At 45.7% G+C, this 288,358-nt stretch overlaps 1 protein-coding gene across 2 annotated transcripts; it reads left to right on the forward strand.

Moving 5' to 3' along the window:
* The first annotated feature begins 3,873 nt into the window (after nucleotides 1–3,873).
* Nucleotides 3,874–236,102, forward strand: Mgmt (O-6-methylguanine-DNA methyltransferase). Of its 2 annotated transcripts, XM_060381491.1 has the most exons (5): nucleotides 3,874–4,003; nucleotides 56,305–56,441; nucleotides 193,922–194,082; nucleotides 229,390–229,529; nucleotides 235,798–236,102. In XM_060381491.1, exons 2-5 carry the CDS (start codon nucleotides 56,317–56,319, stop codon nucleotides 236,005–236,007), a joined length of 636 nt encoding a protein of 211 aa, XP_060237474.1. In that variant the 5' UTR covers nucleotides 3,874–4,003; nucleotides 56,305–56,316; the 3' UTR covers nucleotides 236,008–236,102. The 2 variants fall into 2 exon arrangements, with proteins under 2 accessions (XP_060237474.1, XP_060237480.1); XM_060381497.1 differs by lacking the exons at nucleotides 3,874–4,003; nucleotides 56,305–56,441 and adding an exon at nucleotides 56,448–56,587.
* Nucleotides 236,103–288,358: the final 52,256 nt, after the last annotated feature.

Consider the following 288,358-nt stretch of genomic DNA (forward strand, 5'->3'; position numbering starts at 1 on the left):
TCTCATTCATCCAGGCTAATAGATCCTACGGAGAAGTCCTGGGTGGCTCTGTGAGAGGCAGGACAGGAAACCTGCTCCCAGATTTCCTTATCTAGCTTGTCTTCCTCACCGTTCCTCCCAGCAGGCTCTCTATGCTCCTTTAGTGATAGGTACAGCAGTTGGTGAGGACACCTGAATAAAAGGGTAATGGAAAGTGGCCCAGGGACCCTTGGTTGAAAATTTTTTTTAAAATATTTATTTTTATGACTTCACAAAGGAGAAGTAATCGCTGCAGCCAGGACAGGAAGATTGGTACTTTGGTTCATGGAAGAACCCAGGAAGTCATACTAGGATCCTTTCCTTCCACAGGCCCAGTCCTTGGTCAGAGAACAGTGCCTTCTGCTTGCTGCTCAGTTCCCGATCCTCAACAGTTCTTACCTCCTTCCCAGCAAGGAGCACTGAGTTCTGCTAAAAGAGTTACCTGCCTGATTTACGACATGCTCTGTGTGAGAGCACTGTCCTCACTCTCCCTTGCTCACCCTTTTCAGTCCTATATAATCCACTTCGATGGCCATGGCTATTATAGAGACCGTTCCATCCCACAACACAAAGGGCAGAGGTGCAAATGTCAGTACCAGCCTTCATTTCCATCTTCTTCCCCGACTCCAGCTCTCAGATACGGTTTGAATCTGAAATGTCCCCACAGGCTGGGTGTAGTTTGTCAGCTGATAGGCCTTTGAGCAGTGATTGGATTCTGAGAGCTCTGGACTAATCGATGGAGTAATCTCTTGACAGATTCATATTTTTTTTTCATTTAATCTTTTGTGTGTGTGTGAATGTGTGTGTTTGTGCTCTCAAGTGAATTGTGTGTGTGTGTGTGTCTGTGTACTAGTCCACATGTGTGGAGGTCAGAGGACAATCTGCAAGAGTTGGTTTTCTCCCTCCTCTGTGTGGGTCCTGGGAACTAGACTGGGGTCTTGAGATTTAGAGGCAAGCACAGCACCCTATCTGAGGTGAGTGTTGGCTCCTACCATGTAACATCCTCTGGCCTCATCACAGCCTAGAAACAACAAGGCCAGCCTACAGCAGACTGAAGCTGTGAGCCAGAAACAGTAGCTTCTCCTTTTGTTTTCCTCAGATACTTGTTACAGCAATAAAAAGACTGGCCACACCCAGAAAATCATATTAAGATGTAATCCAGATAATTTTATTTCCTTGTTAATTTATGTATATGGGTGTTTTGTCTGCATATGCTTGTGTATCCTGTGTGTGCCTGGTGCTTACAGAAGCTTAAAGGAGGCATTGGATCCCCTGGGACTGGAGTTACAGCAGCTGTGAGATGTTATGTGGGTGCTGGGAATTGAACCCAGGACCCCTGGAAGAGTAGCCAGTGTTTTTGTTTGTTTTGTTGTTGTTTTTTTTGTTTGTGCTGTTTATTGTTGCTATTTTTCTGAAAAATTGCAAACAATGCTTTCTTGTAGGACTTTAGTTTAAGACACATGGATTTTTATCCTAAAAGAAAATCAATCTATTATTTTCTTAAGGAGATTAGCGCACCTTTGTCTTAATATTAATATTAATCTTTTATCCTAGATATTACACCCCAACTGAAATTTCCCATTCCTCCTCCCACCTCCAATACCCCCATCCACTTCTCCATTTCTTGTCCATGGATATGAATCAAACATGGCATATCAAGCTGCAGTAAGACTAGGCACTTCCCCTCATAAGTAAGGCTGGACAAGACAACCCAGTGGGAGGAAAAGGGTCCCAAAAGCAGTCAAAAGAATCAGAGACAGCCTCTGTTCCCATCGTTAGGAATCCCACAAGAAGACCAAGGTATGCAACCATAACATATATGCAGAGGGCTTAGGCCAGATCCATGCAGGCTCCCTGATTGAGCCCCTATGAGTCCAGATTAGTTGGTTCTGTGGTTTTTTTGTTTGTTTGTTTTTGGTGTCCTAGACCCCTCTGGTTCCTACAATCCTTCCTTCCCTTCTTCCGAAGGATTTCCTAAGCTCTGCCTAATGTTTGTCTGTGTGTCTCTGTATCTGTTTCTAAAATTTGCTGGATGAAGCCTCTCTGATGATGATCATGCTAGGCTCCCTTCTACGACTATAGCAGAATATCATTAGAGACTATGTCATTGTCTTTTATTTTTATTGCCAGTTCTGTTTGGTTCTACTATGGGTCTCTAGGCTATCCAATCTCTGGGTCCTGGCCCTCCAGGCAGCATCAGGAATGATCTCCCTCTCATGGCACAGGTCTCAATCATCCCAGCTCACCTTGTAAGCAGGACAATTTGTAGGCTGAAGGTTTTGTGGGTGGGTTGGTGTCCCAATCCCTACACTGGAACTCTTGCCTAAGCCAGTGTTCTTAAGTTCTGAGCCATCTCTCCAGTTTTTGCTTCAGAGTGTGATTTTTTTTGGGGGGGAGGGGTGTCTCAACAGGAACTGTGATTTAATCTTAATGTTTCTCATTTTCAGTTTCATTAGGATCCCAGTTTTAATTGGGCCACAGTAGCATCATGCTATATGGGACCTCCCAAAGAGTATAGATACTCAGTAGTCTATTGCTAGCCTGGGAGTATATCTAATATGCAAGCGTGGTCTGCGTGTGCATAGCATAGATTCTTATGAAACTACCATACAGATAATGAATGTGAGGACCCAAGAAGTGTGATCTTCCAATAGTGTCTTGGGGGAACCAAGAAAGAAAAGCAGGACCCAGGATAAACTGTTTCAGGTCTCCTGTCCCTGAGCATAGATACCCGTGTCTGTCTGAGCACAGCGCTGAGGAGGTGTGCTGGTCACTCTGCTCATTGCTGTAACCCAATACCTGAAAGCAAGCAAGTCGAGGGAGGAAGGGCTGGGAGGGGCTCTCTGATTTCAGAGAAATACTCTCCATCTGGAGAGGCATGGCAGCAGAAGCAGCTGACCAGGATGCAGAGATAGCTGAATGCTGGTGCTCCATATATCTTCTCCTCTGTTCCATTTGCATTCCCTTTGAGACTTCAGTTCTTGGACATCACACTACCCACCTTCAGAGAGGGTCTGGTCCTCGGTTCACCCTCTAGAAATCGGCCCAGCCATGCTCAGAGGTGTGTCTCCTAGGTAATTACAAATCCAGTCAAGCTGTTGAGAGTAGCCATCACAGAGGGGCTCCAACCAAGTACCACCAACTGGGTGGCTTGAAATAATAATGGAGATTGGTTTACAGTCCAGGGGGCTGGTAGTCCTCACCTCCTGTGCAGCAACTGGTGGCCACAGGTGTACCTGGCATCCAGCTTTCTGCTCACAGGGACAGCACTCCTATCAGATTAGGCCCTCCTAACTTGTGACTTCATGTGTCACTTCCGTGTATTTTCAAATAAGGCCACATTCTGAGGTACAGAGGGAGAATTTCAGCAAGGCTTTCCTGGTGGGCAAAATTCAACTCCTGTCACTGCAATAACTGAACAGCGACTGAGCCATTCTGGCTGCAAGTGCCAGGAAGAACCAGAAAGACAGCCCTGGTCCACCTGCAGATACAGGTCGGATTCATAGCGGGCTTAAAGCTTCCACCACCCCTGGGCAGTGTCTCAGCGGGTAAACCGGGACTCAATGTGTGAGACGGGGCAGTGGGTTGATGTGGCATGAATTCTAGGATGAGCTAAAGAACCGGCTTCAGGTCTGGAGGAAGAGGACTAACCTGGGAACAGGAATCCAGAGAGGAAGCACGGACTTGCAGCCCGGTGTCACCCAGAGCCCGCCCTGCACTCCCCGCCCCTCTTCCGGTAGCTCCCGGCCACGCCCCCGAGTTCAAGGCTTGCCTTGCACTCTCCAACCACATCCCCGGCCCTCCGCACCATCTGTAGTTTGACTCCGCCCCACGCACAGCAGGCCCCGCCCCGCGCGCCAGGCCCCGCCCCTAGCCCGTGCATGCTCCGCAGGCCCACGCTTCTCAGCGCCAAAGTCGGGCGCTTCAGCGTCCGTGCCACGGGCAAGATTCCAAGTTGCTGAGTGTCTGCACAGTTTTCAAACTGGTGAGTTTTGGGGCACAGTGTGGGCCCCTCCCTGGAAAGAGCGGAGTCTGGAGCCCAGGGACACAGTCACGGCTCTGAGTTGTCCTAAGGGCTCCTTCCTTTCTCCAGGACCTCTACCCCTCCTGTACAGACTGGGCTGAGTTTGCCCTACTTTCCCTGGACTTGGAGTACTTGGGCCAATCTGCCTGGTGACCGTGGATGTCTCCTTTCACACCTCCTGATGCCCAACACTTTTTGAGCTTCTGCTGAACCCCTGCAGGTCCTCTGACCATCCTCTTTACCTTCACTGCTGACCAGAGTATAGGGGCCCACCTACCTTCCTTTCAGGAAGCTTCCAGAAGCGCCTGGTCAGCTCCTCTTGCAGCAGGTCCGTGCTTCTCATGCCTTCTTCTTTCTTGAGACTTGGAGAAAATAACCAAGTTCCAGGGTCCTGCAACATCATGGCTGGTGTTAGGCACATCTAATTAAAACCTCATCCTTAAGCATTTGAGTTAACAGATGGGGTTAGACAGCCAGCCACTCCCCAAGTCAGTGACCATACAGCCACTCCAGGGTTTGCACTTCACCCAGTGGGTCCAGGTCGTTGTTCTGTGCGATTTTACTCCTAGTTGCCTCATCCAGACACTGTGTGTTCTAAGAAACAAGGTTTGAGTGATGTGTCTGTGCAAATTGTGCTTGGCTGGACCATCCTCAGACACAGCTTGTGAGAAGGGTCTAATACAGCCTGCAGATGCCCTGTTAGATGGACCTCCTCTTCATCTCTCTCCCTGACAGGTGATCCCACGTGATTTTGTTAACTTCATGGGTCTCTTAATGGCTGCAAACTTTGTGATGTAAAGTCTTAGGGTGCTGTTTTTGGGGGTGTGAGAAGCCTGGCTTGTGGTCAGTGTCCTGTAAGCTTGGGCATGTTATCTGAGCACCTGCTGGGCCTGAAGGTGGCTTGGCAGAATAGTCCTGCACTAATGGCCTGCCTAGGGCTCCATCACTTCCTGGGTACTTGCTCACTGGGTCTTGACTTTGAATTTGGCAGTGAAATAGATCTACCTTCTGAGGCCTGAAGGAACCAAGCAACATGAACTCTGGGTTTATGCTAAAGGTACTTTTCTATGGGGGGAAAATCCATCACAGTGTATGGGTTTGACTAATTTGTGGCATGGATTTGAAGAGGTTTCCACTCTTAACCAGGGTTTAAGAAGCAGAACCCCCAGTGTACTGGCAAGGCAGCAATGCCTTACACAGCGGCCTTCTTTCTGTGGAGAGCAAAAGGCACCAGTCTCTGGGTCCTGTTCTAGATCAGTGGGCCCCATCTGGGCCCGTGTCTATTCCCTCCTCTTCATAGGCATGTTATTGACTTAGTTAGTTTTCTGTTGCTTTGATAAAACACCATGACTAAAGAGGGAAGGGATTATTTGGTTTACATGTCCTGATGACAGTCTACCAGGAAGGGAAGTCAGGGCAGGGACTCAAGAAGAGCAGGAATCTGGAGGCAGGAACTGAAGCAAAGACCAAGGAGGAATGTTGTTTATTGGCTTGCTTTTCATGACTTTCTCAGCCTTCTTTCTTGTATACCTCAGGAACATCTACCCAGGGCACCCACTGTGGGCTTGGACTTTCCTTATCTTTTAACTAGTGGAGAAAATATGGTTGAGATATGCCCACAGGCCAATCTGATGGAGGTGTTTTCTCAATTGAAGTTCCCTCTTTCTAGATGACCTGCGCTGTGTCAAGCTGACAAAAAACCAAACCAAACCAAAACAAAACCCCACAAGAACAACAACAACAACAAAAAAAGAAAAAACAATATAGTCAAAGTCCCCTTTTCCTTGATGCAGGGACCCAGGGGCAGGGAGGACACCAGAATTGCTTTCCTTCCTTCTTTCCCAGAAGACCAAAACACTGTACCTTTCACAGCATTTTAAAAATAAATACAAGGTGAGTGTCACAGTGGCTCAAGCTTGTAATCCCAGCACTTGAGAGGGATGATTCAGGAGGATTGCCAGGAATTAAAGGCCAGTTTGGGCTACATAGTTGTTCTAGCCTACTTTGAGCCAGGATGAAACTCTGTCTCCAAAACACAACAAGCCCATCCAACCAAACACTGCAGTTAAGTTGTCACAATTGTTCTTATTTTACAGAGGACACACATTTAGGATCCAGTGCTCGTACAATTAAGACCAGCTCCTTGTCAGTGCCTTTCTTAGACGGTCAGTCTGGTTTTGATAGACGCAATGAAGGAGCAACTGTTGTCTGGGTTCCCTTTTCTCCTTATCAGGGGACTAGTTATGTGCTCCTCTACTTGGGATATGACTATCCTTCCCCTCCCCGCCCCATCCCCCACCAAGAAAGCTGAAAATACTGTAAGAAAAGGCATTTCACATATCTGACCCCTCCTCAATAGCCCTACCTAATAGCACAGTGAACCCTGCTACAGACTCAAATGCCATCCAGCCTTTTGACATGCATGGCGTTGTTATCTGTAAAGGTCACACTTTGAAAACCATGCAGTTGAGTTACAAAACAAACAAAAACCCCACAAAAATCTTAGAATATTTTAATGTTTGTAGTTTTTTTGGTTGGGCCACATTCATAGCTGTCCTCAGCCACGTGTGGCTCATGGGGCAAGGTTGGATGGTCCTGCTTATGTCTCTATTAGCTGGAAGGATCACAGACCGTTAGCCCTGAAAAAGATCAAAATTCAGAGAACGTGTGGTGTCTACTGAGTCCATAATGCTTTGTACCATGGGAAAGTACAAAAAATTGTGTGTATCATGAAAGCTGGGGACAGTCCTGTCTTTTCACATGTCACTGTGATCTTGCCAATGCCCCACCCCAGTATAAAGCCCTCTCCCTCCATATATCACCTCCCCTAGGCCTTTGGCTTCTGGTTGTGTCTGTGTCACACAACAGTATCTCAGACTCCTGTGGGACTTTGGCTTGGCTTCTACCACAGCTGTGCCTGGCCCTGTTTTGGTGAGTGGTTGGCTTCACCAGTGTTCTTACTGAAGGCATTGATGTCTAACTGCAGACTGTTATTTAAATAAAACCTGAAGGTTCAAATTAGAGACCTATAGACCAACATTCCACTGGCCAGAGTGTGGCCTTCCTCAGCCTGTTCACAGACATTGATAAACAAACTGGCCTACACCAGTTCTGAGTCTGAAGTGAAAATGACAGGATTTGTCTAGAAGGGAGTAGGTCAGAGCCTTGCAGGAGGCTGGCTCTGCCATGGTTGACAGGATGGATTTTATTTTATTACTGTGGAGGCCTGTGCTGGGCATAGATGGATGTTGGAGACTCAGCATTGTGGCCTGAATATGGTGTGATGTGTGTCCCTTGTTGGGCCGTGGCAAGAGTCCACTTTCTGACAGAAATTAGCAGTAATAAAGGGCTTATCGAAGAGGGCTGTGTAGTTTGGGGAAAACCACATAATGGATATGTAGCGTGTAGTGAGTGACTTATTCCTTCCCGTAGCTGTTAAAATGATTTGCCTTAAGAAGGAGACTTAAGTCCTTTGGTGATCTTCGTTGACTCTGAAGGAATCAGTGCCTTGGTTTCTATGTGGAGGGTTCATAGGCTGGGTCTACCAGGATAGCAGGCATCCCAGCATCCTTGGGGTAGGCCAACCTCCTGCACCTTGCTTCAGAGTCTGCCGCAGCGATGTAACCAAATAGAGAGTCTGTCCCCAGGGGCCACAGACACAGTGGTGACACTCTTTTTTTGATGGCAGAAACTTGTTTTCTGCACTCCCAGTGGAGTGAACTCATTTTGGACTGCAACGTACAAGTAGGACCAGCTAAAAAATTCTATGGAAACATCTTACAGCTTTTATTTGTTGTCCTGTATAACCACAAAAGGAACAGTGAGAGAGCGATAAATGCCTGGTATGTCCACTCTGCTACTAAAATTTTCTTGTTAGAATAATTTCCTACCCATAACACTTGTGAAGTCAGCCCTGCATCCAGCCCAGCTCTTGGAGCCCATTCCCAGAAGTCTGAGGGTGACACCAAATGCACAGTCCACCAATGACATGGCTCGTAAAAGCAGGCACTTGTTAAATCTATTTGTTTTTATTATAGACATCGATCTGCCAGTTGCAATAATGCATTTATGGACATTTTTCTGCAAGCACAGCGCTGGTGGCAGTTTTTACTGACAAATTGAGTCATGTGGATAGTAGTTTGGAGTACTCTTAGCCTATTGACAGATTGGGTGATCCCAGCACTGGATTTCAGTGCCTTGGTGGGTGAGGAGAAGGAACGGCTCTGGAACAGAGTAGGACCGGGACTTTAGACATGGGGGTGTTAGTTAGATAGATGGATGGACTAAAGAACAGACGGTTATTTCTTATTTGTAAATTTAGCTGAATTATAACCCAGATAAAAGGTGAGGAGCCAGGAATGCCCCCTTCATGTTGGTCTGCTGTTGGTATGGTTGGTCAGGTCTGTCCAACATGGGCTCCAGCAAGGCTGGATATGACAACCTGTTGCTCTCCATGAGTGAGTGGGTGTTCATGGGCTGCTCCCCAGGAGGCCTGACCGCCATTGCTTTCAGAATTTCCAAAAGCCCTGGTTCCCAAGGTGGGCTATAGAGTCCCATGGCAAGAATATAGGATCTAAGCCTGGGGACTCGAGGATATCCTCAGCCTTGTGGGCTCCTAGAGGACTCTGGTTGCTCTGGTGATCCCTTGCGTTCATCTTTAGGGTAAGAAGGAAAAAGAACGTTTCATCTCAGAGCACTTTTGAAGCCTTCGTCCAGCTGGATCTGTCTGTGCGTGGCATAAGTGGCCCAGGCTTATGGATACATTTTCAACTCCTTAGAGACACATGAGTCTCTTTAACATGCAAACCCAATGTGTTATCATTGCATTATAACTCTTGGTTTTGTGGTTCTGACAGCAGATGCAGATGTGACTAGAACCCTGGCATTAGCTTTGTATACAAGTGTGAAGCATGAGCACGCATGACTTGCCTCCCTCCTCAGTGCCTTCCTGAATAGGTTGCATTGCTTCCTGTCTCCTGAGTAGAAGCATTGTCTCTCAGGTGAGGGCCAACTTTGAAATACAAACTAAGTACATTTTTTTTTTTTTCTTTTTTGTGGAGCTGTTAGGGGCTTTATATACCAAGTGCTAGGGCCATGTGTGGAGAGAGCAATGACATTTTCATGGAGTCAGATACTGGCTGAAATGGGCAGCTGCTAACCACCCCACCCCAGGTGCCTCCTTGTCTGCTGGATGAGAATGATTGACTTATTCTGTGTACCTGGGTAGGAAGCACATGCAGTAATAAATGAATGTTTATTTTGTAAATAAAAAGCACAGCATGGGTGGAAAACTTCTCTTGAAACCTTAGTCTCCATCAGGAGCCTTACTCTCTTCCAGGTCAGCCAGTACGCACACTGCCCCTTGGTCCAGTCAACATCCTAGTTTGCCTGCAGCCCAGTTAGCACACTTGTTTTCTTCAGTGAGCATCTTTGTTTCCTTCTACTCCAGCTAGAACGTATACCACAGATTCACATCATCCCAAGACCCTGTCTAGGTTAGTAGCACAGTGGTTACCCACAAAATCACTGGAGACAAGATGGCTGCCATGACTTTGAGAAAGTCTGATGTCTGATGGCAGCTGTGGGGTCTGATGAAGATGGTCTCTTGAGAGATCCTGGAGGCCAGGCCCTGGTGAGCGCTCAGTAGTGATAACAGTTCCTTTGGTAACATCAGTTGACAGTCACAAAGCTGTGCTCGGTGGAACAGGTCTAGAGGCTGTAGAACCTCCTCTCCATCATGTCTGGGAGACCAGCTTGTCTGGATGTTGGTTGTGGCTCCTCCATGCTGAGGTGCCAGGTTTCTGAGGTTTCATTTGTGGAGCTGGTTTGCTCTGCTGCCTGTTCTGATTTATGTTATTGAGAGTTCTCAACGTGCTTGGCCTCATGATACATCTGCTCAGGAGGTCAATTCAGCTGTGCCCTGAGAGGATATACTCATTACTGGTAGCAAGTGCAAGCAACTTTGCTTCCCATATGCTCCTAATAGCTGTCAGTGCCAGCCAGCCCCAGGCTTGGCATCTCTAGTCTTTTAAGTTAAAAGAATATCCTGAAGAACTAGACACAGAATCCCACATGATGACCCTGGTCAGGCACCAGGAGTGACACTAGCCTGTCCAGCCTTTTCCCTCATGTGACTGCTCATGCCATAGCATCAAAGACTAACCTAGGTCTGCTGAATATGTTTAGTCAAAAAGCAGTGATCTAAAGCAGGGCTTATTGTGCATACCTGAAACCCCAGTGCTCAGGAGGCGGAAGCAAGAACAGGAGTTCGGGTCCATCCTTTGCTGCATAGTGAGTTCAAAGGGGAGCCTGGGCTACATGAAATCTTGTCTCAAAACCTCTTTGTGACAGTTAACTTTTTTTTTTAAATCAGTGTCTCACTGTGTAGTGCTGATGGCCTTCGAACTCATAGAGATCTTCCTCTGCCTCCTGAGTACAGTGATTAAAGGTGTTTGCCACCACGCCTGGTATACTTAATCTTGATTGTCAACTTCATGGAGTTTAGAATTACCATGGAAACAAACCTCAGCGTGTCTGTGAGGAAATTCTTAGATTGGCTTGAGATGGGAAGTGTGGGTGAAATCATCCCTTCGGCTGCAGTCCCAGACTGAGAAGGAAGGGGAAAATGAGTTGAGTGCCAGTCTTCCTTACTCTGCCTCTTGACTGTGGATGCAGTGTGATCAGCCACCTCCTGCTCCTACGGTCATGCCTTCCCCACCACAGAGCACTGTGTCCCCTAGAACTGTAAGCCAGGATAAACCCGCTCCCTTTGACTTGCATTTTGTCATAACAGAAAAGTATTTGATCATAACAGAAAAGTAACTGATATGCACCTCCCCCCAATATATCAGAGCTCTGTAGAAATTTTAGAGGGAGAATGGGTCTTAATTTGAGTGACTTTTTACCCTTGTGTGGGCTCAGGTCATCGTGGAACGTTGAAGGCTGCTTTACCTAGCCAGGCTGTCTAACCTTTGGACATCGTGACGTGATGTGTTATGCTTCATTCAAAGCTATTTTATGACTTTCCAGCTGAAGGTTGGCCGTGCTCTATCCTAGATCATCTTATCAAATTCTTAGGATTAGCTGAAGAGGGATTAGTGCACAGTGGCTTTCTTTTTTCTTTTTGCGTGTAAGAAAACTGGGTTTCAGTGGTACACGGGGCATAGAGTAGAGGTGTATAACCCAGATTTGTTGGCTAACCAAGGGCAGGCTTCTCACCATTGTGTCCTGCGTCCTTTGCAGTGGTTAGGCCGAGAAGGTGCTGGAAGGCCTTTGTGGGTCAGAACAGGGCATCTGCAAACACATGCTTGCATATTCAGCAAAGGCCTTCTGGCTAGTGTCATCAAGCGTTGCCCTTGTCAGTGAAGAGAAGCAAGTGTCCGAGTCTGCTCCTACATGAGTTACTCAGGACCTCATGAGGACTGTGCAGCACTCTAGCCGGGGATGAGTGAAATGACAAGACCCTGCCTGTAGGTGCTTTACTCTTTGTGGTCCATCTCTGCACATACCCCTTAGTGAGCAGAGGGAAAATGCACTGGGGCTAGAGTGGGAATAGACCATCCACCCACCTTACCACATCTCTGCTGGACAGGGACCCTAGCACACTCCTTGAAGTGTGTCTGGAGAAGCTTGTGAGATTTCTTGTCTATGGGATGTCGGGGGCGAGGGTGGGATATTCTGGCTATAGTCCTGTAACATGAACTCTGGGGTGCATTTTGGGACTATCCGAAGGCAGTTAAGTTTGGGAAGAGTATGGGGTTAGCTAACAAGACAAGGATGGTGGGGGTGTCCTGTCCCATGCTGAGGGTTGTGGAGGTAACAGGCCATAGCTCTGATCCCTAGGAAGATCACTTGCCTGCTTGCCATTCAGATGAGAAGAAAATGAAGGTCAGCACTGGGGTCTGATAGTGAAGGGCGATGCTTGTGGAGGTCATGTGGGGTCAGGCAGTGAAGGGGGTGGTGCTTGTGTTAGTCACAGGGACATCCTTGTTGGTTGGCTGAGAGGTACATGTGTGTGAGAGGAGAGAGACTAGCCGGAAAAGACAAGTACATGTAGGGTCATTTTTCTGTATTTCTTTTTGTTCTGTTGTTTTGACATGTAGGGTCTCATGTAGCCCAGGTTGGACTGGAACTCACCACATAGGTAAGGATGACCTTGAACTCTTGATCTTCCTGCCTCCACCTTCCAAGGGATGGGATTATAGGCAAGAAGTATCTAGCCAGTGTCATTCTTCTTATTCTGGAAGGAGGAAATGTTGTGGTGTGTGTGCTTTTATTTAATGTGGATTTTAAAGAAGCGTGCTGTCTGCTTTGCCTGGCATTTGGGCTCTGAGGCGGGGAGATTGCCTTATTTTAACTGCTCATTCAGGCAGAGATAGCAGCGGGGAGGAAGGCGGCTCATTAATAGGCACCTCCACCCCCAGCCTGAGCTCTGTGGGGGGCAACCTGTACTTCCTGTAGGTAGCCATGGAATCCTTAAAATCACACTGTCAAGTTTTAGGTGTACAGTCACATCAGAATGCAAATTAAAAATAGAGCGTGTGCTTGGCTTGCTTACATAAAGACCATGGAAAGTTCTCAATGGGTGGCAGATTCCTGTGGGGCTTCTCTGGTGGTCCCTAGTGCAGGAAGATACTCTCTGAGGGCCAGTGGGACCAGAGGCCTGTTTTCCGGTGCCGTAACAGAGACCGGGTGATGCATGGGAAAAGAGCTTTTAGGCTCACATTGGGGCTGGGATGGAGGAGATCGGGATTGCATCTGGTGAGGGCCTTGTATTGCTTCAGCTCATTTTGAAAAGCAGAAGGGTAGGCAGGCATCAGCAGAAGGGAGAAAATGAGGCCAAGTTCTGGGATAACTGACCCATTCCTGAGAGAAAGGCACTTACTGGCTCCATGAGATTGCCTCCTGCAGTCCAAAGCCTTCCCACTGGGCCCTGCCTTCCCATACTGCCCAGTGGTATTGTTCTAGCACATGCATTTTTGGGAGAAGACATAGCAGGCTTATGCTAGCCTTTGTCTTCGAGCTGTGCTCTTGAAAGTCTGGGTACATAAAAACCAGTAAATGAGATGTATTTGTATTCTATGTGCTGATGTGGGCATCTGGAAGACCATAGAGAATTAGGCTTTCACAGAGGGGTGTTAGTGGTGGAATGTATTTGTGTAAGTTAGATTCCTGTTTTTATGAACAAGTACCCAAGAAAATGACTTAAGTGAACAGTTCATGTTTTCAGAGGCCTCAGACCACAGTGAGTGACTCTATTGTTTCTGGTCCTGTAACAGAGGTAGAGAATCATGGTCATCAGGAAGCAGAGACAGAGAGAAATGGGGGAGGGAGAGAAAGAGAGACAGGATATAGTCAAGGTCATAGGGTCCTTCCAGGGTATGCCCCAGTGACCTACTTCCAATGAGGCTCTTCCTTCTAGTTGTGTTGTATTATAAACACATCAGTGGATGAGTCTGTTGATGAAGTCAAAGCCCTTAGGATCCAATCACGTCCCAGTGATGATTGGAACCACCAGCTGAGGACCAAGCCCTTAACACTTGAGTATTATTATGGGGGTGGGGCATTTCACATCCAAACCAAGCAGGCCTTCTGAATGAATGGTTTCTAAATAGAGATTTAAGCATGAGGAGTAGGCAACTACAGGGGGATCTAGGACGAGGTCCCCAGGGCAGGAACTGTAGCCATGAAGACTTGGATGCTTAGGGGGTGTGTGTCAAATGGACACATGGCCGAATCAGACAGTGCAGAGAAGTTGGAGGTAACAGGCTCTACAGGCCTTGTCCCTTTATGTGGTAGATGCCAGAGCTCATGGAAGGTCTCTGAAACAGAGATTGAGAGTCTCAGTGTTCCGAGATTGTCATCTAGTTAAGATAATGACACTCATGACTCCTGTGCCTGTGTCAGGTGACAGGGAATCAAATGAGCAAGCTTGTCACGTCCTAAGCACAGTTGTGGTAGGGGCTCTGTTCTGGGTATGCCACCATTCTTGTTAGTAAGGCTGTTAGCACTCAAGGGGAAGTTTCTAGAATAATGGGCAAAGAAAAGAAATGATACATTTCCAAAAGTTACTGAATTTAGCCAGCTATCCCAAGAAGACCCAGGTGTACTATTCTTTATTGTGCAGAAAAAAATTTGTTTCTGTCACCATTGTGTTAGCATCAGATTAAGCTGTCCAGTCAGATGGATGCTGGGCGTCGTGTGGCCTGCCTGCTGATTAACAGGCTCCCTGCACCTCCTCCAACCCATCCGTCTCTAGGCTGAGCAGGGCTCTGAGAACTGACTGGTAGTTGCTGGTGGGAACCGAGTTCCCTTGGGTCAAAGTCAGGAGACTAGGGGAGGCTGCTTTCCAGAATGCTGCTTCTGACAGATAGCCCAAAAGTTTTCTTAGAAAGATGAGCAGGTGTAAAAACGTGGGTAAATCTTAAAGCTCAAGATTATCCTCCCTGCTGGGCGGGTTAAGAGGACAGGCTCCAGGCATTGCTGCCTTTCCTTGGATGTCGGGGACTAGACATAGGAAAGTCTGTGCTAGATCTGTCCCAGGCATACTGGGGTCACTGGGCACTCCTAAGCTTTCACTCCACAGCTCTCCTGGACACAACTGCTGTGACAAGTGCTGTGACTCTGCCACTAGCTGGAGTGCCCTTGGCCTTGAGTCTGGATCAGTAGTTTTTGTTTTCCTTCTGTCTTCAAAAGCATAGGGTTTAAAAACCTCTTCCTGGCTCAGAATGAGGCTGCCTGTGAGGATTAAGTGCGGCCAGGGTATACCGATCGCTGTGTGTGTGTGTGTGTGTGTGTGTGCACCTGCATGCCTTGTATACACCTGTAGTGGTACGAGTGTAAATGCACATTTGTGTGGAGGCCAGAGGTCAGCCACAGACATTTGTTCCTCAGGCATCTTGCACCTTGTTTTTGTTTGTCTCTCACTGGCCTGGAGCAGGTTGGCCAGCAGTAGCCCAGGGATATGTGAACCTTCACCTCCTCTGTGCTGGGATTACATATACAGGCCATGTCTGGCTTTTTACTCCGGTTCTGGGAATTAAGCTTGGTCCTCATGCTTGCAGAGCAAGCACTTTACAGAGCCGTCTCTCCAGCTCCATCATTTCTTTATTTATTTGTGTTTGTTTGTTTGAATGTGTGGGAGGGCATGCGCCCATGTGACTATAGAGTCTGTCCACCTGTTAGTTAACATTAGCCAGAACAGTGATTGGCAATCTAAGGTGCTGTCTCAGGCTGCCCAGGGTGACTCAGTAAGGGTCATAGCTGGGAACCTGTGTGTGTCAACACCTTCAGGTCACCTGTTCCCGGCTCAGAATGAGGCTTCCGGAGGAATTTAGTGTTGTCAGGGTGTACGTAAGCTGTGGGTCCATACAGACTGGTGTACTATGGGTCTTGGAGTCCTGTGAGTCTAGTTTTTCTTTTATGGGCCTTGGGGGTTGTGTGCATCTTAAGGTCTTGTGATTCCAGGATTCTGTGGACATAGGGACTGTGTGAGCCTGAGGGCTGTATGGAGCTAAGTAGGCCCGAGTACTGTGTGGTATGGCATAGGGAGTCTGAAGTGAGAAAACTGTTGTGTTCTCTAGCTCCACCATGTCTTGATTCCATTCCCATCTACTATCCTGTGTCTAGAAATTCCAGACTTCACAAATGCCTTACAAGTGTGGAGCGTGGCTGCCCAATACAGTGTGTTGTTTAGCGAGGACTTTGGAATAAAGACGTGATTGTTGACCTCTTTTTATTTCCCATCCCTCTTTTCTGCTGCCTAAGATGGACTCGTAGCTGACTTGTCTGCTCAGATCCGAGGCAAAGTGCATTTGTGCCTGGCTCATTTGGACTTACCTGGCTCCACCTTGTGCCCAGTGGGCCTTTTATCCAGACTCTGCTTGTCCAGCCTTGCTCCAGAGTTGCATGTGTGGTTGATACACGGCCACACTGATGACCTTTGTCACAAGACCTAAACAGAGGTGCACTCTGTCAGCCCTCAGACCTCCTCAGTCTCAAGTTTGAGAAGCACTTCACCCCTGGGTTCCTTCCTGGACATTCCATTGTACTTGGCTTTCACCTTCTTGGGGCTGGGTTCATCCTGCAGTGTTGGAATGCTGGATCAGGAGCTTTCTGAAGCCTAGGCTGTGGGTACTACTTGCCGAAGGCTACGCTTTGCTGGGCACAGGCTCCGTGCATCCCACCGTGTCCCAGGGTCAGAGCTTGCAGTCCTGTGCAGTGAGGCTGTGTTTGAGAAAAGGCCTTCGGAAGATTGCTAAGGTAAAGTGAGGTCACAGGAGTGAGGTGGATCCCATGTCTTGTAAGGAAGGTAGTAGATGTTCTGTCAGAATGCCACAGAGAGAGCCCTTTGCAGGAGTCTAGGTACTAGGTAGCCAAGCTTCTGAGCTTTTGTCTGGTCTATGCAAAGTTAAATCAATGCTTGTCTTCCAAGCCATCCTATGTGGCATTGTGTTCCGACAGTCAGAGCTGACTGAGCATGGTGTTTGGCTGTGAAGTTGGAGTTTGGGGGAGTGAAGACAGAGCTCTTGTTACTGGGAAATTTGGGATTCCTTCTTATGAGTTCTCAGTCTCATTGATAAAAGACTTTATAAACAGATTCACAAAGTAAGTTGGAAGACCATTAGAGTTTCTAAGAGAAAGAGCAGGGCAGTCGAGCTGTGAATCTTGGCAGCTGTTATGAGGAGGGAAGTGGAGGAGAGGGAGAGGGAGAGGGAGAGCCATGCCTGCTTGTGTGAGGGGCGGAAAGCCTGTATTTCAGCCATGAATAGACATGGGCTAAGTGGAGAGCTCCAGAGAAAGAGAGAGCATGTCCAGCAGTTAGGGAAAGAGACAGTTTAATAAGAAGAGGCATGGGCTGGTAAAGTGAGGGAGACACTCCGAAAGCTGGAACCAGGAGGCCAGTGACCCTCTATAGCGCATAGACTACTCATCTATGTTGCTTTTCTTGCACATGTTCTTTCCCTAAGTGAAGCTCAGGGGAGAAAGGCTTCCTCTACAAACTGGCCAACTGATCTCTTTCATAAGTTAATCCTGTAGCCAGCCCCCGCCTCCCCAGTTTTTAGTCTTATTTGTGTGTGTGCATGTGTGTGTTACACATGAAATGCAGATTATAAGCTTTTTTAAAATGCCATTTCTGAGTACTTCCAGCTCTCTGTCTCATAGTGTAGATGAACATTGTGTCCCTAGGTCCAGGCTGGGGGCCAGTATGTCTCAGAGAGAAACTACTAGATGAAGCCAGAGTTCTGGGTTGGGGAATGTGTTGTGAATATTAAGATATAGATCTGAATTCTTATTTATTTATTTGTTTGTTTATTTATTTTTATTAGCAGCTATTTGCAGTTTACTTCCACAGAGAGAATCAGCAAGAATATGATTAACCCCGAGGGTCATTTTCTAATGTAATTATTAATGACTGATTCTGCTTATCCTGGGAATCAATAAGGGGGGGTATAGTGGCCTGATGTATACTTGGACTTGATTTCTCGCATTTCATAAACATGATTACAAGACCACATTCCTATTGGCTTACTGCTCAGAGTGTGTTTGGTGAACCTGAAGTGCGTGATTATTTCCACATAATCATCTTGATAGGTAGTGTTCAGTACGTGACTTATGTTAATATGGCAAGTACTGCTGAAGTCTCCCGCCACTAATAGTTAGGGCGGGGATGTATAGTAATTGATCTTCCTGGGAGTGCTGCAATGTAAAAACAATCCGGGCTGTTGGAAGTATATTTTACAAGTGTGCATTGGGCCTTTGGGATGTTATATTGAAAAACCCAATTGTACAGTTACCATGGGAACCCAATTAGAATAGATTGCTTTTTTTCCCCTTTTGTCTTTCATCTTGACCAAAAATCTAATGTATTTTAAGCATTTTCATATGGAACCGTGTTCCTTTACTGATGTGTTCTGCCACAGGACTCTTTTTTTGCCCCTGGCTTCAGCTTGGCACAGTGGTGTTCCCTAGTGGTGCTGTACGAAGATGTCTCCCAGAGAGATTTAATCAGATTTTTGTGGGAAAGTTAGTGCTCGTGGTGGTGGAGGTTTTGGAAGGCATTTTAAAAAGTGGGATGTTGGGTATCTCTCTGAGACTGCAGACAAGGCACCCCCCCACACACCCTGGTGTCCCTCTGAGCTCATATGTGTATTTAGGGTTTTAAGTCCCTAAAAAGTCCTGGGTTACAGAGTGCTAGAGATGACAGGTGAGCGCTCCAAGTCTGGGGACCCCCAGTCTGGCCACAGAGTTTGTTTGTCTGTGCTCTTAAAAAGCTCCCAAGAGCTTTTGCGAGTGATACGCATAGGCTGCTCAGTTTCCTCACCATGATTGTTTCAGGTTCCCCTTTGAATACCGATGTCCAGGAATCCTTTTCCTAAAGAAGCATGATGTTTCCACCTAGCCTAACACATCCTCCACCAGGCTTTGAAGCATTTAGAAATTTCTCGTCTTTATTAGTAAATTTTGCTTTTTTTCACGCCTCCATGTATGCACACTATATATTTTGGTCCCTCTCTTTTCCCACTTTCTCCCTCTAGGTATTTTAAAACAGCCATTGCCACATAGGTAACTCACTAAATAAAGAAATTTCATGAGGGAAAGTTATATATCTTTGGTACACATAATATTCTCCCCAAAATTCTAGTTTGTTCGGGTTAGATCCCTGCATGCAGAGGTACAGATGGCCGACTCTATTGCTGTGTTAGAGTTAACGCTGAGAAATTGAAAAGTATTCCGTAACCCACTCAGTTTTTGCATAAAGAGCAGTTTTCAGTGGCAGTTTTATTTTCCATAAAAAGCAATTAGTGGCAGGGGTGTGACTGGTCCGCCTTTGTTCTAAACCTTCCTAATATCTGGGTGGACAGACAGCATGCAGGTGCTCAGATAAGTTTCTGCATTCAGACTGCCTGGGTGTATAGCTTTGGTTCAGGTCTACAGAGAAGCCAGCCTGGCTCAGTGGAGTAGATGGAAAAGGGAACAGCCATTAAGGCTTTCAGCTACACGTGGCTATCATAGAGCCCCAGCATAGCTGGAGTAGTGATGGACTAGAAATGTGGAGACAGAATCCTGTGTCTTCCCATCTACCATCTTTCACCATTAAATGTGGCTTTGGCATTAGGTGTCTGTAGGCGTTTGCTGTAGTTTGACATGATGGTCCCTAAAAGTCCATGGGTGGAAGTTCAAGTCCCTGGAAAGTCCCTATTAATAGGCTGCATACCTAAAGACATGGAGTCTAGAGGAAGGAACCCTGGTGCCTTGGAGGGGTTTGTCGGACCCTGACCTCATCTTTCAAGCCACAGTGAGGGAGTGAACAGCCCTGCCTTACTGGTGTACTTGTGGCATGACCGCACAGCCTCACTGTAGGTTAAAGAAACTCTAAGGACAGACAGTCCCTTCCTCTGTGCTAGCTGGTGTCTCAGGAGCTTACCAAGCAAAGGGAACCTGCCCAGCTTGGCACCTTTATCAGTCTGAAGTTGCTCTGCTCCTTCATGTGGTGATGATGAAAATGATCGCCATACACCTTGGCAGTTTTGGTCCTGGCTGACCTCCCCCTGGGCCTGAGGAATTGTTATCCTTCTGCTCTGCGTGTCAGCCCCCGCAAGCTCACGGTCCTGTAGCTTTCTCCATGTCTGCCTTCTTTGTGATTAGGACCAGATGAGGCCCCCGGCACTTTTGCATCATTGTGCCTACTGTTGGCATTGTTTTACCCTTAAATGTTTTTTAGAATTTACCTGGGAAGCTGTTTGAGTGTGGAATCTTCTCTAAGCATTTTGTGCAAATCCAGGACCCTCCCCTCCTTTTTTTCTTCCTAATACATGCCCATTCATTCTTGAGACTTTTTTGGTATTTGTGTTTTTTAAGTTATTTGACCACTTCATGTAAGTTGTTTAATTTACTGGTTATAGTTATTTGCCTGTATCCTCTATTATGTCTTTATGTGTGTGGTTTTCAGTCTTTCCCTTGTTTCCTTCCTTCCTTCCTTCCTTCCTTCCTTCCTTCCTTCCTTCCTTCCTTCCTAACTTCCTTCCTTCCTTCCTTCCTTCCTTCCTTCCTTCCTTCCTTCCTTCCTTCCTTCCTTCCTTCCTTCCTTCCTTCCTTCCTTCCTCTTCTTTGAGAGAGAGTCTCACTATGTTGCTCTGGATGTCCTGGAACTCACTATGTAGACCAGACTGGCCTCAAACTCACAGAGATCCTCCTGCCTCTACCTTTGGAGTGCCGGGACTAAAAGCATGGGCCAACATGTAGCCATCTTTTCAGGAGGATAAAAGTATAAAACATATTTACTTGAAAGTTTCTGTTACCTTTAGCTCTGAGTAGATCCTAATTTCAGCCTAGTATGCATGTGTATGTACGTGTGTGTATGTATTCATGTATGTATAGCATATATAATACATGTGTATATGCATGTGTAATGTCTATGTGCATGTGTCATATTTGTGTGTGTGTGTGTGTGTGTGTGTGTGTTTTACATGTTTTAAACCTGAAGGATTTGCTCAGTGCCTCTTGGTGTAGGTCTGCAGGCATGAGTTATCTTGCTTCTGCTTTTGCTATTTCTAAAGTGGTCTTTACTTCCCTGAGCTCCTGTGCTGCTGTTAGCTCCCTGAGCCTGGTGGGGAGGGGTTTAACTAAGATATCTCATTTAGGACTGAGTGCATGGTGAGTCCATCTTGGTCTTGGTGTGGCTGCAAGGATGGAAGAGCTCATCTGTAATTTAGATTGCTTTTCTAGGCATTGCTGAGTTTCAAGTGTCACCACCAGACACATTCTCTTCTAGGTCTCATCTCTGACAACACCCCTGACAGAAAAAAAAAATTAAAGAAGAGTTTACTCTGGCACACAGTTTCAGAGAGTTTGGTCCATGGTTGCCTGGCCTGTGCACTTGGGCAGAGTAACACAACTGTGGAAACATGTGGTAGAGGGCACCTTCGATTTCTTGCAGACAAAAAGCAGAGAAAGAAGCTACAGGAAGAGGAATGGGGCAGGAGCAAGACACAGCCCCTGAGAACACACCACCAGTGACCTAGTTTCTCAGTGTCCCACCTCCTGCTTTTTCACCTGCTCCAGATAATGGCATCATATCGTGAATCGAGCAAAGGTTTAAACATTGATTAGGTCGGAGCCCTAGTGATCCAGTCTTCTCTGAATACACCATCAGACACCCTCAGGTGTGTGCTTTACTAATGTAGGTATTTCCTAATCCCAGTAGGGAGGGCAATGATGGTCAGTGCTCACTCATTTTCTCCCTTCCATATGGTCTGCAGCGAGAGCAGTCATAAGAAGAGAAGGCTGTTTCCTCAGAACTCACAAGCCATTGCCCTTCTGCCTCTAGCAGTTCAGACTTCATCTTCCCAGCCTAGGAGCGGTGCCAATGCTGTCTAACCCCAGGGTTGCGGAGGAGAACCATCAAGGCCGATTTGCTCCCTGTTGCCTCAAATGCTTCTGCGAATGGCAAAGTGACACAGCCATAGATATACCCCAAAAAAGTAGGAACAAATGTGAATCCTGTATGAGCGTGTACGGTCAGGCCAAAAGTTGGGTTGGCGTGCTCCAGAGCTCACAGTCTCACTGTGAGCAACAAGAATGAAAGCAATGGATTAGCAAATGCCTCTGCAGGTAAAGGCACTTGCCATCATGTCCACTGAGTTGAGTCCCTGGAAATCGGATGGTAGAGGAGAGAACACACTCCTACAAGTTGTCCTGTACCTCTGTAGTCATTTCGTGGTACACACACACACACAAATAATAGGTACATAAACAGGTAAATAAATAAATAAATATATATATTAAAAGAGAATATAAGTGGTATTGCCTTGTAAGCTGTAGAATGCTTCCTTGTGTGAAGATTTTCTCAACCCCCTTCTCTTCCTTGCTCTTCCCCCTCCTTTCATTTTTTTACCATGTCACTGTGTAGCTCAGGGAGGCTTTGAACTTACAGTCTTCTTGCCTTCATCCCCCATAGCTGCTGTTCCAGGCCACCACATGTTGGTGATCAGCTGGCTTTCTAAACATGACTGTCATTAGACATGAATGCCTGTGATGTTGTGTGTCTAGTTGCTATGGAAATAAAGGGGGAGGGTCTTCCTTATAAGGTTTTGGATTACATGTGCAGTTTATATTGTATATAAAGTGATTTTTATTTGTGTGTGTATGGAGAAAGGGAGGAGGGGAGGAGAGAGGATAAGAATATCTTAGCTCCAGGTCACAGAAAATACTCATTTGATAGGGAATGCTCATTTTATTTGCAGTCTTTATACATTTAGCCTCCCCCCAGCTCCACAGCTTTTTTACTCCTCATTATTTTTCCTTTCTTCATTTCTTTTCTGTCCTTTTATTTTTTTCTTTCTCACTTTTAAAAATTACACATTGTCTCAGGCAGGCTAGAGAATACACAAGGTCATATAAATTCTAGGACACTGAATTTATATCTGTGTCTGTCCTGCATCTGTCCTGTGAGGCAGGCCCTGCTTCCTGTCCTGCTCGGCCCCATCCCGATGATGTCACTGCTTTGAAAGTTGTGTATATATAGTTTTCCTGCATTTGCGTTTGTTTCTCAGGATGGAGGACGGCACTATTCAGATCCTGAGAACCAGAGACTCGCTCTTCTCTCTGGCTTTTGGAACTGCAACCGCAGCTGCATTTGGTGGGTCCTCTGTGTGCTGCCCACTGCCCACCATGACACTGCCCTCTGTGCCTGTCATATGGGTTGTTGGCATCCTTCTTTGTTTCCCTGTTAGCAGGCATTTGGGCCAGTCCCAGGTTTCTGTGGGCTCCACAGTTATGATGACCCTGGCATGGGATTCTAGCACCCAAGCGGAACAGTTTCTCTTCTGTGTGTACTCAGGCCGAATTGTTGGCCTGTCAGGAGCTCTGGTACAAGACAGTTACAGCTTTGTGAAAACAGCTAAAGCAGATGAGCCCCCATGAATGATGCAATCCCGGAGTAATGACTGTACTATGGATGCTTGCTAGCCTACTGTGTGACATGTAAGATCTCAGTATGATCTGCATGGGAAGTGGTACCTCAGCATGATCTTGCTTGCATTTCTTCGGTCATAGAGGCTGAACCATTATTCCATATTGCCCCTCACCACTCTGCCTGTAAAATGCTTGTTCATACCCAGGCTCGCCTCAGACTAGCCATGGAGCAGAGGATGAACCTGAACTTGGGATCCTCCTGCCTTCATATCCTGAGCAGTTTATTACCCCACGCTTGGAGTTAATGGGCGTTAGAGATAGAATCTATAGCTTCATGAATGCTAGGCAGGCATGTAGTTAGGTCTCCAGCCTTTATTCATACCCCCTTTGCCCATATTCTAAATACTTGTCTTTTTCTTATTCATTTGTATTTTATATATTGTGGATTCTAATTTGTTGTCAGTGACCCCTAGTTCGTGATCTACTTTGTCATTTTTTTGATGATGACTTCTGTGGGCAAGATTTCCTAGTTTTAATATAGTTACATATAATGGGCTTTGAATTTTTTTCCTTTTAAAACTTGCACATTCTATGTCTTATTTCAAAATGCCCTTCCCTTTCCCCCATAAAAAATGCTGCTCTATATTCTCTCATAGAAATATCAATTTTCCTCTTCATAGTCAAGTACATAAACCATTTGGAATTAATTTTAGTCTGTGGTATGGAGTGGAAATCCAATTCTTTACTGTGAGCAGTTTTGATTTCCTGTTGCTCCTTGCTCATTCTTTTTCCCATCATTAACCTTTGTTTATTTACATACTTCCTAAACAGTTATTTTCTATTTTATGTTGTTATCTTTAGCTGTCTGAAACCCTACGTTGTCGCATGGCTCCGACCTGTCTGTCATAGTCTTGTGCCTCTCACACGTGACAGCCTGTTGCTCTGAGACTTTACTGAACTCATCTGGATTAAGTCTCATCAGCTTGACTCCTATGGACAGTGGTTAGAGAAGCATATCCCTTAGGGGCACTTGAGTGCCTGCAGTCATCCTGGCAGCACTCAGTCTTGTCCTGGGCTGCCTTTCTGGTATTAGGAAGGCAGGTCCACACTCTGTGCCTGGATGGTACAACCACAGTCATTACTGTCAAGGCCACACTGTGCCCCTACTCCCTTAATTTGCCTCCCTCTCCTTGTCCCTCCTAGATTGCTCCTACTTGCTGGAGAGGTTAGCATGAATTTAAAAATTGTCATTTGTTCAGTAGCTGGTATATTAGAATCCCTCACTCCAGTTTTCTCAAAAAGAAATGGGTTGATACCCTTTGCCTAAAGCTGCCATAAGTTAAAGATAGACAAAATCTTAATGATTAAGAAAAGTAACTTAAAAATCAGTCCCTAGGCAGGTTCAGACCACTGTCCACATATGCATGTGGATGTCATCATCACCTGGGGCCTGGGGTTCCATCAGTCACAGTTCTAGCATTTCCATCATCTTGGGCCCTCTGCTGCAACCCAGGCCTCATTTGTACAGCTTCATGGCCTGTCAAGGCCTCTCAACCTCTCTGGGCCTTCCGGTATAAACTCCCCTGCCATACATTTGGCCCCAAGAGCTCTCTGAAACTCTCTGAATCTTAATGATTCTAAAGCCAGACCCATGGAGATAGCACTGCCATGTTCAACCTCCAGTTTGGATATGGACCCCAGGTCCTTGGAACCCCATTTGCAGCAGCTTTTGTGTGATGTTGTGTTTTAGGAGCAGAACAGTCCTTAGCCTTTTCCTTTCACAAGGAGGGAGCTTGGCTGGGTGGGATCTTACCCTGGAGGTACCCTCTTTATTCTAGTAAACATCAGGTATCTTCTTAATGGTGCCAATTGTCTTAACAATTGCAGCGTGTCTTTCAATGCAAGGCTTGCCGATAGCATTAAGCTTTTTCTCTGCAGACTACCTTCTGTATTTCTGCCTACTCCCACTTGTTCTTTTCATTGTAGACCAGCATAAGGGTGCTTACTAGCAACAAAGTGACAGAGTCACTATTAGGCTGTCTTGAAATCTCCTCTGCCAAGTTTAACTTTAGGCAAATTCTTAGGAAAAGGGCAGAAAGCAGCCACACTCTTTGCCATAATATCGTGAAAATGGTCGATAGCCCAGATGGTAGTTGCTGTGAAACCCCTTGAGCTGGGCCTTCACAGTCCACCTTTCTCTCTGCACCACTGTCCCCCAACCTCCTGCTAAGATGGCACATTAAGCTTTGATTGCAGTATCCCAGTACTTTTCTGTCCCAAGGTTCCGGAGTGTTCCACATTCCTCCTAAAGTCAACATGGTTAGGTTCTTCACTGCATTAGTCCACTCTCTGGTCTATTTTAATTACTTTTCTGATGTGACAAAATACCATGTCTAAGGCAACTTAGATAAAAATAATTTATTTGGGCTTATGGTTCCAGATGGAAAAGAGTACATTACGATTACTGTGGGGACTCTTGGCAGCAGGCAGGCCTGGCAGCTCAGGCAGCAAGGAGGGAACTCTTATTTGAAGCCACAAGCAGGAAGCAGAGAATGAACACTATCAAAGTACACTCCCACAAGAGCACAAGTCCTCCAACAAGGATACACTTCCTAAGCCTCCCAAATAGTGCCACCAGCTGGGAATAAAATGTTCAGATGTCCAAGACTGTGGGGATACATATCTCATTCAAACCAGTATAGACCCTCAACTCAAAATGGTAAGAGGTCACCCATGTCACTTAACTCTGTTTTTTAGATGACAAAAAGACTTAACATTCTTTTGCTGTGTGGTGGTTTGAATAAGAATGGCCTCATAGGCTCATCTGTTTGAGTGCTTGTTTCCCAGGTGGTGGGCTGTTTGGAAAGGTTAGGAGGTTTGGCCCTATTGGAGGAGGTGTGTCATTTAGGCTTTGAGGTTTCAGAAGCCCATGCCAGGCCCAGTCTCTCTCTTGTCCTCTCTGCCTGCTGCCAGAGGAACAGGATATATAGCTAGTGCTCTAGTACTATGCCTGTCTGTTTCCGGCAGTGATGATAATGAACTAACCTCAGACACTGTAAGCAAGCACCCAATTAAATGTTTCTTTTGCAAGAGTTGCCTTGGCATCTGCTTTAATACCCTGTTGGGTAGAGTCTTTCAGAGGCCCTCTGTGGCAGGCTCCTGTCCTGTTCCCTGTTTTCTCCCTCTTCCAATGTCTGTCCCATTTGCCTTTCTAAATGAGGATTGAGCATCTTACCCAGGGTCTTCTTTCTTGCTTTGTTTCTTTAGGTGTATAGATTTTAGTATGCTTATCCTGTATTATATGTCTAATATCCACTTATAAGTGAGTATATACCATTTGTGTATTTCTGCTTCTGGGATACCTCACTCAGGATGATCTTTTCTAGTTCCCACCATTTGCCTGCAAATTTCATGATTTTCTTGTTTTTAATTGCTGAGTAGTATTCCATTATGTAAATGTACCACAATTTCTGTATCCATTCCTCAACTGAGGGACAGCTAGATTGTTTCCAGATTCTGGCTATTATGAATAAGGCTGCTATGAACATCGTTGAGCAAATGTCCTTTTTGTGTACTTGAGCGTATTTTGGATATATGCCTAGGAGTGGTATAGCCAGATCTTGAGGTAGCACTATTCCTAATTATCTGAGAAAGGACCAGATTGATTTCCAAAGTGGTTGTACAAGTTTACATTCCCACCAGCAATGGAGGAGGATTCCCTTTTCTCCACATCCTCTCCAGCATGTGTTGTCACTTGAGTTCTGAGACTCATAGCCAAACTTTGGGCAGAGCGCAGGGAATCTTATGAAAGAAGGGGGAGATAGAAAGACCTGGAGGCAATAGGAGCTCTACAAGGAGAGCAACAGAACCAAAATATCTGGGCCCAGGGGCTTTTCTGAGACTGATTCTCCAACCAAGGACCATTCATGGAGATAACCCCTGCACAAATGTAGCCCATGCAGCTCAGTCTCCAAGTGGGTTTCCTATTAAGGGTAACATGAACTCAATGACTGGCTCTTTGATCACCTCCCCCTGAGGGAGAGTGCAGCCTAACCAGGCCACAGAGGAAAACAATGCAGCCAGTTCTGATGAGAACTGATAGGCTAGGGTCAGATGGAAGTGGAGGAGGACCTACACTATCAGTGGACTAGGGAAGGGGTATGGGAGGAGAAGAGGGAATGAGGGTGGAATTGGGAGGGGACAAGGGAAGGCACTGCAGCTGGGATACAAAGTGAATAAATTGTAATAAATAAAAAATAAATTAAAATTAAAAAAAAAGAAAAAAGAGTTGAATTGGTCATAGTGTCTCTTCACAGCAATAGAACAGTAACTGAGATACACTGTTAGATGTTTTTTAGGGCAGTTCACAAAGAATTATCATGTGACAGGGCTGGAGAGATGGCTCAGTAATTAAGAGTACTTGTTTTTGTAGAGGGCTGGAATTCAGTTCCTAGCATCCTCATTCAGTGGTTCATAAGTACCTGTAGCCCCAGCTCCAGGGGCCACAGTGTTCTCTGTGGACACCTACACACATGTATGCTTTGATTACAGTGTCCCACCACCTCTCTCTCTCTCTATCTCTCTCTCTCTCTCTCTCTCACACACACACACACACACACACACACACACACACACACACACGAAAAAAATAAATAAATAAACAGGGTGGTGGTGCACACCTTTAATCCCAGAACTTGGGATGTAGAGGCAGGCAGATCTCTGAGTTCAAGGCCAGCCTGGTCTACAGAGTGAGTTCCAGGACAGCCAAAGCTACATAGAGAAACCTTGTCTTGAAAAGCCAAAAATAAATAAATATTAAGAAATAATTAGTACTTGATCCCAGTGGTGTTTAATGTGGTGTGTAGTCTATTTTGTATAGCTGTAATAGAATACTGAAGGGCAAGCAATTAATGAAGAATAGCAGTTTATTTCCTGCTCAGACAGGGAGTCTGGGGTCATGGCACTGGCACGCTCCCTTGTTTGGTGTAGGTTACATCCTCTGGAGAGGGAAGAGTTGTGTCCTGCCATGGCAGAACATGGAAGGGTAAGGTGCACATGTACAAAGTCTCTTTCATTGGGATCTTAATTGCACTCACAATACTTCCTGGCTTCCTCTGTCCTAAATGGACTCTCTTGCTGCCATTGAATGAACGGCACCTGGATTTTGAAGGGAACCTTGTCAATATATTGCATACGATGCTTTTTATAACTAGACAGGGGAGGAGGCTCTCTGCATAGATTCTGCAGAGAATTTACACTTGTAATATTTCCTTTACATTTGTTTGTTTGTTTACTTTTATGTGAGTGGAAGGTGGTCCTTACACAATGTCACCAGTGCGATGTCAGAGGACTACTGACGGGAGTTGTTTCTCTCTACCGTGTGGGTTCTGGAGAACAAACTATGGTTGTCTTACTTTTAATTGAGTGTGTGCGTGTGCGTGCGCATGCGTGTGTGCGTGCGTGTGTGTGTGTGTGTGTGTGTGTGTGTGTGTATGCATACATGCACTGACTTCAAAGACCAGAAGAGGGTGTTGGATCCTCTGAAGCAGGAGTTACAGTTATGAGCCGCTTGGAGTGGGTGCCAGGAATAGAACTTGGATCTTCTGAAAGAGCATCTCTCCAGCCTCCATACTGAGAAATTCTTAGCCATGTTCTAAATCTTCTTTAACACTAGCTCTACCATTTAGAACTCCAGGAATGCTTCAGTCTTTTCCTTTTCCAGTCACGTCTCAAATGGAGATCTGTGTTAGTCAGATGTGCTGAACGGAGTGTTTGTGTGAGGCTCTGACTCAGTGCAAGCCAGATGGGTTTCCAGCTGTATGGAGTTTGCATTTACTTAGGGCTGAGTGACACAGCATGCTCAGTGCCCAAGCACTTGCTCCATGGCAAGAAGGGAGTTCTGGATTCGTGGGTTATCAGGGACTCAATTCCTCATGACCTCCTGGATCTCAGTTTCCTTGATAGGTACAATGGTATGGCTGGTTAGAGCTTTCTAAGGAGTATAGTGGAATACGCTGTGTTGTGTGTACAATAATGAAGTGTCACTGTGACCCCTGGGTGCTTGCCGTGTGACTAGTGCAAGCTACAAGCCAGATTTTCAATTTTACTACATTGTCATTAATTTAAATCTGAGGAGCCACATGTGGGTAATAGCAGCTATATTGGGCATTGTAACCCCCCTGCATTTGGGGTGTGTTGTATGGTATTTCATTATTTTCAGTTTATTCAAATTCTGACATCTGAATTTCTGTGCTTGTTTGTATTTATTATTTGTTTTCATCAGGACTGTTCTGAGCACCTGTAAGATCTTTCTGTGTAGTCACAGGATCTCTGCCTTTCCCTATGCTACCTTACTAGGGGGATGCTGAATTTTTACCTAACAGGACACTTGAACCATAATATAGGCTGAAGGAGAGAAGAAAAAAGACAGTTGATAACAGCTTTCATTACAAATACATTTAAAAAAATGAAGATGCCACAGGTACCACACATACTTGGCTATTTGGTTTGTGGGGTCCCTTGAACTGGGTTTTGATTTTTTTTGTCAAAATGGATTTAACGTTACTATCATGCTTTTCTTAGTAAGTTATGGTTTGTAAATGAGACTGGCTTCTCTGTGGTTGGAGAAAGGTGATTTTGAGCCCAGATCCCAGGATCCTCTGAGTCTTGGCAGAATCAAGGCTGTACCCGATGCTGCCATTGACAAAGACTTTTGTTTGAGTCTTAAAATATCTGCTTTGTAAAACTGGGTTAAGTTATTTTAGAAACTATAAATAGTTGCCTGGTAATTAGGTGTTTGGTTTTATTTGTTAAATAGAGTGCTTATTAAAGTTCAGTCCTCCCCCCCCCTCTTTTCCCATGGAGCCAAAGCTTTTACAGGCTAAGAGGTAAGAGTCAGCCTGCATGTTTCAGCTGCTGGCCTTGACATATGTGCTTGATAGATGGGCTTCCAAACTTTTACATTTGTGTCTGCTTGTGGAGAAGCAGAACTCTCATCTGTCTTGATAGGCCCCACTCCAAAATCCTGCTAAATCAGCCTTACTCGGTGTCACACAGGCAGTCTGAGTAACAATGAGGCGGGCGCACTTCCCCGTCGACTGCATATGGAGCGGGTCCTGTGGTGGGCTTATCTCTTCCCACCAGCTCCTTTCTTCACATATCTGAAGTGACACCAGCACTTCATGCCATAGAAGTTCCTGCAGAAATAGCCTCAAGTAGGGTCAGTGGCGGAAGATGCCAGGCCATTCCCAGGGCATTCACAGGCCGGAGCTCCGTGTCCTCCACAGCGTCCAGTGTGTTGAGGATGATGGCTCTCAGCTGACAAGATTGATATGGCCTTAGGCTTTTCTGGGGTCCCGTGTGGGCTGAGAGCGGGCACTGAAGCCCTCCCCGTGCACGCAGTTGTCTTTGGAGAACACAGCAGTGGACAACTTCTCATATTTGCTGTTTGGAGTCTTCTTTTTAATTTGTTCTCATTCTTAAAACACACACACACACACACACACACACACACACACACACACACACAAGAATAGAGCCTGTATTTGAGACTACTACACCCTGAACTATTTCAGGAACATTTAAAGAAATCCCAGCACTGGGAACCTTTTGTTATAATCCCATCTTCTTGCGGTCTGACCCTCCAAAGCTGATTGGCCTCCTGCCTCCATGCCCTGCACTTTCTATTTGCCTTTTCCATAGGATCCAATAAAAATAAGTACATTTTAAAATTTATGAAAGTTTAATGAATGGCCAGCAAGAGGAGGAGTACTTTCATAACAAGATTAATACCTCGACTCAAGGGACATAACATTTTAGTAAAATCAGAATTTGTGTAGCTATCCTCACAGTTCTTGCAACCTCTGGCTCCCTTATAAAAATGTCTAAATAAAATACTGGCTGCTGTCTCTGCCTAGGATTTCCATCTGCTCTACGTGCCCCGACCCAGAACCTGCTCAGGGTGGGCACAGCTGGGACAGACTCTCTTAAAGTTCTGTCCCCTCAGCTTGTACAGATGGACAGTATCTGATGACGCTGGAGTGATAAGCTGTAGTTGGCCTAGGTGTTTCTAGGAAAATTTAGAGAGAAGGTATGGGTAACATTTGAAAGAGTTTTTTAAAATATATGTAAGCTTTACCTTTTTCTCTTAATGATTAAATTGTAAAGGGGGTCTTGCTGTATTCTGATTTCTTTGTGTGTGTGTGTGTGTGTGTGTGTGTGTGTGTGTGTATGTGTGTGTGTGCGCATGAGAAGCCTTTTGGGGTGGATGCTATGGAGCAGATAATGGGATTGGTTTCTGAAGGTAATGGGAGCTGCGTTTCTTGATCTAATTTATAATGAGATCTAAAGCTGCTGGCCAGCTGACACTAATCTTAATTTATGATCTGTTTAACCTTTTTATTTCCCAGCCACAGCTCACACCCCCCAGCTCTACATGACCTGTTTGAGAAGCAATATGCAGGCTGACGGCTCTGCGTCCCGAACCTCAGCAGTCCTCCCTGAGTCTTGATACCCCAGTTCCATCCACCATCAGACATGCTGGACTGGTCCACAGTGAGGGGACCAGAGGAGCTCTGCATCTTATTTGTCTCCTGTCCCCCTCTCTGTGTCTGCATAGCCAGTCTTTGGGGTCAGAATGGACGCTGCATGTATGGATAACAATGGATTTTTTCTTTAGTCAGTTTTTCTCAGTATTGGCACCTTAGGTGACCTGAGCAGTTGCCACAGCAGGGTCGCTGGCTGTCCTTTGTTTCCTCTTCTGTGGTGTGCTCCCTCCCCTCCCAAACTCTTCATCCCAGTGTCTCTGTGTCACAACATCAGAAGGTGGAGCTATTGGAAGGATGCTTTGATCAGAAATGAGGGTAGAGTGTCATGGAAGGGGTAATGCTAATAAAATGGAGCCGAGAGCTGGTAATTCCCTGCACTGTGTGAGGACTCTGAGTATATACCAGCCACAAGCCAGGATATCAGTTTTTGTCGTAAGTTCCCTCTCCAAGTGTGATCTTAGACTTGGACCTCCAGCACTGAGCATGAGTTTTTGTTACTTATCAACCATCCCCATCTAAGGCCTACCTCAGCCTGCTGAATGAGCTGAGACACCTGGCTTGTTCAGCTTCTGCTTCTCCCCTAACCTGGACCTTGTTGGTAAGCTCCAGTAGGTTAGTTTTTGGCTTATCCTTCACTGAGGTCACCAGCATGTCCTGATTACACAGAGTTGCACAGCTTGCTTACGGTGCCCTCTAGGACTGTCCTCAACAAGGCTCCTATGTCTGTCAGACAGTCACTGCTACTGGGCACCTGACACTTTGCCTTGGCTAAGCAGAAACCTAGCACTGAAATAAAAAAAGTATGTTAGGTCAGGTGGTCATGCGGGAGAGAGATTGATCCCTGTAACTTCAAAGCCAGCTTGGTCTACAGACTGAGTTCCAGACCAGCCAGGGCTACATAATGAGACCCTGTCTCAAAACCAAACTAAAACAACAAAAACCCCAAACCAAACTTACGTGCTTGCACGCATGTGTGTTGTATATGTACATGTGTGTGCATGCATGTGTGTTGTATATACATGTGTGTGTGTTTGTTCTATATGCATTATGTGTGTACACACACTTGCAGGTGCCTCTGACTGTATGTGCACAAGGTCAGCAGTTTATATCTGGAGTCGTCTTCTATCTCTTTCTAGCTTATTTATTTATTTATTTATCTATCTATTTATTTATTTATTTATTTATTTATTTGTGATAGCACCTCACACTGAACCCGGAGTTTCCTGTTTCACCAGCAAGCCCCTGGGATCTGCCTGTGTCTGTCCCCCAGGCCTGGACTCCTAGTTGCATGCTACTATAGCTCGCTTTTACAGGGCTGATCCAAACTCAGGGCCTTATGCTTACACAGCAGCCCTTCTCCACACTGAGTCATCCCTGAAGCCCCCTGACTACTTTCCCTTTCCATTATTAAGTCACTGTTTTCCCTCGGTGTTTAATTAGTGCCTGGCGGGGAGACATTTTGAGACCATCTTCGTTTTCCCCCCAGGAGCTCACCCACTAATCTTGGCCACCATGGTGCCTCCTTCCTACAGCAGTTACTGCTATTGAAAATGCATATATTTCTTCCTCTCTCTCTCTGTTTACCCATTGAAAATGCTCTTAAGAAGAGCTGCACTTTCTTTTCTAAACAAATTATTTAGCCAGTACGAGTCTTGGAAATTTACTAATGGCGGCTGGTCCAATGCCATGGATCCTTGTATTGTTACTCAAATGTCTTTTTCCCTGTGCAGACTCCAGAGATTGGATCCTACACCTTCAGGACATACCTTTTCTCGAGTTTTTCATCTCAGGTACCACTTGCACACTCTGGGTTTATCTTACTTTGTCCACTCCTGCCCTTGGTTTTTTTTTTTAATGGAGAATGACATTCGGAAATGAAGACGTGGATGGAGCCACTGCTGATGTCTCATGTTCCTAATTTTCCTCAGTGGACAGGAATGTGATGCTCACTGACCTGTGCATGAACACACAGCAGTCTGTGTTTCTGCGTCTGCCCTCTGCTCTCCTGAAGCACCACAAGTTCATGCCAACGCCTCCAGTTCTAATACCCCTCCTGTCTTTTGTGCCTTCTCTGAGTAAGACACCCGGCTCCGATGACCTTTAGTGTGCTTATGTAGAAAGCAACAGCTTCTTTCAGATGATGGGTAAATCACTGGATTCTGGTCAGTAGCTACCGAGAGCCTGGCAGATAAAACTGCTCTTGAAAGTGAGCACTTCCTGGGCTCTTTGGGTGGAAAGACTTCAGTCTCCAAGATGCTTCTGTTGATGTTTAGACTAAACTGGCTAGAAAACAAAATCCTTCTGTCGTAAAATATAAAATACATGGCGCGTCTCTAAGCAGATGTACCTTCTAATGAGCTTGTCTCTCCCATATCCACACATCCACACACTGCATGTAAAGATGAAAATAAGGCAACCAAAGTCCTTTGGTTATTGTATTTGAAAAATTATTACTTTCTATTGTAGTCTCTAACTTAGGGCTTTTCTCTTAAATTGTTTTGTTTTTCCTTTAATACCCTAATATGTAGGATTTAGGCCTTTTCACTAAGTAGGAGTCACTGATTTTTCATTCCCTTTATAGAAATACGGAAAATGCCTCAGATGAACCCCTTCAGAGACCTAGTTGTTCTTTAGTTGTGGGAAGCCCTGTGTTTGGCATCTGTGCCACATGGCAATCACAGTGAGGCATTTTAAAGCACCGTGTGGCCATGTTGGTATGTATCCGGTGGAGGCTTACCCTGCAGACCTGGGCTCCCTGAAGGTTTAACTTGGCTAAGTTTGCTGGTGGCAGAGGACTGACTCACAGTTCTCATCCATTGGATATTTCGCATCAGTGGGAACACTTGTGAAATGACTAGATCTCGCTTCTGGAAACAGTTGAAAAATAATTTGGAGTTAATTGTCCTGAAAATTCACTTATTGTATATTAATAGGTTAGGTATTCCCTAATTCATTCTTTCTGAAGCATAGCTTCATTTTTCTTGCCCTCTTTTTTTTTTTGGCACAAACCTTTTAAGAATGGGCCAATATTGCAACTCGTGGGGCCGGAAAAAGGATAATGATTCTGGTTTTAGCATTTTTTGAAAATGTTGTGAACGTGTTTTGAAGTGTGTATGTGTTCATGTGTGTGTGCTCCGATTAGCTTGATCCCAAATTCACTGATAGCTTTCACCTCAGTGGAGACCCAGTTGACAGAGTTTCAGAAATAAAATAACAACAATAACAACACATTTATTTTTTGTTCAGTAACTTTGGCTAACTTCCTTCCTGATGCCCAAGTCTGTTGATAGTACATAGAGACTCCGTGTTAACTCTTGAGCCTGGGTGCTTTATATACAGTCTTTGTTGCTCCTCTGTTAGTAGAGGCTGGCCAGGGCGGCTTATCACATCTGCAGTTAAAGCAGCCATGAGGTTTAGGGTCTGTTTCAGGTACTCAGGGGCCCAGAGTTGCTGACCCCTCTCAACCCTTGTTGTCCGATTTGTCTCAGGTATAGCTTGCACCCAGTTAGACACAGCACCTTTGCTTTATCTAGGCTGGAGTTTAGCCCATGTCTCCACAGAGATGGCTGTAACTAACCATTTTCAAAGTGAGAACTTTGCTTTGGTTTCTTTACCTCTTTGGGAAATGTAGAGTCTGTTTGCCCTGGTCTTGGGTGCCTTATGGAGGTGCCCTCCCAGAACTTTGCAGGATTGTGAGAGCTATAACCACTTTATCGGGTCAGCATGTTCTGCTTTGTTTCCACCATGGTTGTTCCTCTTTATCTGTCCCGTGACTTTATTCGTTCACCAGTTCTTACTGGGTCCTCCCCTTTCCATTATTTGGTTCTCATCTTTCTGGCTAGCTTCCGGGCAAGCAGTCAGGGCTCTTCTCTAGTAGCTCACAGGTTGACAAGTGATGGAGTGCTGATGTGAAACCCACACTCACAGACTCGTTCTGAGCATGCTTAGCCTCCTCATCCCACAATGGTTCAACTGTAGACTGACCGTGGAGCTTCCCAGCGCTATTGTCCAGGTAGACCTGGAAGGAAGCACTCACCCATCTACTCAGGCCTTTTTTACTTGCATACAGAAAGATCAGTGGCAGCAAGGCCTTGAAGTTGAGCATCTCTCTGCTTCTCTTTGAGTAGTGCAGTGTGATCTGATTCCAAGGTCTCTCCTACCCTTTTGCCATGGGATAAGATGGAGCTCAGTCTGCGATTCAGAGATGCTACATAAAGGTCTTGCTCTAGAAGTTAACCTAGAACCCAAGCAGCTTCACACTGACATTTGTTACTGTGTAGGACTCAGACTAGTGTAGAGTCCTGGCCAAAGTCCAGGCCATAGAGTGCATTGATTTGCCCCAGGGCACTCGCCTGCCACTCTGTGCTATGTTCCTGGATAAGTCCCTTGACTGCTGTGCTTTGTCTCCTGCAGAGCCTCTGATCTTGATCAGATGAGAAGAGAGGGATACAATAAAATAGAGCACAGAAAGCCTGGACTCAGAGCCAACACAGGTGTCCCCAACCTCAGGTGACCCAGTGGCACGAGATTGCCTGCCACTCTTTGTGGGTAAAGAGGAGACAGAAAAGGAAATCGTTGGTTGCACAGTTATCTTGACTTATAAAAGTGAGTTAATGTAGAGTGTGGACAGTGTGTGCCAGCAGCCTGGATTGTTGCTCCTTCTTACTGAAGGAATTCTGCTGTTTAGATCCCAGCGGAATATGAATGACTGAGACGAACCCACTTACTAAACTACCACACCCCCTGTTGCATAATTAATCTCGAGAGAAACACACATGGGGATTCAACTGTTTTTCCTCTTATTTTATTTTGTGTATTTTGAGACAGTTCTGCTGTGTAGCCCTGTCTGTCCTAGAACTTATCATGTAGCCCAGGCTGGGCTTGAACTTGTGATGGACCATACAGGTGAGCACTTTGAATTCTGGCCTTTTCCCTTTACTCTTGTCTTCTAAATGGAGTTCATTATTTTTTCTAGCAATAATAGCTTTAGGATGAAACAATAACCAGAGACCCAGATGTCAGGATACAGTGGTTCTGTGTGTTGTCCAGTGGATGAGAGAGCCATAGCCAGTTAAAGAACAGCCACTCCACAGGGGGTGGGGGGGAGGGAAGCATGCAATTCAGAGATGCCTTTTTGCTCTTTGTGACTGTCCTTCACATTTCATTTGCATTTAGGACAGAATTGAAGAATGTGAAATCAGATAGTTAGAGTGACTATAGAATCAAGTTTATGTGTATAGTCCAGTTTGCAGTCCCTGCCTTACAGTCTGAAAGGGGGAGCAGTTAATGGTTTCGTCCACACTATTTTTTTTTCTTTTTTATTTTATTATCCTCTGGCTTCTGTTTTTCAGGTGTGTAGCTATTTTAGTATTATGAAGAATGATGGATGAGGCAGGAAAGTCTCTCTGGAAGCACTTGTGATATTCTGCAATGCACTTGGGGGTCAGCTGCACTTGACTGATGTATGATTTATCGGATATCCCTGCCACTTCCCGAGATAAAGCTCCTGCTTTATCAAAGATGCCAGCAGCTGTGATTTAGAATTTATAAACCTCCATTTCCAAATAATTGTTCTGATTACTTTCTGTCCGGGCAATAAAATGATAAAGGTAATTGCACACAAATGTGAGATAGCACCAAAATACAATAAAATTAACCTGAATTAGTGTGCCTTGTGGATGGGAAGTATCTATGAAATGCGGTGTAGCAATAAGAAAGAGCGATATTATGGCTGGAAGGTGAGTTAGTGCCTTAATGTAATATTCTTTGAAATATAAAAAGGGGCTTTCTACAGAGGGTGAGTGTGCTTTTGAAATTAAGTTGAAGCGATTCTGATAATTGGCAGCAATGATGCATTCTGAGGGTTTTGAGGATTTTAATACCTTTTATTGTGTTGTGTCTGGTTGTACTACCCTTCATTTGGAAGCTCTGCCTTCAGTCTTCCTAACACAAAAATAGAAGCGGTTGTGGAATTTGGACAGATACAGGGGCTTGGGAATTTGAGTCTCTCCTGTTAGCAGTGCCCTTGGTCTGATGTAAAGGACTCCCTCACCCCCCCCTTTTTGTAATTAAGTTATTTAGACATCAAAGGCTAACAGTATAGTTAATAAAACAAAGTTTTAAGGAAGACTTTTGGAACTGTGTTTTTTTTTTCTTTTGTTTGGTTTTTTCTGTCTTGGGATGTGAGCTACAGAATTGCTTATTGTAGACAGACAATTTTCAGAGGTATAGACCATTATCCCTTCTTAATTTATTATTATTATTTATTTATTTTTCTTTTGAGAGAAGGTCTTACTATGTAACTCTGGCTGGCTCTGAACTTGATATGTAGAGTGGGATAGCCTCAAACTCACAGAGATTTACCTACCTCTTCCAAGTGCTGGATTAAGATAATATGACACAATGTCCAGCCTGAAGATTATTTTTATTTTTTGTGTTAGTTTAATACAATGTGTTTTGATCACTTATATCCCCAGTTCCGTTCCTTGACCCCTCTGAGATGTGCCCCCACCTCTCTGCCCTCCCTGACTTTGAGTCTTCTTCTTTATTTAATAATTCACTCACTCCAATTTGCAGTACCCATTTTATAATGTGTGTTTTATGACCTTCCCTTTGCACTCCTGAAAATGAGATTCATGTACTGCTTAATCAGAAACTTAAAGGAAGGAACTAACCGTGATTATAGTGATGCAGAGCAAAAGCACTTGTGTAGTGCTGTGTGGAAAAGGGTCACAGGGTCGTTGGCCAGGTGCACCCAGAGCACTGCAGCTCTTCATGTAGGTGGCTTCTTCATTGGGCATACATCATTGTATCTGTACAGAGTTTTGCCAGAATGGCGGTTAGACCAGTTTATGCTAATTTCCAAAGTAAATGAAGTTCAGCTTCTCACCGAGTTGAAGCTTGGTGTGGTGGTTTGAATGAGAATATTCCCCGAAGGCTTGGATATTTGTACCCTTGGCTCCCAGTCGGTTGCACTGTTTAGGGAGCTTTAGGAGGTGCAGCCTTGCTGGGGAAAGTATATCTCTAGGGTGAGGCTTTGAGATTAAAAGCCTTTAGCCACCTCCAGTTTGCACTCTGCCTTCTGGATGTGCCTGGAAATTGGAGACTCAGCTTTCTGCTCCTGTTATCATGTCTGCCACTTGCTGCTATGCCTCCCCACCACGATGGACCCTTAGCCCACTGGAACAGTACGCCAAAATAACCTTTTTCTTACATGTTACCCTGGTCATGGTGTTTTATCCTAGTAGCAGAACAGTAACTAATCCACTTGGATTCTTTCTTGGAAAACCTTATGCATCAAAGCAAGGAAGCCAAGCGTGACTGTCTTGTTGGGTGTAGTTATGCTTTGGGATCTGGTTGACTTTAAAGTGGAATGTGTTGTGGGCATTAGAAAGCAACTAGGCATGTGCCACCACCAACTGGTGGTAGTTCACGCTGTTAGTGTCAGCACCCAGGAGCCAGAGGCAGACAGAACTCTGAGTTGGAAGGCAGTCTGGTCTACATAGTGACAGGACAGCCAGGCCTACATGGAGAAACCCTAGCTTGTAATGCCGCCCCCCCCCAAAAAAAAGTAATAGTGAATTTAGGATGACCTTGTAGATAAGTACTGTCTCTGGTATTCTGGAACATTCTAATTCCTATCGGTTGCATGTCAGTAGGTCACACAGTCTTTGGAATCATCAGAAAGTCCCCCAGATTTCTGGTGCCTCCCATTGAGGACTCTGGAGCGGCCACACCAGCCAAGCTGAGCTCAGATCAGCATCTTGCTTTCTCGGTGCTTCCTTGATGAGCTGCCTGCCATTGCAGCTGCCCACAGAGGGCTCCAGAGGTCAACTAAAGTTGCCTGAGCTGGGCTCTCTGAATTCTAAGTCCACACTTTACCAATGAGCTCACCCTCAGTCCTGTTTTTCCAAAATTTGTTCAGTGTTACTTTTCATCTGTGGCTGATAAACCCAGTCCATCAAGTCTCCAGGTCTGCGCTGTTAGTGTTTGCTGCTTCTTCCTCATGGTGTCTTACTTCTCTGTGTCTGCCTCCTTCATTAAACTGGATATTGTATTTGGATAACCATTCATTTTTATAAGCACACCAGAAAGCCTGCCATGTCTGTATGTGGTCCCAGACTGGCTGTATTTTTTTTCAGTTTGTCTTTGAACACCCAACCCCGTTGGGTTTTATGAAACACCCAGAAGGCTTAGCAAGATCTGCCCACCTCATTGTTGCACTTTAGTTTCTGATGTCTCAGCTTGCAGTCTCTTCATGGGACTAATGGCTCCCAGATGGGGTGGATTTGTTCTCACTGGGGATGTTTTAGCTGTACCATTTGAAGAATTGCTTTTGACATTCGGTGGGTAGAGGCCAGGATGCCAGTAAACACCAACTATGCATAAGACAACTTCCCTTACCCCTTCGCTTGGACAGAAAATGATCTGGTGCCAGATGTCAGAGAGCCACGATTGAGACCATTCATTCTGAATGTGTTCAAAGCCCAGCTGTCTCCCTGCCCCATTCCCACCTCTGCCTCCTTGCCTGCCCTGTTTTGCCAGTTGCACCTTGCCCTTTGGACTTTTCGGGTGCCATCTTTGATTCCTCCTTCTGTCCCTTGTTCCCCAGCAAAAGAGTTTATAGTCCTGTGGGTTTTCTGAAAATTATGCCTCTCATTCCTTTTTAGCTCCTTAGGGCGGGTTAAATAATCATCCAGTGGGTCTCAGAGCTCCTGATGATCACTGAGAATCCGTGCGGCCCTTTACTCTCTGGATTGGCCCTTCTGACTGTTCTAGCCTTGCTGCCAGGTTCTAGTGAGCCCTGCTAGTTCCTCCTGCTTTGTCTTCTGGAGTCCTGTCTATGCAGAACTGCATGGTCCCTGATTTGCTTTGTGCTTTTATAGTTTGTTTTCTTATCTCCCCTCTCTTAAACATAAATCATCTTTGAATACCCCCCACACCTTTTTTTTTTTTTTTTTTTTTTTTTTTTTTTTTTTACATTTTTTTGGTCTTTGAATTTGGATAGCTAGCTTTCACCTGGGTGACCTTAAAATGTATTTCTTTGGGACTATAATGAGCAATTCAGTAGTTGTTAATATGGTAGGGGAGAGGAGCCAGTGAGGACATGAGGAGGGAGAGCCAGTAAGGACATGGAGTGGGGGTGGGGGAAAGAGTCAGTGAGGACATGGGGTAGGAAAGGGCTTGTGAGGAGATGGGGGGAAGGACCAGTAAGGACATGGGAGGAGGAGCCAGTGAGGATATGAAAGGAGGAGCCAGTGAGGACATGGGGTGGGGAGAGCCAGTGAAGACATTTGTTTTGGGGGGTGGGGGAGTCAATCAAGACATAGAGTGGGGGTGGGGGAAGAGTCAGTGAGGACATGGGGTAGGGAAGGGTCCGTGAGGAAATGGGGGGAAGGACCAGTGAGGACAAGGTGAAATGGTCTTGGTTAGTGTAGACCTATGCATATGAGTTATCAGGTCAGCAACATTAGTTCTCATCTACTGTTACATGGTTTAATTTCTTGTTTTTGTTTTCTGTCCTGTTAATGTTGATTTAAACTTTTCCTCTCTGTCAGTGTGTAAGTCAGGCATTATGCCTATAGAAGATGGTAAGCAGAAGCATTAGGTCTTATTTTGTGGCTGAGCCACAGTATTTCTAGTCAGGTTCTGGGTTGCTTGGAATACAGCTATCACAGACTGCCCTGAAGTTGGTTACTGAGCCTGAGGCCAGGATCCCGGGGTTGGGGGTGGGGACTCTGATGGAGGAAATTTTGTCTGAAGTAGGGGAGTCCTGTTGAGCCGAGGAAATGGGCATACACATGAAACTTTCTAGTTTTTTCAGTAACTAGAAAGTCTTATGTTCTGGTACCAGGGGAAGAAAGTCCTGTGAGTGGGCCCAGGATGGGGATTTATGACCCGAGCTGTTGGAAGCAGGCTCGCAGAGCCCCTGGTGAGTGGGCAAAAATGACAAATGGTTTCTGTGCAACTTTTTATTGTCCAGCCTCACACTGTATTTCTTTACGTACTGCTGTGTTTGCTAGTGTTTTGATTGTATTAGTTTCCTGCGAGATGGAGAAGCCTTTCAGTCCCCCCAAATAAATATGGATCTGCTTTCAATACATTTTATCTGTTAAACTTGAGGAACCAAAAAACAACTCTAAAGCTCTTGTTTATATCTTACTGTGTTTTAGAGTTTGAATTGAGATGAAACATTTACTAGGTCACTAGAACCGGGGCGGGATATTAAGTCCTTTGCTGGGTGGGAGTCACCCCCCAGTTTCTCTCACTAAGACTGCCTTCTCGTGGGTAGGCTGTCTAGTTTTTCTTCTGACTCTATCTGCCCCAGAGCCAGAACGGCGATAGCATTCTGGTAAAATGTTCCGGGGACTGGGTCCCAGATTTTCAGTGAAGAAGGCGTGATGTTACTATTGATTGTCAGCTTGACAGAGTCCGGAATCATCTGCGAGACACACCTCTGGGTATGTGTGTGTGAGAGATTTTCCATATTAGGTTGATGGAGGTGAGAAGTCTCGGCTTCCGTATGGGTGGCATCTTCCTTATGGGCTGGACTCCCAGACTGAATAAAGGAGAGGTGAGCTTCCTGTTTGTGACTGCAATATGATCTGATGTGTCAAGTTCCTGCCATCATACCTCTCTGTGACCGAGAGACTGTACCACCTTCGAACTGTGAGCCAAAATAAACACACCCTTCAGAAACCTCAGGGCAGCAGCTGCAGCAGCAGCTGCAGCAGCAGTTGCCCCATGCATAGGATGATGGTTGGCTTTAGGTAACAGTTTTTCCTAGCTTGTAATCACCTTTGCAGGAAGCTACACTTGAAGAGTTGTCTTGATTGGTGACTGAAGTGGAAGGACTCAGCCTGCTCTGTGGTGTGCTGTCCCTGTACAAGGGAGCCTGGGCAGTATGGGAAAGCTAGCTGAGCGAGCAGAGAGCACCCTTCCTTCCCGTGCAGTTTCTGCTTCAGTTCCTGCCCTGACTTTCCTCAGTGGTGGACTTTGACCTAGAAGGGCAGCCAAATGAACTTTTCAGGCCCCAAGTTCCTTCTGGTCATGGTGTTTATCACAGCATCAGAAAGGTCAACTGGGCCATGTGGTAAGAGAGGGTGGATCCATGGGGGAGTGAGGTAGGGGCTGGGAGAGGGGACAGAACACTAGAAAGGAAGCCAGTGGCTATCAGGCGAGCTTCTGGCAAAACCCTGCCTGGTAGGAGGTGAGGATCTTGTTTGGGGCTCTCTGAGGTCACACATGTCAGGATGAGCAGTGGCAGCTTTGCAGTGTGCTTCCGTCATGAAGGTGGAACTTGGATATGTCTTTCTTCCTTGAATGAAATAATCAGAAAAATTAGACCATTTTGGGCTGTTATTTTTAAAGAGCAGGAATTAGACCCCAAGGCAGTTGTGCAAGTTCACTTGTGTGAAGCCAGGAGTTCTTGTCTGGCATTTGGCTTTGCAAGGCTTTCTGTTTGTTTTTTTTACCTGTTGGGTTGAAATTTTCCCTCTCCTGTATGAGATGTTTATTACTGCTACGCAAAAGTGTCTGGAATAGATATTGCTTTAAGCTGTGGGATAAAGTTCGCTCTCTCGAAGGTTTAATTTTTATTGCGCTCCCGCAGTGTGCCGCCATTGTTCACATGACACTCATGGCAGTCTCTGCCCCCGGAGACCACACTCAAAATTGCATCTGCCCGCACTCCTGTGCACAGTGCAACTTGGCGTGTGCTCCCCGACGCTCCATTGGCCCTCTCTCTTTTTGTTTGCCTGGCACATTAATGTTGCCTTGCCCTCTTGTACTGTCTCGGCTGAAGTTTTCTTTTAATCAAAGAAGAAAGCAGGGCGCCATCAGGGTAGCTAGCTCCTTTAGTTCCAGGTTAGTTAGGGTGGACACAATCTTTAGCTGAGATGCTGCATAGTGATGTCAGCATATCCCATTTCTCTCCCCCAACTTCCCTCTTCCAAGGTCCTCACAACACATGTCTCGGGGGAGCAGTGGACCTGGCATGTGGGAACATAGGCCGTGTGGGAGGATATCCCATTCTGGTCGCTTTTTCTTTGCCTCTGCTCAGGAGCAGGGGGAGGTTTGTATGCAGGCTTTGGGTCTATGGGGGAGTGGAGGAAGTCCGTTCACTGAGTTGATGAGGCTCTGTTTAGCAGGGCTCTGTCACGGCACAGCACACCTGTGAGGGAGTCCAGGGAAGTCCGGCAAACACCTTTCAGAGAAGCTCCGTAGCTGATGAAAAGTTGATGAAAAGTCAAGAAGGCAGTTCTTAGGGAAAACTCTAGACTTAAGTGGGTGAGGATGGGTGCAATATTGGGATTTTGGGAGCATGGCTGACAATTGAAAGAAGCATCTCCATCAAATGTCCATTTCTTACAGTTCTACCCACATCAGCTAGAGACAGAAGCAACCACCCATTGATAGGAGCTAACCCAGTGTGCCATATTTATGTAAGGGGATGGCCTTCAGCCTTAAAGATTAGAGCCAGACATTACAGCCTGGGTGAGCCAGCCAAAAATATCCTGCTCAGTGAAAAACCCAGACATGGAAGGTCTTTGTTGTAAGAGTCCTCTTGTATGAGGCTCCCAGAGCACAAAGTTAAGGGTCTCAAGTGGTTCCCAGGGCTAGGGGCTGTCTGTTATGTCAGGGAGATGGGGCATCTCCTGGAGATGATGAATGTGTTTGGGACATGGACAGAGGTGATGACCATATGCGTTGAATTTGATAAATACTCCCAAATTAGTGTATTTATAAAACAGTTAACATGATTGTATGTGTGTGCACGTGTGTGTGTGCATGTCTGGATTTTGTCATAATAAAATTTGTATTTCATATTTTGAAGTGCCAGACATGTCTAGGAAATTGTATTTAATGGACATGATACTTAGCACTTGCTGGTCAGGTACCATGGAAGTCTCTTGAACAGGGTGGGTGGCTGAACCCCAACTGCATCAATGGAGTATGTGCTCTGTGAGGGTATAGTTCCTTTCTGTGATGGGGTACAGCAAAGGGGGTCTGTGGGACATCGGTCCCCTGGAGGAAGCTGGGACTCATTGAGGTTAGGGGTCCTCTGCAGGGCACTGGGGACAGAACACTCACTAGCTATTTCTCTAAGGTATCCTGGTCTTGGGTCACTGTGGGAAGACAATGGGACCTAAAACATCTCCACTTTGTAAAGGTATGACCAGTTGAGTGAAAGTGACAGCCTGGTTCTGAGTATCATGTGGATTTGGGTCACTTTTTCCCAAAGTAAGGAGGAGAGCTTGTTCTGCCTCCTTGGTGAGACTGCTCCCATGTGCCAGGTTCCCCCGAACAGTTATGTCCTTGTGAGGGAATCCAGCATAGAAGTTTAAAGAAGCAGGCAGATGCAAAGCCTTTTACCATTGAAGTCTGGATTCTTCTAGTTCAGGTTATCTTTGAAATTAGCACTGCAAGTCTGTGAGGTTTTCCATAGGTGAATCTTGTCTATCTTAGTGGAGATAAAAATGCTGTTAAGTTTTTCAATAATGCCTCAAAGTTGTATTTTTTTTTTTTTTTTTAGTTTTTGAAATAAGCGTATTTCAAAAGGGGTTTTCTTCATTATAGCAAGCATAGGTTAGTGTGAGGGAGAGGTAATTACATTACTCAATTATCTGAACCAAGACAGGGTGTAGCTTACAGATAATTTTGTAATAATCCCTATTTCCAAGGAAAAATATTTGCACAATACTTTAGTCATTGTGTCATTTGCCGATAAATCAGTTACAGGTTGGTCTCTGTTTTTATTACTATGTAGATTTTGCAATAAGGATGTGGATTTTATGTTTACCTTTCCCATATAGATAGCAAATATCTCAAATCTAATAAATTTAGATAAGAAAGTGATTTTTTCTATATTAAACAATAATTTATTTTCATTTAGAGCACTTAAATACCTCCTCATCTAATCTGATGGTTCCATCCTGTTTGCATACGGTGTGTATGGTGATCTGAATGTTGGAGTCTCTCCAGGTTCATATGTTGAGGGTGAACATCTGAGGTGACATAGCTGAGGTGAGGTTTTGGGGAGGTGATAGGTCACAGACTGCTGCCCTCAGGAGTGGGGTTAGTGCACAGACGAAAGATCCCTGGAGGAGGTTCTCCTTCTCACATGTAAGGGCACATGGAGAAAGGAACAAGAGCAGGAAAATGAGCCCTTGCTAGATCCCAATTTGGGGGGGGTGCCCTTTGTCCTGAACTGACTCCCTCCAGGAGCTCTGTAGATTATAAGCACCATTCCCTGGGATTTTGTTAGGGACATTGACAGTGGCTAATTGTACACAGTCTCATGGGTCTGCTCAGCTGTGCATTCTGACTTGTGCCTAGCCGTCTACCAAGGCCTGAGAAAGGACTGGGATCACTTCTCTGTCTGTTGGCTTCCTGTAATGGCTGGGGGACAGAAGGCACAGTTCACTACAGAGATGCAGAAGGGATTCAGGAAGATACACTGTTTATCATCCAGTAGCAGAGCCATGAGCAGAACTGTACATGAGGTCTGTGGGAACACGTACAGGGCAGGCATGTGTCTCAAAGCTGTTTCTCCCCTCTGTGCCAAGGCCCCTTTCAGAAGAAGCATCCATGGCTGTGACCACTTTGGACATCCTAACACTTATAATTCAGATTACCGAGGTACCATGTTGCAAACACACTCACAAACACACATACACACACACAAGTCCCACCTCCATGCCTTCCATGATATGATGGACTATATCTCTCAAACAGAGAGCCAAAATAAACCTTTCTTAAGTTGCTTCTAGAAAAGTGACTAACACAACATTTAACTTTCATTAGATGAATTTTAATAAAAAAGAACCAGTAGATAGAAACAACCCAGCACCCTCCCATAATTGACCTCTCATCATTTCAGATTCTAACAGTGAGACTGAAGATGCAACCTCTGGGTGGTTGGTTGCATCATCTTTCGTTTGGAAACTCACCCAGAAGCTCACTGTTCATCGGAAATGTCACTAACACTTTATGCACTCAGCAAAAATGAAATAAGCCACCAGGGGTACACGGAGACCTCTGAGAGTTGAAAAACATCCGGATTGAGTACCAGTTGTTGAATGTTGGCGTTAGGGATATAGACGGACTTCCCAAGTGGGACTGGCTGATGGTATTCTGGAGAAGATAAGTGGGGGTCTGTTAAGTAAGTGCTGAGGATATGCGTGCTTCATATGTGGGTGAGCCTCAGGAGGGGAACACCATTGCTTGGCTGCAGAAGGGAGGGAGGAGCCCTCTGTGCCGTGAGTCCACAGGGACTGGCAGCTGGGGAGCTTCAGGGTGACTTAGCTGGGAGCTCAGCGGGGATGTGTCCGTACTGTGGTCTGTCTGCCATGCGAGGCTGTTAGATACCAAGAGGCAGGCTTCAGTCTTAGCATTGGGGTTCTGTACCCATTGGCGTTACTTTATTGGCTCTTGTCCAGAAACAGAGAATGTGCATCATTTGTCTTTATAAGCCCGGGTGTGCCGAGCATCCTGAAGAGCCCGAGAGCCCCATTCCCTCTCTTGAAAGCAAGTTGTGCGCTTGCTTGGCTGCATCTTCCCTGTGTTGTCTACTCTTGTCTTGCTGCTTGTTTCTGACCTGCCACTTTACAGCAAGTACTTACATGTGCCTATTTGGCTGCTCTTGAAACAGCTCTATCTCACCACACCCTTCCCATGGCCCAAGCTGACCTTTGATGAGACCATGTGTAATATACTACTTTTGAATGATTGGTTAGTCCATGAAGAAGACTTCTGCGTGCCTTATAATTTTTGCCTCTTTGGTCCACATGGTGTCCCTGTTACAGGGGAAATGTACTTCGTATGCTCAAGGTGACCAGAGAGGCCACTCTGAGCTCAGAATCTTCTGAGGCCTGGCTTAGTCCTGTTTTTGACCATGTCCAGAAGTCCACTGTCACTATATGTAAATGTGTCTTCCATACAACTGAGGTCTGTTGGTTGAATTATATCTTCTTTGAATTTTCCAGACTCCAGATAGGATGGATTATGTCTTTGTCACCTACAGAGAGAATGAGACCCCATTCACAGACTGTTGTAGCTGATGGATGGTTTTAGAGTACTTACTGCCTGTTGGTTTGGGAGATACCTAATGTCTTTGTGATCTCAACCGGGGAACCCAAGTAGAAGGTCCCTTTCTTGATGGTAGGTGGGTCTATAGGCTACACTGGGTGTTCCGTCAGTGTTGGGAACATGGAAGTTGCATATGGTCATGTATCCAGTGTCCATGTTCTGTCTCCATACTCTGTAATGATGGAAGCCCAAAGAAGGTGACAAGTACCTTCTTTCTCTGACAGCACTTCCCCCCAGATCTATTCTATTTTATGCATGAAGATGGAAAATATTTTGTAAATCTTAAAGTAATAAACACACATGGGAGAATGCTGACATTTTTGTATGCATGTCTCTGTATACACACACACATATACACACACACATCTGTTTTCATGGTGATGATTCATACTTTGGTGAGGGTGGACACTCAGTGCACAAGTGTCTCAGCTGTGAGAAGGACCATGGTGATTCTTTCTGTTCACTAAGGACTGTCTAGAGTACCCCACCAGAGGCCTGTTGGCTGACAGGTCACTTCAGGAACCCAAGAACCCATGCTATGATGTCATTTTTCTGTAAACCCTGAACTGTAATAAATTATGTTTAACGGTTGTAATTAAGACTTTAGACTGTGAAGCTGTCTGGGAGAGGAAGGACCTGTCTCTTTCTCTGGAGAAGAAATTAATTGTTAGAGTGTATGGTCTTTGAAGAATTTACTGTAAGATAAAAGACTGGGGTTTTATTCTTGCATTTATTAGTGTTTAATCAAACAGAAAGTGCACTTTCAGTGTGGAAATCTTGGCTTCGGCGGCAGGATTAGACTGAATTATTGTTTAAAGAGCAAAAGGTATGGAATTATATGTTCAAGTTATCAAGCCACTGATAGGCTGTGGGTATAATGTAACTAATTTAGAACATAAAATCCCCTGCTGTGTGACTGGAGCCTTGGGTTAATCGCTTGGCAGTGAGTGTGTTTCCGAAGCAGGGTGGACTTAGGGCAGGGTGGTAGCTGTCCCTCAAAGAATGAGCTGGGCTTGTCAGTGTCTAGTGTGGTCATAACCACTGGGATGTTGAGAAATCAGTTTCTTCCATTTAGGATCCCAAGTTGTAAATTATCGCAGGTTCTACTCCCAGAATCCTCTGCTGTAGAACCACTCAGAACATTAAGGGCAAGGAGGCCTTAACTCTGCTAGTTCTACTGGCTCATGTACTGGGGACCGGGAAGGCAACCAGTGGCTTTGCATCAGGGAACATCATATCTTTTCATCAAGAATGGAGGACATTCAAGAAAGTTTAGTGACTTTGTTGAGGGTTAGCCTGGAATTCACTCACCAGCAGCAGGAGGGAGAGAAGGATGCGAGGGGCCTCATAGGCAGCCACTTAGGAGAATTGGGGTCTGTATGTAAGAGAAGCCTGCCACTGGGCTCTGAGACCTGAGAGGTAGTTGGCTTTGGTGGGTTTAGTGGGAGAGGAGTTGGGTAGTGGTTTGGGCTGCACAGACTTGGGCAGACCCTGTGTGCTGAACTGAGGTCCTTGGACTCAATACCAACATGGCCATGTACCCTGGGTATCCCTGGGTTGTGGGAAAGGTGCTTGCTTAGAGCTCCAGGGAAGATGTAGTTAAGCAGTGGAAGAGTCATCAACAGTGGGAGAGGGCATGTCCCTTCAGGTGTGGCTCCAGACAGCACTCCCATGTTTGCTCAGTCCTTCATGGCCTTCAAGTACCTACTGGTCTTACAGAACCTAGGAGTGCTGGGAAGTGGGCTTCTTGCAGAGGCTGCAGAAGGGAGTGGAAGAGGAAGTACCCCCCGTATCAGGGAGCAGAAAGTGTCTGCAAGGGTCTCCAAAGCTGTGCTCCTGGGCACAGCAGGCTTCTTCTATTGGCATGTTGTTAGAGATTGACTAGTGAAGGCCATGGTAGATCCCTCCTATGAAAGCAGTCCAACCAGTGTCACTGTCCCCGGGAGCTCATGCCGACAGGTTTGGTTATTGAGCACAGGATATGCATTCTAGTATGTCCCCTGTTCGAGCTGACTCATGGTGAGTCACCTGACTCTGATCCCCATGCTCTTCATAGAACCCTGTCTGCACACATGGAAGCCAGCAGGCATGTCATAATATGTGAGTGCATCCCACAGGGCTCTTCCTGGACATTTTAACCAGCCTTGCTGCCCAGCAGAGGGTATCCCAGTGATGAGTAGGCAGAGGCTCCTCCTCCCTGTGTGGGACAGGACTCCCGAACTTTGCTATCTCCTAATTGGGAAAGGTCATGTCTCCTTCAGACCTTATTCTGGGGCCTCCCTCCCGTAAGACTCCTAAGCAGTCATTAACTTCCTGGCTGGCAAAGCTCTGCAGGATGGGAACTTTGTGCTGTGACACATTTAAGCTGAAGCTTCCAGAGTCATGGCAACTGTAAGAGCTGACACTTCATGTTGAGCACCAGTCTGCCACCCTTTTTCCTCCTGACAGCCTGTCACACTTAGCTCTGTCGTTAGTGGGACCTGAAGTGCTAGAAGTTTTCCAGCCCATGAGGAATGTGCTGTTGGTAGCATGAGACTTGTGGCCACATGGGGGTGGCCCTGGGCACACACCGTCCCAGCAGACCAAGCACCCAGGGAGCCTCCTGTCCTTCCCACGAGAGTCTTCATGTTATCTTGGGGGCTAGCATATCAGGCTCTAGAAAGGGTAATTTAAAATGAAGGAAACGTAGGTATTTTCTCTCTCTGCTTTTTTCACAGAAAACTATAAATGAGTCATCCTTGATCAGAACTGAAATTCAGAGTGTTAAAATGAGGCACAGGAATGCTTTGGGATTTGGGTGTCTTGGGCTTTGTGCAAGCTGTTCCCGAGTTTCTTTGTGGGTCTCCACGCCTGTCCTGGCCAGGTATCTAGGGAGATGAGGCCTCTCAGGTCTCCCAGGGTTTGTATGCTCTCTCTTGTGGAGCCTGAAACTATCCTGAGTTGTCAGGGCATGGATTTCTTTCTTCTGATTTGTCCTTTTACCCCAGGAAAAGCAACATTTAATTTCAATGTACTGTAGTCCTACTGGCTTGGGAGGACCACAGGAGTAGGAGGTGAGCAGGACTTTTGGAACAGGACTCCTGATGGTATCTTGGGACCAGGAATGTCCAAGCCTTAGGGCGCTGGGTGCCAAGGTTAGGGTGCAGTGCCTGTGGCAGGACCCTTACCATGCACAGGCAGCTTAGACTTGAGAACCCTCAGATCTGCCAGTGCTTTGAAGATAGTGGAAATACTGATCTCCTCATGCCTGAGTCTCTCAGTACCTGCTAGGTAGGGAGGAAAGTACAAGTGGGGCACTGTGCTGAACCCAGTGTACCCTTCCTTGAGCCTGGAGTGTAGAAAAGACAGATCAGCAGGATTTTCAAAAGCCAAGATGTGGTTGGCTTTTAGTCATCCTTCCAGGTCTGTTTCAGGAAAGCCCTGCATCTCTGAGGTTCAGACCAGAGAATTCTGGGTCATTGTCTTTCTTGAGGTCTAGTGTGTTTGGAGGAACTCAGTCCCATAGCCTTGCTAGCATCAGCAGTATTTTTGGGCCCTCAGCTGCTGACCTGCCAAGTCGGCTCTTGACTCTAAGAACTGTGAACTATACTAACTCAGGAGTTGTGGTGGGTGCCTATCCGAACACTAGAAAGCAGCTGTGAAGAGAGCAGAGTTGGTTTCTAGTCTCCTGGGATGCGATGGGACCGCCATCTTACGTGGTGTCTGTTGCTGTTCACACTTCATTATATTGTGTGATTCTTTGTGACATTCATTCTCTGTGAATGTTTAAACCTTCAGGCAGTCAGCCATGAAGTACTTGCCAAATCATGTCACTGTCTGTACCTATGTCAGCTGAACCATTTACTTGGGTGTGTGGCCTGCTCAGGATGGCCAGCATGATTTTGGCATAGAATCTGCGTTCCCAGGACTTCTGGAAGTCAGGGTGTAGGGAGGGGCTGAAAGGTCACTCTCTTGAGGTAGCTTCAGTAAATAACTTTAACACATGGGACTGGAGAACAAAACTTTCTCTGTCATTTCTTGAAGGCAATAATCTGGGCAGAGAGTTGACTTAAAGCATCCAGGAATTGGGTGTGAGGCTGCCCACACTAAGCCTCCCATCTCATCAGTAAAAATGTAATTTTCCAGCTACGTGTAGTGGCCCGTGCCTGGGAGGCAGAGGCAGGTGGATCTCTGTAAGTTCAAGGCTAGCCTGGTATACATAGTGAGCCCCGAGATAGCCATGGCTGCAGGGAGACCCTTTCTTAAAAAAAAAAAAAAAAAAGTGTGTGTCTGTATTTTGTGTTTGTGTATGTTTGTATACACATGCCTCTTCTATGCTTAGCCCTTGATTGTGATTCTGCAGCCCCACAATGACACTGAATTCATGGGGCAGCTTGGCACAAAATCTCTGTGTGAGCAAATGCAGAGCCTCTTGGGTAACCACCCAAGGAAACAGGCAGTGGGTACTGGAGAGCTTCCAAAAAGACACCCTTCTGTGCTGGGTTCTGCTCTCATATTCTAGTTTCCAGTTAGGGGCAGAGGTGGTTCAGATGAACTGCCCCAGTGGATAGGTGTGGAGCAGCTGTCATCTGTAAACGGTGGTTCTCAATAGTGCTTGAAGTTCTGGGGATTCTGGAACAGTCTATTCTCCCAGACTCTGTTCACATAGACACTTGGTGCACTTAGTTCGATCTGCTGCTACACATGTGTGCATGCACACATACACAGTGGTTGGTTTTCTCTCTACTGCTGGATTCTCTCTACTAATCTTGTTGGATTCCAGTGTGAGAAGAAGAAGCATGTTCTTTTCTGTGGTATTTCTGTGGAGGAATAAATTGGATTGGTAATGGATGTGGGAAGACTTAGCCCACTGTGGGTGATACCATTCCCTAGTTTGGGGCCCTGGAATAACGAAGTGATCTAACCAGCAGGCATGCATGCATTGATCTCTTTCTGCTCATGATGGAATATGACTAGCTGCTTCAGGTTCTGCCTTGATTTGCATGAATTTATGGGCTTTAACCCAGATCATAAGCCAAATAAACCCCTTCCCCCAAAAAAAATTAATTTTTGAGGGGTCAGGATCTGTTACCATAGTGACAGAAATAAAACTAGGATTGTGTACTGGCTAGGTTTGTGTCAACTTGACACAAGCTAAGAATCATCAGAGAGATATTGAGAAAATGTGTCAGTTGGGCTATAGGCAAACATGTAGAGCATTTTCTTTATGATTCGCAGTGGAGAGCCATTGTGCATGGGGCCACCTCTGGGTGGTAGTCCTGGGTTCTATATAAAGTGGGCTGGTCAAGCCGTGGAGAACAAGCCAGTAAGCAGCACTCCTCTATGGCCGTTGCATCAGCTCCCACCTCCAGCTTCCTGCCCTTACTGCTTTTGAACTATGAGCAAAATAAACCCTTTCCTCCCCAAGTTGCTTTGGTCATGTTGTTTCATTATGTCTACAGCAGTAGCAACCCTAACTGAGACAGATGGCTACTGTTGTCTTCCCAGGGCAGAATTCACCTCTGGTTAGGCACATGTCACTGGCTGCACAGAAACTTACAGACCTGAAGGCTCATCTTTTTCCTTCAGTGGCCTTGAAGGTCAGGCTGTAGTAGGTGGCTTTGGAATGATGTGTGAATAACATGTCAGCCCATTTGATATCAGCTTCTCCCAGCCCCACTGTCAGTCATGGGGATGGAGCCACAGGGCAATTGTCTTCTGTTGAGTGTGACAACTCACAACTCCACCGGGAGGCTCCTAGTCTGGTGGGCCTACCTCTTGTTGTGTTCCTTCTGGGTTTTCACAGTTGGCCAACTAACCACATTCTCTCCCGGCCCCCCAGGGTCAGTTTTAGGGTTAGGTGACATGAGTGCATGGTTTGCTCACTTCTGGGGTTCCCCATGCCAGTTGTTGAGGTGGATGTGGGAGCTAGAGACCAATGCTGGTTTTGGTGCTTCCTTCTTAGCCCCTGGGTAGCTGGGAGGGGCTAAGAAGGAAGGCCTTTGTGTTTCCCACTGGCTTTGGCAGGGTTTGAGGTCTGTTTCTTTACTTGTCCTCCTCACGCCATCAGGATGCCTACTTTTTATACCCCTGGCTGCCGGCAGGCCTGGGGCCTGCTCCTGAGAATCACACGGAAGCACTTAGGGAAAGGTGCAGTGCAGCAGCAAAGACAGTTCTGGAAGGTGAAGTCAAGCAGGGAAGGCAGGGAGCTGCTGCTGCCTGTGGCTCTCTGGCTTTCAGTACCTTGGTGGGAACTGGCCTCTGGCGCCAGCTGCTTAATTCAGAACACTGTTATTTAAACGCCCTTCATGTTAAAGAGAGATGAAAAGAAATTCACTTCATTTTTCAGAGGTCTCCAAATAGCCGTGGAGAATCGATTCTTTTTCTGCCACCAATTAATGTCAGCCCCCCCTTGTGGTTTTGGTGGATGCCGCAGTGCTGATGTAGGGAATGTAGGTATGGGAGCCACACTCTGGGTTCTGTGGCTGGGTGGAGAGCCGTAAGCCCAGCCGGGTCTGACTGGTCACAGGGATACACCATGTCGGTGACCCAACCTAGGTATCAGACCTGGGACCGTCATCTTCAGAGAACTGCATTTCTATGTACACATTTCCTGTGGCCACTGCTGTCCGCAAAAGCTCAAAAAATGGGCTGTTGGGGGCTGAAGAAATGGCCCAGTGACTAACAGCAGTTACTCCTCTTCCAGATGACTCTAGTTCAGATTCTAGCATCTATGGTGGTGGCTCACCAGTACCTTCTGCTCCAGCTCAAGGGGATCTGATTCCTGTTTTTGACCTCCATGGACACTACACTCATGTGCACATATTCAGACACAAGATATACATTAAAAAGGGGGGAGGCTATTGGGGCCACCATGGCTCCCCAGGTCTAATTTTCAAGGGTGCACACCTATGGGGTGTTTGGGTTTCACAGGGGTATTGGTTGTACTGGGTATATGTCCTCATGTCCAGAAAGCAGCCTCTATGAAGGCAAGCCTGAGTTCTTGTGTCTAGGATAGCTTGTTTCATCAGCCATCAATCCAAGCTGGGAGTTGGTGCCCTGAGAGTTCAGTATTTACCCTGCAGTCAGTGGGCTGTTCCAAAAGTGGGTGTGAAGGAAGTAGGATATGGACAGAGGAGCTTTTGTAAGCTGTGACAAGTGGCCCGAGGCTGAGATCTCCCAGCAGGCTCATACCCTGATGCCCTCCAGGAGACTTCTTTCAAATTTTTGCCTATGTATATAAGAAGCAGGATGCTGTACAGGGAAGCTTTGGAATGTGAAGCTAAGGCTTGAGTATTGTTTGGGAATATCTTGAGTTATTTGGGAGGTACTGACCCATGATGGGCTGAAGGGGGTAGGAGAGGGAAGCAATGGATGAGGCTAGAAGTGTGTGGGTGGCACAGGAGCATGAGCCCACAGCAAAGGGATACATGCGGGGACAGTGTATAGATTGGGGACTGCTACAGTGCATTTGTGGGCATTAGCGGGGCCAGCAGACTTCTGTTGGGGACAGTGGGTAAGTGTGATGGGCCTTGGAGGCCACCCTGTCTCTGTCACAGCTTGTTAGCAGAAGAAAAGCAGCTGAAGACTGTAGGTTAATAAAGGAGGGTATGAATGTATTTTGAAAATCATACCTACAGAAGGGATGGGGGCAAGGGGCCAGGGCTTGGGAGGCCTGTGTCACTCACTGTAAGAGGTGCCCAGATGAAATGGGGCTAAGGAGCTAAAGATAGTAGGATCCAGGGTTTGGGAAGGTCAGGTGCATGAGGGTGTGACCTGGGAGGGAAATGTAGGAGATGGGTGGGGCACAATATATTCTGTAATGACCCAGGAAGAGGAAATCCTTCTGGGGCAGGGGTGATAACTAGGCAAGGTAGTTGGAGGTGGTTCTAGGCCAAAGAAGCAGAGGCAGCAAGCCAGCCTGCTCTAAGCCTGCGGCCACAGGTGTCAAGTTTGTCAGTTGTATGGGGAGTTCCAGGAGGGATTCTGGGGATCAGGAAAGCAATGAGAGTCCTCTCTTTCCTGGAGTCACAGAAGGAATTTGGAAGGAAGAGGTGCTCGAAAGGAGTACAAAAATACCTTTTGTGCATCTTTGCTTTTAGCTCTTTGGCATTTGCAGTTTCCATTGAAATAAGTTTACCTGCTCTCCACAGCATTATTCATTCATTTTCCTTCCATCTACTGACACGGGTAACCTGTATCCCTGCTGGTCCAAATCTTATCTCATCCTTTTCTGTAATGCATTTCATACAGGTTACCATGACTTTTTAAAAATCTGTCATGAAGATGAAACTAGACCTGGCACAGGCTAGAAAAGTGGTCTTTCCCCTCATGCTGCACCCCAGCCCTATACTCCACTTTTAAATCTACTTTATTTAAAATATGGAACAATTGTCTGTCAATCATCTTATTTAAACAAAGTTTGCTGAGTTTTAGGTAGTTTAAAAAGATCTATACTAGTTCAGCCTCCTCCAAGTCTGCTTTAGTTAAGAACAGCAGGAAAAAATAGAGCCTTTGTAATTTCAGGGGACAAAAGAGAAATGGGCACTGGTTGTGTGACCCAGCTTTTTTTTTGTGGAAAGTGTAAAAGTAACATGATTAAATTTCAACAAGAGGGGAAGCTTTGGAATATGTCCTGTGTGTTAAGTAACTGATGCTTCTAGTGTGCTTTATAAATGACCAACTGCTTCCAAACACACTTTCTTACTCGACTTAAAAATTGCTTCTCTCTAGGAACTTGGCAGAATGGCTGAGACCTGCAAAATGAAATACACAGTGTTGGACAGCCCTTTGGGGAAGATCGAGCTGTCTGGCTGTGAGCGAGGCCTGCACAGGATACGGTTTCTCAGCAGGAAGACCTCAAGCACTGAGTAAGCGTGAGCAGTCAGCACAGACACACCATGCATGTGCGCCGAAGGGAGGAGTCAGCAGGAGCCCTGGCTCCTGCCCACTGTTCACGGGCAGTACTGAGCCTGGTGCCACCAACCACAACTGTCAGCATCCCAGAAAACGATCTGTGAGTTGTGGTGTCCTTGGCAGCTCATATATTACCCAGTAATCTGGAATAGCTCCTAAGCTCTGGGGACCTGACTTTGATGGGAGCTTCCAGACATTTGATTCATGTGTTCTTTTGCAGAGGTGTTGAATTCTATGAGCACTGAGAATTTTTTTTTTGTATGTTATGTGTATGTGTAAGTGCATCTCTGTGGGTGCACGTTTACGTGTTTGCGTGTGGAAGCCAGAGGGCAGCCTTGGGTATTTTCCAGCTTGTTTTTTGAGACAGAGTCTCTCACTAGCCTGGAGCTCAGCCATTAGAATAGGTTAGCCCGAGAACAAGCCTCAGGGATTCACCTGACTTACTTTCCCAGCCCAGGAATTGCAGGTGTGTCCCACAGTGCTCCAGCTTTTCACATGGACCTTTGGGTCTGAACCTAGATCCTCATGTGTATAAGACAAGCATTGCTGACTGAGCCATCTTCCCCTCGCATATGGAATATTTTGATTCCTAAACACAGGAGATACAGGGCTGGACCACTCTCTCAATTGTGTGACTTACCCAGAGGTTTTAAATCAAGCCTCGCAGAGGCTACCAGATGCTCTCCCCACTGCTAGTCTAGATTGCTTGCTCTGCCAGGCCACTCTGCTGCTTCCTGGAGGTGGCACCAGGCTGGGAGTGATTACTGCCAAGGTTTGGAAAGAGTCTTTCTACAGGGTGACTTCGGAGCACAAAGTCCTCGGAGTATATCTAGTCCTTTTTGCACAGTCCTTACCATATTTTTCTAATTGTAAAAACAAAACAAAACAAATTGGAAGCACTCCTGAGTATCTCATTGTAAAATATGCTGAACTTCTTCTGTTGGCTGGCCGTGAGGGGTGGTATTAAAGTGGCAGTTCTTGTTATTTCTGAGAGAAGAAGGAGGGAAAAAGAGAAAAAGAAAACAGAAAAGAAAAAGCATGAACTCCTGTGCTGGGTGTTTGTCTTAACTGGCTAATAAACACAATGCCAAGAACATTAGATAAAGAAAATACATAAGAAACATAAAAATTGATTTTAATGGACCCCTGTCAGAGACAGCCATAATGAGCATTGTTTGGTAATAAATTCCAGCATGGCCCTACCCGGCCAGCTCCTCCTGTAGAGCTGTGTGCTGCGATCAATATCGTCTTTAAGGCTTCAAGACTGAAAAATAAGCAAACCTTTGAACTGCGAGAACAGGCTCCTCTCAGTTTCTGCGAGAACCATCTGGCTGCGGTGCTCAGAAACTCGCAGGCACCAAATAATTTGTAGGGAAAATGTCACTTTGTCTCTTAACATGTTCAGTAGCTCAATAAATCATAGAAATTATGTGTTGGCCCCTTTTGCTTTTGGAGAAACAGTAAAGGCACTCCTTACTATAAATTTGGGGAAGAAAATGTAAAAAGCAGGCATTATGAGATACATTTAGGGGCTGGAGAGATGGCTCAATGGTTATGATCCTATACTGCTCTTGCAGAGGACTCTTACATAGTTTGGATCCCCCGTGTCAGGTGGCATGTGAGTCTGTCGCCAGGGGGTCCAGTGCCTCTGACTTCCAAATGCACTTGCATTCATGCAGACACAATCCCCCCCTCACACACACATACACATAATTGATTTCTTTAAATCTTGAAAATGGTATATTTGATTTAAGTGTGTCCAGAGGGTTGTGTGAACTGAACAAAGAGGCTAAGTGAAGTTAGGGTTAGATTTGATTGTGAAAACAGCCGCCCTGTAGTGGAGATGCAGCTGGTTTCCCTCAGGGAGGGGCACTTGTGTGTGAGTAGTGGAGACCAGGGGAGACCAGGCTGCTCACCTTAGGGTTCTGACATTCCATCTTCTCCTAACTATTTTCTCAGTCCCTTATGAGGCTCTGCCTGAGGCTGCAGGCCAGCCCACCACCTTGGAGGAGATAAGGATTATGCCTCCCTTTCAGAGAAGCAGTTTGGCCCCTCTTCTTCTCTTGGCCCAGGACTTTGGAGAGGGTATCTATGGGATAACCCTGGCACTAGAGGTCCTGTGAGTAGTGTGGGAAGTTGGATTTTGAGGGCACAATGGTTCACCTTGCTAGTCAGTTTGATGGGATTTAGAATCTTCATGGAAAGAAGTCTTTGGTCACGTCTGTGAGGTATTGTCTAGACCGAGCTAATTGAGGTGGGAACCCTACCCCCATCCCAAATGTGGGTGGCATGATGCCATGGGCTGGGGTCATGGACTGACTAAAATGGAGAAAGCAAGCTAAGCTCCAGCATTTCTCTGTCTCTGCTTCCTGGCTGAGGGTGCAGTGTGACTATTGCCTCATGCCCCTGCCACCAGCCACACCTGGGTGTTCCAAACTGTGAGTCAAAATAAAGCGCATATTCCTAAAGTTGTTTTTGTCTTGTGTTGTAAACAGCCAAACCGGTACCTGATATGGAGGGTAGCCAGCAGCGTGTACATGTGTATAGCTAATCTGAGGAGGCTTTTCAAATCTCAAGAATGCTCAGAATGGGCCATTTGTATGTTGTCAGCTTAAAAAGCTGCAGGTAGAAATTTCATAAGTGATATTTAGATTGCAAACATAAAGTTCAGTAGGTTTGGACAAAAGAGTACAAGATCTTGAACTCTCTGGAAAGTTCTTTGTGGATTCATGCTCAAGCCTTGCAAAGACCTTGTCTTCATTTTTCCTGAATGACCGGATTTAACAGCATACAAACATATAATTTTATAAGAATTTGTCACCACTTGGTTCTGTCGATTTTTAAGGTTTTGGCCCTTCAGGTGCATAGGAACTGTCATCTCACTGCGCTTTGAATCTTTAAAATCTGTATTTCCCTATCGTTTGCCCATTTTAACTTGGATTTTCTTTTCCTCCTTTCTTTCTTTTTTCTTTTGCTACTGTTTTGTGGGTTTGGGTACAAGTCTTCACCAGGAATGTGAGCTGTTCCTTTGTTTTGTTGACCAGCTTTTCCCTTTACGTGTAGGATATTTTTTTTTTGTCTTTAATAAAAATGTAGGTGTCTGTGATGGTGCACAATTCTGATCCCAACACTCAAGAGGCAGAGGAAAGTGGATCTATCTACATGAGTTCAAGACCAGCCAGGGCAATGCATGAGACCCTGTTTCAGAAAAGAACAATAACAAATCAAACAAAACAAAACAAACAAAAAAACACAAGCCCTCAAATATCCCATAACACCCTAACCTCACCTACCATCAAACCTGAAGTATTTGCTGAAATTTCACCCAAGTCTTCTGCTGTGATGTCTCTTGGAAGCGTTATCCTTCCTGCACTTAGATATGTGTCCTGTGTAAGTGACCATTATGGAAGTACCGTTGGTTTTTCTCAAACACTCTCTTGGTTCTATATAGTTGTCTAATTGTTCCATCCTTTATTGGGGGAAAACACGGCTTCTCCATCTTCACATCTGCACTCTTGGCAATACCATTCTAGGGCTGTTTCTGATTCTGTTGGCCTTTGTTCTCGGCCAGCCCCATGCTGACTTGGTTATGGAGTTTGTGCTCTGCCTGAGATAGTCAGGGTGAGTCTCTAGCTGCTGTTTTTGACCTCTGGGTGTCCCCATTTTTTTTTTTTTTTTTTTTTTTGAGAAAGGATCTCATGGAACCCTGCTTGGCATGGAACGCAGGGACCTTGAACTTCTGCCTTTTCTCCAGCTCTGAATTCTGTGTTTAGAGGGACATGCCACCACCCCACTTGGTTTATGTGGAGCTGAGTGTCCAACCTGGGGTGTTGTGCATGCTAGGCACACACTTCACCATCTGAGCTGCATTTCCAGCTGACTTCTAGATATTTACTTTTTCTTTAAAATTATGTTCTTATTTGTCAAAATTTTACAAACACACACACATACGCACACACACACAAATACACACACTACCTACAATGTATTTCTATCCTATCCTCCTCCCTCTCCAAGGCTTCCCTTTACCTCCCTGCTGCGCCCCCCACTCCCCCGTCTCTTAATTTTGCACATTACCCTGCCAGTTGAGGCATCTGTCTTTGCACAGCTTTTTGTTGGGATCTGATTGAGAGGTGTCTGTTTCCATTCTTGGATGCTTAACAGCTTCTTGGTATTGACTCTGTCGATTTGTGGTGTGATTTATCTCTGCCTCTATTTGGGTTCTCTTTCATTTTTCTCAGCAGGGTTTTGTAGTTTCCAGCATGGAGACCTCACATGTCTTTGATAAAATTGATTTTTAGGCACTTTGTTCTTGATAGTATTCTAAATCAGCTTAAAACTTTTGTTAACTTTTAAATTATTGCTGCTGGTTGTAACCATTGATTTTTTTTTTATGTTGATCTTATGTTGTACAAACTTCTCTGAATGTATGCACAGGACCCACCCCAACCCTTTCCTGTGATTTTATTTCTACCGTTTGTTACCCAGTCATTTTGAATCCAGAGTCCAGAAATGTTCATTGGAAAGTTCAAGAAAGAAGCTGTTACGACTTTTAAGTTCATGCCATTCTGTCTAGTATGATGACATATTGGGGTGTGTGGTGGGACATCCCATCAGCTTGGAATGTGTCCCCATCTACCCAGTGTATCCACTTTGTATATGCTGCCCACCTTCTAGTCACTTTATCCGTTATTAGATTAACTTGGTATTATTACCATACTGTGCTCAGGCAGCCCTTTTACTTCAAAGCACAAGAGTCCAGAGATCCAGATATGCCCAAGACAAGCTACAAAGTGCTTCCTAAGAGAATTCTCTCCCCTCTTCATCACAAGAACAGAGATACTGCAGTGATACAGCTCAAAGCACAGTTGGCCACTATGATTGCCTGATTTTGTACCCTCCATCTCTTACTGTGCAGGGTCTATAAATTATCCTAAGTATATAGAAGCAGTCTTATTTCGATTGATTCTACCCACCTTTTCAGGTAGCCTGGGTTTCAGAATGTATCCTTGTAAATAAGGGGTGGGGTTAGCTGCTTGTTAGCCATCGCTCTCAGTTGACTGGGTCAGAAGTTCTTGGAGAATTGCAACTGTTACGAACCGATGCAAACTATTCTTTCTGCTATTGTTCTTTGTGCAGAGCATTTAAACAGCTGTTCGTGTAGCATTTATTAGGTATTCTCTGACTGTGTAGCATGTGGCTGGATGTGAATGAGCTCTGCTCTGATACTGCCATTTTCCGTGAAGAAGTCAAGCATCTCTGGGTGTTGGTGTGCCTGCGGTTCTGGAGCCAGTTCCTTCTGGGGAGTGGGGGAGGAGAACTATATTTGTTCTGGGTGTTATTTGGAGTCCTTTAGAATTTCTGTACTAATTCACTCTCTGCCTAGAGACAGTAGGCTTTTTTCTGTGTGATGTTCATGCCTTGTGTTTGTGCTATTGACACCCACCAGTAAGACATTCATTAAATACCAGACCATCCCAGTAAACGGCCTTTCCTTGTCCCTGGTAACTGAGTGCCTCAGTGTTTCTCCTTTGTCAGCCTTCAATCTTGAAATGCTGGCCTGCATCAATGTATTCACTGAAGCCTACTGATATCTGTGGGGTATTGGAATTGGGGGTGCTTCTGACAACATGCAGAAGCATGGAAGTTTACCTCTATTTTGTGAAAAAGCAAGGTATGGGATGGTCTTGCGTCTCTCCTGGATGCTAGCTGGTGAGCTCTCCGATGCTTAGAGTTTGTTATGTAATAACAGGTGTGTGCAGCCGTCACTCACCCCCAGGGTACTTCTACAGCTCCTCCTTTGCTGACCAGGAGCTAAGGGATCTTGAGTAGGGACTGGCTGTCACCCTGCTCTGTGACGTGGGAGTCTCCACAGGCATTTCTTACCTTCTTCAAGAGCTGTAGCTTTATTTGGTGGATGACTCACAGTCTGACTATTGACGCCACTCTGCAGAGGGTTTCCCTTTGCCTCTCTGCAAGCTTAATATCCCGCACAGCAGGCCTGCTATCTGTTTAAGGCTCCACACTATGAAGTGATTGCTGGTTTATTCTGGGATACCTGTCACCTCCCTTTTTCTTCCATTAACATTTGGGTGAAGCACATTGGTTGAGAAGTGGCTTTATGTCATAGTTTTATTTGATGGCTTGCCCATATCTCCCAGCTGCCAGTCATTGTCCCCTGGAGCATAGCTTGGTTTGGTCTTTGCAAGGGCCTGACTGATGTCCTCCATGCTCTCTCTCTGTGGCTGGGGAGGCCTGGCCTCCTCAGTCTGCCTTGCAGTGCTTAGGGTATAGCCAGAGGGTTATAGAGTCTGTTTATTTTCCTTATGTGATCTTGACCCATGCTTAGCATCCCATAAAGTTGATCAGACTGTTTGATTACCTGAAACAATGACTGTGCTCTGAGTCACACCTAGAGAGCACACACAGCAGGAGGCAGACATTGGCTCCCAGGCTGTGGGCCAAAGCAAGTGTGGCTCATCTTTACACATCAAAGATTTACACCCCACTTTATTTGTGTTTTCAATGTAAATGTTGTAATAAAAATAAATGAATATGATACTGGAAACCATGTGTAGGCTGATCAAACTCATCTGAATTCTTTTCTATCCTGAACATGTAAACTGCTTAGAGCCCGTTTTCTACTTTGCAGAGCTTGACTGACTCTCCTGGCAGCGATTCATGCGATGTTTGCAGATGTCCTGTGGTGTTTTCCCGGCCAGCTCTGGTGTGGAGACTGTTGGGGGAGGCCTGAGCAAGATGAATTCAGTGGGAGGATCATATAGTGTCCTCCTAGTCCTTAAGGCCAAACCCCACAGGCAGGTTTACCACATGCCCTGGGAATCGTGAGCATGAGACAGCAAATGCTAGCTCTCCTGGGCAGATCACTACTGATGCCATGCCTTTCGTAGTTGGCCCTTTAGTCCCCAGATAGAGCTGTGTGGTCACAGAAGGGCAGAGTGTATCAGTTGTGAAGTGGTGTGGCTTCTGATCTAGGAAATGGTATCGATACCTCAACTTGCTTCTTGACTTTCTTCACTGACTGCCCAGCTCTCACCTGATGCCAGATAGAAGGCAGAGGCAGGTTTTACTAGAACCCAAAAGTGCTTATGCTCTGGACCCAGGTCAACAAAAACACAAAGCCCTAAAGCTTTGCTCTCTGGATTTTCTCCCTCTTGGAAGGCAGGGCTGCCAAACGTGTGTGCCTCTATTGGTGAGTCAGAAGCAAGCTCGTTACTTCGTTTTGACGAGAGAAAGGGATGGTTGAATGACAGCTAAAAAAAAAAAAAAAAATGTGTGCATCTAAAATATGAACCACCTGTCAACCCAGGATATTTTTTGAGTTTCCAGTTTTTGGAGCAATGTATACACTTTAGGGTAACAGAGATAAATTGGTTAGCTTCAAGCAGGGACGGGTAGATGTTCTGCCTCTAAGGCATGTTGAGATAAAAATCCTTAAATCCCTCACTCTTAACAATAAGCTTCTTTGAGAGGCGTCTTACAACACTGGTGTTTGTGCTGTGTGAAGAGAAAGTTGGCAGAAAAAGGCACCTGTCCCCAACACTTACCACAGCACTCTAGACTGGGTACAGTCTGGCCATGGTTAGGAGTTAAGCTGTGCCACATGCCATCGATGGAGGGGAGGTCCATGATACCGGATGTTGAGTGCCCATGTGTCACAGGTTATGGCAGCAGCGTTTGTGTGCATCCACAGGTTGCTAGATATCATTTCCTGACCAAGGACTGAGCCTCTCAGGATTCCATTCAGCAGTAGCTTTCACCACAGAAGAACGCCCCAGGGTTGTGTGGAGGTTCTTGGAGGAGTGTAGCTCAAACCTAGAATCCTATCAGAGACTGCATTGTGTTCATATCATAGCCATGCCTGGTGGGGATCAGCTGTGACAGTGCCCTGCTCTGAGGATCTGGGGTCCTTGCTGCCCGTGCTGTAGGTCGACAGATGTAAAGCTGATGGTGTGGCTGTGCTTGCTTATGTGTGCAGTCCTTTCTGGTTGACGGTCACATGCTGGTGCCCCGTGATCTCCCTTCACCCCATTGCTGCCTTTGGTCTCTTGCATCCTTCATCCTGTCCCATCTCCTGCTTCTCATGAGCTATGGATTTGAGAAATTGGTTGGCAGGTGTGTGATTTACTTTTCTTATCGTTGTGACCAGAACGCTGACAGGAAGCCATCTAAGGTAAAGGGGCCATGATTTTAGCTTATTATCTCAGAGCACAGTCTAGTTCGGTGGGGAAGGCTTGTTAGCTGGAGGAGCTGCCAGCTCACGTATGGGTGGACCAGGAGGCAATATGGGCAGTCAGCTGGCTTCATCTCTTTTCTTCTTTATTTATTCTGGAACCCTCGCTCATAGGATGGTGCTGCCCACATCCAGGGTAGTTCTTTCTTCCTAAATTTAACCTCTCAGACACACCCAATGGTGTGTCTCCTAGGTGATTCTATACCTCATCAAGTTGACAACAAATATGATCCATCACACCAGCCTGTTTGAATTGTGCTGCAAATGAGTTCAAGCAAGCCCCTAAGAAGAGCAGCTTAAGTAACTGGAACACCCAGAGTCCATCTTTCTTTTCTCCTGCAGTTTGCAGGATAAGGGAGGGAGGTCTGCATTTACCCGGGAGCTAGGACTTGGCAGCACAGTCTTCTGTTGCTTGGCGGCACCTCTCTCGCCCAGAAGAGCCCATCTTTTGCCTGTTGCAGCCCTGCATCCTTTAGTCACTCTCAGTGAGATGAAGTGGAAGCAGTGAGGAAAGGCAGATGAGGCATTCTGTGGAAGACACAGATATACCCTCTGCTTCCCTGAGACTTTCGTCACACTGCCACCCACAGACCTTTCTCTCCAAGTGAGGTTCTGCCTGTGCCTCGCCCCCTTTGGATGTTGGGGCCTTAGGGTAGTCCTGAGGCCAATGCTGTGCTCGCCATCTGAGTGCCAGTAGCTGTAGAGGAAAATGTTACTCAGTGAAGGGAATTCGGGCCCAGAAGGGAGGCAGCAGGCTCACTTACCTTCTGTGGATGTCACTGTAAAGCCACCACAGAAGAAAGTGGTGTTTGCAGCTTGTCAGCTCCTCTAGGTTGGCAAGCAGGGGAGGTGGCTCTGTGGACATCCTCCACCAGCCACAGTTGCCCTTCCTGACTCCATTTGTGAAACACGCCTGTGTGCTGCCAAATGCACCACATCTCTTTTCTAGATTGGGTTGAACTCCAGATCTGGAATTCTCTCTTGTTCTTAATGTATCTTCAGTGTTTTCTGATGTTCTAGTGGTCTCTGACTAGCGGGTAGGCTGCAGTTTTGTTTTCAGGGTGTTAATATCATTGACACTTGAAACTCAAAGCCTACTTTGTTTGCTAAATTACTTGCTTTAAAACTGTAACGGTAATTAGATGGGCTGTGTGTTTCTGATGTAGGATAGCTCCTACATGCCATTAGCTCAGAATTTTAATTGAGCTGAAGGTTAAATGGGTTTAAAATTTGGAATTGAATTGAAGCATTGTCTTATGGTGGGTTTGTCTAGAGTTTTCATTTTATTTCAATTACATATCAAGTAGTAGAAGTGGTTCTTTTTGACATAAAAACATTGAATAAGTTTAGGATTCACTTAGGACTTCCTCACTTACCCCTCGTTCTCAGAAAATGGGGGTCTCACGTGTCACAAGCTATGTGACAGGCCCCATCAGAACACCGGGGATACCACAGCAAGGAGTCCACAGTACTCGCCTGCTGGGAGCTCAGCCCTGTTCAGGATAGGCACAGGGAACTGCAGTATGGGTGCTGTGAGAGCAAGTGTTGAGTTTATTAAATAGGTGCCGTGTGGGGCTAAGTCTAAGACCCTGGCAGTAGAAATGGGTACTGACTAGTTGAGATACTGATGGATGGGGTCAATGTGGCATGGCAGAGGGAAGGTATATAGAAGTAGGTTGGGGCTGGGCAGCTGAGGTGTTTTCTCTAAAGACTGAGGCAGAAGCAAGCAAGGGACACCAGAGAAGGCAGCATGATGTGGAGGGTAATTTTTTTTTTTTCTTTCTGAGATTATGATATAATTTCCACTGTTTTCCCTTCCTTCCAAACCCTCTTATATGCCCCTCTTTCTCTCTTTCAGATTCATGGTCTCTTTTTGCATAAATTGCTGAAACATGTATATATGTATACATATATACATATATATTCCTAAATATAAACTCTTCAGTCTGTATAATGTTACTTGTATGTCTGTTTTCAGGCTGACTGTTTGGTATTGGGGAACCAATTGGTGTGCTCTTCCCTGGAGAAGACTGTTTCTCCTCAGTTGTCTGTGGTTCTTTTTGTAGGGTTGAGGCCTTTAGGGCTTTTCTCATATACTTTTAGCATATTTGTTGTTGCTGGCCTCGTTCAGCTCATGCTTAGGCAGTCATGTTAGTAAGAATTTATGAGTATAGCTTCTGAAAAACAAAAACAAACAAACAAACAACCTCCTTGAGTAGAGGGTCATTTTAACATGTGAGTAGCCACCAAGAAGCCCCAGACAAGACTGAAGGAAAACACTCAGGGGCAGAGAACAGGGCATGAGAGGCAGCTGGGCCAGTGGAGGAGGCAGCAGATGAGTGTCTCTGTGAGAAAGCTCTGGAGCATCTGTTCCCTCTTTGCAGTGTGTTGAAGTAAATCCATGTTCTCTTAAGTTGTGAACAACATTTCCCTGGCACTGGCCTTCTTGGAGCCCAGCGTGCCACACCTGGTTATCATTGGAGCGCTGGCTTTGACTCAGCAGTGTCTGCTCACTCCACCTTTGAGGTAGAGGTCATTTTGGTCCATCCAAGCCAGACCTGATATGTCTCACCTGTGGTGAGCTGTAGGGCATCCCAGTAGGAACTGAGTTCTGTACATACCCCTGTCTGATAGGCTGAGGCCATGGAGGGTAGTCAAGGAGGCTGTGTTCTAGGAAGAACAGTTGAAGGAATCTTGCCTTCCTCCTCTGAGGAACTTCATTTTCCTCCTGGTTTGCTACATTCCCCAGATGGAAGTAAAGTCAGGAGTCCTGGCTCCAAGGCCACTGAGAGAAGCATCCACTTCCCCCTATAGCTCTTTTCAGTCTCCTCTTCTGTAGCTTCCAGCTTCTAACTGCCTTGTCTCTTACAGCTCTTCTGCTCTGGCTGTCTCCAAGAAACTCATCCACTTCTCCCAAAAGTCCTGAGATCCTGTACACACAGATGTGTTGTGAAGAAGGAACATGGCTTTCATGCTACACTGCCAGAGTTCACCAACAGGTTCAGCCCTTCAGTGGAAGGGCACTGGTCTTCCCTAAGGCAGTTTTAATCTTCAGTGTTTGCTTGCAGAGTGCTGGCTTGTTTTGAGTATGAAATCATAATCCTTTCTTCCCTTCCCTTCCTTTCTTCATTTTCATTTCTCCCTCACTCCCTTTCTTCTCTCGCTCGCTCCCTTCCTTTTTTCCTTTGAGATGATGTCTGTCTATGTAGCCCAGAGTGTCTTGGCTCTCAGCACCCTCTGGCCTTACCCTCCTAAGGGCTAGGCTTATAAGCATACACCCCTGTACTCCTTATTGGGGTTACAGTTTTCTTATAGAGATGGCTGCTAGTGGAGTTACTGTCGTCTACAAGTTGCTTTTCTTGTGCCTTTTGTGTTTTCCTCAGAAGGTTGTCCTCCTTTTTGTGTGTAACACAGGTCCGGGCTGTAGAAAATGCTGTCACTTGGCAGCTCTCTTCACTAGGGACCCTGGACATACTTCCAACCCCTATGCATCTAACCCTGTATTGGATGACCTTGTCTTCCCACAGCCACCTTCAGAATGACCTGTATAGGCAGAACGATGACAGGGCTGAGGTCACAGTATCAGGAAGTGACACTCTCCATCCTTCTGTGAAAGTAGATGTGATGCCACAGTGTCCTCCCCATGCACGCACACCGGTACAGGGGCCCCTGACGGAGAGTTCTCAGAGGAGAATGTGATCATCCTAGCCACATTGTCTTGCCTGGGTATTTAGACAAGCTAAAAAGAGAAGATAAACCCTTTCAGAAGGGTGTCATTATGAGGGGAGAAGCTTTTAAGACAGCCTATTACAATAGAAAGCTAGAGATTTGAGGTGTGCTGATTATTCGTTTCTCAGCGGGAAAACCACTGCATGTACAGTATACGTGATGGGGCGTATAGAAACACAGTCCCACACTCCAGAAGTTTCCATTCTGCCTGTTCATTTCCTTTACTAAAAGTGCACACTTGTGCTAGGAAAAAAGGAGTTGTTTATCCTCTTGAATTATTACATACCCCAAAGGTAACCTCCCCCAAATGCTGGCTTCTCCTTTCTAAATTCATCTGCAAAAATACGGAGTTTCTGGTCCATACTTCATCCAGTTTGTTGGCTCTCCAAGGAAGAGTTATTGTATATCCAAGCACAGATTTTATTAAAAAGAAGCAGGCCACTTATTTCCTTCAAAGTTTTCTGGTGTGTTTAAATCTTTCCTAGGTAAACAAAACTTTTATTGGAAATAATATTTTGAGATGTGACACCTTTTGCCCAGGCAGTGGCACTGAGTGGGCTGGGCCTCAGCAGCTGGGGCCAGGCTCTGTGGAAATGGCTGGGCAAAGTACACGTTTGTCCCATGGGGAAGGGTCTTGTCCTGGGCCTTTGAAGAGGGCTTCTCACGCACAGTGAAGGACAGCAGAGGTCACGATGGCGGTCTCCAGTGCAGCCGTACAGCCTCAGGCCCACGAGTGGAAAGAACTCGAGGAACAAAACACCCAGCATTTTCAGATCTTGCCAGGCTTCTGCCAATTAGAGCAGACCCATCCTTCTACTCTGCCCTGGGCCTTCTGCTCCATCTGCAGCTGTCCACTACTTTTCATGGAATCGAAACGATGCTTTTTTCAAATAGTCGTTAGGAGTGCCCATGCAAATAGTTGGGGATTCTAAATGGCTGTTAGCAACAGTTTTGTTTTGTTTTTGAGACAGGGTCTCATGGAACCCAGGCTGACCTCTGTCTTTAGCTGAGGACTTTTCTTCCTGCCTTTACCTCCCGAGTGTGAGGGTACAGGGGTGTGCCGTTTTACCTGGTATAAGCACCTCTGGGGATTGAACACAGAGCCTCAGACATTCTGGGCAAGCACTCTGTCAACTGAGCTACACCCCAGCATCGGCAGCCTGTAAAGTCTGCTCTTGACTCTAAGAACCAGGAACCATACTAACTCAGGAGTTATGGTTGGTGCTTATCCGAACACAGGAAAGCAGCTGTGAGTTTCCAGTCTCTTGGGATGCGATGGGACCGCCATCTTATGTGGTGTCTGTCGCTGTTCACACTTCATTATGTTGTGTGATTCTTTGTGACATTCATTCTCTGTGAATGTTTGAACCTTCAGGCACTCAGCCATGAGGTACTTGGCGAATCATTTCACCATTTGTACCTATGTCAGCTGAACCCTTTACTTGGGTGTGTGGCCTGCTCAGGATAGCCAGCATGATTTTGGCATAGAATCTGCATTCCCAGGACTTCTGGAAGTCAAGGCATAGGGAGGGGCTCTCCTTAGGTATCTCCCAAGGACCACACTGTAGATGCTAGAATCTAGAGAACAGAAGTTGAAGGCACTGCGGTTTTTCCCTGTAAGTATTTCATGTTTTTGTTGTTGTTTTGTTTTGTTTTATTTTACACACATATGTAACCTTTTAGCCTCATTTCTGGCTTTTTCATTAATGTATGTAAAAATATTAAAAGCCCTTGTATATTACATTCAAAACTATGTCAGCTACCCTGCTTTTTTCTATTTATTAAAACTTTTCAAGCAGTAAAAACATTTTACTTGTTAATGAGAGGAATGGGAAAGTTAATGACACAGAGCCCGGATCCTCCACGATGCCTCTTCCTAGCCATGCGCGGCAGCTCTCTGCCCCATGTCGTTTAATTTCTTCGATGGGGTTCAGTGGACACATGCAAACAGATTTAAGATCATCCCTCAGTATAATAGCATCTGATATTTGGGTCAAAGACTTTTTCTTTGGAGAGCGGCGTAGTATCTGGAGCTAAATTGTATTAACGTTAGTGATATTAAGTCATGCTGGATGAAGAGAGATGAATGTTTTTATCATCAGAATGTTTTTGCTCCTGGTTGAATGGGAGCTGTTGAAGGAGACCGCTGGGAACAGTGTCCTTTGGGCTGTGAAGTGATGTATATCCTGGAAGGTGATCTGGGCCCTAACACCTGGTGAACTGTGGTCACCCAGGGTACGGAAGCCTGAGGACCCATAAGCACACAGCTCTCTTGCTGAAGTTCAAGGAAGGAAGAAATTAAAATATCACCTCCTTTAGGGCTGGCTGACTTGCTCCTGGATTTTGAGGTCCTTGAAGGTGGGACCCCTTCCTCCCACTTCCTAAGGCTGGTGTTGAGAGACCTAGTGTTGTACCTAGGCCAGCAGCGTTCCAGAGAGCTGAGGAGATGCATTTATTGCAGGGTTGTGAGCTGATAGAAAGTATTCTTCACAAGAATTGGTACAATTATGAATGTGGAGCCAGGGAGTTTAACAGGAACTGCCAGGGTTGTCATTCCAGTGGGGACTCTCCAAAGTCAGACTGAGCTCTCTGGGACAAAGGGAGCCATGTGGTCGCTGGGAATTCTAAGCATGGTGGACCCCCACAACCCACCATTGCCTCTGCATCTGCTGCCTTAGGAATGACAGCTGTGAAAATCGTGGCTTCTTTGGGCTTTGTGTTGCTTACTTCAGAGCCCATGTGACCCTTGACATGACCATGATGGTGTTAAAGGACTCCTGGACAGGCTTGCCCTCTACCTGTCATTTGTGACAAAGTGGAGTTTTACTGTCTTAGCATCTACTCCGCTGGTCCCACTGTGAGCACTTGAGTTGAAGTCCTAACCCTCTGGACTCATAATGTGATTATGGAGTTGGCGTAGGGTCAATGTTGTGTCCCTGTAAAAGGAGGTGAGAGTGGACACAGACACATTGTCTCACAGAGCCTCCATCCTTGCTAAGGTGGTCCTTCCACATAGTTGAAGCACACAGTAACTGTGTGATTGTGGAGTTTAGAATTTTTTTTTTTTCTCATTGCCATGGAGATTTGTTGGGGATGAAGGTGTTCAGCTTTCCTTGCCAACTCTGTTTCTGCATCTACCACTGTTGCTTGAACAGAATGTGTCCCTTGGGGGCCTCAGGACATGGGTTATTTGAACATAATTAAAACGGAGTTTTAGGTAAGAAACTGAAGTTTGAGAAACACCTGTCCTCCAAGTACACAGACTTGAGAGTAGGAGCTGATGTTGGTGAAAACTTTCCTCTCCCTCATGGACTGTTTCTCGCCTCTGTGGTCCAGTGATGTGGCTTTCCCAGGTGAGATGGGCTGGCTTTAAAGAGGTCTAGAGGTTGCACAGCCATAGATGGAGGCCAGGACGGTTACGGTCCGCTGAAGGAGAGTGTAACTGTAACTTCCTGCTGCTTCCCCACAGCACAGTGTTCTGCAGTCTCTGCTGTCTCTATCCATATGTCTTTTTTACTCTGTGGTCCCTGAGGTGGAGAGACACCCATACCTCTTCATTTTCCAAATACCCAATATATACAAATATATTGCTCTTTTTCCCTCCTGAAAGCCTGCTGTACGAACCTGCCCCTGGGAGCGGTTGCGGAGTGCCACGTAGGATGAATGTCCCGGATCTTGGCTGGTCCCCAGGGGTGTTCTGTCACTAGGTTTGCTTGAGAAAATTGGTGGGCCCTTTCCTTGGGCATCTTCCCACCTTTGCTTAAGGGCTTAGCTCATCTGGCATCTCCATATCAGTCTCAGGCAGGGACTCAGGGTTGAAATTTGGTGTCTTTGGTGTTTGAACATGGTACTCAAAGGTTTGCGGTTGTATATTTCTTACATACTAGAAATTAGTTTGCCTCCAGCACTCCCCTATAATCTTGCATAGTAGATGCAAATGTAACTCACGAGTTTAGTGAATGTTAATTAGCTGATTGGTGTTGTGATTCTGAGCATGTAGAAGTCTCTGAATCTTCACATAACTTGGGATTCCCTTGGCTGTGGGGCACCTGATCACATCTCACAACCATCATGATATCACAGCTGATGTCTACCAGGTTTTGGTGATTATTGCATAGTTAGTTTTTTTTTTTTTTTTTCTTTTAAGATGAAGTAGAAAACCATTATACTTCTCCCCATTGCCTTGATGGTTTACCCCCCCCCCCCCCACATACAGCATCCCTTGAATTTGAGAATTACCTTTCTAGACATTTTCAGGAGTGAATTATTAGATTAGGAGAGGGGAATGCCTGGGTTTGTTCTCATCCTTGTAGAAGAACAAATGGACTTACGTATTTACAAAGATGCATATTATGAAATATCAGTGCAATAATATGAACTCCTACAAGGCGAGATGGAGGCTGTGTCTTGACATGCACCTCTCTCCTTCTGGCAAGCATCCAGGCATATTCCAGCAATCAGGAGCATCAGGAGCTAGTGCAGGCATGGAGGAGGCTTGAATGTGGGAGGGGCGTTTCCAGGAATTGGGCTTCAGAGTCCGTTTAAAATTGAAAGCTTATCCATTCTTGATAAACGGCCAAATATAAATGATAACACCTTGGTTAATAGGCTGTGATGAAGTTGAAGGTGGGCTTTTCTGGGAAATCCTCATTGAAATACTGCCCATTTGAGTGAATCTGATAGACCCTGAGCCCGAAGCTCGCAGGGAACATTATGGAATGCAAATGGGGAGATTGGTGTGTGTGTTTTCTCCCCGAGTTGTCGCTCTCTCCATAGAAGTGAGGAATATCGATGTTTTATGGCCTTTCTCCAGGTCGTCTGTGTCTATTATCAGATATGCAGTGGGCCCCAGCCTTGAGGGCGCTTGCTTGCTCACCTTCCTGATGTGCGGCCCATTGCTTGGCGCCGAGATGCTGTTTCACCAGAGTCAGCTAATTTCCCGTTTCTCCTCTCCTCAGTGCTTCCATCTGGATATTGGAAATCCCGTTTCAGCTCTTCGGTGGCTACTGTGACAATCTCCTGTGACTTTTGTTATTGCTACCCCGTGCCATGCCCAAGAGAGGCACGGATGCTGCTTGCTCTTCGGCGTCTGCTCTCAGTATCCTACTTCCAATTCTTTTGTGAAAATGTAGTCAGCTTAGAGCTCTGCTCAAAGTGTGTCAGATTGGTTCTGCATTTTTCCTTTTCTTTCAACTTTCCCTCATTTTCCGTTTTCCATTTCTGTCTCAGATGCTCCTGATTGGCTCTCAGCTTGCTCGGTGCTATGCTTTCCCATTGCTGTAGGGTGTCAGGTTGCATCCCATTCCCATGATGGTGAAGGGAGCCAGTGTCCATTATTAAATATTTGAGAGAAGCCATTCTGAGTAAATAGTGGATACAAAGTACACAGGCCAACCTATGGTCTGAGTCAACACAACGCATCCTGTTACTTTAATCACTTAAATTATCCATGAAGTCATTCCCCTAAGAAGATACAGATGTTTGGAGTGTGAGGTTGCTGTGAGCAGTACTGGGTCCTTGAAGGCATTTGCATGACAATCAGATGCCACACTGGACCTTTGAGAATTCCATATCATTATTAATATTATTAGAAGGGGCATACGGGGAACACTGGGCATCTTAGGATGGACTACATGTTGTCACCTTTGCTTATTCTTTATTCTCATGCTCACCTGAATCCTGTATCTTCTTAGGGAAATGCCTTCACGGATAATTGAAGTGATTAAAAGAACAGGATGTGTTGTGTTGACTCGGGCCATAGGTTGGCCTGTGTACTTTGTATCCAGCATTTATTCAGAATGGCTTCTCTCAAATATTCAATAAGAATGGGTAATTGAATGCACAGTAGCCTTCTTGCTTTACCCCTTGATCCCATAAGATCTTGGAAGCTAAAACTAGTTTGGGCCCTTGAGGGATTCATAGAAATTAGGTATGTCTGCACATGAAAAGGGCTGGTATGGTGAAAAAAAAAATTGAGTCCTTAAGTAATTTGCGATTCCCAGTGATAATTAGGGAGTTCTGCCCCAGCTCTGTCTTCCCAACTGCTTTTTCCTGGTGTTTTTAGGACGATTTCTTGAGTATTAGCAGCTGATCTCTTTTCCTTGGCGTGATCCCACTATAAGGTAAGTGGTTTTGGCATCTTGTGTTGCCTTGATGGGTTATTAAATTGTCACTCCTTGGAGATGAATGCGGGCCACAGAGTGTGTTGTGTCATATATCATTCTAGTCATCAGGAGTGTTCTAGAAAGATGAGGAAGGGTAAATTTTTTTCAAATTTATGATTAGAATTAGGAATTTTATTAAGTCCAAAGAAAGAAAGAAAGAAAGAAAGAAAGAAAGAAAGAAAGAAAGAAAGGAAACCTACAAGTTTTAAAGTCTTTCTCAAAATGTACGTCTTTGTTCTTCAAAATAGTCTGTGCACAGCTCTAATTTGTCTTTGGGAAGGACAGCGTTTTCACTCATGGGCATGCTCTTCTGTACACGGATGCAGGGCTGATCATTGGACAGTCTGCAAGGAAGGCTGATCTGTTCAAGATTTACTGTACATCACACTGGCCGTCATTCCCATAAGTATTAATTTTAACTCCACTAATAAGAAACTGAACAAAAGTGGAATTATGGGTTCAGTAGTATCCTGTGAAAGGTCAGTTGTTAAAAAGGCAGAGCCTGACATTCTGTGAAAAAGGTGCCTGCATTAATCATCTCGGTGGGTGGGTGCGGGGTGTTCCTGACCAGTGTCCATGAACCTTGCAAGGTAAGGTTTCAGGTTCCATGTGCAGGTTTTTATACAAAGAGAGAAAGAGAGAGAGAGAAGTATATTGAGGTAATTTGTAGGCTGGTTTACTTGAGGAATCAGAAGCTTGCTTATGAGGTATGAAATCTTAGGTTGTATGTTTCATACATTAGTTTTACAGGTAAGTTACTGTGGCAGCATTCAGGGTGCAGCTGGCTGTATCAGGCTCAGAGGTGCTCCAGGTGGGGGTGTGTTTCTCAGTGGACATCCCATATGCAAATATTGATGGGATTCCTTTAGCCTCTTTAGTGTTCTGTTAATGGCTGAATTTACTGTCTAGTTTGACCCTATTTTGCAAAACACTCTGCTTATGGATTCCCCCACAGTTGTTTCTATTTTCATGAGAGTCTCAGAGTGCCTACTGTGTACACATAAGCCCAGTCAGAGTTTTTGAGTTAAATTACCTGCGTATTTTATGTGTTCTGTCAATTCAGTGTTAAAGTTCAACACAAATATATAAATTATTAAGCAGTTAAGCGCTGACACATTCATCAGCCGAACATCTTTTATTGTGGCCTGTTGACAGATTATTTTCATTCAGCCATTAAAGCCTGGTGCTGCTGGTGCTGAAGCTGTTCCCGGGCTCCCTTTGTCTTTGTTGCTGCTACTGGAAAGCATCTATGTACGAGGTGACCGTAGATCTCCCAGTATCGGTTCTCAGGAACACACCTTTGCAGATGTTTTTCTCTAACACCCGTTTCTGCAGAGACCATATTCCTCTTCTCACATAGTCCCATCTAGCAGGTTCTATGCAGATAGTGGTAAGAGCTTGCATTGGCGTGGTAAGGCTGTTCTGTACACTCCTGCTTCCAGTTGGTACTTCAGAAGTTTTGATTTCTGAGGGTCATGCAGTCATTCTCCAGCCAGCTCATCTGATGGCGTCCGGTGTTTTTACTGAGTGATTTATTAGTGTGCAGGTGACAGCTACCTAACTTGTACCCAGCCTGCCAGGAGACCCCTGAAATACCTCTGTGAGTGCAGACACTGCCTGAGGTGGACAGGGTGCAGACCCATAAAAGAGTGCTTGGTCAGTGGATGCCAAGCCCTCCCCGTGGTGCCAGCTTTGCCATCCTAGACCTAGGAGAGGAGCATGAATTTCCAACACTGCCTTGCCTGTGTCACAGCACTTTGGATGTTAAGAACTTGCCATTCTGACAGTCCAATCAAGTGGAAAGCTAAATAGTATCATCCCTGTTGCCCCATGGCCAAAGTTATAATTGTCTTTGATGATGTGGAGTCCACCCTCAAACCTAGAATTATGCGTGATCAGAGAGAGTCCCTCAGAGTCCACAGACAGCACAAACTGCTTCGTCTGCAATGTTACGATTCTCTTCCTTATCGTCATAATTTTTGCTTAATGGCTGTTTGTGCTACATTGGCCAGGTCTATGGGTTGCTTAACATAAATGATTACATTTGCTTATGATTAAAAACTTCCTCCATTAGAAATACCATGCCAGGACTTGTAAATGACTTGTTATTACAGCCTTATACTTCATTAGCCACGTCGTGGGCTCCACGGAGTCATTGTCTAAGAGTTAGGAACACTTGTAATGAGCTGTGTAATACGGACCCTCCAACAGAATGCAGGAAGAAACTACATCTTGTAGGAGCCACTTAGGCAGAAGATAAGAGGCCCCGGGCTGCAGGAGGGCACGGGGCTGTGGCAGAGGTAGGTGTGTGCATTCCAACATGCAGTCCTAGTAAGTGGCAGCAGTGTGGACGAATAAAGTACGTTATGACTGGAGCAAGACTTGCTGTAAAAAATTATGTACCATTCGTGACCAAAATCCTCCAGAACGCTGTGCCATCACTCCCCTCTGAACCCAACAGCTTAAGGTTTAAGCATCTTGCAAGCCTCTTGACACAGCATTTAAAAGCACAACTCTGTGCAATGAGATTCTTCAGGGTTGCCTTTGAAGGCCTGCTTACTCCTCACCAGCACCCTTTGGTTTACTCTGGCTTCTGAGAGTCACTGGTCCACCTGATCATCCTTGCCAGGATGCTACCATGGTCCTGGCTATCATGTATAATGTGTGTGATTCATGGCTGGTCACAGGCTGAGTATCAAAGAGAACTTCCTGGAATAACTCCACTAAACTCAACAGGCATTTTTGTCACAAGTTCCGAATCCTGAAAGCACCATGTAGGTCAGCCAGACTGAGTGTTCATGTCTTTTTCTGACTATTTTTCTCCCTGAGGAATTTGCTTGTCTCAGTTCAGATGCAACTAAGTCTGTTCTGTAAACATGATTTCATCGCAGCAGCTCCAGCTGGGTGACAACACTGGCTTGGGGCCCAAGGAGTCCAGGCTAAGCCCACACTGTCACTGCCACTTACTAGAAATCACATGAGTGTCCAGCTTTGTAAATAAGATTAGCACACATCTTGAGTATTTGGAAAGGGGTAGAGGAGAACACAGGGGCCTGAGGTTGGGATGGGCTTGGTGGAGGGCAACACCTCACCCTAGGCTTTTTGTGACACGTGGTGGTGAGGCCTGAGGCTTTCAGGAAGCATGCATTGAAATGCCTCCTTCTATGCTGCTTGCCATAGATGCTCAGGAGAGTGTGGCTGTCTGTGTACCATGGTCCCAGCACCATCTCCACTTCCTGCACGATTTTATTTTGTTCCTATACTTAGAAGATATTCCTTACAACTGCAACTGGGTATTTTATAGATAATAAGGTTGGTTTTTGTTATTGTTGTTTTGTTTTTGCCATGAAAGTTAGTCTTAGGAAATGATCAAAAACCTTGGAGTTTGTATGCGCCTCCCAAATCTCTCTTTCCTTTCAGGCCTCAGGTTCATGCTCAGAGGTAAGGTCAGGTAGTACGCAGTGCTGGAGATGGAAGGGTGTCATTCATGGATTGGTAACTTGGAGCACTGCAGTACAGTTAAGTATACTTGACATTGAAATTTTCAGGAGTGGGATTGAATCTGATTCACAGTTTACTTCCTGTTCTTGCAGGGCCTCTGATCCAGGCTTAGGCCAGCTGAGGTGTCCTTACATTGCTGGGAGTAGACTGCTTTAATGATCTGAATGCTCAGTCCCTCGTCCCTGAGGCCTTTCGCACTCTTTATCTGCCTGGAGCATCTCCAGGGAAGGAGGAACCTGAACTATTTCTCTGCTCTCACCATAGTGAGCCAGGCGGTGGGCAGGAGGGCCGAGTGATGAAAGAAAGTGAAAATAGAAAGAGGGTTGATGTGGATGGGGTCATGTAATCTAATGGACTCTGTCCCCCACTGTTCTGGAGAGCTACTTCCTCCTGATCTCGGGGCCAACTTTAGTAGCCACACATTGTCCTGTTGCAGACCCACAGCTGAGCTAAGCCTTCCTGGATCACAGTGTCTGGGCCCTCTAAGACCCCACCTGCTCCTATCTGCATGGTGACAGCAGAGGACATATCCTTTAACAGGCCTTCATTCATCTAAAGGTTACTCCATCCTTCCCCCAGAGTGCTTCCATAAAGGAAGAAAGCCCACTACAAGACAGCCTGTAACCCTGCTACTCCCTGGACATGAGCTCCGGACAGTCTGGGAACTCAACAGGGACAAGGAAGTGTTGAGCAGGCATAGTGGAAACCTCCTGCTTCATGTTCCTGTCCAAAACCAGGGCCAGCAGAGAGAACAGTAGTCAGCAACAGACCTACGAAGAACCATCACACAATGTCATGTGACTTCCTCACGTGGAAGCTAAAGAATTATGGATACCCTGAGCTACTGACAGGTAAAAGACAGTAAAAAAATAGTGAAAGACACAATCTACCCTCTGAACTGATCTACAAGGCTATGAAAACATCACTTTGAATAATATGCATTGGGTGTTAGAAAAATGTGATGCTGGTGTGTGGACCCCTCAGCCTGTTTGACGAGGGTTGTAATATATCTTACTGAGTGATGAATATGCGGCTGTAGGCTTCAACTGTTCGTGTCTCGTGCCTGAGAGGAAAAAAAATATCAAAAATGAATATAAAATATTGAAATTTAGAAGTGGTTGGGCCCATCCATAATTTCTCGTTCCTTTGGATGAGGTAGACACAGTGCTAATTATACACTGTGGAGGCCCCTATGCAGGTGCCTCACGTGATATGGCATATAAATTCCAACTCCGCCTGTGTACTTTCTCCACCACAAGAGCATTGAAAATAGTATGCGGAAATGAGCCCCGGGCAATGCATCCCTGGAATTTGGGCTCAAATCTGAGGTCCTTCTTTAAACTTTGCTTGAGCATTACTTGAAGTGGCTCTTTTTGTGGAGCAATGTTAGGATGCTATCCCACAGTCTCTTGTGCTTTTCTCCTGAGTTCCAGGCTCTGTGTAGTGAGGTTCCAATGACTCCAGCTTGTATTTTGGCTACTGATAAGTGGGCCCACTGACCTGACTTCTGCCCCAGCTTATACCACAGACCCTCTTCAGGGTAATCTCTGATCTTTCTTCAGTTCCTCCTGTTTTTAGATGCCCTAGTTCTGGGCTTATAGCCTGATACGGCTTAAATATGCCTGACCCCTGCCCCAGCTGAAAGCCTCATGTATTGAAGGTGTGGTCCTTTTTATAAGTAGTGTGCTTTTATAAGGGGTGTAGCTTTGGGGGAAGTGACTGGATCTGGGGGACTCAACATTCATTTCAGAAATAACTCCTGGGAAGTGATGGAGGATGACCAGGATGGGACCTGGTCCAGGGAAGTCAGTCATATAGTGCTAGAAAAATAGGACTTGTCCTGCCCAACCTTTCATAGTGCTTTCTGTCCATCACGACATGAACAACCCTCCACCGCATGCTCCCTGTCATTATGCTGTGCCTTACTATAAGCCCAAAAGCCATGGAGTCAGCAGACCATAGGCTAGAGTCTGAAGCCACGAGCTAAAATAAGGTTTCCTCCCTGTGAGTTGTCAATGTTAAGTATTTGGTCACCATAGTGAAAAGGTGACTAAGGCACCACCCAGTTGACTTTCTCACAAGGCCTTAGTGGGTGAGGTGTCCTTACATTGCTGGGAGTAGACTGCTACTATGGTGAGAGCTGCCTGGCTTTGCCACAATAGACCCTCTTTCTCTTCCTGGCCTTACAAGGCCATGCACCTGGCCCTACCCTCCTTTTAGCTGCCCTTGTTTCTTCCTTCTCCAGTCCCTCTTCCCCTTCTCTCTGGGCATCCCCTGCATAGGACAGCTCTGCCATTATCTCAGGCAGATACGTGTGGCAGCCCCAGGACCTGTCCTGTTTTGTACAAAGAAATCACTTTGATTATTGCCACATATTTATGCTAGAGATTTCAAGACTCACCTCTACAGTCAGTGGCTCAGGGGCCTTACATATGCTTGGTCCCCTGGCTGTGATTTTTTTTTTACAAAAAGGAATACAGAGCCAGACTAGCAAAGGGATAAGGCACGTAGGAAGAAGTTGGAGATAATGGCATAAGCTTCTAGAATGTTCTCCGTTAGGTGTCCGCTCTCTCCAGGAGCATGTTATGGAAATACGCACAAAGGGTTGCCAACCAGAACACTCCCCACAGTCTCACCGCCCAGGCTTTTTACTGGTTGCTTGCATTGAGATGCTCTGCCTGGCATAGAACCGTGGTTTTGATGCCTCAGAGAGGAGCAGCTGTCTCTATAAACCACACAGCTTATACAAACAGCTCAGTTCCAGATAGCCAAGCTTGTCAGGGAAAGGCCAGACTTCTGTCCAAGTCCATGTGTCCAGACACCAGCCAGGGTCAGCCTTGTGTACAAGCTTTTCTGAGGATAGCAGTTTGGGCCCATCTGGTGGCTCTTGTGTACAGCTCATAAGGAGATGGAGTGGATTTGTCTGTCTTTTGAATGGGCTTAGAGACGTCACTTGGTCACTGTAAGATGGCAGAACTGACATTGTGGGATGGTGGACCTATGTATCCCTGGGCTTCAGAGATTCATGTTAGAAGCCTACAACTCTCAGGTGGAGGAGCCCTTGCCAACCCCCATGAAGACAAGAATCTTAGCTGCAAGGCAACATCCATGGTGAACATTGGGAGGAGCCTCAAGGACCATCCTGCCAGTTCTTGCTGCCATGGGTGTCCTACTGATGCTCACCTGCAAACATTCACGACTCTCTAAGCAATGCTCAGAGGAGCTGGCCAGCTGTGGTCCCTTCTTCCCTAAAAATCAAAGTTCTTCACATGGTGGTGTGAATCCAGGAGGCACCACACACACATATATGTATGCATATAAATGTGCTCTATCACCGAATGCATAGGGCTCAGGTTGGCACTGTGGAAGGATGATGTGACAGTGCCATGCCTCCTTTGTAGTGTGTACCCAGCAGTGGGTGTTGGAGGCACAAGGCCGGAAATGCCCATGGTGGTTTGGCGTATTATCTCTGGGTCTTACGCAACCTGGTTAGCCTATAGATAGACAGCCTAGTTCCACAGCCCTGTCTAATGAGGGACTAATTAGAGCCAGGCACAGTATGGAGGGGTTCACATCAGGGAAAGGGATGTTGCCTCTGTAACAATACTCTGTCCCTTGGGTGGACTTCTTTGTTCTTTGCCTGGTCTTCCCAGGCGCCTTGGGCTCTACATGGGGAGGAGGATGTTGCCTTTGTCCACAGCTGCTGTGGGAAGGCTTAGCATCATGAGGGGCTGATGTGCACTTGCTCCATTGAGAGGATGAGTGATGTCCTTGATGTCTGTGTGGGTAGCATTGTGTTTGGGGTGTTGTAGCTGTGGGACTCTTTCTCCTGCTCTGTCTTCCTTTTGTACCAGGATCCAGGGTGTCTCTTCAGGATAGCCTCCTTGGACCCCTGAGGTCTCTCACTCTTCAGCCTGCCCATGAGACCTGGCTAGCCACCTTCAGTTTGTAGCTTCTTGTCTTTCTCTGAAGGAGTGACTGCTCCTAGCTACCCGATACTGTAGCTTCATCGCAAACTCAGCCAGAGGCCTTGATGGCTGAGACAAGTATCTGTCAGAGAGTAACCAATACTTCCACAAGTGCCACTGGGTACTTGTGATTTCAGAAGTACCAGCCCCCACCAAAAAAAGAACTGTCTCCCCAGGAAGACTCAGAGAAGTCGGAGTGGGTACTTCCTGGGGATTAAAAACCCTGTCTGCAGTCATGAGGCAGCGAGTGGCAACCTTATTCAAGGGAAAAAGCCTAGCGGAGTCCAGACTCAGTATCTTAGTGGCAATAAAGCTAGTACAGATTTACTGGTCTAGGAGTTTTCCCTGTAATACTGTGGAATGGTGGGTTATTTTGTGTTCAAGAGGCACATTTATCACAAAAATGATGATATACAAATCACTTCCATATCACAAAATGTTCTTGGTCAAAATTGGCTTGAGGCAAGTGATATCTTCGAGTAAACCGTATATGAAGACCATATCTTAAAATGATAGATCACCTAATTTTGTTCTGACAGAGGTTTTTGCCGCAACAAACATCTGTCATTGAAATACCAATTCAGAGATATGGAAGCCAAATTGTAGAGCTGTTCTTGGATTTGTCATCCCTAGCTTAAGCACGCTACTGTTCCACACTCTGATTTTTATATAAGACATTAGACAATACTGGACTTTAAGGCACGTTAAAATGAAATAAACAATTGAGAGAAATGTGCTTATGCTTTAAATGCAAACCAGTCATTCTGAGTCACGCAAGGAGGGACACAGCAGAGCATTCCTGGCTGTTTATAAGGGAGTTACCACCTCACGCTGTGGCATTAGACTGTGAGGCCCTGTGTTCATCTCCCAAAGGGTGATACTTGGCACATTGGGCTCTGGGCACTGTGCATCTTCTGGCATGGCACATTGAAAAAAAAAAAAAAAAAAGAGCTATGATTATGATGTTAGTCCTGAAGTTTGAAATGCCTCATGTGGTGCCCCCGATGGGAGAAGGTGTACATCACAGGACAATGGTGATGTCATGGGACCTCCCTTTTCTTGGCATTCTTCTTTGTCAGGAAGCCTCATTCAGGGATCCCTGTACAGGGACAAATGTCCTGGGATTTGAGTGGCAAGAATCAGATGTTTCCAGAGGGACCTCTGACTAACCTTCATGGTACTCTTTTTTTTTTTTTTTTTTTCCCCAAGTGAAAAAAAAAATTGATCTTGGTCCAAAAGTTGATGATATGATATTCAAAGAAAGAAAGTAAGATTTTTGGGATATGTGGGGACAGTCTAGAAATTGGCTGTTGGTGACTGTATTAGTTTTTCTCTCATTGCTGCAGCAAAATGCATGACAAAAGCAGCGTGAGAGGAGGGAAGGAGGAAAGGAAGGAAAGAAAGGAGGAAGGAAGGAAGAAGGACGTGTTTATTTTGCTTGCAGTCCGAGGGTGCAGTCCAGCTGAGGGAAAGGCATGGTGACAGGAGCTCACTATATCCACAGTCAGGAAGCAGAGAGATGAATGCTGGTGCTCACATTACATTTTCCTTTTTGTGTAGCTCAGGACCCCAGGACATGGGATAGAGTCACCCACAATTAGGATGGCTCTCCCCACCTCAGCTAATCCAATTTAGAAACTTTCTCACAGACTTGGCCAGAGGCTTGTCAAGTTGATAGTCAATAGCAACCATCAAAACAACCTGTACATTGGTTTGGTTTAAAAAAAAAAAAATCATGCCTCTTTTAAAGTCTTTTATGATCCTGAATGTTATATCCTGCCACTGCCTCAAACCTGGAAGGTTCTGACTCCCTACCTCAGTATACACGGGCTCTCCTTTCAACTTCTTGGTTACAGTGTCTTAGTTTACCAGCTCTCTAAAGCCTGTGGTGTTTCAACCAACCCTCCTCATACTGTGGGCTAGAGTAAGGGCTCTGGGGTCTTGGCTTTCAAAATGGTCCACTTCTTCCTTTCATCATAAAATGAGTAGTGCCTTAAAGGGCACTTTTCACATTTAGCTTTTATATCTCATCACTTGGACGCTTTGGTGGTGTCTTCTAGCATTTGACCTCATGAGGTAAGAGGTTGGCCTGACATTGAGCTGGGAGAAGTGAGGGACCAGCACTGTCATCTACTGGCTATTTCTGCCAAGTTCCATTTATTGGGTGGCTTCCTCCTCTGCTGAAGTTGGCCCATGCTCAGCCCCTACCTGTTCATACCTGAGTGTGTGGGAGCCATCTGATGCATAAAGGCCAGGAGAATCTCTTGATACCAAGGTAGTGGCCGTGACAATGACTGTCATCATCGTCTTGTTTGAAATTAGCCTGGGGTTGGCAGAAGACGAGTTCAAAACATACCAGTCCTCAGGATTCACTGTCTTTCTGTGACCACCCTTCCCACCATGAGGGAACCATTGTATTGGATCCAATTACCAGGACATCATTGGGTCATAGACACGTGAAGAAACAGCCCTTAACTTCATATGCCAGTGCAGCAGTGGGGATAGGACAGACTGAAGATAGAGACATATTTTCAGATGGTGTCTCAGGGGTCCTGATGGGACAGGACAGACAGGCTAGTGCCTTTGGCCATCTGGTCCTAACAGACACAGTTGCCTCATTTCTGAAGGGACTGTTGCCACTGAAGGGTGTAAAGGTTGTGGTTTTTGCTTTCAAAGGCAACCAAGCATTCCCTTGAAGGTGTGGTTCCCTTGTGGCTTTTTTGGGAATTCTGCTTTTCCTCTGAGAACAGCCTGCTCAGTAGCTGAGGACAGACTCTAGAGCTTGCACCGACACTTGTCCTCTTCACCAACTTATTTTTAGCCACATAGACACACCACCCCCAGGCACCAATAAGTGACTTTATGCTTCCACTGCCTCATTCGAAGACCACCATTGACCCGCTTGTCACTAATAATTGCAATTCAACTATCCCAAGACTCAATGGTTATTGACAGTAAAGGATGTTATGTTCCTCTATATGATTGGGTTAGACTTTGTGTGTGAATGTGTGTGTATGTATGTGTGGTGTGCCTGTGAAGGCCCAAAGTTGGCACTGCAATACAAGTTTCTTTGCAGTACTTGAGGTAGAATAAAAATACTGCTATGAAAATTATTTTAGTATAACGTAATGACTTCTGTTTTTCATATCTGGCAGATATTTCCCACAAAATCTAATCTGCAGTGCTGAGAATTATGCCATTTTTTATGATTTGTTTAATTTTGACTGAAAAAAATTGACTATTCATCGATTCATGACCTGCAAGTATTGAGGAAAAAATTTAGTTAATAAGACTTTTCATGAGATGTAGATTTAAATGTATGAGGAGTCTGCCTAACCTGTGGTACCACAGGCATCAATTTAAAAATTCTGTAAGAGCCTGAGGGCCAGAGTAGCTGAGGAAGGGGCTCGAGGTAGGCTCACCTACACAGGGAACTCAAGAGGGCTTCATTGATTTTTCTGGGTTGTTGGTCCTATGTGGCCAAGCACCGAGGATCTGGGGGGGACAAAAAGAATTGTAATCATTTAAAATATCTTCTGCTTGTGAAGTGGTTGGTCTCAATATAGCTCAGAGTAGCAACTGAAAGTCAGGGCCAGCTGTTAGCAGCCACAGTGTGCAGCAGAAAGTTTCAGCACCCCACCCCCACGTCTGCAGTTCAAAGGGGGCTGCAAAGAAGTCATGAAAAATGGAGGATCCGAATACTGAAGTTAGAGAGTGGGAGTGAATGACAGATTCTTTACACACCTCAACTGTCAACATTTCTAATCAAATCACCCAGCCTCCTTTCTTCTTAAACGATGCACACGGTACTTCCTGTAATAAACACCCCTAAGTCTAATGAGAGGCCCTAAGGCAACTTCAAATGTATGAATTCATTGTAATTGAACCACATAATCTTCAGGGCAGAGATGCCTGCTCCCCACTCTCTTAACTTCCCAGGGCTGGGGTGTTTTATGAAAAATGTTACACGTTTTGTTTACAACGTCTGGCTGCTGTTTGAAGTATTGTATGCTCCTGTACTATAAGATGGGGCCGCATAATGGAGGGAAAATCAAGGAGGCAATCTTTCATTTTGTTCTTGTATGAAAAATTCAAAAGACTGGAAACTCACCCAGAGAAATTTCGCAAGCATATTATTTTCCAATGTTTCGATCAATTTGTCTGTCAACCATGCTGAGAGGTGGAAGGGGCCAGCAAAAGCAATTTAGCTTGTGAGGTCCAAAATAGAAATGTTTTAGGGGGCCCTGTCACATGTTATTTCTTTATATTAGAACCGCCGTGTGTTTTATTTGCTGGTCATATTATGAAGAGAAATTGATATCAATCATCTAAGGAAGCTATGAATACCTGATATAAATATCACTTTTATATGCATGCATCGGAACAAAATATAAATTAACCTCTTAATGCATGCGAGAGCCCTCCTTGCGACAACAGGCCTCTTGGTTTGGGTTTTTGCATTTAACAATTTGCGATGCATTCTAATTGATTGTACCCAAGTGACACTCCATAGAAATGTCTTGCATATGAACATTACTGACCCTGCCAGGGTTTTAATTAAGCTATAATCTTCCTGCAGTTGGTACATCTGGGATTGATAAACATATCCAAACCATGCTTGCAATTCGAAGATTGCTTTAAAAATATTGGTGCTGATATAGGAGTTTTAAATAAAGGGCATTGATTTAATTTCTAGTTAAATTTTTGATGGGGACCTATGTGAGCTATAGCTAATTACAAAGTGGGCATTTAACTTCAGAAAAAACTTCCCCTGAAAACCCTGTTATTTCTGTGTCTTAGTCTGTGTACCCCAACACTTTTCTTCAAAATTTGAACTGACAGTTTTGGAGACAAGGTGTATTTCAGCAAAATTAATTATGCCCATTGACTGGAATACCATGTTAATTGATCCTATCAAGGAAAGTCCTCTCACAGTAGCCTTCCTCCAAACCACTAGCCATTCTAGCCGGGTAGCTGGCTAGCATTCACAGAGCAGGACTCAACAGCAAGCTCGCTGCGTGCAGCTAATTTCCCAGACTGTGGAAAGGAGCCTAGTGGAGAAGTGTGCAGAACTCTCTGCGGGTGCTAATGAGTGGGAAGCAGTGGGTACAGATCAAGTCAGAGCTCTTCTTAGTTCATGCAGATATTTATATTAAATCTTGTTCAGGTAGGAAAATGTGTTAAAACATAGTCGCAGTTAATTATGACAATTTAGAGACTACGTCTTCTGACAGTTGTTTTAGCATGATTCAAAGAGCTGCATTTGCAGTGCCCTCCTGGAAATGTTGTTGTGCGCTCGTGTGTCCAAATGCTACAACATTGAACCTGACAAGCTCCCATTAACACGTCATCTTCTTGGACTTTTTGTTGTTGTTGTTGTTGTTGCTATTTTTACTGCTGTTTGGAGCTATTTTGAGCAAAGTTAATTACATCCTTCTGTAGATGTCTCTGTACTTGGCAAGGTATATAGAATCAATCCTGAGAAGCAGAATTTTAAATTTAAATGATTATAGCTTGTCTTCTCATTACTTTCATTTCTGGTATTTTAATTAAAGTCAACCATCTTACCCTGTATATTAGTCACTGAGATTTCTTTGGTTAAATAACCCTTGGCCATTTGTGAATTGAGTTATTTTGTCATATTGATAAGTAAGACTTTTTACATATTAAAGAGAGATTGTTACTTCTGTTTTGAGTTTTTTTCATTGACTTTTTCTCAAACTTGTTTTACATAAACATTTTATTTTTGAAACCTTTAAATTTGGGGATAGTTTTATATTTATTGAAAAGTTGTAATGATTGTGTAGAAAGCACTTGTTCATCCATTTTCCAGCTTACCCTTACGTTGACAATTTATATAACCATGGGATGTTTGTCAATACTAAGTTTTAAATTTTGGCATACTTCCTGATTGCCACACTCAGGTCTGAATCTTTTCCTGAGATTTGGAACTACCACAGCAAGCTTACACAAAGGACTCTTATCCATGAGACCTTGTAGATGATGACATTAACCACCATACTTATTTTCTGTTGTTCTTTGCTTTTACTTCTTACCTTTGGTTTATTTGAAGTCAGGTGGTTGGTTAGAACCCATCTTTATTTCTAGCCAGATATTAAATCATCAAATGCCATACTTTGGGAATTATCCAACTTTCTGGTAGCCGATATCTACAAAGAAAAGAAAGAAATGCTTCTTGCTTCCTTGTTCTGTTGTTTAGCACCCTGGACCAGGGTCTTTCTCCTGTGATAGTTAATGTGAGTCTTTCCAGGGAAGAATGAGGACATCTAGGTCATTTAGGATCATATACCAATCCTTCTAAGATCCTGGGATTGGCACCATTCCCCTCTTGTTCCCTACACAAATGCTTTTTAGCTTCGGCTAATAGGTTTGTATGTCAGAAAGTCATTCTGTGTCATTTTGGAGGAGCTGGAAGGCTTTAACAAAGTGTAATGCTTTGGTTTATAGTAACAGGTAGAGGAAAGAATGTCCTGGACTCAAAATCAGATAATCCCTCAAGTTCAGAGACTGCCCTTGTGGTGTTGGCTTGCCATAGGGGGTTCTGAACCTGCTATAGAAGGTATTTGTCTTAGTTAGGGTTTTATTGCTGTGAAAAGACACCATGACCACGACAACTCTTATAAAGGAAAACATTTAATTGGGGCTGACTTACAGTTTCAGAGGTCTAGTCCATTATCGTCATGGCAGGGAGCACGGGAGCGTGGCAGCGTGCGGGCAGACACGGTGCTAGAGAAGCTGAGAGCTCCGCATCTTGATCCGCAGGCAGCAGGAGAAGACTGCCGCACTGTGAATAGCTTGAACATATGAGACCGCAAGGCCCGCCCCTAGAGTGACACACCGCCTCCAACAAGGCCGCACCGTGGTGCCACTCCCTATGGTCAATCACTCAAATACATGCGTGTATGGGGGCTGTTTCTATTCAAACCACCATAGCGCTGTACCTGCAGGCAGCTCTCATCTCTGGATAAACATCACATGGTGAATTCTTAGTGAGGAACTGCAACTCCACCTGTGGCTTCTTGACCTTTTCAGGAAAAAAAAAAAAAAGCAAAGCAAAGCAAAACAAACAAACAAACAAAACCCTCCAATTTGAAAGATCATTTTAAAGGAGTTAGAATTAAATACACATTTCATTCTTTGTGCTCCTGGATTGAGTGCTGCCTGAGGCAAGCAGCCTATTCTTTTTGCTGATAGTTTATTCAGCTTTTAATTTTTAATCGGGTCTTTAGTCCTTAACAAACTCCCCACTTTGAGCCATTTTCTGAGAAACATTAAAAAGCTTTTGCCAGGATATTGGGTAGTAGCCTATATTATATATTAGGTAGTGCCTATACATCTTGATTGTATTTTGTGGATAAGTTTAATCTTTGGTTAGTTAATTGATTGATGTTGATTGATTGAGTGATTGATGATTGAGGCAGGCCTTTCTCTGTAGCCCTGGATGACCTGGTATTCACTGTAGAGTACAAGCTAGCCTTCAACTCATGGCAGTTCTCCTGCCTCAGCCTATATGGGAATACAGCCACGCACTGCCAAACCAAGCAAGCTTCTATAAATAGAGGTATAATACTCGGTGAGGTAAGGAGGGCATGCACGAATTCTCTGCAAACAGTGTTTACACTATGGCTCTGACTCCCACTGTGTACCTGAAGCAGGTTGTCCTGCAGACCCAAGCATGGTCTCTCTCTCTCTCTCTAGAGTAGGTTCTACCACCAACCTAGGAAGTTTATACAGGCACTTCTCCTGCAGGGGTACAGCCTAGGGCTTTAATTAGGATCATTCTATGCCAGTGGTTCTCAACCTGTGGGTCACAACCCCTTTGGAAGTCAAATGACTCTTGTCACAGGGGTCTTGTAAGACTATTGGATATTTACATTATGATTCATAACAGTAGAAAAATTATAGTTATTAAGTAGCATCAGAAATAATTTTATGGTTGGTGGTCACCATAACATGGGGGTTCCAGCATTAGGAAGGTTGAGAACCACTGCTCTGGAGCTTGCTTGTAGATTCGGATACCACAGCTATTTTCTCCAAGTCACCTGACTTTAGAAACTATGACCTGTCACTGTCCCTCTACCTGCTTCCAAGCCACCCTTTCTTACCCTCTCTGAGTTCTTCCATCAAAGACACTCACTCCCGACAGAGAATTGATAGTGGAAGGAGCAGCTGCGTTGTCCTGATTCCTGGTGGGTGCAGAGCCCCTGGCTGAGGGATCTAACAGAGCACCAGCAGCCCTGCAGTGTAGGCATGTTCCTGGCCTCATTCTTATTTTTCCTGTTCCTAACTGGGCTACGCAGGCCAACTCACAACCTTGTCTTCTGTAGACCGTTTATGTCCTGCATTCCTCATGCCAGGAGCTTGTGAGTGGTGGCCAGGGCCAGTGAGCCAGTACACTCTGTCAGTTGGCCCAGGAATGCTGACACCAGGCTTCTGGCTCTAAAGAACAAACAGAAGAGGAGGATTTAAAAATATTTCCAATTTTCTACTTTGAATTAAATCATATTGCAAGGAAAACGTTGTCCAAATGGAAGAAAAAAAAAAAAAGGTCATTCTAGCTGATTCCTACTTATGAACCCACAGTGGAAATTCAGAACTGGAGCATTCCCTCCTAAGTGGCCTCTGCTCAAGAGTCACCTCTGCCCTCTTAGTCACATGATCCTGTGACCATCTCTATTCTGCCTGTACTGGGGCCTGTGTTGGCTCTGGGTGTAGAGACTCAGGGTTGGGGAAGGTGGCCAGACATTCTGCAGCTCACCTCTGGGCCAGCATCTTTAGGATCAGGACAGTGTCAACTGACCGTCAGCCTGTTGCTTGTAGATGGACTGTAAAAATTGGATGTTTTCCCGGGCTTTGTATTTACTTGTACCTTCATCATTTTTGTAAGTGTATGGGTGTTCTGGTTCCATCCCATGTGCTCTGAGCTACTGAGGCTACCACCACATGGTCAGTATTTCAGAAATTAACCTGAGCAATGCAGACTCCATGACAGGCAGTGCATGCCAGATTTAAGCACACCCTGATTCAATCAACAAACAGAGGTGCAGTCACTTCCATTTGTGCCAAGACCTCTAGGAAACACCATCCCTTAGGCCTTGTTACAGAGACTGTACCAAGAGAACCCTGGAGCCCTCTGTCAGCAGAGTAACATTTTCAGAAATAATGGTGCTGGTCATGATGAGGGGGCATCCTTCTTCTGATGGATACATTTTTCTTTTCAGAGTCACAACTGGGAGCTGCTCAAACAAGATACAAGAGTCAAGCCAAGTTTGGAATGGTCATAGTAGAGTGCTCATGTGTGACATCAAGATAAACCAATGGTTTGTTTTTGTAAGATCAGGAAACAGGGCCGAGTGGAATGGCACATGTCTTAGTCACAATTCTATTACTGTGAAGAGACAGCACGACCAAGGCAACTCTCATAAAACAAAACATTTAATTGAGGGTTTGCTTATAATTTCATTGTCACCATGCCAGAGAGCGTGGCAAGAACATGAAAGCACACATGGTGTTGGAGCAGTAGCTGAGAACTACATCCTGATCCACGAGTAGGGAGACAGAGCCTGGGCCTGGCATGATCTTTTGAAGCATCAAAGCCCACCCCCAGAGACACATCATCTCCAACAAGGCCACACCTTCTTATTCTTCTCAAGTAATGCCATTCACCCATCACTGAGCATGTAGATAAATGAGCCTTTTGGGGCCATTTTTACTCGCAGCACTCATTTTTAATCCCAGCACTCTGGAACAGAGGCAGGCAGATCTCTAAGTTCAAGGCCAAACTGGTCTATGTAGTGGGTTCCAAGCCAACCAGAGCTGCATAGTAAAAGAAAAAAAAAAAAAAGGAAGGAAGAAAAAGAAACTGACTCAGGGTTAGCTCAGTTAGTAAAGCTCTTGCCTCACAAACAAGAGGACCTGAGTTTGATCCCCAGAACCTACATAAAAATGCTGGGTATACTGTTATATGCTTGTAGTTCCAGTGCAGGGGGTGCAGTAACAAGGAGACCCCTGTGGCTCATTGGCCAACCAGTCTAGTCTAATTGGTGAGCTCCAGGCCAGTGAGAAACCCTGTCTGAAAATAAATAAATGGTGTTCCTCAGGATGACACCCAAGGCTGTTCCCCTGGCCTCCTCATGCACACAGACGTACACATGCATACACGCAAACGTGAACACACTCATGATTTCAAAAGAGTAACAGCTGCATTCATGCACTTGCTGGTGATGGTGCAGGGTCCTCGTGGGTTTAAAACTGAAGACGCGGTATGAAGGACGCACAGCAGACACGGTGTAGACAGCTCTAGTGTGCGCCATTCATGTCACAGAGTTGGTTTGCTTCCTAACTGAAGTCTGGCAGTGGTCTGAAGCAGGTGTTTACTCCAGCGCTGCCTCAGTGACCTGCATTTGGATGGAAGTGGTTGGCACCGCTGCGTTGGCTCTTTGCCTGAGTCCAAGTGCTTCTTGGAGCTCTGAGACTGCCCTGCAAATTTCCTTCTTCTTTCTCTTTCAAAACCTCACAAGCCCAGTCTGCGGGTACCCTGCTCTGTCAAAGAAGAAAGCCACTCACTGCCCGGCTAGTCTCTGTAATAATGCCTCGTCCGAGGTGTAGCAGTATGAGTGCTCTGAGGGTGACCCGAGTCCTCCTGGAAGCCAGGCCATTTTTAGGAGGGATCCCTGGTGAAGTATAACTTGGCAGTTTATCTCTAACCTTTCCAGTCCTATTATTGACCAAGACCAGAGAGTCTGTTCTTATCACTGATGGCGCATAGTCCTCAGCTAGTCGTCTGTGGAAGGCGCTCTACCTATACACACATGCAGCAATGTGGCATCTCTCTCCCCCTCCCTGGCTACTCCTCCCAGGCCCCACCCACCCACTTCTCTTGGCAGAGCTACCCTGAGGTCCAGTGGACCCTACTGTATGAAGTCCTCAGAGCTCTTGTGGAACCATTCCTTTCTGAGCAGGAGAGTTGACATTGTATGTTGACACTGTAACAGGTGCCATTCAAAGAAACTCCCCCCACATTGCTTACCCCTCCCTGTCCATGGGTCCCCGAAGCCTAGGTCTCCACCTGCCCTCTTTCCTAATAGCGCCCTCCCCTCTTACCATAGAACACCTGTGGCCACCATGTACTGGTCTGAACGTGCTGGAGAACTCCATGGTCTGTTGCTAGTGATTGTTCCAAGTGATGCTTTGGCGTGAAGTTCAGGCATCCTAGCAGGCATTATCAGACTGTGTTAGGATAGGGCCCAACATACATTTAAACTTTGTGTCTTTACTTCCTAATGTATAGAATTTGCTGCCATTTGCTTTGAAAAACTATCACTGGGAGAGCTCTCTAGACCTGCACCCTTGGTGTACAGGGACCTGCAGTCTATGGTTAGGTTCTGGCATTTGGAGAGCGCATTCACACATGTGGTCTGTCCTGACCCTCTTCTTTTGTCTGGTGGAGCTGAGAGGAGAAAATATGAGAGGTGAAAGAATCCCGGTCCTGATGACGTTTTTTTCTGGAACAGAAAACTTCTTTCTCTTTCCCCTGGACCCCTCCTGTCTCTGAAGCTTGTGGATTTCACCGCAGTAGTGGGCCCCTGGCTCCTCCAAGTGCCAGACCTGACCACAGTGATGGCCGCTCGGCTTGCCTGCATATCGACTGCAGGCCCTGTCGCCCCGAAGAGTGATTTCTTTTTTAGAGGAAAGATATTTATGACTGAAAACAGTGCTAAAAACATGAGAATATTGATCATGGTGTTGAGAGATGCTTGCGGTGAATCACCTGATATACCTAAATATCGGCTTTATTCCATCTTTCCTAAAAGACAGATTGCCAGCACAAAAGATGAACAACCATGAGGGGGAAAATCTTACATCTTTCTGATAGGCTGTCTTGCTTCTCTCCATAACAACAGGGAGATGAGAGGTCTTTGTGGCCTCTGCAAATAAAGAAAGCGTAATAAGCTGTGTGCCAGAAGCGGATGTGAACTGCCTTGGGTGTACTTGATTTAACTTGGAGTAGTGAGTTAAATTGGCATCAGATGAAAACTCAAATGGCTAAACATTTAACCAGCCTACAATAAACAATTATTCCAAAATCAGCATACAAATAAAGATGAAGGAAGGACCAATTATCATCTGAGGACCTAATTCCATGTGTTCTGAGGTCATCTTTCAGCTCCCCTGGACATTGATAGAGGGGCACACACGGCTAATTTTTTACCCATCAGACATTTTTGCCAGGAAGGGCATCTTAGCAAACCTGAGTTCTAAGAAACAAATTTGGGTTCTCTGCAAGAGCAGTGCATACTCTTGACTGCCAAACTATCTCTCCAGCCCCTCTAGAATCTTTTCATATGCCTACTGTCAACATCCTCTTAGCTAGTGGGAAGGACCCTGACACTGCAGTAGGCTTGTCCTGTACAACCTGCCAATACTGCCCTAGTCCTCAGAACAGCCTACTTTTAAAGGTGAAAATGATTCCAGACATCAGATGAGATGCAGCTGTAACCATCGCTGTGTCTTTGACCTGAAAGCCCAGTATATTGACTGCTGTGGTCTATCTGCCTGCTTGTGGTGGCACTAGGTTGAAGAAGATAGGTCCCGAGTATGTGTTTGAGTAAGTTGGAGCAATTTATGGGCTCCTGAGGATATGGGCTGGGCTGCATACCAAGATGTCACAGCCAAAAGGGCATGCTCCAGGATGCCTCCAGAGAAGATATATTCATGGAGCCAGGAAACCTCCTATGAAGAGGGAAGATGTTATTATATATCACAGGGGCATTTTGACAAAGTGCTTTCTCCAGAAAGAAGAGGTCAGCCAGTACACTCAGGGAGCCCTGGTCATTGCCTGGCACAGTAGGCACCACCAGAGAGACATCTCTTGGGCCTGGAAAACAGTTCTGAGACCTCTTGTAAGGCAGCCCTAAAAAGCAGTGCTCTTGGGTTAATTCCAATATGGTCCTGGAATTACAAGTCCTTGTCTTCTTGGAGTGGTGCAGATGGTGGTTGCCTGGCCTGCTCACTAGCGCTGAGCTTTAGTTTCCAACACATGAAATTGGGGACACTTTTCTTTCCAACACCACAGAGCATCTTTACTGTCTTCTTTCTTTTCTTATGTAGGACTTCTCTTTTTTATTTTACAGTTCCATTGAGATGTGCTTTACACAGTATAAAATTCTTCCATTTAAAGGTAGGTTTTAGGATAGTTTGTGTCTGTTGCTACAGTGCAATAGAATATTTACCAGTCTCCAAAACAATGACCCTGGGCTAATTACACTCTTATCTCCTGTCCCCTCTCCTGGAGCCAGCCAAACATTGGTCTCATTCTGCCATTGTGAAGTTCTATTCTGGATATTTTATATACACGAAATTATGTACAAAAATATATGGGTTAGTTGTGACCATCCCTTGCTAAGCATGATATTTTCAAGGTCCAGCTATATCATAGATGTCAGTAGTTCACTTTTTTTTATGGCAAAATTCTTTCATGTGACCAGGTCATCTTGCTTCTGTCATTTGGTAGCCATCGAGGTATTTCACCCTTCTACCTGTTGTGAATGAAGCTGGTATGAATACGTGTGTGTGTGGGGGGGGGTGTATTCCTTCCTGTTGGGTATGTGTGTTCGAGAACCACTGGGCCATGAGATAGTTCCATACTGAGAATTTTCAGACAGAGCTAGCACCCCAAAGCAGCTATCCCATTTTGAATTCTTGTCTGTAGAGGGGCCAGCCTCCCATTCTTCATATCTTCCCCACACATTCCAGTTGTATCCTTTTTATTTCAACCTTTCCCAATAAGTGCAAAGTGATTCTTCATCGTGTAAAATAGGAAGTGTCCATACTGGGAACAGCAAGCGGGACACTGATGGGATCTGTAGCTACAGAAGACTATGGAGGGAAGGAATCCCTTCTGAAGCAGCATTGCTAAGGCACAACCCAGAAAGCACCCCATCACCATCATCCCCTTGTGTCACCACTCCTTCTAGGCCATTCTAGTTGTCGTGAGGCAGTTGTTTATCTGCTGTTCATATATGAGTTAGTTTCAATTTTCTAGAATTTTAAATGGACATAAATACATGTAAAAATCATATATTTTATATGGGTAAAATACAGTTTCATAAATGAAATCCACGGACAGTCTGGTTTTTTTTTTTTTTTTTGCTTGTCTGATAATCTTCTTGCCTATACAGTTTATTACCTGTGACTTTCTTTGTTAAACAGTATCTCTCTGTACCTGTACGTACCGCAGCTTACTCACCAGCTCTGCATCAATTTCAGCAGTTACAAACAATGCTGCCATAAACATTCACAGTGAAACCATTGTAAAAACATACTTTTTTATTTCTGTAGGGTTAACAGCTAGTTGCGTGATGGGTGGGGTGTGTAGCCTTTCAACCAATTGCAAACTGGTTTTTGAAAGCTTTACTATCTTCCTTTCCTACCAGCAATGGGCAAGAGTCTCAAATCTTTCCCTCCTTCCCTTCATGTGGCTGCCCCTTTCCTTCAGCCTAGAGGGCTCCCCATTCTTGCATAGGTTTGGTTGTGATGTATTCTTTGGTCCTGTATGTTGGGCAAATCATTTTAGTCCTGATAATGAAAAGATGACTTCCTGGATATAGGTTTCTCCGGTTGAACTTTTCTCATTTATTTCTTAGCTGTGTTTCACTGCCCCATGGCTTTAATTGATTCTCAGCAGAGATCTGTTGTCACCCTTATTTTTGTTCCTGTGTGTAATATCCCCCTCATCTTACCTTTTAGATCTTCTTGGGGTAGCCCAGTAATTTCATGTTTGAATGAAACTTTCTTTGCAATCAATTGGGCTTTGGTTTCATTGATGTCTTGAATTTGTGGGTTCATAGCTTTTGCTGTAAAAGCCAAACCAAACCAAACCTGTGGCTAGGATTTTTAAAATAGTTTCCGTTCATTTTTTAGCCTGATTTTCATCAATTCTAGTACAATATTTGTGCACCACACGTGCTGTTTTAAAGGGTTATTCTCCTCATCCTCAGCCTGTTCTGCTCACAGAAGATCACCATAGTTGGTCTTGTGTTGATTGTTGACATTTCCTTATAGAAGAAGGGAGTGGGTAAGGTCAGGGGCCTTCACCTGAGTATCCAGCCACCCCTTCCCAACCAGTTGAGTCTAATTCTGCCCTGGTTGCACACGGCCTTGTGATCTAAGGGAAGGGATAGACTATATAGGTGGGGAGGAACTGAGGGCAGGGGGTTCAGTCTCCACTTTGGTGGAGTGGTCATCTCTGCCAGGTGCAGGCCTTCCAGTGTGGCTGTGTTAAAGCCACGTATGTTCCTGCCCATAATCACTCGCCATCTCTCTGTAAGGCAGCCTAATAGACTTATTGGTTTCTCAGAGTGAACTTTAGTGAAATCATACCTCAGTAGGAAGAGGGGCTAAGTTGTTTACACCTCCCACAAGGGAAGGAATCTTAGCAGCAAGTGCACTCATGCACACTAGGAATTGCCTCCACACTCCCTCATAACCTTGCTTTGTGTTTGGTTTCTGGTAGCTTGCAGTGTGTATGACTGATTCACTAAGGTCTTTCAGTGTATCTTAATTTTCATCTCTGAAAGCACCATGCGTGTCACTTGGGCATCTATGTTGTCCTTTTCACCTGTGTGAGGTGGTAGTTGATTTTGTTTACTGTGTGTGCCAACTCTGGGTCATCCAGCCTTCCTCTCCATGTAGCTGTCAAAGTCTTCTTTTAAGCCCATCTGGCAACTGATGCTTTATAAACAGACTTTATTTAGTCGACTGTTGTTTATGTTTGTGATTTAATAAGCTTTAGATATAGTTTGGAAGGTGTCTTACATTACATGGAAGTAGGTGGACCCTTTGGATCCAGCTTAAAGGTTCACTAGTTAGAACTACTCTGATGCCTAGTGTAGGACACATTCATTATTCTGCACCGGTGAGGCAGTATTAGCCATTGTGGTCACATGGCTAGCAAAGTCCTAGGGCCTTGGTCCAGCTCTAAGGAAACAACATCTGCCAGCAAGCAGAGAGCAAGGGAAAAAAACTGAGCCTCAAACATCAGGAGCTATATCTGTGGCAGGCACCAACTTCAGCCTGTAAGCAAAAGACCAAACTTACTCCAGAGGAGTGAAATGATAAAGTTGTGATGTCTTAAACTATCGAGTGTGCTTTGTGATATAGTAATTTGTCACATAGCAATAGAGATGACACAGTGTATATTGCCTCACATTATTTAAAAAAGTTTCATAAATGAGTCTTAGGTCGCTGTGCTGGCTAGTTTTATGTCAACTTGGCACCGTTAGAGTTATCTGAAAAGAGGGAAAAGTCCCCCATAAGATGCAGCTGTAGGGCATTTTCTTAATTAGTGATTGTTGAGAGAGGGCTCAGTCCATTGTGGGTGGTGTTATTCCTGGGCTGGTGGTCCTGGGTTCTATAAGGAAGCAGGCTGAGTAAGCCATGGGAACAAGCCAGTAAGCAGCACTCCTCCATGGCCTCTGCATCAGCTCCTGCCTCCAGGGTCCTTCCTTGTTTGAGTTCCTGTCCTGACTTTCTTCAATGATGGACTACAGTGTGGAAATGTAGACCAAATAAACCCTTTCCTCCCCAACTTGCTTTTTGTCTTGCTGTTTCATCACAGCATTAGAAACCGTAAGTAAGACAGCCACCATCTGTATTTACAAAGCTTTTAAAGCAGTTTCTGGCCCTTTTTCTGTGTTCTTCATCCTGCACTCACTCATGGTATTCCAAGGACTTAGACCCATGTGGATCAATGTAGCAGGATTCATAAAGATGCCTATGAAGAATTGTGACTAGGGACCATGAAGTCCTGCCTATCTTGAGAAGCATCTCTGATCATGGACCAGTACCTCATCCCTCACTCCCTCTGGGAGAGATGCCCAGCAACACATCTGTGCCACAGGGTATCTGGAAAACACTCAGCATTGTGCATTCTGCCCAGGCACTTTTGGAAGAAGAGCCATCATCTTGGAAGTTACTGTTATTAAGGTCCACATACAGACCCATATATTGGCAGAGTTCAGTGAGCAGGAAGACTAGCTGGGATGTATGTGATATGCTTGCTTGGTTGCCACGGAGGGAAACTGGCCTGTCTATGTCTCTAGTTATAGCCTTTATTCCAGGTGCCTGGGTGCCGTCCCACCCCAGCTCTAATGGCCTTGTGTGAGTCTGCTGAAGGGCTGAAGAGGCCTGGATTGTTACCACTGTTGCCACCTCTGCAGTTATCCTTGGACAAATCCTTTGTAGCATCGGGCAGTATATTTGGCTACAGATGTGGTATCTGAGGAGGAGTCAGTGATGGTAGTTCTTTGACCCAGCAGGCTCATTGTATATGTGCAGACACCAGGTGTATCTGGAGCTGTGTGTCAGTCTCTTGGTTCCTGGTGCCTGGGGTCAGGACACAGTGTCACTGCCCTGTTTATAGTTTCTCCACCAGACAGTGGTGTATGCTAGGGCCCCAAAGGTGCTATCCTGTGCCTCTTGGGCTCTGTTGGTAGACTCAGGGAGCACTTGCTTCCTGCTCACATTACAGCTCGCATGGCATGAGGCAGGATGTTGATTTTATATTTTTGAGACATCTGTGGGCTCACTTTTGGTGGCCAGTAGTCACTGTAACCTTGAGAATCTGGAATCACCAGGGGTCGAACCTGTGGGAGATTATCTTGATTGGTTTAATTGAAGTGGGAGGACTTTCCCACTGTGGGCAACACATTAGTAGGGCCCTGGACTGTGTAAATAGAGAAAGGGAGATGAACAACAAAAACTGAACAGTGGCCTACACTCCTTCACTCTCCAACAGCTGCTTCAAGCTCTTGCCTCCTTGACTTCCTTACTATGATGGACCATGATCTAAAATAAGCCCTTTCTCTTTTTAAGCTGCTTTGGCTAGATTATTTTATCATAGCAACAGGAAAAGAAGCCAGGGCATCTCCTAAATGTATAGAAGGCCTTACCAGAAGCTTCCCTGCGTTCATGCAGGATTGAAAGGTCTTGAGAATTTGCCAAGGTCAGATCATGGTGGGTCCACCTGCACGTGCCATGCAGTGTTCTTAGCAGAAGAGCACATATGTGGGGGAGAGCACCATGCACTGGACATCTTAGAGCTGCTCTGTCCTGTCACTCTCACCTCAGGCTCGCCGTTCTGTCAGCGCTGTCATAGCCTCTGCGTCATCACCCTTGTCTCTCAATTCCTGATCCTCTGAATCGCTTTTCTTGCCTCTCAGCAGGTGGGTTGTCCATTCTTATGAGTTCTAGTTTCCATTCAGCTCAGTCTGAGGCTCCTCAGTCCATCCTTGGATGTTGGAGTTAGCCTTTTGTCATCCGTCTTCCTAGAACCTAATTTTTAAAAAAAAAACTACGATCCCGGGACGCAGGTCTCATCCTCAGGTGGTGGCCAAAATAGCCAGGCAGGATAGCATTGTGCAACCGTTCCTCTCTCAGTGGTCCAGTACCTGCCTGCCAGCCATTTCTTGCTTGGCAGCACCTCTTTGGTATATACAATAGGTTTAAAGAAAAAAATAGAGTTTGTTTCATAGACACTTTGAGCACGTTTCGTAAGTGTGATCTGTTTCTCTGACTCTTTCCTGGAAAGGAGCCTAAAGCCTGTGGTATGCGTGGTCTGAGCACTTCAGTTTGGAATTTTCATTCATTAGATGGCCCACTCAGCACTATTTAAATTCTAATAAAGAGGCCAGACACATTGTGAGCAAATTTGCCTGTATCATTTGTGAATCTCCATCAGAACAAAATAAGAGTCTCTTTCTATTTTTCAATGAATAGTTTTTAGCCATGGAATTGCTGGCAGCGGCAAGAAAGTATGAATCTTATTTTTGTGGATCTAGCCAGGAAGAAGAACGTAAACTTTGAAAAGTGTGTCATTTACCATTCACAGTCTAATGAAAAACTGAGAGAGGCTAGGAACTCTCTATAAAAATTCCGATATCAGCATTTAGGATACAGCAAGATAGGGTACACAGCATTTAAGGGATTCACAATCGCCAGTTTACAGGCACTCTAAACGCTGTGAATCTTGTGCTGGCAATCACAATCTGGATTTTATTACCAAAAGGGACCTCCTTATGAGGAATATGCTGGTACTGTGTGCAGGTTAGCAAATGGAAGAGCTCCTCCTCCTTCCCCCACAGAGGGAAGAAAGGGTTCAGTTGGACTTGCCAATGCAAAGGATCCTTGCTCCCACAAAAATGGCTACTCTGCCCCAAAATTTCTGAAAACAACATAGTGGTTGAAAACCTGAATGAACTGTAAATGAATCAGTGTCTCTGGTCAGCAAACATTTGTGGACACCAGAGGGGCTAGGCAAAGTGGTAAAGTGGCTGGGGTCAGGTGTGTGACACTCCCAGCAGAAGAAAGGCTGGGTATCGCTCTAGTTATACGTTACTGGCTACCATCCCTTTCATTTTTTGCTCAGTTTGTTGCTGGCAGTGCCCAAGGTTGGATGGTTGCTGCTCCACAGACCTTGCACAAGCAGCATTTTCAAAGGTAATCTTGGACAGCTTGGAAACATGGGAAGAAATGATATAACTTTGTCTATGGGGTCCTTCCCTAGAGTATCCATGGTGCTGGACAAAAGTCACTTTTCAGTGGTTAGGCACATTGTGTCTCTGAAGAAGCCTTCTAGATCAGAGGACCTTGACTCTGGCGCTCCCACAGACCAGCCAATCCTCGTGACATTATGAACACATATCTGTAGCATTTTTACAAATATAACACAGGTAATTGGGAGGGAGCTAATGTTTCTGAGCATGGACCATGGAGTGCCAAAGACCCTTCCAATCCTAATGTGTTCTTCACCAAGTCATGTGACTGAGGACACTGTCCTTTGGGAATGCCATAATGTAGAGGAATCAATCAGATGCTTGCAAAGACTCTTGAATGGCATTTGAGAAAAGTGAGTTTTTGAGCAGCAGTGGGGGATATTTCCTTTATACATTTTCTTTTTGGTCAGTCTTTATCTTTCCACCTTTAGCAACTGGGATGGTGTCTGCCAATGACCTCAAAAGTGGAGGCCCTGGGCTGCTGACAGATCTGAGGGAGAGGTCTACTACCTGCCCACTTTAGGCACTGATAGCTGAACTACTTTGAATCTTTGACTATTAAAAACAAACAAACAAACAAACAACAGTCCTGTTATGTCACATTCTGGTACTCTCAAGCTCTAGGAAATGCTCGAAAGTTTGGTCTCATTCTGATTTTTAAAGGTGGGATATCAGCACTGAGTGGACATTCTCAATTCTGAACCAGGAGGCAGTCCATGTACGGATGGTGCAAAGAACCCAAGCTGAAGGGTTTCTTTTTGGACTTCTTTTAAGGTAGATTGCTAAGACATGCTTAGAGGCACGCAACTGTTTTTCTTGTATTCTTTGAACTCTGGGGTTATTCATTTAAAAGACTCAGAGGGCATTGCCTTGGAAAGCTGTTTTAATGCTCTGACATGCTTTGCTGTGCTCAATTATGGCCCCTGAAGCATATTCAATGCAAACTTAATTTTTGGTGTTGGAGCACTAGGATGCAGATCTTCATAAAACAGACCATAGGGTTCTTGGGAATGGATGCTGCTATCTAGGAGTGTGTTGGCTATTGTGAGAGTAGGCTTATCCTGTTCCTGTACAGTGCTTTCCCATCCATTTGCCTTTCCACATTCCATGGGGTAATGATGAAGGCCCTAGCCAGATGCTAGAACCATGCTCCTGGCTGCACCTAGCCTCCGTACCTATATACCAGATAAACTACTCTTGTTCATGCTCTGCTCAGTCTCAGGCATTCTCTCACAGGTGCTCCCTCAGGACATGGGCTTCTCTCCTGTTAATGCACAAGAGAATGTATAGAGCTGTTTCCATTACCTGGCTCTCACACAGTAATAACACTCCTTAGAAGAGTGGTGAGGCTGCAGACCTGAGAATCTCTGACTCACCTGAAGCTGCTATGCCTCCAGGTCCTGGGGTTTGGTTTGGTTTGGTTTTGTTTTGTTTTGTTTTGTTTTTTAAGCTGTAGTATCTGTATTAGTCCAAAAGGACCTCCAGTTGCACTAGGCAGTTCATGTCTTATTTTCCTAGAACACTTTTCTGGGAAAAGCAAGGGTAACACTTTTTTTTTTTTTTTTCAATGCAGTTTATTCAGGAACCTTGAACAATCATCTGACCCTGGGGAAAGCCAGCCCACAGCTTAAATAGCCTCTGGGTAGCCAACCCAGGCGTGCCACTTGGGCAATGCAGATAGGTCCACATACATGGAAGCAAGCCAGATCCTCAGCCTTAGCCAAATGTGGAATTGTTCGTGACAGAGAGCACTCACCATCGGGAAGGTGGAAGGCAGAAACCAGCTCCATCTTTAAGGCACAGCATTCCGCAGCTCTCTACAGTTCCCCCTTTTTGTTTTAGACGCATCAGGCAAGAGTAGAGGTCTGATCTCTGATATTAGAAATAAATTGGGACTTTGTACCGATGTTCATTTAGGTGTCATCCACCCAAAGAGCATCAGACCTGTCCGATACCTTTTTCTTAGAGGTGGGACCTGGGGTATCAACCCACATGCAATCAGACATGCTCTTCTCTGGGTCGAAAGCGGCTGACCCTGAGTGCAGTGCTTAGCCTCGCATCCTGAGCATAACATTTTAGCTTTTTATGGTATCCAACCATGCTTGGGGAGAATGTCCTGCTTCAATGGCTGTAAAGGCCTGAATGATCATGGCTGCATCACACTGTTGTGAGACTCTAATCTTGCATATATACCACAGGCAAACCAAGGAGACCAACACCAGAAGGCTTGCTAACGCTCCCATGCCCACCCATTCCTTCAGATGATTCATGGCTGCAGCGATCCATGATGATAATCCTGTGGCTAGTCCTGTGTCCACTCTGGTAGAATTTACTGTGACAATGGCCACTCTCAGCTGCTCCATCGTAGTATCGAATTCTCCAGTCATAGCATGTGTTGGAACACTTGCTCCCTAGCTTGTGGTGCTGCTCAGGAAACGGTGGAATCTTTAGGAGATGGATCCCTGATGGAAGCATGCCTTGAAGTTTTAAAGCTGAGTCCCACTTCTTGTGTAGTCTCCTGCTTCTTGCCCTGCACACATTCTGACCAGCTGTCTCACACACCCTTCTTGGGTAGGCTCTGCTTCTTGCCCTGAATACAGGGACTAGCTGTCTCACACACCCTTCTTGGGTAGGCTCTGCTTCTTGCCCTGAATACAGGGACTAGCTGTCTCACACACCCTTCTTGGGTAGGCTCTGCTTCTTGCCCTGCACACATTCTGACCAGCTGTCTCACACACCCTTCTTGGGTAGGCTCTGCTTCTTGCCCTGAATACAGGGACTAGCTGTCTCACACACCCTTCTTGGGTAGGCTCTGCTTCTTGCCCTGAATACAGGGACTAGCTGTCTCACACACCTGCTGTGTTATACCTTCCCCACCATGGCAGACTGTACCCTTTAACCTTGAAGTTGCTTCTTGTTAGATACTTGGGCCCACCAATGATAAAATAGTACCAGGAAGCTGGTACCAGGAGTGGGGCTGTTGGTGTGAGAAACACGACTACATCATTCTTAGTAAGCCTTTGGAACTGGTTTGTAGGGCCGAGCAAGATGGATTTGGGACTGTCCTAGAAAAGCCTAGGATGTTATAAGCAGAGCTTGATGGGACATCTTTGTGGTGCTTCAGAAGATCAGAACACTGACAGAAATGTATGCTGTGGAGGTCTAGTCCCTGAGACACTCCCCAGACCTGTGCTGGAGGCTAGATTCCAGCAAAGAATACAGCTACCATCATCATTAGCTAAATATTTGGATTTTATGTTTCACATTGGTGCTCATGATTTCTAAAATTTATGCATAGGAAAAAGAAGTCCAAGATAACCAAAATGGTCTTGGAAAGAGGTCTTCTCTGTGAAAGTTTCCTATCTCTGCTCAAGCCTGAATATCCCAACAAGGCACCTACCTTGAAAAGTGAACAGGGGAGGCTCTGGAAGCTTCTGCAGGTCATTCTGCTACATATAGAAGAATGCAATCTTGGAGAAGAGTCCTGAGCATGGAAGCCATTCTCAGCTTCTCCAGTACACCACAGAAACAACAGGCTGGACCCTGCTTCAGAGGACTCAAGATGAAGAGAATGGTTTCTCTAAGGATGCCCAGGGTGTGATACTAGAATAGGCTGCTGTTTATCTCAGACCTGCCCTACTTGGTGTGGAAGTTGTGAGATTCCTGCCTCAGCTCTTAGCAACCACAGACTGATTCAGAGTGAAGCTGAAATAACCTTGAATATAACTGTCACTTACCAAGGTACAGAGATGTAACAACAGGGCCCATATCACCAGGTAGGGGCTTCATTTGGAGAAATAGAGGGGAGCTGTGATTAGGGACCCCAGGATGCATTGCCAATGATTTCCCCTTAATATTTATCCAGTTGTTCTCACCCCTGGCCCTTGAGAAAAGTATGCATGGAGGCGCTGAACTGATGCTTGAACTGCATCAGGGAGAGGCCATCCAGCACAGCATGCTGGTACTCAGGTCCCAGGGAGTCCTACATGCCTGAGCTCCAGAGCTGCACAGGAACCTGCCTTACAAATTGCACTATTGTCGTGGCCATGTTCTGGTGGAAAGTTCATCTGGATTTCACCCTCGCGTGAAATTGCAGAGCCGCCACTGAAAAGCCAGACACCTTTGGGGACTTCCCGAGACAGTTGAGTCAGAATTGAGTAAATGTGCTGGATGTAGTTTACTCACATTTTGGAGTATGGAATAAGCTAGAGTTTAGTTTGCTTTTATTGCCTAGTTTTCAGACCAGTTTAAAAAAAAAAAAAAGGCAGAAGCACCATCACTTTTGGCTTATGAGGATCTCTGGAAACATTTAATAAGAGGTTGCTCATGTGGAGCAGAAGTGGCTCTGGGCCTGTCTCTTCACCCTTGTCTTGGATTATCCAATACCAAAGGTGACATCATCCCTTCATTGCTCATGGCCTTGCTCTCCCTTTGAAGTAAGGAGAACAAACAGCAATCAGGGGCTATATCCAGCCTTCTGCCCACCTCCGTCTAGCCAGGGTGCAGAGGGTAATTTATATGTTCTTAGAGATTTGAGGAAAAGGAAAAGCAGAAACTACGAGAGACCACTACCTGCCTGGCCCTGTGCGCAAGAGCGGCTACCCACAGGGCTCTACAGGGTCACAAATGCAGACTGAAGAGAGGTTGGCGGTTTCATATTGGAAAAGCAGTATGTGAACGTCTCTAGTGGAGATGGAGTAGATGTGTACTTTAATACAGTGGATTTTCTTCAGTGCATGCTTTGGTCAGAGAGCAGCTAGAGTTCATCCTGGCCAAGGGCTTGGCATCTGTAACACCTGCCAGCTGACCGACGTACCCAGCGATGTGTGCAATTATGTGCAAAGTGCCAAACATACAGCTAGCAAGAAAGGCAATGGTCCTTTTCTCACACGTAGCAGGGCTGGGAGCCTTTGCTCTAAAATCAGCTGAAGTTCCTTCAGTGTGTCCTGGAACCAGCGTCCTTCCTTGTAGACTTAGGCCTACGCTATTTGAGATTGAGCCCTGGCCAGGCTCCTTCCTCACAGTGAAACTTTGGTCAGGTTCCTTGTTCTTTTTGCAAGGGAGCCTCAATCTGCAAGGGGAAGTGGTCCTCACCACAGGGCTAGCCATTCATGCCTGGTGCTTCCTGGCATCCTCTCAGGACCAGTCTTTTGGTTTTGTTTTTGAGGTGGCTGTGCTCCCACAGCATTGTTGCTGGCTCTGTAGCTGAAGGGGAATACCACCCTCCGAGGTGAACACGTAGAGCAACCTAGAAGTGCATACAGGAAAGCAGAAGGGGTGCTGCGTCAAGGGCCTTTTGCTTAACCTTTCCATTGCCACACTGTTCTCATAGTCATTTTAGTGTCTTCCTCGAATGCACTGGTTCTTCCTAATGCTTCAGCACTTTAATACAGTTCCTCATGTTGTGGTGACCTCGGCCATGAAATTATTTTTGTTGTTACTTCATAAGTATAATTTTGCCACTGTTATGAATCATAGTGTGAATATGTGATATGTAGGATATATGATAATGCAACCCATGCAAAAGAGACCTTTGACCCACAAGGGGTTGTGACCCACAGGTTGAGAACTGCTGCTCTAATGGGTGTTGACCTCTTTGTTTTGTGTGTTGTAACTCCAGTTGTCTCCTTGCCTTTGTTTTTATAGGAGTCCTTGTTTCTGAGGTCTTCCCTCCTCCTGTTGTCCTCTCTTTGCTGCCCTCCCTCTTTCCATATAGCTAGGACCCTTTTTAATTTACTTCAGAGTCTTCCTGTGCGGATGCCAATGCAAGGTTTTGACATTGTCTTCAGGCTCAGGATCAAGCTATCTACCTGACACACTGCTTATTCTTACTTTTCTCTCTCATCTTCCCTAGAGTCAACTGTTCAGATTCCACTCAGTCCTGTCTCCTAGTAACCCAAGGTGTAGCTATCAAGTATTTCTGGCCACTGTCTGATTTGTTCTCTGTCCAAAGGAAGGTGATAAGTCCCCTGCCTACCCCAGAGACAACCCTACAGTCACCTATATTAACCTCCACAGGTATTTGCACGCTTACATGCTGCCTGCATACTTCATGCACAGGGCTGCAGCCAAAGGTTCATGTGAGAGGGAGCCTGTGATCTCCTTGGAGAGGCCATTTCTATATTGCCTTTCATGAAAGTAGCTACAGCTCTTATCTTGCCTCTTCTTCCTTGCTGCAGAATAGTGAGTGACTTGACAGATATGGGGAGAAGGTACCCCATTGGCTGCATTCACCCTGCCTTGGTCCTTCTCAGTGCCTATTCTTCTGCTGTGTATCTCTCATAGATCTGAGGTCTCTTATCTTCTTAAGGCTGAGAAACCACTTTCTACTTACTTTTGTATAGTATTATAATATGACAAACCACCTTAGCCTAGGGCCTCTCTTTACACCGAAGCAGGATAGCCTGTGACTCAGCAGTGTCTCTAAGGCCTAATCTCAGGAGCACAACAGCATGAAGCTTCTCTTTCTGAGCTTGCTGCATCTCTGTCCACACATCCATGGCTACCATCTTGTGCAGAGCTTTGGTCCCATCACATGTGGTGGATCAGGGAATGTAGATAGAAGCTGCTGGTGGACCAGGAGGTAGCCAGCCCAGAATGCTTTCCACACATGATGTGTTGTCACTTGCCATGAAAAAGTGTGCTCTGGGCAGTTCAGCTGGGTAGGACATGTCCGCTCTGGAAAAAGGAGCCATGAGGGTAGTTCCACATACACCGTCTCTCTCTCTTTCTTTTTATACTCTGTGAGCTAGCAAGAACAACACTCACTCCTTTCCTTTGACTATTCATTTCCAAATTAAATTAATCAGATTAAGTAGACATGTGCATTGCCTCTCACTACCCAGACAGGCTGCCCTCAGAATGGCCTGCTTGGCTCTCAGCTGTCTTATAGCATCCTGAGTGCAGGAACTGGCTGTGACCTGCCTAGGTGGCCACCTCAGATGTGGTCCATTCCCCATAAGACTCCTGAATTAATAGGGACCCTAGCCGCATTGTCTGATGGCTTCCTGGGAAGCCGTAATTAGAAAACAGTTTCCATAGCAAACTGGAGGTTTAGTTATCCAGAGAAATAGGGTATTTCAAAATACTCATAGTTGGTTAGTGAAACATTAGTATTAATGACAAATTAATATTAATATCAATATCAGTGTTGAGCACGTAGCCTTTGGGAAGGGAAAGGAAAGGCTCCAAGAACCAGATTTAAGTAGCCCCCGCATGCCTTCCTGGTCTGTGGCATTTTTCATTTGAAAGCATTTTTTTGTAACTCAAAAACTTAGATGTAAAAAATTCAGTGCATTGGGAAGAGGCGTCAACATTTGAACTGTGGATGATTAAACCTTTATGACTGAAGTAATAGGTTTGGGCCTGTCTTCCCAGCGGAGCAGCAGGCTTGGGTCCTTTTTAGTTTGCAAAGTGTAGCTGGCAAACAAAGTCCAGACCTGTGGGTGTGGTCTGAGTGACGGGGTGGTGGGTTCTGGGACAGCCAGGGCTTTTGCTTGGGTTTCTGAATGTTTCTGTTTAATCAAGGTCTCCTAGTGATTTGGAGGCTGGCATGGTAGTAAGCCCAGACATTAGACCTTGGGTGGCTCAGAACTGTGCTTAGAAGGAGAGTCTCCTGGGAAAAGAAAGGAACCTCTAGCACTTCTCTGGCTCTTGCTCTTTGTGTGGGGACTTTGGACACTTGGGGACTCTTCCTTTGGATTTTCCCTAAAGGGCCCCACAAGATGGTGGATCCTAGTGTTAGATTCCTGGTGGGAGTCCCGTACATTTCCCTTTAATATGGTCCATAATAAATAGGAGTCTTTGAAGATGTCACCAAGGAGCCATCTACCATGTGACCTTCATCTTGAAAAGAAAAAGATGGCATCCCAAGTCTTCCCAAGCTTCACAGTGGATCTGAGATAAGAGATCCGTGCTCTCACCAGTCCCATGGTCACTGCAGTAAAATCAGAGTCGATTTTGTCACAGTGGTATATTACAGACATGGAAATTCCCTGCAGCTCAGTGGTCCGTGACCAGCAGACGTCCCCATGGGCCAACAATTAATCAGACTCTGCTGAGCCTTTGACTGGCGACAGTCGCACATGTCACCTCATGCGAAAAGTTAAGCCTCAGCCTTCCCACGGAAGGAAAAAAGTTTCATCCCCACTCTAAAACTGTCCTACCTTTTCATCCAGGGGCCTGTATTTGTGTGAGTGAATCAGGCACGTTTTGGAATTAATCTTTATTGCTTTTTTTAAAAAAATGAAAAAAAAAAAGATTATTATGACAGTGACAAGAGGAAAATGCTAAGAACACTCCTTGTCCAGTTCTGTCAGAAGAACATGCATGTATCCTCCCACTTTGAAGTGTGACGAGACTGTGACAGCGTTGGGGCCACAGTATCTTAAGCTGACAAGCCTCCCCGAGTAGACCCCTGTAGGTTCTGGGAGATTCACAGGGTGGGTGATGGTTATATGTGCATTTGTCTTGTCTGAGCGGACTCAGAGGAGATGTGCTTGGGAAGGTCAGCCTGCATGATAGCAAAATGATGGTGGGTGCTGGTGCTGAAGTGACCACATAGAGCCAGGGGCAGCATACCCTGCTCACTTCCTCTTGTCATCCAGCATTCAGATCATTGCAACTGGGATGCAAAGAAAGGATAACCTCTGGGAGGCAGCCAGAGAAGAGTGGCCAGGCCTCCTGTCACTCAACACTGCGTGAACTTTTTGCTGTGATTTATATGTCTTTCTGGTGTCTGCATAGATTTCTGGATGGTCTCAGAAATGTCACACGTTGCTCAGGGAATGTGCGCAACTGTATTTCATGCATTTTTACCTTGTAACTCAGAGTCATCTTCTCAATAGGAGTATATGGAAACCGAGATTTGGCAGGGAAGTACACAAAGAGGACGTTTAAGTGAGTGGGCATTGAACCAATAATATTATAAAATATCTCCCAAACCCAGTTCTTAGAAGGCCCACTAAAACTTTAGCATATTTTTGCAGGCTCACATAAGCAGGAAATAGATGCAACTCTAATTCGTGTCACATATTCATTGCGCTATCAGCTGAAATTTTTTAAGTGACAAGAACCAAAATAATCATTAATTTTTATAGGGCAAGGATCTGGCTTTTTGTCTGACACAAAGCTTTATAAAAAACTGCTTCTGATTTTATGCACATTGTTTTTAGTTAATGATTTTCAGCTGTTTGTTGTTCCTCTGATAGCATGAAAATGTTCCATATGCTCAGCCAAAAGACAAATGATTAGCAAATGAAATTCCGGACAGCTGTCTGACTGAGCGCGTTGGGTTGATAGCATTCTGCTATCATAATTAGCTTAAGCTTTGGGTTAATTAACTTTCTACCTGGATATGCATAATAATAGCCAACTGCAAAAAGCAAGAAGCTCTCAGTACATCAACAACATTGCTGTCTTTTTTATTTGGTATTTCAAGAGCATATTAGAATTTCAAGAGTGATTAATCCTGGGAATATTGTCATCTACTGTAGATTTTATTTGCAAGCCAGATAATACTGAAACAATTGGAATCTATTATAGAGCAGAAATAGCATTTTAAAATTGTAATTAAAGTTTCTAAAAGCAATTGCTAATTTCAAATGCCTTTGTTGGCAAGAATATTAGGCACGGCGCCTCTTGTATGGGCAGCTTGTTGGGCACAAAAAAATACCAGCAGTAACACTGCAAGGCAGCAAACTTTCCTTTATTTAAGTGCTGTATTGAAATCACCAATTATTTTTATGTAATTTGAAACTGAGATCATTCTGTAGTTTGAAAGGTGCCGCTCATGCTACCGATTGCCCGTGATAAAGGCGCTTTTGCTCCGATGGCTTTCTTATCTTTGTGAATGTGCACTGTGGAGGGCTGGCAGTGGGGTGGGGTATCAAGTGCTCTGCACCTCATCCAGCTGGGAGAGCAGGAGGTCTGGGTTTTAGAAGCCAGTCAGTGCTATGTGTTTGTAGCTTGGTGTTTATTTGCTACCCAAAGCAGTTTATAAATCAATTTACTGATTTTATGAAATGGGGAGAGAAATGGCTTTGTCTCCTCCCTGCTCCTTGCTTGCGTGATTTACCAAAGCGCTCTCTAAGATGCTCATCATCTTAAAGGGGCTGCTCGGGGCCTTTGGAGAGCACCAGCTAGTGAAGTGGATTGTGGATTTGAAGTAAAAATTGTAGTTTACATTTCCCCAAGCACCAGAGAGCCTAGCACTTAATTCTGAAATAAGTCATGCCTGTTGTTACACTCAGAGAAAATATTTTACCTTCTGAAAAAAAAAAATTCTTTGCATATGCAGTGGACAGTGAAGGCTTGGTGGCAGCGGATCTGCCTGGGCTGCCAAGGACTCCACTTCCTTTAAGGATCAGCAACAGCTAATGTGTGCTTTCTCAGACGTGTGGCTGGTGGTCAGTCTGTGGGCTCTGGAGCACCCACTCGGTCACTTCATGCAAGTTTTATAGGGCTGTCAGAAGCCATTTTTCAAAATTGGCTTCATTTGCAGACATATTGGGGCATCCACTTTCTCTGTGTGGTTCCTGAAAGGGGTGGCCCCCTAGGGCTCTGCCTACTCTGGGGAGCCAACTGAACCTGCTTGGAAGAGGGGTACTCCTAGCAGGCTGTGAATGTACCTCAAGTCTGTCTGCACTTAGGCTGTGTCCACCAGGTCTTCTAGTGCTTTCAAAATGGTATTTCCAGCCATCTCTAGTGGGTCTAGAAAGACTTCCTTTTTATTGTTGTTTGTTTGTTTGTTTGTTTGGTCTGCCCCAGAATGCATAAACAAAGATGACAATAGGATCAAGACAGAAGATGGGACCTAAATTTTACCCTTACATTTTGGTCTGAGCTTATGTAGCAAACCTATGGTTAATTCTTCTCTGGCTTCTGAGACTCTTGTGATGTTTGGCTAAATTAAACATGAGCAGGTTCAACATGCAAATCTTGAGCATGTTTTGTTTCTAAAAATGAAAAGCTGTAAAAGGCAAGATGCAGACTTCTGGGTGAGTGATATTTTAAGGAGCTGATTTTTAGTCCTTGAAAGGAAGAAGAGACAACAGCCAGACCCCATTTGGGGGCTACGTTTACTGATTATTTTAAATGCCATTTCAAACATATTGTAAAGTTAATGATATTATTTCTTTAAAAAAAAAAACTTATTCTACTATTTGCGGTGCTTGATTTTTAATTTCTTTTAATGTCAAAATTATTTATTTGGCTTGTTCCATTCCAGATGTGACTGTGGAGGGCACATTAATTTATATTCCATTTTCATGGGCCCCTTTCCCCATCTGTACATCTTTCTGAATTCTGTCTTCTCCCCAGAGAGTTCACCTATTCATAGTGTAGGTTTCATTTGCTGTGTAAACAGAATAAACAGACAATGCAAGGATTCCCTACAATACTAGAAAATAATTCTTTTCAACAACACAGTGGATCATATTTAAAAACCTGGAGAGTGCCCTCCATGTGCAGCAACATTTTCCCACTTTTATTGTCCTCCTGGGGAAAGCCTGGCGTGATGGCCGCCTGTTTCCCCTGGATTCGATAAGTTCATTTTTATTAAAAATACATCCAAAACAGCATCTTACAGCAATCCTCGAACACGTGTTGTGGACATTTCTTTGTTTTGTGTGTAAGCGTGATTCTGAGGTCTCACTTCAAACATCTTACTCAACTGGTGTGTATGTGTGAGAGTGGGTGGGTACACACACACACACACACACACACACACACACACACATGACTAGCTGCACACTCTGCTGTTTGTGTGAAAAACATTAAAGAAGGTGATTTTTTTTTCTTTCTGACATTTACAAATAAAGAGGGACATGAGTTATTTATGCTCCAGCGTTGCTGCAAAGTCCTTATCTCCGCGTGGCACTAAACAAGGATTTGTTGTGGGATTTGCGAGGGCCGCGCAGTGCTTGTGTGTTAAGCACCCAAAACTCTAGGGGACTGGCACTAATTTCCTCTCTCTCGTAAAACAACGTAGTATTCATAACAACTCAAGAGGCTTGACATAAGTAATGACGGCATGTGCCGGCGAAGATTACCACCCAACAGTGTAATCAAGGTGCTAGGTACTAATGCAAGTTAAATTGAGACAATAATGCTGGAACTTGCACTGTGGGATTAGGAGGGTACTTGAAATGCTGACGTGAGCACACCCCGCCTTCCTCTTGTCTGCCTTTCCATTCCTGTTTATACTTAATGACCTCAAAATTTGTATGTCGTTAACACCATGTACTGAAGTGGGAGAGAACATGGTTTGGGAGGGAGAAGACTCCCTGTCTTCGTTGACTTTTGTCTCTTTTGGTAATTGGTGGCTTTTCCTGCCGTACCAGGGAGCAGCTCGCACAGCAGTGAGGCCCCTGAGGTCTCCGTAAACATGCTGTGGGCACCAAGTGCTCCGCGCCTGGCGCTGGCAGTAATTTACATACTTTGAATGAAAAGTCATTTGTGCCTGCAAAATTGTTATTGCTGGAACAAATTTAAATACTAGTCATATGGAAATTTGAAATAAAGTCATATTAAATTTTGATGCTCAGATCAATATTGTGGAGCCCAGGTAATTAAAGTGGGTTTGTTTATTTGGCTCCTTATAAATAAAAAGGGCTTAATACAGACTAATTACACAGAATCTTTCGTCTATGGTAGGATAATAATGGCAGCAATTTAAAGTGATATTAAATGAGAATTAATAAAGGAATATTGAGTCGCTTTGACTGTATTAAGCTGTGAAATGATTCCTCATCTCAATTTAACTTTCTGTCTTGAGCAGAATGATTGATAAGCAGTGGGTTTTTGTAGGGATGACACACAACAGTATTTAAATGCAGCATTTCATTAATAATGGTGGAACCTGTGACTTCATTGTGCTTGGAGAGGTTCAGAAGTGTCCTTTTTCACTGGAAAGTTTATGGGACCACTCAGAGGGTGCAGGACACTCTTAGGTGTCTGAAGGCTCTGGAGTTACTTGCGGGGTGGGGGCACTTGCAGCACACAGAGATGGCTCTGATGGGTTTTGTTTGTTTGTTTTGTTTTGTTTGTAACAATAAGGGAGTGATTTATTAAAGTCTAGGAACCTGAACCAAACTTAAATCCTGGGACGGGAGAGAGCATTTATGCTCTTGAAGGACCACTGAGGAAGAATTACCTAGGAGAGAGAAAATTGGCTCTGCAGGCGTGCATGCGTATTTTATGTGCCTGCGTATATAAGTGTGTGTGTGTGTGTGTGTGTCTGTGTGTAAAGTGCTTGCTGCCCAAGCATAAGAACCCAAGTTTAGATCCCTCACACCCATGTGAAAAGTCAAGCACAGATCTCTAATCCCAGCATTGGGGAGGCAGAGACGTGAGGATTCTGGGAGCTTTACCAGTCAGCTTTAGCTGAATCACTGTATTCTTGGCTCAGTGAAAGGCCTTATTTTAGAAACTCAGGGGGAGGGGCTGGAGAGATGGCTCAGCAGTTAAGAGTGTTTGCTACTCTTTCAGGGGGCTTAAATTTGGTCCCCAGCATCCACTTTGTACTCATGACTGCCTATAAATCCAACTCCAGGGTATCCAAAACCCTCTTCTGGCCCCTTTGACCACTCAAAGAGAAGCACGTGATCATGCATGATCATGCGCATGCGCGCACACATACACACAGCAGACAGAGACAAAAATAAAAAATAAGGTGGAGAACAACAGAGGGAGACACCTAATGTTGACCTCTGATCTCTACATGCCTGTCCATACATGTGCGCATGAACTTCTACACACATACACACAGCATTTTTGAACAACAGCCAAGATCATAGTGAGTTGTCCCACAACATTTCAACTTAAGAGCCCACTTTGCACAGGATCTGAACAGGATCTGAAAAGGCCTTTTCTTGTTCTGTCCCTGACCCTAAGCGGTTTTCCCAGCCTTTCAGGCCAGTGCCCAGACTATGACCATTAAGTAACTTGCAGGTGGGTTACCTGCTCTACCAGGGTTTCTGTGTTTTGCTTTGTTTCCAGAGCAAGGCATGTAATTTCCTCCCCAGTGCGCCGCACAGCATGTCATACCCACGTTAGCACGTCTAGCCTTTTAAAGGGTCCTGCTGAAGGCCGAGACCTTGCGCCGAACACCCTTTTTATATATATTACAAATTGCTGGAATTGTTCATTAATTTCTGCCTTTGAAATGTCATGTTGAACCTCTGAAGGAATTCACAATGCCAGTGTCCCTTGGACAGCTTCTCACCATGGTCCAGTGCGAATTTCTGATGAAATTACAGGTGCAGGGAAATGCAGAATTAGAAATATATCTGATGTTGCAGTACTGGTGAAGCTATAGCTTTGTTGATGACAGGACAATTCCATTTTTGACAGTTTAATTTACTGTTGCCAGTGGACAAGAGCAAGAGGAGAATGTGGGGTTAGCCACCTGCCCCCTTGCGCCGTGTTTCACACACGAGGTTGCAAAATCATGGCTCCCTCAACCTGTCGGGCTCAAATGAGAAGGTTTTCAGCTGGGAAAATGGAATATATGAGTGCATGTAATATTGCCTGACCTCATAAAACAAAAAGGAAAATTGCAGATTCTGACAGCCATTATGAATCTTGTATCAGCATCTAGAACGACTCGGAGCCAGGGTACAGTACATGTTTATAATAGAAAAAAAACAGGGTTGCCACGTTGACTCGCAATACGGGACGAAAAAATGACTTGTCAGTAATTCGTTCTCAGATGTTAAAGAGGCTGTTGAATTTACTAGTATATACACAGAAGAATGTTTAGCCCGGAGCAGAGTGTGCCATAGCCTGTACACAGAGGAGCCTGCCGAAGTTAGTCATACATGGAGTTGGGTTGTAATGGAAGGTAGACAGGGAGAAATCCCGAGTTAGCTGGGCGGCTGCGTCGGTGGGGTGGATTTCTCATTACAAGATGTACTACAGCCTTTTTACCCTCACCCAGTGTAAATGTATAAATAATAAGACGTCTCAAATAAAGCAAATAACACTGCCTTGAAATTATAAGGATGGCTTGGGTTGAGTGCATTCTGCTGGAAGGCTGGTGTGCTGAGGCATGCCTTTTAATCTTAGGCCTAAAATGTTTTATTTGTATTAAAAAAAAACAAGGCTTAATCTCTTTGCATATAATTTGATGCACTCCAATTTAGCATTTCTTCTTAATAGTCTGCTCCTTCACCTTCTTGCCCATTTCTTTATGTTATTCCTTAAATACATTCAGGCGGTAATTATCTCAGCAGTTTTTGTTAATTCTTAAGTGGCGGGGGTGGTGCCCTCCCCCCCCACTTTTGGAAGCCTGTGCAGCCTCCCACCTTCCTCAGCCATGCTGGACGTGGAATCCAGAGACTTCTTTGGTTTTATTTGCTTTCTGTGTACAGCGAGTTTGTGGCAGCTGATACAATTGAAATAAAGCATGCCTAAAATGCATAGTGTCCCTATGGGGTCCACACTCGAACATTGGCTGCTGGTGCCTAGAAGAAGCTGTGTCCTCAGCACGCTTAGTGTCCAAGGCCTTCTCAGGGCTGGTGTGGCTGAGGGATGCCGAGCGGGAGACAGAAGGACAGAGTTGTGCCAGGATGACAGTGACAGCCCCAACCAGAGATGACTCTGAGAAGCAACAAAGGTGCATGGTCTAGGGGCACCATGGCGTTCTTGTTGCCGCTCCCTTTTCTGTGCAGGTTAACTGGATAAAGGTGTATGTGTTGCTGTCCCTGGCAGAGAAGAACTGGCACCCTGCTCTGCCCTCAGCAAACTTTGTTCCTATGATAGTGACTTGAACACCAGGGTGCAAAGGGCGTTTGGTGGATGTTTCCATTCATCACCAGGATAAGGGCTGAGCTTCGAAATCGTATTGGAAGTACCCACTGAGGGGGGCATTGGGTGTCAGGAGGATAAAATGCTGCATCACTGTGCCTGGAGACTGGCCACCAAAGGCAGCATGCCAGTGGTGCAGGGGGACCAGACTGGGAAGTTGATGACAGCCTGACAGGAGGACAAAGACCTAGAAACTCTGGGGGACTTTGGGTTGGTTTGGGGTTTTAAAAGCAAAGAAGAGGCATCAAAAGCCACAGGCAGATGCTGGGATCTGCCTCAGAAGTATTTTCTTGATGCAGAGCTTTCCAGCAGGCCTCCTGGTAGCAGGTTCTTGTCCAGCGGAATAACCTCTAGTCTGTGTATAAGTAGGAGAATTTGAAGCAACGGAATATTAAAAAATATTTGACATTAAGACATGCTGATTATTTAAGACAGTGTGATCTCATGGCAGTATCTCTTCAGTGTCCATAATTGGACGCCAATACTACATTAAAGCTAGAGACCTTACAAATGTCTGCTGCCCCTGTGACTACCTGGCTGAAGCTACTCTTTCTTTCTCCGTGACTCTCCTCCCTTTTCTTCAATCTCTCTGCTCCTACCATGCTGCTCTCCTGGCTGTTCCTCAACCTTGTCAAGTATGTTCTACCCATGTCTTGCTTGCCTTGTACAGGACCATCCATGCGGCTGGTCCCTCATCCCTGACAAGGCATTCTATTTCATCTCCCAGCCCTGCTTCTCACTGCCTAGCGCAGGGGCTGGCTGTCAGCAGCTCTCAGGCTAACTGCTGCTTTGTGAACACGGTTGTGTTGGAACGCAGCCATGAACACTTGATCACATGTGACCGTGCTTTGTTCCAGCGTCAGAATGGGAGCGTTGCAACAAGACAGTCTGACCTCAAATCTAAAGCCTTATGTGGACCATGTGGCCCTTTAGAAAACACCTTGCAAAGCCTCAAACTAGCATGCAACAACTTGATTCATTTGCTTCTGTTTCATTAAACTACAGCCTCCAGAGAGAAAGAGTCCCTGGCTGCCTCACTGCTGCATCAAGGGCCCACGACAGCGTACTGGCACAAAGTAGGTCCTCAGGAGATATTTAGACTTCATGGTGCACAGCATGAATTGATGCATTGAATCACAGAAGCCAAAGGGTACAAGTTCCCTGGAAATAGGCTCTTGTACATAGCTCCATGTAGGTAACTACATGCTAAGTCCTCCCCTGTAATCAGGAGCCCCCAGCCTGACTAGACTGTAGAATATGGAGACATTTTTTTTGGTATGTGGGCTGAAGCTAAGGTCTTTGCCTGCCTTACAGAATGCTTTGCTACTGAAGGGAGCTTTCGAAGCATCCCCAAGGGATGTGAGGGGCCTGGGCCTGTTGTCCCCATGGCAGCCAAGCTTAAGCCTCAGCTGCCCTGGAAGAGGGTCAGAGCCTGGAATGAGATGTTTCTCCCTGTCTTTCCACCAGGGGTGGAGATACTATCAGCACAGAGCCTGGGTATGAAGTGCAGGCTCTGGAAAGGGTTTTGGCAGGTACCACTGTGTAAGTATAAATTAAAGTGGTTTCCATTCTTTTAATGCTCAGGGAGGTCTGGGTATGTCAGTTAGTTCATGGAAGGTCTTATGAAAAGTAAGAGTGAACTTTGGCCATTACCAAAGCTTCCTTTTGCCTGTAGCCATGTTGGAGGATATCAGCAGCCGTCATGAGGAATCGTGCTGAGGGCCAATTCTTTGCCAGTCAAAGCTATAATAACATCTGGTTACAGGGCTTGGTATGTGCTTTGTTCATAGAATCGTAAAGTAGCTGAGTGTAGACTCATCATGGCAGACATCATGGGTTTGGCCCGTCTAAAACACTACATTTTGTTTAACTGCACTGCACACTGTTTTAAAATATTGGGGTGAGCATGACCAGCCAGGTCAGAGGATGAGCTCTAGAAGGTACAAATGGAAATAGATCCTTCTTTAATACATTAGGTCTAATGGGGAAACTGTGACCCCTGGGATCTGTTAGGAAGTCTTTGAAAGTATCTTGGTAAGTGCAGGTCCAGGTAGGTAAAAAAGGCTGAACATGATGCAGAGGGGAAAGGCGTGCTTAGCCCTTCATCCTGCTGAGTGGTTTCAGTAACCCATGCTTTGGTCAGTCTCAGGTGGGCTCTATCCTGGGGAGGGTGCCCATCCTCAAGTTTCTAGAATAGTGGTTCTCAACCTGTGGATCATGGCCCCTCTTGGGGGAGGGTCTAAATTCCTTTTTTACAGGGGTCACATGTCAGATATTTACATTACAGTTCATAACCGTAGCAAAATTACAGTTATGAAATATAAACAAAAAGAATTTTATGGTTGGGGGTCACCACAACATGAGGAACTGTATTAAAGGGTCACAGCTTTAGGGAGGTTGAAAACTACTACTCTAGAATATCTTCTGTGAGGCAAGTCTATATCTGACTGATTTTGACCTATCTGTTTCTAAGAAGACCACTCCCCTCTCAGGTGGCACTGCCCCCCCCCCCAGACCATGCTGTGTAAGAAAGTTCAGTCTCCTGCTTGAACACTTATGTCTTCTCCACCTCCATAGACTATCAGTGTTTGTTCTGATTTAAAAGGTCCAAGATGTCTGCTGTTTAAGTAACCTCTCACACAGCCATCTTCAGGGCAGGTGCTGCCACGGGCCCACACATCTGATTCTCAGGACGTCATCAGGCCCCTGTCCAGTCTTGCTGGGCACCAAAGATTCTGCAGTGCAGAGCTAGGTTCATGCCTGGTAGCTCTCTTTCCCCAAAAACCCAGGTTTCTTTTGTATAGGAGGAAGCTCAGCTGTGGGCTAGATCAGCACCCTTACCCTGCTCAATAACACATGGCTATTTGGAAGAGAATTCATTCTTAGCCATGGTAAGTGGGCAGTTTTCTTGCATCAACCATGTTTATTTTGTCCTGTAGCCATTGCTTAGGAGTGCTCCATCCCAAGCCAAGACCACCTGCATGAAATACCAACTCTGCCTTCTCCTGCCCCCCTCCCCCCAGCTCTGCCCTCTGAGTCTGCCATGTCCTCAATCCTCAACTAAGTGGGGTAATACAGCCTTATTTCACCATGCTGTACAGGTCTGTTCGTGTCTCAGCATGTCTCCAAATTCCCTCCTTCTGTCAGTCTGTATCACAGCCATCCTTTGAAAGGATATGTTCCAGATGAGGAGCCCGTCCCCACCCCACTGCTGTTCTGTAGGTACAGGTGTCCATAGCGATCATGTGCACTTTCCAAGCATGTCTGCTGGCCGTGCTGCCAGAACCAAGACCCTTGCAGTGTCCCTGTGCTGGCCACGGCTTCTTTGTGTGCAGTTGTCAAGAGCATGCTCCCAGCCCTGACATGCACGTGTGGCTAGTTTTTCCCTCAAAGATCAGCGGCCTTGGACAGCTTCCGTTTCTTTGGCAGCCGTTTCAGCCTGCTCTGTCTTGTCATTTTAGAGTTCAATATCTGCTGCTCTGAAGGAGGAAAAATGGGGATGGGCTGGACCATTGTACTTGGTCTTTTGACCCTCCGTGTTGCCCATGAGCAGTGAAGGATAACTTTTGACGAGCCGTGTCAGCTGTGACAGGCAATCTCGTTGGGTTGAGTGGAAATGTGCTGTACAAGTTTGAAGCCTTGGTGGGGGCATTTTCCTGGTGTTCAATGCATTTAAATTGACACCAGGCTACAGTGTGCTGTTCATTTCAGACCATGCTGGAGGCTCTCATGGCTTAACCATGTGGTTAGGGGCACATCGAGGATGTGTTCACCGCTGCTCTGCATTTTCTTTTGTATTATTTACGCCCAACTTCGGCTGCAGTTTTCCCCCCAATCTTCTGCCTTAAACCTCACTTGTGAATATGTTTAATGCTTTCAGTTGAGAAGGAATTCGTGAGCTGTTAGAATGAGTGTGTGTGTGAGAGAGAGAGCTTTTAGGGTGTTAGGGGGGTGGGGAGGGAAGAGATTGATTGAGATCAGGAAGAAGAAAATGGTCACATTTCTTGTCTTTTAACCCAAGCAACATTTTCTACCCATGACTGAAAGGCCTACATTGACAGCTGTGATTTCAAGGAAAAGTCATTTCCCGATTGTTTGGAATTCCTAGAAATTAGGTTTGGTCCAATTTCATTGTTAAAGGAGAAAGTATCAGCTGGCAGGAGCTGTCACTCCCCTCCTACTCACTTCCACCCCAGCAGGTTTGAATGGGGCCTAGTGTGTGTGTGTGTGTGTGTGTGTGAAGGTTTTCTCCTTTTCCTTCACACTGGTTCTGGTGGGGACCTGGATGGTGGTTTTCCTTAGACCTCTGAACTCTCTATAAAGAGCTCACATCATTTGAGGGGTGGCTGGCCGTCTCTGATGGCAGCAGCTTCCCACCATCCGCTCCTTTTTCTTAGCAGCTTTGGTTTGGCTTTATATCCGAACACCCAGCCTCACTGGGAACACCTTTGACCTGAAAGATGTCCTCCAACCACCACCACCTCCCCACATACTCCACCCAACCCCTGTATAAGCAGCTCCGTATGTGTTTGCCTGCCAACAGCCTTAGTTCCACTTCCACAGAGAAAGTCAAAGGGCACATTGTCCTAAGGGCAGAGAAAGCTTCTCTGGGCCTTCATTTCCAGCAGAGCAGCACAACTTGGGCTTTGGAGATAGAATTGTTTGTGTGAGGGGAGGGAACACCAGTAAAGTAATGGGGACAGAAAATTAAAAAAAAAAAAGGAAAGTAAAATAAAATAAAGGTCCACCTGTAGAGATGACCACATATTGGCAGAGAGAGGACCTAGCAGATGGAGAAGAATGGGATGCATTGTGAGCTTCAGCGAGGAGAAAGCCAGGGGCCCTACTCTTTGGGGTTGGAGGGCCATGTGGCTTGCTACATGAGTGCCTGTTGGACCCCATGCTCTGGGCATATGTGAGGAAGGTGGCTTCAAGGAGCCAGGTCAGGGTGGAGTTCTTTTATAAAAGTAGGGTGAGATGTTCCCTATGAGACAAGAGTAAACAGGATGGGAGAAAGAAACTGGGCCCACACAGTCACCTCCTCTCCCTGCGCAGGGCGCCTTCAAACCTTGAACATGTCTAGGACTGCAATCAGCATCTCACAGTCTCCTTACTCATTCAGCAGGGCGAGTCTCTCATCCTCAGCTGTCTAGAGGCAGCTAGATAACTAGGTAATGGTTTGCTGTGTGACGTTCCCTGGGAATCTTCCAACCCACAGCTTTTTCTAGCCATTGCCTCTTAGCAGTGAGGTTTGTATCCTCCCATTTCCAGTGTGCCCCACCCCCTTCGCTGCTCTTCTGACCCCTCACTCAGCAGATCCACAGGGTAAACCCTGGCCCTTCCAGTGCCCTGCCTTGCCATTCAGCAGGAGCTCTTTTCTGATTTGGGGCCAGAAAGATGACTTAACGGATAAGGCCCTTGCCACCAAAATGATTACCAGAGTTTGATCCTTTGGAACCACTGGTGGGATGAGAGAACCAACATCCAGAAGTTCTCCGAGCACACATGCCCCATGGACTGTTTCCCCAGGACATAAGTAGATGAACCAATGTATTTTTTTAAGTTTCTGATTTGGGTTGGGATTACTTTCTTTCTAGAGAGCCTGGTCTCAGTATGTGGGTGGGGGTGGGTGGGTAGGTGGGGTGGGGGTGCCTAATGTACCTCAACATTTTGTAGATTTGGGTGTTTATGCCCTTTAACTATATTCTTAAATTCCAATGTGTTATTGATTCTTTAATAAATGATATTTGTTAGTTTCCAATATTTCTTTACCAGTGAGTGGAAATACAGCATTTTGCAAATTTTTTTTTTTTTTTAATCCTGTGACTTCAGCCACTCAGGAGTTCTTTGACGTCTCCTCTGTGGAGGTCAGCCTGCGTGAGAAGACAGAGCCACGTCTGCCCTTGTAGTGCTTTCCCCCATGTTTCTTTTCCTTGTCATATGGCATTTTCTAATACTGCCACACTGTGAACAGCAATGGAGAAATTGACTTTCTCTTCTGCTCTTTGTCTAAGTGGCAAAACACATAATGTTTTACCACTAAATATAAATGCAGACTCTATGTGAATTCCCTTGCCAAGGTTAGAGAAGTTGCCCTATATTCTAGTGGGCTGGGATCTTACAGATGGTTGTATACTTTTTAAATATTTCATCTTTTCTATCTATTCTTCCTCTTCCTCCCTGTCTTAATTAAGGTTTCTTCTGACTTGATAGAACACTATGAACAAGTTCCTTTGGGGGAAAAGCTCGTTTTTAAAATCTTACAATTCCAGGTAATAGTCCATTATGAAGGGAAGTCAGGACAAGAAGGAACTGAAGCAGAGGCAAGGAACACTGCTTGCTGGCTGTAAGCCTGGCTTGCTCAGCTGGCTTTCTTATAAAACCCAGGTCCACCAGCCCAGGGGCAAGACCACCATCACTGAGCTGGGCCCTCCCCACCAGCCACTAAGAAAATGTATCACAGGCTTATCCACAGGCCAATCTACCAACAGGATTTTCTCAATTGAGGTTCCCTCTTCCAAAATTACTCTAGCTTTGGCTAAGTTGACATAAACTGACCAGCATGCTCCCCCTTCTCTTTTTCCTTTTTTCCGTCTCCTATTCCTCCTCCTCTTCCTTCTTCTCCCCACGTCCCACTCCCAGTTTCTCTTTTTCTCTAGGATTGAAGCATGCTAAACCATCAGCCAATCATGTGTAGTGCATCTCCACCACTTTTGGCTTCTATTGAAATGTTTATATAATTTTGTCTTTCAATCTGTTATGGGAAACTACATTAGCTATTTTCCAGTGTTTTAGTAAATCTTACATGCCTATGGTAAATATGCAGAAACAAGCTCATTTGGATACCTCTCTGTGTATGCACGATTCCATATGCAGGGAAACAAATCAATGCATAAGTAAGGTTGCTGTGCCTGTGATCATATTTTAAGAATTTTGTTCAGAAGGAATGTTTCTGTACAGCTTTCTTGTGATGTCTTTTATGGACTTTATTCAGAGTCATGCTGATCTCAAGAATGTTTTGAGATCTCTCTCATGTGATCGATCTCTCTCTCTTTTTCTCTCTCTCTTTCTGTGTCTTTCCCTCTCTCTTCTTCCTTCCGTCCTTTACCCTCTCCCTCCCTCCCTTCCACTCTCTCTACTTTTTTTGAACCAGTTCTCTACTGTTGCTTTTATTTTTTTAACCTAAATGTTTGATGGCATCTGTTATTTTTTTGTTTTGTTTTTTGGAACAATGTTGTTACTTGTTGAACTTAAAGATTGTTATAACACCATTCAGACTGTCTTTTTCTTCATAAACAAGTTGTGGTGATTTCTTTTTATTTCATTCCTGGTTTAGTGCTTCTCGCCCTCCCTCCTTCCAGAGCATTCCTGTTGAGGCTTAGCCATCCTGTCAGATTCAGCGACAGGGTTTTGCTTCTGTGGAAGTTACTCTGCTCTTTTCAGTTTTCTGTTTTATCCAATCATATTTCCTAGGGTTTTTTTCTCTATAACTTATTCTGGCCCAGCTTTCTGCTGTGGAAGCTTTGGTCATCGTTTTGAACTTGTTTAGTGATACAAATCTTTAAACCTATAAATTAACCCTCAGATGCATACCACAGGTTTGCAGGTTATGGAAGGGGTGGACTTGTTTTCCTCTTTTTTTAAGAATGCCTTTTTTTATGTGTCTGAGTGTTTTGCCAGTGTGTGTGTGTGTGTGTGTGTACATGCACATGCTGTACTTGTTCCTTGTGCTTGAAGAGAAATGAAGAGTAAGTTCAGTTCTTTGTAACTGGAGTTACAGACTGTCGTGGCCCTCCATATGAGTGGACTGAACCTGGTCCTCTGCAAGAGCAGAACATGCTCTTAACTACTAAGCTATGTCTAGCCATTTATCTTCTATAGTTTTATCAATTTTTGCCTCATATACTTTGAGGATTTACTATTAGTATCATAATCATTAGAGTTGCTGTGTTCTCTTCATGTGTGTGGGCATGTGGGTGAAATCTGATTATGCACATGTGTGCAAATAGGTGTGCCAGTGTCTGCCTCTATCACTCTGTCCCTAGTGTTTGTTTCTACAGAGTCTTCCGCTGAGTCCCATGCTTATTGTGTGGTCTAAGCTGGAAGGCCAGTGAACTCCCAGGCTACACATTTCTCTGGCCTTTAATGCTGGGGTTATGGGCATCATTACCATGTCTAGCTTTTCTTATGTGTGTGCGGAGATTTAAACCAGGTCCTCATGCTTTCACTGTGAGCACTGTTACCAGTCAAGCCATCACCCCAGCTTGATGTTCTCTTCGCAGCTCAGCTTCTTGCATATAGGAAATACCCCTCTCATCTCTGGTCTTTATCCTCACCCATCAGTTAGCTTCATGTGATGATACTTTCTGTGATTGTCCTTGAATTGTCCATTTGTTATCGTTGTTGATGCTTTATGTGTGTGTTCAGGGGACAGTGAGAGTTAGTTGTCTCCTTCCACCACGTGGATTTAAGGATAATCAAATCCAGATTATCAGCCTTATCCACAGTGCCTTTACATGCTAAGCCATCTTGCCAGTTTCATTCTTTTGCTTTATTTATTTTTCAAGTGTTGTAAAGGTATACAGTTGCCTGGAATGTTGCTGCCTGCTTTTCATTTGAAATGCCATGTTTAATGTGCCCACGCACGTGGAAGCAGCAGTTTACAATTTTGCAGATTGTGTTCCATTTCTACTTTTTCTTCTGTGTTTCCTGGATCCTGATTTCCCTGGCACCCTTTTGACTTGAGTGACATCTTGCTGATCCACATTAGCACCTCTTGTGTCTTTAATTCTACCTTTGTTGTGAGTCTCTGGGCCAGGACATTGCTGCCCACGAGAAAACCCAGTGGTAACGAACTGAGCTACGTCTGCACTGACCAAGATGGCAGTGGCTGGACACATTGGTTCCCGACATGTGGCTAAAATAGCTGAGGGAAATGGGCACCTGATTACTTTCCATTCAGATAATCAAGAATAAATATGCAGTTTGGGAGTGGCTGTTGCCACCTTGGGAAGTGAGGCTGGTAACATTTCTGATATTCTCCTTGGCCTTCAGTGACTCCATATGAAGATCCTCAGTATGTTCCTGTGATTCCACTTGTTCTTCATGGTCCTTCATATACCAGTGTGCAACTCTGTGCTAGAGTCGAAAATATATTATTTACCTCAAGGTGTTTATAAGTAATTTAGGATAAAACTGAAATTGAAAAATCTCATTTATCCATTTCATCTTCTGAGTCTCTTAGAAGCCCACCAGAAGGTTTTAGTGAACTTAGTCGGATGTCCTGTGGGCAGTGATGAGTATGTGAGTGACCAGTGAGTGGCTGAAGTGTCTAGTAGGTTAGAAGAGTTGATCAGGTGGATCTAGGAAGAGTGCAAGTGCGAAGAGGGGTCAGAATTGCCCCTTCAGAAGTGCAGTTTTTTGGCTCTTATTGCCCCAACTGTCTATGAAATGCCCTCTGGCTGTTGGATGAAGTACCCTCATTTTCACACCATCTCCTATCCTGTCTGATTTTCAGAAACCATACAGACACTGAAAATCAGACCCTAATACCTAAGTTGAATTAGAATATATCGATTTCCTGTGGATCTTGTGAAGTGCCATGCACAGGAGGGAAGCTGTCTTTCTGGAATTTGTAATCTATTAAGCAGGAAGGAAATCCACAATGTCAAGTTGATTATTTTTATGTGTTCTCGTATTTATCCATTACCCTTTAAAGAGAGTGGCTTGTTTTACAGCCTTTGATTAGGCACAGTGGTTTATGATGTAGATTCACTTAATTTCCCCGTTTGGTCTTCTCTGGCAGAAGATGATGAAAGTTTCCTAGCTTGGTCTTCAGTTTTGCTCTGGGAGAGGATTTCAGGGCAGGATGCTGATTGGCAGCCTCTGAATGGAGGGAACCCTGCTGCTGCCCCCATACTGTTGAGTCTGGGTGGGTGTCCCCTGCACACTTTGACCTGCCTTGGTGATTAGGCAGAGGCCCAGTTCTGCCCTGGGAGCTTCCGGGTCCCTCCTCTGGCCACAGCATTATCTCAGTTTTCAAGTCCAGAATGTGAGTCTTGAATCTGAACTTGGTGTCATCAGCTGCCATGAAAGATCCATGGTAAAACCCAGAGCTTCCTGCTTTATGCACCACCGATACCAAGTGAATAATAGAATAGAAAGAGAGGATATCAGTGAATTCCTGGACTGTTCAGCGATATTAAGGATATTTAGCATCTTTACTGACAAATTCGATAACCCAAATAAATGAGAGGGAATTATTTTTCAAGTATTGCCAGCCAACTTTAAAGACACTAAGAGTTAAAAAAAAAAATCCTTCTAGGAGAAATCTGGGCCAATGCATTGACTTTTATCAGACAGGTAAGGAAAAGAAATGCCATGCCAATGGAAGGCTTTACCCAGCAGCTTGGTTTCCAAAACCAGCTGTGCCTTGATCAGGCAAAGATACAGAAAGACATGAAAGCCAACACAAGTGTCTTATGAGCCTGGCGATCTCTAGTCTGTCAGTTCCTTGTTAAGAACATGTGCTTTTCAGGCGGTTTTACACCAGAAGTGCATGACTAAATTTTAGCATTGAAAAGCCCATGTCTATCTTTGCAAGCATAAAAACTTGACTTCAAGTCCCCAGCATTCACATAAAGAGGCCAAACATGGCCCTGTATATCTGTAATCCCAGCATGGCTTGCAGGGAGGAGACAGAGGCAAGCAGATCCCAAGAGCCCACTGGAAAGCCACCCTGGCTTAAGTGGAGAGCTTCCAGCTCAGTGAGAGATCTGGTCTCAAAGTAATAAGGCAGAGGTAGAAGAAGATTCCAGATGTCCTGCTGTGGGCTCTATGTGTGTGCATTCAGGCGGGAGGACACCCTCACTTGTATCATGCATGCAGCAAAACACATACAGAAAAATACCTTCAAAACACACACACACACACACACACGAGTGTCATTCTCCACATTTACAGAGTAAAAAGGGGAAATATGTCACTCTCCCACACCTGCACAGTGCCACTCTTTAGAAAACACCTCATTTTACTAGTTACCAGGTAGAAAGCAATCACACTGGAGTGCTTGTCAGAAGATCCTTCTGTGTGGTGGAGCACACATTGGTATGTGTACCAAAATGAGCACATGTGTTTTTCTCTCCATCTCTCTAGCATTAATCAGGGCAACTGTCCTATATTGGACCTGCAGCATGGTTTTCTGGGAAAAATCATTCCTAGTCCTTTCTCCAGATCCCTCCAAATCTGCGAGGTTTGCAGTCAGTTCAGATCACTGTCTGTCTTTCAATCCTGACTAAGATCTCCCCAAACCAGCATCCCTTGTTTCCAAACTCCAAGGCATGCCTGAAGCCTCTACCAGGATGTAGCAAGTATCCTTTGGTAGAGGGAAGGTGGTGTGCTGTATGCCCAGACCATGGCAGCTGCTTGTGGTGGCGGCTGGACAACCTGCCCACCCTATCCTATGTGGGCTGTCCCCTTCTTAGCTGCTCTAAGCATAAAGGATACCTTCCCAGGTTTCCCTACAAATTTGGTTAGAGTCTAGGAGCTGTGAGTGGACAACCTTGGGACCATGAAGTAGCATTTTCTGTATTTCTAGTGAAGAGTCTCCACGTGCTTGCATGCCATTACTCCTCCATCCCATTGTGGCTGATAAGGGCATTGACTTTGCACTAAGCAGAGATGGAAAATCCTTGTGCATGTTGCATCCTTGAAGAAGGCAGTACAGCAGGACTTCCCTGAGCTTCTGGTAGCATGTGAAAGGAGGCCCAGTATCTTCCCTCTGGCCCCTGCCTTGGTTTGATCTGTGCCCTCCTGCCTCCTGGTGGATACCTGAGCTGGACCCTCCTAGATTCACTGTCTGCCCCTGTCTTGCCCTGTGTGAAGAGCCAAGCTGGAGACACCCCAGTTCTGGCTGTGCTAGCCCGACTGCTGCCTGGGTCCACGACTTGGATCTGATGGCCCGTGGGAGGCTACAGAGCACTGACCTACATGCCCAGTCTCCTGATCCAGAAAGTTTCTGACCTGGGATTCTCAGTTACGGGGCACAGCAGGGTTTTGCTGGGTATTCTGACATGCTTGTCCCATCTGATTTAACTTACTTCCGAACCCAGGTGACGCAGTGGCCCCGGGAGCCCTGGTCTGTACTTCACAGATTCTTGGTTCAGGGTTTAACAGACTTTATGTGAGGAACTGCATTAGTGTGAGGTGGTACACGTTGTTTTCAACATGCATAAAGATCATGCTTCTCAGAATCAAACTGTCAGCCCAGGAAACCCACATCGGCATTGCTCTGTGAACTCTTGACCACCTCACTCCTGTAGCAGATCACAGGGTTGCTTTTCTTCCTGGCAAGGAGGGGAGTGCTGTCCCAGGAATAAGGTTAGGCGCCCTGAGCACCTGCTCCCAGAAGATCCAGGAATGCTGTCCTCTCTGTCCTCTGAGGGGTGACGGCTGTGATTGTTCATCCTCATGTCCTCAGCGTAGCTTTGGTGGGCTCCATGGTATCTTGCCCTAACTTTTCCCTGTTATAGAGACAGGCAGCAGCACCCTCATATCCCTTGGGTAGTTAGAAGTTCACCTGAGAGTGGGAAGTCAAATGGTACCCTCGATGGGCCATGGTGGGTATGAGGCCATGCTTAAGGACTCTGGTGACTCAGTCAGGTGGATCATTGAAGACAGTAATAGCCTTTTTTTGTTTGTTTGTTTTGGTTTTGGTTTGTTTTTGTTTCTGTTGTTTTGTTTTTAAACCAGGGTGAGAGTCTTCAGAGAGAGACAGGACCTCTTGAACCGTCCAGAACATACACAGAAACTTGCAGAATAAAGCAGAATCTACCTTTGCTTCCTGCTCCTCCCCCAGAGCACCAAATGCAGCGGCTTTTGCAGCCAAGAATTCAGTGTCTTACCGCCAATTGTATGCTCTGAGTGACCTTTTGTGTTCTTGGTGTGGATTTTTTTTTCTTATGTCTTCATCCAGTCCTCCTCAGCCCTTGACACCTGGCAGTGCCTATCAGGAGAACCCTTTGCATCCAAGCTCTTTACAGATCTTCCCTCCTCACTGCCAAGCAAAAACAGCCCCTTCCTCCTAGCTGTTAGTGTTTCTACAGTGCTTCGTGTTTTTCTGTGGTGCAAACACCTGGCTTTACCCCCAATGAGCTATCACTGGTGCGTGTTTCACAGACACTTGCCTGTCATTGAAGGGTTGATTTTATTCCCACAGCCAGGAGAAAATACAGAGAGACTCTATAATGTGACAGTGGGCCGAGGGCTCTGTTCTGAGCAGGTGCTGGAAGGCAGCTACATAGCTGCTGTCTCCTGTGTTCTCACAGACTTCTCATCACTTCAGGGTTAGCGTCTGCTGGAAGTTTACTGGGGCAGGTGATGAGATGATGAGTCCACTTCAGACTCGTTTTCCTTTTCGTTCTACCTGTGATAAGGTCATTGGTTCATTAATGAAGAATCTTGCTCTCTGTAGAGGAAAAAGGACACCTAAAAACAGTTAGAGATGCTATGGGGTATTTTCCATATAAGGTACCTTTTAAAATTCAATTAATTGGTGTGTGTGCATATGTGTGTGTTGTTTACATGTGTATGGAAGTCAGAAGAAAACAACACATGAGGATATGGGAGTTGGTTTTCTCATTCCCCCACATGGGTCCCAGGGATAGATCGACTCCAGTTATCAGACTTAGCAGCAAGCACCTTCACCTGCTGAGTCATCTAACTCACCCAGAAGATACTTTTGGAAACATCATCTTACCTTGCATTTTTCAAGCAGGTCTGTTCTTCAGAAAATGTAACTTCATGAATTTTGGTTTCTGAGACAAGGTTTCCCTGTATAGCCTTGGCTGCCATGGACTTGATTTGTAGACCAGGCTGGCCTCAAACTCACAGAGACCCTGCTGCCCCTGCCTCCCTGAGCGCTGGGATTGAAGGCATGTGTCACCATGCCCAGGCTTTAACTTCATGAAATTTGTTCCTATGAAAAGTTAAATGTAACCTCTTTTTCAAAAGCCTTTTATATTTACTCTGTGCTTCGAAAGACAGGAAGAAGCAATGGGTACAACCTAGGGAGTAAGTATTCTCTCAGGTTTTAGCATCCAACCAGTGTTTAACATCTAGCTCAGAGTGCTCTGGGCGCTTGGTTAAGCCAGTGTGTCCACAGTCAGGCTCTGCCAGTCATAGCACTCCACTGGACTGCACCGGTTCCTGGGTGCTCCCTGCCCATTACGTTGACCCAGCGGGCCTCTGAGCAGCAGGCCACCTTTTGAGGACTCAACAGCTGAGGGGGAAAAATTTTTTTTTTTCCAGAACAAAAGCAGTGGGTTTTATCAGTGGTGTTGTATGATACTCACTGCTTGCATTCACGAGGAGCCCAAGGTGGTAGACAGCCTTACAAAAAGAAGTCTGAATCCCAGAGAAAACCAGACTCTGGCCCTTAGGGATCTAGACTGTTTAGAAACACGGATGTTCTGGACTGTTAGAACCTGAAGAAATTCAGGTCAGTGTCAGATTCAGTGGCTGAGGATCTAGCTCAGTGTCAGGGTGCGTGTCTAGCACACACGGCCCTGGGCTCAAGTCCCAGCACTACAAAATATCACTAGAAGTCAGATTTAAGGTAATGCCCTGCCTCTCTTCTGGTTTTCTAGTTTTTCAGGAGATACAAATATATGGTGGAAGTAGTTTTCTTGGACTTGTCTGAGGTAATTCCACCTGACCCTGTTTGGTATCCAGAAGGTTTAAAAGGAAATTTGTGGATGGTTAGAATAGAACCTTCAAGTGATTGGTTCTCTCTACAGGGAAGCTAAGAAGCATATCACAAAACCGCCAATAACAGCAATCACCTGCATCCAAACGGCTGCGATGGCCTTTAAAAAGCCATCACACTCAGACACGGTGGCACATGCCTGTCATTGGGAGAACAATGCAAATTTGGGGGGAGCCTGGGCTTCAGAGTGAGATCCCTCCTAATCCCCCCACCCCACCCGCATGCACACACTGGAAGAAGAAAAGGACATCTCGCAAGATTGGTGAGAAGGGTGACAAGGTTTTGGCAACTGTGCGCTTTGTCTGTTAGACTCAGCATGTCTTCTGTCTGCTGGCCGCATCCACCTTCTGTGTGCACCAGGTACCCAACATGCTTAGTTAATCTGAGATTCTCTTAACATCTTACCCCCTCAGGAGCAACAGGTACCTGGCGCTGGTGTTGTCCGTCCAGATGAAAGGGCCTGGCCACTCTGATTCCACCTCTCTTTGATCTCTCTGCAGAAGGTCGGCTTGTCTGCCTGGAGATTCCTCTGAAGGGCAATTTAAAAGTTGGATTTGAGCAACATCAAGTGAAATGTCTTCCCATCTCATGCCGTGAGGAGCTCTTTGGTGTAGTTCATGGCTGGGTATGCAGGAAGATGTTATTAACCCTTCCTTGGCAACAAACTGTCTGGCAGGCTGAGCTTGCTTTCTGCTTTCAGAGAGAACCCAAATATCTCTGTTCCTAGGAAGCTTCTTGGCCCTTGAAGATGAACTTACTGCCTTGCTTATAATTCATCCTGAGAGCTGCTTGTTTTCACATTGTTCGTGCCTGGGAGAAGAAGAGCACCTAGATGGGCAAGGCCAGTAGAAATGCTAGAAAACAAGAAAGGGTTCTGTTGACAGAGCCATATACTAGCCCAACGTGTGGGGATCAATAGAGACAGCTGCTTTGATTGGTGCACAAGCCAGGACTGATAAATACAGTTGCCAGGCAAAGGGTTGTAAGGAGGGTAGTGACTTTCTTTGTTATTTAGTTGTTGGAACAGGCTCATTCTGGGGAGAGTGACCAGGTGGCTTCTAATAGTGTACATTTAAAGGAAAATCACTCACCTCGGGCACTGTTGCTTGATTTTGTACCATCTTAGAAAAAGTACTTTGTTGCCTACAAATCCATGCCTTCATATTTTGTTCTTAGTAAAAAAAAAAAAAAAAAAAAAGAAGGAAAAGTATTTTGGGGTCCCAGACCTGCTTGGTGCCACAGGAGCTCACAGCAATCTGAGGAAGCATTCCCAGACATTTCTCTGGCTTCTGTTTGTTGCTCTCACGTTTGTGCAGGGAAACACTGATTTTGTATGTATGCTTTGAATGATTACGCTCCCATTCGCATAGAAATTTCTAACTCAGCTGTGACAGCAGGGCCTAAGACAGACATGGTCCCATTTGAAGGTCAGGATGGGAGGAAGGTTTAGCTGTTGCATGCACTACAATAAGGAGCATGGTGTACAAAGATGAGCCGGGAGATGAGCAAAAGGCACAGCTTACATACCCTGTGGATTTTAAGTATTTGAGGGGGTTTGAAATGTGTTACAAATGATTGTTTACTTCCCGTTCTGGTTCCATTTTTGTTGCTGTGAGAAAAATACCCAGAGCAAAAGCAACTTTAGGGAATAAAGACTTTATTTGACTTATAATTTCAGGTTGGGTCCATCAGTGAGGGCAAATGAAGGCAGGAATCAAGCAGCTAGTCCTGAAACATCTGCACCCTTGCTGCTTGCTTGATTTCAGCTAGCTGTGGTCCCTCCTTCATAGTTCTAGAGCCTCTCTGCCTAGGGAGTAGTAACGCCCACAATAGACCAGGTCTTCATCTATCAATTGACAATGAAGAAAGCCCCCACAGACACACTCTCAGGACAACCTGCCTTAGGCAGGCCCTCATTAAGGCTGTAATTCTAGGTAATTCTAGGTTTTGTCAGCTGATCATGCTGACCAGCACATTTACATTTATGTTTTCTATTAGTTGTGAGAGTATATAAGTTACTCCTGTTCAAAACAGGAAAGCAAAGTACAAAGAAAATGTACAAAGCAAAGTACAAAGAACCCATTTACTTTACTGTCATGAACATGACTTGTGGATATTTTATTGGTTCTGGTTTTTCTTTTATTGTCATGGCACACAGAACTCTAACCCTATGAGTGGATTTTTAAAGCACACATTGTGCTGTGGGGGGCTCTTTTATGCAACTCAAATGAATTGGTTTTTTTTTATTTAAATGTTCTTATACACTTAGATTATATTCTTTCCACCTCCCAGTTCCTACTAGATCCTCTCTATCTACCCAACTCCCCTTTTCTCTCTCAATAAAACAAACACACAAACAAATACTCCCCCCCAATCTATAAGACAAATGTAACAAAATGTATTGAAACAAAAATTTCCCCACACACATGCACACTTAACAACTTGTAGTACCTTTTGTGTTGGCCAGCTGCTCCAGGGCATGAGAATTGCCCTGGAGTATGGCTGATGTACCTAACCAGTGTCAATACAGTGAAGAAAACTGATTTTTTTTTCTTTCCCGGGAAGTATCAATGGCAAATAGTTCCTTGGTTAGTGGTGGGACTTTGTGTCCATTTCTCAGTGCTGGGTTTTATCTGGTTTGAAACCCCGCAGGTCTGTGTGTGCGGTCTCAGTCTCTGTGAGACCTTCATGCGTGTTTTGTCTGGAAGACACTGGTTCCTTGGTGTCCTCCAGCGTGTCTGACTCTTACGGTCTTTCTCCCTCCCCTTCCCCATATATTTCTTGAGCTTTGAGGGGAAGGATTTGATAAAAAAAAAAAACATTTAGGAATTGAGTGCTCAGAAGTCTCGCTTTGCACTATGTCTAGTCCCGCAAATGAATTGTAATATACCATTATAACGGTTAACATACCGTCAAATGCTTTCCCTGGCTAGTGGCTGGCTGCCTTAAGGATCAACCATCATCTGTTTACTGTTCTCTGAGACGTTGGGATTACTTGAAACAGAGTCTTACCCTGTAGCCTTGGCTCTCCTCGAACTCACTAATGTCCAGGTTTCAAGGCGTTTCTCTGTGTAGCCCTGACTGTCCTGAATTTGCTTTGTAGACCAGGCTGGCCTTGAACTCCACGATCTGCTTGTCTTTCCTTCCTGAGTGCTGAGATCAATGTGTGTACCGCCACCGCCTGGATATAATTTTACTCTTTATAATGCCGAGGTTGACTGATGTGCTGTCCTGGAAGAAACTGCAGGAGTCTGTGGGTGTGACAAAGTGCTTTCTGTGCTTGAAGCCGTAACTCTGCCCAGTGGGGGCTAGCCATCCTTCTTACAAAGCAAGAAACTGAGGCTCAGAAAGAGTAAAGTGCATTTCAAACAGATCCCTCTTCAGTATGACTTGAAGCACATGATAGAAGGTCAGGAAGTTGCTTCCTTACTTTATGCAACTCATACCTGTGTTCAGGGAACACTGTACTGTGATCTATTTTGTGTGCCTGGCCCTTTTAAAGGACCCTATGCCCTTCAATGTCAGCTGCTTCTTAGAATTCTGGGAATAGAAGAGGATATGAAAAGCCAGCAAGAGGCTGAGAGTAGAGAGTAGGATTGAGGGAGTATGGAGGAGTGAGGTCCAGGAGACAGGAATAGGGTGGGAGGGTTGAGAGGAGAAGATGGTCGGTGACAGTTGAGCCAGGAGAAGCTGAACTGAGGCAGAGAAATATTGATAGGAGAAGAACTCATGAAGAACCCACAAAAAGTAGCAAATAAAGAAAACACAAAACGAAATAGCTACAGAGCACCAGGCCCTCTCCTGGCTCTGGGAATAAGACATTCCCTGTCAACCACTCTGCCAAGGGAGCAGGCAGATTTCTGGTAACCTCAGGAAAAGGTTGTGCTCATCTTGGGGCTTGGCAGGGAGGGCAGTGTTTTCTGTCCCAGTGCAAGGTATGTTCCATCTTCTCTTGTTCTTGCCCTAAGAATGACTAGATAACATGATGTTAAAGGTCAAATCAAGGTGAACCTATTGATGAGGCTTGATTCTTGCATCTTGATGCCAAGGGAATGGAATGTGTTGTGGAAAAATGGATGTTCAGCGGAATAAGTCAAGTAAGGGTAAAATACCACTTAGATACATCTTTTGAAAATAACTACTTTACAGCTCATATCTCAAGATACTTCCTGAACAAGATTTCATGTAAATAAAGCAAAATGCTTTTATTCACCATGAAATTATGTGGCAGCGTAAGTAAAAGTATATTATTTTGTTCAGGGATGAGTAGTAACTTGGGTGGGGTTTTTTTTTCCCAGTGTTGCTGGCACCATTCACTGTCATCTGTCCTGTGACTGTACAAGACACTCAGGCATAAATGATGCTAAAACCTTTGGATTTGGAAACATCATTTTAAAAAGTCTACTCTAAAGAACACTTGAAGTATAGGGGAAGTTTTCTCTATCCCACATTTCTTTAAGGAGAACGAAATGGAGATGAGACTAAGTGTCCACACATAGTAAAATGGCTTACAGAGTGAGGTCGCTTCCCTTTCACTGAGGAGCTGACATCTGACCCCTGTGGGGCTGTGGACGGAGCCAGGTGGTCTGAATGAAGAAGCCAAGCCAGGTGCCTGTAGATGTGCACTGTGGCTGTAGCCATGTGCAGAGAGAAGCCAGAAGCAAGTGCTTACAAGGGCTGCAGGCCAGAAGGCTCCTGCTCTATTTACCTACATTTAAATTTTTTATGTACTACGGTTTGTCTTTAAAACTAATAACTTTGCTTTAGAAACATGGCAGGTTCTTTTTAAGCCTTAAGCATACAAGAAAGCAGCTTCCACCCAGCCTGGAATAGGCCGAGGTGAGGTGTGGTGGACATGGTCCCTACTGATCTGCCTTTACAGGCGTATAGACAGAAACAAAAGTAGCAAATGGTCTTTAACGTTTTTCAAAGTATTGCTCTACTAAAAACCAATGTTTTTATTTGGGAGACAAAGTCTCACCGTATGGATTAAGTTGCTCTTAAATGAAAGATCCTTCTGCCTTGGTTTCCCAGTTGCCAACATTATAGGTGCGAACCACCACAGTTGGCTCTGGAGATGAATCCTTAAAACATCAAGTGGATGCTTGGCATTGTGATTTCATCTGGTTGGGTATGAGATGTTTTCTCACTACAAGATAAATTCTTGAGATGTATTATCAGACATGGTTAAACTATTTGGTTCTTTGGAGCATTGCTCTTAGGTTTTGTGTGTTGTCCTCTCCTCAGTTCCCAGGGAGTTACGTCGTCCAGTGCAGCTGCTGGGAGCAGAAATTATCTCAGCCATGTAGTCACGTCTCCATTGTCCCCACAGACGGATCTTTCTAACCTGGATACTTTCCTGATGTGGACCATGTGACCATGTGATTCTGCTCTGTACACACAGGGACCTGTCATAGATCTCTGCAGCCACCTTTCTTACAAAGCATCTCTCTCTTCAGGCATTTGTTCTACAGACTGTCTGCCTGAGCCACTCAGATTCCCTGCACTGGGAACTGCTGCCCCTCCTACCCCACACCCACCCCCTATTGCCAAGGAACCTTCAGGGAGACCTTGAGTCCCCCATCATCTCACGCTGATAAGAAATGCAATTCTGTGGTTGATACTTTGTCTTTCTCGGAAACAGGCATATACTCGGGTGCTTTTTAAAAATAAAATTAAAATACCATTTAATTTATGGTTGTGCTTTTACAATATCTACGTGAAGTTATAAAGAGAATTTTGCTTGCCCTGAACTTCTTAGAAATTTATTGTACCTCTTGGAGGCAGGGAGGCCCCTGTAATCAGTATCTATTAGTGATGTGCCTAGCATTGGTTTCTTGCACAGGCAAGACTAGATGGAGCCTAAAGACCAGGCTACTGTCAAAGAAAAGAATGAGCCATTCTCTCAAAAGAGGCCACAAGGAAATCCTGCTGTATGAAACGCAAAATCTATATCTACAGCAGATTTGTGTTCTCTTTGCGCCAAACCTGGTGTATTCTTTGTCTGAAGTCTCTCTTCTTGGCCAATACACTAGAGAAAATGTAGAGCCTGATTATCTACCAACTGTTGGCATTCCTTATTCCCTCACCGTCTTCCTCTTCTTCTCCATAGTTATGGTTTGTAAAGTTTTTACTCCCCAGAAGTTTACCTATAAAGTAAGATGTTGATCAGTATAATACTTTGCATTGAGATTATAAATCCCTCTGGGTCAAAACCCCAAAGTGTCCATTGTATTTCAGCCTAGAACACTGGCACCTGAGTTTAGAATGGCTCTTGGATCTACCTCTTTGTTATAGATTCCATCTCCGGGCTGTCTTAAGAACAGGTGTCACCATCATGGGTCCTGGGCCTTAGGAACTCCGTGTTGGCTGCATTTTCCTGTTCCATAGCTGAGGGCCTCACCCATGGTGCTCCACCCCAGACGGGAATGATAGGTGCCTTTGTGGCCCCTTGAGCCTCCACCCCTACAGTAGGCCATGGAGCTGGAGCTGGTGTTTCTTCTTGTCTCCTTTCCTAGTCTTGGCTCACTTCCTGTGACCTTGTTGGGAGCTATGAACAGAAGTTGTCATTGTTGTCATTCTTGTGTTATTGCTGAGCTTAAAAGTCAGACCCTGGGATGGCTCATTTGGTAAAGTGCTTTACCACATGTCCTAGTTACTGTTCTGCTGCTGTGAGGAGACACCATGAACAAGGCCACCGTGGTGGTTTGAATAGGAATGACCCCCTCAGGCTCAGATACTTGACTGCATAGGGAGTGGTATTAGGAAGTGCAGCCTTGCTGGAGGAAGTGTGTCCTGGAGATTGGCTTTGGGGTTTCAGATGCCCAGGTTAGTCCCAGTGTGCTCTCTCTCTCTCTCTCTCTCATCTTGTTGCTTGTATCCCCAGACGTAGAGAGCCCTCACCTACTTCTCCAGCACTGTGTCTGCCTGCCTGCCGCCGTGATGGCAAGGGACTAAACCTCTGAAAATGTAAGCAGGCTCCAACTAGTTGCTTTCCTTTATGAGTTGCCATGGTCATGGTGTCTCTTCATAGCAACAGAACATCGACTAAGGCAGCAGTTTATAAAAAGGCCTTTAACTGAGGGCTTGCTTACAGTTTCAGAGGGTGGGCCCATGACCATCCTGGCAGCAGGCAGGCAAAGGTGTCACTGGCTCAGCCGCTGAGTTCAGGGCTTACATCTGATCTGAAAGCAGCAGGCAGAGTGGGAGAGACTGGGTGTGGGCTTTTCAAGCCCAACCCCAATGACTCACCTTCCCGAAACATCAACCATCTGGCAACTAAACCTTCAAATAAATGAGCCTATGAAGGCCCTTTCCATTCAGACCTCCACACCACACAATCATAAAGGCCTGAGTTCAGTCTCCCAGAACTACATTAAAAAGCTCTGCAGGGGCATGAACTTTCAACCCTAGTCCTGGGAGGAGGTGAAGACCGGAGGGTCCCTGGGGCTTGATGGCCAGACTGGCCTAATCAGTCAAACTTCATTTCTGTGAGAGATGAGGTCTCAAAATATAAGGTGGAGAACAACTGAGGTAGACAGACGCCCTCCATGCTTATGCACATATGTGTGTCACACACACACACTCACATGCTCATATATGCACATACATACAAACGAACTCTGAGTACTTCTCTGCTAGTGTGGGTTCTAAAGCCTGCTTGGTGGGAGTCCCTTTTGAAATTAGAGTATCCTCCTTTTAATGAGACCGTTTTCACATTTGCCTTTATAAGAAAATAGGAAGCGTATGCGAATAAGACAAATTAGAAAGCTAATCTGTTGAGTAAATCAGAAGCTGCACAATTGAGAAAACATCCTACAATTAATTACTTGCATGTTATTGTTTAGATTTTGAACTCATTAAGTGAACATTGAAAGGCACGCCTCCAGCCTCAGCCGATTCCAGCTGACAGGCACACTCACTTCAGGTGTTGAAGGAGTCCGTTTCAACCTCTTCAGTAAAGATGGCATTGTTCCCCACAGGTTTTACCTTCTTAGTGGCCTGGTAGGCAGACAGCCTGTGTCACTAATAATTGTGGTGTGGCTGGCGGTATCAGGCTTATCTGAAAAGCTCCATGGGGAGTGAGTGGGATTCACACCTCTCCTAGAGGACTTGAATGGTACATGAGACCCAGTTTCTCTAGAAGGGAAAATGGGCAGCAAGTTGAAGAGGCTGTGTAGCAGGAGTCTGAGGAAAGTACAGGTAGCCATCCCCGCTTGTAACATGAGCCTTCCCTAGAAGCAAGAGCCATTCCTGTAGAGTGCTTTATTGGGATTGCCTGACCTCAGACTTCCCCACACTTGTCAGCAGGGCCACAGAAATAACCCTCATCTGCTCCAGGCAGGTTGCCATGAGTATTTTAGTAGGGCGGGAATAAGATGAGGTATGAGGGCTGTCCATGGGGTAAGATTTAAAAATGGGATCTGTCCCACTCTTGGTTTGTGTTAGTTAATTATATCTCACAAGATTCATAAGTTGGGGACTTGGTATTCAATATCTCAGAGTATGACTGAGCCTTTTACTAGATATTGAATTCAGCAGGTTTGTCACAGTGTGTCTCCATTCTGGCTGATACTGTCCTTACAAGAGAATGAGGTCACCAGGGCCAGTGTGCACAGAGGAGTGGCCATCTGTAAGCCAAAGAGACAGCATCAAACAGACAGTATTGTGGAGTTTGGTCTTGCCTTTCTACAACAAGGAAACAAAAAGATAGATAAAATTTGAAGAACAGACAAAATTCACATAATTTGTTAAAAAAATTAAAAAATTAAAAAAGTCAGTAAACAGAAAGCTCAAATAGGGTAGATCCAGTTGAGCAGTGCAGAGTTTGTTTTATTTTTATTTTTCAGTGCTAAAGATTGAGCCCAGGGCCTGCACATGCTTAGGTTAGTGCTCTAACACTGAGATACATTCCCAGTAATTTCTCCTATTTCTAAAATGCATTATCCTGATTCACAGTGACTCCCCCAAAAGTAAAAGAAATGAGTATGGGCCCAGCACTCTTAAGTGTGACCTCTGTGAGTTCAGTGTCATCTGGCATGGTGGTAAAGCAGCAGGGAGAGCCTGGTCTACATACTAAAAAAGATGAAAATGATCTTGGGCACAATTAGCTGATTGAATCTGGCATGATGTGGAACCTTAGGTTTATTTCAGGCATGTAAAGAATTTAATGACAGGAAATCTCTACAGGAATGATTTTAAACATTTTAAAGAGTGTAAAACATAACCCAGCAGCTGAGATTAAATGAAACTATGAGAACAGTCTGAATCCAAAATCATGAAGAGGAAAGATGGGGTGAGGGGAGAGAAAGAGAAAGGGGAAAGGAGGGGGGAATGAAGAGAACAAAGAGAGGAGCATATGGAGGAAGGAAGAAAAGGTGAACTAGAAGCTTTAGAAACTTATATTCAGGCCAACCTCATCAATATTACATAGGAATAAGCACCCTAAGCCTACCAAAATAGGAAACATAATTGCCAGTTGTTCATGGCAGGGCATGGAGATCTCACGACATGCTGCTTATGAGAAGCTGACTTACACTAGAAAGCCCTGCACTATGATATGAAGAAGGGAAAGAGCCACCATGCAACCAGAAGGTGCCCAGTGAGTTGATGCTAATAACCTATGGAGCAGGCTACAGAAGAGAGAGAAGGAGAGGCATCATACATGAGAGAGTGACCGGAATCTTAAGTGGAATGCACCTGACGATAGAATTCCAAAATGTGTGAAGCTGACGTGAAAAGAGACATGCATGAGTCTACAGTAATAAGTTGAGCAACTCCTTCTCAATGATTAAAAGGCAAAACCACCGAGAAACAGAGTGTTTCAAAAGGATTAGCCACCGTGCTGCTGTAGCAGACATTTGAACAATGCTGTGTCAAAAGCTAAGTCTGCATCCGTTCGTTTCAAGCACGTGGACATCAGATCCAAGATGGGCCATAGTTTCTGAATGGATTTTTAATTACTCAAATTGTATCAAGTATTTTTGAACTATAGTAGAATTGAGTGAGAAATCAGTAACAGGAAGAGCAGGGCAGAGTATCCGAGCTAAACAGTTTAATTCAGAATCACAAGGAAGTTGGAAAAGATTTGAATCACATAAACGTGAAACCACAAACTCAGATCTTGAGAGCTACAGCTAGGGCTGTGCTTTGTGAGCAATTTATAGCATTAACTTTCATGGTAAGGCCAAAAAAAGGTTGTAAATAACAACTAACGTTTTTTTTAAAAATAAACAAAGCTGGAGAGATGGCTTAGCGCTTAAGAGTGCTTGCTGCTCTTACAGAGGACCTGAGTTCAGTTCCCAGCACCCACACTAAAGGACTAACAACTTCCTGTAACTCCAGCTCCAGGGGATTCAAAACCCTCTTCTAGAGTCTCATATATGCAGATACCCACACAAACACCTAAAGATAAAATAAAATCTTAAACAACAACAAAAGCAAAATGACAAGATAAAGGCAAATCACACCCAACAACATAGGAATACTGGAGATCAAACAGAAAGCAGAAAAATAGTAGAAACATAAAAATTAAAAACCTAATTCTTGGAAATATATGTTGACCTTCAGTTTTTACCAAAATTGATAAATAAAAGAGAAGAGGCAAAACTGTGTGGCATTGGACTGTACTGAAAAGTGGGTAAGTTTTGAAAAGCCCAAAGGTTACTCAGCAAGAAGAGAGAAGCTCTCAGGCTGCGGCCCTGTTCCACTAAGTAAAGCAGTAAAAGAAACTGAGGTTGTAGGCCCATTGTTAGAGTGCTTGCTAGCATTCAGGAAGCCCTATGTCGAATCCCTACTCTGTACAGGGCAGGCATGTAATCTCAGCACTTTGAAGATGGAGAGGGATCAGAAAATCATCCTCAGTCTTAGTTCAAGGCCAGCCTGAGCTACACGAGATCCTCAAGGGGGAGCAAGCTTGGTTCCACAATAATAAATTCATAAAAATGTCCTTTCCATAATGAAAGATTTAGCCTAGTTGCTTTGGTGGGGGAATACACAAGAGCTTTGTAGAAGGAATCATACCATTTGACAAAACTCTGCCAGGAAGCAAACCTAAGGAGGTATTTCCCTTCTTTGCTCATGATGCCGGAATGATCCTAATACTGTAACCAGGAAAAGCATTAAATGGAAGCAATAGTCTGCTCCATGAACACAAGCACAGAAGTCCTCAGGGATGGTACCTGAAAGCCAGGGTTATAGAAAGAGGAGTTGCTCATAAGAACCCAAGACTGGGCACTGTCAAATGTTTACAAGAGAATCAGCTCACACTTCAGTAGGAAAAGTGGGGATGAATGAGTGACCTCAGAGGTGGGATTTGTCCTCCATTATGATACATGGTTGCTGGCAAGTAGCTAAGTGCAACACCACACATATACAGTGGCCACGAGATGAGAGGAGGGTGGCCTCTGGGACTGGCCATGCACCACTATGTGTGTGCTAGGAACCGAATGCAGTCCTCTGTAAGAGCAGCCAGTTCTGTTATGGCTGAGCCAAAGGCCCAGCTGAACATTCTTAAACCAGAAACCCTAAATGCTTCAATATGCTTGAGCATTGACACCCACAGTTATTTGAACTCATGGATTTAAATTATTTCAGGTTTGGGGTTTTCAGATGAAAGATTCCCAGCTACTAAAATGTAAGCACTTATTCCAAAACCCAGAGTAATCCATATCCTAAATACTACAGGTCCTAGACATTTGAGGTAAGGGTTACTCAACTTGAAGTAGAAAAGAAAGAAAGATGAAATAAATTTACATCCACTGATAATTTCAGAATGTGCAGGATGAAAATGAAAAAAAAAAAAACTTTAATGAGATAAATAAAACAATATATGTTATTGGAGAGCTCATTTCATTCTTAGATTGGAAGGTATGATATTGTCATGCTGTCAGTTCTCCTGAAATTGATAAATGGATATAAAGAGTTTGCATTAAAGAAAAAGAATCACAGCAGAATTGTGTGAAGAAGTTGATAGGCTGGTGCTTAGAAGGTGGCTCTTGCCACAAAAGTGTGAGGACCTGAGTTCAGATCTACTGAACCCACATAAAAGCTGAACACATAGCAGAAACATATATAAACCAAGTGCTTTTTAGTGCAGTGAAGCAGATACAGGGCAATATTCGGTAGCTCTTAGGCTGGCTAGCCTACCTGTGCATCAGAAAAACAACAAAGAGGCTGTGTCTCAAATAAGGTGGAAGGCAAGGACCAACATCCACAGTTGTCCTCTGATCTCCACATTTATTCCATGGCATGTGATACCCACATTCTCTCACACACACACACACACACACACACACAGCACATGTGAGTGTATGAAAGAAAGAGGAAGGGAGGGAGAGAGGAAGGGAGAGAAGAGAGGGGGAAGAGAGAGAGAAAGAAAAGGATGTTGGTAGGTTACTCTGACATTGAATGGGAAAGCTACATTTTTTTAATAAGCTGTCCAAAACAATTGCGACCCGCCTATCACTGAACTTCAGATGAATGCATGATAAAATAGATGATCGTGTGATTCCTTCAGGAGTCTGCCCTTTAAAAGCAGATGTCACAATTTCTCTTAGGTCATATCCTACAGGACCTCTGTACATGTTGACATTAAACAAATGAAGCTTTGTATCATGGTTACATCCTTGATGCTCTCTCTTTACCTGACAGTTGCAGCTTATGTAATTATGCTTCCTCAGAGTACCAAACTCTTCCTCGAAACTCGCTGCTTTTGGGCCTTCTCGATGTCTCTGGCATGAGGACTGTAAGAGATTTTGTATCCAACATAGCGCTCCAAACATGGCATCTGCATAATGCATGCAGCCACGCTAATATTAGAAGCATGTTCAAGGAGCAGCCTGTGGGGTTAATAGAGTTTAATTTGCAAGACAAATGAAGGCTCATTTTCTCCTAGGCACTTTGCTCTCAATCCTGGCAGGGCCACTTTTGAAGAAGAGGACCTTGAATCTAAGATGAGACAGGAACAGAGCTGAGGGCAGTGACACCACATTGTCCTCTTCAATCTAGAGCTGGCCACTGCCTGCAGCTCTAAAGGGGCTGTAGCATGGTTCAGTCAGCTACCACTCAGGAGGGCACGGGGAAGAATAAAAATCGACGGTTTTCTTGCCCACAAACAAGTTCTTGAGTAAATCAAGGATCCTCTGCAAATGAAACTATTCTCATTTTTCAAAGCAAAATTCCCAACAGTCTTTATAACCAAGATGATCCTTATAAGCATCACATCTAAATGTGTAAAAAAATAGACTGAAGGAAATCTGCTAAAATACTGATAGTGAATATCTCAGGCTGGCATGATTGTGAGTGTTTTTTTGTTTTTTAATCGACACTGGATGCATGCGTCTTTGGGGTGTGGGCATCCTTTATCCTTTGAGGTGATGGTGCCTCAATGAATGGGAGTGCCTGGACTCAGAGATTCATCTGGAAATGCCCATAGTACAAGAGTTGTGCCTTCTAGGAGCTGTGGCCTGCTCACTCATGCCCAAGGGAGCCCCCAGTCATCATGACAGCGCAGAACACCTCCATGATTCTCTGAACATCCTGTGGGCATCCTAGAACCAGAGATCAGAACTCCCAAAAGTAGAGCTGTATGTTGCATGACATCATAGAGGTGTATGCTCATGACATCATGTCTGCCAAACTGTAGCCTATCTTAAGGATCATGCGATGATGTTTTAGTCCTTGAAGGTTGTGTGACGTTTGCATAGTGGCAGAGTTGCACGATAGCATGTGTCTCAGCCATGTTAAATAATGAGTGATGAATACAAGAACAATATGCTTCCTAGGGTACATACTGTAACGTACGGGGAAAGCTGAGCTGGCCAAACATCCAGAGGTCCCAGGCTCAGTTGTTACTGATAAATAGGAGACAACAAAGGGAGCTTTGTAGCTTTGTAGCTTTGTACCCTTCGAAAAATGGCCTGTCATGTTTTCATTTTACCCACTTTCCACCACCTTCATCATTGTTTTACCCTTGGGGTACACGTCACCTTCTCCAGGGTTTAGCACCCACCATACAAGTAAGGCTGAGTGCCGAGGGAGGAAGCTGGGCAAGGTGGCTGAGACCAGAGAATAGAGAGTTTGGTTCAGGAAGGAAACTGGAGTAAGCAGTTTGGAGAAGTCAGATGTTTAAAACATGAAAAGAAATGTAACTCTGAGTGGCAGTGGTTTGAGTTTCATGATCTCGATGTGCCCGTGACTCCCAGGGGGCTGGCAGATCCAGGGGGAAGGTTCAAAGGCAGAGAGCCTGTTTGAGCTAGGTTAGGGCAGACTTGCTGGACAGCCCCTGAGATTCCACCTTCCCAGCATCCTTCCAAGGGTGCAGGGCAGGGCCACTTCATGGGCCAGGAGTAATTCAGGCTCTGTGACTCAAGCAGCAATGGTCTTGTGTCCACCTGGTAGCTAGTGGGTAGCATTTCAGCTCTAAGTGCTGCTGCTAGGCTCCCTAGCACTTCTGTTTGCTTTGTGATCTGAGACGCTTGTTTCATTCCTCCAAAGTCTTAGCACCTGCTCAGCACTTACTTATAGCATATATTGAATATGCATCAGCTCTGTCTATGAAAGGTGGATGTGAAAGTTTACAAGGCTTATAAGTGTGTCGAACTCATCATATTAAGAGCTTTTTGCCAGCCACACAACAGAACAGAAGGGTTGAGAGCCCATGTTAAAGCTCTCTAGAGATACCCAGTTCTTGACAGAAATAAGGGTGGGTGGCTGTGAGAACTCAGAAGAGAGAGCAGTGGTGTTTCTTCTGAATTCAGAACTAGGGCATGAAGGAGGGGTAAGCATTCAGAACCTACCACCAACCACTGAGAGGTCCAGCTTCACACTAACCTCTGTGTTTTAAAGAACATACGCAGTACTCAGCCTCAAATAATTTTAAGTAACCAAAACCAAATAAAGGACTTTTACATCCCAAATGGGCACCTTCTAAAGCTTTGAAATGAATACACTTATAATTATCCATCCCTAAAGGATAACATCAGAGGATGTGAAACACCACAGCTTACCTTACCCAAAAGTTTCCATCCAGCTTTTCTCATAGCATCCTTGCTCGTCCCACAGCATCATTAGAAACGCAAACTGAGGATTTAGATTTATCCCAGAAGCCCACGGCCCATGCATGTTATTTTCCAGGGAGCAGGGAGAATGGAAAAGACAGCTAAGTGTCCTGTAGCTTGCCTGCTGGCTCTGGGGAGTAGGGAGGTGAGAGCCTGGCTCTCCTTTTGTTTGAGTGTGTGATGCCAAACAGCTGCTGGACGTCAGCTGAAGGACAGCTCAGCAGAGTGTGCATAAGCTGTGGACATGGCCGCCACCTTCCCCTCCAGCCCTGTCTTGTGGCTGAGCACCTAGGAGGCTAGGATTAGACCTGAGAAGAGGAAATGAATGTTTCCCTTTCATTTTCCTCCTGGCGATTCCTTCTGGGCACATGTCAATTTGCGTGCCTCCCTCTGGAAGCTGGTGTCTCTGCCAGGCTCCACAGCTCCACTAGCCAACACGCCAAGTCCCATTTGCTGGGGGTTTCTGCTAGTGACGGCTCTAATAGGCACTTCACCTGCTCTGTGGAGGTGCTGCGAAATGGTGGTTGCTCTCATTAGCTCTGGTCACCATCACCGGCTGGATGCTACAGGCAGCAGGGGAAGGACTAAGGGCTGCGAGTCCCCAGCCATCCAAGCCCCCTCTGTGCACACCCTCACTCAAGTATGTAGCTTGCCACAGGAGATCGAGAAATGCGTTAAATGCATAAAATTAAAGGCAGTGCCATGAGGCTCCCCAGGTGACATTGCCAGGAGCTTGACACACAGTGACAGCATGTGTCACTAGGAAATGAGCCCGGGGGTCAGCTACGGTCCCCCTGTGGTGCTGGCTAGTGTGCCAAAGTGGAATTCCAAATGTTGGACTGGACGTAACGAGGGCCAGTTCCTACTGGAACCTGAGAACGGGAATTCTGTCAGCAGCCTGCAGACATCAGCCAGGGGTGTTTTTTGTTTTGTTTTGTTTTGTTTTCTTAATAGAAAATAATAGCCTATTTCAAACAATAATCTTTGCAAATCCAAGAAGAAAACACAGTTCATCTCCCTTTATAGAGTCTAATTTGTGTCTGTTCAATTTAAATAGCTGCAACAGAAACACAAGTGTCTTCAGGTGATTTTCCCGTGCTCTTACCAACAGATGACAATCATGTCTTATGGTTTTTGATTTGACAGAACGGTTCATTTCATCAGCTTGCTAGCAGCCCATTTGATTCAATTTCCCTCTGCAGTGTTTTACTGAAAATGACAAAAATGTTCTTTTACATAAAGCCTGTGAGTCTGTGAAGGAACATAAATGCGCTGCGCTGTTTACATACTAACTTAATTGTAATTTAAATGCCCTTTTCATTCCATAAATATAGCCATAGGCTTTTCATTTCCTTCAAGCCTTCAGCTCACAGAGCAGTTTATATGTAAACTGGAGTCAGTTGCTTCATAAAGTGAATTTCTGGAAGAAATAATATAGTATATATCAAAATCTAGATAGGTAATGGGAAATTGATTGTGACAATACAATATTAGAAACACATCTCCATAATATTTTATTTATTACACTTTCCACCTTTTGCTGTCAAGGGAAAATATTTCATCTTGCACCGCGAACTCCAGTCTGTAGAGATTTTGACCTCAATATTCTCACACAAATGAATATAGTGTGTAAGGTAGCACAATCTTGCCTGTGTAAAACCATGCATAAAAAACAATTCATTTAAAGCGTCTAAATGTTTCCAAATTACTGCAGGTAATTTTTACAGCTTAATTCCTCCGAGACACCATTTTAAATGAACCCATAATTCAATTTTCAGACTTTGCATTTCAAATTTTTATGTTGAAAGTAATTTCCTTTCTTGCTTAAGTTGCGCTCAGAACCAGATTCATAAAATGTGTATGATGTATGTCTGAAGAAGCAGTGACTGTTGGAAGCTTAATAACAAATATGCAAGGAAGAATTAAATGAATTTTCTCTTCAGTAGTTCGGTTTCACTTTGATTTCTTAAAACCACGATTCTGACTTTGCAGCTAAGTTTCTTTACTCTCCCCCACCCCCGCCCCTTGCTCCATTCAAAGGAGAAAGCTGCCTTTCTATGTTTTGAAAGATTTGGCCTATTTTATTTCTATATTCCTTTGGACTGGAAAGACAGTTGAGTGATGTTCCCACCAGATGTTGGATTTACATGCCACTTAAGAGAGTCTCTGAACACTGTTCCCAAAGCTCGGTCCTTCCTAAAGACTTTTGGCCTCTTGAATTAATTAAGAGAAGCGTGGACACTGGTACATGCCCCACTAAGATGGCTAAAAGCATCCGAGGTCTAGGCAGAGGAGGTCTGAGCACAATGGAAGATGGAGCCAAGTTGTCATACTTTCAGGGTTTCGCTTCCAGTGGTCCCCTGCCTTTCCTGGTGGCTGCAGGATTTCTGAAAAACCCTTTTCTATGTATGTCTGCCCTTCAGTAGAACACTCAGTATCCGGTTTTATTAATGTCCAGAAGCGTAAATCACAGCCCCCTGCTTTGTCATTCCAGTCATTTTGTCACTAAAGGATTACTTCAAGTGACTGAACTCGGCTGTTATCTGTTTGAGTTTTTGCAGCCAGGTCATCTCAGGGGACTGGGAACAAGCTTTCTGCCCCCTTAACTGTGTCGAGTGGATGGCTTCAGCTGGGCCACTTTTTGTGATTGATGTCCATTCTGGGTTGCTGTCGCTCTTCCTGACAACAAGATGGTGCAAACTTTAAAAAATAAAATAAAATAAAACGGAAATGATGCTGAAAGTTTTTAAAGCCAGAGATAAGGGCCGGGAGCCGTGTTGCTTATAAAACAGAAGTTGGGAGAAAGTCAGGCGGCTGTTGTCTGCAGTGACGGGAGGTTGAGCCTGTTGTGGGGGCAGCAGATATTGACTGATAATTCTTTGTGGGACCTATGAAATGTAATTGGTCACTCGTCAAAGACACAGCTGGCAAGTGCAGTCTGAGTTGCCTCTCCTCTGGCTGAAAGACTCTGACTGGGAAGCCATGATTACAATGCCCGGGGTCATAAATCTGGACGATGTAAATAAAGAAGCATTATTAAGATAAAGTTGTGTTAGGGAGCAGTATTTGCATGTGAGAAATATGAGCATGTGATAATAGATGTGTCAATACAACACAGAAAAAAGCAAAAGTTACCCAATAAAAATGTTAAATGGCGTATCCTCATCATGTTTAAATGGGGCAGCCATTCTGTTAGGAATTTTGTCAACCTTATGATAGCAATTACAATATTTAAGCTGTTTTTCTTCCCTACCTTTGGCCTGCCTGATTCGGTTTCTTCCCCTTCATGTTAATCTCATTCTCTTTTACCATCTGGAATCTATGTCTCATGCAGACTGACATTGCATACATTGAGGGTTGCCCAGAGAAATAATTCCTATGATATTAAATATTTATTTGTAAAAGAAACAAAAGCATAGGCACATAGTGGGCTGGTGGCCAGAGTGGCCTCTCCTCCACTTGCAAGTGTTAGCTGCTGCTGTCAACTAGACACAAACCTCCAGACAACTGAAGTTTGCCCAGATCGGATTGCCCTAGTGGACATTTTCTTAATTACGAATTGATGGGGGTGGTGTAGCCTGAGCTGTAGAAGAAAAGGAACTGAGAGAGTAAGCCAGTAAGCAGCATTCCACTGTGGGTTTGACCTCAAGCTCCTATCTCCTGTTCCTGCCTTGGTTTCCCTTGATAGTAGACTATAACCTGTAAGCAAAAATAAATCCTTTCCTCCTCAACTTGCTTTTAGTCATGGTTGTTTATCAGCACAACAGAAACTAAACTAGAATACTAGGTAAGGGAACCAGGGAATTCTACAAGAGTGATCTCAAGACCACCAGTAGACTGGGCTCACCCACGATGCCTGTTTCCCGGGGTGTGTATCTGTGGCCTTGATGTGCTTGTGTAACTTGGATGGGTTTATATTGACCCGTACTGCAAACCAGATGTCCACATAGCTCTGATGTCTTTGGACACACTGTCATTCTTCCCTTATCTCAACCAGGCTAGTAGAAGCAGGCCAGCAGTGCAGGACCAAACCTCTTATTGGCTCTTGGTACCCTTCATAGGACATATCAAAGATTCTACAGCCCACTCTCTGAAACAGTGCTGACATGCTGTGGCTGGCTATGTATGCTGAATAAAGACAATCTCACCATTGACTACTAAGCTCCATTATTCCTTTTAGAGGGACAGAGCTATGGGCTGCCAGTTACTACATGAGAAATGGTATAAGTGGGGCAGTCAGCATTTTCCACTGGCCTCTGGTATCCCACCTCCTAAGGGGATTTGATACAGTGCAAGAACCAGTCTTATTGTAGCCGTCTCAAAGGATTTGTATTTCTCCTGTAAAACAGCCTTTCAGACATATCATACTTAGAAAGATCCAGATTCCGGAGTTTGTAAGGACCCCTTTGGTGACAGCTAGAAAAAAAAGTGTCGACCTCTGTGTACACCTGGCAATAGACTACAAATGGTTTGTGTAAGGTCTGGAGAACTTGTCCCCTTCTAGGTGTCCATGCTCACCATGTCCTTTTCTGTGTCATGAGCAGGACCTCCTCTGACATCATAGTTGATTATGGCATACAGACCTATGTGGTCTCTGCTGTAGAGGGGACAGTACCAAGACCTACTCTGAAGATGGCTAGGACTCAAGGACCCCCAAATGTGTATGTGCACCCTGTCTCTTCCTGCCTGACTCATCAGTGCCCCCTCTCTACCTGACACTGTGTTCTCTTCTCTCAGTGCTGCTTGGATGGATGGCTTTGCTGGCAGAGATTTCTTAACTTCTCTCTGAGGCTGGACTCACTGCAGCTGTACACATGCCCTAGATCCTGCACCATGTGTACCTAGCCTGAGAGGGCCCTGCCTAAGTGTCATTATGCCACCAGGGCCTAACCTGCCGCTGGATGCCCATGCCTCAGAAGCCTACAACATGGGCTTTTGCAGTTGCATTTTCTCCACATTAATTAGCATCATTGTGGTCCCTGGTGGCCAATAACTTAAAGAACTAGTGTGCATGAAATTTTTAAAGGTTTTTTTGGATCTACAAAAAGCTAGGGTGTTTTTTTGTTTGGTTTTGTTTTTTGTGTGTGTGTATGTGTGTGTGTTTTGTTTGTTTGTTTGTTTTTACCAAAGCATTTTATAAAATTGTTCTATGGCAAAATAAAACATAAGTATTTTTAACTATGGTGAACAAACTATTCAAATTATTGATGCCTATCCCTGCGTTCAGCCTGACAGAGCTGTCCACCTACATTTTCTCAGGCTGAATGATATCACAAGCTACATGGCTCGTATCAGGAGTGATAAGGGGGAAATGATCACATACAGGATTCATATAGGCCATTTAAATCAGGAAGGACTTTCATCCCCTGCTCCTTTTGATTGTTTCCCCAGATGTTTCTCATTTAGAACATAGCTTGATTAAAGACAAAATTCTCCCATCAAATGAAAGAAATTACCCTGCTGTGTGCGGATTCCACAGTTTGAGTTCATGATCAAAATAAAAGAAAAAATATAGAGAATCCAATGTCTAAGACACACCAAACCCAGATTCAACTGGATGTCCTCTGTGACTTCAGCAAACCCCACAAGCTGTTCCCTGGACATGGCCAGTGACATGGTTTCAGTGTAGACCAGTGTCATCCTCTTTGTGCCTGTGAGAATCATCAGTGTCAACTGTGAAAGGGCACTCTGAGGAAACTGATAGTAGACGTCAGAATATTGGACAGTGTCTAGGAATAGGAATGGCCAGTGACCAACCTGTGTCAGCCAGAAGTCAGGATGGATAACTGCAGAAAAGATACGTGTCTGCCTGTAATCACTTAGCCCTGCATCTCTTTCCAGACTGGCAGCCTTGGCTAGGAAACCTCTGCTATTGAGCGAGGTTGAGGGCCTCAGGGCTGGGAGCTCTGGGTCTCATGAGAGACAGAGGAGCCCTGAGGTCAAGGCCACTGTGGTACCCAGAGACTCTACCTTCCTTGGGAGGGCACTTTTCTGACCTAAAAGAAGATGCTATGGGAACCTTGCTTGTTTCCACACCACAGGAGGAAGGAGAGCAGAACATATCCCCACTGACAGACCCTGCATGCATCCCTGGGAGACTGCTATCGCCTCTGTTGCAAGGACAGGGACAGCACAAATGAAAGAGAGGAACCAGTCTTCAAATCTTAGTCTGTGGGATATTGGTATAACAGCTCCCAAGAGCAACTACCTTCAGTGGAGGGCATGTTGGGTGCCTCACATATTTATCAGCCTGTGTTCCTAAACATTCCAGTGCCTTCCACAGCTTCTGGCCTGACCTGATCATTTCTGAATCTTTATTGAACTCTGCCCTGAGCAGGAAGCTCTGTCAGCAGTTCTTTCTCAGATGGTAGGGGCTAAGTTTGGCAGCCCTCTTCCCAAGAGCCTGTAGGGCTGCCATGTAGCATTGGGTCACATTTGTCCTCAGCCATTTGGTTCTGCAGCAGTCCACCGATACGTTGTTTTCCATCATCATGTCTACTGGATCCCTGTCATACTTGAAGAGCGTCACGCTGAGGCAGTAACGGGCACTGTTCTGTCTGTCACCCAACCTTCCCTCTGGGGCTCAGTGTTAAAATAATCAGTACTGAGAAGCTAATCCATGAAGATCTTGAGAACGACATCCTTAACCTCTGGCCTTCCATATGTGCCAGTTGGTGATTTCTAGTTTTCTCTCTTGAGGTTGGCCAGGCCCTACTTAGTTTGAAAAGACTGCATTTTTAAAGGGTATGACTCCCACCCTAAGACCTTCCCAACTAAGCCCCATAGTTGAAGTGTGTCTGTACAGTCACTGTCAAGGCATATCCTCCAGGGTCTAAAGCGGGCTGGAGTGCATGGAGTGCATCCTCCCACCTGAGAAGGATACCTAGCAAGGCCAGCCACTTCCAGTGACACACAGAGATGATGGAACTGACCCTAGTGATGGCCCTCAATTCTAACGCAACTCACAAACTCCATACTACTTATGAAAGTGCAGTGAGTGTTAAGTGTGGGGGCCCACACCTGTAACCCCAGCCCTCTGGAGGCTTTAGACACAAGTGGGGTAGCAAAAGTAAGCTCTGTCTGGAAAAGGAAAGAAAAAGTCTTGTGTGGTAAGAAATGCCTCTGAGAAACAAGAAAAGCCAGGCAGCATGATAGCCAGTTGTGTTCTGAAGTCTTTTCTGGCCCACAGTCTAGAGTGCTTGAGATACAGTGCAGAGCGGAGATGCACACGTGTGGAGGGTGTGAGCAGGAGTCTGGAGCAGAGGTTGTAGGAAGGTCACTTCCGGGAAGGAAAGAACTGGGCACACTATCTGTGGCACGAGATGGAACACACACTGGTCCTGTGGAAAGGGTGCCGTCCCTCTGCGCTGGCTCTCTCCCAAAGGCCAAGTAGGCACTTCCTGTTTCTAGTAAATGGGCTGACAGGTAGGAGATAGTAGGTCAGCCATTCTTCTGTGGCTTGCTCGGTGCCTGAGAACTCAGCAAAATCTCCCATGTTTGGAGAGGAGACCATTAAGATCTGTCTCAAGGAAGGAGGCGGATGGAGATACAGGTGAGGAAGCAGGATATAACCAGGAGAACACATCCACACAGGACCCTGGAGCCCTAGCAATGGAGCCAGTGGCCACTGAGCACTCCATATACCTTGGAAGCTTGCTGTGCCTGGAGAGGAGTATGGCCTCTGTTCTTGGCTACATTCTCTTGCTTGTGTGCTAAATGGATATGACTATCACTCACTGCAGCAGGTCTTTGTTACTTTGTGGGTTCTTCTTCTTCCCACACTTTATCCTCCTGGTTTCACCCCCCTAGCACTAGATAGAGAGATACAAGGATAAGGGGAGAGAGGAATTAGAAAAATCCCTGAATCTAATTTCTTTCCTTTTGTTTAATCTTTGACCGTAGCTACTAACAAACCACAACCAACCTCCCTAACTGAACAATAACACCCTCTCAGGGCCCTCACATTTATGTACCCTCTGAAAAGTTCTCAGAATTCCAAACATCACCCAGTCTGCAGCTGGCACAACCATGCTTCTGCCAGAGCACGAGGCAAATCATAGTCAGCTGCTGTGGACAGTCCAAAGCAGCCCCATATCCCCACACCTGGGATTAAAATGAAAACACATTCTTACATTTTTGTGTTTTTAAAGAATCCAGAATTCTAAAATTGTCACTACAAGTCACTTTGATTATTCCTGTGCCCATCACCCTGAACCTCAGATGAAGAACCAGAGGTCCAACTGAGGCAGACAGATAGGATTCACCTGCCTGGGTGAGAGGCCTCTGGAGAGAGAGGGCAGGTAGGAGCTGTGTGAACCTCTTGAGCAGGAAGGTCAGCCCTTATTGGACAGTGACAGGCAGGATGAGGGTCTTGAGGGTTCCATGGCCCCACTATCCCACACAGAATGTGATCTGGGGGAGGGTGTGTGTTTTCCTGTGTCCCCAGGACACAGGCATCAAGGGGCACTGTTGGAGCCCATCATCTGCCCCTACCTATCACAGTGGATATGCACAGATTGGCCCTGAGCACAGGCTGCCAGTCTTCTCTACAGCCTTTGGTCCTGCTTTCTGTAGGCCAGGAAAGGTTACCCAAGGTTTTAGAAAACAGTGGCCAGTGTCATTCTCTGGGAAGGGAGTCTCTTCATTACTCTTAGAGCACAGGTAAAAGTTCACCCTCACCTTCTATGGAAACATGATTCCCCAGCCACCAAAAAGAACTTATATTCTAAGACAGTGGGCATGGTGAGCTGCATTTTCAAAACCATCCTGTGCCAGAGGAAGTCATTAGATGAGCTTTGTGAATTAGATGAGGGGTTTGCAGCCATTTACTGATGGTGTCCATGAGTTACAAATCAGATCTTACCTAGGGAAAGACACCTTGTCCTGGGTGTGCGCCAGCGCACCAGCCCTGGTCTCAGTGCTGCAAGCCACCAGGACTTCCTTACTTTCTAAGGTGGTTTGAATGAAATGTTCCACATTGTCTTGGGCCTCTTGGTCCCCAGTTTGGCGGCACTGTTTGTGAAGGAACTGTGGCCTTGTTGGAAGAAGTATGTTACCTCGCGTGTTTGAAGACACCATTTCTAGTTTGCTCTCTTGGTTCCAGCAGCCACCATGCTTGCTCTCAGCTGTTTGCTGCCTGCTGCTTCCGCTCCGCTGTCATGACCTCTAACCCCCCCAACATAAATAAACCTTCTATAAGTTGCCCTGGTCATGGTGTTTTATCACAGCAATAGAAGAGTAACTAACACACTTATCAAAGAGATTTCTTCAAATTTGAGGAGTGTGGAGCTGGGATAACTTTCTGTAAAATATGTCAGGGAACGACCAGCTTGTTTAATTAACTTAAATATCTAATGAGAACCTATGGGGCCCCACAAATGGAAACAGCCCTGCTCTAACAGGGCTAAATAATCTTTTAGGGGGTGAGCAGCGGAAAGGTAATATCAACATGTAAAATATGAACAAAAACCAAAGTGCCTGAATTATGATGCAAGAGTGAGAGTCAGAGAGACCTGAGGCTCACAAAGGACTTGACCTCTCCCATCCTATGAGGACACCTTGTATGCAAACTCTTCCTGCTGACCTTCAGTTTGGCCTGATTTCTTGAAGTGCTGGTTGTCATGGTGACTGAGAATGGAGGAGTTCCCACTCTCTGGATTTGGAACCTCCCAGGAATGAAAAGCTGTAATGACCCTTCCCTAATTGGCATCTCTGCACTATTTTCTTTGGCTCCAAGAATTCTTGTAAAGTATATTTAATGTAGTGTTGAAATTGGTAAGATTTTTCTTCCTCATGTCCGAAAGATCATCAGATCTCTTGGGGTCTTTGAACACCAAGAAAAGTGATCACTCCAGCCCTATTACACTGTTTCCTTTTCTGCTTCTGGTCTGTGCTTTGTTTTGTTTTTGAAGATTTGATTGTGGAGTCTGCCCCCTTCTACAAAACCCTACTTTAAAAACTCAATGAAAGACTGGCAGCTAGTTGTAAGAGAGTAACTGTAGGTGACTGAGCCCTGAAGGCGTGGGAGGGGAGAGGCTCTGCCCTAAGCAGCATAGCTCCATCACCCAGTCAAGGGTACGGCCTTCCCTGCCTCCCCATCATCACAGACACAGATCTGCTCTACCTATTGCATGCAGTAGGCTTTGAGAACATGCCCAGAACATTTTTCTGAGTGCTGACAGCTGACCCCCCAGTGTGACTGGTATGCAGTACTGGATTGTTGATGTCATTAGAAGCTTATTTGATTCTAATTGAGCAGGATTTTTAACCTGCTGCTTAAATTCTTTCTTGAAGGTCCATGTTCTTCACATTAACAGATGTATCTTTTTTGCATATTCAGATGCTCAGTGGAGAACCTTGGGAAGTAGATCTGGGTTGCCAACCGGGTAGGGAACCTTCCTACTCCCTGTAGGGTCACAGGGAGTTGACATGTCCTGGAAGAAATTACCTTTAAAGAAAGTAAGTTTGGTTGAGTGAGATGAGAATAATTCCATATGTCTGTGTGATCATTTGTTTACTCAGTTGGCAGGCTGCTGTTGTGCCTCTGCTGATCAACATCCTTAGGCCTGTGGGGCCCTCTCAGCAGGCTGACTTCTCTTCCCTTCCCACACTGTGAGGGGTTGCTCATAAAATCCTCTGTGGACTCCTGAGCTTCAGCCTCCTGGATCCCCATCTGTATATATGATTCTGCTGTGACCTGAGGTTCTGTCTGTGGCATCCATATCTGATGTCTCATTACTATGCCTTGAAAACCTTGCTGCAGCAATTATGTGGTGACACCTCGGCTGTGATGATCTCCCACCCATTTCAGGAGGTAACCTCTGCCTGCTTCTCCTTTACAAACACATCTACAAGGGGAGGGCACAGGCCTGACTCCAGAACTACAGTATGGCGTGGTGGCCACCCTTAGTCAAGCTCTCCCAAGAGCATGGAGAAAAGCATCTGTCCTCGAGGAAATGCCTGGGAGCTGCATATCCTACATGTAAGCTCCAGGACCATCAACATTATTTACTTAACTGTGATTGACTGTATGAAAGTTTGGAGAACAGTTTAGATGTAAAATGCCTTATTAGTAGTTGCCACAAAGCTTTTGTGAAATAGTAATACACCTCAAGAAAATTGTAAAATGTTGTAGTGTCAGTCAACTAGCCCGTGAAGCAGATTTTTTTTAAAAGTCTGAACTGAAGTGCTACTTTAAAGAGACCACTTCTAATTGAATAATGGGCAAAATATATATGTGTGTAAGATTTGGGCACCATCAAGATGAAGGTTATCAGGTCCGCCTGCCCTTGCAGTATGCTCCCTGACCTTGTGACATCATTACTGCCAGCATTTGAGACCATGTCTGTTTTCATTGCCTGTGGAGTGAAGGACTGCTGCAGGCCTTCACATCTTAACTTCTGAATAATATGGTGGTTTGAATGAGAAATGACACTCTTAATAAGCTTGTGCATTTGAACATTTGGTCCCTGAGTTGATGTCACTGCTGAGGTTAGGGGGAGTTATGAATCCTTTAGGAGGTGGAGCCTTGCCTTGTTGGAGGAAGTACATCACTGGGGGTGGGCTTTGAGAGTTCATAACCTCAACGCACTTGAAGTTCACCGTCTTTGCTTCACGTTTGCTGTAGAAGATATAATCTGTCGTCTTCCTGTGCTGGCCACCTGCTGCCATGCTTCTCCCCCCATCGTGACTCTCACCCTAGAACCATAAGCCAAAATAAGCTTTTCATTCCATAAGTCATTCTTGGTCATTGGTGTTTTATCGCAGCAACAAAGAGGAGCTGATAAAGTGAACAGCCATTTGATGTGAAATTTCTGTTTGTTTTCCATTCTCTGTCAATTCTTCTTCACTGTGGCAAAGTGTCTGTGAAGAAAAACTGAAGGAGGAATGGTTCATGTGGACTTGTGATTTCAGAGATCTAGGTCGGTGGCTGCTGGCTCCGGTGTTTCAGACATGTAGTGAGAAGCACAGGCATCCTGAAGGAAGAGTGTCGTAGAACAAAACTGCTCACCTCCTTGTGGTAAAGAGCAGAGAGCAAGAAAGAGGCCAGGCTAAGTATAGCTGTCAAAAACATGCCCGTATGACCTCTTCCTCCATCCGGCTCCACCTCTTCATGGCCCATTCAGTATGAATTCATCAGTGAATTAAACCATCCATGAAGTTAACAGGCTCTCGGTAGCACCAGGAACCAGGAACTAAAGCCTTTGAGGCGTGACCTTTGGGGTGGGGTCACTTCGTATGGAAACCACAGCATATTCCAGCAGCTGTAGGTCTTCTGAGCAGCAGCATACATGGCTTCCCTTTCTCTTTACGTTCACTTTTACCAGGGTCTGGTCTTTGGTCTTCTGATGATGGTGGGCTCCTTTCTAGCACTCTTGTGTTAGCAGTTTTTGGTCCCTGGATCACCCACCATCAACTAGTGAGACTCTTTGCCGTCAGATGTTACCTGGCTTTGAGTCTATATTTTGAGTCGTTTATTAGTTACTTTTCTCACTGCTGTGACCAAAACACCTGATAAGAAGAAATTTAAAAAGCCAGGGAGAGCTTGAAGTTCTGTCTCACAGTTCAATGGGGTCTGTCTTCCATCATGGTGGGAAAGAGATGTCAGTCGGCTGGGAAGACATGGCAAGAGGGACAGGAAGCCAGCTGAAGTAAAGAATGGAAAAAATCATTTGTAAACCAAAATCTAGTATTCTTGGAAAAAGAGGCAAATTATTAGCCACTTTATTCCAGGAGAAAAAAAAACACAGATATATAAAACAAGAATAATAACAGGGAAATAAATAGGATACAGAAGAAGGTTTTAAAAGCACAAGAGACTAATTTGCAAATAAATATTGAAACACATTTGAAGTGCATAATTAGGAAAGAATCAGTTTTACTAAAATTAACCCCAGTAGAGACAACAAGCTTGAATAAACCAATTTACGTGGGAGAAATAGAGAACATTTTCAAGGAACTACCTTACAAAATGGTCTGGGCCCAATTGTTCTCATAAGGGAATTTTATTAAACCTGTTGGACAAAAAGTCGTAATGCTGCATGAATTGTTTAAACACACACAAAAGAGAAACTAATTGTTTATGAACTATGTGTAATGTGTACCACTGAAACTTAAGCCCGATAAAGATGCTACATATTAAAAATAAAATGTTCATCTCACGTGGTAATATTGTGAATACCAGTGAAGAATCTTGCAACAAAATATAAGTTACCTGATTGCACTAGCTCATTAATAATATGACATACATCAGCACAGTCAAGTTTATGTCCAGGAATGCACAGGTAGTTTGATATCAGGGTTAATTGGGTGGTTTGAAACTCGATAGCCCAGGCTTGCCCGAAACTGAATGTAACCCAGGCTGAACTCCAACTCACCATGTAATCTTCCTGCCTCAGCTTCCGAACTTCTGGGATTACAGATGTATAACCCCACACCTGGCCTGGTAAGTGTATTCCAGATGGCAATCATAGCTGCACAAAGGAAAGAATAAATACAAGTGACTTAGACTTCTTTTGAGGGGATGGAAAGATGGCTCAGTGGTTAAAGATGTTTGCCACTCTTGCAGAGGACCTGAGTTCAATTTCCAGCACCCACACAGGTGGTCTGCAGCTTCCTGTATCTCCAGCTCCATGAGATCAGCGCCCTCTTCTGGCATTCATGGGTACCGACATGCATGTAAACATTTAACACACATATATGCTTACAGAAAAATAAAATAAATCCTTTAAACTTTTGTTTTACAGTGTATGTGTGTTCTTACATGAGTGTTCACACATTCACAGGCATGCCATGGCATACCCATTGAGATCAGAAGTTAGCATGAGAGAGTTGCTTTTCTCCTTCCAGCATGTTAGTTCCAGGGATCAAACTTGGGTCATTAGGCCTGACATTAAAGTGCCCCCCTCCCCCAATGAGCCATCTTTTGATTCCTACAAGTGACGTTTTAGACACTGTTCTTTCTCTTTAACACAAAAGTGTTTCTCATCCTTAGCCTTTTCAATCCGAGGAGTTTAGATGCAACATTTTGGCAAAACATCCATGCTCTATTTATTCCTTTATCATTCTTGTTAACAACTTCACTAGACTGTTGAAACAAACCACTCAAACTGCGCATGAAAAGGGCAACTAGTACAGATCCTACAGACATAAAAAGAAGAATGAAGGTATATCATAAACAATTAGACTCACACATGCAGTAACTTATATGCATGGACAAAATCATTGGAAGTCCTAGGGCCAACGTATTTATTGCTTTAAGGGTAGCACAATGGCACACAGGTCTGTACTCAACATCTGAGGAGGGTGGATTTTACTGTCCCTTGGTATAGCCAACTGTAAAAGACTGAATTAGGCCAATAGTCGAGAGCTTTTCCATTGGCAGCTTTCCATTTTTCTGTACCCCTAACTTCTATATGACTAAAAGGGTTGAGCACTAGCAAGCTGGTGTGCCCCACCAACACCAGAGGGGCTCAAAATAGTCCATTGTTTTTTTAATTAACAAGAATTTTGTGAGCCTGTTTTCAGACACACTGGTTGCTGAAATTTAAATTACATGGTGTACGCTGTATTACATGAAGAAATCGTACCTCTCAGAGCTCACCCCTTCTGGTGTTTGTCCTAAGATCTGCAGTTTTCCATACTTTAGTCCAGTGTTGGCATGGTGTGCTGTGACAGTTTTCATGCTTAGGCAGTGTAGCCCAGTGTTGAGCACGTGCTCTGAGACCTCCATCCATCCTTTTCCGTGAGCTTCCTGCTGGGTTGGGGTGGGCAATGCAACTCTCGGGTTCCATCCTAAATCATCTTGATGACAAAATGGGTTTTCAAGTTCTCCTAGTCCAAATCATTGGGATATGGAAGGTTTTTTTAATTTTTTGTGGGGGTGGGGGTAGGTAGATAGGTGTGTTCTGAATTCTAGTATTCACACATGTAATCAGGCTTTGTATGGCATTGAATGTAGTTAAGTAGGTTTTTATAATATGAACAAGATTCATGTTATAATAAGCGAACATTGGTGAAGGAAAATGTCTCTAACATGTATGAAGTTGTCACTATTGTTTTACTATTATTATTATTATTATTATTATTATTATTATTTTATTAAACGAAGGTCAAGAATTAAGATGTAAATGCATATTTCTTTGGGACCAAACTCACCCAATGTAGTAACCACTCAAATGTTTTTTTTTTATTGCTATTCTGAGATTACTAATTCCTTTAATATGTGTTCCACACTGACTGATTCCAAAGTTACATAGTGAGTAGCAGCGTCTACTTCTATGGTACATGTTTTAGAGCAGAGCCCGGATGCCTGTCGCTGCTCAGCTGTTTGCTGTCAACATAATCACCCATGAGTCTGCTCCCTGGCTTCCCCAGTCTGACATCTTGCAGACCATTTACCATTCACTCAGCATGGTGTTCTCCCGCTGACCTCTAGGAAAGCCAGCCTAGTCCCAGCCCCAAGCAGGAGTCAGGGGGAAGCCTCTTGCCCTGCCTTGTTGGTGATGGGCTCTCCTGTCCCAGCCCAGAAATGTAACATGACTTCCTGAGAAACTGGCATTGGTGGCTCTGGCCACAAGCACTAATCCTCAAACATCACTGAGAAACGATGGTCTGTGGAGTAGTTCCTGGAGAGGGGGTGTCCCCATACAGAAGAACAAGCAACACAGCCAGCCTCTCTCTTCAGTGTGAAGGTCCAGGTGGAAGGGGCTCACACCCACAGGATGATACCGCAAGGGAGATAGGGCAGAATCAGGCTCTGCGGTTAGACTGAGCCTGCAGCTGGAGTTCATTTGTTTAATAAAAAAATAAAAAGAAGAAGAACCATTTGATAATTATTATCACTTTTAAATTGATGAATTGATTCTTTTAAATAAAGACATCATCATGAAAGACCATTCTGAAGGAAAGAGCTCATGAGGAAATGAAATCCCCTATCTCTTTGGGAGTTTCTTGGTAAATACACAAACAGATGCATTAAATTAAGACTGTGAAAGTAAAATTAGCTTTTTCTTCAGTATTTAAGCAAAGAGGATGCATTTCATATAGGATATAGGACTGAGAGGAACACTCTGAAGCAATCTAGTGGAGGCAAGGGATTGAGTGTCTTACGCTTCCGGGTCAGTCTGTTACTGAGGGAAGTCAGGACAGAAACTCAAAGCAAACCCATGGAAGGGTCACTGGGTTACTTACTGGAGTGCTTGTGCTTAGATATCTGTCCTTCTTTCTTTCTGTGTATGTATATACATATGTATGTGTATACCTGCATGTACATGGTACACATATGTGCACATGTCCTCAGAGGCCAGAATGTGTCAGATACCCCAGAGCTGGAGTTACAGGTGACCGAGGGACACTTGATATTGGTGCCTTGAACAGAACCTAGGTCGACTGGAAGGACAGCAAGCACTCTAAACTACTCAGCCATCTCTCCAGCCCCTTAGCCAGCTTTTTCTGTACATCCCAGGACCGCTTGTCTAGAGCGGGCCTTTTTATATCAATTATCAAGACAGTCCTCTATAGACATGCCCACAGACCAATCTGAAATGGGCAGTTCCTCGCCTGAGGCTTCTCTCAGATGACTGTTGCATTGTGAAGGTGACCAAGAATGATAACCTGGACATGTGGGTTTTTTGGAAAAATCAAAGACATTAATTAGAGTAAACGAGGTTCTCATTTGGGTAAGTTTAAAGGGGTCACTGTTTTCTAAGCAGCTTAGTTGGGGCCTGAAACCCCTTGTATTAGTGATAGAAACCTGAGGGAAGGCAGTTGGCTGGTTCTTCAGCCATCGTCATGAGAGGCAGGCACTGCTGAAGGCAGTCCTTCATGCCAGGGACAGGTGGGCTCACCTTACATGAAACGTGTTTAAAAATCTCAGCAGAGGTGGTTTTCTCTCAGCTTAGTGGCATTTTCTTTGTGCAGTCCTTGGAGTCCAACTTTGCTTTCCAATACTCACAGTTGTTTATCTCATAATGGGTAGGATGGGATCTAAGCATGCTAGGCTGGTGCCCTGCACTCCAGCCCCGTCTCTGCTGATTTCAGGTGATCTGCTTTTTCTCCCAGGTGACGAGGTTTGGACCTTGCCATCATCACAGGCTCAGTCTGTCTGCTTCTCAACCTGAGAACCAACAAATCCCCATTTCTCTGTCCTTCTGGACTGCAGAGAATAGCCAGCTGTGGGGCTCTGAGACCATGCCTCATCTGCATTTCTCTGAATGGGACCCATGGTGCTCCTGAGAGGACCCGTGCTAAATTTCGATGCTTTTCATGTCTGCAGGTTATTATTGGAATCTCAGCATCTGACTGTGAGGACATAAAGCTACCTTGACAGGCTATGAATAACCACGCCTGCCTTAACTACCAAGATGCCTGGCATCCCCCTTCATTATGCCCCTGAAACACTCCTTTCGGGGAGCTAGGCGTAAAGTTCAGAGGAGGCACAAGGGAAGAACGCACCCACAGCTCCATATAGCGAGCTGTTATTTCTAATTCTGAGCAGGAAGAAAGGGCTTCGGGTTACTATTTAGAGACTTTGCCTTATTGCAAAGTTCAGAATGAAGCCACTTTCCCTGGCATTGCCTTTGCTTGCTTTTAATTCCTGTAGATGTGAGAGCAGAGCCTGAGAGGGTTGCTATCTGAGGATGCTTCTAGAAGGTCCTGCTCCCTGGCCTGCTCCCTTCTCGGAGCAGGAGCACATGTCCCAACCATGTCGCTTATGGGAGCCAGCGTGGTGTCAATGCTTGGCCAGTATTGTTCATCTGATCATGCCTCATGATAGGCCACATGTTACCTCCTGCTAAAAGATGTTTCACACACCAAATAAGCATCTTTTCAAAGACAACCACTTGTTAATTGAGGCACCAGAAGACAAAGTATCCTGAAACCTAAAATGCTTGTACAGCTGTAGTCAAATGTTCAGGCCTAGAGGGAATCCATTGCCTATTATTGCTTGAATGTCACCTGTGGGATAAAACAATAGATCCCCCATGTTTTGTACAGTATGTACATATAAATAAGGCTTAATGCATTTGACCCAAAGCCACAATTGACGACTGTTAAAATGAAATGCAACTTTCTTAGTACAAAGGCAATGCTACTCATTAGTTTTAATATCACTAGTCATCAGACTGTATTGATGCATTCTTTTCTTTTTCTTTCTTATTTTTTTGAGCAAACTTATTGGTTAAATTTTACCCTTTAATATAACTGTTTCTGAAAATGGAAGATGCCCCAGTTTGGTTTGGGGATTCCGAAGCAGAACAATTTAGGAAGTCTAGGACAGATCCAGGCCTACTGCTTCAGACCTATAATCCCAGGTACCCAGGAAGCTGAGATGTGGGGACTGTAAATTCCAGACCGGCCTGGGCAACTTAATGAGACCCTGACTCAAAACCAGAGAGATGGTACACTCATTTTCGTACAATGCCCTGGGTTCAATCTCCAGCATTCAAAAAAGAAAAGCTAATATCAACTAAAGCCCTTTATCCAGACTGGGTCAGAGGTAGAGTGTCATTACATCACGGCGTCTCAAACTGTGTTATGACAATAGACTCTTTTCCACCCTAAATGTTATAGACATCGTATATGACTTTAGAGGCCTATGGGTTTAGTTTGAGAACTATGGGTATATTTTTTTAGAGAAATTTACCTAATTATAAAGACGACCCAAACATTTCTAAGGCATAATCTTCTAAGTACCGGCTGTCCAAATGAAGCCACAGAATGTCGTGGGAGTTCAGAATTGGGGTGTACTGTGTGATATGTTTTGTTGCTGTTGGCTATTGTGCTTAGCAAATGCATCCACACTGCTTTCATCCCAGAATGAAAGATTTTTAGCCTTTCCAGTATTGGTGCCCTGAGGATGTGCAGCCATGTAACATTCTCCCATACTATTGACAGGAAATGGTTAGGCGTAAGAATCAAACCTGCATTTATCTACTTTCCTGTTGCTCTGATAAAATGTCAGAACCAAAAGCAGCTTAGGGAAGAAAAGGTTATTTTAGCTCGTGATTCCAGGATAGAGAATATAACAGCAGAGATGGGACAGCAGGAGAAAAGCATTGTAAATGACAGGAGCAGGAAGCTGGCCCATAACAATTGTATACACAAGTAGTGTTAAGTTTCAAACCCAGGACAAGGGCTGAGGTGCCTATATCAAAGCAGACCTGGCCTCCATGTTCTCCCAGCACCCCTCAGTCCCTACGTGTTACTGGGTATGACTGGTGCACCTCATGCTCTACCCTGAACTCTCCAGCCTGGGAACTAGGCTGCCCTTCCCCCATAGGTCTTTCCTATATAATCCAGACAAAAATGGTCACCTGTCATTTTTGTACCTTTGCCCTCTTGACTGCTGTACCTGGTTCCTCTCTCTCCCTTCTTTCTTCCCCTCCCCCTCACCGCACATGAGCCAGTTCAGTCAAGGTCACATCCACTCTGGACTCTGCAGATGTCTCTGCCTCTACCCATGCTTTCCAACATACCTGTAACAAACTTTCTCCTCCGCCATACCTAGGAGCAGTCATGTCCTTTCCTTTCCTTTTTTATTTTTTTATTTTCCCTCCTTTATTTATTTAATCACTTTACAGCTTGATCCCAGCCCCTTTCCTCCTTTCCACCCAGTCTCATCCTCATGTCCCCCCATATCCTCCTTTTCTTTTCTGGGAGGCCCCCAGGGGGGACCAACACACACTGGCATCTCAAGTCACAGCAGGACTAAAGGTCTACCATTGAGTCCTGACAAGGCAGAGCAACTAGGGGAAAGGGATCCAAAGTCAGGCAACAGAATCACAGACAGCCCGTACCTTCATTGTTAGAGGACCCATATGTTGACCAGGCTGCATGTGTGCTACATATGTGTAGAGGGTCTAGGTATAGCCTGTCCATGCTCTTTGGTTGTTGGTTCAATCTCTTTGCACCCCTATAGGCCAAGGTTAGTTGGCTCTGTAGGTCTTTTCATGGTGTCCTTGATTCCTCTGGTTCCCTGGGTCCTTCCTCTCACTCTTCATAAGACTCCCTGAGCTCCACCTATTGTTTGGCTGTGGGTCTCTGCATCTGTTTCCATCAGCTGCTAGATGGAGCCTCTCAGAAGATAGTTATGCTAGGGTCCTGTCTGCAAGCATAGCTGAGTATCATTAATAGTGATAGGGGTTGGCTTTCTCCCATGGGGTAGTTCCCAAGTTGGGCTAGTCACTGGGTTTGCCATTCCCTCAATCTCTGCTCCAAACAGCAGCCTACAGAATGGGAAATTATCTTCACCAACCCTACATCTGACAGAGGGCTAATATCCAAAATATATAAAGATCTCAAGAAATTAGACACTAACAAACCAAATAACCCAATTAAAAAATAGGGTACAGAGTTAAGCAGATAATTTTCAACAGAGGAATCCCTAGTGGCCGAGAAGCACTTAAAGAAGTGTTTAGTGTCCTTAGTCATCAGGGAAATGCAAATCAAAATGACTCTGAGATTCCATCTTACACCTGTCAGAAGGGCTAAGATCAAAAATTCAAGTGAAAACACAGGCTGGCAAGGAGCAAGAGGAACACTCCTTCATTGCTAGTAGTAGTGCAAACTTGTACAACCACTGTGGAAATCAATCTGGAGGTTTCTCAGAAAATTGGGAATAGGTCTTCCTCAAGATCCAGCTGGGAATATACCCAAAAGATACTCCACCATACCACAAGGACACTTGCTCAACTTGTTCAAACCATCTTTATTTCTAATAGCCAGAAACTGGAAACAGCCTAGATGTCCCTCTGCCAAAGAATGGATAAAGAAAATATGGTATATTTATACAATAGATTATCACTCAGCTATTAAAAATAAAGACATCATGCAATTTGTAGGCAAATGGATGGAACTAGAAAAGATCATATCGAGTGAGGTATCCCAGACCCAGAAAGACATGTATGGTGTGTACTCACTTATAAATGGATATTAGCCATAAAGTACAGGATAACCATGCTGTAATCCACAGACCCAACGAAGCCAAGGAGGACCCAAGGGAGTATGCTTGAATGTCACTCAAAAGAGAAAATAAAAGACATCTGAAGTAGATGGAGGGAAGGCCCTGGGGGGGAGAGTGAGTGGGGAGAGTAACAGGGATGAGGGTTAGGTATAGGGAGAGCCAGGGTAGGAGTGGGAGAAGGTCTGGGAGAAATAAAGAAAATCGGTGTGTAGAGGGCTATCTCTGGGACAGGGGAGGCTCCCAGGAGTCTATGGGGGTGACCCTAGCTGAGACTCCTAGCAGCAGCAGAGCGGGGACGTTAGTTGAGGATCCTGAAGCCACCACCTCCTGTAGCCAGGTGGAACTTCCAGTAGAGGGAGGGAAACCAAAACCCACCATGAAACCTTCAACCCCAAATTTTCCTTCCCTTTCCTTTCCTTTGTATTTTCTTTTTCCATTCACATAGAAAGCAGAAAGGGAGAACAGGAAATGGGAAGAGGCTAATGACCTTCAACACCCCCCCCAGCATCATACTTCCTCCAGTAAGACCCCACCTTTTAAAGGTTTCGTAACAGCCCCAAATAGCACCTCTTGCTGGGGACCAAATGCTCAGGAAATGAGCCTGTGTTGGACATTGTTTCTTTCATACCACAGCAAAATCCACTGCCTTGCATGTAAGAGTAAGAAGTTTGTGCCAGGCAGCACAATCGTTACAGAGTGCTCCTGCGTAGGGAACAGAACAGTGGCTACACAAATAGCCCCTCACTCTTATTATATCATTCTGACCCCACTGTATACATGTGTGATTCAAAAGGCTGGCATACAGTGGCTTTGGGCTGCAGTGTGCCTTGTGAGCAAGATGGCATCAAGCTGCAGACCCTGCCACCCACTCTCGTGTACTGTTGATCTGTGACCGCAGTTCCATGCTACTGTAATACATAGGTGAACATACATGTACACACTAAATAGAACGCCTGTAAGGTTGGATTATGTATGCGTGCTGAGAGGAACCAGCTGAATCCTGCTGCACACCAGCCAGACTTAGTCAGCATAGGACATGCTGGCATTGTATAGGAACCAGCAATGGGCTAGTTTTAGATTTCCCAACCCAAAAAAAACTGCAGGCATGAGCAGAGGGACAGCGCTTTTGATGCATCAGTAGTTCCTGTCTCTTGTGCATGCAGACACCTGTCATAGCAGGCAGGAAAAGGAGGGTCCTAATGAGAAACTCGTGGTCAAAGTTTCCATTGCTGGTCAAAGCTAAAGAGGCAGCTGTGTGGAAAGATTTTGTCCCCAACACCAGTGACAAGGTATGAGGAGGATGCCAATGAGGCATCTTTCTGGGCCCTTCAGGTAGGACTAGTAGCCATTTAGAACAGTGGCTGGCTTTGTCCTGTGCTTTTCCCAGCAGACATCTGAATGCTGCCCTCTAGCTTGGGTGTAGCAGCAAGCATTCACCCTAGGTGAGACGGAGGTTTGGCAGCTGGAGGATGTGGTGGCTCTGTTAAGAAATGAGGACATCTGCCTGAGAGGGGTCCTTGTGACGTCATGCCTGATCCGGAAGCCTGGTTGCCTCTCCCGCCTTGGCTATTGAGCTTTCCTCTGTTCATTATTTTTAACTTTATTATTATTAATTTCAGTGTATGTTTTTTCCCCACCATCTTGTGGGGAATCTCCAACTCCCTAACATGTTTTGTGGCCTTTCCCCACAAGACTCCAGCAAAGCAAGCAAACATCTTCCCTTCAGTGCCTCTGCACCCAGCTCTCTTTGAACTGTAGACCCTCTGTCCTGGAATCTGAAATGTCCTGTCTTCTTCCCCCTCAAACCCTTAATCAGTCCTGTGAGGATCACAGACACCCACACACACTGTGTGAAGCAACCCTGACCTTCACTCACCAGTGCAGGAACTGAGGTGCCCTCCTGCGTGACAGTGCACCTGTGTGCAAGCATTATTACCATATCCTCCGTTAGACATGACCTGTGGGGTCTCCACTGCTGCCAGGTGACTAGCAGGGAAGTGTGGGTTCCTGGATGTTGATGGTGGTCCTTGGTACGGAATTCCTAGCCTAGGCTCTGCTTTGCCCGTTTCTGTCTAGGGTCCCCACTGGTAGTTATGAGAGCCTCGCCTGAGCACTCCCTTCTGTCTCCACGCTGGAGGTGATCACCACAGAGAACAAATGTTTGTCGGTGTGGTGTCCTCTGCGTCCCAATGTTCACACACCACAGCTACATGTTAGCATTTTCTTGACATACGTGCAAGACCATAGTTTCGTACGTAGTCCTGTAAGCGGGTAATATGATTGTCTTTTAAATAACGTCATGACAAGAAGAGAATTCTTGCTGAAATCTGGCTTCACCTGTAGACCACAGAAGTATGACAAGCCCCTGGACCCATGAAGACAGAGCGTCCTGGGGAACTCCTGGGTTATGTGACATGGCTGTTGCCAGATGGCAGATGCCAGCATCCCACTCTGAGGAATGTTAGCCATCCGGAGTGTTCACCAGAATCAGAGTCTACATAGATCTTTAAACTTCATTGCTTAAAAAACAAAACAAAACAACACCACCTTTTCTAAACATTGCCCTTCAGGAGATCTTGTACACAGAGGGTGAGCATAGACCCCAGAGACTAGGAGGAGATGCTTTAAAACCCCACATATATCTGAAGACCTATTTCCAGAACAGCCCATGAATGCTTAGAATTCAGCAGTAAGAACATAAACTTTGCAACTAAAAATAAGCAAAATTATTAGAACAGTCACCTTAATAAAGAGGGTTAAACATGGTGGTTAATAGAAAAATGCAAACCATATTCTCAGTTACAGCACTACAGAGCCACCCCAATGAGCAGGTGACCCTTTCTTATGACATGAACTCTCCTATTTCCATATGACCCTGAATCTTTGGTTATTTTATAACCTAGAATCAAAGACACAATACATTTAAAGGCACAGTAGAAAGCATTGAACCACCGACACATGCTACATCGTCAACTGCATTATACCAAGATCGGGGAGCCAGTAGTAGCAATCATGGCTTCATTTATGTCAAATTTGTGAGCTAACAAGTTTGTGATGAGGGAGAAGAGGTGAGTGGCTTGCAGTGACTGGGGTAGATAAAGACAGGAGCACTGTGGGCAGTAAGAGCAAGTGGCTGCTTGGATTGGCTGTGTCCTGCTTGGGTTGTGTGTATATGAACCTAAAAGGGGGAAAGTTGTTTAACATTTGTAAGCAAATAAACATTTTAATGGGATACATCATTTATTTTTCTGTGGTATGGTAATGTCAGCTTCCTTGGGTTTTTTGCCAACGTGCTGTAGAGCTAGGAGAATTTTCCATTTGAAGAAGCAGAATGACAAAGGCAAGAATCGACCCTGCTATCATAGTTTCTTATCTCTCTTAAGTAGCAATGATTTTGAAAAGTCCTTCTTCCTGATGCCAATTTATTCTTAAAAGGAGGGGTAGATGATAGAAAGGTGACACAGTGGTTAAAGGTACTTGCTGCTCTTTGCAAAGGGCCCAGGTTCATTTCCCAACACCCACACCGTGGCTCAAAGCCATCTGTAACCCCAGATCTAGGGGATCTAATGCCCTCTTCTGATCTCCTCAGGCACCAGACACACTCATGTGGCAAGCTTGCATGCATGCATGCAGGCAGGCAAACCAATCATACAGATAAAAGAATATCAGTCTTTTTTTAAAGGACATAGTGAAGAAACAGAAGCAGTCTGGGCTTTGTGCTGTGTGCTTTGGGAAAGGTCCCCATGTGTGTGCCTCAGAGATGCTATAAGCAGGGGTGTTGGGTGGGTCTTGTAACAACCAAAAGCAAGCTCCAAAGGTAGAGGACGGCTTCTTGTTGCAGTTGAAAAGAAAAAGGAAACTCTCCGGCTAGAACAACACGCTTTACTGCATGATTAACTTCATTATGGCATGCTTAGATGACTTAAAGATCTGGCCCAGAGCAGCCGGAAGATAAACGCCTAAGTGACCATCAGACTTGCAGGTACCTGGCCACCCTTAACGCCGAGCAGATATGAACTGTAGAGAATCCTCCTGACAGTGATCACATTTGAAACTTGCGCTTTCTTAATTCAGCTGGCTATTGACAGTAATATATTTTAACTCAAGGATGTGTCCATTTGGTGCATATTGACTCTGCTTGTTAGAGTGTTCACGGTACATGCGAGCATTGGATTTCCTGTCATGGTGACTTACGGCAGGAGGACAGCGGTGAGTGATTCCTGCCCGTCAAGAACTTTCACTGGAGCCCACTTGAATGGTAATAACCTGCTCCTGTAATTGCTGTGGAAAAGGAAAATCCTCCTGAGGTTTTACATCTAATCATTTATTTATAAATCCGTAGATGGCAGTCTGCAGAAGATGCATCGGGGGTCAACTTTGTGCTCAAAACAGTTGCCTGATGTTTACATTTCACAGTGTATTTTTTTTTAACGGTAACTCCAGCCCCCATGATCACAAAAGGACCCCAGCTTGCCGTTAGCTGCTCCGTGCCGCATCTTGTGGCCCAGGCACTTCATTACCAGCACTAGGCAGAGACCGGTCCCCTCTGTATTAGCTGAAATATGCATGTTTTTCCATCTCATTAATTCAGCCTACATACAATTAATTTTTGCCTATTAATAAACCCCTTGGTGTTAGTGACAGCTATCTAGACCACTTCACCTAGTGTGGAAAGCAAAAGTGTTCTTGTGGTTTCTGCCTCTTGCCGCATTTTTATTGTTGGGTTGGTGGGTTCGGGCACATAAATCAAGCTTGGCAAGGAAATAAAGGTTCTGGGGAATCTCGATTTACCCTGGCTAGTGATGAGTCCTATGAAATACCCATCAGCCCTGTTTCCATGTGGGACCAGTAGCAAGGCCATCCTAGCACATGGGGGTCGTGGGCTGTCAAGGAAGGTGTGGGAGGCTGGCGTGGGAAAAACATCAACTTCCCTCTGTGCAGCCTAAATCCTCGCTCGGTTTGGGCAGTGGTTAAGAGGATCTTTCTGTCTTCAGACCTCAGTGTTTTTCCTTTATTGTTTAATTAGCATACAAAGGAACGTGTTTCCCTTAAGGCATGCTCCCACATACTTAGTTTATCTTGCTAGACATTCCTCATTCCTTTCTGCCTTTTCCCTGTTCTCCCTTTCATCTTTATATGACATTTTCTGATGCAGGTACAGGTGAGAACATTCCAATCAGATCCCCAGTAGCTCAGAAAGTAGCCCCCAAAATTGACAGGTTGGGTTATATGAAATTAAGGAGCATCTATCTGGCAAAAGAAACTATCCACAGAAAGAACAGATAGCCTGCAGAATGAGAGGAAACCTTGTCTGCACTTCAGACAAGAGCTTAATATCTTGCATGTATAAAGGAACGTGGAAGTTAGATGCACATGCAAAAGCCAAAACTCCCAGTCAGAAAATGGATCATTGAACTGAACAGATAATTCTCAAAAACTGAAAAAAGGATCAGTGTTTTGTCTTGTATTTTTAATGTTTGACATCATTCACCATCAAGGAAATGCAAATTAAACCTGCTTTGGGGTTCCATTCTACCAAAGTCAGGATGTCTATCATCAAGAAAACAAATGGCATCGAATGCTGGTAGGGATGCAGAGAGAAGAACCCTGATACACTGTTGCTGGGATGTAGACTGCTGTGGTCACTATGGAAATGAGTGCTCATAAGGTTCAGAATAGGACTGCCATGTGACCTGCTGCCCCACTCCTTGATATACACCTGAGGGACTCTAACTCAGCCCCCACAGAGATGCTTGCACCCCGCGTTTACTATGTTGTCCACAGTCACCAAGACATGGAACCAGCCTAACCATCTAAGTGTCTCAGTTCAGACAGCTTACAGCTGATGAACAGGTGCAAGGGACAGTGCACCTTGCACCTGTTCAGTGCAGCCTTGAGGTTGAAATAAGACATACCATGACCAGGGTTCCACAGACAAAATAGTCCCTAGACCTTTGGAATACTTCTTTCTATAGAGAACCTCTCAAGGGCCCTAGGTAATCAGCTCTAAATGTGTAACCCTATGCAGATGCTAAGATATTGTAGGAGGTAAAACTCATAGCAAGGGTCATCTTGGAATCCCAATGGTAGGCTCATAATGAGGGAACTGCCTACCTACTGGATATGGAGATTGAGTTCCATGGCTGGTGAAATCATAAGTGGGAAAAGCTGTAGTATACCTGTCATGGTAAACCTGGAACCATCACATGAAGGTTTCCAGAACATTCCATGTGATCTAGCCAGTGTCCTTGATGAATGAAATTTGATATATAGATAATATTAATTATATCTAATATACATAAATGATTCAGTTTGCTGACTTTCAGAATATACTAGAATTTGAATTATGATGATTAAGAGAAGGTCTCAGCTATTACAGGAGTCCATGATGATCTGGCTTAGGTTGTTCAGTCCTGACAATTAGCTACAAACTCTTGTGGAATCTGCAGAGTCCCCTCTCTAGCTTGAGGAGCGGGCTGGTTTTTCCCATCCTTGCCTGTGCCCAGCCAGCCCAAGCTCTACAGAGAGACATCCCTGTCTTCCCACTACCATCACACCTCCAAAGTATAACCTGTTCCCCTCAATCTGCTTCCCTTATCTTCCCTAGGGGATCCCCACTGTCTCTACACCATATGTGCCTGGAGGAGACAGGGTGCTGGCATATGCTGGCACCTCCTCCAAAACCCTTACCGCTCAGCCTGCTTCTCCGCTGACCAGTTATGCCCATCACCAAAAGCTACTGTACCAAGAATTCATAAAGTGAGTTTTTAAAATAATAACTTTCAAATTCCCATCTGTACTTTGAACACTTTCAAAGAGCCCAGGACAATAAGACCTTACCACCTGCCATGAGTGGCCTCTTAAGAACCCATTCCCGGCTGTGGAAATGAGCGCAAAGATCCCACCAAAGGCACAGCTCTGCTGTTGTGTGGGGCTTTCGGTACCTGCGCACAGCTGAATACGAAACAATTCTGCTTCTGCTCCTATTTATGCAGGGTCATACTTAGCCATCCCCCACCTGAAGGGCTGGCCCGAAAACCTTTTTCTTCCCCCTTGCTCTCGATTATTCTTAAGTTTAAGACAATGCCCAGTGGCAGATGTGCAACCGTCCTCCATCTACTTGACGCTCCATGGTAATGAACTATAAGGAAAATTACTCCTCTGGCTTCCGAAGTTTATTTAAAATCTCTTCTAAGAAAATCAGCAGCTCTTCCAACTTAACATCTGAGGAAGTGGAAGCAGACACTGGGAGACACACCCCGGAGAGTAGACAGAAGCAAGCCTATGCCTTTGTTGCAAAATCACAGGTCTATACCCACACCTCAGATCCCAGAGCACTGTCAAGATCGACCACCAGGAAGATGGAGGGCAAGGAGAGCCTGATGCCATCATTAAGTGAGGGTTTTTTCCAGGCTAGGAATGTCGCTCCAAGGTTAGAGTGCTTGCCTGGCATGCAAGAAGTCCTGAGTATGACCCCCCGAACCTCATAAACAAGGTATGGTGTCAACCCCAACTCTTGAGAGGTGGAAGCAGGCTGGTATTTTCTGTATGCCTGTTATTGGTGAGATCTCATGAACAAATACTATTTTAAGAGACAGGAGAAAAAGAAAGACTGAGGAATCACTGGCCAGTTAGCAACTGTACTCATGTTAGCATGTACCGACGAGTATCGACGAGGCTGAAAATTGCTGTGTCAGCTGTCTGGATGTAGCACTTGGCCTTGGCCTCAGCACCGACACTACAGTAAGATGAGGAGGAGAGCTGTCACCTCAGTGCCACCCTAGTGCTAGGCCTCTGGACCTTGAGTATTTTGATTCATTGTTTGTACGAATGTGCGCAGGTACCTTTGTGTATTTGGATACACATGCACCTGTGTGCACATGAAGGCCAGAGGAGGACAACCTTAGGTGTTGCTGCTCAGATAACAGTCACCTTGGCTTTTAAAGCAGGGTCTCTGGCTGCCTTGGACTAAAACATAGGCTGGCTTGCCTGGCTGGTAAGCCCTAGAGATCTGCCTGTGTCCACTTACTCAACACTGGGATTACAGACGTCATTACCATGAAAGCTTTTTCTTTTTTTCCTTTCCTACTGTGGGTAAAAAGTACTTTACTGATAGAGCGAGCTGTTGTCCTGGCCTTCTTTTTTAAAAATCATTTTAAGATTTTTTTGACCCTTTTTTCAACGGTCAAGTCACTCATTTTTTTTTTTTCTTTCTTTTTCTTTCTTTCTTTGTTTCTTGTTCTTTCTTGCTTGCTATTCTTTCTTTTGGGTTTTGTGTTTTTGGTTTTGGGTTTTTTGTTTTGTTTTGTTTTGTTTTTTTATGAGACTAGGGTTCTTGGCTGTCCTGGATTCACTTTGTAGACCAGGCTGGCCTCGAACTCACTGAAATCTGCCTGCCTCTGCCTGGGATTACAGGCATGTGCTACCTTGCCCAGCTAAATCATGCATTTCTAATTTGTGTTTCTTATTTAATCTTTCCCCATAAAATATTTTATGAAAATAACAAGCAGGGTAACTACATTTTTTACAAACTCCAGACTCAACTCCACCCTTGTTTCTGGTTTGATTTTTGGGAAAAATGTAGTTGAAGTTTGTTTAGTCATACATATAATTAGCAGGAAGACATCCAATCTTAAAGTAGAGAAAAGGGCCTGACCAGGAGGATTGCTTTCAAGTTATTCTTTGTGACTTGTGTGTGTGTGTGTTCATGCACATGTGTGTACATGCATAGGGGGGCCAAAGGTCAACATCAGTTATCTCCCACAGTGGCTTTCCGTCTTTTTCTTTCTTTTTTTTTTTTTTTTTTAATTTTTTAATTTGACACAAGACTTCACTGAACCTGGAACTCAGTGGTTTGAGACTGACTGACCGGCAAGGCCCAGATATCCTCCTTTCGCCAGCTCCTCAGTTCTGGGATTACAGGTGCGAAGTTCTGCCCCTAGCTTCGACAGGGACACTTGGGATTCAGCTCAGGTCCTCATGCTTGAGCGGCAAGCACTTTCCTGAGCAAGTCCCTCAGTTGACACAGCCTTCTACGGCTTTTGTCTGTTTTCTGTGACACTGCTGCTCTCTTGGAGACTTCGAGCTTGTCGGCAGAGGGCCACGTGTGTTGGAGGGGTTGAAGAGATTCTTGGCTCAGCCCACGGTCATACTCCGGGCAGTTAGTGGGCTTGGCAAGTGTGATCTTGGTGCTTTGACCTTCTGGTGATTTCTGTGCCAAGCCAACAAAGCAATGCCCAGGAGAGGACAGATGACAGGCCAAGAGCCATCTGAAGCCGTGCAATATTTTAAATTAATCTGGCCCTATAGCATGGGATGGGGAGATATGAAAGCTAGATCTTTATGACTCATCCAGCCAGGTCTTGGGTTCGTGAATGTCTAGGGGCTCTGGGTGGGACTGAAACTACCCTTATGTCGCTCGAATATGACTCAGCCTGTCAGTTCTTGGTGTTTCATGTTTTAATCAAAATGAAGAGGTGGGCAGTAAATAATCAAAAGTGCTGACATTTATGCCATGCTGGCTTGCCTGTGCTCAGTCCATCTGAGTTTAGAAGTTCAATGGTGAGGCTTTCTGAGAATGCATGAAGAGGTCAATGGAAAACATAACGGGAACACCACTTGGCCACAGAATGCCTCTAAATGCTTATAATCCCTCCAGATCCTCCCTTTGAGTATGCCCACTCCCATCTCTGCCTTCATCTCTCTTCATCTTGAAAGTTTTCATTTCATCGCTGACAATTCACCAGAGTCCAAGCACATCACAACAGGCACTGGTGTCAGTTGTACCGAGCTGCCTGGAGATAAGCCGTGCTTGCGGTAACCACAGGAAAGCAGGGAGAGTGAGCAAGCCCTCCCACAATTGTTCTTCAAGGAATACCTATACCGAGTAAGATGCAGCTACGTTTGCAGGTTCCTCTGGTGTGACCTCTGTGCAGAAGACTGGAGAAATTAGCCAGGGGCTGCTGTGTGTGTGACAGAGATCAGGGTGTAGAGTCTGGCATGGAGTACAGTGTGCTTGGCACAAGTCAGGGTAGGGAGCTGAGAGGACAGCATCCAGAGAGTTGGTGTTGTGTACTTGGCAAAGATCAGGGTGCAAAGCTGGGAGGGCACCAACTAGGAGGTGCTGTGTGCTTGGCAGTGACCATGGTCTAGATGTGGAAGGGACCAGGCCAGGGAGGCTTTATATTTGGTAGGGGCTGTGGTTCAAGTGTGTTAGAGCCAAGCCCACACTGGGGGCATTGGTGTCACATAGTGTGGACCCTTGCTCTGTACATGGTGAGTTGTAGAAAGATTGTGAGCAGGACAGAAACATTGACCCCATGGGACCCAGGAATGTGGGGGAGGGGCGTTGTGAAGGTGCCCTAGGTATGACTGAAGTGTAACCAGGTCGGTTCTAAGGCTCTTGGGGTTTCCAAGCATGGTAAGAGTGAGAAGAGTGAATGCTGAAGGAGAGAAGATGCACAATTGCAGACACAGCAAGAGAGCTGGGGGGATTTGACCATCATTCCTGATAGCAGTAGGGAGCCAAGGATGCTCTATGTTGCAGAAGCTGCAGAATTTTGTATTGCATCTGAGTTGGAGGTCATGGCCACCCTACAGGTGGCCTTCAGAGCAGTGGCAAGCACAGACATCTGAGGGTGCTGCACCTGTCTGTCCTGTGCATGTTCTCAGGGCACGTGTTACCCAAAGCTGGAGAGTCCTCCTAGAGCCTCAGCTATAGTCAGGGTGAAGCAGGTAGAAGTGAACTGCAGAGCAAATAGTGGGACATTTGGAGAAGAGAGTGATTGTGCCCTACGGTATAAGAAGATGCAATAAGTGGGACCCATTCCCTACCTTGGCAAGGACTGTGTCCTTGGGGCTGTGAGTTTCAAATAAGAGGGGTGGGGTGGTGCAGAGGGTCTTTCAGGTAACCAGGTGAGGTAACTTGAGCCAGATCCCTGCAGGCTGTGGAGGTGTACAGGGGAAGTTATAAGGAGGAAGTCTGAAGACAGTGGCCTGGCAAAGGGACACTGTAGAGCAAGGCAGGGCAAGAACTGTGCATGTAGAATGGAAGCAGCTTTTGCAACCTGAGTTTCTATGTCTGGAAGCAACTGACTGCTGGGGACATACCCGATGCCCCCACTCAGGTGCTCAGAGCAAAGCTTTGGCTTCAGCTCAAACTCAACCTTCCATAGCTGGTGCCTTGGACAGGATCTGGATATCAGCAAAGCCAGAATCCAGACACTAGTTCCCACCTTCTTGAAAAACTAGATGAGAAAGAGCAGGGTGCCTGGGACCCAGAGGAGGGATCGATCAGGTAGTCATCATATAAAATGACTTGGGTTTTTAGTATCATCCTCATTCACAGGCCAGAGCAGCTGGACAGACTTAGCAGGAAAGTTGAGTAGGGCCTAAAGAAGAAGATATACCTGGTGCAGTGCAGGTAGGAGGCCCCACACAGGGTGATGGAGTAATGGGAGCAGCCTGGCAACCAACATGGCTGAGTGGTAGCTTCCAAGAAGACAAGAGGGGGTGTATGAGTTTAAATCAGGGGTCCTAGAGGCCTCCTGTGCAGAACTATATTATAAATGATTATCCTGGGAACTGCTTTGTTCTGAAGCAAGTAAGCATGGCTGAAGGTTGACAGAATTTTTGTTTACAAAAGCAGGTAGTCAGCCAGGGTTAGCCCATACAGCATATTGGCCAGAGAAGCCTTGAGAATCCTGTGTAAGGATAATTGGGAACCAGAGTAAGAGGTAATAGAACTCCAGTGGCAGCTGCTATACCAGCCCAGAAGAGTTTGGGGCTCAGAGGCTAGCCTGGGGGCTGAGGGACATGAAGGAGGACAAAGCTCTTGGCGTTTTCTGAAGGAAACCGTGAAGTAACTTCAGGGTAAGTGGAGACACCTGGGACAGCTTCGGCCTATGCGTGTGCTCAGGGGGCTTTGAGGTCAGCTGCAGAGCCCCCCTCCTGTGGCCACTCCTCAGCTACAGCCCCCCAGCGTGGGAGTGAAGCGGCATCAGTGGTTACTCCAGGGTGAACACAGCTCTGTAGGGCAGGGAGTGAGCTTCCTAAGCTCTTTGCACAAGACTAAACTCTTTACAGTGCAGAGGATTTGCGGAAGATGGTCGTGTATGCTCATGTTTGCACCCACAGCCCTAAGCCAGCATTAACAAACTGCAATTCAAGAAGGGGAATAGGTGGAAATGCAGTCCCTCCCTCATGGCAATCTGGGTAGAGTCTGTATTTCCAGGGATCAAAGCACTGGGGTTTATACAAGCTGTGATTCCACTGCAGTTAAAATCTTAAACATCTAACCAGTATAAACATAAAATGGTGTTTCTGTGGCAGTGATTTGCAGTTGGAAGGTATTTTCACATAAGAATTCCCTTTTCTAGGGCAGGGAATGTAGCTCAGTGGAGTGCTTGCCGACATGCACAAAGGTTGGGGTTCCAGCCCCAGCATCAGAAACGACTCAGGTGTGGTGGTACATGCCTGCAATCCCAATACTCAGGAAGCTGAGGCAGGGCATTCAGATGTTCAAGCTTCTATCTGTCTACACAGTTCTCAAGGCCTGCCTGGAATATATGAGACCCCATCTAAGGAGGTGGGAGTGAGAAAGGGAGGGAAGGACTGGAAACTGGATTCAATGAAAGAACAGGCATCTGTGAGAGAATACATATGCTGGCACAGGGACCCGAGGTAGGTGGAGGCTGAGACATCTGTTTATACTGGAGTTCCTTTGGAGACCGTCCTCATTCTATTCATCCCTGGTACCAGCGGCAACGTCCTAATGTCAGTCCAAGCGCTCAGAAATGCTACTCTAGGCTCCAGGGCTTACATGAAGGAGTCTTTCCTCAGCTTGCTGTCAGAACAGCTATAAATAAGGGGCTGGCTGTTTTGGCCAGAAAGCCCTGTGACCCCTTCCCCTGGGAGACCCTGGAACTAGCCCAGGCTCATGGTCCACAGACCTGACCAGGCTGCCTGAGGTGTGACAGCATCCCAGAGGCCACACTGACTTTTGAAAAGGAGGAAACGGCATATAAAATGGGACTTTGCAAGCAGCATGGGCAGGAGCTGGCAATTGTTAAAGTGCCTGGTTCAGCTGCTCTGCAGCGGGGTGTGCTCTGCAGCCACCCCTTTACTCTCGCTTCCTGCTTGGGAACATAGCCGGCTCTTCCCTCGGTGGAGTTTCGATTAGAAGAGCCAAGGGTGTAGCTGAACTGAGCTTGAGTCCCTGGAAGGAAGACAGGTCCTGGGAGAGTGGCCAGCGCCAAGACCAAAGGGAGGGTGGGCACGCAGCTGAGCCCTGTTCGCAGCGTGATCTCATCCCGGGGTTGAAACCCTGGCTTCTCCTGCCAGTGACAATACTTCTTGAAAAGGCACAAATGTTTTCTGCTTCTTGTAATCCACTTCTTGCAAATATTAGTGCTCTGGAAGAAAGATTTATTTTAATAATGTGAGTTTTAGGGTTTTTTTTTTCCCTGTGGTTAATGTTGTTTTATTACTCTATATTCTTGCCAGAAAGTGCATTTTAAGAGTTTCAATTCAAAATTAAATATGACCTCAGTGTTTTAAAATACAATTACATTAACTGTCCATTTAATAGTTGCTTAAGATTGTTTGGCCACTAATGCATACTCAATATACTTGTCTGATATTGAATACAGTATTTTTTTTAACTCCACTGACCAGCTAACGTGACCAGCTAACATGTCCCAGCTGCAGCGGTTCGAGGGAGAAGCCAGAGCTTTCTCTGCAGTGAGCAACGGAGTGTTGTCCAACTGGAAAGGTGTTGTGCTATTATATGTCACAGGCTGGGCTTTTCTGTGAAAATGCCACTGTGTTTGATAATAGGGAACTATCCATTATTTATTTAGAACTGTACAAACCAATTTACAAGTCAGGTAATTTAGTGGCAGGATTATTTATTAATGAGCCCAGTACACGAGTTAATGGGGCTAAACCGTTCGGAGGTCAATCTTCATCTAATCCTTGCCTTTTGGAGAACAAAAGAGGTCTCGTCTTCAGCATATTTATTATTTTAAATTTTAAGTCAGATGCTCCGCTATTAAAACGAACATTTTTCCGCCTCTAAATAGCGTGATGGCAGAGAGTTAGTCTGTCATTTACAAGGAGATGCAGTCTGTGAACTGGACTGGGGTGATATGCTTTAGCCCTGTTAATATCAAATGCATTCTTCTGTGTTGTGTGGGCACAGGAAGAAGCAAACCTGTTCCTTAACAAAGGTGACAAGTAGGAAACTACCTGTTTGGGAGAGGACGAGAAGCTAGAAGGGGACCTTCCTGGCTCTCCTTCTTTCTGGGGCTGGAGTGGGTCTGCTGTATATCACAGGTAATGGGAGGGTTCTCCCCAGTAGGACCTCACCAGACTTCCCCTGTTAATAACTCAGTGGGTTCCTCATGCAAAATTGAGCATCGTGATGAAAAACTTAGAGTGTGACAATGTGGCCTTCATCTGGGACCTTTGAACCTGATGGGATTCAACACTTTTTCTGCACTTACAGGAGGATAAGACTCAAGGATTTGCTCTTAAGCTATTGGGTTTTTCAAAAGATTTATTTATTATTTATACAGTATTCTGCCTGCATTTGCAGGCAAGAAGAGAACACCAGATCTCATTATGGATGGTTGTGAGCCATCATGTGGTTGTTGGGAATTGAACTCAGAAACTTTGGAAGAACAGCCAGTGCTCTTAATCTTTGAATCATCTCTCCAGCCCTGTTGGGGTTTTTTGTTTTTGTTTTTGTTTTTATTTTTTGCTTGTTTGTTTGTTTTCCACATGGTGCAATCAGTGGGGATGAGCAGACATGAAGAAAAGTCCCTTCAGAGTGCAGGGAATATTATGAAATAAGGGGGAGATAAAAAGACCTGGAGGGAGCAGGAGCTCTACAAGGAGAGCAACAGAAACAAAATATCTGGGCACAGGAGTCTTTTCTGAGACCCCTAACCAAGGACCATTCACGAATTTAACCTAGAATCCCTACACAGATGTAGGCCATGGCAGCTCAGTGTCCAAGTGGGTTCCCTAATAATGGGAACAGAGACTGTCTCTGACAAAAACTCAGTGGCTGGCTCTCTGATCACCTCCCCTTGAGGGGGGAACAGCCTTACCAGGCCACAGAGGAAGACAGTGCAGCCAGTCCTGATGAGACCAGATAGGCTAGGGTCAGATGGGAGGAGAGGAGGACCTCCTCTATCAGTGGACTTGGGGAAGGGCGTGGGATGAGAAGAGGGAGTGAGAGGGGACTGGGAAGGGTGCTACAGCTGTGATACAAAGTGAATAAACTAATTAATAAATAATTCATTAAAAAGAAAAGCCCCTTTATTTTATGACATCAAATCAGCACTATTTCGAGGCTCTAGCTAGTTGTAGAGACCATCAAAGCAAGTGAAAATGGATGTGAGGCCCATTCCCAAGACCTTAGCAAACCTCGTTATTCTGCAGCCTGAAAGCAAGTCCAGAAAGGCAACGAGATGTAACTTCTTCTGTCTAGAAAATCTCTGGTTATTCTTATTACAGAATGGTTCTCAGAAAATTATTCATTGGAGAAATGGAATCTGAAAACAGGTGTTTTGGGCACACATGGTATGATGGGTCTCGCTAACAGCCTTGCGCCTGCATGAGCCATTCGTTCATCAGACACAAACTGTGTGCCAAGAACACGCTAGATGAATCATCAGGTCTGGGTATGCTCTCCAAAAACAGTCTGGGTGGAGAGTTCATGGTTTGACTTTTTCATAAAGCCCCACTCAAATTTGCCATCTTGCCATGCCATGTAAACAAGGCTATGTCCCACTCAATCTGGGCCTCACTTCTGGGCAGTCAAAACTTGGGAAGATGGTGATTTCATGGCATTCTGGGGATAGGCCTGTTGTGTGAGTTTTCCTGGGGAGATGTCGGCAAATACCTGTACTCTTTAGATAGGCCACCAAGAACAGCCCAGAAAAATAGTTCCAACCAAGAGTATCTTGGTGAACAGGTGAATTTATTATAGTTCCCCAGAGAGAGCTTAGATGACTCTCTCGTAACAGCATCACCAAAAACCCAGCTCCCTCATGGATGACAACTCAAAATAACCCCATCTCTGGAGCTCCCTGACCAACTTGTAGGCATCTCCACTAACGAGTCTCTTCTCCTCCCAGTAACTGTTGACTGCCTCTAAGCTCAGGAAGGAGCCTCAAGGATCTTCTTTCTAAGCTTCTTGAGCCTTCTACGTTTCATAAGTTTCCTGAGTCCTAAGGACCTCCTTCCTTTCAAGAGGGATTTTTTTTTTAATTCAGAGGAAACATCTACACAGCAAGACTTCTTACTTGTGTAAAAGTATATTATATCCTGTGGACAAGTCACCAAATCACATGCCTGGCATGCTAAGCCTTGATAATAAGCAATGAATCTGGACAGAAGGCTTGCCTTGGCTTGTTTTCCCAGGTTCAATGAGTCCTAATCTTAAAGGACCCTACCTTGCCAAGGCTTGCCACTAGGACCTCCCAGTCAACCCCCTTGCTGTTAACAACATAGAAAGCCAGAATATAGGCTCACACGACACTAAGCAGCCATCCTTTACCCCTCTGGACAAGCTGTCTGAGGCTTTCCCACTTCTGCTATTTATTCTTTTTTCTTAACACTGTTCCTCTGGAAAGCAAAGGCCTACTGACTGGCATTTCATTCCCCAGTTCCTTACATCATATGTTCCAGAGCAAGCCCTTGTTTGAAATTCATGCCGTCTTCTCCTAGGTATTCTTGCAAACCCTTAAAAGCATAGAACAGTTAGTCCGCAGTACATAACAATTTTTTACACTTTCATCCTGCCTCATGAGCAGATACTGATTGCCCTTATTTCAACATATAGAGAAAGGAAGTTATTTCTTTACCCTGAGGGCATGGGTACATGCTTAATCTGGGTAGAGTAAAGCCAGGGTGGAGCCTTTGGAGGCCCTAGAGGATGAAACTGTGGGTGTGTACAAGTTAATCCAATGGAGAAACTATAAGGCAGAGGATTTTCCCAGCAACTGGTTCCGTTTGCTGCCATGTGTCCCACAGTGAAGCTAGCAGGGAAGATGCAAGTGGTTGGCCAGATCCCCCATTTGAAATCTGTGAAAGGATAGGTAGTTGTAAGTTCTAACTGTAGTTCTGTCCATACTCTCATGTTCCTTTTTCAAGAGCAGGGAAAGAGCATTGTTACCCAGGCCCAAAAAAAATTCTCTGGGAAACACCCTTTTGGAAGTCCCAGCAATGTGATGAGCCAGAAGATGACTCTTGCATTTTTACAGATGTGTAAGCATTTTATTTTAAGAAGCTAAATTAAACCGGGAGAGAGGCAAGTACCTTCTGTGGCTGGAACATTAAAAAGCCTTTCTTGTTCCGCTGCTTGGTACTAGGAAGCAAAGGCAACATAGACGTAAGGCTATTTGAACTCTTTATTTGCCACATTTACAATATTAATAACAGTGTTTCCAGAAGTTGTCACATCAAGTAAAAGATCTTCATTCCAGGATGTCTTTGGGGGCCAAATTGAGAGTGGATGCATGCATTTAATAAATTGTAGTCTCAAGTAGTCATTTTTGTAAATAATTAGTTTCAGCGAAAGAATAAGTTAGCATATTGTATGCGTCTAATGTTGCAGGCGCACATACAGCAAACTTTGCTATTAATCAACAGTCGAGCACTGCAAGTGGGGCCTCATACATAATGAATTGTGCTTAAGCCTCATGGGTTTCTTGATAGAAAAATAAAAGAAAACACAAGTGTAGTCAGCTTTTGAATAAAATTTAACTAGATTGCTCTGCATCCTATAATTGTTTTGGAATCATTAGGGACCTGATCATTCATCTGTAGTTTTGGGGTGTTTTTATCTTCATCTGTCAAATAGTGGAGACTTTTAATGATATGTTAAAGTGTTGATAAAATAGAATTTTTCTTTTAATGACTTACATTAAGAGGTATAAAGGTATGTATAGCCTTTTTAAAGATATTCTAATCGCCCACATATAGTATTTTAACTGTCTTTACAATATGGTTTTAATTGCTGATGTGTTTTTAAGACATAATTATCTTTTCAAGGAAAATATTTAATCCTTATGGAGAAGAGTTTAAAATTTACATAAACTTTTCTTCCTTTTTTTGTGGATGTTTTAAAATACTATAGTAAATTCTTCTGTGGTTTTATTTAGGATCTGGAATTCATTTGAGTCTCAACTTTTGAGTTGTTTGAGATAAAGTCTGAATATGTAACTCAGGTTGACCTTGAACTCAGGATCTTCCTGCCTCCATTCTTTTAATGAGCCTAAAATTTTGATGGATTGGAATGCTCATGAAAAATTGATGCCCAACTTTAGCAGCATTCTTTTTACCACCCAAAGCCCTTAAATAGAAAGTTGCTAAATTTCATACCATCCCTCTCATACGGTTGACCCTGAGACAGATATCTTTGATGGTTTGTGATGGCATTATAAAAATAGAACTTGAGTCAGGGATATAAAGGCCATGAGCTTCACAGAAACAGCTCAATGAGGTGCTGCTGAGTGGATGGCAGAGCCCTCCGCTGCAGATGGAGGGTGTCACTGCCTTTCCTGTAGGCCGTCTGGTTTCTGTCCTCCTTCTACAAATGGCTGCTTTTGTTGCCTGTTGCCCTGTCTGGCATATGTGCCTTATTGGGCAGCTTCCTGATGCTACAGTAAAGCACCTGGAAGTCATATTTATTTTTATAAAAGGGATGCTTACTGAGGCCATGTTTTCATTCTGTGGTCACTGAGCTCTGTGAAACAGCATCATGATAGAAACCCATGGTTGAGAAGACTGCTCACTTTGCTGCGGGTGGAAGAAAGAAAGGGGCCATGAGCCTGATATCACTTTCAAGGGCACACCTCAGTGACCTAACTCTTCCCAACTAGGCCTCACCTAAAGATTCTGCTACCTCTCAGACTGCCACAGGCCGGTGATCAATCCTTTAACACATGGGCCTTGGGAGGACCCATTTCAGAACCAAACCATAACAGGTACTAAGACAAGGCTTTTAAAGATCACTCATAAATTCTTTTTGTGAGTGGTGAGTGTTGTTGCTTTAAAATACAAACTAGCATTTTATACATGCTAAAATCTGTCACGGCTTCATACTTATTTATCATACTTTACTTTCTGTTGCTGTTCTAAAACTCCAATGAAATCAACTTGGGAGAGGAAAGGGTTCATTTGGCTTACACTTCTGCATCACAGCGTCACTGAAGGAAGTGGAACTCAAGTGGGAACGTGGAGGTAGAAGCTGAAGCAGAGACCATGAAAAACTGTTGGTTACCAGCTTGCTTCCCCTGACTTGCTCGGCCTGCGTCGTTATATAGTCCAGGACCACCTGCCCAGAGGTGTCACCACCCAGGGCTGGACCTTCCCACATCAATAGTTAATCAAGAAAATGCCCCACAAACTTGCCTGCAGGCCAGTCAGATGGAGGTAGTTTCACGGTTGAGATTCCCTCTTCCTGGGTATGTTTTAGGTTGACACAAACTAATTACATCACTCATTTGTTAGTATCCTTATCTTTCATTGTAGAAAATACTGTCCTTTGGGTGGGTGGGAAATCTGTGACACACACCTGTTTGTCGATGAGAGCAGCTTGTGTTCGTGCCTGCATGTGCATGCATGCCTGTGTGCCTGCATGTGTGCAGTGAGGTCATTACAGCAGCCCTCTTAGTGCTGGTGAGTAGCAAGACCCCAATACAATAGTGAGCTCCTACTGGTGTGCCTTGATTCTTCGCCTTTGCCTTGTTGCGGTTGATCTTTCTTACCACCAACATCAGCTCTTTACTTCCCCCCTCCCCTTTCCTGAAGTCACTCTGGAAAAGTGAACTGTGGAATCTGCATGTGAATGTTGCCTGGACAGCTCCCACCACCAGGCAGTGCTACGGAGCCGTCACTCATTGTTCATTCATGAACTGCCATGAGCCTGGAGAGTCCTTGGCAACCCCCTTCAAACATGAGGTTGTTTGAAAGGCACAAGTGAGAGGCACCGCTGTTGCCCTGTGTGCCTCACCTTCACGTCCCCTCTATCTGCACAGTTGGCTACAGGTGCCCGAGGAAGGGGCCACCTACGTGGGCACTCTCCCCAGTAAGCCGTGAACGGGATCAGATCTTTGCTGCTGTGTTGGAATGGAAAGTTTAAAGGCTTTATTCAGTCTGCCTTTTTGGAAAAAAGTGGTCTTTATTGATAGCAGGTAGCATAGTTTGTTTCTTGTCTTCAATCCTACCCCTGGAAGAAAAACGCCCGAGTTTTAGTGAGAAGGCATAATTAGATGCAGGACACATCCATCAAACACAAGCCACTCGGCTAGAGATCTTCTAAATTAGACATAATTGTGCACGTGCCAGCACGGCGGAGCAAGAGGCTCCACACGCTGTTGATAAAGTCACCTTTGCCGCAGTTGTGCCTCAGTAAGCCTCTGAAGTCTGGAGCTCCATCCCAGAGTCCCAGAGGCCCTGCCTGCCCTCCACAGCACACACTGGAAGCCAGAGAAGGCAAGGTGTGCTTGGCCTTGGCAATGTTTTTCACCTAAGGCTGTCCAGTGTGCAACTCTAGCTCATCCTCCTATAAAGAGCACTGCCAGGAACTCCACACATTGCCACCCAGCATCTTCTAACACCTTGTTGAAGGACACAGCCTACGTCGGCTTCTTGCCAGAGTCTGGAAGAACTCTGGTCTATACGATTCTGCTGGTATGACCCTCTACTGTCATAGTTAATATTTCCAAAGCACAGAATGGAAAGTCCTCAATTTGGGGGTCGGGAGAGGGGGCACAAGAGACTAGGTCACAGAGGAGATGGCACGTGCATACAATCTTGTCATTCAGCATTCTGATTGTCCCATAGCAGCAACCACCTTGGGGGTGACTGTCATTTCGTGGCCCCCTGACATGTGAGTGACTCTAAGGAAGGTGTAAGCCTATTTTCTTACATCAAATGGCATTTCAGGCAGGTACATTTGTTTTACTGTCTTGGGGAGGTAGCAGTCATTGAGAAATGAGCCTTTAGTGATTCTCTCCTCCAAGGGACTTCTGAAGCATCCCAAGATCTGTATTACCAAAGTCTCCCATGGGCTGGGCCATGTTTTAAATTGTACTCTGGGAAAGATGGGAGGAAGAGGTGACAGGTGTGACCTTGATGTTCCCCTTGTAGCCTGGCATGCACATGTCACCGCTTGGTAAAGAACGAGACCCCAGGCAAGGCTCCCCTAGGAGGCTATGGCTTTGCAACACCTGCTGTCGGAGCCTTGCTGTCTCTGGTCTCCCCTCAGTGGTTAACTAACCTGATAGGCCTCAGAAGATAAGATGCACACTCTACCCAGGGCCATCTCCCTTGGTCTTGGCTAAATCACTGTCTCATGCCTGTCTTTGCATTCTATTCCTAATGGTGTGTCCATTTCTTGACGTGCAAGCTTCACTCAGGAGGGAATAACTCTGCTCATGTGGCAGAAGTCTAGACTGAAGCTTTGGAGCCACTTTTCTTTGCCCTGTGAAGAGTTGAAAGACATGATCAGAACTGGCATGCACCACGGGTCATCCTTTCTCAAAGTCAAGGAAGGGAAAAAGGCAGAAGTGCTCACAGACATCTTCAGAAACACAGCTACACATGGACTGTCTTGTGCTCTGGAACGCCAGGAGGCAGCATGCTCTTGTCCTGAAATTACCAGCAGTTGCTAATTTCTTGAAGAAATCCCGAGAACAGGCCTTCATTGGCCCCAGCTAAGTGTGTTTCACTTTCCTCATAGTCCATCCTCCCATGGTAGAAGCTTAAGGATGAAGGGTCTCTTTTTTTTCAGCCCCCAGCCATCTACCAATGCCAACTCAAATAGCAAAAGGGGGGGGGGGATGTTGCAGTCTTCACCACTCTATTCCTCCACAGGGACAGGTGACATGCTGGCCTAGAGAGTTGGACTGATGTCAACCACTGGGGTTGAAGCAAGTGTCCCTGGAAGATACCAGGCATGATACTGAGCAATTCTCGGGGTTTGCATTTTGTTTTGGGCTGGTGCTGAGGAAACCTGGATGTAGCATTTAAAAGAATGGGCCACGGAGCCACTAATTATTGGAGTTTCAGGGTTCGCCAGCAGGAAGGTCTGGAGAAACACCTCCATCATAAGAGCAGCCGTTAGCACTGCTGTCACGCCATAGCTCTTCCCTGGGTGAGCAGCAGGGAAGGTTGGAGGAAGAGGGCAGGGCAAGAGAATAAATTTCATTTTATTGTAGAAATGGAAATTTGTGTCATGGCTTTAAAAATCTGGTTTTATGTGTGTGTTTAAAGCCATTCATTTTAAATGTAGCCCCATAAATCCTTGCTTCGGAATCAAAGCTGTTTAATTACATTTCACCCATGGCTAGTTATCTAGTGCCGATGGAGAAAGAGTTAAAAAGAGAACTCCAGAGTGAATCAGAGGTGAGATCTTTAGCACAAGCATAAAAAATCAATTTAAGATGAATTTTACTACTATAAAAATTCTCCACATATCCTTTTAAGAGTGGGAAATGCTAGGAAACACGGCTTGCCCTCCTCAAGGTAGAGGGAAGGCCAAGATGGGCAGCCAAGGCCTCTGAGCAGTCATGGGGAAATAGGAAAACCCTGGACTCCTGCTTTAAAATGCTCCCTCACACAGTGAACGTTGATGTCCCTCAGGACCGCTGTGTGCAGTGCTCATCAGCATCCACATTAGCCTGGCCTTGATGCTGAGGTACTAGCTAGTCTTAGCTACCTGTTTTATCTGTACCTACCCCCTACCCCACGCACCACTCATGCTCTGTGAAGAGTTGTTTGCTTGGTGCAGGACCTAAAGGCGGTCCTATCCTTCCTGTTTCCTTGGCTGAGGGTCTGTGCTCATGGACGTGAATTTTATTCACTGCGGTCTGAGTAGGTGGAGTGAGCCCTGACGAATATAGGCTGCTTGCTGGCTGCCTCGATGTGGAGGAACCTGGTTATCTCCAGCAGACACCACCCCAGTTCCCTCAGATCTCCCACTGTCCCCAGAGACCAGGAAGGCAAAACACATTATATATTTTTCCATCTCTCCTCTTAGACATCCTTGATACTCCATTCACTTTGTTAGTGAGCAACAGAGCCAGTATAGAATGACTGAGCATGTATCTCTAAAATTGAGTAATATCTAAGCCAGGCACGGGCAGAAGTTCTCCCTCCTATCATCAGACGTTGCTAATAGGGAAAGCAGTCAGGGCAATGAGACAGTTCCCTCTCCCCAGGAGACTCCCAAGAGAAGCCTGCAGTCTGCATGGGGAGCGAGCTGTCCTCCGTGAGGCCCATCTGGGGAATGTGGGCAGCAGTGGCTTGGACTGCCACCTATTTGTACAGGCACCGAGCTCAGTGAGGACCCTGCTTAGCAGCTTCAGAAAGGCTAGTTTTAGTGATAGCCGCAGGATTGGCCTGCTCAGGGCTTGAGTGTGTATGTGTTGAGGCGGTGGGGTGCAGAGGACAATCTTGGGTGTCATTTCTTGGATGTCATCTATCTTCTTGAGACAGGGTTGGAACTCACCAAGCAAGCAGGGTTGTCTTCCACTCCCCAGCGCTGAGAGTATGAGCCCATGCACGGCTTTTTCACTCAGGCACTGAGAGTCAAACTTGCGTGGTCATGCTTGTATAGCAAGCACTTTATACCATCTCAACTCTCTCCCCAGGCCCCAACCCCAACCCTCCAGCCCTGACTTCTCCCCTCAGCCATCCACTTCTACGCCAGTATCCTCATGCCTTGTGGCTTTTTTCTCCATCCTTCCTCTGTCCCTCCCTGAGGACCAACAGTGTTTAAATGCTTCTGAGGCCTTTTCTGAACAACTTCCTGTCCTCTCTGAGACCAGCAGGAACCCTGTTGTGCATCCCACCTTGGAAGTTCATCTATTGAAAGATACAAGGACTTAGTAAAGACACAAAGGCCTTCGCCATGGTGCTGTCCTAGGCAGTTACACACCTGCACAGGCCTGTTTGCAAGGCTCTGCTAGCAGCATGTCACTGTCCTGTGAGAGTCAAATCTGCAGAACACAAACAAGGAAAGAACTGCACTCACGCCCCTGCATCTCCTCAACCAGAACCTTCCTTACATAAAAATCCCCCAACTCATGCTTGTGAGGTAGCCTGCCATAGTGCCTTCTGAGCCTGCTTGCTCTGGGAACCAGCTAATCTTCATGTGGCTTGAGATGTTCCTGCCCTACCTCAGAGGTCTGGCCCTGCTGCTTTTTGCTTTAGTCTGTATACAAAACTGTTGTCACCATCGCCGCCCGCAGTATCTCTGATTGTCCTGTGTGGGGGGGCATCCTGCCCTTCAGCAGGGAGGCCTACTCCAGTAGCCAGGCCTGGGCTCTCCCAGCCCTTAGCACCCCGGTCCCCACCCCACCCATTAAACCTGAGTAGGGCCCCATTTCCAAAGCTGAGTAAAGGCCTCCCTTCCTCACCAAGATGTCTATGTGTGGACAAGAGACCTGTGGACTGAATGAATGCGCCATCCTTCACCAGACACAGGAGCCAAAGGCAAGATTAACAATCCAAAGGAGTCTCTACTCTCTACAGCATCCAGGTCTTTCTACCTTCCGATGAGAACTCTGACCCTGGGCTGCCTGAGAAGTCCCAGACAAGTTGTTCCTGCCAGGCCCAGAAAGTCAGAGAAGCATGCTGCTGTCTAGAGCCTGGGAATGCAGAGAAGAAGAAAAAAATCACCAGAGAAATCAGATCCAGTGTCTATGCCTCTAGAGTGTGGATCCCAGAGAATTGAAACAAAAACTGAGTCTGCCGTAAAACTCCAGGCTCAGAGCCCAGAGCGCAGAAATGGCCTCCCTTCACAGCGTGTGTTCTTAGCCTGTGGAGCACAACCTGGAAGGCAGACCCCAGCTGAGCATGAACAGTGGGCTCCATGCAGGGCCAAATCAGGGAACAGAAGATAGCCCCATGTAGGAGCAGCAAAAAACCACCCAGAGTTGCTGTGAACCATTTCAATTTTAAACGCCAGGGCATCCGCCGGAGGACAGGGACTACAGAGAATGAGCAGGAGGATTTGTTACTAAGCGCCTCAGCTAGACACCCAAGAGAAGAGGAGTCATCCCACTAGCGGAGAAGCACTAAACTCACAAGGTGATGTCACTTCACACCCACACCGGTGCTGTGGAACATGGGTTGGCATAGTCCTAGGAGCTTCCAAAGGTGAAGCTCAAAGCCTTCCAAGAAGCGATGCCCCCTCTGCTGTAGGGATTCAGGGTAAGAGGTAGGAAGTGGACAGTACAGGCTAATTACCTGATGTTTAGGGGAAATAACTCTAGTAGTAATTACCTGATGATGCTGACTTCTAAATCTAAAACCAAGGTGGGGGTAGGAGGATGGGATGTTCCTGTGTGTCCATTTGCTGGTCCCCATCCCCAGGCACTGTGTATGCAGAAGCTTGGAATCCATAATTTGGGCCCTCCCTGCACTTAATAAGCCTAGGGATAGGGAAGCAGACATGGGAACTGCAGTGTCTTCCTTCCCAGCATCCCTCAGTGGTCATTTCTGTTATCTGCAGTTCTCTGTGTCTGGCAAAGACAGACACTTGGGAGTGGCTGGCAGCCTTCCCCCATTAGCTGCAGCAGGTATGCGCTTCACACATGTGGTTACTAAGCTTCTTATCCTTTTTGCAGCCCCACAGAGACTCCAGCTAGTCCTGAGGTGCTCGGTGGGCCAGAGGGAGTGCCAGAGCCCCTGGTGCAGTGCACAGCCTGGCTGGAAGCCTATTTTCATGAACCTGCAGCCACGGAGAGGCTCCCCTTGCCTGCTCTCCATCACCCTGTGTTCCAGCAAGGTTGGTAACCACGCTGCCTTTGGGGAGCCTGACTTATTAACTATGGCTGACATCACAGCTCGTTACTGACTACACAGGCTTGGAATTTTTCACATCGTCTAAACACAGGCGGCATGCGGCCAAGCTGAAGGCCGAAGGCTAAGAGCTCACGACCCCACCCATTCCAAGTGGTTGTGTTAGTTTTGGCACATGGTCACATAATTCTTGGCAAAGGCAGTAAAAATGATGCATGCAGATCAACTCTTGACTCTGGCTTGGCTGAAAGGTTTAAATAGGAACACATCTGAATGGCAGTAAATTCTTCAATAAGCTTATTGTTAACTTCAACTTCCCGCCTGCCAACAGCACAGAAAATGAGCTCTGTATCTGGACAGTTAGCCACTCCTGTGAATTTACTTTGTAACAGTGACTTCAGAGTCCACTCCACCACTGCATCTTCCCAGATAAGTTTTAATTTCTCCCGAGTTATCACAGACACATTCTAAATGATGAGAGTAAAATGCATTGCTTAAATACAGTTTGCTAAGGGCACTTAAAGTCTCCTAGTAACCTAAGAAAACATTGCATTTCTTTTAAAGCTTGTTTGGATCTGTTCAGCACAGAAATTAATTACCACAGCTAAGATCATCCTAGGCCTATAGCAGAAATTTATTCTTCATTCTGACTTTTATAAGAAATCATTTAGTATAAATTAGTATATACTCACATTCAGACATACGCATGCAAATAACTATATCTCCTTAAGGGGAAAAAAACCTGTGATTTTAACTATGGTGAATTTAAAGCAATCTTGAGGTTCAGAATGGTGTTCACTAAGTATAATTTAAAGGTGCTTGAAATATGCCTGGTTTTTGGTTCGCACTTGAAAAATGGGGTTGATTAAAAAAAAAAAAAAAAACAAGGCCAAAAGCCCTCTGAAGTCAGACTGATGCCTGACCAGGTTCACTAGCAAGGTCAGACAAGTGAGGGTATAAAACAGGGGATCTATTTTATGCAAATAAACTGAAAGGATAGCTGGAATGAATGGGTACCTTGTTCACCCTTGTTTTACCCAGAACTGTCTTCAGAAGGCTTCTCCCAGCAGGGGTACCAGAACTTGTTAAGGGGTCTCTGGGAGAGGTAGGTGGGTGGGTATCTGTAGCACTCACTCTGTGTGTCTAGTGACCACACTGTCATCTTCGACCCACTGGGGAAGAGAATTTGGCTGTGTGCTGGCCCACATTTTGTGTCCAGTACTGTGAGCTGTAGCTGGAGTGGCTGTGTGTGTCTGTTAAACACCTCCAAGTACCTAGCACGGGGGCCATGTGTTGCTAAGAGGTGGCTTCAGATACTTCCAACTGTTGTGTATCTGAACACGGGGGTGGGGGAAGAGTGCCACCTTTCTCTTAGGTCTGCCAAGGGCCTGAACCAATAAGGTTCACAGTCTCAGGACAGGGTAGAAAACTGTCTTATAAAGGCAGAGATAGCTGTACAGTCCCATGAGGGAGTAGATGAGGAATAAGCCTGTAAAATCCTAACCTTTTGCCTGTGATTGGTTGTATGAATTAAGGAAAACTACAGAGGCCAAAATTGTAAGGAAATGACTCACTCTTGGCAAAGCAGACAGTAGGGTCTGCTGGCCTGGTGCCACCAGGGTCCAGAGAACAGCTTGGCCCTTACGCAGACCAGACCAGACCTGGAGGAGGTGTGGTGTGCGTCATATCATGGTCACAGTAGGGCTGACCACCAAAACTGTCACTAGAATAGACAGATATCCCTCTGCAACAACAGATCCAGCATAGTGAGCACCCAGCTTCCTGTTCCTGTGCCTCCCAACTGAGGCACCAGACACAAAGAGTCCCCAGGCATGTCCCCAGCACCTCAGGAGCCCACATCAGACCCACACTGAAGCAGTGCCCTATGCCAACAGGTCCTTGCGGTTCTTTGGAACCAGGAAGACATAAGATATAAAATCAGAATAAGGTGAGAGCATGGGCCGCCCCCAGCTCTGCAACACAGCAGAGCATTTCCAAATAGACTGAAATTCACTCTGGCAGTATTAGATAGAATAGGCTTCTTCCTGGTGTGCTAGGAATTCTAAGACCCAGGCTCCCAAGGTCACTTGGACCAGGCCTGCCTCTGACAGCTAGTGGCTGCTTCGGGGGCCAGGGTTTCCCACGCCCCAGCATGTGCAGGCCAGGTTTTTTTAATTTAGTGTAGTCATTTGCTCCTGGGCAAGGACCAGGTGTGCAGATTTTACAGTTTGAAGAAGGAAGGGGGAGGGTTGGCTAGGGTACCCTGGCTTACATGGAATTAATTGGGTCTACTCCACATGTGTAAATGACACCCCTCCCCCCACTTTGTCCAGTTTGCATCTTGTGATGCCAGGGAACTAGACAGTAAGAAGGAGAGTCTCACAGAGAGAGGATCTTGGGTAAGTTATCTCAGTGTCCTCTGGAAGCTGGGGACCCTAGGCCAGTCTGTTCAGGGCAGGAAGAGTGGGTCGGTCCCCTTTGATATGGAATTAAGGTTTACTTCACCCGTTCTATTTTCTGTGCATTTTTATTCTATTTGCATATCTTCGGGAAGGAGGTTTGTTGTGGATTGTTTTTGTTTCATTTGTTGTTTGTTTGTTTTTATATTCTTTAATATTTAGTCCTGGTCTGTTTATATCAACCTGGTTTTAAGAAGAGTATTTTGGACTGGAGAGAGGGCTCAGTGTGTACAGTTCTTGCTGCCCAAGCCTGACCACCTGAGACCAGATCTCAAGTGCCCATATAAAAGACAGACACAGAGGTGCACATCTGTTATCCCAGTGCTCCTATGAGCTCTGATGAGACAGGAGAATTACCAGAAGCTACTGGGCCAGATAATCTGGTGAAGGAAGGAAAAACAGGGCCCTGTCTCAAACAAGGTGGAAGCAAGGACCATAACCCAAAGTTGTCTCTGATTTCCATCTATGTCCTGTGGCATATACTCATATATAAACACGTACAGTTACACACACAAGATGTTTTTAAAGGGGTTTATTACATTTGAGTTTATCCTTGGGCCTCGCTATGAATCTTTCGGTCTGAGGTGCTGCAGGCCCTTAGGGATAAGCCCCCATGAATCTTCCTTTAGAGTAAGATTGACTTTCTTCCTCAGGGGCAGGACAGCCTCTCCTTTCCAGTGTTCCTCTATACCAATAGTTCTCAACCTCCCTCGTGCTGTGACCCCTTAATACAATTCCTCATGTTGTAGTGACCCCCAACCACAAGATTATTTTTGTTGCCACTTCATAATTGTAATTTTGCTACTGTTATGAATCGTAATGTAAATGTGTATTTTCTCATGGTCTTAGGCGACCCCTCCCCAAAGGGGTCACAACCCATAGGTTGAGAGCCACCGCTGTACAAGTTGAGTGTATAGTCCTTGCCTTCTCTTTTTAAGGATACAGCCTGTGTTAAGTTGAATCCTGTGAAACTGCACTTGGTAGATTTTTTAAACTACAACCTAACTTCTGATCCTTGGAGGCTTTCCAAAGATTAGTAACAGTTGGTTTATCTGGGCATTTATATATGAAGGAACAGTGGTCTGGGACCTGTGCTACCATGCCCTGGGCCTCAGCAAGTAAGAGTGCTCCCAGGGGGCAAGGGTAGGGTCCTTTGGGAGAATTGTGTCCCCTTTTTAAAGTTAAAATGAGATGGAGCCCAGCATGTTCCTCTCTTGTGCAGCCTGAACTATAGAAGGATCAAAGTCAAAGAATGATAGGACAGGAATCAGCAGGCCTGAGGGGCCAAAGGCGTTCAGAGTGAGCCTCCAAGAGAGTGTAAAGGGACATTTGGGCACAACCAAGCTGGAAGGGCATGCGCCCTGTCCCATGGATCAAATCTCCATGGGATGAAAGGCTACACCCACACTACTGCTCTTGCCCTCGGAGCTATGTGGAGATTGATGCCACTTGCTTTAGAAGCTTTCACGAGGGCCTGATCCTGGGACTGTTATCTCTCTGATAGAAATCTCCCCATGAGCCTTCCATCCTCTCTCCTGGCTGACTGGCTGCCCAGCACATCTGGGTATCCAGGTCTCTTCCAGCCCCATGTAATTCCATGCTAAGAAGGAGTAGGGGGAGGGGGTGGATTTTGAGCTCCCAGGTGGATTGCTGCAATCAGAGAGGCATCCTACCGGACCTCTGGGTCTCCTGACCTACTCTGGCTGTGTCCATGCAGGGTTGCTCCTGTAGCTCACAGGCTTCTCGAGCTCCCTACATGTCTGCAAATGTTTCTATGCATTAGCTGCCTCTCTCCAGGACACATCAAAGCCCTGATGGGCAAATGCATACCCTACATGTGGATCAGTGATCTGAAAGAAACTATTGAACTAACTTTGTGGCTCTGTAACTTTGTGGTACAGTGCATGCCTGTAGTACAATGCTTGCCTGGCAAGGTCATGAGTTCAATCCCCAACAGTGCCAAAAATAAAATAATTCTCAAGTCTTCTGACTTCTGAATGCTTTCTGCAATATGTTTCACCCTGTGCTGAGCTGGTTTTTTTTTTTTTCTTTTTCTTCTTTTTTTTTTTTTAAACCTGTAGCAATGCACACTACAGAGCGTGAGCTTTCGTTTTTGTCCTGAGAAGAGTTAGCTAAGGTTGTGCATGTTACTGATTGCTTCCAAGTCACTGCAGTGTCTTAGAAGATGGCCTTGGCATCTCAAGAGCGTGGCCAGTAGATTATCACCACAGCTAGCCAGAACCAGCATAACCCTGGATGCTTCTGGCAGAAATATGCCTCCCCTTTGAGACAGCCAAGGAGTGAGACCATAGGTTCTGTTAAGGTTTGTGGATTTCCACCAGAACAAACTAAGGTAGATCCAGTGTCGGGATTACCAAGGGCTGGAATACACAAAAATGCTATCTCAGGACAGAATCACAGACCTCAGAAAATTGGGGGGGTCCCCTATGCACAGATCCCATGACTAGGCAGTAGGAAACCTAGCAACCGGAGAGCTGGGTCTGGGGCTTCAGCAGCAGTCCAGGCTTTGATCCCCGGGAGCCTCAGAGCACTCCATGATTAGAAAGTTGAGCTGGTGAGGGCCTCTGTTTCATGCCACGGGGCTCCACCATGCAACCCAACCTAAGAAGATACCCGCAAGTCAGCCAAGTTCAAACTTGATGCAGAGGACCCCTACCAATATCAAGAGCGTAAAGGATTCTGCGTTCATTATGCGTGGGGATTTTGTGTAAAAACATTCACTATAACTTTCCTCTAGATTTACCTCCGTAAATCTCCAGAAGTGACTATGTAAAGTAAATCCCTCCAGGTTATGTCAGCACATAGAGGGGCTGTCTGCAGAACAGACACTCTCATGCCAGATCTGGGGTGTGGCTCTTTTCTAGTGACAGCATGTGTTCAGATTCCTACATGAGAAGGTAGAAATCACCACACTACACTCTTCAGGAGTTTTAAATTTGAGATAAGCTCTGAAAGTATAATTACCTATCAAATAAATATTTTTTGAAGAAAAACAGGTTTTCCACTTAAAAGTGGTCTTTAAACTTTCATTTCCACTAGCTGTGCTGCTCCTAAAGAGAATGCTCACTTCTTTATATTTTGCTGTCCTAGAATATGTGTTTATATATTACAGATAATCATAGTTCAATTCTATATTTATTATTTAAGTCACAGCAGAATTTACTAACAATATAGATAAATAATGGTTAATAAACATGCATAGAATTTGACTGTATATTTTCAATATTTTAAGTATTGGTGTATAGTTAGGAATAATGCCAAAATAATTAATGGTAGGAGACAGAAGTGTTAAAAACTATTCCTTAATTTAAATGTTTTCCTGAGATTTACCTGGACCTCTATGTTCACTCTTAAAATATGAAAATTTTGAGTCTCTTTATCTAAAATCCCACCTGGTTTCTGATGGCAGAAGGAAAAGTCAGATCCTTAGAGAAAAGAGTAAAGAAAGCATCCCTTCTTCCCAGGGTAAGTAGCCACCAGAATGGCTTGTGGCTTTGTGAAGCTGGGAAAACATGCAGGACTGTGGACCCTGCAGGCTCGCCGGGCGTGTCCTGCCCTCAGCCATGTTTTTATGCCATATAGTAAATTACTTCTGGAGAAAGTTGAAGGACAAAGCAGGGAAAGAGCATTTTCAAATGCTCATAAATACTTCCTGCTGTTAGCTCAGATCACCTGAGGGTTTTCTTTCACCAGAGTATTCAGGCGAGCATTGACAATGCTTGGGAAGTCGCAGGTGAGCCCTGCCCCTCAGCCAGAGTGAACATATCCAGTCTATCTGTTACTATGGCAACTATTTTTCTTTTCTTTTTTTCATTTTTTTCTTTTTTAGTACTATTGTTAATTAGGGCGTAAGCACGTATTTTGTGAAGGGAACTCATTCATAAACTTGGGTATGATTTCACATGTGTTCCTTGTCTGCCTTTAAAAAAACAAACAAGCATTTCTTCTTGGGCTGAGCTTCTCTGCCCCTTCCCACCCCTCCAAGCAGTGTGATATTCCTCTTGAGCCCTTCCTTAAGTAAATGGCTTTGGGAAGACCTAGCAACTGAGCCAGGGTGACAGACGGGCTTATTGCAGCCAAGACACACTTTTCATAGAAATTCGCATCTCTTTCCTCTTCTCAGAATAAAATATGCAAGAACGAACATAAATGGCATATCCCCCCTTTCCTTCCCCAAGAATTGGGCCTTTGATGTTCAAGAGCAGTGAATATTAAAGGCCAGCCCTGGCAGGCTGTGGAAACCATACCCATTTATGACAAATGTAAAACAGCACAAATCTAGCCGAATTCGATGCTATCATTAGTTTGTGAGTCGCATTCTTGAAAATAACCGTGGAGGAGCCAAATCGGTTTAAAAGAAGATAACAAAATGGTTTAAGCTACTTAGGTTGAATGCCAATTATATTTTAATATTCAACTGAGCATATTTTACTAAGAAAAAAGGCAGCGTTGACGCATGCATAACTCATTGGCAGCGTCGACCAGCTGTGCCACTGTACTCTCCGAATCACTTTGTGCATTTTAGTAGCATGGTAATTTAGTAGAGGCCTACCTGAGTGATGGCATTTTCAATGAGCAGGTAATCTACAGAGAATTTTTATATGGTTATGAGTTCTGTGCTTCAGCCCAGCAACACAAAAATACATCAAGACCAATTACGGTATCAGCTTTCAGTGTGATACCCTCGCCACGCAAGTGCATGTATTTCTGCCCCAGGCATTTCAAATTGCATCTAATTTGAAATCTTTGGGGTTTTAATTAAATTTCAGAATATATGGAATTCTTCATTAGTACCTGCTCTGAATAGCAGATCCCTCTTCCCTCCGTCTCTCGTTAAAGAAGTAGGCGGTGGTAAATAGTGTGCTCAAGAGCTGATCATTTGTGGGGCCCGGGTATTGGAACAGAAATGGTGAAATGCAAAATAATATCAAAAAGATTATTAGTCCGGGGAGAGTCTCTTGATTTGTATTTTAATGGAATTTTACATTTCTCTTAATGATTTGCAAATTGTCCTCTGATTATAAGATGCATTAAGCTTTTCATTTTAATGGCAAAGACACAGCCATTAGCAGATATTTTTTTCCAGTCTTCTTTTTAGAGTGCTTCCCTGCAGCAGATAAATATTGAAACCATTAACACCTTTTGATGTGCACTGCAGCCTTCGTCCTAGATCCCCGCATGGCCAGCCATGGTGGCTCATACTGAACACCTGGCCAGGCACCAACTCTCCACCTGAAGACAGGAGGAGGCCATGATACCTGTTTCCTCCCTCGCTCTAAAAAACAGACTTTGTTTTAATTGGGGGTGTCGTCTATTTGTGTTAAAGCTGATCCATATAAATACCATCAGTGGTCCAGTTTGTATTAAAAAGCTGGCCTTGCTAGGGTTGAGGCAGGGGGATGCTGCTCCCAGCTGTAGCCTGGAGCTGACCATGAAGAGAGAGCAGTGCAACCTGGATGCTTCTATGAAAACCCAGGGCAGCGAGGGAGCCACATTGACTCCGTTAAGCCGGCTGACCAGCCTGACCACACACAACCCCCCACAGTAACCCATGACTTCACGTTGGCCTCTGGAATGACATGCCTGCCCCAAGGCCAACACTTGCGGCTTCTTCAAAGCATGTAAGTACAAGGCCAAAGCAGCTTCCTGTTCTGCTCTAGAGCACTGGGTCCTCAGGAGCTTTTGACTTTAACTGCGAGGTGCCTCAGAAGGCAATGGAGAGGCTCTCAGGGTTGCACGGCTCCTACTCTGTGTAACCTACTTACACTAGAGCTCTGCTTCGTCTTGTTGAAGCTAGGGCTCAGGGAGTTCAGAAAAGGCACTGCTGAGTACTTTGCAGTAGTGAGGGGAAACCGCTGCCTTATTGTAGAATGTGTCTTCTAGGAATGACATGACTATCGCCATTTTGAATATTCAGGAAACCTGCACAAGACTGGGCCCTTTTGTGTTCCATCGCATAGCAGGGAGGCTCACAAAACCCTACTCCGCCCTTAAGGGTTTATGGTCAGTTAATAGCTTCTAGTAAGGCAGCATTCGCAAAGCCCACCCCTGCCAGACTACATATAAACAGTTAATGGTGGCTGAGAGAGACTGCTTCCTCAGTGATACAATCACTCATGAGTAACCCATGCTAAGCAATACCAAATAAAACCGTCGGTTCACCAAAGCCTACTTTGGTCGTTTCTTTGGCCTATTGTTGGTGCCCTATCTAGGAATGTAGACATTTTTGTTGTTATTCTCCCAAACTTCACATGTCTATCAGAGCCAGTGCCTTTCAGGAATATCCCTGAGCAGCTGTGGTCCTCCACAATTACTTCCTGTCTCACCTCAGCCTGCTGGCTCTTGAGGAGAAACACAGGGAACAGCATACCCATTTTGGGGGACCTCTGTGAGCAGGTACCTGTCAAGATATCTGGGAGCTGAGCACATGACCACTGCTCAGCACCTTGTCAGCAAAGCCCATGGGTACACCCATTGTCTCCACAATCCCTGATCTCCTCATGACCCTAGGCAACTTCTCTAGCCTCTGGAGTGCCATAATAAAGTGACAGATTCCTCAGAGTTCTGGAGGCTGAGAGGCCGGGACCAAGGTGTCAGCCGGGCTGATTTCTGCATTTGAGTAGCAAGCTTTCTTGCAGCCCTCTCTAGCACCTCTAGCATCTCTAGCACCTCTCTGACTTCCTAAGGATACCAGCCAGATTGGATTAGCACCAAGCATAAGACCCCAGTGAACCTCTTCACCTCAAAAGGCACTCTCCAAACTGTGTTGTGCCTTGAGGTCCTGGGGGATTGGCTTGAGTTAACTTATTTGGTGCCCCCTTCAGGCCCTGCCCTCTCCTAAGTCACTGGCATCCTGTGTGGAGCTAATAGTTGGGCTGTAGAAAGCTGTCATGACCCAGCATAAGAACCACCTGCTAAGGAATCAGATGTCTCCTTTTCAGAATCCATACAATTGGGAGTGACACTCAGCACCAAGTTTTGCATGAGCTCAGAGAAGACTCGGTGTCTATGCTGAGGGGCCGTTCTGCACCTCCAGTGAGCTTACCTGAGTCCCTTCTCTGTATGCTGTGTGTTGTTGGCTAGAGGGAATGTGGTCACCCCAATCCCATAGCTTGCCAAAGAGCATTTTGTTTTATAGTCTGTCTTGTAAATAAGTGCTGGAGACAAGACTTTGAACTGGAAAAAAGAATATCCTGCAACCTATAGTTTTGTCCCGCTGTACACTGTAAATGGCTTTTCAAGGGCCTGTAAGATGACTTGACAGGTAGAAGTTCTTGCTGCCAAGTTAGATGACCTGACTTAGACCCCTGCGACCACATGGTAGAGGGAGAGAGCAACTCCTTCAAGTTGTCCTCTGACTTCCACACACATGTCATGGCATGGCCATGCACATAGACACATGCACATATATATGTATGTATGTATATATGTATGTATGTATATACAATTTTAAAAATGTAATAAAATTTTAAGTGGCTGCTTGAAGGGACTGCTGGAATCCAGAATGAGAAGGACTGCATGAGTCCCTAAATGTCAGAACTTTGCCCCTTCGGCAGGCCACAGAAGGTGCTGTGGTATGGCTGCACCGTGTCTGTGTCCTCCAACTCAGTACTCACATATCTTCACTTTCTTGTTATCTTCCAACTCTACAGGAGCGATGTAGCCATCTAACCTGTGGGGTGCTCTTCCCTGTCTGCTTGCATTACTTCTGACTTTCGCTCTTTCATTTACTCCTCGTAATTGATTCCTCTGTTTCAAGGCATTCTTCAATGTGTACGGCACAGGATGAGTCAGGGGCAGCAGTGATGAGGGACACATAAAACTCGACTGAACAGGACCTTACTCAGCCATGGTGTTGCCAGTTGCTCTATGACCCGGGGATCTGCCGCCTGCCCGTGTTCCTAGAGCCCACTCAGAATGGTCTCCCTGTCCAAGCATATGGCCCGGTGTCCGGCTCACAGCAGAAGCTGTAAACCTGGCAATGCATAACACAGGGTGCCAGCCCTCTCCCAGAACACTGTGTAATGTCTGCAGCCTGCATTTCCCCGGAGGGTAAATACACATCCTGTCCCCATTGCCCTCAGACTGCAGGTACCGCATATGCTAGTGTATCTTTTGTACCAGACTCTTGTTCTAAATATGGAAGCAAGAGGTCTCATGTTGAGTGCCTGCTGAGTCATTGATCGGGGGACAGGCATGTCAGTGTCAGGAGAGTCACTAGAGCAGTTCTAGAGCACATGGATGGGAGACTGATGCTTCCAATATTTTACCGTGAACCTCAGACCAAAGAATATTCACATGGGTATATGAAAACAATAAAGGACAAGGCACAGATTCACCTGCCACCACTATGCCTACCCCAGGCCTGCCTGCCCTCTCCCCTTTCCAGTACTGTGCCTATCATTTAAATGAGTAGAATATCAGTGTCTTCCTGAGTTGCTTCTTTCAATAAGTGTGTTTATGAGAACAGGTTTTTGGAGTCCTACAGAGACCATCCATTTCTTAAGCTGCTGTGGAGAATCCCACAGTACAGGTGCCCATCATTTTTCCCTGTCCACTATGAGTGGGCATGTGGGTTTTTCTGAGGTTTTGCCTTTAAAAACTACTGCTGTTGCTGCTGCATCTATTATAGTCATGTGTCTAGTGACCCTGCTGACTGCCATCTGTGGGCAGAGTGCTGGAGAAGAGTGAGCTGTGCAGAGAAGGAATTCCAGGAGTCTGGTGTCCCCTTGAGCCTAATGCAGAATACTGTCATGAGTGTGTTTGGAAGCCAGAAACAATGACTGGAGAGCTGAGTGTTAGGCATTCCCAGAGCACTGAACATAACTAGACCCAGAAAATATATGGGCAAGGACGGTGAATATTTTCTCAGCATTCTTATTTTTAAAATAATCAACTACTCACAGTAAAATTTATTTTGTATTATTCCCTGTTTGGGGTTTTATAATATATGGAGAAGTAAAATACATAACAAGAGTAGCACGGAAGATAGGACTGGGGACTGGAAATACACTGTGATATGTTCCTTATGTTCTTGTGAGCAAGTGGGGCGTTATTTAAGGATAGACTGTGATAAATCATGATGCATATTAACAATACTAGACTGCCACTGAAAACCAAAATGTATAGCACAAAGCAAAATGCTTCTTTTTAAAACAAATCTAAAAGAAAGCCAAGGAATGGAGAACAAAAAAGCAAATGGGAGAAATATTGATTTGGAAGACTCTAATCCAGTCATGTCAATAATTACATTAAATGTAAATGTTCTTAAGATTCAAGTAAAATGGCATAGATGAAAAGACTTGTCTTTAAAAAGAAATCTAGACTCCACTAAATATTTCCTATAAGATATAGATATTTTAAAAGAGAGAAGGACTGAGGAGATAGCTCAGTTGGTAAATTCTTTGCTACACAAGCCTGAGGATATGAATGCCTGCTCTCCCTCAGCTGTAAACATGCAGGTACTACAGAATACATATATAATCACAGAACTGAAAAGGCAGAAACAGGAAGATCCCTGGACTTTTCTGGCTATTTAGTTTAGCCAATCAGTGAACTCCAAGTTCAATGAGAGACACTGTCTCAAAAACTAAGGTGGAAAGTGATTGAGGAAGATACCCAAAGTTAACCTCTTGCCTCTATACATATACATGAACATATATGTGTACCTACTTGCACACAGTTGCACATGCATAAACATACACCAAAAATATAAAAGAAATAATACTATACAAAATGCAAATAAAAGAAGTATATGTCAGAAGTAGTTAAATGTAGCTGTCTTTATTTTTAGGTTATATAATATATAAAATATCTCACAGAATTTTGAAAATATTAAAAAAGAGAATTCAACAAGATAGTATATACAAGAATAAGTTCTATTATTGTATGTTATAGTATGAGATACAACTGTAAAATGATTGTGCTATTGTTACATATAAAGTATTTGATATTAATGAAATATACATAATATTTCTCAGTGATACCATATAACCTAGACTAAGAAAATAAATAGGTGTACATTATCCCTTAAACTGCCAGTGCTGCAAAGAGGTCACTTCTCCATAAATTCTTATTATTGTTCAACTCAACCAGGCTTTTAAATTCACAACTGACATGAATATTCTTTGGAAAGACCCTAGAATTTCTAAAGAAATCTTGGAAAATATAAATAAGGACTAAAATTCCTTTTCCCCTGGAACCTCAAAGAATATTATATGTACTTAAGAAATTGTAAATATGCTCCTGTCCTGTTTCCCATTTTCTCCCTCTTCTGATGGCCATCCTCTTTGCCTTTCTGAATGGGGATTGAGCATCTTAGCCAGAGTCCTCCTTCCTGATCAATTTCTTTAGGTGTACAGATTTTAGTATGTTTATTCTATATTATATATCTAATATCCACTTACGAGTGAGTGTATACCCTGTGTGTCTTTCTGCTTCTGGGATACTTCACTTAGGATGATATTTTCCAGTTCCCACCATTTGCCTGCAAATTTCATGATTTTTCTTTTTTTTTATTGCTGAGTGATATTTCATTGTGTAGAGGTACCACAATTTCTGTATCTATTCCTCCACTGAGGGACATCTGGGTTGTTTCCAGCTTCTGGCTATTACAAATAAAGCTGCTACAAACATGGTTGAGCAAATGTCCTTGTTGTATACTTAAGGATCTTTTGGATATATGCCTAGGAGTGGTATAGCTGGATCTTGAGGAAATGCTATTCCTAATTGTCGGAGAAAATAGCCTACCACAGAGGGCCTCTGAAAGGCTCTATCCTGCAGGATATCAGAGCAGATGCAGAGAGTTATAGCCAAACTTTGGATGGAGTTCAGAGAATCTTATGAAAGAAGGGAGAGACAGTAAGACCTGGAGAGGACAGGAGCTCCACAAGAAGAGCAACAGAACCAAAAAATCTGGGCACAGGGTTCTTTTCTGAGACTGATACTCCAACCAAGGACCATTCATGGAGATAACCTAGAACCCCTGCACAGATGTAGCCCATGGAAGTTCGGTGTTCAAGTGGGTTCCATAGTAATAGGAAAAGGGACTGTCTCTGACATGAACTGATTGGCCTGCTCTTTGATCACCTACCCTTGAGGGGAGCAGCCTTACCATGCCAGAGAGGAAGATGATGCAGCCACTCCTGATGAGACCTTATAGAGTAGGATCAGAAAGAAGGGGAGGAGGACCTCCCCCATTAGTGGACTTGGGGAGGGACATGGGTGGAGAAGAGGGAGAGGAGGAAGGAGGGAGCTCCAGGGGGGGAATAAAAAAATAAACTGTAATTAATAAAAGTAAAACATAAAAAACATTCGAAAAAGAAATTGTAAATAAGTAAGTTGTAGAGCTTACATTACCTGATATTAAAACTTCTTTCAAATTATGTGTAACAGGGACATCGTGATATGTACAAGACAATGTGATAGGCATCCAGACTTAAAACAGATACCCCTAAGGCTGGAGAGACAGATGACTCAGCAGTTAAGAGTACATATGCAGAGGACCTGAGTTTGGTTTCCAGAACTCATGTCAGGCAGCTCAAAACCACCTGTTAACACCAGTCCAGGGAATCTGATACCATATTCTGGGCTTCACAGAAACTGCACTCATAATGTGTGTGTGTGTGTGTGTGTGTGTGTGTGTGTGTGTTTGTGTGTGTGTCTGTCTGTTTGTCTTTTAAAAAATAGAGACCTGTATGCTTTGACAGTTATTTTATCTTTGAAATGGGAAATAGTAGCAACTGGATGACCATTTTCAAAAGGGTACCTAGCTTAATTCCTGCCTCACACCATGTATACAAAAATTAACATAAACTCAGTTATATTTAAACATAAAGTTGAAATCATATGGCAGTAAAAAAAAAAAAACATAGATAATTCCATATGCGGGTATTTCATATATCCCCAAAAGATAAAGCTATGAAAGAAATTGCAGCGTTGTTGCAAGTAAAAGCACCATTAATAAAATGAATGTGTTGTAATAAATAATAATAATAAAGAAAAAAACTTAAAAAGAAAATGAATGGGCAGAACGCAGAGGAAAGAGATCTTTCCAAAGCACCTAGGTGGGATATATGAAGGCTTCAGGACACCACTGTCGATATGTAAGCAGAGGATGTTGGTTTCACAAAGCAGTATGTCCAAATTGTCCTGGAGGCACATGAAATTGGAGAGTGTCTTTGGTGAAATCCAACTTAAATCAATTAGATGTCTGTCTAGGCCCAGGTGGCTAAGGTGAAGAAGGCTCACAATACCAAATGTCTGTAAGGAGCTCTCCTGCCATACATGTTGGTGGTTGTAAATGGTAGAACATCTTTGGGATAAGGTATGCTCCCATGCCCTCTTACCCAGTATTCTCACTCTTAGCAAATATATGAAAGCCATTCACAGTAGCATTACTTGTAATTATCAACAACTGAGACGGTCCAGTGTCTGCTTGCGGGAAGATGTAGATTAATGGAGCTATACCCACAAAGATCTGGTCCTTGTCTGCATGCTCGGTGACAGGAAAGTGTGGACTGCAGCCATATTCCACATAAGCTTGTCTTGGTTGTATGCTGCCCAGGAACCAGGCAGAAAGAGCATGTCTGGTTTTGCTTACAGAATGAAGGTCTACAGTTAGCAAAAGCTGATCGGGGCCAGGAGAAAAAGAAAAGTGTAACTGCCTCTGGGATGTGCAGACAGCAACTGCCTGTGAAGGAGGCCTGAGGGATGTCCCAGCATAACTCTTAACAACATGAGCTACACGGGTACATGTATTTGTCAAAACTCATCAGGAACACACTGAAGATGTGTGTTTCCTTGTATACAAACGCTACCTCAGAGGAGAAAAAGAACGAAATTGACATTGAACTCTTAATTAATGGCATATGAGCTAGCTTGAGAGTAACGGATGTCTTCAGTTGATTTTGAAACGTGGTAAAAATTTAAGATGGGTAGAGAAGTAGAAAGTGGCCAAAGTGAGGGATAGCAAGTACAGGTGCTGCCGTGCAGTCAGGTGGGAGGTGTGTGTGACTTCACTGGAAGGGCTGTGTATTTGAAGTGAATGTTAGGAACCTCTCTTTCTAGAAATCAAACCTAGGGAAAAGTATGTTGATGTTAACCAAAGCCCATGTGAGGTGAAGTGACCATGCTTGTCGAAGTCACGTGTAATAGAAATATGTCTTGAAGACCTCTGCTGCCAATCCTGTCACAGGCACAGAGAAGGTGGCCAAGCATGCTGGCTCTGGAGGTGACAATATAATTAACCCATGAACAGATAATACCACACCACAAAGCAAAAGACCCTCAAGAAATCAAGTGTGGTAGAGTGGCCAGAGCCCTGAGTGAGATGGCATATAGACTGAATGCAGGAGGAAGTAAGAGTAAGCATGGGCCACACCAAAATCTAGTAGGGAAGAGTCCCAGGCAGAGGAGCAACCAGGCACAAGTGTTCAAGAGTTAAGATGGCTTCTAGAAATTACTCAAATGGGATAGCTACCATCAAGCAGTTGAGAGAAACAGACAACAGACACTCTATTCAGTGCATCCCATGTGCAATAGCCTAAGAGCCAGTGGCGTGTGATTCCCAGATGGATACTGGCTGTGTGCATTGTGGACTGTGAAAAAGGAGCAGAAGATGATGGAACGTCAGGACACTGGCCCAGAAACAAATCAAACCTTGCAGGGAAGACAGGAGTTTGAGTGTAGTGTGGGTCTTCTGCTCTACAGTAAGACATCTGTGCTTCTGGTGTGGGGACTGAAAGTAAGGGACTTGGTGAGGTCAAGGTTGTGGTTCTGTGGACCTGTGTGAAGAGGAGGTGCCTGGGTGCACGCTGGAGACCCTGAGCGTATGCTGAATCCACGCCTGGGGCAAGCAGCATTAGCAGTGGCCTCCTGCACCCTCTCTGCTCTGAGCCAGTCTTGGGGGTAAGGACCTTGGACTTTGAACATTGGATTGGGTTGGGCCATGGCTGGCATGGAGCTGCTGTGTCAGTCAGCTTCCTGACACTGTAACACCTACTGGAGGTGACTTAGGAGAAGGAAGGATACATTTGGGTCTGTGTCAGGGTTCAATTCGTGGTCACTTGGGCTACAGTAACAGAGAACATTCCAGGTATCAGGGACAGGAGAGAGAAGTGGCCAGTACCCCATTATCACCTCCAAGGACATGCCCCAATGACCTAACCCTAAAGACCCTATCTCTTAAAAATCCCATTGGCTCCCTATAGTGCCACAGACTGGGAACTGAGACTTCAGCACAGGGGCCTTTAGGGACACAACTGTAGATCCACACTGTAGCAGTCAGGAGTTCCCAGAGTCGCCTGAGAACCAAGATAGCCACACTGTGAGGTGAGTGGCCTGGAAAAGATGGAGAGACCCATAGGAATGAGAAGAAAGAAGCTGAAGGAGAGCCTGCTGAGGGTTCTAGCTCAAGTGGAACGTCCACAGGTGGTCATGGGAAAGCCTTAGGAATGAAGGAAGCCAGTAGCTGACCTTACTACGGTTCCCATACCAGACTTCACTGGTGGCAGCAGTCACCATGTGTGAATTCGACTGGTTCCCTCCTCTGAGAATAAGACTATCAGCCCGTTCCACATTAGTCTCTTATTGCCTCCCAGCTAGGTAATAGCTAAAGGAAAAGCCGGAACCCCCACTACCTCAGGTCTTACCTACTCCCTTCACTTGGCTCCCTTGTCCCTTAATCCCCTCCCACCCCCACTTCCTGCTGGTCCCTGCTTCAAGGCCACTTGCTCAGAAGCACTATCTTTGGCTACACCCCCACCCAGCATCCTTGCACTTAAGCCCCTCATCTTGGTACTTTGAGCTGTGAGGAGTACTGACACACCACTCCTCCCCAGCTCTGTAAGAGCAGGAACTCGTGCCAGGTGTCAGTAAACAGGGACTGCTTAGTGAATGTTTACTAATACGTGATGTTCAGAAATGGATTTATAAATCCCCCTTGCCTCTGCAGAGGAGAGGTCATTCCTCTCCAGCGGCAGCAGTGAGCTGCTCCCAACAACCCCAGGATCCCCACAGAATGGAAGTCAGGCCTCTGAACCTTCCTCTTCCCTGATGATGGCCAACTTCAGTGAAGGGATATGTTGCCTAGTGGAAAGAAAAGCTAAGGAACCAGGGTTATCACCCACCCACACCATCTTTGTGCCCCATCCCTGCTAGGAGGTGAAGTGATCCAACCCCATTCACCATATGCCTGCCAGGCTCCTCTGCATGGTGGGCTTTCTCCAGAACAGGTCCATTCCCCAACCACCAGTCTGCTGTCCCTCTACCTGCTCCTTGTGCTCCTCCCCCTCCCCACCCCCGCCACACACACACACTCTCACCTGCACAGCCTCTTCCTCATTTGAATAGGTGAGAAACCAAAGGCAGCTGCCCCATTTGAGCTCACATCCACCGCTCAGAATTCAGTCACAACTTCTTTTGAATTCCTCAGCTGCCCCGAGGCAGAGGCTCAGTGTTGGTACTGAGATTAATCCCCAAAGAGCCCCTCATTTCTCTGCAGAGAAATTAGAGCTGCCAGTTTTCCTTTCGCCTGTCCTTCTGACAGCTCTGTCAGTAATGAGATGCCTGCTCCGTGGCGTAATCCCCATCCTACGGTGAAGAATAATTCATTAAGAAATTAAGGGCCCGGCTCCTTTCCGTTGGGTTGGTCTTCAAAAGTTAGCTAATGGCAACGGCGGCATGATTATCAATGAAAAATTATTCAGCATACCTCAGGGCCATTCCAGACACTCCTCCTTCCTCTCTGGGGTTGTCAGTGTCCCGGAAATTAAGTTGGGTGACATGGACTGAGGGGGTTGTCTGTGCATGGGGCCAGGAGGGCAGGTCAGGCACTGCACCAGTTTGAGAGAAGCTTCTTCTAAGACCTGGGTTTGCATCATGAGATACAGCTGACAGCAGTGGCAATTTCTCCCTCTCCCTCCTCTGCCCCCCGGGAAGTGGGAGTCAAGGTCAGGGAAGCTTCTAGAGGTTGCAGATAAAATGCATGAGACTAAGGGGAGGAGCTGCATATAGATTGGGGGGGGGGGGAGATCGTTGACATAGTTTTGTTTCATTTTATTTTATTGTCTCTGTTTTCTTTTTTAGTTTTTGAAATGGGATATTAGTCCAGCCTAGATTGATGTCAGATTCAAGGTGTCCCCCCCCCCCCCCGCCTCAGTCTCTCTCTCAGTGTTGCTGGTGTGCTCAGGAACCTTCAGGTGCTTATTGTGAAATAGTCTGACACTAGCTACCCAATGCCCATCTTTGGAGCACATTGAAACCCCCAAAAGGAAGGGATGATTTTATGGCAGCCTTGTTGTCATTGCCTTATGGGGAAGCTAAGAACCCTTAAGGTGGGTAACGTTGATCAGTTATCCTGAAGCCGATGTTCTGTGGAACGTTTGGATTATGGTGTGACAGGAGCATTGCCTCTGTGCATGGACCGGTGAGTGTGCAAGGCAAGTTAGTGTCTCCTCTACAGTGGCCAGTTCAGAGCTCAAAGCATCATCCATCTGCAGAGCCTGTAGGATTCTGAGGAAGGGAAAGAAGCCACGTGCTCCCACGGAGAACCTCCAGAGAGGTTTGTGTGGGGTCAGGACGTCAAATGGCATTACAGCAAGAAACCTTAGATTTGGTTTGATTTTCCTTCTTTTTATGATTAACCTCAGTAATACGGTGCCGACCCCAAGTCAGCCTTCTCTACCACGGCTCTTCCCCCTTGTCCTCTGCCCTCTCAGACTGTTTTACACAGTGTATTTCTCAGTATTCCTGCTATTGTTCTGACGCCATTAACCCCTGTTCAAAAGTCAGTCCTTCGGCTGTTGAGCTGAATGACAATTATTTGAGTGGTAGAGGGTGTTAACGTATAATTATTCACATTCACACCCAGACAGTCACAGCTTAATCATTTCTCTGTAGGCTTCCTGAAGTTTGTGCTTAAAGTCTTAGGCATAATTCTTTTGTTAAGTATGTTCAGGAGGCTGGAAGGTAAGAGCGCATCTACCCAGGCGGAGCTTCAAGGCGGTCCTACCTCACCTCCTGGGAATGCAACTTGCAGGTGAGACCCCTGCTGGTTCCTGGCTCCGCCTTGAGGTGGAAGGTTGATTTCCAAGGGCTAATGGTGTAATCTGTCTGCAGGATGAGCTCAGAGATTGTGTCTGGGGCACCAGGACCAGACAGACAGGCCAGAGAGCATTTCCATTCACGGGTGCTAAGCCCTGCATAGCTTTGGCCTGCACTGATGAGCCCAGCTTAACCCTCCTTGTGACCATGGATTCTTCTAGATCCCACTGCCCTCTTTAAGATTATTCAGGAGTCCAGGGGGCTTTTTTAAAAATGAGATTTTAAAAATCTGTGTACATTTATCATATTGAAAACCAAACCCAATAATCATTTAATGTATTTTAAAACAACAATGAATTTACTCCCCAGTAGATTCTTATGAAGCTGCCTCTATGGCAAATGCTTTCTGAGAAAGGACTGTCTTGTTCTCCACCTTTGCAGATCTCTTCAAAGCGTCTTTGTTGTCTGACTTGATGGAAGAAGACTGTCAGTTTCTCAAACTGGCTCTTCTTATTTGTGGTGATGGCAGGTCGGTCATCCAGATGGCCCCACACACTGGGAGAGGATAGCTGTGAAGACAGTTTGAGTCTCACAACCCATGCCCCAGGCCTCCTAACACCACAAGGAGAGCTGCTTTTCTTAAGTATCAAAAATCTCCCTTCCCCCTTTAAACTCTGTCTTATTCTTTGAAGTCATAGCAGAAAGTCACACAAGTTGTAACTAAAGTTACAGCTTTAGCCATGTAGAGATGTGTACAACTGTGACTGGTGTCATTTTGTGTCCTTCCTATATACTGGCTAACCTATACCATAAATCCAGCCAGCCCAGAACCTTATCCCCAAGGTGGAATACTGAATATACTGTCATGGGGCAGAGTCGGTGTTGGCCCATGGATCTACCCCAACTCAACCCCAATTTTAGTTGCAGTTCTCCAAGAGAATGCTTACATCATTTCACACTGTATTTTCTTATTAGCCCAGTATGTTCAGCTGCAGAAGGTAAGTGTGGAGTTCTAAGATGAGCCCTCAGTCCCAGAGAAGGCTCTGGCTCCTGAGATCAGTCAGACATCAGACACTTTGGGTCTACTCCTTCCAAACTTGAGACTACAGTGTCCACTTTAGAACACTTATAAATGCAGGCTCCATGTTTCAGCAGTGGCAGAAACAGTATAGGCCAAGGCCAGAGAGGGACCCCTGTGGACAGCATGGTAGGGAAAAGACCAGAGGATCTGATGGAGTTCCTGCCCTCACCCAGTGCCACAATGAAGAATGCCCGGAGACAGGGGTGGATAGAAATGTGGATGGAATGACCTGAAGTGGCCATATTTGACCATAAGACAGAATCACTTGGAGAGGCCTAGGAATCCTTCACATAGTGTATACTTTGCTCAAAACCCACTTTGCCAGGAGATGATGGGAGATAGCAGTGGGCCAAGAAGTAGGTCTGTGGAGTTGGGGAATGGTCTTGATCTGATGCAGCAGCAGGTACTGATGGGCCACATTTTTAGCCATGTGTGTCCTCGGGCTTGTATATCCGTTAGTGTGTACAAGTGACTCACCAAGCTTCCTCCTGGCCATGCTGGAAGATAAGCCAGGTGGTCTGCCAGGCAGAGTTGATCTTTCAGAAGTCTGTGCTATCTGCTGAGTGCCCTCTGCCTCCCAGCCATCCTCTCACCCATCCAGTCAGTTCCTGTTCTGGTTCCCAGGACTGACATTTGAGATGACACCCATGAGGCCCACACCTCGCCCTCAGTGGGTTGCATCTGACAGACAGCTCATGATAGTCTTATGGAAGGTCATTGAAGATGGACTTACAGAGTAAAGACTGAGGAGAAGATGTGAGCTGGATTCCATTTTGAACAGGAAGGACCATTCCCTCACATCTTGAGATAAAGCCTTTTTTGATTGGAGGGAAGGTGACTGGAAAATAGATTTTCCCTCATCTTTTCCTAAAGTGTCTTATCTTTAATTAACATGACAATGTTGCTTTTTGAGGTGGGCAGTTGAATAGATTTTAATGCACGCCAGGTTCTATGGCCACCACTGTAATCACACTCAGAGAGGGACTGTTACCAGAAATCCCTCACCCTTCTGCTTTCCACCACTGGGGCTTTGTGTTTTTACAGACTTGCAGCCCTGGAGTCAGACAATGTTTAACCTTTTGAGTTCACTTCCTTTGACTCAGCTTAATGCCCTTGACATTTTTCCAAGCTCTTCACATGTCTGGAACACACATTTTTAACTGTTAAGTAGAGTAGTACTCCATGCTGTGATTATATCTCAGTCCACCTATTTGGTTTCATGTATCTGTGCACACACGCATGCATGTTTGTACAGTACCTGTGTGTATGTGTGTCTGTTAGTGTATCAAGAGGGTGGGAATCACACAGGCCAGAAGACAACCTTAGTTGTTATATCTCGGGTGCTGTCACCTTTTTATTAAGACAGGGTGTCTTGCTGGCCTGAGAATTCAACCATCTGGCCATGTAGCCCTAGTGATCTGTTTATCTCTACCTCCCCAATACTTGAGGTTACAAGGGTTCCAGAAAATTCAGTTGTCTTTAGGTCCTTCTGCTTGCAGGGCAAGGACTTTACTCACTGAACCAGCTTCACAGCCAAAATTATCTACTTTTTAAAACTTAATTTACTTTTATTTTATGTGTATGTGTTTGCCTGTATGTATGTGTACTATGTGCACGGATGACCCACAGAGGCCAGAAGAAAGTTGAAACACACCACTTTAAAATAGAAACATTCCACCGTGACTACAACAGGATCTCATAATGCAATGTGATCTCATAATGCAAACTGCATTCGTTCTGACTGTAAGAGTCCCCATAGTCATGTGACCTTTGAGACTAGGAAAACACTTTGTTGGGCTGCCATTTTCCTGGGGCAGGTTCCCTTCTTCCCCATGACTCTGTATTGTTACAAGCTGGTGCCTTCTGTGGGTAGCCTGGCCAATCCCAAAGTGGGAGGTTTCTTTGTAATGGAGTGATCTCTTTAGCAACTAATATTTCCCACTGCCTTCTCCACAACTTTACCTCCAGTCATGTTCCTTTCTTTACCAAACGACACAGTTTTCTTCTTTCTCTCACTATAAATCTGGCCAAGAGCAGAGAGCAGTAACCATGCCACAGCCTAGATGTCACATTGTCTTGGGATTTCCTCACCAAACAACTTAATTACTTTTTAGTTCAGTCTCACTCTAGTTTTCAGGACAAGAATGGAACCCATACCGGATTTCTTACAAAGGCCCTTTAGCCCAGTTCTCAATTGAGCTTCCTCTGAAACTCCATGAACCAAGCCTCCACTGTCCACATTTCTCTTGACGTTCTAATCTCCCCAACTCCCAGTCTGGATGGCCTACTAAGTTCTACCTACAGCATTTTCAGGCTCTTCTAACCCAAAATCCCAAATTTTTCCCACATTCTCCCTACAAACTCATTCCAAAGGCCTAAGAACCATAGGTTTGGCACAAGGAAGTCTTTTTTTCTCAGTGTTATATCAAAATCACATTATGGTAGGAAGGGATTATTTTGGTTCACAAGTTGGGAATACAGCTCATCATGGGGAGGGTGTGAAGGCCTGTGCGTGTCTAGCCACAGCAGCAGGAGTATGATGGCTGCAATACTGCCTCTGCAATCAGGAAGCAGAAGGAAATGAGTGCCAGTGCTCAGCTAGGCTTTCTCCTTCCTTTTTGTTCATTCTGGGACCCCGGCCAGTGGGGTGGTACCACTCACATTCATGGTCCCCTATCAGCTAAAACTCTCTGGAAGCAATTCCACAGGCACAAGCAAAGCTGTGCCTCCTAAGTGATTCTAAATGCCCTTAAGCCAACAATCAACATTCAGTATTACAATTACTCTAAGTTTGGTGCGTCTTGAAATCTGTCAGTGCAACTTCTCCAACTTTTATTGTCCTTGTGAAATATTTGGGCTTTTTCAGACCCTTTACCTTTCTGTATAAATATTAGAATTTACTACTCTGAATATATAATAAAAACCTCTTGGGGTTTTTGTTGGAATGCTGGGAAATCTTTAGTTCAGTTTGTAGAGAACTGAGATCTGTGACAGCTGAGTTATATTCCATGGGCCTGATATGCCACCATTGTTTTGAAATTCTTGGTCTGTGGGGACTTAACAGGCTCCATTTCTTTCCCGACTTACACTTAAAGAACTCACTTCTCTGTCCCTCCCCTGACCCCTGCACAGTACAAGGAGGATGCTTCACTCTGTAACATGACTAGACTCCCCTTTCCCAGTCAACGTTTACTCAAGATGCCAATCTCCTCAGCGTTGTATCTTTGTTAACTTGAACACATTGCTTCCGGTCACTGCTTTAAGTCTCTAGACTACCTGCCATGCGTGTACTGTCATTTTCCATCATAAGAGTATCATATATAATGATGTTTCCTCTGTTCCCCACCTGTTCATCCTCTCTTCTTCCTCCACTCGCTGTGCCCTGGCATGACTGCTCTATTTTTCTGTGTAGGGTGGGCTTTTCTTTGTTATCATCTGGTCAGGATTATACAGTAGGCGTACCTTCTTACACTGGCTTCTTCTGCTCTAGGCTCCACATTGGGGGTCCCTCCCTGTCTTTTTGCAGCTTGCTATCTCATTGAATGGCATTGCACTCTAAGTATGAATTACTGCTTTGTGTATGTATTAAGTGGTAATTCAATTGCTTACAGTTGTGGCATTATAAACAAAGCCACTATAAATGTTTACAGGCAAGTTTTTATGAGGACGTTAGTTTTCCAACCAATGGAACCAATAGTTAGAGTGCAGTTGCCAGATCACATGCTAATGTTCTGTTTAACTCTGTCTTTAAAATCACTAGACTGGTCAGGTATGGCATGCACACCTGTGATCTCAACACTCTGGAGGCTAAGGCAGATGGATCAGGAGTTTAAGGCTAGTGTCCTACATAGTGAGATCCTATCTCAAAAGAAAAAAATTAAAAGAAAATAAATGAAATGAAAAAAGAAAAGAAGCTCCCAGCTGTCTTCTAAGACAGCTATATGTCTGTGTTCCCACTTCAATGTTCCTACTACAGCAGATGATCAGTGAAGAGGAAGGTTTTAGCCAGTCTCATGAGTGTATAGTCATGTGTCATTGTTTAACATGCAGCTCCAAAGACAAGCTATAAATATCTTTCCATTTCCTTTCTCATTTCTCATACATATGCTTTCGTAAAGTGTCTGCTGAGACCTGCCCTTTTTATATTGTTGTTGTTTTCTTCTAACTGCTCAATCTTAAGACTCTTGGCAATGTTTTGTGTACAAGGTCTTTGGTGGATCCAGATTTTCACATATTTCCTTTCAGCCTGTGATTTTGTTTGTTTGTTTGTTTGTTTTTGAAATCTAGTGTGCTTTTACAGTGTGAATATTCTTCATGCTAGTAAAGTCCAACTTATCCAACTTTTTCGCTCACTGATCATGAACTTAAAACTCTTCAAAGCCTATGGTCACCTGTGTCTTCTCTTCAGTGATGTTCTGAAACTTCTCCAATTGTACCTTCTAGAGTTAGGTGTGTGGCCATTTTGAGTTCATTTTGGTAAAAAGCATGGTTTGCACCCAGACAGATAGAGACAGATGTATAAGTAGAGCTTTAGACTGATGATACAGAATAACCCAAAACTAAAGATGACGTAGAGACGGGTGAACCATGTGAGCATCTGATATATGTTCAGAGTCCATGGTTGGAGACTTTTCTTTTCCACTAAGCCTTTGCCCCTTTGTCAATGGCTGCATGTAAGTACCTCTCTTTCATTGATCTATGCACCTGGCCTCACCCAACACTGGTCCATTTACACAGCTCCATAAATGATTTCATCTTTCAGAAGGTTAATCAGCCTCGCTTTCCTGGGATAACCGTGTTTAATCCTGATGTCTTGTTCTATCTGTAGGATGCTAGATTTCACTTGCCAATTCTTTATGGAGGGCTTTTGTATCCATGTCCTTAATAGAAATAATTGAGTTAACAACCAGTACTTTCGAATGTTTTTTTTTTTGAGAAACACATACACATATAAAATAAAATATGATCATATATACCTGCCTGTCCCCTGTGTTAACTCCCGTGTACTATTCCCTTCCAACTCTATGTCTTTCTTTTTTAATTTTATTTTTTCTTCACAATTTATTCATTATATATCCCGATTGAACCCCCTCCCTCAACTCCCCCAATCCCACCTTCCCTCCCTCTTCCTCTCATCCCCTTCCCCAACTGAAAGGGGGAGTCTCCACTATTGCCATCGTCCCATAGCTTGTGTAAGGTCTCATCATCAGGACTGCTTAGATCCTCTTCCTCGATGGCCTGGCAAGGCTGTGTCATCAGGGGCGAGTGAACAGAGAACAGTCAACTGAGTTCATGATAGAGGCAGCCCCTGATCCCCTCCCTCAGAGATCCACATGGAGACTGAGCTGCCAATTGGCCACATCTGAGCAGGGGGTCTAGGTCCTCTCCATGCACGGTCCACTAAATCCAGTTAGTGCTGCCGATACTGCATGGGAGGGGCCATCCACCAAAGCATGGAAATGCAACCAGTCGCCACACCTTAAGAGAGTGAGTCCCCCCACACACACACTGCAGCCTGTATCCATTGACAATAGCTCTTCAGTATAAGGTAGAGCCGACATTATTACACCGTTTATTCTGAGATTTGGTCTGGTTTGATCTTGCGTGGGGAATCATGAGTGCAATGTCATGGCATATCCCAAAAGCAGCACCCTACAGCACTCTAAGCCAGCTTACTCTTCAATTCTTTCCTCCTTTTCTGAGATGTTCCCTAATCCCTGAGTGCTCAATTTTAAAACAGACATCTCTCTGTTAACCCCACCACCACCAAGACTCAGGGACCTGTGTTTCTGGTTGGTGTGTTTTTCTGGCTCTGCTGTTGAGGCCACGGCGGTCTCATTCGGTACCCAGGAAAATCTTTTCGGTTTTCTTAGAAAGCTGGCACTGATGTTTCTTTTTTAATCATAAGGTAGAAACTAGTGGTGAACTCATTTTGGTCCTAGAGATTCCATCTTCAGGAGGATTGAAGTTACAATCAACCTCTTTAATTGTAGGGTTTTCCTGGTTTATAGTTCCATTTATGCTTGTGTGTGGCTTTGCTTTGGTTTTGACTTGGGTCAGGGGGCAGAGGATTGAATCCAAGTTAGATAAACACTCCGATGCCCAGCTGCTATCATTCCCACCTCTCCTTTCACTTTCCTTTAAAGGCAGGGTCTCACTTGTTGGCCCAGCCTTGCCCTGTACTCCCTCTGTAGTCCAGGTGGGCCTTGAACTTAGGATCTTCTTACCTCTGCTTCATTAGTCACTGGGATTACAGACTAACAGGACCGATTTGATGTTACTGTTTCTTCATCTCCTCCTCAGGTATCTCGGGGGCCCTCTTTGATGGGTTTATTCTTTTTCCAGGGATTTGTGCCCCAGTGTGTCTACCCACCTTGACTTATGTGCTTGTTTTCTGTGCACCATGTGACTGAGCAGGGACTTTCCCTGAGTACTTATATGTTTTCAGTTCAGACCACAGTACCTAGAATGAGAGTAGACTTCAGTAATGATGTGTCATACGGTGCCAGCTGCGAAGAGGCTGTTGTGATGGGCAGGTGGATATATGTTCAGTAAGGCAAAGCGAGATGGGTACCACAGAGGTGAGTTTTCCGCACAGTAGGGGTTGGGTTTTGGTTGTACTGATTTCGTTTTGCTCTGTTTAGAGCAAAGGACTCAAATATTTAAAAACTAATTTAAAAATCATTCTGAAACATACTTATTTTAAGATACAAGAAAACTCCAAAGGAATAAATTTAGAGTACAAGTAGGGGCATGACAAAATTTCCCTCTTGGGAAATGGGCTTTTTTAAAATAAACTATAATATCTTTAAGGCTAAGCCTACACAATTAAGCTAAATTGAGGGTTGATGATTGGTTGATTATTTTTGTATGTGAGAAAGACAGTATGTAGTATATAGTGGAAAGGAATGACATGCACAGAACTTCGGTAGTTTGTGGGTTTTACTGAGTGGATGACTTTATCTGAAGTCATTCCCAGTAGCGCCTTTTCATCCTCTGAGGTCTACCTTGTTTTTTCCCTGGCTTCCATCTATCTTGTTAGACATTCCTAAGCTTAACAGTTACTACAAGCAACCAACTTTCAGTTCCTTAGACTTTCCTAATCATTTTTTTTCCAATTCACAGAGTTTAGTTTTTAACCTTCATTATCCCCTTCAGAATGTTTGGGTCATTTTCATTCCTGCTTCTTAAGTTACAAGCAGAGATTGTTAACATGCAACCATTCTCTTCTAACACAGATCTTGAATACTATGAGTTGACCTCTGAGTGTTGCTTTAGCTGTATCCTATGAACTTCAATATTTTATTTCATTTCTGTCATGCCTGATGTATTTTTAAATTTTTCTTACTTTTTTTGTCTGTGGTAAAAGTGGTATGTTACTGGCTGGATGTGTAAAGAGTTTCTTGCTGCCTTTTGATTCATTTCTAATCTAATGGTGTGATGGTCAGAGCGATAATTTATCTGGTTTATTTGCTCTACATGTCTTACAGCTGTATGATGCAGAACATAGTAAACCCTTTTTCTTGATCAGTGATTTCATGAGCACTTGGAAAGAATGTGTGTTCTGGTGCTACCAAAGTAGCCTCAAATAAATATCTTGATTTCTTGGTGGGTGTGCTGGCTAATTTTATGTCAACTTGACACAGCTTGAAAAGGAGAGAACCCCAACTGAGGAAATGCCTCCATGAGATCAGGCTGTAGGCAAGCCTGTAGGACATTTTCTTAGTGATTAATGTGGGAGGGCCTAGCCCAGTATGAGTGGTGCCTTTCCTGGGCTGGTGGTCCTGAGGTCTATAAGAAAGCAAACTGAGCTAGTCATGTAGAACAAGTCAGTAAGCTGCACTGTCCCATGGCCTCTGCATCAGCTCCTGCCTCTAGGTTCCTGTCCTGTTTGAGTTCCTGTCATGACTTTCTTCACTGGTAGACAGTGGTATGGAAGTATAAGACAAAATCCCTTTCCTCCCCAAGTGCCTTTGGTCATGGTGTTTTCATCACAGCCATAGAAAAGTAACTAAAATTGTGGGTCTGTTTCTGAGGTGTTTGCTCTCCCTGATTTTCTGTCTTCCGGCTTTATGTTGACTAAGAAGGTGTTTGAGTAACAAAGGGTAATTATGAATATCTCTAATTCTCCTTTCAGCTTTCCCAGGTTTGGGTTCATGCATCTTAGAACTTTGCTGTTAGGCTCATAAACACTCAAGATTGGCGTACAACTTTCTGAAACTTTCCCCTGGGAATATTCTTCACTTCTAAGGCTTCTTTGTCCCATATTAACTGTCCTGACATTTGTTTTCTTTATCCTTTCAGTGACCCTCATTTGAAACGGGTCTCTGTTAGGCAGCAGGTATTCGTGTTTTCCGCCACGCCAAGAGCATCTGTCTTTCTTTAAGATGCGCTTATTTATGCTTATGTGCATGTGTATGCAGGGCCACACAGTGGCCAGAAGGGGGTACCCCTTCAAGCAGGTCATTGTGAGCCGTCCCACCTGGGTGCTGGGAACCACATTCCAGTGCTCTGAAAGGGCAGCAAGTATTCTTAACCCCTAAGATGTCTCTCCAGCCCTGCCAGTCTTTTTGTTGGTGTGCATAAACTGTTTCTACTTGATGCAGTTACTGATATGTTTGGACTTAGATCTAGCATTCTATTTAGTCTCTGTTTTTGGGGTTTTTTTGTTTTTTTTTTTTTTTTTTTTTTTTTGGACCCCTTTTCCATTCTCCTTCCTTTGGGGCTATTTTATCCACTCTAAAGGTTTTAATTTTATTTATCTGCTTTTTTTTTTTTTTACTGCCTCTCCTTTTTATAGATTTGATTGCTATAGAAATTGTAACACTCATTTCCAGTCAAGTTAAAAATCGACCTTTTGCCCTTTTGAGTAAGGTGTAGAAGCCTCATCCCCACAGAGACCCTCATATCTGAGGAATGAAGAAAAATGAGACTTGGTTCCAGGTCAGATGGAAGAGACACATTGCCCTGGTCACCTCTCACCACAGGTGTAGGGCCTCCTCCCGCTGTCCTGTCACATCTGTGTCTTATGTCTGGGTATGTTGAAAGCTCACTCTGTGGCCATTGGTACTTGCAGCTGTCAAATGTATTGTAAAACAAACAACGAAAACCTCCTTAAGAACCAGAAGTCCGATCCATCTCTGTGCTCCCTACCTCTCCCACCCTTTGTGTGGCTGGTTGATTTATGGTGTAGGACAAGGAACTCAGGGTCTCCTGAATTGGAATTCCAGCAAGTGCCTATCCAAGATACAACTCCAGTCCTTTCTAACCTTATTCTAAGACATGACCCTGCTAACTAGCCCAGGGTCTTCCTGCCTTCTCGGTAGCTGGGATCACAGGCCTGTTTGCCATGTCTGGCCATGCTGCTGGCCTTGTGATATTCCCCGGTTCCCTCTGGTATCTCCTCCTTTCTCTGAAGACTGGGGCTCCTGGCAGTGAATTATCTCAGCTTTTCTCTTTTACCTGAAACCTTCTTCAAATGTTAGCTTTATTCCTGGGGGCATTTTAAATACAGGATTCTGAATTGGCAATACCTTCCCTTTAGTATGTTGAAAAGGCTGCTCTGGCCGTGGTCTCTGATAGACTCCCATGGCTATTCACATTGCTGCCCATCACAGAATGAGTCCTCCTCTCTCCTCTGGCTCCTTCTCTCTTTTTAGCTTTCAGCATTCTGGATGCGATATACTAAGCTGGGCTTCTCGGAGTATGTCCTATTTGCAGTTTACTCTGTTCCTTGAAAACCATTATGTAACACTCTTTTCCGGTCTACACTGTGTCCCCTCCTACTGGGGATCCAACAAGAATATTAGATGATTTAACTGCGCCCATGTGTCCTCACAGTTCTTCTTGGGAAGTTTTGTTTGCTCTAGGTAGAATTTCTCAGTGCTCAGGTGGGGACGCCTTTGACTTCTCTGCAGATCCTTGACCCTTCCCCTATATAACTCTTCTGTCTTACAGGGTCCCATGAAGAGCTATTTCTAAGCCACATTATTGACTGCTTGGGACTCTACTTTCTTCTTGTTCATTCTTGAGAATTCCTCTTTCTTTGCTGAGACCTTGTGTCTTTCATTTGTTGCCAGAGCATTTCCCCTTCGTGCAGCATCTTTATAACATTTTCTTTCAGGTTTTGTCAAATGATTCCAACTCCAGCATCATCCTCAGCCTGGCTTATCTTTTGCCGAGCATTAGACATGTTTCTAACCATGAGCATGTACCTAATAATTCTGGATTATAGCCTGATCATCCTGAATATTACGAGCCTCTGAGCCATGACACATGAAAGATAAATAAATAAATATAGTTTTTAAAATCTTTTCCTCTGTCTCACTGGTGTGTTCCAGTTCTCTGAGATCCCTTTTTAGTGCCCTAGAAACAAAGCTGTGGCTTAGTTCAAATTCTGCTAAAGATTGCCCATGCCTCAGCCCAGACCGAGGGCAGAGCAGCAGAGAGACAAAGAGAAAGGGAAAGCAAGGGCGTTTACCTATTCTCACACCTTTTGCCACCAGAAAGGGACAGCTGCTCCTTGGGATACAAGTCCCTGGGGCCACCACACACCAGCATCAGCGTGGCATTTGGAGGGACAGTAGAAGGGCAGGGTCCTGGGTGATTGCCCTGCCCTTCTGGCATCCAAGGGGACTATAGCAAGCCTAACGTGGGAGGAAGGAAAAGATGTAACTGCTCATCATCTCAGTGATGTTTATCCCACCTTCCTGCTTCTAGTGATGTCACAGCCCTCACAAAGCTACTGTCAAGATCCAGGAAGGTGTTTGGTAGGAAGGACCGGATGTGATGTGCAGCCACCATCTGATCTGGAGCCAGAACCCACTTCCTTTCACCTCTGTGTTTCAGCTCCATTCCTCAAAAACTCACTCTGGCTGCTTCGGAAGCTTGGGCATCGTGAGTTCAAATGGCTGTGGCCTACACCAGCTTCAGTGGATTCCCTTCTGAGCTACCTGTTGCTGCCAAGGGAACAGTCCCTGAGGAGGACCCTGTGGATGGGGTATGTGCCTCTGCCTGAGGTCTCCCTCCTTATAGCATGGCCCAGGATGAACTAGAGTCTCAGTGCTGAAAGATGGCATCTCCTATGGAAGCCAGAGCCCTGTGATTGAGAGAGAAGACCCCACCCATGCTCTTGGACATGCGAGCCAGGCCCCAGGGAAAGGTGCTTTGGGGAAGAGTGTGAGCCAGGTCTTAAAGGCTAGCCCTGTGGTTATACAATACTCAAGTGCCATGGATATCAAGGCAGCACGTGCAATGATTGGTGGATGCCCAGGACATGGAGGGGCTCAAGAAGTAAGGTGGACAGAGCCAGATTGTCACCTCCTCCCGCCACATCCCCAGTGAGTAGTCTCCCTTACAGAAGTAGCTGAGCTTCATGGGTCTGAGTCCGGGAGTGGAGCTGGCTTTTCCTTTTAAGGCCATACTTCCCACAGCGCCGCTTTGGAGAACAGTATCCTTCCCACTTCTGATGACCTCAAGCCCAGGTGGTATTCAGTAAATAACTCAGTTTTCACTTAGGTGGCCTCATGGCATATACAAGCCACTTCAGTCCTGGCCTTCAGAGAGTGAATCTGAGGTACAGGGCAGCCTCCAGCAGAGCATTGGCCCCAGCTGCATCAACATCACAAGGCACCAGGGCAGAGGAGCAGGCTCGGGAGAGGAAGCATCTGTACGGGACATGGCAGAGGGGCAAGCTTGAGGGACACCACACTTTCACATGCAGAGCCCACTTCCCACAGCACTGGAGTCACTGGCTTGCTCCCTGTGGAGAACCACACAGAGGAAGGATGGATTTCAGTGCGTCTCTCCGCTCCACGCAACATGCCTTGGCTAGCCACCAAGGATTTATGTGGCCTTCAGAAATTGTGTTTTCCACATTAACATTGATTGCACTTACATGATCAGATGTGCCTACATTTGAAAGATGATCCTTAATGCAGAAATGCCAGACCCATCCTCGCACATAAGTGCAGAGCAAATCTAACTGTGCTCAAGTCTGGCTAAAGGCCTTGTCTCTGAGAGTGGCTTCCACTGATTAGTGCATTTGCTCCTTAAAGGGTAAAATAGGATTTTTAGGAAAGTTTGAAACATGATGTGCTTAACTACAAAACACCGCTTCCTTTGAGCCACACTGCCTAGTGGGTCATGACCCCTTTGGCCTTTCATGGGGGTCACATATCAGATATTTACATTAAGATTCATAACAGTAGCAAAATTACAGTTATAAAGCAGCAATTAAAATAATTTTATGGTTGGGGACACCACAATATGAGGAGCTGTATTAAAGGGCCACAGCATTAGAAAGGTTGAAAACCACTGGGCTAGTGTAGCCTGGTGTGGGCTGTGGACTGGTTAAGAACTGGTTACCAGGGTGATGTGCATGTCTGTAATTCTGTACTTAGAAGGTAGAAGCAGAAGGGCTGGGAGTTCAAGGCTGCTAGATTTCAAGGGCAGTCTGGGCTAGATGATAACAACAGAAACAGTTTTCTGTGATCAGCTGACAGCAACGCTGAATGTAGAGCTGTCAAGGTGGCTCAGTGGTTAAGAGCACTGGCTGCTCTTCAGTGGACCCAGGTTCAATTCCCAGCACCCAGTTGGCAGCTCACAACCATCTGCAACTTCGGTTCCAGGGGATCCAATGTCCACTTTTGTCTTTGGTGGACACCAGCCATGCATCATTCATGTGCTGCTTGTACATACATGCAGGTAAACACTCATAAGTGTAAAATAAAAGAAAAAAAAGAGCATCTTTGATAACCTATACTGATATCTAAACACATAAACTTTCCATCCCAGACACTTTTCCACCTGGGGTGGAGGATGTCCAGTGACCTGACAGTCCTGGGTCAGAGCTGCCATAGTGGGAATCCACCACAGCATAGATGCCACTGTTTCTCACAGTCATGTCTGCTCCAGTTAGACCGTCTCTTGGTTTAATCCCCGCAGGTTTATTAAAGCGCTAGGCTGTTCTGGAAGGCATCGGCCGCAGTCCTCTCCCTGCGCCACGACACACCCAGCCTGCACCCTCGGAGGATGCCAGGGCAGTTTCTGCTTCTGGCAGTGTCTGGCTGCTTCCACGGTTCCTCCCGAAGGCAGCTCCTTGAAGCCTCAGCCTTTCTTCTCCTCCTCTGCCCACTTCCTTTCCCTTTCTTAGACAACAGTAACAATAAGTATGATTAGCAAGGTGATTTCGAGCCCCTTTCAGAGGACAAGACAGTAAACAGAGCTTGTTTGCCTAAGGACACCCTCCCAGCACCCAGCCACTCAGACTGCATGTGTTAATGAACCCGGAGCCGTTAATGCGGTTTCTTCAGTTAAATTGATTCATGAATTTTGAAGAGAACATTATCTAATGAATTTTCTTTGAATAGAAAGCAATTAAAAGGACAAATCAGTCTGATTAACCCCAAAGTCACCCTCCTGCCACAAATGCTGTACAGTTTGAAATTATATCATAAAAAAACTAGAGCACATTTGCTGTGTCTGTGCCCTCTACTAATCCATGTAAATTAATGAACAACAAAGTTAATTTCTTTGATGACCCTTTTCTAGTATCACCTGGATTATGCTGATGTTTAATTTGCTTAATGTTATAATAAAGACTAAACAGGGTTTTTTTTTTTCCCAGTGAAGTGATTATCATTCCCTTCAGTTAAGAAGTGATTTTTATTATTTAACACGCATGTAAGGGTGTGTTTCCTTTAAGGACTGAATCACACTGTGCCAGCTTGGCGCCAAATGTGGCAAGCACTGTCGAGGACACACTCCCCAGTGTCATTCCTGCCCATGGAGCCGTCCTCTGTGTTGTTCCCTTCAGAGAGTCCTGCCCCTAAGTGCTGGAGCCCCAGAGAGATGTGGCTTGGCCTCCATGCTCCCTACCCAGTGTGTCCCCTCCAGAAGACAATAAGAATGGATTCCTACCAGACTCCTCCTCCTGCCTGGGATTCTACCTTACTCAAGACACATGCCAGGAATGATTCCAAGACCCAGAGGCATCAAGGGAGAGGAGCTGTCTGTGCCCCACCCTGTTCATTTATGCCAGGACACAAAGTGCATGCCACTTGATGCAGCTAGTCAAAGAAGATGGGGGAAGATGTTTTATTTTTTTTTTTATAGCACTGTTCATTCAAGTCGCCTGAAGCTGCCTGCAGCCAGGGTCAACTGTCCCCCTCCCAAACTGGGCTTGCTGGTGGAGGCATCTGGCATTCACAACAGCACTGGGTATAGGCTCGCTCACTGCTGAGTGTGGACAGCTACTGGAGGGCCCCATCCCTAGATATGACCACCTCCTGCATCTCAGCTGAAGCTGGAAATTAACCAGCAGTCCAAAGGCCCACATAGGTGGGCCGGCAGGGGCTCCCGTGCTTGCTAATTGAACTGTGTGCAAACGCCTGCCTGCCTGTTCACAGAAAGAGCATCACATGCCGCCCCACATGGAACATGAGGAAGATGGAAGAAAATTAAAGATGCGGGAAGCCTTCCGAGGCCCGCCCGCTTTGTGCCTGCTTCACTCTCGGTTCTCCTTGCCTGTGCCACCGTGACAGGGCACTGTGTGGAGGCCTGTGTTTTAATTGAGTGTAACACTTCTGTCTGTGTCACTGCATTTTCAGCTGGGGGACTGGCAGCTATTTATATCTGAGCTGCTGGAGCCGTTTGTCCAAATCACGTCATTCTGTTTTCTTTCTTTCAGATTCATTCACCAGACAGGTGTTATGGAAGCTGCTGAAGGTTGTGAAATTCGGAGAAATGGTTTCTTACCAGCAATTAGCAGCCCTGGCAGGCAACCCCAAAGCGGCTCGCGCAGTAGGAGGAGCGATGAGAAGCAATCCGGTACGTTCTGCAGATGGGAGGCAGGCTGGACACTTGCCACTGTTGATCTTCAAACCACGCTGGGAGCCAAGAGTCATCTGAGTAAACGTATCTCAGAGGCCAGCTATGTGGCTGCGATCAGGGCTTGGGGTTGGCTACCCCGGTGAGAGGGACCTTTGTGTCCCAACCGCATGAGCCCTTTGTCGTTAGTAGCCCCTACCAGAGAGGAAGAAGCCCGGAGAGTGGCAAGCAGACAAGAGGGCAGCTTGTTTATTCATTCGCTCTCCTCTAGTCTCCGCCATGGGTGCCCGTTGAGTGGCAACATCCTCTGTACACTGGAAACACAGCTGTACGTCCAGAAGACCAGACGGCTGCCCATGTGGCACCAGCCTTCTGAGAAGGTTTCTCCGTGAAATATTACAGCCCCATCTCCCTGGGTCTCTGGAGCAGGAGAAGATGCGACACCTTGAGTCATAGACATCTTCTGTCCTTGGGCGGTAGCTCCCCGGGGAATGGCTCTTCCCCCAGAACTCATATTTATTTATGTTTCTTCCTGCAAATCTGTCAGAGTTTATTGAGCACCAGCTTTCCAGCCTACAAGAAGGCCATGATTTTAGAGACACCTCATGCTTCCACAATTGCAGTGGGTGTTTTGGCTCCACCGAGGGCCAGCACAGCCAAGGGCCAGACCAAGGCCCTACATGACTTGGGACCTTATGTGCGCAAGAAGGCCTGACATCCCCACAGTCCTCAGGGAGAACTCAAACTACCTCCAGGGTCCCTGAGTGTCCCGAGCAGCCTCCTCTGTGCCAGTGTACCTGCACTATTGTGTTGATAAAGCCTTGTGGGTCTCTGGCATGACAGAAAAATGCTACCTGCTCAGCAGTACACCTTGTCTGGAAGGTGAACAGGCAGTCTGATGAACAGGCAGTGCACACCTCTTTTGGGGGATGGTTGTTGTAGTCCTGGGCTGTTGTGGAACTCTCTGCGTAGACCAGGCTAGAACCCACAGAGGTAGTTGTCTCTGCCTGCTAAGTGCTGGGACTAAATCCATGCATGGCCACAGCAGGCCATGAGGCATTCAGTTTTGCAGCAGACAAAGAGACAGCTCCGAGACGTTTGTTCTGTGACTCCATTTAATGCCCCAGAAGAAGAGAGGAAGCCAAGACATTTCCTGCCCTCCTGCTGCATCCTTGTAGCTAATATTTTAAACACACACCAACCACCCTGACTGGAGTAGGCCTTTCTGAACCTCCCTCCCCAGATCTGAGTCCTTCCCAAGGCTCAGGGGAAGACACACAACTTGGTATTTACCCACATTTAAGTTGGGAACCAAGTTGTTTTTGTTTTGTACAGTTTCCTGTGTGTAACTCACATGAAGATGAAGATGGCCCCATCAGTAGGCCCCTACAGCACAGCGTCTGCTCTGAGTGCAGCTAACATTGTGCTTTAGGAACAAGCCCTGCTGCCCAGTGTGAACACCGGGAAACATGCCACACTTACTTTTTTGATGAGTCCCCATCAAGCACCACCAGAAACTGGTGTAAGGACGAGATTCTGAGACTCGGGAGAAAAGGCCTGGACAGTAGGCTCTGCCTGGTGCCCATATTGGCTAAGTGTCCTTAGCATCACTGACAACAGGGCCCAAGATGGGGGTGGCTGTGTGTGTCCCCTCTACCCCCATACTGCCAGATTGGAATAAGCTCACGAAAACAAAAGTTTTCATGTTTTGCTAAGCAGTACCACTTGCATATTAGAGAGCAAAGAAGGGATGTGGAATCATGTTCATCACTGGACACTTTGTCCTGCATCATTCCTTTGATGGCTGGCAGTCACCACAGCCTCATGACATCTGCTCTCACAACTAGCCATTGCTGGGTTATCCCTCTCTAGAGTAGGAGATGGATTTTGTGGGGTGGGAGTCTCCTCCATCCTGGAACTCAACTTCTCCCAAGTTTCCCAGGTGAGACCCACTGGCCTTGCCAGGAGACTGGGAAGCCTCTAGAAGGTGCCATACCACCCTGCATGAGGGGCACCCAGCCCCAGAGGCTCTTCAGCACCACCCCCGACACACACTCAGAGAACCCCCTTCTTCCGCATCCTCAGACACAATTTGCTAAATGTAGTTCAGAGGCGATCAATACAAGCTCAGGGAGTTTCCCACCTTTTTCTAAATAAACACATTCCTGAGGAGTTAGTTTATTCGCAGATTGCCATGAGCGCCGATGACCCTTGAGTCCTGTTCTGCCATTCACCCAGATGGCTGTTGATAAAGATTTAGCATCATGTTCTGAGTGTCAGGGTTGTCAGTGGAGCTGAACCATTTGACCAGAAGAAAAAAACGCACCGGGAGCTATTGATTACAACTTCTCGGTGTCACTTGTTCACCAGGATTTAGGTATTGATGAGGCTGCAAGTGAAAACAAGCTTTCTCCCTTGTGGGCTCTGCCCAGAAGAACAAAGGCAAAGTTGGAAAAAATATTCAGCCAGTTCCAGAATCAGAGGGATTCCATTATTGATTGCAAGGCCCCTTCATGTTATTTTTGTTGGAGACAAATCTATGGGTTTGGAAGTTTTATAGCAGTTGAGAAAGGGCTTGCATGAGTGATGGATCTGGGTATTGGACAAATTAGATTTCACAGCATGAAGATTTCAATGAAGTTGTAATACCTCGGGCTCCTTGAGTATCGATAGCAGTTGCATTGCATGCAGCAGGGGCTCTCAAGAAGAGGACAGCGATGGTGTGGGTCCTTCAGATATGGCCATGGGGCCCCAGTACATCTTATGGTTGAATAAGATGCTGCTGCTAACCCAATGTGATGCAGGGGCCATTTTTTTGAAGGTGACTTGTGTAAGTCACTGGTCCACAATGTGTTTTGTGCTGGCCATCCTCACTGCAGCATTGATCCGCAGAAGGAAGCAGGGAGAGGTGTGCATGGTTCTCACTTTCATAACCCCATAATCCATTGAGAGGGAAGAAAAGAGTCAAAGTTGAGAGGTCGGATCTGATATCAAGGAGAATGTTGGAATATACATCCAAATGTCAGCAAGAACCAGACTGAGTAGCATGCCTGCCTTAACCAAAGCTAAGGGTTGGTTAACACCTCACATGGTTTTGTTTTGTTGTTGTTCTTGAAGAAATCAGTCATAGTAACGTTCCATTCTCAATATCCTTCATTGCTCCTTTCAAGGTCAAGGTCAGATGCCCTTGTCCACATACAGGTAGAGCTCCACTTCTCACCCCATGCTGCTCCTGCATACATGGTCAGCTCTCTCCTTCTTGATCTTTATGCCAGTTGTCTTAAAACTGCTCACAGACCACATCTGTACATGTTATCATGGTAGCCAAAACTTGGAGACAAAGCAAAACAATGTCTGTGAGGTGTTGGAAATTGTGTCCCCCATCTCCCAAGCTTTGTTGTGAAACAGCAATGGTCCCCAGGTCCACAGAGACCCACCATCACCATGCCCGTCATTCCTCAAGAGAGGCATCAGGAGACAGGCAGATTAAGACTCCTGCTGGTTAGAACCTCCATTTTGCCTCTTAACAGCCAGGTGCAATGGGTTTGGTGGCCTTGACCTGAGGTGTCAGAGGGCTGCAGGGGCTACATCGGGCATGAGAAACACTTTATCAGAGGTGAAGGCTGGAATGACCCTATCTGCTGTATCACGTGTGTGAGCACAGTCAGCTCAGCAGGTGACCCATATGGCTGAAGACATGGTGGTGACCACAGGACTGCCCATGTGGAGGCTTTGAGCAACAAGGAAGCAGCAACAGTGGGATTCACAGGTTCTGAGATACAGAGCTCAATATTTCAGACACCTGTGCCGGGTAGTTTCCTCTAGAATGTCAGCTGGCCTGAAGCTGGTCACTGTCTTCCCACTCACTTGCCATGGTAGATAGAAAAGGCAGGGATGCATCAAGGGCAGCCCTCTCACTGGAGCTCTGCAGGAGTGGCTGTGTCACCACAGCGGGACACCTAGAGTGTGGCCACTGTGTATATACCGGAGATAAGCTGACTTGCACAGCTGCTGTCTACATTTCCCTGTGTCAGGGCAGCTCAGCCTCTTCCAGAACCAGTGCTCATGGAGGCAGGTACCCAGAACTCAGGTTGTGTTCACTAACAGTTGCTATCTCTCCACAGTACATGTGTTCCCTGGGCCCTGGTTACAGTGATCTCCATGGGCTTCCCACTGTGCCCACAGTGGCAATGTGAGCCCTCCTTTAGCCCTCTGGTTACAGCTCTCTTGGAAGCTGCTTGTTAGGGTCCCAAGGCAAAAATGTTGAATCCACAGCGTTCTCTGCAGCAGGCATGTAAGGCATGTCCCTTGACAGGGCAGGTGTGTGGCCATCCCTGGCAGGCTGAGCGTAGTCATGCTCTTTACACTGTTACCCAGGGAGAGAGATGGGGTGAGTCTATTGACTCCAACCACCGTGGGTTTCTGAAGGCTTCATAGGTGTTATTGTCCATCCTTTCCAACCTATGCTCTGAAGCAGTAAGGAATAAAGGCATGAGGACACCAGTATATTCTTTATTAGGATAAAAGCAAGATTGGCAGTGATGGCACAGCCCAACATCTTCCCAGTGATTCCCACCAGGTTGAGGTCCCAATACCAGCCCTGCCCTCTCTCACCACCCCGGCCAAGGCACATGTTAAAATTCTCTGAAGGAATTTGGGGTACAGACAAATCTTCTGTGGGCACACTGGCTCTTCTTGTCCCCTCTTCCCCTGCGGGATAGGAGCTGGTGAGCCCGGAAGTGTCTGTATCCACAAAGCAAAGGAAGGGCCACAGTAGCTGCCCAGCCTCCACACATGATGGACCATGGAACCTCGGTCCATGTAGACAAGCTGCCTGCTCAGTGACCTAGGCAGACCGTTGTCAGTCCCCTGTGGACCACACTGCTGAAGTATGCAAACTTCCTCTGCAGAGACAAGCATTCCCTCATCCTAATGCTAGAAGTCAAAAAACTCAACCTGGACGAGGTCAGAGCCTTGTGGCTGCCAGGTCTAGCATCAGAGTCTCTTGGGTGTAAGCATTGCCCTGGAGCCCGGGCCACATGAGCACCTGGTATCTATCTCTTTTGAACCCCTATGGTGATGTCTATAAATTTGCCTGGTGCCAGGCAAGGAAAATGGTGGGACAGTTGCTATCAGGGGGTTCATGAGATTCCAGACCTCTGTTTTTGAGCTTGTCAGAGTCAATAGGAAAAAACACCCATGTTTGAGAACTCACTGGAATCATTCCCCACTGCTTTTATTGGTGCGGCGTTTTGCATAGCACAGGACTAGGCGAATGGCTCAGAACACACAGACAATGCCACAGCCCAAGCATGCACATGCCCAGCCACCATTATCCTTGGTACACTCTGATGGTAATCATCTCCTTAATATGCTTGTTTCCACTAAGAAATGGCCTCCCTTAGAGTAAATCCAATGTGTTATAGTAGAGGACTATCCTTAGTTATACTCACACCATTAAGGAGTGGAGAGTAGCCTGGGTACCTCAGACCTCTGAGTCGGAAGGCCAAAGCAACCCTAATAAGGACTTCCTAGTCTACAGGCCTTGTTAGGATGAGTGACCCCCTGACCATACCTGCCACTGGGTGTGCTGCCAATGGCAGTGTGTCCAGGGGAAGGCATAGATGCTGGTGCTTGTGAGATTCCATGTTTCCAGAAGAGAAGGGAAAGAAAAACTCCCAGTACAAAAGCACGGCATAAGCTGGCTTGGGCAGCTTCACCTATAAAGGGCAACTAGGGATTCTTTTGTGCATTCACAAAAGCAGCTATATATGGTAACCAAAGAGATGGCTGCATTCAAATAAAACTTTATTTACAACACCAGAAGGTAGACAGCAGCAGCCCCTCAGCCATGGTTTGCCAACCCCTTAGGTGAAGTGGGCCTGCCATTGTCCCTGAAGACTTTTAGTTACAGCTTGGTGATAGCAGAGAAAGTTACTTCCCGTGTAGAGCCCAGAAACGCAGTTTTAACTTCAGGAGGTACACATGATAAATCACTTTTCAGATGCAATCAGGGACCCTCCTCCCAAATCTTGATACAAAGCATCCCATATTCCACACACACCTCAGAGCAGGTGTACCTCCTCCATACCCCAAAGGATACCCTCAAGGCCTCTGTAGGGTGCAAAGTAGGGACACTGAAGGAACCAACATGGCCGCCTAACTGGAGGTCTATCTGGTGGTGCCAGACAGTCACAGGCAGGGCCTTGCCTGTAGCACAGAAGCCTCAGCACAGAGCCAGACTGACTGTGACACCCCTCTTTTTCAGGTCCCCATCCTCATTCCCTGCCACAGGGTGATTTGCAGTAACGGCACCATTGGCAATTACTCTGGAGGAGGGCAAGCTGTGAAAGAGTGGCTTCTGGCCCACGAGGGCATCCCAACTGGCCAGCCAGCCTTCAAAGATTTAAGTCTGCCAAGGACCCAGCTCAAGCCATCCCGTGCATCCACCACTTCTAAGCGGTCTGACCGAAATTGAGTAATCGTTTGAGTGACACACAGATGTAACACGGTGTCAAACACGGATGTGTGATGGCACCACTATATTAAAAGAGCTGTGTGTATCCTGGGGGACTCGGTGGCCTCCCTTTCTTGTTTCTACTACATTTTACAACAGAATGAGTTCAGATGACCCACCCTTGTATATGTCATCAGTTCCCTCCTCTGACATGGTTATTGTTCTATTTTTAATGCCCATTAAAACGGGGGTGAGTGAGAAAGGCCTGGTGAGCCTTAGGGCCCTTTTGTGTGAAGGGAGACGTATCTGACACCTGCAGGCAACAGCTGGCCACCCCAGACTGTCCACACTGAACAGCTGACCCCACCCTAGTAGGGCCCCCAAGTCATCCTTCAAACCATTTACCCTGTGGAGATGGCAGCCCCCATTCATTTCCTAACATCCCACCCTTGCTGGCTGGAGGAAAGACAGGTCAAAAAGTACATACTTTGTTGAGGGCCTCAGAGTCGCTTCTCCACCTGCCAGGAAAGTGTTTTGCATCCACAGTGGATGTAAGATAATTAGACAGAAAAATATTGCCATCTTCCAAAAAAAAAAAAAAAAAGAATTTAGAATGCTGAATAGCTTGTGGGACATGAGTTTGACTGGACTGGTGCCTTTCTAAGCATTCAGGTCACCCCAGATTCTAGCTGTCCTTTTTTTCCCTTGTGTTTGAATGCTCTGGGTAGTAGGTAGAAGGGACACGGTCCCTATGGAGAGCCTCAAGGACGAGGAACCTATAAAGGTCCCAGAACTCTGTGCTGATGCTGTGCATTCAAGGTTATGCAGTCACTCAGCTCATGCTGCCATCAGCCCTGGAGACTGTCTCCAGATCCGCCATGCTGCTTCACAGTTACAGCACCCTTCCAGCTTTAAAACTGACGATTCTCAATAATAATAATAATAATAATAAAAGGAAACTCAAGCCAGGTGTGCGAATAAGTAAAATAGCATGTGATTGGAGGAACGAAACCACCAACTGTGTAGCAGACAGCTTGGGTTTATGGTGGCTTCTCTGACAGCAGGAACCCCTCATGCCATCGAGATGGAATCACAGCCTCGTAAAGAACTGGCTTTGATGCGTTCGGTACTGCATGCCACCTTGACACCCGTGTAAACAAACCACAGGCCTCTCTCCCTGGTTTACGATTTAGCATGTCCTCCTCTTACATCAGCTGCACTGACTCGGAGGCATTACCAATACCACACTCCATGAGTTTGGTCATCACCCAGCACATGAAATAAGGTGGGTCTTGTTCACATGGTGAGCCCCATAATTAATGCATTCTCAGACAGGGCGGGGTGTACACACTGGCATCCCCCATCTAGCCTCACCAGGGTATTTTCTGCTCATTTTCTGGAAGGGCCAGCAAGACATGGGAAGGGCTTGGGTTACCTTGTATCAGAGTAAAGCCACACTGATGTCTCCCCAGTGCCAAGAAGTCACCAGATGATGCCTTTGTCCTCTGCCTGAAGAGAGCAGAATTCTCAAAGAGCAGCTCTGGGCCCTGCAGCCTCCTGTGCCTTGTATGTGTGTGTTCCAACAGAGGGCACTGTGGCTGCAGTGTGCTAGGGAGACCCCGGCCTCCTCTCTGCTCTAAGAGGAGTTGGAAGGTGGGCATCAGGTTTGAACTGAGCTGGTTCTGAGCAGGTCCTCCACCCTGCCATGTGGGCTGCCAGGCCAGTGCCTTGTACATTGGCCTCCTGTGCCTGGGTGGCCTATGTAATGGGAGCTTTCCTTGTGATCTATACATTTCCAAATAGATCCAGGCTCTAAGAGGAGCCTGGGGCTGTACAGATATCCACGGATGAACCCCCCAGTATGGGACAGCCACATGCAGCCGGGACACCAACCCATCAAAGCCACAAGGGCAACCTGGCAGTTCCAGGTAGCCCGGAATGACAAGCGGGCGTGTTTGGGCCTGCCCTTGGAGCAGTACGAAAGCTGTGTCTGCTCTCCTCTCCGAGGGTTTCCTCAGTGCTGTCATAACAGGTCCATAGATGCCCCGAGGTAGCCATTGACAGCAGCAGGACTCACCGCAGTGGCCGTGTACTGCTCCAAGGATAAACTCTGCAGAGGCTGACATGAAACGCGGGCACGGTCGCCTGGAGCTGCTCTGGCTCAGGGTTGCAGCGCAGCTTGTGAAAATAAGAGGAAGAGGAAAGGCATAAAGAATTACAAAAATATTTTCCAAATAAAAAGAAATGTTGAAACAAGAAAGCTGTGTTCTTTGGCCTTGGCCCCGGGTCCCCCTCACCTATTGAGTCTGCATGCCCTGAGCTGCTGTGTTTTGAATGCTCCACGTGAAGGGAGGCCTGTGCAGCGTGTCAGCTGCCGTTGCACTGAGGCTCCTGCCAGCTACCCTGTCATCTTGCCATCTCCATAAACCATAGTGCCCACAGACCCAGACCTCATTGACAGCAGACTAGAGAGATGCATTTGACCATGAAGGAGGTTGAAACTTGGAAGGGGGTGTTTTCTCCCAGTCTCTTCCCTATTAAGGATACACAAGCCACCCACTTACCCATGTCCTGTGGCCTTATCAAGTGATTATTTTCTGCCCAAAGTAGGGAAACTCCTACCTGGAACAAGATCAGCCCTGGGTCTGGAAGCCAAGTTCCTGTAAGAGGCATTATAGGATGAAGGGGTCGTTCTTTGAGATTCTAAAAGTAACAGGTGCAGACAGTAGATTCTTCAGGGGATATGTCGGACTTGCTTGGGATAACTGGATGTTTAGCTCCCTACCAGAAAGCTTCTGGAATGTTCCCCAGGGTTCTGCCATGTGCTGGAAATCCATACTCCTTGATATCTCCTAGTGTGCCTCTCTCTTCCCAAAGTTCTACTCCCTGCTACTGGTCTCTTGCCCCAAGTCCTTCCCCCTTCTTTTTAAAGGGCCTAATACTGAGACCTGAGCACTTTTAGGACAGCCTTCCCATACAAGCACACATACAACAAAGCCCACAGCAAGTGTGATCAAGGGCAGTGGAGGAGTTGTGGGCCATCTCCAGAATGGCTTGTTAGAGTCTTGGCAACTAGGGCAAAATGCTGCATACGTTCCACTGTGACCCTGGATCTAGTTCTCAAGAACAAAATGGCTGTGTGCATTTTTATGCCAGCTCTGACCCTGATACTATCAGAGTGTACAGGGAATCCCAGCTGAATCTGTTTTCCCTCCAGAGCATTCCAGAGAGGCCAGTGCTTCTTTGATTTCAGACACTGCTCGGTAGGACTCTGGAGTGACAAACACACTGGCGTAATGTGGGACCTAAGGAGGAGTTTATTTTGCTCTGAAGATTTTCCAGGAAGTCCATTCAGGAAGCTAAACCCTTTGCAGCTTCCTCCTGTTAGGAGATGTCTGAGGCCCTGTGTGTCTTGTTTGCTTGTGTGTCACAAATATGTCACAGAGGGTAAGGTGGAGGCCCTTGTGGGGGAAACTAAATAATTTTTTTGTCTTCTCCAAGCCACCTATGTCTGCCCTTTCTTTTCATGAACATTGTCTTTAAAATTTTACATTTAAGAATCAAGACTTAGCAGAGCACAGAAAGCCACATAAGATGTAGCTGCAGCTGTTAGAGAGATGGAGGCAGGACAATGGTGACTGAGAGGCCAGCCTGGGTTATATAGGAAGACCTGTGTCTTACAAAATTTAAAAAGCAGCATTTGTGAGGCAGAGGCAGGAGAGGACATAGGAAGATGTTCCAAAACGGCAACAAATAAACAAACAAACAAACAAATAAATAAATAAATAAATAAGGGAAAATTGAATTAAGTTCCTGGCTATCTCACTGGAACAGTTTGAAAAAAGGTGAGATTCTGTAAAAGGCTCATTCCTAGTCCTATTGTACGTCTGTCTATCTGTCCAGAGCAAAGGGGAAGTGTTGCTTAAAAGCCAAGAAACAAAATCATAAGTTCTGCCATGGCTCCAGGTGGACAAGGGCAGGCGTCTGGGGACCTCAGAATCCTGGGACCCCGTGGCTCCAGCTGCTGACAGATGGAGGACGCCTGGCCTCCATCACCCAGGGCTGTTCCAACAAGGGTCTGTGGTGGGGTTGGGGGCCAGAGTGGATGAGGAAGTAGGAAGTGGATGCTGGGCCATGAGGTGCAAATTGACAGCAGGGCCCAGCCTGACAGCGCCTCTGATTGATGAGAGGACACTGTTAACAAGCCTTTAAAGTTTCTCATTAATGTTTTTTTCACTGAAAAGAGCCACAAGAAAAAAATTCCACATGGACGGTAATTAAGATCGATCCTGTACAGTATGGTGCTGCCGCTGTTGGGAGCCTTTAGAAGAAAGCAAACCCTCCTATTAAACACTCATTTTCAGGCTGCCAACTTCTGGGTTATTGAAGCCCCGTGCCATGTGGGGGATGTGAGTGAGGCCCATTTTTTGAACTGGAGCGGTAGACCACGTAGGGAACCTGTTTTCACTGAGGACACAGGATGGAGCCTCCACATTTTCGTTGCCATGGTCTCTGATTTAGTGGCCCAGAAAAGGAATGAGGTATTGAGTGACAGCAGCTCCCAGCCAGTCCCATGGAGTGCCATAGGTGGCCCTGCACCCCAAGAGACCCTGGAGTGAGGTGGAGGGCAGAGGAAGGAGCAACAGCGTTAGCAGTGGTGCCTTTTCCTTGTGTACACAGGACACTGCAACCCAAGTCTCCCTGATACACCACATAGGTATGTGTGCCTTCAGGTCCATTTGTTGACTTAGATGACTTGAAACCCAGCTGGAGAGGATGCCGGTGTCCAAACGCCCAGTGCTGTGTGACTCTCTGCAGAAGTCCTGCCTTCACATGTTTTGGTTGCTGTGGCTACAACAACCAGCAAGGAGGTGCAAGTGTGAGATTTTTAGACGCTATAGAAGGGGTAGGAGGCACGTGGAATGACTCATTGTGAAGTCTATCAGGAGGCCCTCCTATGGGACTTGACTCTAGAACCTCCCATTCTTGAGCCTCTGTGGGAAGCTGGGCTCTAACCTGAGACAGAGTCCCAATAGGGAATGAGACCATTGTCAAGGCCTTGATGGCCAATTTCTAAGAGACAAGGACCATTTCTGCATCTAGCCCGTCTAACCGGGCTAGCAGTGCTCCCGGAAGTCCTGTCAGCAGAAGTGGCCCTGAAGCCTCTCCGTCGTTCAAGGTCAACGCATACAACTCCATGAAGCTGAGCAGCCAGCCCCTCACTTAGCATCAGCAAGCCTGGCTTAAGCAGGTGTTCCTAAGAGTGGCCCTTTCCCAGTTACCAGGACATGAAAATTCTCACTGAAGTTCTTCCATGCTACCATGTTAGGCCACTGGGGAAAAGACATTCTGGAATAAAGGCAGCTACTGTGCACCACAGTTCTGTGTGGTGACCCTGGATGGAAGGCATGGAGCTTTGGCTTGAGTCTTTCCCTCGAGTGGGTTCCTGGGAAGTAGCTTCTTCCCAGGGCTCCTTCCTGGCTGGTTGCTCCACCCAGTACACTAAGGCTTCTTGAAGGAGCCTCAGATCAGAGGAATGGATAAGAAGTAGCTTTAAGCCTTCCCCGGGATATTCTGGAGCCAACACTTAGAGAAAGGCTGTGGGCGAGAGTGCACACCACTGACCCCATTTGGAAGCTGTCCTAGCTGGCTGTTAGGTCCTAGATCAGAGCAGCCCCACAGGCTCTGCATGACATGTATAGAAGGCCACTCACTCCCGGAGGTGGGACAGTCCTTTTGGGGCCCGCTGCCATACTTGGGAAGATCTTAGGCAGTGCTATTGTGGTGCAGACTTTGCTTATCTCTGGAGCCAGGGGAGGTCAATCCTTCCCCAAGTCTACAAAAACTTCTGGGGGGTGGGAGGACTGTAGTCCCACGTGCCTGGACTCTTCATCTGTGTCATCCTGTCTTCCATCTGTGCTCAAGGCTGGGCCTCGCCCCAATTCCATGCCAGCAGTGGTCAGAGCCTTTTTCACCACCCTCACGAGGCCCAGGTCCTGGCTCTAGATTGCCTGAATACATGGCCACAGCTGGAAGCACATTACCTCTGACTCCCATCAGACCATCATGTCCCAGGCCTTTGTCTGCATCATGCCTGGATAACTCCCCTTTGGAAAGAACTGCACCATATTTTCTCAAGGTCTCCACTGTCCCCAACCCAGGGAAAGCAACAGGTCCCAGTTACACTAGGTTTGTACAGAACACTGCACTTCAGTTATGTCCTAGAAGGCAGCAGCTGGCACACAGCAGTGACAGCCATTGGAGTTTTCCCTTTTGGGACTCCTGTGTGCACTCTGCACCTGAGGGGGGAGGGACAGTCCCTCTGCCTTTAAGACAGTCCTGGTCATGAGAGTAGACCTCAGGCTAGTTCTGTACACAGGCCAGTGCACTCAACACAGATCTACTCTTGGGCTCACACCCACTGTGGTTGGGATTTAGGCAGGATTCTGACCCACAGAACCAGGTGTACCCCAGCAGGTATAGCCAATACCAAACCTAAAGTTCACTACATCACGTCTGGCCAGTATCTCCATACCCAGCTCGAAAAACTAACAGAAGCCAGTTATCTATGGCCCAGAGCTTCCCCCAGAGGACCAGTACCCTGGGCATCCCTGTCCCACCTCCACCAGGATGCTTTTCAGCTCAAGAGGACAGAGCCACTGAAAGTTTGTCTGGGATTAGATCTAGAATGCTCTAGCAGGTGTAAAGAGGAGCCATGGACACTGTTGGCTTTGGGTGATTCTGAAGAATGTAGAAGGGACCTTGAGATTAGGGTTAAAGCTAGTTGCCTCGTAGATAGCCTGGTTATCTTCACCACCTTCTACATGGGGTCCTTGCTAAGCTGAACACTCTCTTCTCAATCTTACCTTGCTGTAATGGCTCTGGGAAAAAAGCCCAAGCTGTTCTGTCCTACCCCTGAGATGTGGGGGGAAAGGGTCATCTTTTTGACCCCTGAGAAAAGTTAGGTAATAGGGATAGGAAGGATCCCAACCCCAATAGCCTACCAAGGTCCTTGGGGGAGCATGCCTTGGGTATTGCCAGAACTGTCAGAACATCCCCAAAGATCACAGACTCCCAGGAGCAATGGATAAAGACAGTCATAAATACACCCTCTGTGGCCCATGCAAAGAAACACAGCCAGACACCGTCAAAATTCCCTTCGTCAGATGAGGAAATGGAATCAACCTAGTTATCCATCAATGAGAGTAGCGGTGAGTCTACCCGGAATAACAGGAGGGATGCTGTGTGGCTAACTGGTTCTTCCCATTCTCACAAGAAGAGGACCATCCTGCATAGTGCTAAGTTGGAGAAGATAGCACAGGACAGTGTCTGGTGGGCAGAATAAGCCTGTGCAAATCATTGTGATCATGTCTGTTGCTAGTGGCCATCTCCGTGGGCACTACATGCCTACAGGCATGACTGTTCACATAGTCTGTCTGTCATTCTCTATGCATACTATATGGGCAGGGAAAGTAGGCAGAATCTTCAGGTTTGCAAAGAACATTAGATAAGGGCCAGCAAAAGGTCTCAGAGAGTCAAATCCTGCTTCTCAAGCCTGATGGTCACAGCATCCCTCCTGTTACTCCAGGTAGACTCACCCCTACTTTCACTGATTGAGCTCATTCCAAGAACTCCACTCAAGTTGAAGGAGAGCACTGACTCCCTAAAATCATCATCTGACCTCCACATGGGCATTATGGCACCTGTGCACCCACACTCACACATCCATGCGCCCACACCCACACACATCACAAATGGACAAGCAGGAGGACTGACGCTATCAATAAGTGCTCAAGCACTTTCCAAACGGGCAGAAGGCCCTGGGCTTAATGCCAGGTACTACACAGACACATGAGACCCTGGGTCTATACCCAGTAACCCCTCCTGCTTCCTACTGCACAGCACTCAAGAGAAAATGCTGGTGAGAGGGAGTGGTATCCATGCATTTTCCACTGCTGTTGCTCAGTTCCTGCAGCAATGAGAACCCAAGGCTTCCAACTTAAGGGCTCCATCTTTAGTCGGCTGATGGAGCCTGGACCACCCTGCTGGTGGAAGAAGATGGACAGGCTAGACATCCTATGCTCCTCCACACATGAGCTCTCCCTTTGCAGAGAGGACATGTCTGTTCATTTTCATCTGAAGTCAAGTGTGTCTTTGAAGAGGTTGGCTGTAAGTAATACAACAACCAAAGCACTAGGGGTGGGTGGCAGGCTAAGCCTGAACTGCTCCTGGGGTCTGAACTTCAAGGACATGCTCTCTTGGGCCACGGTTGGGGGTTACAGTTATGTTAGGACATTGTTAAAAAGGATGCTTTTAAGCCAAAGTCCAGACTGCAGATGGAAAGCAGGGCAAGTTCTATATTGGGGTTGGTTCCTGTACTACTGAGCTTTAGCTGTCAATTTGGCACAACTTAGAGTCACCTGAGAAGAGAGTCTCAACTGAGAGACCTCATGGCCTGTGGGCATGTCTATGAAGGATTGTCTTGATTGGTAATTGATGGAGGAGAGCTTGGCCCACTATGGGCAGCGCCATCTCTAGGCAGTGGGTACTGAGCTGTATTAGAATGCTGGCTAAGCATGAGCCTTGGGGCAGGGAGCCAGAAAGCAGCTCCTCCATGATTTCTGCTTCAAGTTCCTGGTTGAGTTCCTGCCTTGACTTTCTTCAGTGATGGACTGTGACCTGTAAGTCAAAGTACTCCTTTCCTCCCCTAAGTCACTTTTGGCCAGAGTATCTCATCAGAGCAACAAGATGAAAGTCACTGAGTATCTCAGGAGGATGTGGCCTGAAATGACCTGAGGTGTGTGTGCATGACAGTAGTCCCACAGGGCTGGTAGAAGCTCCTTGACGGAAATCTGCCTCCATGGTGAAAGGCCAGACTGGATTTCCATCCTGGGATGTGCAGAGTGTGTGCATAGCTTTCCTGTACTTCAGTCATACCTCCTCTTGGTTGTGACAGGTTATTCTGGCAGAGGTCCATGCCAAAAGTTATCCTGGATGAAGGATTTTCACCCCTACACTAGTGCCCTCCCATTGTCAAAGCTACCCAAGGTCTTTGGGACTTGGCATCAACAACTCCCTGCCTCATTTTTGCTGCTCCTGTCATTGCTATAGTTTCTGCTGTGAGCCCGGCTTACAAATCCCAGAGTGTGACGTAGGGTACTCAAACAGCACTCCCCTACCGCCTCGTCTCTCCGTGTGTTTTTGGAAGGGGTAATGAGGAGATGCTACAATTAACACTCCAGCCAGCACGGAAGGCTGGATCAACCACCGTATGTGGCCAACTGGGGTATTCTGTTGCTAAAAGATCCTTTGTCCATCAGCAACAGTATTAAAGCTTCAGAGACCACCGGTCAGGCCGGGGAAGTGCACAAAATCACAAGCCAACTAGTGGCTCTCAATTGCACAGGTGCCTCTCACCCCTCCGGGGAGCCTGACCCTACTGCATGCGGGTCCTTCCATGAGAGCTGCTGGCGCTGAGCGCACTTAGGCGGGGAATCCCTGTCTTGTGATGATGCCTGAAGGGAGAATGGGAATGTATACACCTGATTAGTTAAAAGAGCAAGGTCACAGGGACATCCCAAAAGCCGACAACAGACGTGGCTGAAGCCTGGACTCGCAACACAGCAGCAGATTCATTAATTTCAGTGAATCCCATGAACTCAAGTGGCAGTTTCTTGTCCTCGGACTCTATCCTCTTAAAAGGAAAGCTTTTTTGCCTGTGGAAGACATCACACCCCTGCCTTCACTGCATTTCAATTCTGAATTCTGTGCTGGTCTCAAAGAAGTGACGTGCCCTCTCCCTGGCTACCATCACTCTGGCAGGGGTCTTTATGACTGAAGCTTACAGTTTGCAGTCTAAAAGTGACCACACACATCCCATCCCTGGCAGGCTGGTGCAATGCCCACGGCCCACAAGCAATGGTGGACATCGGGGGAAGATGGCAGCATACAAAAGCCTGTGTTCTGCAATGTAAAGATAAGGAAGCAACCAGCTCATTCTTTTGAAATAAACTGCATTGTTTTATGAGGAAATCCAGCTGTACCTGGTACAAAGTGATGTTGAATCTGTTGGTAACACTGAGAAACTGTAAGTGTTGCAGCCAGTACTGAGCAATGCCTTTCCTGAAAGCAAAACTCCGGTGTCCTTACCCATGAGACTTCACAATGGAATGCTGGCATTCCACCTACACCAAAGGACAGGTACAACCAGGCAGATGGGAAGTGTACCCCTTCCCTAGAGGGTGCCCCCAGTGGAGCAAAGCCCCTGCCACCCTCCAGAATAGGCACGTGAGCTGTGTGCAGGGTTCAAGGTTTATGAGTATGTGCGAGCCTGTGTGTGAGGGTGTGTGTGTTTGTGTGTGTGTGTGTGTGAGGATGTATGTGTGTATAAGTGTGTGTCTGGTTCAAGATTTGGGTTTTCCAACCAAAGGCCAGGCATAGCCAAGTTTCTGAGCATACAAACACATGGAGCTCAGTATAGCTGCAAACAAAAGGCTGAAGACACGTGTCTGGCAGCAGCCTCTGTGTTGAACTTGAGCGTGTCATTGAGGAAGCCATGTGGGCAGGCCGGCTCACTGCAGGAGGAAGGCTGCATTCTCATGTTTCCAGGCTTGGGACTAGCTGAGAACACTCATTTATTTAAAGGTGCTGCTTCCTTAAGATGCAGAATGACACGTCTGAATATTACAACACCAAGAGATATGTAGCTGTCTGTACTCTTCCATGCAAACATCCCACTTCTGTGCAAGGAAGCAGTGTGACAAGCGTTCTGTAGTTTCCGGTAAATTGGTCTCAGATGTAGACGAGCAGATTTTCATCAGCCAAAGATGGAAGCGTCTGTGCTGGGCCTGAGGCTGTCAGGACTATGAGTCCACACGATCCTGGCTCGGGGTCCTATTCTTTCTTGCTTGCTTGCCAGGCTGGAACCCCAGAACTCCAGCTGTACCCGCTGTGCAGGCTTTGAATGTTCAGACCGCAGGGAGCACTGTGGCCTCTGAATCTTGGTGTTCAGAGGGGCAGAGCCGTACTTGTGTTTATATCTTTAAGGATTTTCACTTGCCGAGGGTTTGTGGTCTGCTTTAGGGAAAGAGACAACAGTGCCTGATGGTGAGGGTAAGAGCAGAGGTCAACTCATCCACGTTGCTAGTTGTGGCATCCTGAGTAAGCTCCATAATCTCCCCGCCTTGCCTCTATAATGGACTGAAAGGGGCCTCCAAGAGAAGCAGCCCACCTCGAGACTGCTTCCGTAAACACAAGTCCTCACTAAATGTAGCCTATAACACCCTAGGAGACCCCAAATCCCGTGACAAATGTTCCTGTGACACACAGAGAGGAGACCCAGACACAGAGGAGAAGGCGTAAGGAAAACAAGAGCAATGCAACCTCAAGCCAGCCCCATGTAGAGCACAGGAGCTCAAGAGAGCCGAAGCCTCCGCACCTGAGGGGAATTTGGGGAGCACAGCTCTGTCAACACCTCCACGTCAGCTGTCTGGGCTCCAGAGATGGAGGAGAGTATACTTCTGTTGTTGGAAGTTTGTTTGTGCAACTTGAGGCAGCAGCCCCAGGACGCTCTCACTCCTGCCTGAGTGACAGTGCTGAAGATATGAGCTGTGTGCTCCTGTCAGGACACTGCCAGGTCACGATGCAAGAACTGTGAGCAGTGCCCAGCATGCCCCAAGTGCCAGATGCTGAGAAGTCAGACTGTAGAGCTGGACAAGCCCAGCTCCCAAAGGTCCTCTCTTTGTGGGACCCTCGGTGATCTATATCCAGCTCTTCCGGAAGGACAAGTGTCAAGACACCCTTGCCTTTCCCTCCCCAGCAACCTAATGACCAGAGGAGCCCAGGGAGGAGCTGCTGGGTGGGTGACCACAGGACAGAACGGAATCCGTTCCTCCTTTCCTGGCTTGAAAGTGGTCAATAACAAAGGTCCATGGACCTGCGGTGTTCCCCAGAGGTGTCAGGCCACACAGGAGGTTCCAGCAAGACTCTGACAGTGAGCCAAGTTTTTTGAACAGAGGGATTCCAAAAAGCTACACTACCCCTGGCCTGGGCCTGCCGTTCCCATAGGGAACACATCGTTGCTCAAACCAGCCAGGTAAAATTTCAATAGTAATGATACCAAGCCGATCTTGAGGTCACCATGAATGAAGTCACGTGGGGCTGATCCAAAAGAGGTAGATAACCGAGGAGTAGCCGTGGGGCAGTCCCAGAAGCATCTGGCAGCCAATGAGTTCTAAGGATGCGGCCAAAACAGCGCTTCAGTTCTTGGTTGCCCGGAGTCGGGACAGCTGGACAAGCTATTCAGAGAATAAGCCCATTTGGTGACTTCAGACATCTGAACATGCTTTGCCTGTTATTAGATCGGGTGAAAACACACCTCTGCCCTGTGTGCACAGAGGGTATCTGGGGATGTGGCAGAAGCTCAGGAGCCTTAGGAGAAAAGCCTCAACCAGTTGACCGGTGAGATGGATGGAGGCAGAGGGAAGAAATGTGGGTGCCCTCTCTAGCAGAGTGGATCTGTGATATGTAATATGTACAGTTCTGTAACTTAACTGGTGAAAAGACCAGTGAGACACCTCAGAGGGTGGAGGTGCTGGCATAAAGCCCTGACAGCCTGTGTTCCATCCTCGGATTTTCACAGGTGTGAGGAGAAAACAGACCCCTGAAAACTTTCTTCTAACCTCCACATGTGTGCCATGATGTGTGTGTGTGTGTGTGTGTGTGCGCGCGCACACACACACACACACACACACACACACACACACATGGACGTGCACACTTGGGTGGGCAATAATTAAATTATTTAATTCTTTTTTTGAAAGGTTGGTATCTAAAACATCAGTGAAGAACAGGGCAGTGGCCAGTGGAGATGCAAAATGGTCCTCAGAAGCCTGTGTGAAGAACAGGAGAAGTGGACAGACAGTGGTACCTGGAGTGACCATGGGAGAGAGACCTTTCTGAGCTGTGATCATATTGGGTTAAAGCAGTAGATGATTTTTTTTTTTTTAATTTGCAGCATCGGTGGATATAGTGCCAAATTTTAATGAGCCAACTACCCTGTGCTAACTTCACTTTTAAAGCCTTCCTGAAGCTGGAGAGTTGAGGCAGTAAGGGCACCTGCTCTGCAAGAGTGAGGACTGGAGTTTGGGACCCAGAAACCACGTGAAAAGCGGTGCCTGTAACCCCTACACTGAGAGGCCGAGAGAGGCAGGTCCTAAGAGCTCACGGGCCAGCCAGCCTCGCCCAGACAGCAAGCTTCAGTTCAGTGAGCCATCCTGTCTCAAAGCAAGGCAGAGACTGCTACAGGAAAAGGCCCTACGTCCTGCTTTATCCTCCCCTTGAGTATACAGCGCCTCTACGCATGTGCAAACCACACACACACACACACACACACACACCACAAAAAGTTAAAAGGAACCGTAGACAACACTGCCATTACGAGGCTGTGTGCGGCCCCATCGCATGCGACAGCAGCTCATAGGAAATGGTGAAGTGTGCTGTGATTGTGGGCTGGCCAAGCGCCTCCTTCAGGGAAGTGCAGCTGAGGAATTCACGGCCTGGAGATCAAGGCCAGGCATAGCTGTTGAGTGATAAAGGTGAATGGTGACCTCCGCCACGTGACCAGTGCTTGCTCTGCGAAACAAACGTTTAAGTGTGCTTTGCACACAAATGTAGAAGCATGGAAAAGAACTGATCAGTATTTTCATACAAAAATTTCCTAGTGGGGAAACTCAGAGAGAATTGCTCTGCCTTGTAAATGTGTATGTGCGCCCCATAATATTTCCCAGTGTGTTTTTTACTCTCTTGTGGTTATATTTGTAAGAAAAAAAAATAAGCTGGGGAGATGGCTCAGTGGATAAAGCACTTGCCATGCAAGAATGAGGATCTGAGTTCAAATGCCAGGACCCATGTGTAGCCTGATGGGCTAACTCCTGTCCGTAATGCCAGAGCTGCTGTGGCGAACTAGGAAACTGGGACAAGATACTCCCTCGAGAATCTCCTAGGCCAGCTAGCATGTCATTAAAGTGGCAACAACCCCCCGCCTCTGAGTTCCATATGCACTCTGTGACACTTGCACACGTGCTCTCCCACATATAAATGTGCACGTGCAGATATGTGCATCCTATACAAAAAAGAAAGAAAATAGGTATATTCACTTTGAGAATATAATCCGTGATTGTTTTTGAAGATACATATGTGTGAGAGAGTAGATTTATATGTGTGTATCATGCAGTTTCCACCATATTTGAAACATGCTGCTGTAAGGACTGTCTTAGGAAATTGTAAATTATACTTTCTTCATTCTGCTTAACTGTAAAAGCTAAGACTCTGCAACAGGAATGTTTAGAATCGCAACCACTACAGAACTAGAGGACCCCCCCATTGGGGATTGTAGTCCCTCACTTTGTCAGGCCTTCCCCCTCTGTGTGTTTGCCAGATGATAGGGACAACCCCGTGAGGACAGGGTCACAGAATACAGAAGCCACAGCCTCAGAATGGAAGCACTCCCCAGCAGCAATAAAAATTAATTCAGGGTCATGAATTTCCTGGTACGTACAATCTTACAGGGCAGGGTGGCGGATGGTGGGCAGGGGTCAACTAGAAAATCAAGGGTGGCTTTCTGGAGGAGGTGGGGACTGAGCTGTGCCTGTGGCGACAGAGCAGGATGGATAGTGCTACAAGTGAAAAGAGCTAACGTCTTTAGAAAGAGCAGAGGCTGGCTGGCGAGATAGCTAGTAGTTAAAGGTGTGTGCCACCAAGCCTGATACCTTGAGTTTCATTCCCAGGACCCTGGTGAAAAGAAAGAACTCACTCCCGCTACAACTTGTCCCGTGAACTCCATTCTCTCTCTCTCTCTCTCTCTCTCTCTCTCTCTCTCTCTCTCTCTCTCTCTCTCTCTGTCTCTCTCTCTCTCTCTCTCTCACACACACACACACACACACACACACGCGCGCGCGCACACGCGCGCGCGTGCATGCACACCCATGATAGAGGGAGTAGAAGAGGACAGAGGTGAGGTAAACCCTGCAAGAGGCCGCCAGGGAACCAGGAGATAATGGTGAGCCAGGCAGAAGACAGACCCGATGTCATGAGTGCTGGACATGTGGGTATTTTTTTTCCTCAGATAGTGACCAATCAGAGGATGCAACGCATGACCGTCATCAGCTCTGCACACCTAGGACAAAAGATATAGCGCAGGACCTGAGAGGACCCTTTCAGTCTGCACCACCTGTACCCTGCTCCCAAGGCAGGTTCTCTTTCTGAAAAGACCTTTGCCCACATAATATCCGGGGGCTCCCTTGGATCCTCGCAGGGAGGGTGAACTGAAGAGAACCCTGAGGTGGCCACACTCAGCCCAGTCCTGAGGTAGGCAGACCACAGCATCTGTCTCCATCTCTGGAAAGCCAGGAGAATAGAAGTCAGGTGGAAACAGCATTGGGCAGCGCAGGCCTGAGCCCTGCCCGAGGGAAGCCTGCCTTCTCTTCTCCCATCCCTGTGTTTTACATAATTAGGTAAGTCACTTAATGTCGTGTGTCTTGTTAGAGAGGCTACTAATCCTTAGAGCTAACAGCACTAATTAGTGTAGAACACTTTGAAAATAGAAGAAATTCAGATGTGGAATGTAATTGCGCAGTCCTCCCGGTACTGACACTCGCACGGAGTGACAGCAGAGCTGCGGGCAGGGCTGCATCTGGGGGTATAGGTGGGAGGAAGTGCAGGTGGCAGTTCTGGTGATGGGAGACAGGAAGAGGCCTGCTCCTGTGACCCCAGGACCTGGAGGGTGGAGTGCCCGGGCTCCATGTGGCAGGAGTGGCCAGCCCTGGGCAGGGCCTTTCACACTCTGGGACAGCTCTGGAAGTGATTCCTATCTTCAGGGCTCTTGTCTCTGAAATGGGCTGATTGGAACCTCATTCCCTGGAGAGCACAAGTCAGAAGACACCTGGCACTGGTCCCAGCCCATGGCAGTTTCTTCTTAAAGGAAAACAGGTTTTTACCTTGGTCGCTAAGTTGTTTAGGAAGGGGCTTGAGCCTCGGGCTTTGCTCATGTCTAGATCCAGGAGCATGTGAGCCACCTGTGGGTCTGGTGTTTCTCTGCCGCTCTTCCGGGAATCACCCTCCTTGGAAGGTACAGAGCCGATAGCAAAGCATTAATCTCTCTCTAAACCATGATGCCAATATGTACATTTTTTACACACACACACATACACACATGTTTATATGAAGTTATGTACATACACATATGTGTGTGTGTGCTTGTGCACATGCACCATGTGTGTGCAGATGCCTGTGGAAACCAGAAGAGAGCATCGAATCCCCAAGAACTGAAATGACAGGCAACTGTGAGCTGTTTGGTATGGGGGCTGGAAACTGAACCTAGGCTCTCTAGAAGAGCAAGACTCGCCTTCTAGAGAGCCTAGGTTCAGTTTCCAGCCCCCATACCAAACAGCTCACAGTTGCCTGCCATTTCTCTGGCCCCTAGTAATATGTACCTTCAGAGCCAGATACCGGCTGGGTAAACGTCTTCCCAGAAGCTTATTTCACCCCTGGAAACTCCTGCAGCCTTAGGAGGGCCACCTTAAAGGCCAATAAAAATGGCACAAGGGTGTAGAACCCCAAGTTCTGAAGTGAGGTTGGCATGGAGCATCTGCAGTGCTACCTTTAGAAGACACCTTCTTCAAGACAGACATGGCCAAAGACTGTGGTGGCTGAGCCCTCAGACTGAGCCCTGTGGGAGCAAAGGTCACAGAAACCAAAGGTGAAATATGTGTCTACCGAGTACTAGGCTTCCTACTTTAGCAGCTTGCTTGCTTTTTCCTTTGCAACAGAGCTTTGCTACAGAACCGGAGCTGATCTGGTACTCTGCTCTGAAGGCCAGTCTGGCCTCAGTCCTTAGCCTTAGTCCAGCCTTAGCCTCCCAACTTCTGAAATTACAGGCATACATCACCATACCTTTGGTTTTGGTTTCATTTTCAAAATTGTGGCCCTCCAAAACCAGGATGCTGCCAGATCCCCAGCCTCCTGGGCATCCCTTCAAGTCAGTCACGTGAGAATCTCCTGGGTGCAGCATCCCAGAGCCTTCTCTGGTGTTTTGCTATGTGATCTTCATGCTACTGCTGTCTCAGGACCAGATCTGCCCAAGACTCCCACATGACTTCCAAATGCTACACACAGAGCAAAGGTATGTGTGTCGCTTACCCGAGGACCTGGAGACCTGCAGGCCAAAGGCAGAATTATCTTCAAGTGGGTGGGTGGGCTTAGTGGGGGTCTGCAGCCTGGGGATGGTCTTGGCACCCTTCCATGTGGCCAAGGTCTTCCACACTCTCAATGTTAGATGAACAGCTGGCCCTGGTTATTAAGATTCGTACTCAGTAGGCATTTGCTTAAATATGAAGCAAATTGGTCCCTTCAAGGAGGATTTGTTACCAGTGGTAAAAGTTTACATTTTTTAAACAAAAGAAATAGAATTTTTGAAAATGCATGTCTTTCTCTATGAGCGTTAAGGCTTTCTGATATTTAGAAAAGTCTGTACTAAGGTGTGTGTGTGTGTGTGTGTGTGTGTGTGTGTGTGTGTGTGTGTGTGTGTGAAATGTTTATCCTGCAGTGAAATGTGTCCACATTTGGAAGACCTTTGAACCAGAAATTCCAAATGACCGGTCATGATGTATAAAGTCGCTTGTGGGTTAAGACTTTTTGAATGCAAGGTGGAGCCGTGGAATTTTGTAGCACAGAGCACTTTCCTGGTGGGGCTGAGATCATACTGCAGCTGACCTGAAATAAAGCCCCAGTTGTCAAGTTTGGGCATCAGCTCACAGAATATCCAGAGTTTTCTGAAAAGCTGTTGGTGCGGTCATCGCTTTCCCGGATACGCGTCTGTGATGGCAGAGCTTCCTCGGCAGCAACCAGCAGACAGATCACAGCAAATGTGGAAGCTGTGCACGGCCATCGCAACTCTCACACGAGAGGAAAACGGTGCTTCGATGTTTTCACCTCAGGAGATGGCCATTTTTACTACATACTTGCTATCAATGACCTTTGTTATTTGGGTTGAGTAGTTTTGATTCCCCTGTTCCATTTGTTTGTTTTATTTTAAATTTATCGGTATTGTTCTTGCTGTTATCATTGTAAGTGTGTGTGTCTGTGTGTGGGCACACACATGCCATGACATTTATCTGGAGGTCAGAGGACAACTTTCTGGAGAGAGGTCTTTCCTTTCACCTTGTCAAGGCAGAGTCTCCCTCTGCCACATTGTGTGCTTCAAGCTAAGTGGCCTTTGAACTTGCAGGCGATCCTCCTGTCTACAGGGGTGCTGTGACTACAGGGGTGCTCCACCACATCCGACTCTGTCAGGTAGGCTCTGGGAAATGAACTCAAATCATCAGGCTTGTGTGGCAAGTGCTTGTCCACACTGAGCATCTCACTGGCCCCAGTTCATGTAAACATGAAGAGAGTCTCACCGGATTGTATTCTGAGTTACATCCAAAGAAAGGCACGGAGGTATGCCTGCAGCAGAAGTGAAATACCGGAAGTCTGATCTCTTTGTCTGTGCTCTGTGCTTGGACTGCAACATCACAGGACAGTGATGATGTCCAAATTGTTATTAAACATTATTATTTTGATATATCAGAGATTGACAATTCCCAAACAACATAGGTAGGTAGGTAGGTGGGTAAATAGATAGATTATAGATGATAGATAGATAGATAGATAGATAGATAGATAGATAGATGATAGAAATAGTAGATATAAAGACATATTGATGATTTGATAGATAAATGATTGATAGATAGATAGATAGATAGATAGATATAAAAGCATTACCACCAAAAAAAAAAAAAAAAACCACACATTAGGAAAATAAGGCTTAGCTGTAAATTAATGGACTCCACATTGTCTCAGCCTAGTGATGTCTGAGCTGGCAGGAGAGAGACCCTGGCAACTGTTCACCAGCAATTTCGTGGGGTTTTTTTTTCCTTGTGTGTTTCGTAAGTGGTTTTTAACCAGACCCCCTTAAAAAGTGTTATTGTTGGAAAATAAACCAAGAAACAAGGGATTGTAATTTAGTGCCAGAAAGTTAATTCTGGAGCCCCCTGACCTTCATGTGGTCACATGGCTATTGATTTTCAATACCGTGAGATGGTGTGCCACCCTAGGCGTGGGGTTCAGTGGATTCCAAGCAGTTTCTCCCTTATCAGTTGAGTCCCTGAGTACTTGAGCATTAAGACGACAAATGTCCACAGTTAACAGCGTGTCACATGGCAGCCGGGTGGACGTGCCAATTTTCTAATGAAGTCAGGTTGTTGGCAAACACACCAGTCATCATATATCGAAGAAGGACTTCTTTTGTGTATTTCCAACACTCTTAAGTGCTTCGAAAGACATCCATTGCGTCCTCGCGCATGGGCCAGGCACCAAGGGAGGAGCGTCCATCCGCTGTCAAGACAAAAGCTATCAGGAGCAGAGTTTAAAGCAAAATGGGGCAGAGTTTCACAGATGTTAGATATATATATATATATATATATATATATATATATATATATATTTTTTTTTGCAGTTGCACTCTGCAGGAATTACTCCAAATAGATACAAGGGCTCTAAGGCCCTAGCGTCTCCATCAGAGAGAGGAGGCTGGGGTCATTCCTCACTACCAGCTCAGCTCAATCCCATTTCTCTCCCTATTGAATGAAGAGAAAGAGCCAAAGCCTTTACAGACCAAACCAGTATGTAACTGGATTCACTCAGTTGCCATGAATGACCCGGCCAGTCAATGGAGAGGTGCCCCGGGCCCTCAGATAATCTGACCACCCTGTGCCTCTTCCTCAACTCCCAATCGATAATAAACTACGGCTGCCATCTTGTATTGATTATTGAAAATGCTGTGTTCGTGGGAAGAAAATACCATTGCTTTTAAATAGCAACATTGTGAGGAATGTACGTTTTTGGTGGTTTTGTTTTAATGGAATTGTGCGTGATCAAATTGTTAGGCAATGGGAAGGAGGAGAGGAGGGGTACAGTGTAAAGAATTATTAAATCACAAAGAAAATCAATGGTTGGTCTGGCCAGACGAGCGTTTCTCAGGTAAGTCACGGAAAGTCAGACGCACATCACGCTGGACTTTTTTTTTTTTTTTTTTAACAGAAATGGTGAAATTTATAATGAAATTCAACAAGGAAACTGGAAAAACAGCCAAATTGGTGCAGCAAAGTGGTTAATAGGGTCATTAGCCTCCTCGCTGTATTTTTTTGGACACTGTGTGCCTGTACCGCGGTGCTCGGCAGCAGATTGCGGGAACAGGCTGACAGTTAGGCGCTAGCTCAGCAGTGCCGGGTACAAACTGCCATCTTCCTGTGGATTTACAGCTGCCACTTCTGCTGCTTCAATTAGTCCTATAGCACACAGATGTTGCTTAAACGCTGCTGCTAATGATACTGCAATAAGCCTAAGATTCATGCCATATTTTGAGGCACGTAAATTTCTCAAGTGGCACAATTAAAGTGGAAATATTAGGTGACGAGAACTTGGCAGTCTTTCCAACTTGGAAGGCGCACCCGCTATGCAATAATGGGTCAAAAATTCATTCAAGTTTTACTGCTGTTCCGAGTTTTAAAAGACTTTTCACAGTTGAATGCTAAGTAGTAAAAAGCAGGGCATTTAGGAAATGAGAACGCGGTTCTGTTATTCAGAACTGACTTTTAATTTCAAATTGAAATCACATGCTCACTTTTCTGGATATGACAGAAGGGATAGAAGGCACAGGCTGGAGAGATCTTTGTCTTTAAGGGCACAGTGTCCTGAGCGGAGATGGTTTTGTGGCTGGGCACAAGGGGAAGCCGAAGCCAAATGTAGCGAATGTAGGGCTAGCATTTGAGATCCGTTCTCGGACAGGCTGGGAAAATGTGTCGGGACACATGCAGATATGCTGAGCTGGCTTCTCCTGCATGTGTGCGAATGTGAGCACACACACACACTCACACACACACACACACACACACACACACGCATGCCGTCTTTCCTCCCATACACACGTGCCTGTGTCCTGACAGATGTCTCCCTCCTGCACAGCATACATGTGTGAGATCCTACACATGTAGACACACTGTCTGCCTCCTAGGCATACACACGCCTACAGCAACCCATTCGGACCACCCCCTGCACAGGTGAAGAAGGAAACAGCCAGTGGGACTTCCTGAGAGCCTCCACTAGAATGTCTTGCCCTCATTTGTCATCCCAGACACAGTCCCTTGCCTGTCGCCAAATTTTCCTTTTCATGAAAAATCTCTCCTTCGGAGAAGCGCTTCCCCCTGACTGGTTGTCAAACACGCTTTTGATTTTCTCACATGCTGACTTAAAAGGCCAGTGGCTGGGCAACACCTCAGACGCCCACTGGCCTCCCTGCTCCTGAAATCTTTGTGCGGGGTGACCGCCCACCCCACCCCATTTTAACTTATTGATTGGAGCTGTCAAGTAAATGACTCTATTGCACTTAATCCGAATCATAGACTCCTGTCATCCCAATTAGAATTCCCGACCATGCCCTTGAATGCTGTGTGACTCTGCTGAGAGAGGGGCATCGAGAGTGCCACCTGACCCCCTCTGGCCTGGCTCTTCTCACTCCTCCGCACTAGGGATGAGGGCCACGTGCTTCAGACAACAAGGCTGTTGTTGTTTTGTGTGTTTGTGAAAAGCATAGTGTCCCCTTAAACAGTGAACCCCGCTCCATTGGAATCTTCCCCAGGCTGACTCAGGGCCGGGTAGGTGACGGATAAGTGGGTGAATTCTGCCAGGTTTCTTCCCCAGCTGCTTCGCTTCCATGCAGCACCCTTCTTCCATCCTCCCTTCCCCTCCTGCCCTCTCCTTCCCTCCCCTGCTCCTTGTTCTGTACCTGAACCGCTTGGATTATTTACAGCAAATCTAACAGATGTCAGTATTGTCTTGTTCTGCAGCAAAAGGACAATGAGTTCCTGCTGACCCTGGTACAATGGATCTCACCGGAGCAAGATATGTATTTTATACGGGTTGTGAGAAGCCCTACTACAAGTAATTGAGAGAGAGAAATGTCACTGTAGCATTTCTGTTGACACTGCACTCTGCAAGGAGAGGAGCCCCAGCCTGGTGGCAAGAAACGCTGTATCGCTGAGCTGGGGACCGGGACCATGCTCTTTAGAAAGGAGGAGGAGGCAGTCTAAATGAATCCACTCACATTTCCCAACTAACAGAATATTCCCAGGACCACAGGGCCACGGAGAAGTCTGTGAGCCGCTTCCCGTTTGCTGGGATCTGTGTGGCCTCTGAGCGCAGCTGCTAACTCAGATCTGCTTTTCCAGCTATCTTTATTGTCTTCCATAATGCTTAATGTACTGTTTGTATATGTTGTCCTTGCAGTATATTTTGATGAACTCTCATATATTTTATTCATCTCTGGCTTTCTAGGAAGGCGAGCTCGCAGCAACACTGTGAATAATTATTTGCCACTATCAATCAAGTGTCTGTGTGGTTGGCGCCTCATGGGACAGCCTGGAGCCTTACCGGGGACATGTAACACTTGCTCTTTGGGGGCATTTTGTTCTTTGTTCTGGGGTCTGTCGATGGGCTCCTCCAGCCGAACACTGATTTTGGAGAGCACCATTCCCACAGGAGGCAGCAGGCATCATTGGAACATGCGCCCTGACAGGGATGCTGTCTGGAGGCCCAGAAACCTTCTGAGCTTACAAGTGAGGACACAGGGGCTGGAGAAACGGCTGAGCGGATGAAACCTTTGCCATGTGAGCAAGCATCAGGCCTGGAGTGTGGGCTCAGACTATGCATGTAAAGCCAGGTAGGTATGGTAACCTGTATGGGAGATGGACGCAACAGAATTGCTATAGCAAGGTGGATAGCTAGAACAGTGGAATCAGGGAGCTCCAGAGAGACCCTGCCTCAGTAAATAAAGGATGTGAACACCCTTATACATGTAGGTGAACCACACCTACACATTTGAAGAACAAAGCGAAGGCAGCTCGTCGTGAAGGTGTTGTAACTGCAAACTCCTTTGTCACATGTTGCTCCATTTAAAGGGACGGTCCACTGAGAGACTCACACTCAGTATCAACCGGCGTGTTGCTTTCTGCATCTTCCAGTTCCCACACTTTGCATGCACAGTCCTAAGGGTACTAGAAAAGAAAGTTTTCGATCTGTGTTGGCCACCTAAGCCCAGACCCTGAGAGTCTGTCCTTGAGAGGGAGGGTGGTCAGCAGGCCCCTCGCAGAGACACCACTGTTCCCCTGGGGACCCGCCTTCTGGAGCCTTCTTTCCTTGCTGCTGAGCATGTCTCCCAACTGCACAGAAGCCTGTGTGCTCTTAGGTCCTACAGTACCCTGAGCTATGTTGTTTGCAAACGTTCGATAGGCAGACAAATAGATGCTATTTTCTAATGCTGGCCTTGAGCCCTGAGACAGCTGCTGTGCCCAGCATTTCTAGCTCTGGCGAGGCAGAATACTCAGAACGGTATTTGGAGGAAGGCAGGTCCCTGGGTTAGCCAAGTTCTCAGCTTGTCAGGGCTGCGTGTGTATCATCAGTAGGGTCTGTCCGACTGTCCGACTGTCCACGTATGCCTGAGAACATAGTGATGCTGGATCCAAGTTCAAGTGGAAGGGATATGGAGGTGAAGCAGGGTCTGAATGACAAAGGCGTCCTCTTCCTCTGGGGGCAGGTATTTAGCAGATGGGAGAATATTAGCAGATGGGAAATCAGCAGATACGTTTAGAGCAAGGTACAGACCTTAAAGCCGCCAGCCTCCAGGACTAAATATTTATGCCGAACAGCGTACTGCAGTGCTGGCTGGTCGTCTGAGGAGCCCAGGAAACTGCCCTCGTGACAAAGTCAAGTGAAGATCGAGGGAAGAAAATCCAACACATGAAGATAAATTCGTCAGGAACTACATTTCAGAAGGAAAATAAACTGCATTCTGAATGAATAAACTGCCCTCTTCCAAGGGTAAGTGACAACGAGGAGGTAAAAGGTATTTCGCATGGCAGGGGGGAAGGTTCCTTCCTTCTCCTAATATTGAAACTGTTTGCAGTGTTTTAAAAATGCAATTCTAATCCATTTCTTTCAGTTTCAAAACTGGAAAAAAAAAAGTCCCCAAATAACAAACACTGCCTCTGAGGTCCCAGCAAACCACTCCCTTAGTGGACCACACTGTCTCTCTCTCTCTCTCACACACACACACACACACACACACCACCCTCCAGGGCCTCTGGTAAGGACTGTGACTTCCACCCTACAGCAGAGAGACTGGGGCTGGGTTTTCAAGCTCACCAGGACTGTGCGTAGTACAAATGGAGGCTTGAATCAGATTTTTGGAAGACTGCAGATCTAGCGGGTTGTCAGCCTCATCTTGGGGAATGAACTGAGTCTGTTCAAAGGGAGCTTAAATTGTGAAACCCAACATGGCTGTCTTCGATGCCACCATATTGCTGAAAGGTAACTGGGGGCCCTGCTCTCAGCTCTGCTCTCACTTACCGTGAGCAGAGTTCCTGCATGTACAAAAAAGCAGAGTGGGGAAGCAGAATGGAATGGGGGTGGAGGAAGATCTGCTCTGGATGCTTCTTAGAGCCTGTTACCACCCAAGTCTAAAGATGATTCTAGAAACAGAACACAGAATAGACCACACAAATCTGTTTCCCCCCCAAAGTCCTTCAATCCCTACCCCCCATCTTAAGCGTGACCCACTCCTGAAGAGCAGATACCCTTAATTCAAACTAGAGACATGGAGTCATTAATAAAATTGGCTCTATGGGATTTGTTCCCCAAAACTAGATAAGTATATGAAGTTTGCCAGCGTTGTAAGAACAGAAAATCCCTACGCAGGTGTGAGGAAGCTATCTAAGTGAGGCCCTAACCCATTTTGTTCTGCAGTTTATACTCGAGTGCGGTTCCCTTGGTAACTGTTGAGAAGGTTGCAGCAGCATCTGTATTCAGTGACTCGGAGGCCCACCTGCTAATGTGTCAGGAGGGCAGGTAGACTCTGTCCAGGGGATAGGAAAGATCCCTAAGCCCTTCTCCAGCTCCTAAGGTTCCCAGTTCACTCCGATGCGAGCATGTTCCTAACCAACTCTGTGTCTGGGCTCCATCACTCCCATCCCTTCCGTGTTGCTCCGTGCTCTTCTAACAGTCTACAGCCTAGTCTTGGGGGCGCTAGTGATAGTCCACACCCCCATCAAATTCCACCATCTAAGAAGGAGGTCCAGCATCTGCTCAGCCACTGCTCAGTCTGTAGCCAGCAGCAAATGCTCCCCGACATGCAAGCAGATCCATGACAGGTGTCTGCTCGGGTGACCCATCAAATATAGTGACACTTTCTCCCTACATATAAGACCCGTTTTACATACAGCATTTGGTATGCCTCAGTTTGACAGTTTTCTAAATTTAATCTGTTTTCCCCCATGATTTATGGTTATTGGAAAACTTCTACCACCTGAAATGTAGTAAGGACGTTTTTGTGTGAAATTTGGTCAAAGGTCAGGCAATGTAGCTGGGCGATGCACACCCCCAGAACTTGAAGCACTCCAACAGCTCTGAACCTCTGCTCTCCACTTCCCTTATGGTCCTGCTAACTCCTCTTTTCCCCATCAAACCAGAGTAACGTTCCCAGTGGCACAAAGCCATCCCCTCTCTGTAGTGCTAAGTTGTTGCTTCCCTCACCCCTCCTTGTCTATATTTAAACTATGTAAAATTACATTGGGATAAAGCAGATTTGAAGCATTGCTTTAACTGCCTTGATGCCCAAGCCAACAGAAAATATGAGAGAAAAAAGATACCTACCAATGAATATAGACACAAAGATACCTAACAAAATATTAGCAAAGAAAGTCAAATCAAGCCATTGCCAAGTAGGTTTATCCCAGGAATGCAAGATTGGTTTTGTGTTTAGAGATCATTAAAATGTGTGATATATTTAAAACAATAAAGGACAGAATCCACATGATTGTCTCAGTAGGGTTGCAAGGGCACTTAGTAAAATTTAGTAGTCATTCACCTTAACCAGCCTCAGCAGCAAGAAGAAGGAAGAGCTTCCCCTGTGAGATAGGAGGGCAGAAGAGGACCCCCTCTCTCATGTGCCACAGCCGCCCCACCTCCAGTGCTGAAGTATGGGAATGTTTTCTGGGAGACAGGGTCAGCTTCTGAGTGGTGAGCCTAACATACTAACCTGGGCAATGAAGCAAATCAAGGTTCACAAAGATGGGAAAGAAAGAGAGAGAGAGAGAGAAAAGTGTTTCTAACTGCTGATGGAGTCATTATTCATCTAGAAAATTCCAGAGAGACTGTAAGAAAAACATACCTGTAGATCTAAGAGCATGAATTATAGAAAGTCATATCAAATCCAATATACCCCCCAAAAAAGTCTAATGGCTCTTTAATTTTTTTATTTTTATGTATGCCATTACCTACCTGTCTGTTCATCATAGGTATACAGTGCCCACAGAGGCCAGAAGAGGACATCAGATTTTCCGGAACTGGAGTAATAGATAATTCTGAGCTACCATGTGAGCTAGTGATCAAAGCAGTGATGTCTTTATCAGTAGCAAGTTCTCTTAACTGCTGAGATATCTCTCCAGCCCCTAATCAGGGCATGCTGATGTGCTACTATCAAACAAGTGGAACGAAGTGAAAATGTACATTTTTAAAGAAGAAGAAGCAGTGTGCTCGGAAGAATTATAATGAGAAATGCATACACACCTCTAAACTGAGAACAATAAAACACTTTCTAGGTGCTGAGGCTATAGCTCAGTTGGTAGATCGCTTGCCCAGTATACATAAAGCTGTGGATTTGATCCCCTGCAACCATGAAATTAGGTTTGATAGGAAGTTTCTGGCATCCCAGCACTCAGAAGGTGAAGGCATGGGACATCAGGAGCTCAAGTCCACTCGGAGGGCAGCTTAGGCAAGGTGAGGCCCAGATCAATGAGAGATACGCCCTATTCATGGCTTCAGAAATCATGTTGTCAAAACATCAACTATCCACAAACTGATCTAAAATTTCAAAGCAATTTCTATTACCATCCCAGCAGGCTCTTTATAGAAACTGGCAGTAAAGTAGTTTTAATTTTATATATGAATGTAGAGAATGCGGGGAAGTCTGACAAGGTTGGGAAATAGCAAGGCTGGGTGACATCAATGCACCCATAATGACCAAAGACTGGGAAGAACTCATTTGGCACCCAGCAGGAAAATGGACACAGAGCCTGTGGTATGTTCATACAGTAACATGCTACACTGCAAGAAATGAGCTAGCTACAAATACACCATGGGTCTCTCTCATGGGTTTGATGCTGAGTGCAGGCAGCCAAATACGGGAGAGGTTCCTTCCGCTCACCTTATTTACATGAGGAAAGACAAATGCCAAAGGATGGTTGCCCAGGTGGCAAGGAGCAGTAAACTAGGAAGGAACATGAGCAAACTTCCTGGGGGACAGAAAGATCTGTTCTTGGCAGGTATACAGGTGGTGGGACTCTACCTAATATTTGTCAAACATGTTCAGTTAATATTTATGCATTGCAAAGCATATGAATTCTACCTCAAAGGAGGTGGTAATGAGCGGTAGAGCAGGTAGCACAGATGAAAGTGAGGACAGCAAACTGGGCTGGGAAGATGGCGCAGTTGACAAAGCCCTTGCTTTGCAAGCCTAAGAGCCCGAGTTCAATCTCTAGAACCTATGTGGAAAAAAAAATCCAGCGCTGGGAGGTAGAGATATATAGATGCCTATTGCTTGCTGCTCAGCCAACCTACGCTTACTCAGCAAGCCAGCAAGCTCTAGACAGACAGAGGCTCTGTCTCAGAAACAAAGGTGGGCTGCAGCTGATGAACGTCAGAGGCTGTCATCTGGCCACCACGTGTTCACTTACACATGTGTACCTAAGTGCACACACCCGACACACACACGCAAAGGCTAACAATATGCTGACGTGTTGAAGGTGACTTACAGGCGTGTTCATTCCGTCATTCTGTTTACATGTTTGAAAATCTTCCTAAGAAGCTATCTCTTTAAGTTGATCACATCCAAAAGATGTAATACGTAAAACACCACCTTGATAGGGTCTCGATGAGTACAAAATTGGAAATGATGTGCTTCCCCAAACTGTTATCTGAGGAGTTGAGCTGAGTTTCTCTGTCCTGGGCTTTGGTCCCTCGGGGATGTTCCTCAGCTGGTGAATGGCCTAGCTCTCCATTGCCTTCTAGAGGAATCTCTGAGTGGAGATGGTATCTGGAAGTGACTGGGATAATTGAACTGCTTCCTTAGCCCCCATTGTCACTTGACATCTCTCTCTGAGGCCATGGCTATGTCTTCCCGGCATCTGGTTGGTGGCATGGCTGATGGCTCCATGCTCTAATAGGCAAGCCAGAAGTGAGCCATGGTCTTACGGCTCATTTTAAGAAGTCTGGGGATAAGTAATGATCCTGAGGGAGAAAAAAAGCTTAGAAATATGTCTCTCCATTCCCCTAAAAATAAATAACCGAGCAAGAAAAACGAGGCAATTCTGGGCTGTGTGTCACACCAACCTTGTGACATCAGACCCCACAACCACTGTAGATTTAGGAGTTTGAATCTGTCCTCAACCATCAAGGCTTTTTCTGTCAGAGCCCACCACCCAGTGGGCGTGTACACCTGCCACCTAATAAGCTCACCCACGGTGGGTGCTACAGAGTGGAGGAAGCACCCGGGGAGAGGCGCAGTGGAGCCTCCCGCCACACTCCACCTCTTCCCTGGCTTGTTTCTACAGACTGTACAAGTTCCTCTGATTGTGCCCTAATGCCGCTGCAGTCCAGGGTGCCCTGACGGTGTTGGCATTAATGGCGATAATAGTATCTTGATATTATATAAGATATTTACAAAAATAGCACGCAAGTTTTAACATTTAGAGTGCTGTTATATCCGTTATCCAAATGAACTAAATGGTAATAAACTCTGTGTTTTTTGTGTGCCAAATAATCACCCAGAATGGTCCTTTTATAAGAACAGAACAATCCCGTGGAATTAGTGAGTACTTGAAAGACATTAGGGAAGAAAGCGGCCCTGGCCCCTCCCAGTGTGTGGAGAGTACCAAAAGGTGGCTGGGAGTTGTCGGGGGACAGGGGGTCCCTGAATACTGTGTCCCTGTAAAGATCCTGGGGGCACCAGGAACAGTCACCTAAGGCCCTCTCTGTGCGTGAGCTACACCTGATCAGAGACATCCGCTGATGCCTTGCATGAGTGGATTCTGAAACCTGGTTGATCAGGGCGCCTTGAGGTAGAACGGGATGCAGAATGGACAACCAACCTCACCCGAGTTCTCTCTCTCTCTCTCTCTCTCTCTCTCTCTCTCTCTCTTCCCACTGTCCACATGCCACACCATCCATCTGGAGGGACAATGGTGGCCCAGCTGAGATGCTCACACTGTGTGCCCTCACGTTTTACAGTTGCCTTGTTGAGCATTCCATCCCCAGCTCCCCAGCATGTGTAAAAATTGATGCAAGAAATTGTGGTCCCTACTCACCTGGTTGCCAGGCATGTTCTAAGGCTAACATGCAGGCAGCAAAGCACCACACACCCTTCAGGGTTTCTACCACCCCAGTTACCTTCGTGGAAATGTAAGCTGTTGTAGTTGAGGTTTTTTGTTTGTTTTGTTTTGTTTTGTTTTCTGTAAAAACAGATCAAACTTACTTCTGAAGCGAACATGGCAGCTGCAGATCCCAAAGGGCTTTGGTGCCTCCTTTTCAATGGGTCTGCTTTTGGGGGTTTGTCAGGATGGGTACTAGTTCATGCTATGAATTAAATCCAGAACTTTCTCCAAGAAAAGTCAAGTGTCATCCGCAGTGTGTGTGAAGAGCTGGATAGTCTTCACCTGCGGAGCTCAGAAAGTTCGGGAGTGGCAGAGGCTATCACCTCTGCAACAGGTCTGCAGAGAAGGGGCAGCGTGAACACATGGGAGACAGGATGCCTCCTGCTGTAGAGATCCAGGAACAGGGCAGGGTGATGGACAGAAGCAGAGGGCACCCTCCGCAGTTTCCTCCTACTTCTTCATCTCTGCACAAGCAACACGTCCTGGATCAGGACCATGCACGTCAGCTTGGGCTACTGAAGAGCCCCTTGGCAATGCGCAGAATCAGCAATGGCTGCTAGGAAGTGTTTAGTGGGAACCCCGTCCACCTGGGAAGTCAGAAGAACCCTAAAGCTGGATGTTGGCAATGGGTGTACAATGGATGCTCTGTAATATCACAGAGCTGGCCAACTGAAACTTGGGAAATAGAAATCATACAGCCATCTCGCCAGCATTTTTTGTTTGGTTGGTTTGGTTTTTTGTTTTTTTTATGTTTTTCAAGGCAGGGTATCTCTGCATAGCCTTGGCTGTCCTGGATGCACTTTGTAGACCAGGCTGGCTTTGGACTCACAGAGATTCACCTGCCTCTGCCCACCCCCCAACCCGAGTGCTGGGATTACAGGCGTGCACCACTGCACCTAGCTTCCCCAGCATTTTTAAAAGCTTACAAAGATACATAATTTTTTAGATGAATCTACTGCCATGGATAAACCGAGCTTTTTAGGGTCAGGAAACCACAGTAAATGATTCCCCGCACAGGGGCAACCCTCTAGCAGAAAGACATACTGTGAAGCCCTGCCATGACAGAATCCTAAATGCTTTTGGTGTGTGTGCATGTGTGTGTGTGTGTGTGTGTGTGTAAAGGAGAGTGTGTGCATGCCTGGAGTCTAGAGCTCAATGTCAGATATCTTCCTCTATCTCTCTTCATCTCATGTTTTATGACAGTCTCTCACTGTACTGGAGATCAACTCACCATGGCTGCTTACCACCTGCCATGTGGTCCTTGGCAAAATGAGCTCTTACCTCTGGAATGTAAGCCAAAAATACATTCTTTCTTCTAAAAGTTGCTTTGGTCATGCTACTTATTTCATCATAGCAACAACAACAACAAAAATAACTAATAAAGAAGCTGATACCAAAGAGTGGGCGGCTATTTATGTGAAGAATTTGACCATGTTGTTGTTGGGTTTTTTTGTTTTGTTTTGTTTTGTTTTTTCTTTTTCTTTCTTTCTTTCTTTTTTTTTTTTTAAACAAGATTTCTCTGTGTAGCTCTGGCTGTCCTGGAACTCACTTTAAAGACCAAGCTGGCCTTCAACTCAGAAATCTGCCCGCTTCTGCCTCCCAAATTCTGGGATTTTTTTTTTACATTCTTTTTTTTTAATATTTTTTTTATTTTTAAATAATTTTATACATTTCACTTGTATCCCAACTGTATCCCTTTCCCTCTTTTCCTCCCAATCCTCCCCTCCCTCCCTTATCTCCTCCCTGCCCCCTTCCGACTCCACTGAGAGGGAGTGTCCTCCTCTCCTTTCGTCTGGCCCTAGCTTATCAGGTATCTTCAGGATGATTGCAATGTCCTTATCTGTGGCCTAGCAAGGCTGCTCCTCCCTCAGCGGGGAGGGGAAGCTCATGAGTTCATGTCAGAAACAATTCCTGTCCCCCTTACTAGGGAACCCACTTGGATACTGAGCTACCATGGGCTATGTCTGAGCAGGGGTTGTAAGTTATATCCATGCATGGTCCTTTGTTGGATAAACAGTCTCATAGAAGACCTCTGTGCTCAGATATATTTGGACCTTGTGGGGCTCCCTGTCCGCTCTAGGATATACTAATTCCTCCTTCCTTCATATGATTCCCTACACTCTGCCGAAGGCTTGGTTATGAGTCTCAGCATCTGCTTTGATACACTACTAGGTAGAGTCTTTCAGGTGCCCTCTGTGGTAGGCTACTGTCCTGTTACTTGTTTTCTCCTATTTCCAATGTCCATCCCCTTTGTCTTTCTAGATGAGCATTGATCATCTTACCCCTGGACCTCTTTCTTTTTAACTTCTTTTTTTTATTTTTTTTAATTTTTCATCAATTACACTTTATTCATTCTGCATCCCCCCATAAGCCCTTCCCTCCTCCCCTCCCGATCCCACCCTCCCTCCTCCCTCTGCATGCATGCCACTCCCCAAGTCCACTGATAGGGGAGGTTCTCCTCTCCTTTCTGATCTTAGTCTATCAGTTCACATCAAAAGTGGTTGCATTGTCCTCTACTATGGCCTGGTAAGGCTGCTCCCCCCCAGGGGGAGGTGATCAAAGAGCAGGCCAATCAGATTATGTCAGAGGCAGTCCCTCTTCACATTACTATGTAACCCAATTGGACTCTGAACTGCCCTGGGCTACTATCTTATAGGTCTATATAAGTGAGTATATACCATGTATGTCTTTTTGCTTTTGGGATACCTCACTCAGGATGATTTTTTCTAGATCCCACCATTTGCCTGCAGAATTCATGATTTCCTTGTTTTTAATTGCTGAGTAGTATTCCATTGTGTAAAAGTACCACAATTCCTGTATCCATTCCTCTGTTGATGGACATCTGGGTTGTTTCCAGGTTCTGGCTATTACGAATAAAGCCGATACAAATGTGGTTGAGCAAATGTCCTTGTGTACTTGAACATCTTTTGGATATATGCATAGGAGTGGTATAGCTGGCTCTTGAGGTAGCACTATTCCTAATTGTCTGAGAAAGAGCCAGATTGATTTCCATAGTGGTTGTACTAGTTGACATTCCCACCAGCAATGGAGGAGGGTTCCCCTTTCTCCACAGCCTCTCCAAGCATGCATTGTCTCTTGAGTTTTTGATCTTAGCCATTCTGATGGGTGTAAGGTGAAATCTCAGAGTTGTTTTGATTTGCATCTCTCTGATGGCTAGGGATGTTGAGCATCTCCTTATGTGTTTCTCTGTCATTCTATATTCTTCTACAGAGAATTCTCTGTTTAGCTCCATGCCCCATTTTTTAATTGGGTTACTTGAATTATTGCCTTTTAACTTCTTTAGTTCTTTATATATTCCAGATATCAGCCCTCTGTCAGATGTTGGGTTGGTGAAGATCCTTTCCCAATCTGTGGGCTGTCATTTTGTTCTAACGACAACGTCTTTTGCTTTACAGAAGCTTTTCAGTTTCATGAGGTCCCATTTATTGATTGTTGCTCTTAGGGCCTGTGCTGATGGTGTTCTGTTCAGGAAGTTGTCTCCTGTGCCAATGAGTTCTAGGCTGTTCCCCACTTTTTCTTCTAACTGATTTAGAATATCTCGTTTTATATTGAGGTCTTTGATCCACTTGGACTTTAGTTGATAAATATGGATCTATTTTCATTTTTTTTTTTTTTTGCATGTAGCCATCCAGTTGGACCAGCACCATTTGTTGAAGATGCTGTCTTCTGGGATTAAAGGCATGAGACACCATGTCTGGCTGACCATGCTGTTTTTGAAGAAAAGTAGAAATTTGGACTGGAAAAGTGGTTCAACACTTCAAGAGGAGCTTAATGTGGGCCTTAGAATGGAGTTATAGGATTTGGTGTTTATCCTGCTAGGTTTTGGTTTGCTTCATTATTTCCTCACTGTGCCCTTTTTCTCCTTTTTGGAATGGAAGAGTATATTCTGTGTCACTGTATGTTGGAAACCTGTGGTTTGTTTTTTAATATAAAAGGCGTTACACTTAAGAGATTGCTTTGAGTCTCAAAAGAGACTTTGAACTTTTGAACAGTATTGAGATTGAAGACTCTTGAAATTTGTCTAAATATATTTTACTTTATGATATGACAATGGGACTGTGGTGGCCAGGAAATGGAATATAGTTATTTGAGTGAGATGCCCCCCCCATAAGCTCGTGAATCTGAACACTTAGTCCCCAGTGGATGATGTTGTTTGGGGAGACTTTGGAGGTCTGGCTATACTATAATAAGTATGTCACTCATGTTGGAATTTGAGAACCTTGGCCTTACCCTTCTCCTAGTTGGCTCTGTCTGCTTTGTACTTGCATTTGAAGATGTGCGCTCTCAGCTTCTTGCCGCCATACCTGCTCCCTGGGCCCATGCTTTCTCACCATGATGGACTCTCATCACTTTAGAACCATAAGCCTAAATGAACTCTTTCTTTCATAAGCTGCTTGGGTCATGGTGCTTTCTCAAAGTAACTAAAAAGTAATATAAAACTGCTGTCAGGTGTAACACACTCAAGGATGCTTTCTGGGAGTGGCATATTTCCCTATATAGATGTTGTCTTTTTCCATAGTTGTTGCTCTGTTTCACATAGTCCTGAAAAGCTATGTGGCTGCATCCTCCGAGCCATAATGACCCTTAGCCAAGGTGGGTGTGATGTGAGGTCCCACAACAGTTTGTTTTTGCAATCTCTGGGTGGCTGGTGATATCCAATACTTTTTATGAGCTTCCTGCCTATCTTCCTTCTAGCATATTCCCTGATTATTCTTGCATTTATCACCCATATTTGAGTTGTAGGAGTTCCCTGTGTGTCCTACAAATGATTCTTCTTGAAGATATTTATGTGAGGAGAGTTTTCTCCCATCTATCTGTCCCTATTATTCCTTTTGCTCACAGCAAGTTCAATGCTAGGTAACCAGTGGCTGAGGAATGCTTGGAGGAACTGAAGGAGGCCATGCTCACAGGAATGACTTCTGGACATGAACAGCCCATGAATCTGGAAAGAGCCAAGCTGCATGGCTGCTCCAGCTGCTGCTTCACCTTATGCAAAAGCTTCCCTACCTGCCTCCCATGACTTAAAACATTTTATTCTGATTGTTGCTTTAGACCCAAAGAAGAATTGAAACGATGGGCCCAACGAGCTCCTCCATGCTTTTGTCCCTCCTGATCGCATAGCACCAGCACCTATGCTACCACCATTCAAACATCCAAACCAAGAAACCAGACACAATGTGGACCTGCTAACAACTGAAGGACAGGTGACAGTTCAGGGGTTTGTTTTTGTTTTGTTTTGTTGTTTGTTTGTTTTTAAACTACTGGGCTAGTAGCAGTTTTGCTTCCTCCAGATATAAAAATATCAACAAGTAGAGACTTCTCCCTCTTCCAATTTTATGCTTTGAATTTGTTTTTCTTGCCTTATTTCACTGGCTTTAATCTGCACTCACCGTTGATTATAACTGGGAAGAATGGGTCATACCCTGTTTCTCCTATTAAGGCTTACAGGCTCTTGTATGAGGTCAGTCATGCATTTTTCATGCGTAGACACTGCTTTATCTCATTGAAGATTTTCTTTCAATTCCTTGCTTGCTGGAAGGTTACAAAATGAATGAGTTGGATTTTGGTGAATATTTGTTTTCAGTTTGGAAGGTCATTATCCAGGGCTCTCATTATGCTGACAATATGAACTCCAGCCTACCTTCAGGCCCAGAGAGGGCCCTAAGTCTCTGGAATAGATTCACTTGGGCATGGCGCTATGTGCTCACACATTGCCCTGTCTGGCTTGCTGCAGTGTTGAAGGGTTTTGGCACGGGCAAAGCTTCCTTTCCCTTTTTCACCCTCAAGTTTTGATAGCAGGCTTCATGCAGGACTCTTCAAATGCAATGGGAAGTGTCACTGCCTCCTGTCTTCTTTGAAAGAGCATGTAAAATTGGTTTCATTCACTCCTTAGATAGGTGACGGAATTTACCGTGAAGTCTCCTGGGCCTAGAGCTGTCTTTGGGGATAGCTTTTGACTACAAATGCAATTTAAAAAGTAATGCAGGGTTGTTTATGTTTTCTGCTTATTTTGCACCAGCTACAGAGTCTATATTTCAAGGATTTGTCAATGTCTGCTTTGTTACTGAATTTAGGCACAGGGAAGCTTGTAGCCTGTCTTTAGATCTGTAAACGTTTTCCTTTTCCAGCCCTGATTTCCAGCCCATGTTTCCTGGTCATCTAGTTTTGTCTGGATAAAACATAGCTCCTATTGCTGCAATGCAAATCATCCCAGAACACATGGCTTAGATCAGCTAATGGGCATCTCCTTTGCTGGCTCCAGCTAGCCTCACCTAGGTGGCTGTCTTTCTGTCTTTGGGAGGTTGACAGGCTAGACTGTCCAGGTTACCTCCTTCATGTGTGAAGCCATCTCTCTTGGCTAGCTTGATACCTAGCGTTATATGAAAGAAGGGAACCTCAACTGAGAAAATACCTCCATAAGATCAGGCAAGCCTATAAGACATTTTCTTAATTAATGATTGATGGATGAGGGCCTAGCCCATTGTGGGTGGTGTCATCCCTAGGCTGGTGGCCGTGGGTTCTATGAGAAAGCAGGCTGAGCAATCCATGAGGAGCAAGCCAGTAAACAGCACCCCTCCATGTCTTCTGCTTCAGTGTCCACCTCTAGGTTCCAGCCCTGTCTGAGTTCCTGTCCTGATATTCTTCAATTCTGAACAGTGATATGTAAGTATTAGCCAAATAAACCCTTTCCTCTCCAACTTGCTTTTTAGTCATGGTATCTTATCACAGGAATAGAAACCCTAAGACAAAGCCAAATAAACCCATTCCTCTCCAACCGGATTTTGGTCATTTTGTTTCATCATAGCAATAGTAATCTTAACTAGGATACCTCCTATACAGGCAGATGAGATGGTCGGGTACCTCAGTTGACAAGTCTATGGCCTCTTGATCTCCTGTAGATTGAACACACTCCCTTACATAAGCCCCGCAGGGAGACACCAAGAAGCTTTAAAATACAGAAGTCCCAAGGGCAGTTGAAGTAGGTTCCAAACACACACACACACACACACACACACACACACACACACACACACCATCCTCTTCATTCTTTGGACCAAGACTGAGTCATAATACCAGCCCAGAACTAACTCATCTGAGAACCCAGGAGAAGAGCAGGCAAAATTTCCTTTCAAAAGGCATGCCTTCCTTAAAGACAGTTTACAGCAATGAAGCAACCAGTCACATCCCACAATCTGGCCACAAGTCATTTATTTTCTCACGAATGTACTATATTAATTCTCCCCTCCTAGGAGATGTCCAATTAGGCTGTCAAGCTTCCGGTCAAGATCCCACGCCTATCGTCAGGTCCCTCTGGACATACATATGCAGCATCTCTCCTGTGGCATTTCTTGACACAGGGGATGTATGAATTAAGAAAAGAAGTCACCCCACAAACAGGCTGGCATGACCACAACAGTCATGCCCATCAGAAAGGGCTGGTGCGAAAGATACAAAAAGGACCTCACCAGTTCTTCGAATACTGAGTTTTGGAAGGGCCTCAGCAGCACAGCCCCTTCCTTAGAGATGGGAGAGACTTACTAAAGGCTCCATTCTGTCCTGTTCTCTTGGAGGGACATTCATCTCCCATCTGAAGCTACTCATGTTTCAAGTGGCTTTTTCTTTCTCTGCCTGCGAAGTGCTTTTCTACTTTGACTGTTGTCAGCAGTTTCGAAGTCAAGACCAGTGGCGATCTTACTAAAACATTTCTCTTGAAATGTTCACGGGTCTCTTATGAATCTTATCAGATTCTTCTGTGGCCCCAGAAGTGAAAAACACACTTCTTCTCCAGACAGCCCACACTCTGCTTTAGGTATGCCAGGCTTCTGTGAGATGAGGCCCTTCCCATCCCTAGAGGCTGTTTTCTTATGTTGTGTGCATATCCTTCCAAGGGGATAGCTTGGAGTCTTGCGGTCATTCTTTTGAATCCATCTTTACTCTGTGGCTGTATCTTCTTTTAGGAATACTGAAACTGACAATATGGAAAGTTCCTGTTCACCAGCTAGCTCTCTCCAACTCTCCTGTTTCCTCAAAATTCAACTCACACAAAGAATAATTTCTGTTTGCCTCATCTCTATTCCTACATCTCTCTCGGCCACCCACTAGCCTCATTCCCATTGCCTTCAGCTACATGAAGCTAATTGACACAGAATAAAACTGTGCTCACCCATTTCACAAGTTCCTTGGGTACGTTTTCTTTCTTTTCTATTTAAAGATTTGTTTTTACTTTTGTGTGTGTGTGTGTGTGTGTGTGTGCCACATGTGTGCAGGTACCTGTCAAAGCCAGAAGAAGGTGCTGGGTCCCTGGAACTGGAGTTACAGGAAGTTGGGAGCTGCCCGGTGTGAGTGCTGAGGACTGAACTCTTCAACAGCCTCAAGTACTCTTAGCCATCTCTCCAGCCACTTTGGATACACTCTAGGTTGTCTGTGTTCATGGCTGTCTGGGTTCACATGAGGCTATTCTAGCACTTCATAACGATACCCCTTCTTTGCTTATCCCTAACATCTCCCAGCCCTTCGATATCTACTTCAGATCTCCTCACCTCCTCTTCAGCCTAAACCTGACATCTGATTCTGAAACTATCCCTGCGGGTTTTAGGATATGGTCCCCAAGCATCCCATCTCCAGGTCCTGCTTTTCTATCTCAGTTGTTTAGTACTGCACAAGTAGCCCAGCCCTTGAAAGAACAGTCTGTGTCATGTACATAATTCAGCAATAGTGATGGACTGCTGTATACATGGCTGGATGGTTCCCACCCAACCCATTTTACCAGAGGACTAAGTCCACCTCACTCTCCTGTCTAGCTGCCAGTTGCAATGGGCCAGAGACCCTCAGTTCTTCTCCACCCCAGTCTCCAGAAGGTTCCTTGGAGGTGTGTAACAAGAAGTGAAAATGAGCATTGCAATGAAGGCCCAGCTCTCAACACTCCCGACCCCAGATTTATGCCTGCCGTTGTAGATCAAAACAAGTCATGGGATGTCCAGATTTGATGGCGGTGATGTGATCTCCCCTAGAAGGCACAAGTAAGTTATCGGTAAAGGGTGGGTGGGCTTTTACGGCTGTCTTTCTACATATTTATTGCCAGAGCCCTTCGGGACCTTACTATATCCTTCTCATTCAATATGTGGTTCCCTTGGGGTCCACACCACAGAATAAACACAGGTGTTCAACTCATTCAAACCAGAGAGACATAGAGGGGTCTTCCTGGTGTTATGTATGGCCCACAAGAAGCCTGAATGGGGTTCGTGGAATCAGCCGGGAAGGTGGCCTATCTCTGGCCCTCATGGAGCTGTCTTTGAACTGCCCTGCCCTTGCCTGGATCATTCTTACTTGCCACACTCCCAGGTAAATTTGCCTACTGAGGAGATGGGCCTTTTACTAACACGGGACCTGAGTCTAAGCACCCAGCTAGCCTTTATCACCTTATCTCCAAATTATCTCTAGTCACCAAGGCCTGTTCTTTCCTTCCTGTGTTCCCCGGCTCCCTCATCCACATGGTCTGAGCCCCACAGGGAGTCTGAGCAGAACCCATATGCTTATGTGCGTCTATCAGGAATGCAGTCCCAGGAAGTATGGGAGGCTCATGTCTTTATCCCTCTGCCTCTGGTTCCCTTTTTTTCTCCAATTACTTCTATAACATCCCTTTTCTTGCTTTTCTTTTCTTTCTTTTTTTTTTTTTTTTTTGACAGGATTTCACGTAATTTTGAGCTGGCTTTGGGCTTGTTATATAGCCAAAGATGACCTTGCTGATAAACTTTTGATCCTAGCTCCACCCACTACCATGCACAGTTGACGCTGTACCGAGGATTGAACCCAGAGTGTTGTGCATGCTTGGCAAGAACAGCTGAACTGTGTCCTCAGCCAAACATTATTTTTAATATCAGTCTTTATCCAGTTGATTATTGACCATCTCTAAAATCCTGAGATTGCCAAACAGGTCAGGAGATTTGGTAACTACTGGCCCCACAAACACTTGCAAGTTCTAAGGGGTACTGTCTACATTCTGCATCTGTGAGTCATAGAGCAAACAGCCAAGAAGGGCTCCCTGCTGGAGATGGACAGCCTCTGTCTGCCCTCTGAGCCTGGCAGGGGGCAGAATAACAACCCCAGGTTTAACCCCTTCAGTTCGCATTAGATGGCCATCCCAGCTGTATCGAGCACCACACAGCTGCAGCTGGAGGTCAAGGCTCTTCCAGCCTGACAACCAAAGTAGGCAAGCTGGAATTTCGTTCCAGGTTTTCAGTGTCAGAAAAAACAAAGGCTATAAAAATGGTCCAGATATGTCTGATGTTAGTAGTGCAGTCCTTTAATCCAAACACTTAGGAGGCAGAAGCAAGAGGATCTCTGAGTTAGAGGCCAGCCTGGGCTACGGAGCCAGTCCAGGACAGCCAGAGCTAAACAAGGAACCCCTGCCTCAAAAGGCAAAAAAAAATTAAAAATTAAAAATAAAAAGATAAAGGAAGGCTAAAAAGACATGACAGCCTTGCTGGTCATTTTCTTTGGTGTACCAGAATCCCTGAGGGATGTATTCTATAGGAGGAAAGGTTTCTGTTAGCTCATGGCTTCAGTTCATGATAACTTGACTCCAGTGGTCTGTGGCAAGGAGAAAGAGAACCAGGAAGCAGAGAGAAATGGGGAGGCTAAGACAAGATAGACCATTCCGGTTCATGCCACCAGTGTGCTTCCTTCAGCCAGTCCCCACCTCCTAAAGCCTGCCACCTACCAATGATGCCATCACCTTAGAAATCCATCAGTGGACCATGGGTTAGGTTAGAGCCCCGTGATCCACTTGCCCTGGCTAGAGACCAGGACTGCACACCTGAGCCTGCTTGGAGGTTGCACTGCCTTCTGATTGTCATAGCTGCTCTCTGTTCCACATTGGGAATGTGAGACTATCATTGCATCATTGACAAAATATTGAGAATAGATTCCCACCAGATGCTTGCTGGAGCTGGGGTCTGTGGCAGGGTTGGGTAAAGATGTTTCCTCCTAGGAAACATATTCTGGAGACAGTAGGAACAATAGCTATACTTGGTTTCCCAAGCAGTCCAGGATATTCATTCTGTAGACAAGGGTGTCAGTGATGACAATGACCGCAGACCACAAATCTTTATGACAGATACAGGCCATTATCTTTGTTCCTTGTATGTGTATATGTTTGTATGTGTGGAGCATGTGTGCTTATGTGTGTGTATGTGGGGGTGGTACATGAATGTTTGTGTATGGTACATTGTCATGTATGTGTATGTGTGTACATGTATGGTTACATACATGTAGGTGTGTGGTGCTGGCGAGGTTCTGTTTGTTGAGGTTGGCTAGTGAGTCATTAAACTCTACCCCTCTCCTCTCAGCCAGTGCTGGGATTGCAGGTGCACACCCTCACACCAAGCTTTTACGAGAGTTCCTGAGCTCCAGATTTAGGTCCCTGCGCTTGTGTGGCAAGCCCTTTATCTGAGCTATCTCCTGCATTCAGCCATGCTGCTCTGATTGCCACAACTTTCCTATAGCATTGAAGTGATTAACAAGTAGAAAGTGCCTTTGGTTTCTATGCACCCGGGCACTATATGGTCCTCCTCCTTCAAGCCACACAGGCAGCTCTCAGGTGCCCCTGAGCCCATCCTGTGGGATACTGGATAACGGAACCAGAGGGCAGCCCAGCCATAGGGATACCGGCTCAGCTTGGGTAGGCATCACTAAGCCTGCCTCAAATCCACGGAAGACCTTGGGCTCTGGGCTCCGTGTGTGTTCTGAGAGGGGAGCCGAGCACGCGCTAGTGCCCACAGCCTGCGAACCGCCTCCTTTGCTGCTTTCCTTTCCCATAAGCTGAGCCTCGCTCCGGCCGTATGTCCACACCGGCCTCTTAATTTTGGTTTTACTGGTGAGGCGGCCGCAGCTATCGAGCGGAGGGAGGCAGAGTGCCTTCCTTAAGTGTGGGGAGCAGGGCAGCTGAGCACCTGCTCCCCCCCTTGGCTGGAAGCCCTCCGATGCCCTCGGCGTTGGATTGATGCTCCCCATTGGGCCTGTCTTCAGTTTGGTTTCAGGCACTTTCCAATAAGTGCATGGAGTGCTCAGGGGCTGAGGAGAGGCACTAAAGAAATCAATATGTGTTCATCATCATCTCGGCCATGCCGCGGCATCTCCTCCCCCGAGCCGAGCCCACCCGGGACACTTGCTCCCCGGCTGTGCTGCTGGTTTTGTGCTTCCTCGTGGAGCGCCTACCAGTTCTGTCTCGATAATGATCAATATCACTTTATCAATGAATCACCAGCACCAGGAGCATTTTAGCTGTCTACAGTTTCTACCTCAGAAAAATGCTGTCTAGACCCCAAGCCTCCTATTCCAGGGGCTCCCATTCATTGCCTTCCTTTGTGTGTGTGTGTTGAGGGGGGTGTCTCTGTGGTCTGGTGTGATGCAGGGGCTACATAAACCATGCTAAGGGTCTTCACTCAAGGGCCTGGTTTATGCCACTCTGTGTAGGTGTTTTTCATCATGCTTTGAAGAGGGGAGGCAGCTCTTGACCCAATGAGTTCTAGGGCTCTCCATGATCCCTTCACATGTGAAAACAGGGCAGGATCTCCACACCTGGGCAGTGTTCTCGTGTGCCAAGCTCCCACACAGACATCATTTACCTATAAAGACTCAACGAATATCCCCAGAGGAGGGCTTTAGAACAGGAACAATCGCTGGGCTCCTGTAGCAGGCTGAGCCCAGTGTCCTCTGCTCTGTAGCCCTGGCTCCTCCCGGGCTGAAGTGGACTGGGGCCACCAAAGCATCCTGGCAGCCTGCGCACAAGCCACATCCCAGCATTGGCAAGGAGATACACTGCCTTTTGCCCTCTGTGTGTTGCCAGAGTGAGGAAGAACATCTTCTGGAAGGTGAGTCCAGCTACTCTGCCCTCAGTGAGTTTTATTTCAAAGCCAGTTGCTGGACAAACGCACAAGTTTCCGAAGCAACTTCATCACACTGACAGTATAGATGGGGGTGTCACAGGCCGCACTGATCCTCTTTGTCACGGACTCAGTCCCCATCTGTATCATACTCAGTTTGGGTACACCACTCTGACCACCTCCATCTCATATCAGTTGCCCCATAAAGTAAAAAAGAACATCTTTCCGTATCTCTTTTTCCAGGGAAAAACCTTGAGTTCCCACAAGACTGCTGAGTCCTATCTGACTCCTCTGCTTCTCTCCGCCAGGCTCTGAACTCTCTGCCCAGAGTTCCTCACTGACCCACCCTCTGTGGACTGAGAACTTCTGGCCACGTAGATGTTCATTTCACACTTTCAGACCAGGAGCAGCTCTACGGAAGAACACACATGTCCCCTCCAGCTCTTCCAGGGTGACCATGCGCATCTCCCATCATCATGAATCTATCGACTCAGCTTCTTGAAGACGCTCTGCCCATCTTTATCCATGAGCAGCTTCCTGATGGACTCTGTCACCACCACCCCTTTCCTGGGATGCTCTCTGTAGTATCACTCCCAGGCTCACCTATGTTCAAACACACAGGGGGTTTCACATACCCTGTTTAAAACTGGTTTCCAACAGACCCCTGTCTGTGGCACGGGGCACAGGACCTACACATCCCGTGCTCTTCATCGTCTCTGTTCCCCGGAACACCGTGAGTGCCACCCCAAAGTTTTTCACTTTCAGTTACTTCCTGGATTCTTCCCCAAGCAGATGGTGTCCGGGCTCGTTGCCTGCAACATGGCTGGGAGTCTGTGATTCCAGTCACTAGTCGGCCAGAGGAGCTTGAAGAAGACAAAGGAAACGTCCCTGGTCACGCTGTGGGCTTTTTAAGGAAGAGCACTGCCCATAAATAATTGTCCAGACTTTAGTGACAGCAGATGTGCCCCATGGCTGCCACTCGCTGCTCGCTTGACCTGCGACCCCTGACTTCGTGTGAGTGAGCTTGGGTCCATGGTTTGTGGCTTCGAGAGGGCCCGGTTATGGGATGCTATTGACAAGGCCTTTATAAATATTTAATCTTCACATTAAAAATATGGGACAGAAGAACCATTAGTAGCTGACAATAAAAAAAAAAAAGCCTTTTTCTCTGCTGATGGTGGGGGCAGGAGAAGAGAAAGACAGGTTCTGAGAAGGCTAAATGACAGTGGAAAAATGTAAATTAGTGTTATTTACAAATTGGTTACAGCCTAGACCTGTGGTCTCGGTTCTGAACCTGAGCTGTCGATTCCACTGGGTTTGTGCAAAGACCAGCCCGTTCTACAAAGCGAAATGGATGGTTTATTTACGCCCAGTGCCATTAAGAATGGAGGAGAAAAGTTCAGCCCAGGATAAGAAGCTTAAATCTTGATTTCTCCCTTCCCCCTCTCAAAAAGAATGGATTCCTTGCATTGTAAATTATCCCGCCCTCATCCTCAAGTTGGCAGCTGCTGCAGGCTGGAATGGACATTGCATAATCTTAAATATTGATTCTTGTTAGACCTCCCCCCAAAAAAGCAATCTGAGAGCCCGGAGCTCCCCTGGACAGCGTGTCCAGGAAATCGCCTTGGCTGTAGCTCACTTCTGATGCCTCCACCCCCGACAGCGAGATCCATTCTGATTAGAAAGTTCTTGGAGAAAGAGCAGCCATTCAGGATCAGCTTCTCCATCACAGGGAACCGATCGACTTCTGCCGACACTGACTCCCAAGTGTCCCCCAGTGCTGCTGGACAGGAGACCCTAAGCTGTGAGAGCCCATCAGTTCTTATCACCCCCAAATGAAGCTCACCCACGGTGGCCTGACAGAATCCCCACATGCAGCCTCCTTCAAAGGCAGGTGTGGAGCAGAAAATCCTGGCACTGCCTGCTTTACAAGCCAAAGCAATGCTATCCTTAGAAAGAAAATGATTTTTATAAAACAAAGTTATGTGGTATGCTGTTTGCAGCTGTACCACTGAGTCCCCCAGGCATGGAGATAATTAAGGCGTAGGTTTTAGGAGACTGAAGACAATGGTCTTGTGTAAATCCATTAGGGCTAAAAATGAATGGCTTCTTATCCCTCCCAGCACACAGACCACTTAGCTCTGGTGAAGGAAAACAGCAAACACCACACAGAGAACACGCTTCCTTCCCCTGGCTCCTTATCCAAGCATCACACAGCTGCTTCCTCCACTAAATACAGAAGAAAAGCAACCATAAAGGATCGCCTTGGCTTGGCAGCTTGTGGGGATGATTTCATGAAATGCAATTCATTGGGTTTGTTTTGGTTTTGTTTGTTTGTTTTTAGTGGCTACAAGCTTTATTTATTACCTAACCAATCAACCTTGGTTTCCTGCCAGGAGCAGCGAGGGTGGGAGCTCCATTGGTGGATTCCTTCACTTTGCTGTTTGAAAGGACATCCTCAGAGCATCCTTCGAGAAGCCCCTAGCATGTGAATCCCAGGGAAAGCCAGTCATCCATTCTTACTTCGGAAGTCACGGATCAAAACACAGCTTTTGATGAACACCTGTCTCATGCTGCAGTCTTTGGTGGCCTCTTGCTCACATAAGGGACACCTTGTGTAGGCTACACAGCTGAGGGCTTGAGCTATCTGACCTGTCAGATGGTGAGCTTCAGAACCTGTTGCAAGACCAGTCAAACCAGAGGCCTATGTAGGCCCAGCAGGTTATTCTAAGGATCAACTAAGCCTGCACAGAAGTGAAAGGACTATGGATAGATGATCCATGTCAGTATGGTGCAGATAGATACCTTGGTTACAAATAAGCTTTCTTGTGCTGGGTATAGAGTTTAGTAAGTAGACAGATGGCCTAGCACACCATAGGCCTTGGGCTATACTCCCCAGTACAGCAAAACATAGAAACAGACCTGGCCCCATATACTCCAGTGGTATCTGGGCTTGGAGCTCATGATTAGCCTTAGTTGACCGCAGGACCAACCAGGCTACATTAAACCCAGTCACAAAACAAAAAAAGATAAGTTAGATGCAACAAGCCACTGCTCTTCAGGACTCTGTGGTCTCCTCACATTCACATGTGGTGATCCTAACTTCAAAGGCTCTAGTAGGTGGGGGCATTGGAAGAAGAGCCTATCTCAGATCAGGATCCATGATGGAGCTGGTGTCCTGATAAATGAGACTTTGGATATATCTGGCTCCTCCCATTATGGCAGGAAGCAGCTAAGAGAACTGTGTGTCCTCTCCCACTAACCTTTCCTTCTCCCACCTGGTGTTAGGGTGTTGGAAGGGATTAGGGTGGAGTAGGGAGAAAGAAATATAAGAAATATAAATAAAAGAGTTTTAATACACCAGCATGAGTCCCCTACACCAGGTTTCAGTCCCCAGTGATGTAGAACATGAACCCTCTGACGGGCTGTTGTAAATCTGCCTCTTCCTGGTGCTTCCGTATTTCTTCACCCCAATACCACAATCTGTCATTCCCTCACCACCAGCCTTGCTTGGCCAACAACTCTGTTCTATCAGCAGCCATCCTTCACAGCCAGCCACCCCTGTATCATCCATTGCTCACCATCATCTGTCTCCAACTATCTGCTATCTCTCACCATCAGCCATCCTCCATCACCAGCGATCCTCTACCATCAGCCATCCCCCAACATTAGCCATCATTCACCATCGTCCATCCCCAACCATCAGGCTTTCTCCTTCATCAACTATCCTCCACTTTCAATTACCTTCCACCACTGGCCATCCTCCATCATTAATTAGCCGTTATTGAAGGAGTCTGAGCACCTGCCTTTTATCTGACAAGTTCTGGCAGGAGCCACAGCAGGGCACATAGCCCTCTTGAACTAGGTCCCCTCGTGGCTCCCTTATTTTTACCTCATAGTTGAAGCACTTATAAAGCTGGAGCTCTTCGATGGCATTTACAAAGAAAATCATGCTGGCACCTTCCTGGTGTTGATGCTACTAGAGACCTGCCTTTGATTTGGGGGCCTTATATGTGTAACCTCTGTGGTCCTGAGGTGGTACCCGTGGGAACTAGCCATCACCATTGATTGACCGACCCCTAGGTTTCACAAGATGCTCTGTCACTTCCTGTTTAGAAACTTATTTTTGTCAAGGAGCTCTGTTAGCCACCTGTGAAACTTTTAGCATAGAGAGAAAACCTGCTGAAACAGAATCCAACGATTCCACTAATGTTTTTATTTCTCCATCTCATTCTTAACTTTCCCACATGAGCCAGGTCTCTGTAGAAGATAGTCTAAAGCTATGATGACCTCAGAAAGGCATCCTAGGCCCCTCCACACCCCGCTGAGCACAGTAATTTAGTGTGCATGGCCTCCCTCTGCTCTTTGAGTAGACCTCTGCAGTCAGCCTATTGTACCGTCTGAGAGGTAGGAAGTCTCCGGACTGCCATTTCATAACTCTCTGCTCCATATAACTGGGATGGCCCCTGACTAGGGCCTCAGGACCCTGAGTACCCAGCCTTTGCAGTCTGTGGTGCACCTGACTCAGCTTCTCAGAAAGGATAGACTGGCAGCTGGTCACCTGAAGGTGTTGGAGAAAGCAGCCAAGGGAGCTGAGAAGACAGGTTTTTCCTGAACATATTTCTGTCCATTCTGCCTTTAGCCAGGGCACACACTTTCATAGTTCAGCAAGCTGGTTCTTTAATACACTCAAAACTCACCTTGTCCCTGGTGCTCACATGCAAAAAAAAAAAAAAAAACAAAAACAAAAACTGAGAGAGACTGGACCAGGTTGCCAGACAAGGACAGCTTGATGCTAAGGTTTCATCCAGGCCCTGTTCTTCCTCCAACATAAGTAACTATGTATAACATGATTGTAATTTATCATATATATGTATATATTCAATATACATATTGAATTCAAGCCACAGAAAACCAGTGGTGACCTCCCATCTTGAAGGGAGGGCACTAAGCTGCCCTCTGCAAACCATGCTGTGGGAACTTGTTCTTCCCCATGGCCCAGATCAGGCTTTAGCCCTGTCAATGATGATACTTTCCAGCCTGAACTCTGCCTAATCCAGCAGCTGCCAGCTGCTCTCCAAAGGACAGCCATGAAGATCTAATCCAGCAGTCACCCAGCTACTCCCCAAAGGACAGCCATGGAGATGTCAGCTTTGCCCTACCACATAGCCATGAACGCCTTGAGCTTAAAAGCAGTGTTAGGGTGATGAGGAGATGCGTGATTGTTCAAGGCTCTAGTTGAGCAAGCATGAGTGCCCAAGTTCAGATCCCTAGCTCCCACATTAAAGAATAAGAACAGATCTAGCAGTTTGTGCCTGTAACCCCAGGACCAGGAGCTGGGGTTCAGAGGCAGAAGGATCGGGGGCGGGGGAGGGTCCCAGCCAGTCTGGCCAAACCAGCGAGCTCCCAGTTCAGTGAGAGATCCTGTCTCATAAAATAAGGTGGGGAGAAATCAAGCAAGACATCCCAGTGTCAACCTATGTGTATCCGAAGGTGAGCATACTCACCCACACAGGCGGGTACCCATTCTCTACCCAGGCATACACACAGAAAAGATAGATTTTCATCAGCATTCGGATGCTTTGATTTTCGAGACAGAGTCTCGTGTATCCCAGGCTGAACTTAGCGTGTAGCAGAAGACGATGCTGAACTCTTGGTTCCTGTCCCTCCGCCTCCCAAATCCTGCGAAATGTGCACCACCGTGTCTAGTTTATGTAGTGCTCGGGCTCTAACCCAGGGATTTGTGCATACCAGGCAAACACTTTACAGCTGCGTGACAACCCCAGCCCACAGGAACATGCTTTCAATAACATTTTTAATAAAAGTCATTGTTTGCAATGTGAGGTGAAGGAAGCCGCCATTTATTGTCATTAGCCCTCTTAGTATAGTGAATATTTTCATCATCTACACGGCATCTCCCTTCCCCTTTCTCTTCTTCCATCAAAGTCAATTTTGTAGGGGGGGAAAATCGACAAAAGAACTTGTGAAGTTCAAACTATGTTCTGGAATAAATTTTTTTTCAGATGCATTTGGTTTTTAAGAGGTAAGTGTATGAATGCTTTCAGAATCCATTTTGGATTCTGGCCTAAAGTTGGTCCAAATCCATTCTTTTCCCCTCTTCACATGTTATGCTATGTCAAATGTGTTGTGCAGCCATGTTCATGTTTAAATAAACCTGACTGAGTTTTAATATAAGCTGTAACAATGCACATTGATTATATATAAAAATTTATATTTGCCAGGCATGGTGGCTCACACTCATAAGGAAGCCTACCACTTACTGGGCAAAGGCAGGAAGATAATGAGTTCAAGACTAGCTTGGGCTACATAGTGAGCTCCAGACCAGCCTGGACTGGAGTGAGGTTCTATCTCTAAATTATTAATTAATTAGTTGGTTAATTAATTAGCCTTACGTGTGACACCTCCCTGAGTCCTCTTAAGATGCAGAAGCTGTGGTAGGGCTTCCTGTCCTCTGTCCCTGCCTAGGGATTCATCTATTCTCATCTTTCTCAAGAGCCATCTCTGGGCTTTGCTGATGTCTTGTGGATTCTGCTGTCACTGTAGTCTTTCCTCTTTTTCACCTGAGCTACGAGATAGGTGGCCTCTAGTGACCCTTGTTGCCCAGGTGTTCCCTGCCTCTGTGAGTCAGTGCCCTTCCTGTTCAGTAAATATTAGGATTAGATTGGCAAAACCCAGGTTCCAAGTCAGCCACACAAAGGCTTCCCAGGCATTTCTAAAGACACTGAGTCTCCCCTATGTCTTCAGTGCCAAGGCCAGAGTGTTGGGTAACCAGAGAGGTGTGAAAATGGATGCCTAGACCCTGCATCCTGGCATCTATCTGCCTCTCCAGACCATGGCAACAATGCCATGTGTGGCTCTGCAGTCTGTGCCTGCTGCACTGCACTGCACGCGTGCGAGCATACACACACACACACACACACACACACACACACACACACACACACCACTGCCTCTTGCCTTTCACTTATGAACTCTACTCCTGCTCAGTCAGCTCTGAGTACTCCTCCCATTAACACTCATCACAACTGCCCTCAAATTCTTGAGCAGAAATGAAGAGACTTACTGTGTTACTGAGTTTGGAAAATTCAATATTCCCAAGTCATTGGTTCCCAGAAATAGACTCTGTACAGCATCAAATTGATCTTAGACTTTAATGAAAGAACAAATGTATGAGGGGAGCTGAGAAATTTTTAAAGGATTCCAAGAAAGTTCTGCCTTTCTAGGGATAAAAACAGATTTTTTTTTAAAGTAAAGAAATTAACAATAAGACAGTGATGAGCTAGAATACCCCAAAAGGTCAGAGGAAGAGAATTAAAACAGAAGAAAAGAATTTAGAAACTGATAATGGGGTATTTTAAATCAGTGGAAGCGATGAACAGACTATTCAATGCACATTCTGGGGATAATTTGTTTCCTGTCTGGAAAAAAATAAAATTTAATTTCTCCTCATATCAAACATAAAATTAACACCCAAGAGACAAAAGATGTAAAGGTTAAAACTATGAAAACTATCAAAGTGCTAAAATGAAATGTAAGGTAATTCTGTTTTTAAACCACAGAATGGAGACGCTCCTCCCACCCTGAGATTGTAAAACCATGAAGGGGAGGAAAAGGAAGAGATCACCAGGATGGTGGGAAGGACAGCCAGGGGAGCATGGTGGGGATGTGGGTTCATGGGAGGTGTTTGCAACACAAGAGAGAAGAATGTGCCACAAGCACAGAGCTCCTGAAAACGGTCCGGGAACAAGCAGAAGCCAAGGAGATGAACGGGTACTTCACAAAAGGAATGCAAATGGCAGCAAATGTGTGAAGAGATGCTTTCACTAACAATTAGAAAGTGAAAATTAAAACAGTACAGTAAAGATTATCACCAATAGAATGAGCAGAGAGCCTGAACACAGCATCACCAGAAAGTGAGTGAACACCCACACAAGAGCTGCCAGGAGCTGGCTATTTTTTTCCAGGGCCTGTTTCTAGCACCTGAGTCAGTGCCTGGCAATTAGTAGACACTAAATATAGACTGATAGACAGACAAACAGATGGATGATAGACAGATAGATATAATGGATGGATATAGATAATGATAGATGATAGAAAAGATATAGAATGATAAATGGTAGATAGTATAAAGATATAGATAGATAGATAGATAGATAGATAGATAGATAGATAGATAGATACTATTATGCTAAAATATCTGTCACAAAATTTGACCTTTTACCCCATGTAAAGTGCATGGTTTGATGGCATTTGGTACATTTGTGTTGCTGTGCAAGCATTCCCAGAACCCTTTTTCTTTGTATCTGTTCCCATTAAACACTGGCCTTCACCCCCTCTTCGTTCTTGACAATCCCATTCTACGTTCCATCTCTATGAATTTGGTTATTCTAGATCTTGCTTTTTGTGAATCACAAAAGCAGATTCAGCCTTGTGAGACAATAAGAGCTTGACTTCAAAATGTTGTTATATATATATTTTTTCACATGTATGTATTTGTTTGTATTCATATGTGCATTTATTTGCATGTGTATGCATGAAGTGGTAGTAAGTGTCTTGCTTTCCACATATTTGTTGTTGTTGTTGTTGTTGTTGTTGTTGTTTTTGAGACAAGATATCTCACTGCCCCTGGAGCTCACTGATCAGCTAGGCTGGCTGGCCAGCAAGCCCCAGGAATCTGTTTCTGACTCCCCAGTACTCTGATTACAAGTGCTATACTGTGCTTTTTCATGTGGCATTTAGGGGAATCAAACTCAGGTCCTTATACTTGCAAAACAAGCACTTAACCAACAGGGCCATTTCCCCAGTCCAACAACAAAATTTTAAATGAAGAAATAGATATGTTTCATATAACGAAGGTGCAGCCACATAGAAATTGGCTCATGAGTTAGTGACAGATCATGTGGCACCAATGCAGATTTAAAGAACACTATTAGAAAGTGTGTCACAACTGCCTGTAACTCCAGCTCCGTGGGGAGGTGCCTCTGGCCTTAGCAGGCACTGCACATATATGCACATATATGTACTTATATCACATGCCCCACACAATAAAAGGAAATCTTAAAAAGTGAATGACATTCTTGCTGGACAGTAGTGGCACGCATCTTCAATCCCAGCAGTGGTGGGGCAGAGGCCGGTGGATCTCCAAGTTCAAGAACAGCTGATCTACAGAGCGAGTTCCAGGACAGTCAGGGTTACACAGAGAAACTGTGTCTTAGAAAAAAACAAACAAACAAACAAACAAACAAAAAAGTTAATGGCGTTCTATTTTATTTTTTATTTAATTTGTATGGGTGTTTAGCCTGAATGTTTGTCTGTGTACCATGCATGTGCCTTCTGCCCTCACAGACCAGAAGAGGGCATCAGATCCCCTGGAACTGGAATTACAAATAATTGTGAGGTACCATCTGAGTGCTAGGAATCAAACTTAGGTTCTCTCTAGTGCTCTTAACCACTGAGCCATCTTCCAGCCCTTCGCGTGATATTCATAACAGAAGAAGAAAATAATTATAATTCAAAATGAAACAGAAAAGACACAAATAGCCAAAACAAACCTAAGAAGAAGAAACAATGTTGAAGGCACACAGTCCTTGACTTCAAACTATACTAGAGAATCATTGTAGTGATTTGCATAAGAATGGCCCCATCAGCTTGTGGATTTGAATGGTTTGAATGCTTGGTCACCGGGAGTGGCACTATTGGGAGGTGTGGCCATATTGGAGTTACAGGGGTGAGCTTTAGAGATTTCAGAAGCCCAAGCCAGGCTGACAGTCAAGTTTCTCTTTCTCTCTCTCTCTCTCTCTCTCTCTCTCTCTCTCTCTCTCTCTCTCTCTCTCCCTCTTTCCTGCCTGCAGATCTGGATGGATGTAACGC

Source organism: Meriones unguiculatus, chromosome 1, assembly GCF_030254825.1.
Source record: "Meriones unguiculatus strain TT.TT164.6M chromosome 1, Bangor_MerUng_6.1, whole genome shotgun sequence".
Classification (NCBI taxonomy): domain Eukaryota; kingdom Metazoa; phylum Chordata; class Mammalia; order Rodentia; family Muridae; genus Meriones; species Meriones unguiculatus.

What these genes read in the sequence shown, in the direction of transcription:
- Mgmt (XM_060381491.1), top strand. Translation starts at nt 56,317, where the DNA reads ATGGCTGAGACCTGCAAAATGAAATACACAGTGTTGGACAGCCCTTTG. An exon ending in AGGAAGACCTCAAGCACTGA is followed by an intron (nt 56,442 to 193,921) that starts GTAAGCGTGAGC and finishes TCCTTTTTGCAG; the next exon opens with CCCCACAGAGACTCCAGCTA. An exon ending in TCACCCTGTGTTCCAGCAAG is followed by an intron (nt 194,083 to 229,389) that starts GTTGGTAACCAC and finishes TCTTTCTTTCAG; the next exon opens with ATTCATTCACCAGACAGGTG.